Below are 265,366 nucleotides of genomic sequence, written 5' to 3' on the forward strand. Positions count from 1 at the left end.
ACCCTTGTACTCATCTCTAATTTTATTCATAACTTAAACCTTTATAATTTATTATCTCATAACTCCCCAAACTATGAAGAACATCCCTAAATGCCAAGCTGATCTCAAAGCTTCCAAACCCCAAGCAGTAGCTCCCCAAACACCAAGCCATTGGAGTTGAAGGAGCTTGTAGTCGGAAGGTTGCAGCTTGGAATTAGAGCTTCCCAAAGCCTACATCACCAAAACATCAAGCAGTCGAAGGTTGAATGAGGTTGCCTTCCGAAGTTGCCCAAACGATAAGAGCTTCTCCAAGCCTACATCACTCCTCCTAAGTTGGGATTTTGGGGTTAGTTTCTGTAATCATTTTTGATTGAATGCCATTTTGGGGTTTTAGGGTTTAAAGACAACTCAACCCCATTTTGGGATTTTAGGGTTTAAAGATGATTCCTTAAGGGTATTTTAGTAATTTTTGAACTAGAGTCACATAAACCATATAACATGGTTAATGTCAGTTAGCTAAAGTAACGTTAGGGTGTTAAATGAATATTATAGGAAAAATGAGGGGTCGCGTTATAAAATCCCCAAAGACGGGGTACGAATCATAAAATAGGTAAAATGTAGGGTGTGATTTGTAAAAATCCCATAAAACTATAATATTCTTTCTCAAAACATTCCGAGAATCACACTAAGTAGGGTGTTTTATATAATTTAATGAAAAACAAGAGTCAAATTAAAACAAGTAGTGAAAAAGGTGTAAGACGAGATAAAGACATAATGTAGGGTGTAATATAAAAAATGGTAGAGAAAAGAAAGGCTCGCTCACTCGCATCTTATTTATGCGATGAGTTCTCTTCGTCTCTCATCCCTCCTAAATTTCTCGAGCCAACGACAAGTCTCTTCGATGACTCTCGTCGCGGGCTCGTACGAAAAGTTCATCTGGGGCTTCTCGCTCAAAACCCTAAACCCTAACCCCGACTCCCAAACCCTAACACTAAAACCCCTCTTCTCCTACCCCTCCCACACCGCCCCCATCAAGTCCGTCGCTGCGGCCGGTCCCGTCGCCGCATCAGGCGGTGCCGACGACGCCATCCGCATATACGACCTCTCCTCCTCCTCCGAGGTTGGCGCCCTCCTCGACCACCAAGGCGCCGTGACCGCCCTCGCCTTCTTCTCCTCCCCTCTCGCCCCGTCTGTCCCCCGCAACCTCCTGTCCGCCGCCGAGGATGGCGCCGTCTGCATCTACGACGCAGACCCCTTCGTCCACCTCAAGACCGTGCCCGTCGTCCACCGGAGAGGGGTCGCCGACCTCGCCGTGCACCCCTCGGGGAGGTTGGCGCTTGCTGTTGGACGAGATGCGAGCCTTGCGATGGTGAATTTGGTCAGGGGAAGGAGGAGCTTCTCGTGCCGGCTCGATCGGGAGGCGTCGATTGTGGAGTACGGAGGAGAGGGTGGAGATAGATTTGTTATGGTTGCGGATGAGCGGATCACGGTGCATGATTCGGAAGATGCGAAGTTGGTACATGAGATTGATGGTGGGAAGAAGGTCCTCTGTGTTGCTTCTGGGGAGGTATGTAAACGAAATAATTTTGTATTGAAGGATTACAACAATCTTCTAATTAGTCGGTGACTCTTGCACTTCTTTCTTAGGGGAATCGTAAACCAAGAATAATCTTTTTGGTTTGTTTTCAGCTTCAATGTTGCAGCTTAACATAAAATTAGAATTTCAAGCAAGTATATTCCATCCATTTCATGTTATTATAGAATATTTTTACCTGTAGATTTCTTTCCTGGTATATTGTTGCTTTAATTGCAAATAACTTGCTTTTATTCTTTTAGTTTTTTTTTAATGTTGTGGTCTTCTTTACACTTGACCTGTCTGTTGGCTCGTCTTTTGGCGATCAGAGTAGGACCTTCTATCAACTAATTCTTCTGGAAAGTATTGTTGAGAAGTGGAAATTATGGCTTTTCCATGATGTAAATTTCTATGTATATTTGGGTATTGGGGGTATCGATGAATACTAACTACTAATCAATGTATGTACTATATAAATAAATATGGATTTGCTGCGTCCTTTGCCCTTTCAGGCTACACGCCTTCAATACTTTACAGAGAAACTGCCTGAATCATATGCTTCCATGTCCTACTGTCTCGTTTTACAAATCCTACTTGATATGTAACAAACTTGCTCATTACGTTATCACTGGCTCTAAATTTTATCAGAGTGGACTCCTCTTTGCTGGTGGAGAGGACCGCTGTGTCACTGCTTGGGATACATCCAGTGGCAAGGTCGCATATTCCTTTCCGGATGCTCATTTGACTCGTATAAAAGGAGTAGTTGTTTTCAAGGGCCGAAATGACGCCCCTGAAACTCCTAAATTAGTCGCATCTGCATCATCTGATGGTGTTATAAGAGTCTGGGATGTTCGAATGACTGCAAAAGAGAAGTCAATTCCACTGGCAGAGGCCAATACAAAATCCAGGCTGACTTGTCTTGCTGGATCATCAATAAAATGTAAGTGATTTTTTTTTCTATATATTAGTTACTGTTCTTTAACATCAGCCTCATCCTGTTGGATCTCTTATGGTGTAAGCTACTATGCTTCCTCTACCTCATTTTTTTCTTTTTGTTCCAAGAAAATCATACACGATGTAGTTGTATATTCATCATATCATTATCACATAAAATGATAAAAGCTGCATGTGTTGCATTTAACAAGCTAGTGTAAATTAATGTTTGTAGGGCATAGAGCAACAACTGATCACTACAGTAATGTTGGCGATACTTTTAGTTATTGGAATTGTGTTGCCATTATGTATGTGGATGGACTAGAGTCTTGCACCCATTTTCTGAATCTACTTGTACCGAGAAACTTCTTCTATTCTTATATGTAGTTAGAATCATTTCAAGCATAAGGTCAGTTATATTTTGACCAATATATACTGAACATATTTATGAACTGTGGGACTGAAATAAAATTTATCAAGGAAAAAAAATGCTACAATTATCATCATTATTACGGACCTTAATTTGTTTTCTGAAAGGAGTGATCTTAATGGGTATAATTTAGAGCTCTTGATCTTAATGGGTATAATTTAGAGCTCTAGAGTTTCTCCTAGTCAAATATTATGTGTCATTTACAATTGGGTTGCTGCTAATGCTCAATTATACCTTTCTTTCTGCAGGATTATATTTTGAGTTGAATTCTGGACACCATTGTTGAGGTACTAGAATGGGAATCGATAGTTTTAGCACATCAAATGAGCATACTTAAGCTCCTTTTTCTATCCCCAGATCAGAGAAGTATTTAAATCGGCGAGCATCAAAGATATATTGTAGCAAAAAAGATAGGAGTTCAATTTGATTGTGGACTAAGAATTGACTTTCACAAGTCGGCGGCTATAAAATAATCTCAATTTTCTTTGTAATAGTTGAGTTAATCTTACTTCCAATTTTCTGCAATTAAAACTCTGCTGTTGTATGGGGTGTTCTGAGTTACACGAGTGCTGAGTTATCTGATCACGGTATCCATGTTTGAACAAAATATGAGTGACAGGATCTTGCCGCAAAATTTGTGTAATGCAATGTTTATGATATTTGTGTTGTTTTATACTTTATCCAGGAGTCTTGAAGTTATTAGCTGATGCCGAGATTCTACTTCTGCCCAGGAAATTGATTGTTTGATAAGGGGAATTGATGATAAAATTCTAGTTATCTACATCAGGTGCATTTGCATATTTACATTATTAGTGTTGGGCATATGATTTTCGTGCTTATAAAAAAGAAATTGCCATAGTTGAAGTCATACTTTTGAGACGTAATCATGATTAATCTCATATATGAATTATTTTCCTATAAATCAGAAGCTCAATATTTTTCAACTGAAATACTAAAGAGCACTTTGAATCACCTTTACACAACATCGCATTATCAAAAGCACATGTAAGGCGTTGATAGTGATTTAATAAAAGTAAGGATTAAATTAAAAATAGTAAAGAAGACAGTATAAACTGAAATAAATGCATAATGTAGGGATTGAAATGAAAATATTCGATGCTTTTTTTTTTTTCTACAGCCCCTTTTACTGGGCCTAGCTTTCTCAACAAGGCCCAAATTGTGATCCGGCCCATGGACATCTTGGTCTCCTCTTCATTTCTTCTCGACCCCCGGCATCACCGCTTCTGTCCCAGGATTTGGGCGAATTGAGAGGACTGGTACTTGCGAAAGAGAAGACTCTAAATCCAATCAAATTCCCATGATCGCCGACGACTTAGGGTTTCATCGAATTCTCCTGTGAAAGGAATCTAGTGTTCTTGTTTGATGGAAATGGAGGCAGGGAGCACGTCGGGATCCGGTGGAGGAGCTTCTTCCTCGCGCCCCTTCTCTCCTATGCGCTCAAGAGGTATTCTTTTCTCATCGGCGCAAGTTTGTAGGATGGTGATCTATTTATGCCGAGATTGAGTTACATCTTCTTTCTTTCTATTATTGGATTCACTTTGGAACTATTCTCTATTCTTCTGTAGTTTAAAGATCCGAACTTTTACTTAGTAATTGACTAATTTCTTAATTTCGTTGGTTTTTTTCTTCTAGCGTTGTATAAGTTCACTCAGCAGAATCTTCCGGCATGGAAGCCTGTTCTGACTCCAGGATGTGTAAGATGATATCGATAATAAATTTCCAGATTCACATCAGTTCATCTTTTTATTCTTTTTCAATTAAATGATGTTATTTGCTCATATACAGGTAATAATGACATTTTTATTAATGGGAATTGTCTCTATACCGGTTGGACTCTTTTGCCTTCGTGCTTCAGAGAGTGTAATTCTTCTACTTAACTCTTCGTACTGTTTAGTAGATTACAAATTGTCAATTACTGCGGTTTGACCTACAGGTTGTGGAAATCGCCCAACGCTATGATATTGATTGCATACCCAAGCCTTATAGAAGTAATAAGGTTGCTTATATCAGAGACAGCTCAATTTCGAAGAACTGTACTCTAAAAATTAAGGTACTTTGTTATTCTCTATGCTTTTGTTTTCTGGTTGTCAGGACGGCTTTGTGTTAGATACATTGTGGAGAAACTTCTGGTCTCATTAAGTTCATTTATTTATGCTGCCTGTCTTCTTGGAGCTAAATTGGATTTATTTTGACTGCATTTTGGATGAATCTTGATATTCATGCCGAAACAGACTATAATTAAGCCATAAGGAGTTTTCCTAGGAATCAACTGATTAGTTGTTTAGTAGTTTGGATACATGTTTAACACTCGGTGCGTGGATACAGTTTGGTTTATGATTTGTTTGTTGTTTCATGAATTTATATAAAGAAAATTTTCAATGCTTGCCCCTCCGGCTTCTTTTTGTGGAGAATAGTGAAAAGATGTATTTAGAATGTATTATATTTTGAATTGCAACTTACAAAAGATACTGTGAATTGATTTTTTTTTCTGTAGGTTATGAACCACATGAAAGCACCAATTTTTATCTATTATGAACTTGACAATTACTACCAAAACCACCGAAGGTAAGAATGGATTTCTTTCTATTGGCTAGTTTGGCCTTTTTGACATACTTGATTGAACTTTTTGTTTCTTGCTTTTCGTTTCACGCTATCATCTTAGCTTTTAGGGGGGACTTTGTCCTTGATAAATGATGAATTTACTTATGCTGACCAGGTATGTAAAAAGTAAAAATGATAAACAGCTCCGACATGGGCTGGCGTATAAAGATACTGGTTCCTGCAAACCTGTAGAGTCAAGCCATGGCCTTCCAATTGTTCCTTGTGGGTTGATTGCCTGGAGCTTGTTCAATGATTCCTATAACTTTGTACGTGAGACAGTAGGAATGAAGGTCAACCGGAAAAATATTTCTTGGAAGAGTGACAGGGAGCACAAGTTTGGGAAGAATGTTTATCCTTTCAACTTTCAGAATGGAACCTTAATTGGAGGAGGGAAACTTGATCCAAAGATACCTGTGAGTATTTTGAGATTCAAATGCTATATTTGTTCAATAGTTGTTGCACAGATCTAACAAATGCACAAAGTTTTTCTTCTGACAACAATCATTTCATTTTTCGATAAGTCACCTAGACCTATTCTAGTAAAAGATGTTCTTTCACGATCAGCATTTCTGGTTATATTTGATCTTTAAACAAATAAGGATTGTTATTTCTTATCATTTTTAGACAGGTATATGTTTGCTAACGGTATGTTTCTTATCTCCAAATAGTTGAATGAGCAAGAGGATCTCATTGTTTGGATGCGGGCTGCTGCTCTTCCCAAATTTCGGAAGCTGTATGGTGTAATTGAAGAGGATCTAGAAGCTGACGAGATCATAACTGTATACATCACTAACAACTACAATACTTACAGCTTTGGTGGAAAGAAAAGACTTGTTCTTACAACATCAAGCTGGCTGGGTGGCAAAAACCATTTCCTCGGCATTGCCTATATAATTACCGGTTCCTCGTGCATTCTTACTTCCATTTTGTTTGCACTGATTCATGGGAAAAATCCAAGGTAAGTACCCAATACATCAGTTATTTTCTACTGAAATAGTACTGTTCATACTTCTCTGTCCAATTATCACTTGATCATTCATAATCTACCTCTTTGGGAGTCCCAAGCTTATTTCTGTTTATTCCCATCTCCTTTTCTCTTTCTGCAGGCCTCAGGGTGATGCAGCTTACTTATCTTGGAATAGGAAAAACAGTGCTAGCTAAATACTATGTACATGAGAAGGTACATCGTCTTGAACGTTTATGTTCTCTTGTTTCAACTTGTAAGATCTAGATTTCATCTGAAAGCAGGTTTACTTTGTAGTGTTTAGCAGGCTGAGCAGCTCGAAATATTTGTTGGCAATGATGTATGGTCTGAGATCTTCCAGACGGTTTCATCTTGGCCGGAAATTTTAATATTGATGGTTTGTAAATTCTTCAATCATTTCATCTGTATAATATTTCTAAACTTACCAAAATCCAGGTGTACTTTAGATATAAAGACATCATATACAGACGTCTCTATCTCTGATACTTTTGGCAAGTCCAGAAGAAATGCTAATTGAGCCATGACCGGCAAAATCATTTGATTTCTGGAGTTATGATGCAGTATTATGCTCTCCTGTTTTCTCTTTAAAAGAGTTAATTAGAACTAGAAAAACAAAACAAGTGAGTTCTCTCTCTCTTCACACACATTACAAAGACATAACTATTCTTTGTATTGTTTTCTATAAACACTATGCTCTATTTCCTTCTTTCCTTAGGAGCTGCTTGCTAGCTCTGGATGTTTTCTAGTATCAGTTTAGAAGGACTCTTATTTTTATTTCTCATCACCATTTTTGCGTCCATGTTGGACAACTTGATTGTAACTCTTTCAAGTAGATATCAGATATTATTTTCTATTCTAAATTTTCTTCATAAATTTGCAGCAATATGGAGGACTACTCTAAAGTAATGTAGTCTAGGCATGGTCTACCACCAACTCTAGGATAAAGTTGATGAAGACTTGAGCTTTTGTAGCATGTGGGCTAATCCAAGTTGGTGGATCCTACTTTCAGGAGTGGAAAGATATGTTAATGATTAGAGAATGGTAATGCTACTTAACTACATGTTAAAGTTGTTTAACATATGTGATTGAATTGATTTCCTTGGATTAAAGATCCCTATGTTCAAGTTCATGTAGGACTTACTGCTAATCTAGTCAATGCTTTGGATTTCTGTATACCAACCGTAGGCCCCACAGGATCACGGGCTACTATCGGTCAGATTACACTGCAAATGTGCCACGCAATCAATAGTCTTTTTTTTTTTTTTAATGTAGACATTAAAGTTCATACAAAGTTATGACCACAACTTCGTTTCTTAAGGATAATTATTATAATTTAATATATTTTTAGGCTAGCTCTTATATTTAACTAACCATTAACTTATGAGTTATGTATCAGTTAAAAAAGAAGTTCATATAAAATTAGCTAAGGATTGCTTCCACGCCTCCGAACCCTACTTCCACAAGTCTATGGTACAACCTTCTTATTTTGGTCCCACGTCATGTGAGTCAAAGTAGTCGAAAAAAGGATAGGGAGAGCTTTTTCTAAAAATTCTATGGATGTGATATATATATATATATATATATATATATATATATATATATATATATATATATATTTTTTATTGATATTATTCCAACATATTATATATTTATATATAGTCTGATTTAATAATGATAAGAACGGGATGGTTACTTAACAATTTGCTTTATGTACAAAATATTGGCACTAATGATAGTAGGGGTAGTTTAGTCATTTAATATTGTCACTGTAAAATTTCAAAAATATCATAATTGCTATAACATTCTTTAAAAATTATTACTAATTTTTATCTCGCATAAAATAAAATATATTATTGTTGTAATATTAGATAGTTTTAAAAATATTTTTAATAATTTATTTCTTTTTTTTAATCAGGGTTATGTTTTAATTATAATTAGTCAGATTTAACTAAGCACAATTATTTCGGTGGCAATAGTGATATGTAAACCATTTCCAGTGGCAATTATGGAAAAAAAAAGAAATAACAGTTAATAGTTTGATATAAATCACAGAGGTTAATTGCTTAAATTTGAGTGTAAGTTCGAAATCAAAATAAAGAAGTGGACCAAAACTTTGTCTTTATTATCCTGTCATTTAGTCAGAGTAACTGTGGCCTGGAGTAGTGTCTTGTTGAACTTAAACTCCTTTGGAAGAGAAGCTTGGATGTTCTTTTAGAGCATCATCTCCTTCTTTCCTACCAGGAAAAAGCAATGGATGACCTTTAGGACTCTCCAGTCTCCAATATTACTTCCAAGATTGCAACTCCCTACTGCCGAATAAAATAGAGAGGCAATCTCATTTCTTTGATGTCATACTCATACCTGGATCTTTTACTATATTCCAAAGACCACTAGTATTAAAAATGATTACGATATCGAATATTAGACATGATTTATATATACATAATTCCAAGGACCACTACTCCATATTTGTCATTCATTTAAGGGTAAATTATCAATCTACCTTCTATGATTTGGTACTTAATGAGGTGTTAATGGGGATGAGAAGAGTCTTAATTAAGTTAAAGATTGATAGCTCCTTGCAAGTTGCAACTGACTTTGTTCACTTCCCAACAACTGCGCATGTAAATATGAATGGGAAGGATTGCTACCCTTCTCAGAAAATCATTTGCATTTATGACACCAATTCCATTAAATAGAATATTATAAAATAATTTTATAAAAAAAACAGCACTAATCTGTTTAATGCCGACATGGGATCACTCCTATGATGGAATTAGATCCTAATAATTATGAGAGAACTGTTTGTTCTCCATAAATATTATCACACTTTCCAAAATTTTGGAGTCTCACTTCCATTGGGAGGTCATCAGTTCAAGCTTATCTTTTCACCACAAATCATGGGAGTCAATGTGAAAGGGACAAATCCATCGACTGGAATCTTCTCGTTTCTTGTTCATAAATTAGTCTTCCCTGCTTACAATATCTATTCGTCCTTGTCGTTTGCTCGCTCAGAAACACACACAGAAGGAGTGGACTTGTTCAACAGAGGAAGAGTACCATTAGAACATCCTTCCTTCTTTTGCTTTATATATGTGAATGAACAGTGTGTTCATCTGAGGAGTTAATTCTTCAGTCACTCTGCAAGCAAAAAGACGATGGAAGGAGGAGTCCATGAAGTGGATACTTCAGCTTTCAGGGAGTGCTTCTCTCTTGCATGGAGGAATCCTTATGTTCTTCGACTGGCCTTTTCCGCAGGAATCGGTGGCCTCCTCTTTGGTTATGATACTGGTAATGTTTTCCATATAGATTTCTTTGTTTTACGTTTTTCTCTGGGAGCAAAGAGGTCCAATTTAAGGTTACTACACAAGAAAAGAAAGGAACATGTATTTATGAGTATTAATATAAAGGTTTTGTGATTGGGTAGTGCTGCTCAAGTATTGTCAAGTTGTCGTCAGCTGTTTGATTTCAAGAGAGATACTAGCTGCTTGTTGATACGATTTATGAATTAATTTTTTTTTTTCATTGATGTTGTTTGCTTTCAGGAGTAATTTCAGGGGCACTGCTTTATATCCGTGATGATTTCTCTTCAGTTGACAAGAAAACATGGTTACAGGTGATGAGCTACCTTTCTAAGTCTATTTTTGTTACGGTATTATCTATAATTATAGAGAAATATGTGTGTCTATTGATTCATTGAAGATAACTGTTTAATGCATGAAATTTCAGAAATACTGTAGAGCTCTGTAAAAGCTCACCAAATAGATAACTCAAAAGTGTTAGATTTTTTATTTTTTGGTCTTCCATTAGTCATTCATTAATTTGTTCCGTCTTCCACTGTTCCATTCAAACATTCACATAAGCTAGTCATGACTAATTCCTAAATTTTTGATGTCAATGATCATACAGGAGAGCATAGTGAGCACAGCAGTAGCAGGAGCAATCATAGGAGCAGCAATTGGAGGATGGGCAAATGATCGCTTCGGAAGAAGGACTTCAATCCTTGTCGCGGACTTCCTCTTCTTCATTGGCGCGGTGATCATGGCCGCTGCTCCTAACCCTGCGATCCTCATCGTAGGCCGTGTCTTTGTCGGACTTGGCGTTGGCATGGCCTCAATGACATCCCCACTTTACATATCAGAGGCCTCCCCAGCAAGAATCAGAGGAGCATTAGTCAGCACCAATGGCTTCCTCATAACAGGAGGCCAGTTTCTGTCATATCTCATCAATCTAGCCTTCACAAAGGTAAGAGGCCAAGAAATTATACATTGTGATATAAACTTCACCGTAATTAATATCTACCTTGTCATTGTAGGCACCAGGAACATGGAGATGGATGCTTGGAATTGCTGGACTTCCTGCTTTACTTCAGTTCATATTGATGTTACTTCTTCCTGAATCACCTAGATGGCTTTACAGAAAGGTTTGCAGCTTGTTTCTTCATAGACTAACCATTGTTAGATGCTACATTAACATTATTTCTTGAATTCAGAGAAGGGAAGAAGAAGCCGAAGCGATACTCAGAAAGATATACACCACTGATGAGGTCGAGAGAGAGATTCAAGAATTGAAAGAATCAGTTGAAGCAGAGATCAAGGAGGAAGGGTCATCAGAAAGAATCAACTTAATCAAGTTGCTAAAGACCAAGACCGTTAGGAGGGGACTTGTTGCAGGAGTTGGGCTTCAGATCTTTCAGCAGTTTGTGGGAATAAACACAGTCATGTACTACAGTCCTACCATAGTACAGTTAGCTGGCTTTGCTTCAAATCAAACAGCTTTGGCACTCTCACTTGTGACTTCTGGACTCAATGCAATGGGCTCTATTGTTAGCATCTATTTCATAGACAGGACTGGAAGGAAGAAGCTCTTGATCATTAGCTTATGTGGTGTTGTTCTCTCTCTTGGAGTGCTATCAGCAGTTTTCCATGAGACTACATCTCATTCTCCGAGCGTTAGCCGGTTGGAGACCGCACATTTTGCGGCATATACTTGCCCCGATTACAAGTCTGCGTCGACTAATTGGGACTGCATGAAATGCTTGAAAGCCTCATCTCCAGACTGTGGATTCTGTGCCTCCAGTTCCGATAAGGTAACAAGTTTGTTCTGATCACATTTGTTCTAAGTGCTAGTGTCCTAGCTATTGATTTTCTTTTTCTTGTTGCAGCTATTCCCTGGAGCATGTTTGATATCAAATTCAACAGTGAAGGATCTTTGCCACGGCGAAGGGCGATTATGGTACACAAGAGGATGTCCAAGCCGATATGGATGGCTAGCACTGATAGGCTTGGCTCTGTACATCATATTCTTCTCTCCAGGGATGGGGACAGTGCCATGGATAGTAAATTCTGAGATATATCCCCTAAGGTTCAGGGGAGTCTGTGGTGGCATTGCAGCTACTGCTAACTGGGTCTCAAACCTCATAGTGGCACAGTCTTTTCTATCTCTAACACAAACCATTGGGACTTCATGGACATTTATGATCTTTGGATTTATATCAGTAGCAGCATTGTTCTTTGTGCTCATCTTCGTGCCGGAGACGAAGGGATTGCCAATCGAGGAGGTGGAGAAGATGCTGGAGGAGAGGGATCTGCATTTCAGATTCTGGACAAAGAGACCAGAGAAAATAGCAAGTAAAAGCAATTCTGCATGAGCATTGAGTGTATGGATTATGTTTGCTAAATTGTAAACCTTAAAACAAATGTTAATGCGAGAACTCAGTAAAACAATCAAGATTGATCAATTAGGGTATGACTGCGGAGATCGGCTTAACCCACAGTAGGCTTATCTATGAGTATGTTAGGATTAGAAAAAAGATTATGCTTAATTGCTCATATATTTATTAGCAATTATGGTGTCACCTAATCTTGCTCCTTTCTTCTCCTCCAATGCTTGGATGCAAAAATAACCTAATTGCTATAAGAGGTGTATAGGTTATCTTCATTCACCTGATGACCATTTTGATGTAAGACGTGCAACCATTTCTCCTCGAGAATTGGATAGCTGGACTGGTAATTATCTGATTCCTCCCTGTCAAAGGACATACTTAACAAGTTGAACAAGAAAACGAATTAGGAAATTTGAAACGAACTTGCCATTTGATTCAATAACAACCAATTCTATTACTGTAAGACAACCTTTACATAGGGTTTACAAAGAGAAAGACAAGTCCCAAGTCGTCGCACAATCAAATCAACAAACACCTTACGGGCATTCTTGTGAGATGGGTTAAATAAGGACAACGAAGACGAAGTAAGACCAGAGACTACCTTGTAAGATCGGAGACGAGCTCGGAGCTCAGGAAAAGCGGAGGTGGAAGTTCTTGGTAAAATCATAAAGTTATAGGGTGTGAAATGTTATTCTCCAACTAAACCCGTGACATGACACCTGGCGGTAAAACAACGGAGAACTCCGGTGCACTGGAGAGGTCTAATGCTAAACCAACGGTCCCTGATTGCTTCTTATGATTGATGAAAGGCTTCGTGATTCGCACTAACACTGTGGCAATCATCATGATGTTGTTGGATTAAAACTAAAAAGATGTGCAACAGTGAAAGAAGATTTAGTGCAGTCAATAATTATAGGGGAATTAAATTACCATTAAGGTACTGCCATCACTTATTCTCCAAAAAAAAAAGAGGAAAAATTCTAATTAACTGTCTGTGATTCACTTCATTAACAAAATCATAGAATGAAGCATCCAGTCTTCCTGTTCCTTTTGGTTCCTCCTCTTAGAAGATACTAAACTAAGCATTGAAAGAAAGAAGGAAAAAGGAAGAAGAAGAAGAAGAAGATCTTCTGGATATGGTACATTGCTGTAGAGATCCAGCATCACAAGGATGCCAAGAGAATTAACTCGAGATGCATCTTTATTTGTTGCACAATTTTTTATTTTTTTTTTGGGTTCAGTTTGTATCCCTGGGTCATGACTGCAGAATTTTCTCATGTTCAATTTAATGCCCCCCTGCACTTTGTTAACTTTGAATGTAACCCCTTGGAAGCTCTTTAGAAATCTGAAGGTAGGAACTGATGCAATGGCAGGTGCTTCCTTCCAAACTTGACGAGAGGGGAAGAGCTTATTGGCCAATTGAGATGGAAAACACAATATAGCAGATCAATGTTTTCCTGCAATATATCATCAAAAGCTTTGTCAATATCACATTCTGTTGAATTGTTTCACCATATCAAGCTCCTATCAGAATGAAGGATCTTATCAGTATATCAAGTTAATATGCCATACCCTAGTAGGCAACAAATGATTAGTGCCGCTTGTTAGAACAAAAATGTAAGAACTACTATTATCTAATAGTTTTAAGATTTTAGAGTAATTAGTGAGTTAATAACGCTAACCTGTGAAAGCAGCATCTTCGTCATCTAAAGGTGTCTCTGATGTTGGAGAGGAGGGAGTATCACTAGAAGAGGCTCTGGCGTCAACTAACATTGATATGACTTCTCTCATGCTTGGCCTGTCTAGAGGTGTTTCACTGGTACAAAATAATGCAATTTTTAGAACCAAAGACATCTCTTGGACTGTGCTTCTTGAGCTTAAATCCAGACGGCTGTCGAAAATCCCAGATAGTGGCGTTGTATTTTGCATTGACCTCCTCACCCAATTGACGAGATCGCCTCCTTTCTCCAGAGGCTGAATTGGGCTTTCCCCGGTGACTAATTCCAGTAGAACAACCCCAAAGCTATAGATGTCACACTTTTCAGTAACTTTCATGGTGAAAGCATACTCTGAATCAAGATATAAACAACATCTGTGAGCGAATAAAAGGTACAGACTTTAACCAGCTAAAAGTCTCAGAATCTTTCTATATGCATGTGTTTGTTGCTTAAAGAATTTTCAAGGATAGTGAAGATTAGCAAAATGGGAAATATGACAATCCAGAATATTCTTGTAAGCTTAAATAGCAAGGTATAATCTTGAACCACGCTTAGCCTAGACATTTGTATATTCGGGTATTACAAAAGGTCTAATAGCCTTGAACCTTCATGACTTCTAATGATATGGGAATGTAGTAAGAGTCATGTTTGGAAGAATTAAAGGCTACAACATAGAGCACTGCAATCTTCTCATATGAAGAACAACATATGAACTACAGTGTCAGAGCCGTGTTCTTTGAATCACTTAGCAAGGTTCAACATGACCACCATTTTCGTATAAATTTAGGAATGAATACCTATGTATTGAGTAATAAAGCATCTGGTATCTTTCACCTTAAATACTTCCATTGGCGTCTGTAGAATGAGTGAGACTATATCATATATGATCACCATTAATTGAGGCAAACACAACAATCAACAGTAAACCTCTATAAACCACTTACATTTTGTAAGTGGAAATTGGAATTTCTATCTGTTATTCAATCAATAATTCTGTACAAATATATAGAGAAAAGAAAATCTAATATAGGAAAGATACAGCTATACTATAATTACTATGATTTCTTTCCTTTAACACATTTAGAGTAAGCAAATTACATCATTGAAATCCTAGATAAACAGATCAAGCATGGCATAATTGGGAAAGGAAATTTTCACACATCATTCCAGCATCCTAGCAGAAAATATGGTTTCTTTTATGGTTTCATCTCTATTTCTTCCTTGAAAAGCATAAGGTTGGCAACAAAATAGTACAATCTAGCTAAATTATCAAAATGATTATTCAATAAGAACCTCACCTGGAGCAATATAACCATATGAACCAGCAACTGCAGACATGGTTCTGGAGTGTGAGAAGTCAACTAATTTTGCCAAGCCAAAATCACCCACATGAGCTTCCATCGTCCCATCCAGTAGTATATTGTTAGATTTTATGTCACGGTGTATGACTTGAGGTTTGCAGTCACTGTGAAGATACCGCAAGCCTTCAGCAGCTCCAAGAGCAATCCTATAGCGAGTGTTCCAATCCAGCAGACATATCTCCTTATTACCATGAAGCAATTCTCCAAGACTTCCATTTGCCATATACTCATACAGGATAAGATTAGAGTCTTGATAAGAGCAAAAACCAAATAGCTTGACAATGTTGCGGTGCCTAACATTTCCAAGGGTGGATATTTCAGCACGGAAGCTGCTGTCAATATAGGAACCCTCTCCTTGTGCCTTCAGCTTCTTAACTGCAATTATACTGCCATCAGATATGACAGCTTTATACACTGTGCCACAGGCTCCCCTTCCGATTACAGCATTCTCTGAAAAATTATCTGTAGCTTTGAGAAGTTCTTGGTATGTTATCTGCTCCTTGAGAAAAAAGTAAGGACCAGAAATGCTTCGTTTACGATCTTCATGTGAAACTAGATCAGGTATCTTGCGCTTTAAAGACCAACAAACTCCTGCAGTCAAGACCAAGGACACTACCCCCACAATGACAAAGACAATGCTAACTATTTTCTCCTTTGAGGTCTCCTTCCTCGCCGAAACTGTATCTGCACCATATGATGGCGTTGGTGTAGGCCGGCAAGCTTTTGCTCTCGTACCGCATAGGCCATTGTTTCCAAGAAAGTTGCTACTGTCCATGTTCTCGAATAAAGGAATTTTAGGCAGTGATCCAGTAAGGTTGTTATAAGAAAGGTTGCACACAAGGAGGCTTGAGAGCTCACTGAATGAAGCTGGAACTTCACCATCAAGCTGGTTGTCGTTCAGAAACAAGAATTCCAACATATGCAAGTTCCCGAGCTGAGAGGGTATCTCTCCAGACAAAGAATTATAGCTGATATTAAGAGCAATCTGAAGAGCTCTAAGCTGGCCGAGCTCGAGTGGCACATGACCGGAGAAATGATTACCTCCCATTTGCAGCTCAGTGAGATGAGAAAGGCCCCCTAGACTGCTTGGGATGGTTCCATTTAAATTGTTATCAGACAGCTTTAGAAGTTCCATATTCACTAGATTCCCGAGCTCTTCAGGAACATACCCAGTGAACTGGTTTCTGCTAAGATCAAGCCTTTGGAGCTTTGTACATTTTGCCAACTCACGAGGTATAGCTCCTGAAAGCCGGTTTGAGGAAATATTGAAGCTTACAAGCTTTGTTAGTTCTCCAATCTCAGGAGGAATCTGACCTATGAAGTAATTGTCTGATAGAAAGAGCCTCTCGATGCTCTTGAATCTGCCAATTTCAGGAGGAATTGGCCCAGAGAAACGGTTTTGGTTCATCTCTAGAGCAGACAGATTCTGGAGTCCAGATAATTCAACAGGAAGGCTTCCTGTGAGTAGGTTACTACCCAATCTTAGCTGCACTAGTGACTTACAGGTTCTCACTCCATGAGGGATGTTACCAACCAACTCATTTGATCCAAGGCTCAAGAAGATCAATTTTTGGTACTTGCAAAGATATGAAGGTATGATGCCAGTAAGTCTGTTGTCAGACAGATCAAGGACAGAGAGATTACAATTGGCTCCTAACATGGGAGGAATGACTCCAAAAAGATTGTTGTCGAAGAGTTGAAAGTATTCTAAAGATGCGAGGTTCTGAAACTCCATCGGAACTGTGCCAGTCAGGTTATTTATCGACAAATCTATTCTCCTAAGAAGACTCAACTGGCCTAGTTCCGGCGGAATGCTGCCTTGCAGGAGGTTTTCAAACAAGTGAAGCAAACGAAGAGTCTGTATCTGACCAAGCTCCCTAGGAATAATTCCGGTCAAGCGATTCTCAGAGAGATCAATCTCGATTGCACTCTCTAAATCTCCTAGCTCCTTGGGGATAGTCCCGTTCAATAGGTTCCTATAAATGTAGAGCTTCTTTAGCATTGACAATCTACCGAACTCCTTAGGTACTCCTCCTACAAAAGCATTGTCCATCAAAGCAATCATCTCCAGACTACTACAATTACCGAGCTCCGGCGGTATTTCGCCATTCAAGTGGTTTTGCCAAAGAATCAGAGTGGTTAAATTCTTCAGTCTCTCAATCTCTCTAGGCACAACCCCCTCCAACCTATTCTGGGCAAGACCAAAAATCTCTAAACTACTGCACTCGCTGATGTCAACCGGAATTGGACCCGACAGATCATTCAGACCGGCACGAATGATCCTAAGACTCTTTAACATCCTAATGGAAGAAGGAATCATCCCAGTGAGGTTGTTACTGTAGATGACAAGCTCTTCAAGAAATGTCAAGTTACCAATGTTAGCAGGTATTTCACCAAATAGGTAGTTCTCACTCAGGAAAAGCTTTCTCAAGGAAGACAGCCTACAAATCTCTTGGGGAATCTCCCCATGGAGCATGTTGGTACTAAGATCAAGAACCTCTAAGTTCCTACAATAGATCAGGTCACTAGGGACAGGGCCAGAGATGGAGTTCGTGGACGCATTCAGAATGGTCAAGGAAGGAAGTCTACAGATACAAGCAGAGAGACCACCGTGGAGATTGAAACCATGAAGGTTTACAGACATTACCTCAGAATTGACACAGGTAATGCCATTCCAACGGCACGGGGTGAGATCCGAGGCGTTCCAATTCCAAAGGTGGTTCTCCACATCAACGAGGCTTCTCTTAAACTCCATGAGCACTTGCGGTCCAAGCTCGTCCTGCGGCATTACGAAGACGGCAAGGCAAGCCAAGATACCCAATTGGAGAAACCACCATTTGGGCCTCATCTCCATCGACTCGACCAATCCTAAAGCTCCCCAGTCAAGATTTTTTTTTTTTCCTTAACAGAACTCTAAAAAAAAGATCGCAACTTTGAAGAAAAGAGAAGGGATGGAGTCCCGGAAATGGCTTAGGAGGGGGAAAAGGAAGGAAATCAAGCAGTGGGTCATGCAAGGAATGGCTATTGGGAGGTGAGAATACCACAACTGGGCTCAAAGGATTCAAGAGGAGAAGGTAAGCGAGGGTGGTGGGTTGTCAGAAACCACCTCCACCACCACTGAGGTATATAGAAGAGCGAGAGAGCGAGAGAGAGAGAGAGAGAAATAGAGGAAGAAAGAGTCAACTCTGAACTTTAACTATAGAGGGGGAGGGACCCATGAGAGTGGCCTTCTTCTTCCTCTTCTCTTCTCCTCTTCGCTTCTCTATCCCTTGGTTCCTCCATTAGAGAAGAGAAGAGAAAAGAGACTTCTCTTGGCGTCTCTGTGAGGAGAATCTAATGATTTCCATGTGGACTTCGAAGCAAACAGGGAGAGTAACAGTTGGCTCATTTTGGCTTTGCTCTCAGTGGATGGCCATCCTTGTCTTGCCTTTCTAATCCCTGTATTGGATATGTGGAGGCTATTAGGATTAATTAATCTCCTCTGTTACTATCAAATCTAAGGTTATAAAGTTTGAGCACTAAGATAAGAGCTTTTTATATCACTCTCCTTGTCTCTTAAAAGGCTTTAATTAAATATTATAGAAGCCCAAATAGTAATCTCACATGCATGATTAGTAGTTTATACCCATGACTTGGGGGGGGAAAGCCTCTTAACTTAATGATTGCAATCATATGTACTTGATTACAGATTTCTGTGCTCTTTGGTGTCAGAAAACATAGAACAAGCCAACTTGACCGGATTTATTATTGCAAGATTGCCAAATTGGGCATCAATACATGCCCCTCATGGTGACAAAACAAAATAAGAAACAAAGTTTCGAGTTCGTCTTTTGACGAAGGGTAGATGTGGAAATATAGTCAGTGTTTTTGGGACTGACTTTTAGGTACAAGATTTTGGAACTGCCTGGAGTTTTAGGTACAAGTAAAGACTATTTATTGCATATTATAGGTTTTGAAAGCTAATCTATTGGAACAACGGACGACCTAGGCGGGTGGGCTCCAGCCCCAACTGATACTTGTCGACAAATCACCCGTCGACACGTGGTCACTCGAGCTCTCCCGTGACTAGTAGGCCCACCTAGCCTGCCAAGAAGTTTCACATCACCAATAAATATTTCTAGGGATACTTCTATTTAAATTTACTGTTGCTAATATTTAAATTCATATATACAAGTCAAGTAAGGTGAACAGCACTTATTTTCTGAGGGAAGAAAATAAAACTTTAATATTCTAAAAGAGTATCGAGGTATTCAAAGAAATTAGTATGCGAAAACTTGGGCACTAAACTTGAATCATTTTCATAGTTAAGAAAAGATGGTTGGCCAGGTAAATTGGAGGGTGCCCTAACACTTGTCCAACTTTTGGCTTAAGGGCAAGATGGGACCCTCAAATCTCTCTCTTTGTCAACTAAATCTCTGTTCCAGTGTCAAAAGAGTGCCAGACCAATGCCTACATTGTCATGACTTCGAGGGCTGTGGTTGGCTTGGTACGTAGGAGCTTTGAGAGTGATTTGTCTTTGAGCAAACACTACTGGATGAGATGAGGGGGGAGAGGTGAGGATCGTCAAAGTTCGGCGTGTCCTTAGCTTTCCTTTTAAGTTCAAGTCCTTTTTATTATTTCCTCACTAACTTCTCATTTTAAATGTCCTCAGCTTTTCTCTACAAGAAAAAAAAGAAGAAAAGAAAGCAACTGTTGATGGTCAACTGCATGAATTTAATGTATTTCAATTCCTCTACATCACCATCTGGAGCTGAAGTCCTCCACCATATATCGTGGTGATCTCCTCCTCCGTTTACTTGCCATTATTCCAGTCCAAAAGTCAATCACATCTTTGATTCTCACAACGATATAGTTTTTACAATCTAGAACATACACATAAGATGATAGCTAGATGCATTACATTACATTACATTACAAATGAAGTTTTATTATAAGTTATCCATTATCTCCAACTCCTTTTTCTTTTCTTTTCTTTGTGAAGCGACATCAATGCAATGGTCATGCATCAGACCACATTATGTGAAGATGGTGCCTCTCTCTCTCTCTCTCTCTCTCATGCACCCATATGATGATCATCATGCCATAACGAGTCTCGAGAGTCATGATGCATTGTTCCACCATCGGAAAGACTTCAACGTTGCCCTTGATATCTTTGGTGCAAAGCTCCTCCGATCGTTTGGTAGCTTTCAATAATCCAAGATGGGATATGACAGGTGATGATGATGATGATGGTGAGAAACATATACGGTGACCTTTAATTGCACATGACAACTATGCGGCCAATAACGTCAAATTATTGGGATCGAGCACAAAAGCTAGAATTGGTTTGAACTTTGAACTCTTGGAAAAATGACATAAACACCCTACATTTTTGTCTATATTAAGCTCTCACTTTATTATAAAAGATATCGTTCAAATGATGTTCTTATAGTCTTTTTTCCTCTAATATGACTTTATAGATTAAACAACTATGCGTTGCTAATTTTTTTTAGCAAATGGGAGGCTGTATATATAAATAGAAAAAAGAGAGGGGTTTATTTATAATATGTGTAGGGTCCTCGGCCCAGATCCTTTGTTTATATTGGGCCTTAACCAGGCCAGAATTGGGCCCAAGGAATTGAAATTGAATGCTACGACAAATAATTTAAGTCAACGAGACATGAAACTTTATTATTATGCAGCAGAAATTAAACGACCACAACTGAGAAGGAAGGCCCACCCAGCAAATAAAAAACACTCAAATCCATCGGAAAGAAAACAAGAAATCAAATCAAAACACTCGATCGATCCTTTACTCGATCCCGAATCTCTTCCTCATAAATCCCACGAACTCGTAAACCTTCTTGGGGTCTGGAAGAGTCTTCGCCACGCTCTCCCTCTCCATGCACCTCTTGGCCCACGCCACGAGCTTCGGATTCGTCTCCTCAATCTGGAAGCCGGCAAAGGTCTCGTAGGTGTAGAACCATGCCGTGAACGGCACCATCACTATGTCGACGAAGCCGAACGCCTCGCCGCCAAAGTACTCCTTGTCGCCGAGCTCGCCCTCTAAGAGCTTGAGGATGCCTATCATCTCCTTCTTCGCCTCCTCCAGTGCCTCACCCTTGAGCTTCCATATACGTGATCCACAGTCGAAGACCTAATACGTGTATATATATACATATATACGTCAGACGACGACGACGACGACGACTAGCCATTAGATAATGAACTAATAATGTATATAAACAGAATAACCTTTTTGTCGATAAAGTCAGCCCAGAATCTGGCTTGGGCCCGGGCATAGGGATCCGAGGGGAGAAACGAGGCCTTACCGGCCCACTTCTCGTCGATATACTCAACGATGATGAGGGACTCGCATACCGGCTTGCCGTCGTCGATCAACACGGGGATCTTCTTATGGATTGGATTTGATTTCAATAGAAGCTCGCTCTTATCCATCAGGTTCTCCTCTGTGTACTCATACTTCACCCCTTTCTCGGCTAAGGCTATCTGAGCCCGCTGCCCGAATGGGCTCACCCAGAAGTTCAAAAGCTTCACTCCCTTCTCCGACGCCATTAATGTAGATCTCTTCTTTCTTCTCTATATCTCTTCTCTTCGAACTCTTTTGGTGTATATTTCTCAATGGACTTACAACCTTTATATAGCAGTAGTAAGACGAGGATTACTCGAGATTTGCTCGTTCTTTTCTTTATTCAATGTAAGTAATGTCATGTCACGGCTTGCGTCACGAGGATCTGGGATGGTTCTTTATCAGCCGTTCGTTATATGATGGACGTCCGGATTCGGTGGACTGGCGCTGTTTGCTGAAACGTAGGATCGAGGTGCGAATCGAGCGATACGTAGAGAGTGGCGACATCGTCTGCTGTCCACGCGAAGGTGTTGACGTAATGTGAGCCGTCGGATCGAATCTGGACGGCGGGGGAATGAGAGGTGAGGTGGGTTAGTTGCATGACTCGGAGTTAGAATAGAATTAATTAATTAATTAATTAAGTAGAATAGAAAATTCAAGAGAAATAATAAATATAAATTCCTACTTATGAATTTTCTTTTCATTTCACACCCTATATTATGCGAATAGTATAGTTTACAGCCTTTTCTTTCCACTATTTAGCTCTCATATACCATGTTTCCCGAGAGTTCTATAAGGCTGGTTTTGACTTGAGTGCTTTTTATAGGGCGGCAAAAGTTTACCTCATTGTATTTGAGTTTAGTTTAATTAAATTTAAATTATTAACTGTCTAAATAGAAACAAACGCTTAATATAATTTATGAAATGGAAAGATAAAAGGAAGATAGAAATAAATATTTGATAATCAGATAAAAAAGAAGATAAAGAAATTATCAGGTGGAGATGGAGTTAGTTTTTATCCTTCCAGAGCTAATTAAAACTTTTCACTTCTTTAGTTTCTATTATTTTTCTTAATATAAATTTTGATATAGATAAAATTAATATTAGTTAATCTAATTTTTTAATAAATAAATTTAATTAAATACTTTAAAAAAATAGTTAATGAACTAATTTAGAGGAATCCCTAGACTCAAAATAAAGAGGCTTATATATTTAGGTGGATCTCATGAAAAAATTATTACATCTTACATGCGCTGCTATCTCTTTCCTTTCCTACTGATACACTTTAATTTCCTCCCAGGAAAAGGAGATGACGACGGTTAATAGTGGGAAGATAAAGTGGTCTCCATTGCCGGCCATCTCCACTGTAAGACACCTCATTTATATCCTAATCTCATTGCTTAGCATTACTATCCAAGTTTGAATGTTTGATCATTAAAGACCAAATCCCACTTGACTTGCAGAGAAAGAGACACCAATAAAGAACCCAACTGCCCTCCTCGTAATTACATCTTTACTGCACTCAACTATCAATGTAAACCTTTATAGAAAAATGAATAAATACAAATCTTATTGCATAGCATTTCCGTCCAAGTTTGAATGTTTGATCCGTAAAGACCAAATCCCACTTGACTTGCAGAGAAAGAGACACCAATAAAGAACCCAACTGCCCTCCTCTTAATTACATATTTACTGCACTCAATTATCACTGTAACCTCTATAGGGAAATGAATAAAATACACTTGGGAAATTATAGTGCCTCGCCATTAGAAAGTTTAATTGAAAAAATTATTTTAAAGATTTACTATCTGATTAGATTAATAAAAATGATATAAAATAATAGTTGAGGGGGTAAATATATAATTAACATTTTTTTTTCTTTTTATCTTTAGAGAGATCCACTTTTTTTGTTTGGTTACCAACCTTGAGAGTCAAGGAGACTATTCTTACAAGAAGACTATTCATACAAGAATACTATTCTTATCTTAGTTTCTAACCAAACTAGATTTTTCTTTTTCACTCAAATAGTCTATCTATTAAAATTATTATTAAATAAGATTTAATTTATTATAATTTTAATAAAAATATTAAATTAATCAGCGTATTTATAAATACTAATTAGTTTAACGTTTTTATCGTCAGAGATTAAATTAAAGTAATTTATATATATAAAATGCTCAGCAGTTCAGTGTTTTTTTAAGATTAGATAAAAATATTAAACTAATTAATATTTTTACTTAGAGATAAAATATTAATTAATTTAATATTTTTATTAGGACTATAATAAATTAGACTCTATTTATTAATAAATTTAGGAGAAGTTTATTTCCGTACAAATAGTTTGAGGTTCGGAACTTATGACGCAAGCAGTGACTCTTCTGTATGGGGTTTGGAACTCTCCAGAAATGCCAACCGCTCTATAAAATCTTCGGCTCTTCCGGAATACTCTCATAAGCAGAGAGAACTTATCTACCCATTTATCCATCTTTTTTTAAAAGTTACCCATGGCGTCGGAGAAAGGAGTGGTGCTGTTGGATTTCTGGGTGAGCCCATTTGGGCAACGGGTTCGGATAGCTCTGGCCGAGAAGGGAGTGGATTACGAGTATCAGGAGCAGAATTTGGCGGAGAAGAGCCCACTGTTGCTCAAATCTAATCCGGTGCATAAGAAAATCCCGGTACTTATCCACGATGGGAAGCCCGTGTGTGAGTCGCTTATCATCGTCCAGTACATCGACGAGGTGTGGTCGGATAAGTATCCTATCCTCCCATCGGACCCTTATGCGAGGGCACAAGCTCGATTCTGGGCCGATTTCGTGGATAAGAAGGTATAGTTCCTTTCCCCTTGTTGATAGTTATTCTAGGGTTCTGTTCTTTATTTTGGGGATAAATTTTGCTGATTTGAATGTGCGGGGAGGTCAGAGAGAGTTGTATCGAATTTTTGTGAATATATAAACAATATGAGCAAATATTTACAAAAAAAATAATTAATTTGTGAATCAATTTTATCGAGTTTTTGATTTTTTGGTATATATAAATACCAGATGTATGAGTGTGGCACAAAGCTATGGAAGCTCAAGGGTGAGGCACAGGAGGCGGCAAAGAAGGAGATGATAGACATCCTCAAGCTCTTAGAGGGCGAGCTCGGCGACAAGGAGTACTTCGGCGGCGAGGCGTTCGGCTTCGTGGACATCACCTTCGTGCCGTTCACGTCGTGGTTCTACTCGTACGAGACCTTTGGCAACTTCAAGGTTGAGGAGGTGGCTCCCAAGCTTGTGGCCTGGACCAAGAGGTGCATGGAGAGGGAGAGTGTGGCCAAGACTCTCTATGATCCTATTAAGGTTTATGAGTTTGTGTGCTTCCTGAAGAAGAGATATGGGATCGAGTAGAGATCTAACAAGTCTTCATGCCTATTTACCTATATATATATATATATATATATATGTTTGCATGGTTTCTTTGTGTTTTAATTAGCTCTTTTGTTGTTTGTAAGTGTGGGTGGAGTCTTAGACAATGCAGAGAGCTATGGAAATGAGGCAGCTTGGCGTTGCCTCCTTGTTCCTCTCTCTCTTGTTTACATACAATAATGAAGCCTTGCTTTTGCTTTGAAATACTCGTGCTATGAAACAAGAATGTGGTGTTATTTGTTTCTTAAATCATGCGATAACAAAATTAAATCCATTAATCTCTTTTCTAATCTTAACAAAAGAATATCTCTCTCGTCCTCGTACACCCAATAAATATTATAATGCTAGAAACAGAGAGCTCGCAAGGTACGCCTCTGCCTCACTCGTGCATCGCGCTGTCTCCTGTCTTTCTCCATCAATCTTACGTTCGCGCCCAAAAAATTAATATTATACTCAAATCGATCACCAGATTTTGATTTTAATGGATTAATTTACCTATATGCACTAGTGCCGATAGCTACTGTATCTTTTTATATTAGTCCCTGGATAATTTATCTGATTTGAATAGGATAACTTGTTATGTAAACAACAAAACCCAATTGGTGATTTTGGTTCCTTCCAAATCTAAGGTAACTCTTTTTTTCTCTCTCTCATTCTACTCTTATAATATTGAAATTCGATGATGTCGTGGTTCTTACCAAACGCTTGGTTTAGTAGTTAATATATCTACATCTATCCCTATAAGATTCAGGACGCCTTTGGTTGTTAGAAGTTGAATTTTAATGAAGTATTTCAGTTCAGTAAAATAATTTTTTTTTAATAAAATATAAAAATAAAACTATTTTCTTACCTATTAAATCGTTTGATTGTAGAACATATATCGAATAAATAGTTTTCTTACCTATTAAAATTAATTTCACTTCTTTAATTTGACTTTCTTCTTTAAAATGAATCATTTTATTAAACTGTATTTTTTAGTTATCAAAAATGTTCTTATGAAAGTTAGATAATTTTCGAGAAATTTTTTTATCCAAAAGTGATTTTTTTTAACAAAAATAAAACGTAAAAATTGTATGATAAATAATAATTTAATAGGGTGATAATATATAGTGTTTTCTACAAAATTCTCAAATAACTAAATGGATCATTGTCCTCATTGAGTGTCTTATCCCCAATGATTGAAAAAGTCCCTGTTGGCACAACAATCAGTTCTGTTCGATCGATGGTAGGAATTCGACTACTTTGCTGATAGTTAGGCTTGGACTAGCCATCCAAATTATCCCACTAGCTAAAATAAATCAAAAGAGAGTTTATTTAATTATTATGATGAGTGGGCCTAACTTGTCCAGATTGGTGAAATGAAGGGCTCCTTAGATATTTCATTCATGAATATAGGTTGGATCAGGATTAATAAATAGAGCCCAGTTAATTAATTAGTCTCCTCTACCCTCTCTGGAGTTCATCAAGCTCGATTCTGGTTTCCAAATCATGCAATTTCAAAGCAATTAAAAGCAATCACAGCATGAGATCGACACCATTGAAAGCTTCCATAGTTATTGACACACCGAGGTGTAAACAGAAGAAAGGAACAAGGAGGCAAACGCCGAGCTGCCTCGTTTCCAAACTCTACGTAGACTAAGACTCCATGAAGACTTCAAAACAACACGAGAAAGCATAAAATGTGTAGCCATGACCGTGCTATGATGCATTGCCATCCTTCCTTCCTTCCTTAGATTCTTACTCAATCCCAAATCTCTTCTTCAAGATGCCCACAAACTCATAAACCTTAAGGGGGTCATAGAGAGTCTTGGCCACACTCTCCCTCTCCATGCACCTCTTGGTCCAGGCCACAAGCTTGGGAGCCACCTCCTCAACCTTGAAGTCGGCAGAGGTCTCGTACGTGTAGAACCACGGCGTGAACGGCACGAAGGCGATGTCGACGAAGCCGAACGTCTCGCCGCCGAAGTACTTCTTCTCGCCGAGCTCCGCCTCCAAGAGCTTGAGGCTTTCGATCATCTCCTTCTTGGCCTCTTCTTGCTCTGCACCCTTGAGCTTCCATAGCTTTGTGCCACTCTCATAGATCTATTATTTATATATATATATATATATATCAAAAATATGATTCACAAATTAGTCCTCTGCTCATTTTTACATAAACTCTTCTATTAAAAAAGAATCATTTTTTTAATTATTTTTAAAAATTAAAAGGCAAATTTTTATTTTTTTTTCAAATGCCCCCCTTATTCCCTTATAACTATTTAAATCTTCTTAAATGTAGATATTAACCTTAGTATTTGACTAGTCTAAGAGTAGAAATATATATATCCCATTAAACGACATTATCTGACCTTTCTTGACAGTTGGACCACAAGAAAAGACATTATCAGCAAAATTTATCCCCAAAATTGACATGCAAAAAGAAGAGAACCCTAGAATAACTATCAATGGGGGGAAAAGAATTATACCTTCTTATCCACGAAATCGGCCCAGAATCGAGCTTGCGCCCTCGCATAAGGGTCCGACGGGAGGATAGGATGCTTATCCGACCACGCCTCGTCAATATACTGGACCATGATAAGCGACTCGCAGACGGACTTCCCATCGTGGATAAGTACCGGGATTTTCTTATGAATCGGGTTGTATTTGAGCAATAACGGGCTCTTATCCGCCAAGTTCTCCTCCTTATACTCGTAATCCACCCCCTTCTCGGCCAGAGCTATCCGAGCCCGCTGCCCGAATGGGCTCACCCACACATCCAACAGCGTTACTCCCTTCTCAGCAGCCATGGATAAAAGAGATGGATAAATGGGTAGACAATAAGTGAACCCCGGAAGAGTGGGAGACGTTTTATAGAGTTGCAAAGTCCATAGGGAACTGTCACTGCTTGCGTCATAAGTCATAACTCACAAGTAAGACAAGAAGAGAGAAAGAATAGTCTCAGTTGGCTATCAATTAAAATATGTAATTAAGGAGAGGGCAATTGGGTTTTGGTCTTTCGTCTTTTATATTTTATTTATCTAAATAAATTACATTTTAAAGCTTAATATAAAATTGAGTAGGTGACACTCTTGTCCTTGTCCTTACGTAAAATGCTGAACTTATCAGTAATTTATCTATAGATATCTTTATAATTAAACATATTTTCTTTTATAAAAATTATCGATACGATACGAAGCAAAATTGGACCGATCATATCAACATTTACTTTAAAAAATATTAATGCATAGTAATTTAACGTTTTATTTAGGATTGCAGTGAAAACAGACCTAGGTCAAAAACACATTTATTGGCTTTTCTTTCTCTGCAAGTAAAGTGTGTTTTTGGTACTTGACATGAGGAAGTAATTATAAATGAGGTGTATTGCAGGGGAGGTGGCTGGCAATGGAGACAATCTTATCTTCCCACTATTTATTGTCACCCACTCCTTTTTCTGGGAGGAAATTAAAGGAATTTCAGTAGGAAAGGAAAGAGATAGCAGCTTACACAAGATTGGCAGAGAGGTGGGAATTGATTCGCAGACAAGAATTATGTAATGTAAAATGTACACTAGCTTTCCATGAGATCCACCGAAATACTGGGAGATTATAGCTCATTTTCATATACATAAATCATTATATTTTTTTCCTCTAAAATAAGAGTCAATTGGTTCCTGTAGGGACTAATGTAAATCAAGTAACAGCCGTATGATATTTTAACACGAAAATTTTAATGGCTAATTGATGCAATACGTGTCACAAATACTTTTCATCAGATTGAACATACCATAAAATGGTTTTGAGATAACTTAAAAAATAGAACATCAATGTTGAACGATCAATAACAATAATAATAGGGTGATAATTTATGGTGTTGTTTACACATTTCTTACATAATTATAAAGGATCATTATCATCATTGATACTAACTCTTGAGTGTCTAATCCAGATGCTCTAAATAATCTATTGTATTAGATTTATAATTTACCTAACTATATTCTTTTAGGAAGGCCAACCAATCTATAAGGAATCAAAATATGAAGTAAAATAAATCAAAAGATAGTTTATTTTGATGATTGGGCCCAACTGGCCCAGATTCGTGAAATGAAGGGCTCGCTCTTGTCAGCCCACCCACCCCTGATGAAAGGCCGAATAAAATGGGCCTCCTTAGAAATTTAGGGTGGATGGGATTAATTAATAAGAGCCGAACTAAAATTAGGCTTCTTTCTCTGGAACAAGGAAAGGAAAGGAATCTGACAAGAGATTCTAGTTTCCAAAACAAGACCACTTTCCCTCTGTACGACAAGACCACGCCCCCTGCTCCTCCGTCCAGTCCCCATCACCCAACACGCGACACAAAACCCCTCCAATGCCGTCCGGCTCCTCATCCCTACACTTGAAAAATAAATTACGCCTCGTGGGTCCCACCTGGCAACACCCAGAGTGCTGGTCAGCACTCTGCTTCCTGTTCGTCATCCCGCAGCTTTACTTCCACCCCCACCTCCTTTTGAGCACCACTTTGACCGCTTAAAGGAAAAAAGAAATTCTCTCTCTTTTTTTTTTTTTTCTTTTTCTTTTGTGGACAAAAGAAGAAAAAGTATTTGATCGAGTTTGAATAGTAAAGACAGAGGGAAGGACAGTGAGTTTCCGGTTCTAGCTCGGGTTTGGCGAGAGAAGGGACTCGACAGCCATAGAAAAAATTATGGGCGTCGTACCCAAGGAGATGTTTTTTATTTATATTTTTGCACTAGTTTAAGTCAGGACATTTCATGTCGATGCCCCCCCTGGAGGTGAAACCAGACACATTAGCGTAACAGTTGTCTATCAGCTTTCCGCCCCAGCCCCCAATAAACAAACATTCATAGAGGAAAGCTTCGGCTTCATTAATAAACGAAGAAAGAGCACACTCATGACCCATCTCTTTCATCACTCTCCTACTTTCACAGCTCCTCTGCCTTCATGGCTCGCTTCTTCTTCTTCTTCTTCTTCTTCTTCTGCCTGCTCCTCCTCTTTGCTCATGGGGCGGCATCCCAAGTCGTGGGTGATGGTGATGGTGATGATGATGGAGTTGGGATGGGTAGGGAGGAGCTACTGGGTCTTTTTGAGGTGCTGGGTGACCTCTTAGAAGACCCCACATGGGCCCAATTCCACCCGCACCCTTGTACTGACACACCATGGCCTGGAATCCAATGTGAGATGGTTCAGAATCAAGGCCAAGATGGGTTGCTCCATGTCACCAGAATCCACATTGGCCCAGACGTTGCCTCTCCTCCTTGTAAGCCCTCAGCCAAGCTCTCTCCGTCTCTTCTCAAGCTGCCTTACCTCAAGTCCTTCTCTCTGTTTAGTTGTTTCCTTGCCCCAGCTAAAGTTATCCTACCTCCATCTCTCTTCACCAATGCCTCCTCTTTGGAGCAGTTGGTGCTCAAGTCCAACACTGGCCTATCTGGAGAGATCCCCTCAAGCCTGGCTACGTTGGCCAACTTGAGAGTCCTGAGCTTGTCACAGAACAATCTACATGGAGGCGTGCCAGGGGAGCTTGGTGGGCTAAGAAACCTGGAGCAGTTGGACCTCAGCTACAACTCACTCACTGGAGAAATCCCTGTGGAGATTGGTGGGTTGACTAGGTTGGCCATCTTTGATCTCAGCTGGAATGAGTTAGTAGGGCAGGTGCCTTCTTCTCTGGGCCAACTCCATACCCTCCAAAAAATTGACCTCAGCTTCAATAAGCTCTCTGGGAGGATACCACCTGATATGGGCAAGTTAGACAGATTGGTTTTATTGGATTTGAGCTACAACTCTCTAACTGGGCCAATTCCAGAGACCTTCTCTGAGCTAAAAGAGTTGCAATACCTGTTAATGGTGAACAATCCTATAGGCACAAGGATACCTCTCTTTGTTGGATCTCTGAGGAAACTGGCTGTGTTGGGTCTATCTGGATGTGGGCTTTTAGGACCCATACCCTCATACTTTGCCTCCTTACGCAACCTCACTGCCTTGTCCTTGGACAGGAACAGCTTAAATGGGTCAATCCCTCCAAGTTTAGGGGCACTGCCTCACTTGGGTCAGCTCAACTTGAGCCAGAACCAGTTCATCGGGGAGATTGGGTTCTCAAATGGGTTTGTGAGCAGGCTTGGAAAGAGGCTGGATGTTAGGGACAACAAGGATCTGTGCATAGATCCACACAGGTATCAGAATCTCTCCTACTACTTGGAAGCTCCACCTTGTGCTGCCTCTTCTAAATCTAGCAACAGTTCATTGGCTGATGAGGATGGAGTTGATCACCCTTATGCTCTGCAGTCAAGCCAATCCTCAAGTAATCTGAATGGGAGTTCCAGTTGCTTGTTTTGGCTTGAGATGCTAAGTATCTTTTGTTCATGGCTCTTTTATGTAAATGTGATGCCTTCTTACTGATGACTAGTTTATGTATGGTTTGTATCATCATCACATTTGAAAATGTCTGTATATGGTCTAATTTTGTCTTGTCTGATGTGGCAAAACACGTGGCAGATGCAACATCGTTATTATTGAGGCATTAATAATACATATTTTTCTCAAGAACTACTACGAATATGTTTAGGGTGTAAAATATAGATTTTTTTTTTCTTAAGGACCAGTGAGTCAAGCCTGGACTTAATTCGCTGCACTTTCCGCTCCTTCCTTGCAATTTGAAGGCAGAAGAAGAGAAAGCAGTGTCGGAACGACGGAGTCGCGTTTTAATTATAGGATATGATCAATCTAATAAGGACTGGTTGGATCTAATTGCAAACGTATTGGTCCTTTGACTGCAGATGGCATACTTGGTATCGGTCAAGATGGGCCACCACCGTTTTAATCAAATCCAATCACGAGTCACGTTTTGGTGCTGCCAAATTTGACTGAATTTATTCTAAACAATCATAAAAGATCCTGGAAACAGCCAATAAAATATATGTGCCCAAAAACAAAATAATCAAATGAAATTTTAATGAAATATTATATACTTGATGTAGTCTAGTCCGGAGATTAATAATTACCACGTTTTCCGAGGCGCACCCGGTTTAGAGAGTGAGGACCCGACCCGTTAACGAACACGCTAACCAACCAAAGTGGATGACCATCGTACGCATCTATGATATATATCTAGTAGTTTAATTTTCTTTTATTTTTCTGCTGCTTGTAATTATCGTGTCATTGCCATGCTTCTTTGGAGTTGGTGACGGGGAGAGAGAGAGAGAGAAAGAGAGAGCGGGGAGAGAGAAGAAACCTCCTCGATCCATCGGAGAGACGCCATGGCTTCGAATTCTCCGCCCACAGGTTCGTAATCCCGATCTGAGCCCTAGAAATTTTCAGAGTAATTTTATGGTTTCTGGCCGAATATATCGATAAGGGTTTGGAGATACCTAGTTCGCACCGTTTCTTCGAGAATCGAGCTGAGTAACCCGATTACTTTCGTTTGCTATTCCGCGTCATTAAGGATCAGGCCTTTGATTTGTTTTTGTCGAGTTTGTGATGGTGGCGGATCGACTCGGGCTTTTGAGGTTAGGGAATAGATTCGCTTTTTTGGGAATTGGTAGGATTTTGTAATTGATTCATAATTATATTGCTGTCAGATGGATTTAGGCATTCTTTGTTTTCACTTAGGTGATTTCCGTTAGGGTTTTGTGGTTGCAGTGCGCTTTTATTATACGAAGACGAGGATGTTATACGTGCTCCCTCTAAAATGCAGTCGGGGGTGCAAACGATAGTATTGAAACAATTAGTACTAGTGCAGTAAATTCTGTAGTGAACTATGAGAGTTAATTTATTGAAGTGGGATTTGTATCCGATTGATATGTAATTGAATTTGCGATTATTTTGATACTGATAAATATTTACTTTGGCCTTGATTATTTCTTCGTCATGTGAAGTAAGCTTCCGCAGAATATATGAATCCGAAAATTATGTATGTATAATATAGTTAAGCTGCTAGATAAGTCTAATTCGCCATCAATCTTTGAGGTATGAGGAAATATATCTTTCTTCGTTTCTATAGCATTGGAGGATAATAGGATAGTTTGTACTGAGAATAGAAATTTTAGTTACTTGGCATAGAGAAGCACCATGGTCTAAGGTTTCTCCCACTGATTATTCTCGTTTGATAACATTCAGTTTCTTAGCTAGTTGGACCATCGATAATTGGGGGGAGAATATGATAGAGGACAGCTTTTGAGTTCTTCAAGGATCGAGATGGACAGAAGAACATTTGAGTTCTTTAATCTCAATGGTCTTCAATAATCAAGATAAAAACTATCTGATTCTATCCTACAGTATTCTACTTTATTGTAGCATTTGCATGGGATATCTTATTGGCTAACCTCAAATAATTGGGACTAAAGGTTTGATTGTTGGTACTTGCATGTGATATTTTAGAATTACTTTGTGTCTTTTGATGCTTATTATAAGCCGCATTGTAAAAAAATATATGGTTCCTTGAAATCATATACTGTTGTCGCAAGACCTCTTTAGACTTAGTGATGGGCTAGTACAATAGATATGCTTAGTGATGGGCTAGTACAGTAGATATGCTTCATATTTGTCAATCATGGTATTCCTAATAGTATTATTAGTAACTTGTGATCAAAAGGCGCCTTTCACATACTAATCATAGCAACTCTGATTGTAATTGTATTTATTTGATGTACTACTAATGTGTCTAATAGACGCATTACTGTCCTAGACTTTCTTGATCAATTGCCACCTTTTACTGCTCAATCCAAATTACTGTTGAGTCATTCCATAGTTCCTCATACTTTCCTGTTTAAGCTGAAGATAATTCTTTATCATAAAATAATGAAATTGCATCTCAGAGTCCTCTTATTCAATGACATCAGATGCAAAGAAACTGTCTATTACTATACTCATAAGGATATGATGTACAAAAAGGCTGCTTATATATCCTCATGTTTTGAAATTTAATTTAACTGAATCAACCTTTTATTTGCCTAATTCTCTTCGAATTGCCTGAATTTATGCTGTGACTATATATTGAAATCAACTGCTATCCATCATTTTGTTATCAGAGATGATATTTCTTCTCTACCACTCTGTTACCTTATTGATTGTGGAAGAGCTAGAATGTGAGTAAATTTATTATCACTGTCAGCCTCTCATGTGTTGAACTGTCAATTGATCCTTTGTTGTTATTACCTTCCATCAATTTGACGCCAAATTCTTTCGTTGTTCCTGGACATTTCTTGCTCTTTAATCATTTATTTTCCTCATTCTTTTATCTAATTAGGAGCTCAATATCTGCTTCAATAGTTGTTCTCTCTCTCTCTCTCTCTCTCTCTCTCTCTCTCTCTCTCTCTCTCTCTCTCTCTATATATATATATATATATATATATTCCTACTTACTTTAGATTAATTGAGCCTTGTTATTTATTCTGGGAACATTATTACTTTAGATTAATTGAGCCTTGTTATTCATTCTGGGGAACATTATGCCTATGCAGGTAATACAGCGCCACCGAAGCCTTGGGAACGAACTGGGACTTCATCTGGTCCTGGACCTTTTAAGCCCCCATCTCCTGGCACCACTAGTGATGTCGTTGAATCCTCTGGAACTGCAAAACCGGGAGAAATTGTTTCAAATGCAGAGAGGAATGTCTCTGCAAATGTCAACAGTCTTGGCAGGCCTGTGCCCCCGAGGACTTGGCAGCAAGGCTATGGAAGCACTTATGGAGGTAATCATTAGATTTGGATGATGTCCTCTTACTTTGCAGTTGTTTGCTCCTCATTCATGTTTTGAAAGTTCCATTAATTACAGGTTATGGTTCGAATATGAACTACAATTCAGGTTATGGATCTGGCATGTATGGTTCATCATACGGGGGATATGGAGGATCATATGGTGGCGGGCTCTATGGAAATAGCATGTATTCAGGGTATGGGGGTTTAAATGGAGGTTCTGGTATGTATGGTGGTAGCATGTATAACAGTGGCTTGGGAGGCACCCTCGGTGGTTATGGAATGGGTGGCATGGGTGGCATGGGCGGTATGGGTGCCATGGGTGGTCCTTATGGTAATCAGGATCCAAATAATCCATTTGGTCCTCCTTCATCACCTCCGGGATTTTGGATGTCCTTCCTGCGTGTGGTAAGACAGTTTTCTCCTTCCAGCGGCTAAAATTGTAGTATAATTGAGCTTTCTGCTGGTTTCTACACAAACTCCAATTGGTTATGAAGTTATGCATAGAACCTCTTGCTGACAACTTTAATCTTCTTGGGAAATGTGAAGTGTTTTCGTTTAATCCTTTTGATGTCGGCAATGTCATTTGTCAGCGCTGCATCTCTGTTGAGTAAACTGCTGTTACAGTTATATTACAAGTATTTAAGATTTCTTATTGTTTGGCTTGTGATGCTTTGTTTGACGACCATGTCTAACTGGAGCTTTTGAAACTGTATATACACCTTCATGATTCCTTATCCTTGTTTCAGTTTGTTGACTCGTGTTCCTGTTCTTTTCTCTTCCATTCATTCAGATGCATGGCGTTGTGAATTTCTTTGGTCGAATTGCGTTTCTTATAGATCAGAACACCCAAGCATTTCACATGTTCATGTCAGCTCTTCTACAGGTGCTGTTTGCTGCCTCTAATACTAATTTGTCATCTCATCTTGATTTATTCTACTTGATATATTTAGTTGATTGAATAACCGTTGGCCTTATGATTCTTGTTGCAGCTCTTTGATCGTTCTGGCCTACTTTATGGTGAGCTCGCGAGGTTTGTTTTGCGTTTGCTGGGGGTCAGGACCAAGCCTAGAAAATCCCAAATTCCAGTAGCCGGTGAAGTTCCAGGTCTTGACGGGCAGGGCCGGCATTATATCGAGGCGCCAAAAGCTAATGGTGGTTCATGGGACAGTGTTTGGGGAAATGATGTTAAGGGAGACAGTTAAGATGCAGAAAATTATTTGATTATCTAGGAGACAGGAGCAATGATTTTGGATCTCGAGAGGAAACAGGATCTTGAACAATTATTGCCCATAATTGTGAGACAAGCTTGCTCCAGTACTCCAGTACTATGGCGTTTAAATCAAGCGATCCCTCTCTCTGTGTAGATTGCTAGTATATGTCTGTTCTATGGCTTCGCTTATGTTTGCTAATTGCAACTAAAGTTAAATGCGAAGTTACCCTTTGCTATGGAGTAGTTTTGTGTACCATGTTTGTCCCAGTTTGGTCTTTGACATAATTGATTATTGTATTATGTGTCAAAGCTTCATTTCGATTATCCTTTATTGCTCTGAAAAAGAAAATCAAGTCCTGCTGTTGCTGTAATAACATTGGGAAAAGCATTTATAACTCATGGTAATTCTAAGGGCAGGTAGAACCCAGCTAATACTGTACCATCTTTTGTACGCAGTTAGCGATGCATGCCAATCTGCACAAAAAGATCTCCAGTAAGTTATTTTGAAGGCTTTTTAAAAATAGATATTGGAGACTTTGTGGTTGTGAAATGGTCAGGTATTAACAAATCCACTTGCTCCCAAAGTATGGGGTTAGAATTTGTTCATATCCCAATCAGCCTTCATCCATTTGCCTACCACCTTCACCTAAAATTTTTGCACAAGAATAAGGGAGCATTTCCTCACCACACAAACGCACGCTATTTATCTTAAAACAGCACTTACAAACTAGCAACGATGATTGCATATTATTTATTCTGGCTCTCCGTTTCCCCAACTTTTAAGATAAAATGAGTTCAAATCTCTCATTTTTATCACGTACAAACGAATCTAATTAAGATATCGTTGAGAATTTTGGTACCACGGCAGAAGAGTTAAAAGACATTTTTACCCTCCTCTCAGTTGTTGCTTCTGATTTAACTGAAATCTTTTATGACGACGGGTGTTGGATAATATGAATCGATTTTAGAATTTTTCGGGATGTGGAAGGGCGAGATGACGTATGTGGATGAGGAAGTAGTGTTGGAGGTGCCATTCTTCATTCCCACCTCGAAAAGCTAATCCAAAACCAACTCCCATTTGCACTTCCCCCCCTCGCATAACAAATAATTCCACATCGCCGTTACCCTTCTTTGTCTTTACGTGCGAACCCCCCCTCCCCAGTCTCCTCCACCCCTCTCTCTCCCCCCTCACACCTCCAACCCATATAATAAACTTTCATCCCCACCACTATATCCATTCTTTGCTTCATTTCATGCGCTTCTCCTCCTCCTCCTCCAATTGACAAAGGTACCATCTATTCTCCTTCCCCTTGCTCTTCTTTGTAGTTTCTTCTCTTGGGTTTTGGCCAATTGGGTCTTAGTTTTCCATCTGGCTTTTGGTTGCAAGTCATGGAATCTCTCTCTCTCTCTCTGTCTGCGTGCATGTAGTACTATATTTACGTTAAGGTCTTCATGTATATATTTCTGCCCATGTTGTGATTGTAGAGTATTTGGGATTTTGGTGTGGTTTGCTGCATACCCGCCAGGATGGAGATTACCAATGTCACGGAGTATGAGGCTATCGCGAAGCAGAAGCTGCCCAAGATGGTCTTCGACTACTATGCTTCCGGGGCAGAGGACCAGTGGACCCTCAAGGAGAACAGGGAGGCTTTCTCAAGGATTCTGTAATCTCCTGGCCTTTTTGAGATTAAAGTTGGCATCTTTACTCATTTTGGTGTGCTTGTTTTGTCTTGTGAATCGTCTGCGAGTTTTGTTTCTTATTCCTCTGCATAAAAGTTTTATAATCTTCTCATTAGGAGATATATTAATTTTATATTCGAATAGTATCTGATATTGGAATCTTCTGATGTGAATGGAATGTGTTCACCACTATGTCCCTAAGAGTTGAACTTGTCATCGAGGCTGCAGCTTTTGGTTGCCAAAAATTCCGCCATTACTTTGTTAGTCCTAACATAATAGTATTCTTACAGTATGAGTATTCTTTAGATTTTGTTCTTCACTTTCGTGATTTGGCTAAAAATTATTTATAATCTTAGTTGAGAAACTGTTATCTCATGGAGATTCAGCTTTTAGCTCGTATATAGAACTTTGTTGTTCAAGACTTCTAATCTTATTCAGGATCCAGCTAACTCAAATAAATATATTCTTTAAGGAGTTCGTGAAGTACTTTTAGCACCAAGAAATTTTAGGCCAATATGGTCCTTCAGGAAATTGTCTGTGCTAGCTGAAATAGAAAATCTCAATCTTGTTCATATCTTCTGCAATCGGACGAGGACATTGTTTTGGATACTTTGTAACTGTTGATCTGTTTGCAGTTTGTTACACTTTGTCTCATTGGAGCGAGAATAATCTAATATCTTATAATTCGTCCACTTTGGAATAGGTTCCGCCCACGCATACTAATTGATGTCTCCAAAATCGACATGACCACAACCATTCTGGGATTCAAGATATCAATGCCAATTATGATAGCTCCTACAGCCTTTCAGAAAATGGCGCACCCAGATGGTATGTTTTTTCTTGATTTTGTTTTTTTTTCCCACTAGGTTTAGAAGATCTAAAAGATTCCTTGCATATTTGTTACTAACTACAGTACGAAATAAATTAGATACAGGGTTTAATATCTGTTTACCATAGTGTACATCCCAAGATCAGTTTATAGAACCTTTGTTTTCCTTAGCTTATTGCTTTTGCAGTGTTTCTGTCAGCCGTATATTATTCTAGTAAAAGCCGTAAACATGTTATCTTGATTGAGCCTGTTATGTTGCCACAGGAGAGTATGCAACTGCAAGAGCAGCATCAGCAGCAGGCACTATTATGGTTTGTCACCGACATTTTGTGCTTACTGTGATTTGATATTTTTCAAGTTACTCTGTTTGACTAACAAATATGATCACCAGCAAAAGCATAGGCAAACTCTTGAGTGGTTATAGTGCTATATTCTGATCTGCACTTAATAATTGAACTGAACATAGAAGCAGTTTCTATAAAAGCAGGGAAACCTCCAAGTCTTTCTACTGGGTGACAATTTGACACGCTCCTTTTAGAAAAGGGTGCATGTGGTGTATAACATTGATGAGTTGAGATTCTCTTATATAAGCAACATAAATTTTCTGCTTCGATGAACGATTCACAATTTAGTATAACAAATGTATAAAATGATGTCAACAAGGGAAGAGAGAGTGTCTAACTTGGAAAAGGGGACAATCAATATATATCTTGACCCATTTGCATTACTAAAGAGGCAGACTAGACTGTTCATGAGCTACATCCAAGAGGTTCAGTTAATGTTGTTCTGCTTTCAAATAGCCACCTAACTAGGAATTGTATGTCGCTCTTAGGTTATCATTTTTTTCGTTTTCTTTGTTCTGTTTAGCAAATCATGATCACAGTATATATTTAATTATTAAAAATAATTTGAAGGACAACTTCTCTACTTTCTTTCTAAAATTTGTGTCAACAATACTTAGTAGTTGTGTTTGTTTCTTTCATAGACACTGTCATCATGGGCTACTTCCAGTGTTGAAGAGGTCGCCTCAACTGGACCAGGAATTCGCTTCTTCCAGCTCTATGTAAATATTAGCTATTCTTTTCCAAGTGGTTCTATATATTGTTGAACCTCCTTCTGAAGAACTCCTCAAATCTTGCCTAATAATCTATTCCTTGTCCTTGTAGGTCTACAAAGATAGGAAAGTAGTTGCACAGCTAGTTAGAAGAGCTGAAAGGGCTGGATTCAAGGCAATAGCACTTACTGTGGATACTCCAAGACTTGGCCGCAGGGAAGCTGACATAAAGAACAGGCATGGACAATGATTTCTTTTTTGGTTTTGCTTAGAACAAGATTGGATTCACGAGTGCAGAAAGTTCAAGTTCATGTTTAGGAAGTCACCTATCCTCATAGAAATGCAATAACTTGGAAAAAAGATAAGCAATGATAATGGAAGACATTATCAAAATCCTCATGGGAGGGTAGATGCTAAGTCTGAGGCTTCAAACAAATGTTACTCCATCACACTGCTCCATGCTACAGATTTAGTCATATGACCATCTTTGAAACTGATGTTACTCCACCACACTATTTTTATTTATTTTATATATATATATAACCCTCTTAATGTGTTGTATTGCAGATTTGTCTTACCACCACATTTGGCCCTCAAGAACTTTGAGGGCTTGAACCTTGGGAAAATGGATAAAGTGAGTGTTAAATTTATGTCAGTTATAAACTTGCAGTATCCAATTTCTCATTTGGTATATTGATGTTTGTGTACAGTCGAGTGACTCTGGGCTTGCATCATATGTTGCTGGCCAAATTGATCGCACATTGAGCTGGAAGGTATGTTATAATAGTTTTCTTCTTAATCTCTGAAGTAGATAATACTTTGCTTACTCAATAGCAGAGTTCAGTACTGATCTGCTGCTAAAACACTATTGTTGCCCCGTACCTGTTCTTAAATTTAACTCTCTTGAGATTTATAAGAAAACTGAACAGTCTGTGATTAGTATGAAATATCTTCTTTTTTTTAATATTATTTCTGGGTAATAAATAGTAATGTTGAATGCTATAATATTCTCCACTTATGAAGGGTCTTTATGAATATTTCTGAGTAATTGTTTTGGATTACCAGGATGTTAAGTGGTTGCAAACAATCACTTCTATGCCAATTTTAGTGAAAGGGGTTATCACTGCAGAGGACAGTAAGCATTAGTCTTCCTTTCCTTCATTTGACAAATTGATTACCTATATGACATATCTTAATTTCTCAAATGCAGCTAGGCTGGCTATACAAGCTGGTGCAGCTGGTATCATTGTGTCCAACCATGGAGCTCGTCAGCTAGATTATGTTCCCGCTACTATCAGCGCCCTCGAAGAGGTACTCCAATAATGACATGATGCGCGCTCTGGTTGCATTAGTAGCTTTATGTTTCCAAATTAAGGTTATAAAGATGACTCTGTGCACATGAGATGCAAAAGTTGTTGGATTTCTCATGCATATAGGAGTGGCATAAGACAATACTGGAGATTGTTCTTTCAAGTTTCTTTAGTAAAACCAAATATTCTTGTTGAAATTGACAATCAAAGTATCGGTATACAGGATTTAGATATTATTATTAATATAAGTGGGTAAATTCAGGTTGTCAAAGCTGCACAGGGGCGAGTCCCCGTATTTCTGGATGGAGGCGTTCGTCGTGGAACTGATGTCTTCAAGGCTCTAGCTCTGGGAGCTTCTGGCATATTTGTAAGTGCATGTTTCTCGAGTTCACTCTCTCCCATATGCCTCTCTTTGTTCTGGTCTCTTACGTACATTCATTAAATCTCACACTTATCTCAGATTGGAAGGCCTGTGGTGTTCTCTTTGGCTGCTGAAGGTGAGATTGGTGTAAGAAAAGTACTCCAGATGCTTCGCGATGAGTTCGAGCTGACCATGGCATTAAGTGGATGCACCTCGCTCAAAGATATTACTCGCAACCACATCGTGACTGAAGCGGACATGCATCGTCCTGTACCCAGGTTATAAGTCACCAGGATAAGCGCCATTATCCTCCGTAACGAGACACAGAGAAAGAGAGAGAGAGAGAGAGAGGGAGAGAGAGATAGATATAATCTCTGCGAGGAGGAGGAGCTGCATCTGGGTCCATTTCTTCCAAGGAAAAGTTAAATGGACTCTTTGCAACCCTACTATATTCTTCAGAAATTATGCATCCACTGTATATTACTCTTATGACATACTTATTAATTATAGCATAAATACCAGATTCAGAATAGTCTGGGTATTCGTTGTTTTTTTTTTTTGTTTTTTTTGGGGTAAAATTTCTACTCTGTTTATGTTTAATCTACACATGCTTATTACACCAAACCCTCAATCTATAATTTTTTTTGTGGGGTTAGGCGAGAAATATTAATTAGATAAATTGACTGTCTAGTGGGTAATTACTCGTACTAGACCCTAGTACTGCTGGCCCCCTTCTCTCTCTCCCCCATTATCTAAACACTAATAATGAGTTCAGGAGAGGGGAATGACTTTCTCCCATGAATTTCTTATATTTCATAGCTCTCTTCTCACTTCCTTTCTCTCTTTTGTCTAGTAGAGGATTTTGGCCTCCCTTTTCTGGCCTCTTTCTCTTAATCTTGCCTTGCGTAAATTGAGATTAGGAAGTGCTTTGAGAATAGTTTGGGATCTTTACCTTTTGCTGTTGCAAATGGTATTCTCCCACGGTTCCATGATGTATTCTAAACTTAATTCGTTTTCTCCACGTGGTGCACTTAGCTAACAAAAGATGGCGGCGATACCTCCTATGTTTAATTTGAATATCAATGAATTACAGTTGACCGTCTCATAAGATTGATCATGTATAGTTGCTATGTCTCTGTCGATTGAATCAATTATGTATCAATTACAACAACTACAGACACAAAAGAAGAAAAAGATTGAAACAAATTAAAACGAGTGCAAGGAGGAAAGCGAAAGTAATCACACTCTATGACATGAATGAGGATAGGCATTGGTGTCTGTGGTTGTAAGGAGAGACAGCTGCTATTCTTGTCTTCCTCTTCTGAAGGAATCGCTGCAGTGATCGCTTCATCGAGAGTTGCTGGTTGAGGAGTTCAGGATTCAGGCCTCGGTGTTGTAATTTGTATGGGAATTGGAGTTGCTGGAAGTCGTGTTTGTTGTTCTCGTTCTCTTTGTCTTCCACCTCTCGCTTTGCCATCGATATGATAGCTCTTGCCTGTTCCAATATAGTAAAGAAATGATTAATAAGAGAATCAACAAATTTACTAATCATGTTTTGATTGGAATTGGAACACGTAAACTATAAGTTGACTACTCTACTGGGTCAAGTTCAAAAATGACAGGGTAGAATAATCATCTGAGATATTTGACTTGGTATTCCAAGAACAAGGGATCGAATCGACAACGATGACTAAGTTATACCCAACTAGGCAACAAATCTATCAACAAGTCAAGAAAATATGATTAAAAAATAAAAAGAAGGAAACTTTTTGGCGCACAACCATGGAAAAGTTGGTGTTGTATGGACAAAGGAATCGGAGAAGGTTTTCGTATCGAAAGCATGACAACTTGTAATAATGAAACTAAATCCCGGAGGAATACAACAAACCTGGATCTCCGTCACGTCGCACACGCAAATCTGGCCATTGTAGAAGATCGTGATCTGCTTCTCCGGCGCCAATCGAGATCCTTCAACTCTGAACGAATTCAATAACTTCGTCACAAAAACGACCAAATATAGCGAAGCAAATAAATAAAAGAACTCTGTATATGTACATACTTGATAGATTTAGCAGAGCAGGAAGCACTAGAGGAGCAATCCTCACCGCCGCAGCCGCCGCCGCCGAGGCCGAGGCGAAGGCTGAGCTCCGGATCGCAACCAATGCCGACCATTTTGGTTCTTAAGATCTTTCTCTTCTCTTTCTTCTTCTTCTCTGAAAGGCTCTGGTTGGTTTTGGGGAGGAGGGAATTTAGATTCGATGGGTATGAAGGGGAGGAAGAATGTATAAATATAAAAATATGGTCGGTTTAATTTATTCACGCGTTTCTTGTCGAGCTGTAATTTTGTAAAGAAGGATGGATTTGGAACGAGATAGCGAGTGGGGACGAAGCCAAAGACGGTTTCGTCGCGGCCGATAGGCGTTAGCACGTGGAAAACGCGTTTCACGTGCACGATTGAGTCAGGCCGCATGGGTTACTACGGCGGCGGGATCGAATTTTCCTTTTTCCTCTTTTTTCTTTTTTTCTTTCCTTCTGAAGAATAATTTTCTTTTTCACCCCCTATATTTCTACGATATTTCTTTAAATTATTTTTTTTTCATACGTAATTAACTTTGAACTATCAAAATAAATTAATTATCTGACCCCTTAACAACACTGCAAATGGGAGCAGAGAAGCAACTAAATTATTCTTCTATTTTGATCGACGTAAATGTCTTTTTGAATTGCATGTAACTTTCACGTAGATAAATATATTATATTTTGTTACACAATGTTCACGTTGAAAGATAATTGTGACATATTTTTGTCACATATTATCAACTGTCATAAAATTGAACACGCGCACTAATAGCTCACGTTATTATTTATAATTTTCTCTTAATCTTATTAAATGTTAAGTTGCATTTTGACTCTCTCAGATGCTATTCGATTCATATTAGTTTCACGCGTGACATTAGGTTTATAGAAATGAACCTATTTATCTAGTTGAGTAATAGAATAAATAAAGCACGTAAGGACCGCGTTCGAATGGGGCCGTTCGAACGCTTGTATCACGTTCACTTCGACAAAGAATTGAAATTCTGCGTTCGAACGCACCGCGACGAAAGTGTGGGTTAAGTTAGAGATTGTTAGAGTTGTTTGGAGTGTGTTTACGTTAATTAATAAATTCTTAGGGTGAACTATATATATATGTATATATATAGAGGAAATCTTAATTGAGATCTCATATTGTTATTGGAATTGGTATTAGCATTATCTTCTTCTCTCTTGACTCTAACTATTGGCATCGTCTCCTATCTCTCTTCTTCTACCGCCCAAGTCTTTGGTCGGCTTCTTCCAGCCTCTAACCACCCTCTTCCACAACAACTTCTCCCCATTCACACCGCGAACTAACCCTAGCATCCATCTAGTCATTGGAGGGCTACCAATTTAGGATCTAAGTTTCGGAACCGTTACGGATCGGATCAGACCAGTTTATAACAGTCACTCTATATCACTAGTCACTTTTCAAAATTGAACATATACCCTACTAAATCTTCTTCATTAGAAATTACGTTAGAAAAAATTAAAAAAAATTAACTAACTAATTATATGAATAAAATTATCCTTACTTTTCTTCCTCTCTCCTATTATTACATTTTTATCCAGATATTAAGTTAATCAAAAATTTAATATTATGTATACTAAAATTTCTAATTTGGAACAGATGCATGCCTTAGAACCACTTGGAAAAGAATAGCTAATAGAGCTGTCAGTGGGTTCCATTTGGAACAGATGCCTGCCTTAGTTGGCATAAAAGAATATTCTGCTACGATGGTATGTTACACATTGGATAACTTTTAAAAAATAAAAAATAAATAAAAAATAAAAAAAAATAAAAAAGAGAGAAGAAGACCATAAACACGTAATTAAGCAGAAGCACATGAGTTTGGACTTTGGATTTCCTTAGACCAACCCACCTCGGTCCCAGACAGGCTACCGGGAGATTAACAAAATCTACAAGGACTCCGACTGAAAGATTCGGAGGAAGAAAATGTCGGTTGACTTCCTAATCAATACAATGTAACTAATTTTTGTAGCGGGGCCCACGAAAAACGTACGAAGTCAATCACCGCGGACGTCGCCATGAAGATGAAGAGAGGTAGGTGTCGAAGTCGAACTCTCTCCCGTTCGCCTGAAAAGTCTCCGTTCTTCCCCCTCGAAGGAAGTAATCTAATAAATCACGTGTTACTTAAAAAAGAAAACTTTTATTTATAAATATACCCCTCGAGGTTGGGGGGGGTGTACGGATGTTAAGAGAAAAAATGGAGGGATAATATGTAAATAAATGTCACTGAGATGGATGGACGGCTGTGAGACAAATTGTCTCCCGTGCTGAAGCAGTTGGGGAGAGGGGGGGGGAGATTGGAAGGAAAGAAATGTGGGAGATGGCATTATTTTCTTTCAAAATTCTCATGTATTCAATTCTACTGGCGACTTGAGGGCATGAGAGAGAGGTGATTCAAAACGTCACAACTTGGAAGGTAAAACTACTTGGAAGATTTACTTTGACTGGAGATATATGTAGCTCCACGCTATACTTTTCCATTCAAAAGTGAAGAGAATGATAAAGATGAATATAGTCCAGGGATAATTACACTAAAATTCCATAAAACTATTACATATGTTTGCATACAGTTTCTCGTTATTATTATTATTTTCTTTTATATATATATATATATATATATGACCTCCTAGAATAGACAAAAATTCACCCTTTGACGTGCTAATAACAAACGTTAAATGGTTAAATGGTCATTTTATACTCAACTTTATTCTCTTTCTTTCCTCTAAAATAAGAGTAAAATGATCCCTAGCTAGGAACCTAAAATTAATCACATATACTTGGGATAGATGAAAAACAAATGAAGTGGTGCATATAGAAATGAGCAATGGTTCATGAGTCTAGGCATTGATTAGGCCACAAGAACAAATGACATAAGGCGCAACTTGAAGGATCAACCAACTCAAAGTAAACAACATCATCATGCAGTTTGCTTAGTTCTCCTAGTTATCTAGAAATTGAATGACAGTATGGCGGAAAATTTTTGAGAGGATGAAACAACTTTCTATCATTCCATGTAATAAGTACTGCATATCTGACATATCTCTCTGTTCCAGAAACCTAGATTATCTCCACAGAAGTATCATGACCATGGCCATTGCGCATCTCTCCATACGCACCACCTGCCTGTGTTGTCTCCATTACTTTCACCGTTTGAATGGTTTAGTTTCCCGTTTTCTCCATCACTGTTACTAGTCAAATGTTCCATGTTCTGACTAAAGATGCAAGAGCGGCTCAGTTCTTGATCACGCATTAAGGCCTCCTTTCTGTAATTTGAGTTGAAAAACTTTGGATGATCTAAAAATCTGACATTCTTCAACCAAAGTCTCACAGCCTGAAAAATGGAAACAGGGAAGGGTTCATCCTCAATTATGTAAGTGCCACATTAATTGTGATTAATCGACAAGGATTACATATGTAAGGTGCACGATATCTAAGTTTTGCCAAAATAAATAACTCGTTCAAAGTGGGCTCAAAAATGTGATGAAGCATCTGAATAACAGAAAACCAAGATTAAGGATCATTAATAAGAATGTAAGCAAATAAATTGTAAAGAATCATTAACCTTATAGATGAAATAAGCCTCTAATTCAATGTATATAGGTAGTCATACTTTTCCTAATGGACCTTCAAGTTGGTAGTTCATCTTCATAGATTCACATGTAGATGCTACAGTGACTTCCGCTCAAAAAATATTGATGGAAGATTCTTGAGGCAAACTTGGCTGTAATTTCTTAAAGATATAATGTTTTGGGCATGAATTTATATATTGTTGAATCCCAATATAACATGCCAGTATCTCTGCACAAGTTGTGCATCAGGATATCATCCTCGTCGATTAAGAAAGGTTGACGTTCCTTCTTTTCGGACATTGCAGGTTATGGCTTCACTGTCTTACTCAAAGTAGTCAAAACTTTTATCTATCATTATCTCTATTAAGAAAGCAGCTATCAGTTGGTTCTCGACAATGTACATCTTCCGGGGCAAGCAAATCTTAGAGAGCAGTTCTATTTATATGAACCGCTATCTTATGATGTTTTGGAGGATATGGAATTAACGAGAATTTCTATATTCTGGCCCTAAGTAATCAGGTAAGTATTATTCCGTGATGTAATTATTGTTAGAAATAAACTTCTGGAAGATCAAATTATTCACTGAATAGAAGCAAATTATTTGCTTTTAGCTAGCACGCAGCTTTCAACTCGACTTTCTCTTATCAATCAAATCTAGAGTACTTGATCAGCTTATATTTAACCTAGTGTTTCTTTCTCTTCACCTGGCAAGAACTGGCACTCTAAATAGACTGACCAGGTAAATCTCAGAAATGTGCTTCTCAGTAATCAGCACTTTTAGGTGCAAAATAAGTAGTAGAGTACACAAATAAGTAAATAACAATGGAAGCATAAGCAGAAAAAGATTGTATTACCTGCCAGTATATCCACATTGCAACCTTATGAGGCATCAACCAGAAGTATGCTGCCATAGTTAAAGAATTGCTAGAAGAGCATATTCGTTTGGCACGTAAAGAAGCAGTAAAATAGTTCCCTAGTGTGGGATGTTGAACTGAGATTACAACAGAAAGATCCTCGCCCGGTGCATCAACGTGCATATTCCAATTACCTAGCATATCCTACAATTACCTCCAGAAAAATTTATTCAGGATGGCAAAATACAGAGGCTACTTCAAAGGAAAATCTAATAGCGCAGTTATATGGTTATTAAAAGCAACACATGCAACACGAGATCACCAATTATCTAAGTGACTACAAAAGATGAATTTCCACTCAGGTGGTGTCAGCGTGCCGCAATTTCTTAAACATGTCAATATTATCCAGTAGTTAAAACAAGAGAACATTTCAACCAATCATAGCTGACAATTTCACAAGAACTGGATCCTCTATTCAGCTTAATTTGTACCTAACTAGAGCTAACATCAAACAAATTCTTGTTTGAATATCATTCTAGACTACTATGCCTGAAGCATTATAGCATGTTCCTCAATTTAATTTATAAGAAACATGGGAACACTAGGAAGAGAAGATATTTTTCACCAAAGAGAAGCAACCGTAATTTGAATGTTAGATTGCTCACGACTCATAAGTCACTATATATGATTTCCCAGTAATCATCTAAAATATGGTTAGAGATTTATACTCCGTATGCCATTCTCTAGAATATATCACAATCTGTAATTGCACAAATTATAGAAAGATATGATTAAGGTGAACTCTAAACATAAATGCCGCCTGTGTTCATAAATGTAAGAGCAGTTACATTGATTGACAACAATTACAGGACAAGAACTTGGAAACGAATGCCAATTATATTCAAATCAGTATGCATAGCAATTCACCCACAAGCTACTGTGTACATCATAACTCACCATAAATGGACTAACATGCAAGGGCTTGGCCACCAGATCATAGCCTGGTCGGAAGCTAAATGACACCTGCTCTCCCCATGGAGTATTCGTCACCTAAAATTCAATGTACAAAGGAGTGTTCACATACTCATGAATCCAAAACAAAACAAATAAAGGGTACTTTAATTCATCAAAAGATGGTAAATAAATGTTTCTTCTATTCCAAACCGGAAACGCTAAGATCGTAAAAAGGATGCCTACCTCGGCAATGCATCTTCGGAGACGAGTAGAATTCTCCTGTTCCAAATCATAGCAGTAGTAAATGCTCAGAGGGTTCTGCGCATACCCTACGCTCTCCGGAATCGTCAAAAGAAGACTGGAAAAGGGAGGGGGAAATGGGAAACAATATTCTCCAAATTAACCAAAAATTCTAATCCCTTTCTGTACGTTAAACAACATCGGATTTTGAGGAACGATAAAAATTAAGTTGGGTCGTAGCAATACACTGGTCCATTAGTTCCAGCAACCTCCCGAGCTCGAGCGGCGGGGAGATGAGATGGTTGCGGCGCGCGGTCGAGGTCGATAAGGGCGTACCGAACGGGGTAATCAAAAGCGTGGGAGACGGGCCGCTGTCGAGAGTGGCGCACGCGGCCCTCGTAGAGGCGAATGGGCTCGTCCTTCTCGGAGATCGGAGCAGGGGAAGGAGCGGAGAGGAAGCGAGAGAGGAGGAGAGGAAGGGATTGGAGGAAGAGTGAGAAGGAGAGGAAGGAAGAGGTCACCAAGGTGGAGAAGAAGGAGAATAGCAAGAGCAACGCTTCCATTCTTCCAATCTATGGTGTCCTCCTTCTCTCGCTCTCTCTGCATCGCATATTTGGTGGTCTGCGGTTCAACTATGGCGGATAAAACATTTGCATATAAAACCTCTACTTTCACGTTATTTCTTTTACGACCCTCCTACAAGATTAAGCTAAACAACACTGTTCTCGACGGAAAAATTTAGGAATATATATATATAAACCACGTGGTTTTTCATTAAAATTTATTTGGAGTTTATTAATCATTAAAGTTTAAAATAATTTAAAATATAGAGACAAAAATATCCTTGTTTGATTTTTTTTTAATTAATTATCTTAGTATCAGCCAACTTTAAAAAGTTAAGTAACCTTCTATCCCACCGGCAACAATAATTTAGTCATAGATTATTTAGCTCAATTGCTCGCTTTTACATTAAACATAAAGTAACAGTGCTAAATAAATAAAAAGTTAAGTAGTCTTAAATGTCTTTTATCCTATATGTTTAAAGGGGTATACATCTAAATATAAATTTTAGTGGGTTGTATAAGTAAATAAGAGATTTCCCAAGGGCATAAACGAAAAGTACTCCCTCTACGTTATTTCCAGTTTACCTCTATTTTTTTTTTTCCCTATTCCACCCTCATTTTACTTGTTATTATCTAAAAGGTGCATTGTGAAAAACAAAAGGATAACTATAGTAACACTACAGTAGAGCAATGATAAAGGAAACCAACTGGGATTGGATAATAATTGGAAACCGAGGAGGTAGATTTAGATGGGCCAAAACCCAAAAGTGATGGGGCCAATAATAAATAAGAAGAAGAAAAATATATTAAAAGAGGAGTTGAACTAGAAATTTATATAGTTTGGAATATTTTTTCTATATGCCTTCTCTAATCACCACACATACATGGGCATTAGAATAATATAGTTGGAATATCATCGTGATTGATACCTAGCCATACACACTTGTTTCCCTAAGTTGCATTAATTATCGCCTCTTGTATATTATCTTCTCATTGCGGATACTATTGTGACAGTGAGCAATAGTTGTTCCAAATGGAGTTCAGAATCTCTCTCCTTTTTCTCCTCAATTTTTTTTCCCTGATGATCAATTCGTGGGGCGTTACGATTTTGTTTTGCTATGCTACAGTAGTGTTAGCGACGACAACTCTCACCTAAAAATTACAAGCAAATAGATCACTTTCGGCGAGGAAACTTAGGGTGACAAGATTACCGGAAACCTCCGACTCAGGGTGGCAACTTTTTTGACCCATTCGATATATGAATATAAATCTGAATACTTTAAATGTTCTAAATTGATTATTAATTTATGTCTATTATCTCACCAGGTTCACTAATTCAATTATGACATAATAACTTGATTTACAATGTAAATAATATGTTTATAATAGAAAATTCTAACTTATAAGTATGTTTATAACTAGTAGAAATCTATTTATAAAATATTTATAAGTATGTTTATAACTTATAAGTATTCTTTAAAATATTATTCTAAAAATATATATAAGTTATTCAAAATGTGTTACGAAAAAGTGGTAACAAGAGTAGCTGTATACTTGTTCACTTTGTAGATTAAAAATAAGTTTACTAAAGTAAAACTCCTTATTACTACGATGTAGTAACTAAATAATAATTTACGTTATTCTTGTATAGTAATTTATCATTTTTTTTAATTTTATTACACATAAAATTTTAAGAGTAAATTAATAATAACTCATGATTATTATTTATCCCTCAACTCTTAAATATTGGTTAACTCTTTCAACCTTATTCCAAAAGTATACCTAAAGGCTGCAATTTACTCACTCACCACAGTCGAAAAGAGGGAGATAGAGAGAGGGTGGTGGTACAAGGAGGAGTACTTGGGCTGCTTAGTTTCTTCCTAATAATAGAGGGATGCCTATGCCTATTTGTAGGCATTCCGTTTTTGTCAAGTAGAAGTATAAAAAAGTAAAGCTTCTCCTATGAAATCCAATAGGAACTCGGCTCCGACGATTTCCTGCAGACGTGGCTGCAGGCGACCCGCTAGGTAATCGCTGTCGAAGAAATCGCAGTGGATCTTTGCGATTAAATATAATATTATAATTGCTTGCTTCGATCTCATACTTTGGCTGCTTCCGGAGATATGGTACGACAACAAAATCTAGCGGCAGCTACGGTGTCGATGCACATCCATCCACGTCAGTACTAGATATGGTGCCATTTGAAAAAGGAATAAAACTTTTATATAGTGTATACATAATTTACCATTATCATTAGTACAAATGTCTCACCTAAATATAGAAATCTAATTAATGTTGCAAAAGATTTAAATAGAGTCAAACGATAAGTACTTAAACAGTAGTTTCTTTATGTTATATATTTAAACCACTGAGCTTTTGGATTAAAGAAGTAGGTTATATACCCACTAGCAAATGGCATTCCGAGGAGTTATCATCATCTCATGTTGTGGTCGTAGTGGGACTAAATTAAACTGGCAGGGCAATAAGGTGGACCCTTGATTTCCCCACTGGTTCGTCATTTTCTTGATGCAGCATCTGGTTACTGTAGCCACCCAACCGTAGTGGGAAAAATAATCGCCATCATAAAGGACAATAGCACATTAGTTTATCTGACTACCAAACAGAGGTTCCACTCTCACGTGAGTGTGATACGGATGAAAGAATCTATCCGTCTATTTATCGAATATAGTTTATATGATATATAAAACAACCCAACCCCCACCCCAGTTTTCTAGGAATACTAAAAATGGAATAGGAGTTTTTAGTTTTTTTAGTTTTAAATAAGAAGAAGAAGAAGAAGAAGAAGAAGAAGATAAGAAGTAGAAGTGAACAATTTGGACTGCAAGGAGGCAAAAACATTGAATGTAGTAGTAGTAGTAGTAGTAGTAATTAACAATAATGAACAACTCCTGAGAGAAGAGAAGAGGAGAAATATAAAAAAGATTAAAACAAAGCGGCCCCTAGAAATTAAGAGGAAGGTACAAGCATCACATAATAACAAAGGGACCCACAAACACCAGCAAACACAGTAGATGAGTTAGCTACATCACATGCAAATGTCTTCTTCCTCCTTGCATACCAATCCAATCGGCCAATCCCAGTCTCCCACTATCTCCTGCCATACTGGTGGTATTGGGCACACAAGCCGCAAGAACCCAAACCCAATCCCTAACAACAAAAGCAAAGGAGAACAAAGTGAAGAGCTAAAACCAGCTTGGATCGATGCAGAGAGACACCACGGAAGGAAGGAAGGAAGGAACGAAGAAAGGAACGAAGGAAGGAAGGAAGGAAGAAAGGAAGGAAAGAGTCTTAACTTAATCTGGACAACTGAGAAGGCAAGGATCTGTAAGACCTTTAACGAGTCGCATGCACACTTAGTTAGTTAATAATAAAAGGAAAGGAAAGGAAAGGAAAGGAAAGGAAAGAAAAGAAAGAGGAACGACCTGCAACAGACTGGGCTAGAGACTTAAGGAGAGATCAAGATCCTGCAGGTTGTCATCATCGGGTGTGGTTGTAACATCCATCTCCTTCTGAGGGTGGGAAGCCCTTTTCCAGTTAAGGAGATCAATCATCTCGTCGCGGCTCACCGGAGGGTCCTCCGCGGCCCGCATCGCCCGGCTGCCGGTCACGGTCGCTAAGAGCGGCAGGTGAGTCGTGAACCGGGGGACGCCGTACGTACCCAAGCTCTCAAGCTGGCCCGGCGCGGCGTAACGGTCGGCCGCCGGCAAAGTTCTGCATGAGTGGGATGAAATTGGGAATTGGGTGGGGCCCAGATGTGGAGATGGGATAGTGGAAGGTGGGAGGTATAGGTTGGAGCTCCACCCCGTGCTCCTCTCTTTCTTGTGAGCATTTTGATGGCCGCCGAGAGCTTGGGACTTGAGAAACTTCTTGTTGCAGAAGAGGCACGAGAAAAGCCTCACATCTTTCCCTTCATGGCAAGGTGGAGGAGAAGAGGGTGCTAAGGTTAGAGAGAGATCGACATTTTGTGGAGGAGTAGCTAGTAGTGGTGGAGGAGGAGGAGGAGGAGGAGGAGGAGGAGGAGGCTCCATTCTTCTTGCTGTTTATGCCTTCTTTGTGGTCGTTATTTTTTTCTTATTTAATGGAATCTAAGGATGGCATGATGGAAATGTGACACTGAGATTGATGGAGAGTTCGGTACGCTCATCATGTCTGCAAGATGTTGTTGAGACTCTTTTATTGATTGGCTGCAAGGGAAGAGAAATTAAGGACATGTAGATGCTCCAAAAATGGCTATAGTAAAATACTTTTTACATGCCGGTCCCATCCACAAGTACTGACTAAGTATAACAAAAAAATATCTCAAGTCCCACCTCTCTCTCTCTCTCTCTCTCTCTTTCAAACTTGGTATAATTTCTTCACCTTTGAGGCATACAACCATGTTTAGGGTTTGTTTCCTAATAAGAATATTTTCAAGAGAAAGGAAGCAAGAAGTTTTTCTTTTTTTTAAATTAATTTTTTATATCTCCCAACATCAAAGGCCAAGTTGCCATGGGAAGACGCAACTTGACCTGCGGACAATCCTCAGACCAGATATGGCGGTCCCTTGGGGGAGCAGACAGAGTCAAGGTGCAAAGCAAATTGGTTGAGCTCACCTAGGGTTGTACAAATTTCTTTGACCTTCAAGTCTTCTCTCCATATCCAAACAGCATATGTGATGATATTGTGCAGTGTGTTCACCACTAGAACAGTAGTCAAACGGGGTGCTGCTCGCTCTCCTCTCTATATCTCTCTGTACCACACTCACTCTGCTGCAGACACAATAATATATATATATATATATATATATATTTTTTTTTTTTTGTTGAGAGCTATAAGATTAGAGATCACAAGACCAATAATATTATTAGTTTTTTCGAAGGTAATGAAGCGGATTACACCATTATTTTACTGAAAAGATTCTTATGGTGTTCAGAGCAGAGCAGAGCAGAGCAGAGTAGAGCAGAGTAGGTAATAAAGACACGTATCAATTTGCCCCCCATGCTTCGCCATGGTAGGTGGTCCAGCTTTAATTAATAACAGAGTTGTCGCTCTTTTGTAAATCAGGTCATACATTTCGACTGTGCTTATTGATAGAGTAGTAGAAACGCAAGGCTCGAAATATAGTGATGAAAATAGAGTCTAAATCAACAGTGAAAACAAGATATAGTGTTTTCTGCAAAACGACATTGTTGAGAGGTCACACATGTTGATTTAAATGTTGTACCTTACCATCTCTCCATTTGGCCTGTAAAGGTGAACTGTACCATGAAAGCTGCCAAGAAGATCGATCTTGGAACTACTTTCAACATGGTACCACACAAGGCAAAAGAAAAAATCTATTGGTACGTTAAAAGGCGACCTGTGCCATAAAAATGGCTAACCATATCGATCTCGGACACTACTTTTAACATTGTACAACAAAAGTTCAATCAATCTAGATCGGTTTAGAGCTACCTACTTAAATTTATTTTTTTTCTCTACTTTTTTGTTTTCATCTAATATTTTATATCTACCCGACAAACTCTAATTATTATCTTGCCTTTGAAATGATATCCATTCAATGAACTATATTTCGTCCATCAAATATAAAGTGCATTTTAATAATTTAGTCAAATATCTCTTAAATTTATTATTTTATATCATATCAAATATAATCATAATATTACTTAATAAGTTTACGACCAACTACCATATTCTTCTAACCTAGACTCCTTATTCAAATTTAATAAATGAGAATGACGAACCAGGTTTAGGAGTTAAATTACACCCAAACACTATCAAAGAAATCTGAAGTAGGAAAGAAGCTTCTCTCCTTTTTGACAAATTAGGGGTTCTAACTCTCCGTAACTGTAAATAAAATTTAGCTAGCTTAGCCGTTTCTCTTTTTACACAAAAAGAAAGGAAGAAAAGATTCACATGTATGCATACATCCTTGGGTATCCATTGTGATGCAGCTGCTATAGGTTGCATGATAATCAGGAAAAAATTACTTGAGAAGTTATCTAATTGAGTTACGAGAAACGAGAAGTTAAAAGCTCCCAGATAATTGCAACTATTAATGCTGTGGAAATGAAGATATGTCCACATCAACCAATTGGAGAGGCGTTCAATACTGTCAGACTCCCTTCATATCTTTAAGCAGCTATGGCCAGCAATAAGTGGCGTACTCTCTCTCTCTCTCTCTCTCTCTCTCTCCTCTCTCTCTATATATATATATATATATATACATATATATCAAGAAAGGACCACAGATTTGATCAGAGATGATCAAAAAGGCAGGCATCGCATGGACATGGTTAAAGGACAACATTACACACATGCAGTGCAGTAAATAGCGAGAAGCATAATATTCAATTTATGGAAATACTTCCATGGATGAGTAGAATTTTAATCAGTAACGAGGCGTGAAGTAGAAGGTAAAGTTTGTAGCATTTTGAACCTCTAGCACCGGATATACAATTATAATCAGTAAAGCAATAGTGTACCCTGTAAGAAAATCAAACATCAGCATTGCTTACTATGCTAGGTTCCTAAAATATTAAAATGTCTAAAGAAACTTGCTCAAAATGTGCCACCTAGCAGAAAAAGAAAAGAAGATTCTGAGGGTACTCTCTCTAACTAATATATAATTTGCAATGTGCCATGTACTTTTACCTGCAATTGTACAAGATATCAGAGCACAATCTTTGAGCTTACGAAGCAAGTTACCTAGATTTCTCAAAATATATAAGCTTTGCCAGACATGAGACAACATTATCTCACCCTAGTGTCAATCGACTGATTTTTTTTCCCCGTAATATACCATTTGTAGGAGAGAAAATCTGATGAGAACAATGCAATTGGTCAGAAAGTTCATACCAATGAGTTCAGCAAAGAATAAAAAGGCTGCAAATTGATGAGACCTGCAGTATAGTTAACTGTGGTCAGAAGCCGGTGCATAATCAATAAGCATTAGGAAGTCAACCACATCAAGAACAGGTACGTATATGAAATTAAGGAACAATGTGGATGGACCAATGAAGTGTCCCCAATCCTTTCTTTTTAAGGAGATAAAATAATATGCTGCTGTAGAAACTAGCAGCTCTCGGAATATACATACAACTGTTTCAAACAAATACAATACAATTTTTCAAGTCAAAACTGAACAAAATTAGCCTTGAGTAAAGGCTATAAAATACTGAACAACGCCGTAAATAACACAAGAGTAAACAAAGTTATGCACTCTTCAGTGAGACAAATTCTGCAGCAGAGTAGCAGCATCCCTAGAAGTAACTAGAGAAACCAAGTTATGCACTCTTAACTGAGACATTTGGGTAAAGGAAATAACAATTTCATAATTGCATCTCCAACACAGATAATAATAAGTTGCGAAGCTAAACCGAGTGGTTGGAGTGTACTGTTATCTCAATAATAGTACACAAAATCTCATATTTCAGTAGAACATCAGCATCCACACAATCACCCGGAGAAGCAAAGTATTGCACTCTTCACAGAATCATGTCAACAAACACAAACTACTAACAACTTAACGATGATGGATCATTATTCCTGGAAAAAGACAAATGTGAAGGCTACTCTTCAGAGTAGTTACGCCAGAAGAACTAACCAAACTGCATGGGAAAACCATCAGGGTAAAAAGATAAACAAAACCATCATACTTCAAATTAAGAGATGCCGCAAGCTTTATATCAGCAATGGAAAAGGAAGCTATATCCACAAGTATTCTCTTTGGTAGTCTTGCACAATGACAGTTACACTTGTAGGTGGGAGCTGCAGTAACAAAATTGGTCATAGAGATGGAAAGGAAGCTATATCCACAAGTGTTCTCTTCGGTATTCTCGCACAATTACTGGTACACTTGTAGGTGGGATCTGCAGTAATTGTGGGCAGAGTGAGATAACATGTGACTGTGCGTAACTACATAGATTGTTAAAAATAATGGAAGTGCATAGATATTCTGTATGATGACTAGTTCCAAGCTTCAGATATGCAAATATTATAGGTCGACAAGCCAATTAACAACAAGACAACAAACCAATCAAATAACATCATACAAACCATAAAAAGACTTAAGATCCTCAATGAACACTACCTACAAGGACAATCATTTCCTTTGCCAAAAAAGCAACTGTAGAGTTGAAACTCACAAATACAAGAGGATATAAACAATTAAATTCCATGAGCAATTAAAAGGATCAGCAGTGTGACATTCCTATAAATTCAAATAAATATTTAATTACGACTCAAAAGGAGTTCATAATCCTACATGACGGCCATTAAACAACAGGATCTGTAGCAAATCAATTGTGTTACAGTTAAGGAAACAGAGGGAAAGAGAGGGAGAATAAAAAATGCTGGGTTTAAACAGCAGAATTGCTTAAGGTACTGGGCAGTGGGCACACAAGCAAATTATTCTGCACATGTATTTGCAATCTATAGTAAGTGAAATCCCACTAACTTATTGCAGATGCTTAAGACATTTTTTGCTTCTCAGTTCTAATTTGCTTGGTCAAATAAATTAAAAGAAACTCATATTTTAGGAAAAAAAATCACTTACCATTCCATAATCTGTGATAATCATTGACACATAGTCAGAAGGGGTTGCATCATATCTGATATGGAGAAAAAAAAAGTTATCAGTATCAAGAGGATAATGTAACTAATTAAGTCCCTGTATATCTGATTTAAGGATACATACGTAAGATTTAGAAGTTGGAGGTTATCACTGTCCGCCCAATCATCCAGATGATTCAAATCTTTTCGACCAGGAACCTTTGCAATGACATCTGGATCACCTGGTTTAAGAAAAGGAATAGAATAATGAGAAAGAGACCTAGAAGTTGCTTCAGCAATTATACTCTATATCAAATATAAATAGCACAATGGGCATACCAAGCTCATTAGAGCATATAGAATCCAGCTGCACCCTCTCATGAAACTTATATGCCTCACAGCATATCAGGACAGGAACTTGAAACGCATGTGCAACCATAGCTACAGAAGCTGTTCCAACTCTAGAGTAGACTGCTCCATTTGATAAGACTGATGAGGCTCCAAGAAAAACTCGCGTGACTTCACACATGATGTATGAGATGGCATTTATATGTGTATATGTACAGTCAAGACCCTTTGCAACCAGCCTATGAAGTAATGCCTGACCTTCAAGCTTTGGACGAGAATCAACAACAACAACACGGAACTTTTTACCAAGCTCATGAGCATATGTTAATATCATCTCAACAACAGATGATGATGCATAGGTGAGTAAAACATCACCATCTCTAATCTTTGTAACAGCATGCCTAACTATTACCTTATCTGCTAAAACTATTTTCTCTGCTATAAAACGATCAATATCAGATTGAAGACAAGATTTTGCTTCCGACTCTGACAGAGTATGGGGCAACTTCGCAATCCTATTCTTCAAAAACCTGATAGCATTTCCCATACTGATTGAAAGAGGCCTACACTCAATCAGAAATGAGACATAACTACTGATTTTTGCAGTCAAATCTCGAACAAGAGCCTTTCGAGGAGGCACAGAGTAGTCTTTGATTGCCTCCTGAAATGCAAGAAGCATTGCTATGCAACGTGCATTGCCACCAGAAATATTTCCTGACAAATATTGAAGCCCCACCTAAAAGAACAGAAAAAGAAAACTGGCATAAGAGTTGATATGGCAAAACACACAGCTATTAGGAGCCAAGTAGACACGTATTCCGTGAAGTTCGCTTTACTATAGAAGCAACAGATATGGGACCATCTGTCACATAGATCAGGGAACTGGTTTTCCCTAGCAATCACACAAATCACAAGCCATGTATACATATTCTAGAGCAGTCATCCAACCATTTAAGGGGGGCCATATGTAGAACCATATAAAGGTTTCTCAAAAACTATATTGGGTATTGGCACACATACATATATAAACCAATTTCAGATGCACGTCAGAAAATAGCACAAATCTATAAATATATACAATATTATAAATAAGGTTACACTAGTACTACATTCTCTTATAAGAAGGCTAAGGAATACATTTATGTTATCTTTCCAACAACCGTAGCGATGTAACTGATAATTATTATATGATCAAAACATTGCAGTGTGAAGCTGATATCCCAACCAAACTATACAAACCTACATAACAAGGAAGAGAAGAATGATTAGGTTAAAGCACCAAGTTGAACCCTAGATATTGAAGGTAGTCAAAAGATAGTATTAGCAGTGTAACACTGGCATTTATGTCCATAACCCACATGCTGACATGTAATACAAAATTAAATGTAAAATTAAATGTAATACATCTTCCTAGGCATTAGCTTTGAAGATTTTCATCAAGCATGCCATGTTCAAGGCTGTGAAAATTCAAACAAAATCATTTCTAACTAATTCCTATTTACTCTGGCAACATGTGTATCTGCGTTAAATCATTTATTTTTTGCATGAAAACATTGAATGTCTTCACTGCTACAAACTTCAAAAACTGTCCGTCTTTATGACCGAATGAATATTTAGTAAAGGACTAAAGATAGGAAAATACCTTGAAAACAGAAGGATGCATTGGTTCAAGTTGGAAAAACTTTGACTCCAGATCAGGAAGTTGAGTCCCATGAACATACTGAGGCAAATGTCGAAACAACTCAACTCTGTTTCTAGCTTCAAATTGGCTAACTATCGCACGTCTTTTCGCCTTTTCAACCCGATGTATATCATCAAACTGCATACGAGGGTGAGGAACGTCTTTCTTTCTATCTTTTTCTGGAAGGCGGTCAACAATTTTTTTCTCAGAGGATGCAACTGGAGCAAAACCTTGAGGTCCGTCTTTCTTTGGTGAAGAAGATTTTACTAACTTAGTATGTTTTATGTTTGGATTAACCACACCTGCAAAGCAGTAGAAGTACATTCCTTCACTGTGAAAAATGCAATAAAACTTGCAAATTTAGATGATTCAGTGGAACAAGTAATGATCAGATAAAGACAGGAATGTGATGAGAATCTTACTCCAAGCTAGGCCATCACAAACATCTAATGCAGACATACAGGTTTATTCAATCATAATAAGCATGTATGACTAGCACTCCTCAATAGATATGTAAAGTATTTGAAAAAAAAAATGAGATAGAAGCACAGGAATAATGACACTTCTGACTAGCTAAGATCATTTTTATTGATAGTACACCCATCATTTCTTAACTCGTTTGGGAAATCGGTGTGCATCAAATTCTTCAGGAGTTTTAAAGAACCATTGAACCACTTCCAGCCTGCAAACTAAGTCCCAACTCCTATTAAGCAGGTTTCAAAGAGCCTTGAATCTTGACGATATATCTCAAACTTCACTTGACTACTTGTCCAATAGTCTCAAAAAAGTTAAACAACCTACCTTATTACGGTACCTTATTGGAAAATATTCTGAATTAAATTAGAATAATAAGTCAAATTTTTTAAGGACAGTAACAATATAAACCATAAAAAAAATAATTCTTAAAAGTTTTGACATGTTTGATCATGATATAGCTGTCATGGAAGAACTATGAATATAGACATGCTTAATAAATGCTAGCAAGGTTAAGTAGGCCTCTCCTTCATGATTTAAATCTACTTAAGATACATAAATTAGACATGGAAGCTCTTCACATGAAACACCGTCACATATACAAATTCTTAACTTTTAGATGTCAATATAGCGGTTCACATACTACCAAATAACATGTCAGAATCCAATGCCACTTGAAGTATTGATCTTCTTATAGATGTTGCTTCAGTTGAATTCCTGTAAAAATAAATAGAATCCTACACGAAACGACATTCGCTTTCATTCATTTCTCTTCTTTTGTCTGATTGATTCTTCCTCTTTTGTTCCACTAAAATATTTTTTCAATTATAACTAGTATAATTATATATAAGAAGGATCAATCAATCAGGCCAAAATGAAACAAAGTAGAGCAGGTTTTTGTTCATCTTCAATATCAACTTTAAATAAAATGATGTATACAAGAATTTTAAATTTATAATTTGTGTGATTGAATCTTGAACTGGTATCGAATAACTACTGAACAGAACTTTGGAAGAAAATCTAATAAATTATACAACTGAAAGGAGCAAAATGGTTTACCAGCCTCCTTTGCAGCTGCCTTAGCAGCGCGTTGGGCTTCTTGAACAGCACGCCTTTCAGCTTTTGATGTTTTCTGTTTTTGTGGCTTTGAAATCCCAACCCCTTCATTTTGCATGTCAATGACAGCTCCGTTGCTTGTTTCTGCAAGACAAAACTTGTGAGAAGCATAAACCAGTCGTAAATGTTAAAGAGCATATGCTACTAAAATATTTTTGATACCTTACCCAAGATATATGGTGGAAACATATTTACATATCATTAACTCAAATAGAAATATAAAGGAAAAAAAATAAAAGGCATCACTTATTCTTATTAATTTCAGAAGATATGAACGACTCATATTTATATTGAACATCGAGGAAGAATAGTAGTTTCAGATGGTGTTTCTTATACTCAACTGTCCCTCTTATAGTGATCACGAGAAAGTTATAAGCTATAACACTTCCACAATGGTCGAATCCAATCTCCTTACTCACATGGATAGTTCCTTATCTCCATCTAAAGGCCATAAGTCCCCCACCCAACTCTCCCCTTCCAAATCCCCCGTGGATATCCGCCGGGCTCTTCACACAGTGATTGAGCCCAAGGTCCTCCAAGTCGGGTTCACTACCGGAAGTAAATTTAATCAAGAAGTCACATTTGCTACGATCAAGCAATATTCTACATACCCGACACCCCAGGCAGCGTCTTCAGCACCGATGCAGTCGTGAAACTACTCTTTGGCGTAGCACCGCCGCCTGCAGGAAAGGACGACGCCACAACCTTACCCACACGTCCTCCACCCCTGCCGATCCACGACATATCCTCGGAGAGTTCCGAGTTGACATCTGCCTGGTTGGACGGCGACGGCGACGTCATCGGGGGTGTACCAAGGAGGGGCTCGGAGGGGTTGTAGCTACCGACGTGAATGTCAGTGGTAGGCTTAGGGTTCGGGACGGGGAGGGGATCGGAAGGGCGGACGACGGCGGCGAGATCGGCAGAGGCATGCCGAGGCGGGAGGATCATGACGGGAGAGAGGGAGCTGCCGGATAGGGAGAGGTCGGGGTTAGGAGGGGAGTGTGCAACGGCATCGGGAGGGGCGGATTGGGACCGGTCTGGAACCGGCGGTGCTCCACCACCGGGGGTGATGAATCCGACCTGGCGGAACTTGGGATCAATCACCGCGCGACTAGCGCGGCGGAGATCCATGGCGATTTCGAAAGGAAGAGTTAAGCGTGGAGAGATTAGGGTTTTGATGAGATAGAGACGAGGGATTTATCCATGGCCAGAAGGAGGAGGCGTCGGTAATAATAGGAGAAAGAAGAGATTTTAACTTTTTCCTTTTTCCTTTTGCCTTTTTCCTTCTTCGCCGTTCCGTGGGATGGATGACTATTATTGGTCTCTTTTGCAAAAAGATTCTTGTTTTGCAAGGGTCAAACCGAATTAAATAAATACAAATTTGCAAATAGCGAAAGCTAAATACAAAATCTAATCAATTGTAAGACGTACAGTCTAAAATAATTTGCAAGATTGCTTCTTTTGAAGTAAATAAAAATTCCATTAAACAAAGCCCAAAATGTTACTTCTGTGCCTACAATGTGTCAATAGTATCTCTAGACAAAGTTAAAATGAACTCAACCAAGTTTGAGCCCCTCACAAAAAAATTAGCCCAACAAAATCTAGAATGATTTGTTAGTCAGTTGATTATAAAATTAGCTTCTCTATAAATGTGATTTGATTTCGTCGATCATGTCCTAAGATATAAGCCAATGATTGGAAAATAAATTTCGACGCCCAAATTTGGGATCCTCAATGATTCGAAATTTCAAAACAAAATAAGTGTTTTTATATTTGATTGAAGCTCTTGTCAGAAAGATATCAGAATCAACGTCCCGGGAAATTTATTGGACTCCCTCTGTCTTACAGCAGGCCTAATGAAAATACCCATCATAATTGAGTTTTAACTCAATTGCCAATGGTTGGAGTGGAGCCAATACATAGACGAGCAGGTTGATTTCCATGGGGATTTTGATCAACATTAGGCTTTAAATGTAATGATCCATGGTTAGCAACCACAATTAGAAAGCCAGCCCAGCCCAAACATGGGCATGGGCTCGTCCATGTCTTTACTCAAATTGGGCCCATATTAACCATTGTGGCTAAAAGACCATCCATCCTAATATTACAATACCAAGGGGTATAATAGGTAATTTAATCTACTTCGAGTTACTCTGTTCCTTTTAATTAGTCATTAAAGGTGTTTCCCATTCACTTAACACCACTAGCCAAGGCAACATTAGTGGAGGTTGTTGAAAAAGGAAGTGATTTCTTTACTAAAAGTACTAATCTATTAATTAAGATAATTGCAATCATTGACTCCTTACCTTTTCTATATATTTTATTTTAATTTTTATTTTTTCTACAGTTCGGTGCTCCAAATAAAATGTTGTGGTCAAAGACTCAAAATATATTATAAATAGATGGAAAAAAAAGTTGAAAAATATTTGTGTACTCAAACTGCCGACAGGACCCCACTTGCAACAAGCATCAATCGTTGGATCCTTCCTCAATTTTTCCCCCCCCCCCTTTTAAAGAGAACATCACCTTTGTGTCATAATTTTATTTCTAGAATGTAAATATTATTTATTTAATTTACATGCTAATTTATACTTGATATATATATATATATATATATATATATATATATATATATATTTAATTAACTTACTTTATATTAAATCAAAAAGTGTGTATAATAATTTTATAAAAAATATATTTTTTTTCACTTTATATCATATCAAATATAATTATTACGCTCTTATTTTAAAATATAAGCGAACGCAAAAATAAATACCTCATTTTAAGAATAACAAAAATATTTTTTTATAATATTTTTTTAATTTGGAATATAACCCATTATACTAGAATAACAATGAAACGTTATAATAATCTTATTTTATAATACAAATATTATTTATCAAAATTATATATATGACGTACTAATATAATTATTAATTTATTTTTAATATTTATTCCATCAATCAGCTTTGTATCTTTATATCAAATCAAATTTACTTTTAAGAGTACAAGTTAATATAACAATAATTTATTTTAATCTTAACTCTACGGAACGAGAATTAAGACATTTATTATGTACATTATGATGTCTGATGTGATATGAAGAATCCAGCATCGATCCCCTCTTCACAACCTCCATCAGCAAAGTCCAGCTTAATACATACTCTTTGCACTCCTCCCATGCCGTTTCCTAAGCAGGCACTTTCAACACCCACCGCTGCCAACTCGGCGCCGATCGAGTCAAAGACAGCGGATCTTTTCTTCTTCTCATGCCATCATCATGAACGTGATCTTGGTGATGATCACAGACATGGTAAGTGATTGCTGACATGACATGCATGTCGACTGCCAAGAGCTAGTCGTTCAGTACTACACTGCCAACATGAGAATATGATGCAAATCATCTCTAGTTTGTGATGGCTGACCTAACAAAAGCTTTTGTTTTTTTGATCTCCAATCTTAGTATAGTTTAAGGTACACAAATATATCACGAACACCGGCAAACTTGACTCTTACTCTTCTTTAAAAAAAAAATTAAAATAGATATATATATAAATATCTTTATGACATGTGTAAGTTCATATTCTTTATGACAAGCTTGTTAATTATGAGTGATGGAGAAATCGGCAGGGTTATCTAAACCAGAAGGCGAAGCCCACCGTTTTCAGTATGCAAACCATCTCCTCTTCTCTTTCTCGTTTTTTGGCACGGTCTTTAACGTACGTGGGACTCACCCACCCCACCAATAACTTTATTAAAATCGTATATGAAATGCCCACATTCCTTGCATATTCCCCGGGCCTCCTCTTCCCTGCATGCATGCATGTGAGCCCCCTAATGGAGGAGTAGTACCTCTTCAGATTTGTTTGATTGATTAATCCAACCTTCAATCATTGCCTTCAAAACTGAAGTCCACTTGTGCGTGCATGCATGTTATATATGTATGTAGTTCTTTCCTAGGAACTATCTCTCTCTCTCTCTCTCTCTCTCTCTCACTCTCTCTCTCTCGCACACTCACTGTATACTCCCCCACTTGCAAGGACTGCATGATTCCTATGACCTTTCTCCTTTTGTAAGCCATTGATACTCCCCGCTACCTACTTCTATTATATGCACAGATACTCTCCTTGAAGCTACCTTGGATACTCTTATCGGCCCATGTTGGCGGTGGCCCCAGAGCTTAATTAGATGGACTATGGCAATAAATATTATTACAATGAGAGGGGGTGGGCATTGGCAGTGGCTGTGGCAGTTGGTAGTTTCTTCTGGTGGTCAAGTAGGTTGGCTGTTGAGGTCCCATCATAGTACATTTCCACAGGACCTCATCTCACATGATCATGGGGCCACATCGCTGGGGAAATAGTTTTCTATCATGTTCTCATGATTGGGATTCGGTGGTGCAGGCTATATATATATATATATATATATATATATATACAATGATTTTTATCATGCTTTTGTATTTGATGACAGATACGATCAATAGTCGTTGGATGCGAGCGATCTAATCCTCTGATCTCTAAAACTATAAATGAAACTCTAATCCTAAAATTAAATGAAACTTAGCACATGTGATGCCATGTGCCCACTTGACTAATCACAGAGATTAACTGAAACCTTAAGCAACACATGGGTGATGGTTGTAACGCCGACATGTTGTTAGTTTAAACTAACAAACCTCAAAATCTTTTTTTTAATCTTTTTTTTTTAATTTATAAACAAAGATCCGAATCTAGATATAGATAAGATAATATATATATATATATTGTGACAGTTTACGGTTAATGTTATGAACTGAATAAATTAACTTGAATTAGAACTGCTTATCCCTAGGACACCCATATGGCTCACTCACTTACTCACTTGCCTTGTTGTCCAAGTGGGTCTTAAGTTAAACGCCATGCCTGACCCCAATAATTAACCTAATCATGGCCATGTGCCTACCTGCGCAGGTATGTGAGCTCGTCTCCAATCTGACACAAATTTAATTGACGAACACGTTATAAATTGACTGCCGTCGACTCCAATGAAACTTAAAGCTTCGAACTCAGGTAAATATTTTCTCTGACTCTTAAAACTTACTTTTTAGATGAACTGATTAAGTTTGACTATCGGGACGCATCCACATCAGCAGTAAAGTCGGTGCCAATTGGGCCAAAAGACCTTGTTCATATGATGTGATGGTTTTTAACTTTTGGAGGACAAGTTTATCCCCGAGACTTAGTCTTGGATTGGTCAGATGGGCATCAAGCCTATCAAAGGTGTTTGATGAGTTGACTGTAGACAAATGTGGTTGAACAGGTGATACTGATGGCGCCCAAAAGTTTCCCACTTGCATGGAGAGTGATAACAACTTTACAAGTGTTTGATGTGGCAGCTCCCATCCAAAACACTAGAGAAAGACACTGCGTGGCCTTCTCAAAACCCAATGGTTGCAAGAGGCCATGAATGTCTTGTTTAGCTCACGCAGTCACGCTTGATGGAATGCCTCAATGGATTCACCAACCAATCGGGCAGTGGGTGAGGGAGGAGTTAATGGTTCCAATCAGTCCCTCTCACACGCTTGTTGATAGTTTTTACAAAGGGATTGGCATAAGAATTGGAGGCCTATCGGTTGCAAATCTCACAATCTTTTTTGACTTGATACTTGATACCGAACACCAGACATGAGAGATACAATCGTACGTACAGTTAAATAACAGTATACGACTCAATTTAGTTAGGGTTACTATCAATTGCAGTCGGATAAATAATTAAGAACAGCTCCATCTCTGATAGCTTTGATAGTGAAAAGTTATCAGATAAAGTATCTCTCTCACCTTAATTACCTTGCTCTAACTACCTGAGTCTCTGTCTTCAATTTTTCCTTTTTGGTGTATAACTTCGATGATCCTGGTTGGAATAACTTTCTGATGATAAGTACCCAGTATAACTCTGAACCCGAAGAGAAATTAAAACAAAACTATCAAGTGAAATTTAATTATGCAACCTAAGAGCCAACAACTTGAGATTATTCAACAATGAGATCACCATTTGTGTCTCTGCCGTCGTTTGCTATTCTAAGATCATACTTAGATTTTCCAATGGTACCGGATCATGGGCAGATAGTTAATTAATACAGAGTAATTGCCAAGTAGAAGAAGAGCAGCATAGATTTAATGAATGAAGAGCTGCCGACTAATAATTGGTAGTTGAGACTTCTCAATTGACCAGGGATATAAGTTGTTGGATAGGATAAGTCTCTCGATCGGTATCCAGAAGGGAAACCTGGAAAGCTTCGCATCTCTTTCGTGTAATGTGAATAAGATCCTTCCCGAATACAGAGACTTGATATGTTGGGAAATGACTAATGACTGACTTCGTGGGCGGTGCCTTGGCGAATAAGCCCCCGCCGACGGATAAGGAGGCAACCATATTTATTCGTCTGGATAACTCCCCTGGATAAGATAACGAAAAGAAGTAAGATTCTACCTTTTTTTACGTTTTAAACTACCAACTGCAGAAAATAATTTTCACTTTAGGAAAAAATACTGTGACAAATAATAATAATAATAATAATAAATATTTCATTCATTAAAGATGGCATAATATGCTTAACTAGTTAAGATATCAAATTATATGGCATAAACTTAATAAGGAGTAAAGCAATTGATCCTTTAAACGGTGGAGATATCTTAGTTCCTTCGTTAAGGACTTATCCTGTACGCGGTTGGACTCCAACAAAAGACGTGATACTGATCCCTTTCAGTACTAACCACAGCAGCCAATATATAATTAATTAACTAAAGAGGTGGCAACCCAAATACCAACATCTCTCCACCACCTCCACTCGATATTAATAATATTTCTTAACCAAAGAAAAGTAAATGACTGAGATAAGAGGCTTTTTCCATTACGTGAGCGGTGCATTTTGTTGAAACAAAAATCAATCATATGATCATATTTCCCAGCTTGTGGCCCATCAAGTGGGTGATGATGTGATTCAGAAATGTGGTCAAGTCAAACACAATGACAATGTCGAAATTCCACTAGTGAAGACTGAATCAAAAACAGAGGAGAAAGAGAGAGAGAGAGAAGAAACAAAAAGAGTTTCTAATCCGAATTCTTTAAACTATTTTTCCCCTGCCTCTAGTTTCCAATTACTAGTTGACATTTACTCGGCGCCCATTTTGTTAGTAGATATTATTTTAATGCCTTTCTTAAAAAGAGGCATTCTTTACCAATTTGCAAAGAATTGTGTCTAATAAAACCCCCCAGACCCCAGTTGCAGTTCCCTCAGAATCGACCACGTGGTCTCTCTTGAGCGTCAAGGTGGACACTGGATAGCTCCCATTCAAACTCTCTCTCTCTCTTCCCAAATTCTATAAATAGCATCCCATCCCCAATCCCTCTCCTACGACTCAAAAAAGCACTTCAAAACAACACACTCTTGACACTCTTTCTCTTCTTCTTCTTCTTCTTCTTCTTCTTCTTCTTCTTCCACTCACTCCCCAATCAAAGCTTCAAATCACCACCACTTTGACAACAAACCTTTTTTGTTTGCTTTTTGTTTTGAGACTTGAAGCCATGGCTTCTTCTTCTGGCACCAATTTAGTAGCCAATCCTTTGGTCACTAAAACCCACCAATCAAATCATCTACTGTTTGACTCACAGAGTCGCAAATCAGTCAAACTACACAAAAAGCCCATTACCCCCTCTACCTCCATCCATTGCTCCTCCTCCTCCTCTCTCTTCTTCTTCTTCTTCTTCTAAGTTGCTCAAACTTTCTTCCTACCATCCTAATTCTTACGTGCAAGTGGATCACGCGTCTCCTTTTACCATGTTAAATCCCCAGAAAACTCAAACTACCGCTGTACCCAAATGGAACATCATCCAACGCATGGCGGCCGCCGCATTGGATGCAGTGGAGGAGGCTTTCATATCGAACGTGCTCGAACGCCCGCACCCGTTGCCGAAGACCGCTGATCCGACGGTCCAAATAGCCGGTAATTTTGCCCCGGTGCGCGAGCAGCCTCTGCGGGAGAATTTACGAGTTGTTGGTAGAATTCCGCCTTTCATCAACGGAATTTATGTCAGGAACGGAGCCAACCCGCACTTTGAACCTGTGGCAGGCCACCACTTCTTTGACGGCGATGGGATGATACACGCGGTTCGCCTCGAGAATGGCCGCGCCTCCTACGTCTGCCGGTTGACAGAGACCTCCCGCCTCCGGCAGGAGCGCGCCATTGGCCGCTCGATATTCCCGAAGGCGATCGGCGAGCTCCATGGCCACTCGGGCGTCGCCCGCCTCCTCCTCTTCTACGCCCGCGGGTTATTCGGCCTCGTTGACCACTCCGCCGGCATGGGGGTCGCCAACGCAGGACTAATCTACTTCAACGACCGCCTCCTCGCCATGTCGGAGGACGACCACCCGTACCACGTGCGCCTCACGGCCGCCGGCGACCTCGAGACTGTCGAGCGGTATGACTTCGGCGGCCAGCTGACCTCCGCCATGATCGCCCACCCGAAGCTCGACCCCGCGTCGCGCGAGCTCTTCGCGTTGAGCTACGACGTGGTCAAGAAGCCGTACCTCAAGTACTTTTATTTCTCCCCCGACGGGGACAAGTCCGCCGACGTCGAGATCCCCGTCGAGCAGCCGACCATGATGCACGACTTCGCGATCACCGAGAACTTCGTCGTAATCCCTGATCAACAAATCGTGTTCAAGCTCCAGGAGATGCTCCGAGGCGGCTCTCCGGTAATCTACGATCGCGAGAAGACCGCTCGATTCGGTGTCCTTCCCAAGTACTCGTCCGATGCATCTAAGTTGATTTGGGTCGACGTTCCCGACTGCTTCTGCTTCCATTTATGGAACGCTTGGGAGGAGCCGGCGACCGGCGAAGTTGTCGTGATCGGATCGTGCATGACGCCGCCCGACTCGGTATTCAACGAATCCGACGAGAGCCTCAAGAGCGTCCTCTCCGAGATCCGGCTAAATCTCGTCACCGGCGAGTCCACTCGCCGGCCCATCTTGGCCGCGTCGGAGCAATTGAATCTAGAGGCCGGAATGGTCAACCGGAACAAGCTCGGCCGGAAGACCCGGTACGCCTACCTAGCGATCGCCGAGCCATGGCCGAAGGTCTCCGGCTTCGCCAAGGTCGACCTCCTCACGGGAGAGCTCAATAAGTTCATCTACGGCGAAGGCAGGTACGGCGGTGAGCCGTACTTCCTGCCGCGGGACGCGTCGGCTAGGGAGGACGACGGGTACATCCTGTCATTCGTGCACGACGAGGCGACGTCCAAGTCGGAGCTACTCATCATCAACGCCGCCGACATGAGGGAGGAGGCCGCCGTCGAGTTGCCGGCCCGCGTGCCGTACGGCTTCCATGGAACGTTCATCAACTCGAAGGATTTGGAATCGCAAGCTTAGAAGAAATCAAACCTCAATTCCTTTTTTTTTAATTTAATCTCCATCCTTTTGGCGGAGAAGGGAAAGAACTTATCAGAGGGAGGCTACACTGAGAGCTCCCCGGAGTCTTTCCCTGTTAGTTTATTCAGTTACTCCTTCTTCTCTCTTGTTTTCTTTCTTCCATTTTTTTTTTTAATTTCTACCATTTTAACACTTTGATCCTTCTATTTTTTTTTTTAATTAACAGTTAGATAATAGAAAGGTATAATTAATTTGGTATGCAGAATTTTTCTGTGAGAGAGAAGAGTATATATATATATATATATAATAGATACTGTTATTTTTATTTCTCTCATGAAAATCCTAGATCTAATTCCTGGGAACATTTGGGATTGATGTTTGATAAAAAATTTAAAAAAAAATGATGTGAAAAGATAAAATACTCAAAATATATATTAGATTCTTGTTGTTTGTGCCCATGTGGCAACTCTGAAAAGCAAACAGTCGAAAAGGTCAAATTGAGACTTTTATCTCGCATATGTTCTGCTTGTGAGAAAACAGAGGATTTAAGTGTTCCAAATTCCATCAAGATGCTTTTAAGCAGAGGAATTGGAGAAATGCACGTCAGAGGAACAGGATGCTCATTAAGCAGCTCTCAGTTAGCCAAGCAACCAGGAGGACGAAAGAGCTAGTGAGAGCATTATAAACGTGAGCAAATGCTCATTTCCCCACCCCCCCACATAGATTTGCTGGGAAAAATCTCCTAATCTTTTGGGCAGATAGTATATCACTTTCTAATTGACATCCCACTTACTACTAAGAAGAGGTTAGGGGTGTGCAAGCCACTGCCACATCTCCCAATCAATAGCCACTCAGGTTCAAGTTAAAATTCCGTTTATGTGTTAACCAAATAAACACCATTTCATTTATCTCTGCATGTCCACCTCCTTGTAAAGTGGAAGTAATTCGCTTGATTAAAGAAAAACACAAAGGAAGGATTACAAATGGTTTTTTTTTTCTTTAATAGTATTAAAAGGTGAGAAAAATTAAATGGAAGGACAGGGGGGGGGGGGGGGGGGGCTGACATTTTATGTACTGGTGTTTCTGGGGAAAGACAAAAGCCTTTGCCAAAAAGGTGCTATGTGGACTGTGACCCAGTCTTTTAGCCACAACCTGCTTCTGTTTGTTTGTATTAACTCCCGCAAAGCATCCTACCAGAATATATGGTCACATTGAGAACAATTCTAATTTGCTTGCAGGAAACTAGTGGATGGCGTTCATTTGCTATCCTCCAATCTATCAGGATTTATTCCATTAAATCCTAACCAACTGGATATTTTTCTCTGTATACTTCGCATCTTTTCTAGAATTTACCTCCTAAGATTGGAAAAGTATTTAAGAAATGCTTGCAGGAAACTAGTGGATGGCATTGCTTTGCACTTATTTCCCCAGTGATGACACTTTGGAACTTTTCAAAGCAGAGACAGCTTTGGTATTCCTCAATTCATCTTCTCTTTCTCACAATTTCCCTTCCCCTTTCTCTGTTTTACTACAAACGCTCACAATTCTCAGACATACACGGAGAAAGAACACTTTATTACGTAGTTTATAATCTATTCTTCACCTTATGAAAGAAAAAGATCTCAACTCCTTCATTGCATGACAATTCCACCGCCTAGTATTAATGACGGTAGCCCACGCATCAGCAATAGCACACTCGTGGCATCACTCTAAGTCTCCAACTTTGGTTAACTCCATTAACCTCCTAATTAACTCAAATGGTCCACACTTATCTTTCATCATCCCATCCATTAATCCCCCCCCCCCCCCCCCCTCCACTTGCACCATGCAACCAACGGTCTTGTTCGGATTATAGATCATCATATATACTTGCAATTAATCATAAAGAATGATACCAGAAGTGGCTACTTATGAGCCACGAGCTAGTGTGGTGAATTAATGGCTGGAATGGTCAACGTACGTAGTATGATTAATTCTTAGCAACAGAGATGGAATTCTTCATTATTAAGTAGTGTTGGTGGAGCTCGTGGCGAATTATAAGCCACTCAACATATAGTATGCAAAGCAAAAGGTGATGCAAAGATGAGCTCATGCATGCTTCGGCATGTAGATATTGAATACAAAGTTTACAGTTAGATGTGTTAATTAGTCTTAAGAGACATTCGATCTAAGTAGTTTCCACTTAATTGAGGATAACGTGGACCATTTTTCACGTGATACCCACGAGACCTTCATGTGGATCTGATGTTGAAATAAGTACTGTTGGATGACCACCACCACTGCAAAATAGGTTACACTTCGTTGTTTGACTTATTTATATGTCGGACAACTTTTAATCTCTTTGTTTAACTTATACTAAATATATTTAAGAGCTCCTACTAAATTAATCTCTTTGTGTTAGCCTTACAGGATGATGGGTGACTCTCTAAGGAAAAGAGTAGTTCTTTGGTGTAACAAAAATCTGAAGAATAAAAATTAATTTAATTATATTCTTCTATAATTTAATACTTATATAAGAAAATAAAACCTTATTTTTTTTTAATACAATATTCATAGAAACCATGCAACTCGAACATGGCGTAGAAATGAGGGCTAGAAACGTCTAGTTTGATCCAGAACTCTTCTCCAGAAAAACAAAACTGTGGGTTCGTAATTAAAACCAGTTCTCTGATGTCGCAGGTTTGAAAATAATAATAGAGTAGAATGTCTGACCAATTAAAATATTAACAATTATTTGATATAAATACTGTCGGGTGATTTCGATGCAGAACTTATTCATGACATGGATAAAATAATTTAATCCATTAGTAATTCTAAGAAGAGAGAGAGAGAGAAAAGAGAGGATTGCTATGAATGGTTTCTTTTTTTTCCCAAGGAGCTCTACGAGCAACGTGTCTGCAGTCCACGTCACCGGAACTGCCACGTCCCTCATGATTGAATGCACACGTAGTACTTAATTTGACACGTGTTAAAGCCGCACTTTTTAACTCCATTGCGGCGCGAATCAGCTGAGACCATTTAGATCCACCGATGTCGTGGCTGCCCACGACTACAATCCACGTCATCAAATCATCCCTCTCTCTCTCGCTCTCTCTTTTTTGTTCTTTGGATATGTAACTGACATCTTTACAAGATGAATATTCTAAGATTGCAGCTCAAACAACGAGATATATGTCGTATTACGTGTGCAGATATGATAGGGAAGCCGATAGACTTAACTCAAATGCCACACGAATACTGCCACGTATCATTCCACGTGTTTTGAGCCGATGGAAACGGGGAGATCAGGGTCGTCAGATAGGACACGCGTCCTGCCACGCGTTCGGAGTTAATTGGGTGCGGCAGCGACGTGGTCTCGGGGAGACGCCAATCGTTTTGATGACGGCCGACCTCTGTTTTGATTTCATAAAGCTTTTATTTGAAGAAAATAATAATAATAATAATAATAATAATAATAATAATAATAATATTGAGGTCAAATCAAATGCTACAAAATTAACAGAGTATAATATTTGATGTTTGAAGATAAGTGATCAAACTGCACTTCGATTTCTAAGGGGATTTGGATGACTGCTTCTTTTTGGTCTCTCTGACTTGAAAAAATAACAGAGCTTTTAATAATTCTAACCTTAAGCTTAAGCAGTCTTTTGAGCTTGTCCATCACATTAACAATCTATCTTACTTGTAGAGCAGGCTTAAAATGAGAAAGCTAAGCTCCAGGTCTATGAAAGGAAGAACATGACACTGTTACCTTTTGCCTTTCTGTATCTATCTCAAGTAGTTTAAACTGCAGTTTGATCATAGAGGCTAGGGATCCAAAAGTTGAGAGCCGAGCTTAGCACAGTGTTAACAAAACAAAAAGATGAAGAAAACTACCATATTGGAGAACTAAAATGGCAGCAGCAAGCCTACACATAATGAAGCTTTTGAAGAAACAAAAGGGAAATAGTGCTTGTTGTTCACAAAGCACTATCATAGCACTGTCGCATCTGCTGCCTACTAGCCAGCCCAAGATTGCATTTGGCAGTTTAGACATTTATCTGATGACATTGCATGTTGTGAGCCATTACTCACCTGAAAGGAACTGCAAAAGAAAGATATATGGAACATTGCATTGAATGGTAAAAGGAACCGACAAGTATATGACAACCCAATAGAGCTCAAGAGCTTCAGTACATAGTTTGTGGCTGCCATGTAGGACTAAACATCATTGATAACTAAACAATCTCTCTTTACATGATTGATTTACTAAAAAATCAACCAAACAATGCAACTTGTGCTGAGCACTGTGACAAATAGCAGAAGTTTTTGTAGCTCTGCTAACTTAGAACCTATGGGGTAACTGAAAAGTAATGTGCTTTTGTAAAAAATACCTGCAATCACACGAACAAAATGATCACGTTTTTGCTTTATACTCTAATACCAACTGTAAGATAGAAAGGTGAGTGCAACGATATAAAGCAGGACTTTGAAATGCAAAGAAAGAATCCAACAAACAAGTAGAAAGGATTCAGTGAAGGGGTTTTATTAAGATCTTTAAAATTTGCTTCAAAATTTTGATATGCAAATAAACTCTAATTTCAGCACAACTTGCTTACTTACATGCCTCTGTTTATTTCCTTAGACTAGCCAAAAGAGTCCATCTCTAGACCAGTTGAACATCAGATAACAGGCATATTTATCAAGTTCGGATAATAAGCATAATACTTTTATGTCAAATTTTGACAAGATAATCATAGCTTTGGACAAAAAAGTGAAGATGATCCCAACGTCAGACTGCACGAAACCTACAAATCAAGTTCTCTACTGGTGCAAACATTTTTCTACTACTTCAATTCAATTTTATGGTTCCACTTTGCGCATAATTTCTGCAGTTCTTAAGCTGTATCCTGGCTCACCTTATTCCACAGAGAAATAGATCTATCTGAGGGGAAAAATCTGGAGAGACCTTTGATGAAGCTCACTCCAGCCTAAGAATTTTTTTTACTAGATTACATTCATCATCCTTCAGCCATGTCCACCTACTGTGACTCGAATAGTACATTTACCAAATGATTTCATCAGTTTCCCCAGGGATAAAGCCCCACGCCTAGGTGTATATGACAGACACTACCCTCTGAACTAGTCACATCAGAGCAACATCCTTCTATTCATGCCCAGAATATCAGTGTTCCAAAAATCAATTTTATTAAACTTTACAGTTGGCACAACGAGCCAACCTGCTGGCATATTGAATCCTCTTCTGTTTATAAATGAGAGAGAGAGAGAGACATCATGACTATGATTGAAAGGTCCGACAGTACTTCCCATCTGTTTATAGATACCTGGGATTCAAGTTAACATCATTTGCTCGTATAGATTATCCTACATATTTCAAGCAGAAAACCACTACTTATTATCAAAGAAAGGAAGCAGGATCTTATGAATAGTAGGTGTTCTTCAGGGTAAATCATTTCAGCCAGCTAAATATATCTGAGAAATAGCTAGAAGAGGAACTATCAATTAGATACAGAAAACAAAAAAAGTAGCATTGAACTGCCAGTTTAATAAGAGAACTGATGTGAGAAACAAATTCACTCAACAATTGAAAGAAGAAAGCAGTTCATTTATCAAAGGCTAGATATTTAGGCATCGCAAAGATCATCCAAGAAATGGAGAGTGAAATCAACTACACATTTCAACTGCTTGATGACATACGATATTTAACTGATGGTAAATATGGTACCTAAAATATTCATCCCCATTCTTGGCTCTTTAACAGAGTGTTGTCCAGTTATGCAATCCGAAGTTGAATGCATGACCCTATCACCTCACCAGAGAAGCTCTGGCCAGCTAATTTCTTTTTATCCTTCCGGCCAATCTCGCCACAAGTAATCTCCTTTGCAACTCTGCCCCCTTCAAAACTGAGTTGCACTTAAATGGAGGAGCTAATCTTCCTAGTGTTCCTATTTTGCATGGGTGAACTATCACCCTCATCCTCATCCTCATCATCACTCTCCTCATCCTCTGAATCCATACCATATGCCTCATCGTCATCGTCGTCATCTTCTTCTTCGTCATCATCATCATTATCATACTCATCATTTTTGCTGTCTTCGAATCCGATAGCATCATCACCTATACCCGGTTTCATTCCTCTTCTAGATTTCCTATCCTTGCTTTTGGCACCAATCTCCTTGGCCAAATGCATGAGATGAATATACTGATAGCGGACTCCCATAATTGGATGCTTCTCCACCAGCAAATCCCTCCTATACGCCTCCCTTAGCACCACCGTGTGCGTCCTAAGCTTATTGGAGACATAAAAGATCCCTGGGTGGTGCGCAATCACCTTCCTGAGCCCCGGCAGCAACCCGAGATGCTCTCCTATGCTCACCAAAATCTCCTTCTCCATCTTCTTCCCCACCGTCAAGCTCAGTACCTCGTGCAGCACCGCGACCGTCCACTTCTCCGCGAGGTCGCTTTTCGGTGCCAGATGCGACGCGTCCTCGTAGGGCGAGATGTAAGGGAGCCTCTGCCACTCCTCGACCCACTTGCGCACCTTCTTCTCCAAATCGAAGCCGCGGGAGAAGTGCAGCGAGAAGGACAGCGGGGATCCCCTCTTGTAACCTCCGGTGCGGGCGGCGTAGCGCTCCATGGCGGAGACGGCGAGGTCCTTGCGGTAGCAGACGAGCTCGAGATCGAGGGAGTCGGAGAGGTGGAAGTAGTCCGGGTAATTGGGGAGGAGGGAGCGGGGGAAGTCGCGGGGGAGGCCGAGGTCGAAGCGGAGGAGGTGGATGAGGCGGAGAGGGAGGCGGCGGGAGGGGGAGAGCATGAGGAGGCGGAGGAGGCGGTCGGCGAGGTCGGGGAGGGAGGAGGAGACGGCGTCGAGCTCAGCGTTGTGAAGGCGGACGAGGGACGGGGAGGGGGAGATGACGGGGTGGGGAGGGGAAGGAGGGGAGGGGAGGCGCTCGATGAAGGCGGAGGGAAAGAGGCGGAGGAAGCGGATTGGGCGGAAGGGGAGGGAGAGGGAGGAGGCGGCGGCGGAGATGGAGGAGAGGGGGAGAGGAGGAGGAGAAGAAGGGTTAGGAGAGGAGAGGAGGAGGAGGTCTTTGAGGGCGAGGAAGGGCTTGAGATGCTTCTCCTTCTCCACGGCGTGGTCGAGGGCGCGGTCGCGGATCCATTTGATGCGCGCGTCGATGAAACTCCGGGTTTGAGAGGGAGAGAGGAAGGGGCGGCGGAGAGGGAAGAAGGGAAGCATTGCTGGGAGTCGTCGGGTTCGGCCTCTGGGTTTGGTCGGTTGGGTTTTAGAAGGGGTTTTGTCCCCTTGCCCACGATGGGTATAGTGAGATTAGTGAGACGTGCGAAGAATTACAATGGGCCTCTTTCATGACACTAGGATGGGCTTAGCCCATCTCCGCCTACGACCAATATAGTATAAAATTTATCCCACAGTGTGTTTGATGAAATGCCTCTGAGAAGGCCGCTGTAATAAACTCAAACCACATTCTTAGTTTCTACATACTTCAATACGATCGATTAAGTTTGCAAGCACTCTTCATTGCTAATGCCGCCTTCACTAAACCCATCAGATTGTACATCACCTCTATCTCGACTTTGCTCACCAACCTCTTCCAACGGACGCCTACTCCGTCGACTCCTCAGAATTGCCTCCGACTTGTTCATCAACTTGGCGTACTTCTTCCTCACCTCCAGCATCGGATGCTTCTTAAGCTCTGTATTCGGCCCAGCACAGTAAGCTTCCTTGAGAACAACGAAGCAAGTCTTGCTCTTCAACAGCAAGTAAAACACATGGGGATGCCGGTCAAACACCTTGTGAAACTTCTGCGGTAGTCCCAGGTGCTCCCTTAAACACAGAAGCCGACGCCGCTCGGCGGAGTTGTCGACGAAGAGGCTGAGCAATTCATGGAGAACACACACGACCCTCTTCTCGGAGACATCACTATTTGGGTCCAAATGGGAAAAATCTTCATAAGGGGACACATAGGGAAGTCTTTGGAACGAGCCCAGCCAATGTTCGATCTTTTGCTTCAACCGCAAACCTTTCGAAGGGAAGAGCGGAATGGAAACAATTTCCACTCCACCCAATTGCTTAATCGCTTCCCTTTGTAGCACGGAAAGAACTTGCTCGTCTCCATTAGCAATAACACTCAATCCTTGTTCCCCGTCTCCAAAATCGACCAATTCAAAACACCCATCTTTAGAAGTCTCCTCCGGGTCTCGAAGAAAGCCCTCGGGTAACCCCAAGTACCACAACATACCCTTCACCACTCGCGTCGGCAGCACCTTCTCCTTCGACATAAGGATAAGCCTCCGCAACCTATCGACCATCTCGGGGCGGTACGCCTCGTAAACCGCGCGCTCCTCGCGGTCGAGGTCGAGGGCTTCTTGGGTCAGCTTGAACCAAGGTAGGTTGTACTTCGGACCGGTGAACTCCTCGAAGACGGCGGGGTAGCGGCGGAGGAAGGCGGCAACGCGGCCTGAGGTCTCGAGCTCCCGGGCGCGCTTGGAGACGGCGGAGATGGGGATGCCGTTTTCGGGTGATTGGGAGATGATGATGTTCTTGAGGGAGATAAGGGGTTGGAGGTCTTTGGATTTGGTGAGGATGGAGATGGAATCGAAGAAGCGGTCCTTCTTCCATTTCATCTTGACGTCGACGTAGGTGGACTTCTGGGTGTGGGAGACGGCGAGAGGAAGTCGTCGGAGTTTTCTAGCAAGAGATAACATGGCTTCTGAGTTCCGACTCTTGGTGGTGGAGAATGGTAGGGTTTGTTATACCTGTGCGTGGTCTCCTTGGATCAGACTGACTGCTCTAAAAATACTTCATCTCTCAACTCCTTTGTAGGTGAGGATTTTGGAAGAGGGGGGGGGGATCTATTTGTAAATAGAGGCAGGAATGCAAGGTATTATAAAAAAAAAAAATACTTATCAGAATAAACGTGATATGACATACGAGGATGGTTCAATGTTTTCTTATAACTAATTAGAAATACAGGAGGTATTTGTATCAACTTGTTTTTGTTAAAAATTTAAAATAATAAGATTGAACTCGCACTGTCGCACAGCTCTTAAATAATTATAAGCAGTACTTAGTTTCTAAAAGCTCAATTGTAATATTATCAAAACTAAAGAACCTTTTAATGTTAATACTCCGGTATACAGGGATCAAATTGAATTTCCAAAAAACATCCCAACCGATAGTAGAATTAAAATAGCAAAAAGGCAAGGTGTAAATGGAAATAAATAAATATATACGATAAGGTATTAAGGTGTGAACTGAAAACAATTTCCATAATATCTTTTATTTGCTTATTTGTTTATTTATGTTATGAGTTAAGGGTAAACTAGCAGATCTGCCCTCGTTGGGAAAAGCCAGAAACGCTTTCTTTCGTAGCACCCGATCGACCATATAACAAAATAGAGGAGGCGAGAAGGGAACGACAGAGATCTCGATGGGGGCCATCACCACCGCCGTGGTCGCCATCGCCGCGGTGATCCTAGGCTGGATCACCATCGAGATCGCCTGCAAGCCGTGCCTCGACAAGGGCCGCGAGGCCATCGACCGCTCCCTCGACCCCAACTATGATCCTGATTCCTCCCTCGCCGCCCCGCCGCATTCCGCCGTCACCGAGCCCCTCCTCGATCCTCCCGCCGCCTCCTCCGCAGCCGTCAAGGCCGTGTAGCTGTTCCGCCGCCGATTGCTTCCCTCTGCCGTTTCGTTCCTCTTGTAATTCTTCGGCGCTTTCTTTGAATGGAGTAAGAAGCTTCTTTGCTTCTTATCCTTTTATTCTCTATTATATGTGTCATTGAATGATTTTAAATTGTGGGTTTATAAACATATGTCTGGATATCTTTTTATGCTTATTAAGCAAAACTAGAAAAGAGAAGGTAAAGTAACGCAATAACTAGGTAAGATGCATTTGGAGCTCAGCTGGTTCCCGGGAAAAAAAAAAAAAAAAGGAACTGGCTATCCTAAAATTAATTTTGGAATCAAATTTTCTTGAAGCAAGCACATCTAAAATTTGGATCAACTTACTGAGGAGTTTTCAGGAAGTTTACTTTATCTCATCTCTCCCCATGAGATCTGGTGCTTTTCATTAATGGCATCATCTCCATTGCACTTCTAGTCCTTGTGCCTCAGATTTCCTGAGGCATCAAGATTAGTAGATTCTTAGGATTCCATGCACTCCGACTGCCATAGCACGCAGAGCGACCTACTTCAGAGGAGCATAAAAGATAGCAAACTTATAAGCAGTGGTTTACTCTTTTGATGACAATTCGAACAAACTTAACCGAACAAACCATTACTTCATAGTAAAACATTATCAAAGTAGAGGCATATGGTGATGCACATCAATTATGAATCAGCAGATTAAAAACAGATCACCCTTAGTTGACTAAGGTTCAAGTTTGGAACTCCGAATCTCAAATCTTGGTCCCTTTAATTTTTATGGCAATTTCTCATGGTTGACGAAAACTAGAAGAGCAAGCTATATTTCATTGATACAACAATTTAACCACAAAGTCATCAGATCAAGTAATGACCACTGAAACTATTACCAAGATAGAGAACAAGGAGCACACAAGGAGCACACAAGAAGCAGTCACAGGCAAAACATCAGAAAGTCGAGACATGTTTCTTTGTGTGCCTCTTGTTTTGCAACAAGGGACGTAAAACACGAACTAGTACATTCACTAGGAGTTTTCACTGTCGTTCGATATGCTATAAGACGAAGTGTTTCGACCTTGCAGAGGTCATTGACAGAGTTTTATTCTTTTGCAAGATTATTTACAAGAAACAAGATTTCATAGTTCAGTTAATTAATGCAAGTATTTGAGTGATCTGGTTCTTCAAATGTGAGCAAAAGTAGCATTTTGCTAAAAAGATAAATCGATGATCTGTGTGAAATCAATTTGTACGCACCTCAGGAAGTATTGAGCAAGCTAGCTAATCAAATAGATTGGAAGTTTCACTGTTTCTGATGTATATTTGTAGTATCTTCGGTATGAGGTCACCCTGGAAGAGATAGTAACAGATAGGAATACTAGAGATATTTAACCAAGGATAACATCCTTTAAAGTGTTCCCAAAGAGTGTGGAAATTTTGAAAATTACCTTCCCTATTATCCATTTTCATCATCTTTACTATCAAGATCATGCAAAACAGCTTACAGGCAGACATTCCAAGTCTGCTTCTTAGAAAGGGGAGGTTTCTGTGAGCATAGATGTTTTCTCCATTCCCTTTGGGACAATTTTCTGAGTCACATAGTTATGGAATTCAAGTCTCATGCACTGTAATTAAGACCTCTGATGCTAGAAAAATAAGAATGAGCATTCTGCAAGAAGATAGACCTTAGGACATTGTCACATTACTATATGAAATCATCAGCTTTTTCAGATGGCACCAAAAGGCTTCTAGCAGCATGTCGTAAGAATTGGCAAGTTTGTCTAAAGGAACAGATCTGGAATGCTTAGCAGCTGCAATTAGAGAATAGAACAAAGAAAAATTAGCAACTGAATATCATATCTAAGAAGACCTAAGAAAGCAAATATCCACATCGTTGCCTTTCGGTAACAGCAAAGAACATTCCTTCAATACAGAACTAGCAACTGAAGTTTTTTAAACCACCAGATATGGTACTTCCGGATTCCCTGCAGAAGTAGGACAAGACTTCCAATGACCTTTGCTGCTTTCTCATATCACATATTCAGCGCTTGCTGGAAGCGATAGAACCAGTAATCATTCTAGAATCTTTCTTTAGACTTGCAAATAGTGCTCTAATTGATTTTCTCTGTTAAGTCACTCTATAACTTCCTTTTGGGGGGGGGGGGGGGGGGGGGGGGGGGGACCTAACTAAAGCCCCTACAAGAAGATGAGAGCCTTTATTTGGTTGGCTTGCAACAACCGATAATCTGGTCATGAGAATGTGGAGTGGGAATTCTGTCTTTTGTGGCAAAGAAGGGACTGTCTGACATTTATTCTTAAGTTGTTCTTATGTGAATCACATACTGCAGTGGACTATGAGTGTTTTAGGGTGCTAGGAACTACCTAAGTATGTGGTGGACTTGTTCAACTGGGAGGCTCATGTGGAAAATAAGGAGGGCAAGAAATGGTGAAAAAGATGGATGGCAAGTTTACTGTGGGCAATTTGATTGGAAAAAGAATAGAAGAATTTTCACGATAAAGTCAGGAGTTGGAAGGAGATCTAGCATTAAGGCAATGTGTTTGTCTTGGGCATGTATTCAGAGCGAGGAGCTAAAATCCAAGGCCAGGAAGCTGCTGCATGCATGCTGGCCGTGCGACAAATCCAATGAAGCTGGATGATTGAGGTCTGATGTTTTGTATTGTTGTGGTCCTTTAAACTTTTGTTGGTGATGCTGTTGTGTTTGGTTCTTTTTGGTGGTTTTCGGTGGTTTTGTATATTGTCGGAGTTGATGTCTATGTGAAACTTTGTGGAAAGCTCCGAGAGGGAGCTTCCCTTGTGCTATGCTTTGTGTTTTGTAAGCTAGGGTGGACAAACCTGTCCTCCCGATACTAACTGTTTTAGGCGTTTCTAATGAAGCATAAGTGAACCTTTCTTTTATAAAAAAATTAAGTTAAATATATTTTATCACTTGTAAAATTATTTTACTATCTTGTACTTTAAAAAATCTCATAATTAAAATAAAATTATTAATTTTTCTATTAAATTTAATCGAGTATTATGATTACTTTAATAATCTAGCTGCATTATATTAAAATTTATATGTTTTTTTAACAAACAGAATATTCAGCTAAGTTTAACAGAAAAACTAACCGTTTTACTTTAATTATAACGATAATTTAAAATAAGTAGTATAAAATAATTTTAGATATAAGTATAAAAAAGTAAATATATTTAACTAAAAAAATTGTCTAATTGTGCTTTGGACTTCACGTCGAACAGCGGCGGTATTTGCTAGGCTAGCAGCTCTAAGATGTTTGACTTGAAGAGTTTAACTATCCCGGTTTTCTTATTTATTATTTATGGAAAATGGCATGCCATCACAGCTAGAAAAGAAACCTGAGTCAGACCAAATTTACTCTTCTAAACTATTTTGGCAGTCATATTACATTTAAACATTTAATAACGAGATCAAAGATTGAGGTAAAAAGTAATTGATTGAAACTGCAACCTATATAAAAATTTCAAATCAGCCAAGAAAATTACTAAATAGGGAGAAAATTGTTTAAGATAAATTACATCATATAAATAAGCAAATTTTAAATTTTTATATAAGTCATCAAATCATATTTGGAAATGGTTATCTAAGTTTTAAGGTGAATTAACAATTGATAAAAAAATTAAAATACTCCAAATGATGTACCCAACTACTTAGATATGGTAGAACAGTAATCGAGACTCAAGTTTCACATCCAAAATCCCAGCTACAGATCTAAAATCAGGTATAGCCTGTAACCAGTTAAAAAAAAAAGAATTCTCGACATGCATAGGAAACTCCTACAACTTCTAGGACACCATAAGGGGGAAAAGAAATACTTGCACAATATTATTGCGATTTAGAAAAGTAAATCTAGTCATAGTTATATAATAAGTTTGAAAAAAAAAACTAGAATCGTCAAAGATGAAGCTCTTTCATACCTCAGAAAAAGGATCGAACCAAGAGATTGCGATCGCGGCTACCTTCATAAAAAACCAACAGACAAAAAATACAGTCCAAATTCCACAGGGAATCAGATGAACAAAGCACCATAGCTAGCGACATCATCTCTCACCTGCGAGTGATCGGATCCCGAAACGAACTATTCCGGAAGCTCCTCGAGTAGAGGAATCTGGATCCGAGCTTGGATCGGAGCCGCCGGTAGGAGAACTCTCTTCGTTAGCATCTTGCGTTCCGGAGAAATGGAGAATGGATGCTTTCCCGCCAGATTACAAAGCTTTCCCTCTTCTGGAATGTTCCGGGATTTGCAATTGGGCATTTGGGAAGAGCGGTTGGGCTTTTTATTATTGGGCTTCATTTTCTGGGCCCGATTTCCTATTTAGTCCCACAAGAATGTTTTATTTGGATTAATCCCAATAATTTTATCTTATTAGAACATACTAATCCAAACCTGGACGATATAGACATTACATTACTAATCATACCTCTTAGGCCCATCTAGCAGTATACTACATTTGACAGCCCCCCAAATTCCCAATGCACCGCAATCGAACCCAATTACATCCGATCCGATCCGACCCGATCCGACTCGACTCGACTCGACCTAACCCGGACCAAGTTATTCCTGACTCCCATCTCCCTGTAATAAAACCCCGATCGAATCAAGCATTTCTTCCTTTCTATTCCACCCTTCTCTCTTTCTCTCCCTATTTCTCATCTAATCCCTTCTTCCCCTTTCTTCTCCTCTTCCTCATCTCGCCATGCGATTCGTCCATTAATTGATGACTCAAGCGAAGAGGCCCTTCTCTAGCAGCAGCTCTTCATCCGCCGCCTCCGTGAACGGCACCGTCTCCGCCGCCTCCCCCTCGTCGTCGCCTACTTCCATGAAGAAAGCCAAACCCCTACCTCCACTTGCCATATCCGCCGCCACCGCATGCGAGAAGAATGTCCTCCACCACCACGCCGGCGCCCACTTCGATCCAGCAGCCGCCGCCGCGACGGCAGCGGCGACGGCGACTGCGACTGCGAAGCCTGCGGAGGAGGAGGACGCGATGCTTGTTGACCAGGAGGAGCTCAACGCCGCCGCCGCTGTGCCTACTGGGATCGCCGCTAATCTCTTTAGGAAGAAAGCGACGCCTCCTGAGCCATCGGCGAAGAAGCAGCTCCGCATCAAGATGACGAAAGGTACCACCTTCACCTTTTCTTTTGTTCTGCTTCTTCACGCAGCCGTAATTCTGGTCGGATCGAGCTTGGAATAAGCTTTCACTGCATAGTATGATGAATTTCGAATCAAGCCATTGAGTTCTGTTGACTCTCATGTCATTCAACTGTTAGGAGTTCCTGCGTTGTTGTCGAGAGAATTGAATATTGTTTTGCTTGATTTGACATGCTTGATGATGAAATTATTTAGCTCTCAATATCTTACCTAGGGTTTGTCAAAGATTTGCAATGATAACGTTATGTTCTCTCTCGGCTTGATTTCTTAGATCGACATCAGCAGTTAGTGCACTCCCGTGTTTGGGACCATGAGTCACTAATATGCGTCAAAATTGTATAGGTTGGTTAGTAGCTTCTATTTGTGATACCACGTGAGTAGTGCAACCAAGGAAATATACGATTGCTAAAAGAGGCAATACAAATGAATAGTATATGGTTCTTTTTTTATGGTTTTAATTTGTAAATTCAGGAGCCGAGCATCATAGTTTCCACCTTTCCTAAGCACTACCGGAAGAGGTAATGAAATTCAAAATCTTCTTTTGTAGATATTTGCATCACATATGTGGGTATATTGTAGACAATAATATGCAAGTATAGGAAATTTCATTTTGACTACATTTGGGGTCATAGCACAATATGCATTCATATTGTTTGCTGATAGGCTTGAAAAGACGAGGAAATGATTGTAGACTCGATAAAACGTTGTAAGCTTCTTCTTTTTTTTAAAAAAAATATATATTTAAGAACAGAAGGATGCCTGGAACACTAGAATATGGACATTTATACTCATTAATGATGTGAGTTGACATGCAAACACTTCAATTTTCCTTCTAACTAACCCAGCAGATTTGTTGCTTTCCATGGTTACCTTCAAGATAATGATGTGAGATATTCATGCATAAATTTATTTGCTACAAATGATATGGAGCACATATGCTTGCTATGGTCTTGTTTGCACATTGTATGATGAATAAAAAGAGTTATTTATGTTTTATTTTCATTATACAAATTTGAGGTTAGTGAAAAAAAAATCATGTTCAGGCTCTTGCATAATGTGTAAATCGAAAGGAAATTCACAAACTTCTCTCTAGAGTAGAAGAAATTAGGTGGATCGTGCTTACCAGTAATTAGCACGTGCACAAACATACTATTTGGCTGTTTTACTCCATTGTTTTTCCTCTTTGAGTCTGATGAATGATGCATCCTATGGACATCTCTATCATTGAAATGTTGAGCAGAAACAATGGTGCTATTGAGAGTGGAGGGCTGAAAAGGTTTGTCGCACTGTTATTTCTTTGTTCTAATAGTAGACTACAAGAAGCAGCTTATATGGCAAGATAATATGTAAAATACTTTACGTCCTGATGGGTAGTTATTATTATTTTTTCTGTCGAAGGCCTGTTAGTGTTAATTTTCCTGTTCATCTACTTAAGCAATTTCCAGATCATGCATATTTCTGGAAGTTCTTTTTATTTTTATTTTGTGTTATCTAGTAATATTCTTTTGAGTTATATTTTAGGTCAGCCAAAGTTACCAACTAACTTTGAAGAGAAGACTTGGGGAATACTGAAGACTGCAATCACAGCTATATTTTTAAAGAAGCCACTTTCCTGTGACACTGAAACGCTTTATCAGGTGAGTTCTTCAATGGTGACTTTACCAGTTTTGATGTTTATAGCTTTTGTTTTTCTTGGTTAACTAAGACCTACAGTGAGCCAACTTATTTTACTGTAGGCTGCTGGTGATCTTTGTTTACACAAGATGGGGGGAAATCTTTATGAACGCATTCAGAAAGAATGTGAAGTACACATATCAGCAAAGCTATCATCGTTAGTTGGCCAAAGCCCTGATTTGGTGGTATTTTTGTCACTAGTAGAGAATTCATGGCAGGATTTTTGCGAGCAGATGTTGATAATTCGTAGCATAGCCCTACTTCTTGACCGAACTTATGTCAAGCATACTCCTAATATTTGCTCAGTGTGGGACATGGGATTGCAGCTCTTCCGCAAGCATCTTTCTTTGTCTCAAGAAGTTGAACATAAAATTGTTACTGGCCTTCTAAGATTAATTGAGAGGGAGAGGTACATATATGTTAAGATTCTTGAAGAAAATACAATATCTGTTTATTATGGAAGTAACTTGTTTATTCAACTTCCATTACTGCACCTTTCACACTATTGTTGACTTATCTAGTTATCTTAATGGCTAAAGTTGACTATTTCTGTGTTTTTCTCTTAGTTGCTATAATTCACATTCTTTTGCATATGCTTTTGGATCCAAAATTTATGCTTTTCTGACATATGAAGTTGTCTAATGCTATCTTCTGCTGACCAGGCTTGGTGAAGCGATTGATAGAACATTACTTAGTCATCTTCTGAAGATGTTTACAGCTCTTGGAATATACACTGAAAACTTTGAAAAGCCCTTCCTTGAATGCACTTCTGAGTTTTATGCTGCTGAAGGCATGAAATATATGCAGCAATCTGATATTCCTGACTACCTCAAACATGTTGAGGTGACTGGTCCTCTCTTGAACCTCTCACTCATGCTTATCTATTAAAACTTTTATTGGCTTGAAAAGTCATTTATTTCTTATCTTCTATATCCCTTTGTGACGTGTAATGCAGTCAAGGTTACATGAAGAACATGAAAGGTGCATCCTCTACTTGGAAGCTAGCACGAGGAAGCCACTCATAACATCTGCTGAGAAACAACTATTAGACCGACATACGTCTTCTGTTCTTGACAAGGTGAAGTTTGTACCCTGTACTACTTGTAGTTCCCTTAGTTAATGTTGCAAAACCTTGTCATCTGATTTTGCAGTCAGCCCTACTTAAAGTGTTACATTTTGTCTTGTAGGGGTTTACAATGCTTATGGAAGCAAATCGTATTAATGACCTTCATAGAATGTACACCCTTTTCCAAAGGGTTAATGCTCTTGAGTCGCTAAGGCAAGCACTTAGTTCATATATCCGAGGTACAGGTCAGAGCATTATCATGGATGAAGAGAAGGATAAAGATTTGGTTCCCTATCTCTTAGATTTTAAAGCTTCCCTTGATACAATATGGGAAGAAAGTTTTGCAAAAAACGAGGCCTTCTCTAATACCATAAAAGATTCATTTGAGCATCTCATAAATCTTCGTCAGGTTGGTATATGCTGGCTTTACTTGCTCAATTACAACGTCTTTTCCTTTCTTTATAAGATCTTTACTGCTCAATCTGTACCCAAAGATTAATCTCTCTACTTTAGTGTGCCTAATGTGTATGGCAGCTGGATCTTTTGCTCTTAACAGCACTGGTGTCGAGATCCTTTGATTTTCTTTTTGTCATTCCCATACTTCTATAAAGAGTTTGAAGCAAGTACATTTTAATGTGCTGAGTTGATGTTACCTTCATTCAGTGATTGCTTGAAGTTTTTTATCTAAATATGGCATTTATGATTTTTGACCTTGTGCTTCTCCAGATGCTTATTTTTCTGCCCTACTTTGCCATAATCTTCACTGATTAGGACATTTAACTTTTTTTCCCTTAAAAGGAGTAATCGCTTTATTTTTTGGTGCAAGGAATCTCCCATGCTCTATTTTGGGTTGGTTTGTGCTTCTTAGTTCATAATGGTGATTAATTCCTTTTCCTTTTCCTTTTCCTTTTCTATATAACAGAATAGACCTGCTGAATTGATTGCAAAGTTTCTGGATGAGAAGCTTCGTGCTGGAAATAAAGGTACATCAGAAGAAGAGTTGGAGGGTACACTAGACAAAGTTTTGGTGTTATTCAGATTTATCCAAGTAAGCTGTTAAGCTCTTTGATTATGCTTTTATTCAATTTTGATTAACCCTTCTTCCTTGGCCGTGGGTTATGTATTACCTTTTCTTAATCTTTTATCTGAATATATGCAGTAAATGTTATATTTCCTTGAATCATACAGGGGAAGGATGTATTTGAAGCATTCTACAAGAAGGATCTTGCAAAAAGGTTATTGCTGGGAAAGAGTGCATCAATTGATGCTGAAAAATCAATGATTTCAAAAGTAACCATTATGTTTAAATTTTGCTCTGATAGCAATTTATATTAGTATTTATTGTTTCCAGTTCTAAATAGCAATTTGTCTCTGTTTTCAGCTCAAAACTGAATGTGGGAGTCAATTTACAAATAAACTTGAAGGGATGTTCAAGGTATAAATCATCTCTGTAAAGTTACTTAGAAGGGTTTAAGCATACTAGAAATCTGAACAAAGCTCTAAGCATGTTTCCATGGTCTCAAAAGTCAAAATTCTCAATGCTCCTTCAAATTAGCTATCAGTTGTCAGGATGGTTAGCTGTGGTGAATTTTCACACTGACTGAACTGCTAAACTTCCCAGGACTTGCTGTTCACCATTATTGGGTGATCTAAAAGATTCACATTATTGTGTATAGTGGATGCCTGCCATTAGGCAGAGAGAGGAATTTGTCATCCCTCTGTTCTGCTTGCCACCACATGAAATTCAAACATGAGCTGTTGGATTGTCATACAAGATACATGCAGTAACATGAAGAATATGAGCTGAAGCTATTCCAATGAAATACCAACCAACGTATTTGAGAGTCAAAGCTGATTTCTTTTCCATTCATAGGTTTTCTCTGGCTTCCTGCAGAAGGATTCCAGATCCTATGAAAGATCAACTACATATAAGAAATTCTAATGTGACAATTGACCTTAATATTGACTTTGAGAGTTTAGGTTGTATATAATTTGTTTTTGACTTACGCAGATTATGTGAAACAATCAGATGAAACCAAGAATTATCATTTAATAAAGTAATAAGTAGGCCATTTTTGCAGTTAGGTTGGTCCACCACAGCTATGTACGGGCATTCAGTGTTATGTGGAATTGCATATGTAGGATAACTATATCTAGATGATGTGAACACATACTTTAGGAATTTTAACTCATTGGGTGTCAGCATATAACAATATTGTAATTATGTGCTTCAGTTTGTCTGAATTGTATCAGATAAATGCTTTTACTTTTCTCACAATGTCATGCATTTCTGTATCTTTGTACCTTGAGTGGCTAGCAGTTGCAAAATAATTCGTTGATTAGTTTACAAGTTATGGTTTCTTATTATTAGCCAATACCAGTTTGACGAGCAGGCCATATTTGGACCAGCTTACATATGATCATTGCTCTTGTTTCCACAGGACATTGAATTATCAAAAGAAATTAATGATTCCTTTAAGCAGTCATCCCAAGCCAGGACAAAACTTCCTACCGGTATTGAGATGAGTGTTCACGTTCTTACAACCGGGTGGGTAGCATTACTTAAAATGATTTATGCTTCTAGTGTGTGCTGGAAGATGATACTATGTTATCTCGTTGTTTTATCTAGTGCTAGTGGAATGTCATTCTTTCTTGATGCTTTGCAGCTATTGGCCAACATATCCACCTATGGACGTACGGCTTCCTCACGAATTGAATGTGTATCAGGTTGGGTTATGGATATTTTGATGTAATGAGTTTTAATGTTTTATACTATCCTTGTCCATATTATATCCTTTTTCTATTTTCTTTCCCTTTGCCTCTGTTGTAGGATATATTCAAAGAGTTCTACTTGAGTAAGTACAGTGGAAGGCGCTTGATGTGGCAAAATTCCTTGGGGCAATGTGTTTTAAAAGCAGAGTTTCCAAAAGGTAAAAAGGAACTGGCTGTGTCACTGTTCCAGGTGGGTTACCCTTTTCTCTTGCTTGCAGTATTCCTTCTAATTAGCACAGTCCTTAGATATTCTTTGTTTCGCGTTAAAATGTCAGACTGTAGTTTTGATGTTGTTCAACGACGCCCAAAAGCTTAGTTTTCAAGACATCAAGGATTCTACGGGCATTGAGGATAAAGAATTGAGGAGGACTTTGCAGTCCCTTGCATGTGGCAAAGTTAGAGTTCTCCAAAAGGTGCATTTCATGGTTCATACTATCTATTGCTACTGGTACTCTACTTTGGTTATTTTTAATTAATTTTTTTGCATTTTCAGATACCGAAAGGAAGGGATGTGGAAGATGAGGACTCATTCATATTCAATGAAGAGTTTAGTGCTCCTCTTTACCGTATTAAGGTAAATATATTCCTTTTAGAATTGCTTCTTGGATTCCTCAAGCAGGAAACTGAACTAATGCAGTAATATTACCAGGTAAATGCAATTCAGATGAAGGAGACAGTAGAAGAAAACACAAGCACCACCGAAAGAGTATTCCAGGACCGTCAGTATCAGGTTAGTGAAAATGTCTCAACTGCCATAACTATGCAACGTTGCTGTTTCTGTCATTGTATGGTTTGCCTAATTATGATGAAAATAGCATGCTAGGTATGTAATAGCTTTAAAGAAGTCAGTCTGAATATACTTCAATCAACTTGGAGGTGAGGGTTGGTATTTCAGGGTTTAATCAGTTTTATCCAGTTTGACAGTTTCTATCAAGGTGATGCACGAATGGCCTACACATTGTAATGAAATAAGAGAAAAAGAGCTATATGGGAAGCCACATCACATATCACTTGTACTTAGGATTTCTTGGATTTTGCTATATTTAAGTCAAAACTCAGAAGTAGTGGTTTATAAAAATTTTGTAATATATTAACAACTGTTGGTCATATCATCTGTAAAAAACAAAAGATTCAAGAAGACATCATACACCAAAGTATTATACCTCCAAAATCTTAGGGGCCAAGATATTTCTAAAATAAGAAGCTTTTAAACTAGATTTAAGCTGTTTCACTTGAGGCCTGGAAATAAGCATCTTTGACTAAAGCAAGTCAACAATGAGGAAATCTACAAAATGTTTACAAAAAGTCAAACATCATCTAATGTTGATAGTAGTTTAGTGATATTGCCCACTGCAAACTGGATAAATGAAGTTGACTAATGAAGGCTGAAGGGAATACTGGATATGGTAAAGTAACAGAGTTGCATAGCTAGGAAGTTGAGTTGATGTATTAATCTGAAATATTTCTAACTAGTCTAAGTGTACCATTTGTATGACACTGAGAATTTCAATGAGACGTGTTGACAATATATAAAAGGGCTTTCAGTCTCATTATCTACCAAATTCCTGAGCAGTTAAGATATAATTTTTTCTTCTGAATTCTAGAGCAGCCAGATTCTCTAGTTAAAAAGGATACCAGCTGCCAAAAGATTGCCATGCTATGTCCTTGTTTTGTTTTCTTTGCAGGTTGATGCTGCTATTGTTCGTATTATGAAGACGAGAAAAGTCCTCAGCCACACACTTCTAATAACTGAGCTCTTTCAACAGGTAATTTGCAAATCAGTCTACATTCTCTTTCCCTGTGCCTTCTGACACTGTTTCTTTCTGTTTCTGTTAGCTCAAGTTTCCAATAAAGCCAGCAGATTTGAAGAAAAGAATAGAGAGCCTTATTGACAGGGAGTACCTGGAAAGGGATAAGAATAACCCCCAGATCTACAACTATCTGGCTTGATACATTTTGCACCTTAAGGTATATCCTTCTAGGCAGCAAATTAGTGAATTACCTCCCTTCTCAACCTTTATCTTCCACCAATGTACAGGGAGATGTAACCATCTTCTTTTCTCTGTCCCTGTGACCAGCAACATAGTACTGTAAAATATCAGTCCCACTTCTTGTTCTTTTTTCTTTCTTCTTTTTTGTTGTGGAATTTATAAAGATAACTCTTAAAGGAATGGGATCTTCCTTCCCAAGTGCAATTCTAGATGTCGAAATCATTGATATGTACATACCCCCTGCAGCTGATGATGATGAGTGCCTGTTCCTTCTATATGCATTCCATACAAGGGTGAAGTATTCCTGCATGCTCTTTTTCCATGGAATGTGCCTAGATAGACAAGAATCGAAGAAGTTATGCATTCATTGAAAAAGGAATACAGCGGGTAAGCTCCTTATTACCAGTTCTTACGAGGGTGTGGAAATTGTTTTCCAGGTTCACTCTGTTGCTCGTTCCATTTGGTTGTGGAAATTCTTTGCTTCACATGCTGTTGAATTTGGATTCACTGAAATCGTGACTTGCAGAGTCGGTATCTTCTCCTCTTCGAAGGACATCTAATAATTAGAAATATATTTCATAAATTAGTTGTATCTAACATTTTAACCTGTAGTGGAGCTCTGAATATTCATTTGAAAACTGGGTATGTGGATTGGAAGAAATAATCACCAGGGGTTAAGCGATACAAATAAATTAAAAAAAGAAAGAAGATAATACAATTAATTCTTCTCTTTTAATTAAATAGTTAAAATTAAATGATACTAAATAAAATTAATTGAAAGAACTAGTCTTATCAATTGAAAACTGATCATTTTTTAAAATTGTAAGAGTAAATTAGTCATATTTTATTTCTCTTTTAACTATTTATTTTTTTTATAAATAATAATAATAAATTGGTAGAATTTGATACTCCTATCCTATTATTAAGAAAACAATTATAAAAAAATATTTAAATTTTAATTATCAATTAATCTAATCATGTAAACTAATTTATATACCCTTTAATTTATCAACGTATGAAACGTATCGAATAACTGCTAATATGTGAAATGGGAATATCTTCACGACTTCACACCGCTTAGGCGCCAATAACCGTAGAGTGAGATGATGCTTCCAGTCCCATCTCCCATATCTCTCTTCTCTCGCTCTTCCATCCTCTCTCCATCTCGACCGTCTATCTCCTCCTCCATGGCAACCCAAACACCACCACCCTCTTCCTCCCCTCGCCGCATCGTGGTCTGCGGCGGCGGCGTGATCGGCGCGTGCACCGCCTATTTCCTCTCCAAGAACTCCGCCTCCTCTTCCACCCATATCACCGTCGTCGAGAAGTCCTCCCCTGCCTGCGCCGCCTCCGGGAAGGCTGGCGGCTTCCTCGCCCTCGACTGGTGCGACGGCGGCCCCCTCTCCTCCCTGGCCCGCGCCAGCTTCGCCCTCCACCGCTCCCTCTCCTCCCTCCTCGACGGCCCCAACACCTACTCCTACCGCCCTCTCCACACGCTCTCTTTCCCAATCCTATCCCCCTCCGCCTCCTCATCCGATTCCTCTCCCACATCTAAATCCCTCTTCCCGGACTGGGTCGATGGCCCCACGGCACGAACTCCAAAGACGATCGGAACCCCGGAGACGACGGCGCAGGTGCACCCCCGCCTCTTCACCCGCGCGGTCCTCGCCGCCGCCGGAGTTGAAATCCTCATCGCGGAGGTGGAGGAGGTTAAGGTGGCGGAAGGTCGCGTCGTGGGAGTCGGATTAAGAGGGAGAGAGGAAGCGATTCCGGCGGATGCAGTGGTGCTCGCTCTTGGGCCGTGGTCGGATCGATCGAAGCTCGTCTCGGATCTCTTCAATGTCTCTGGACTAAAAGCTCATAGCATCGTGTTAAGACCTAAAGATCCGGATAAGATTACTCCTCATGCTCTCTCTCTTAGCTATCAACCGGCTCCTGGGGCTAAGATTTTGGACTATGAGGTCTATCCTAGACCCACAGGTATTAACACAACCAAACTGATCGGTGTAAACAAGAAAAGAGAAATTAACCACTGTTGAATTTTTTATTGGGGCAGGAGAGGTGTACATTTGCGGGATATCAAAGGAAGTGGCGGTGCCCGACGATCCCGAGGAGATTGTCGGCGAGAGGGAATACATCGAGATGCTGTACAAGATTGCCGGGGAGGTCTCTAGCCACCTGAGGAAGGAGGAAGTGGCTGAGGTGGTGGCGGAGCAAGCCTGCTTCCTGCCTTGCACCGACGACGGGTTGCCAGTCATCGGGGAGATTCCGGGTGTCGATGGGTGCTATGTCGCGACCGGGCACAGCTGCTGGGGTATACTTAATGGCCCGGCCACCGGAGCGGCAGTGGCGGAGCTCATATTGGAGGGGAAATCCACCACTGTTGATCTTAAGCCCTTTAGTCCCTCCAGGTTTATTAAGAGGAGGACTAGGTTGGGAATGTAAAAGGAAATGATTTGAAGTTGCTGAAATAAGAGCCTGCTGAATAGATTCTATACGCATATCTTTGCGGTAATTACTGTGTAAAGTTACGATATTGGAAGTTGTAACAATTTCAGATGAAATTGGAGGTAAGCCAGGAATCAATATCAGCTTTGCTTAAGAAGCAGTAGAAGCACTAGTAAGAAGGTAACAATCAAGGACAAGTTGAAGACCTAAAGATGTCATGTTACATTGTATGTTTTACATGAGAATCCAACATGCTGTCCTTCTAATTCCTACAACTTCTTGTTGACTCTGAGTAATCCCAAGTATTCATACCTGTTAGTAGTGACAATGAGATGAGATGTTACTAGTATTTGGACTCCAGGTACAGCATCACCCTCTTGATTGCTTCAAATGGTAGTTGTAATCTCCAATCTTTCTGCTTCCTGCTCAATGGCCTGCCTTTGCCAGCCGCAGCTCTGTTCTCCCTGACATCTGCGATCTTCCATACACAATGCCCAGTTTCAGTGTCAGTTGACTCAAGCACAAGAACTCCATCCTTTAGTTGGTGCTGCTTTGAACTAGGATCCTCTTCAAGGTATTGCACCCTCATGGGCAAATCTTTAAAGCGATCCAAATCCTCCGGCACTTTCAGCAGTCTCTCTGCGCCTGGAGAAGACACCTGAAACCCAATAAAAAAAGAAAAGAAAAGAAGCAATTTGGAATAGATGATTTGCGTAGATCATTGTTTCATATGACTATTTCTATCCAGAAAAAAGTATAATTGCTCTCACCTCTAGAGCCAAATCCAATGGTATCTCTCCTCGCTCTACGATCTCATCCAACCTCTGCTTGTAAAGATTGCTAAAGCTCTCCATTTCCTCAATCGCGGGGCAGCCGTATCTGATGAGAATAAATGACAAATTGTTAGTACAAGTAAAAGTCAGTCAGCTTGAAAGCATCACCATAAGTTGGGAAGACATGAACTGCCAAGGGGAATATAAACTACAAACCTCTGAATTCCAAATTGAAGCATAAAAAAGAGAAGAAAAGAAAAAGAAACATAATTAAACGCATTGAATCTAGTTTTGTTTCATAAGCCTTTAACTTCCTACTCGTCCATATCTTCCTCGACTATTTAACTCCCTCCCATTCAATATAAAGCCATGTCTTATTAGCTAGAAAAATAAAGTTCCTGTTTTCTTCCATCTCCAGCATACAAGTAGATCAAACTCATACTTCAGACTTCAGAGAGCAAACCTCCGAGGAAATGCCCTCATAATATGTATGTTTAAAACTAGATAATAATTTAGAAGAAATGGGGGAAGCAAAAACTTATATTATAAATATTAAGTAATCCACAACTGAAAATTATTAACTACATAGATTGCAACCGGGAAAGAAGCCTTACTCGTTCGCGAGCTTGTCGAGGCGGACGTAGACATACCCCTTAGAGGACACCTTAAACGCATACAAAGCCATATCATCGCCAAAATGCTCACCGAGGACCTCGCGAGCAACCGACAGAGCCCGCTCGCCCCATCGAACATCTCCCAGGACAACTCCACCACCATCACCTCCATCCCCAATCTAAGCATCCAGGAACTAAAGGAATCACTCAAGAAGCATCGACTCACAACCAAACACAAAGGAAGATACGTACCACAGGCTCTTTGTCTTCATCCTCTTCTTCCCACTCGACCATCCACTCTTCTCCCTCTGTTTCATAGGGGAATTAAGGCAAACAGGTTGAGTGCGCGGCGGATATATCAAAAGATTACATCTTTTAGCTTACCTGATTCACTCTTTTGCTCTCTCTTTGGGCGTGTGTGGGTTGGGGATCGCGTGGTTGTGGAGAAAAGTTGGAAAGAGGAGAATGGTGATAGAGAAGAGCTGGTGTTGATGGAGGGATTCGGAGAAGGATCGAGAAAGGTGGTAAATAATGAGGAGAGCAGAAGAGGATGAGCGCCTCCGTGGTGGAGGTTAAGCGACCACTCCTCCGCCGCCGCCAGGCGGAGTGCTCGCAGCGTCGCTGGGGCAGCTCTTCTCATGCCGTCTAGGCCAAAATGTCACGAGAGCGTAGGAAAGTCGGCGCTTTTGCAATATAATTGCAGTTATTTTTTCCACGATTAAGTTGCAAAAGAGGGCCGCGGTAATGTAGATTGTAGACCGAGGTTATTTTGCAAAAAAAGGTCTCTTTTTAAAGAATTACATTTCCAATCTACATTTCACACTTAAGAGTTTTTATGAATTTATGATTCAATATCTGCCTAACTATATGTAAGATTATTTTGATTATCTAACACATAAATTGGGTAACAGTCTAACAAACCATTCAGCAAGAGATATGCTGGTTGGACTGTAAATAAATCGCTTTATATGCTACAATAAGAACATCAACTTTGGAATATGACCTTGTAAAGATTCAAATTATCTACGCTCAAGTGCTAATTGATCTATCTTCATTGCTTACACAGGATGTAACTATACACTTTCAGAATTTACAGAACATTGAATGTAATTTGTCGATAAAACATCTTGCAAAAATATTGGGACTTCGACCTTGTAGTATGACTTTAGATGATAAAATTACTGCCCCTTGCAAAATTAAGATCTCTTTATGATTCACAGCAGAAGCTGACGTGTACTAACGAGAGTTCTCCTTTATGTGAATCCCATGCACTTTGTAGCAACAGATTGGGGTCAGATGAGCGTACCGAGTGCAACTGTGGATCCTAGACTGCCTGCGAAGAAGCATCGTCGAATGGCAACTCTGCTCTCGCTATTATTTTTTCGGTAAAGTTATCTCAAAAATCAACTAAGAATTTTCAGATGAACCTGTACGCTTCGACGACTGATCCATCAATTCTTCGCTTCTACTTGAGAATCCATTGTTAGTATCCAAATGACAATACTTAACACCATCATCATATTCTATGTTCTCAGACTGTTGGATTGCAATATCATATCCAAGCTGACCCTCTGCTGCCTCACTATTAGATATTTGATTGTTCTCAAAAGTTCCAACGATAGGGATATCTGGGCGATTAAGGCTTAAGGATTGCTCCTTACTTAACATTGATGCACTGCTCCCATTAGCCTGAACCAAATCACTCACTCTGACCTGAATAATAGTTAGTTTCAACTTGTTAGCATACCATGTTCTTCCATTTTAAAGTATGGCAGAGTATCTATGTAGCCCAAGTACCTGGAGCGGCTTCATAATATCAGATTCTCGATCCTCAGCTCTATTGAATGCTTCCTGAGCTTGTAGCTCCATCGAGTCTCTTACAAGCTTACTCAAGAAAGTCACGTCATCTGACATGACACCTAGGCCTTTTAAAAGCATTGATCCAAGTTGTAAACTAGTCTGTAAGACACCAAGAACAAAATTATAAGAGAGTAATATTGGAAGTGAGTATGACTGGGATAATTTAATACCCTTATCCCTCAAATCAGTAATATAACAAATTTGACAGTTCAATATCGCGTACCTCCGTGTTTTCAAGGATAGCGTCTGTAGCACCTGCTTTCTTCAGCTCTAACAGGTGAGCAAGGTCCTGGGCTCTAGCATAGATAGGTACCTGTTAAAGGAATTTTGAGCAAAGAATACTATCATCGAGTTTTACAACTCCAAATTAGAATGTTTAAAAGGACTCAACAGATTTTTGCAATCGGATGTTAACAACAACCATCTAGAAATTGGTGTTGGAATTTCTGGCCAAATCAAAGTCAAAGAGTGGAACTTGCCATAGAAACCATAAGGCTAGTTGACACGCGGGCTAACCCATCCAGGAAGGACCAAATATGCAAACTTCTGATTTAGCAGATAAAAAGATGTAACATTTCATTGAAACATGTAGTCTTATGTATATTTTCATTTTATTACCACATGTGTGCCAATTTATAGTATCTGAGTTCGATCTTTCCATCAACAAAGATCATGAGATTAAGTTTACTGCTGACCCATAGGCCATAGCTTTCATACTTGCAAGTTACAGTAGCATCAAAACATAAAGTTAACCATGCAGAAAACAGTGAATTAATTCCCAAAATGCTTGGACCTTATTCTCTTCTACAGAGGAGAAATAAAAATATAAAGAATAAATTTAAGAAATATGGATAGAGAAATTAAATAATACCGCAGGAAAAGCTAGTCGAATTCTTTGAACTGCACCAGTCGTCCTTTCTTTTTCAGTATACATAATCATAACTGCTTTAGGAGAGGATATACCAGCAGATTGCAAAACTGCTGGCCGTGATCCATCTCCATAGAGTGTCGGAAAACCTGATTTTCGTGCTGCCTGATTGGGGAAAAGGCGGATTGAATTCATTAGTGCCAACCTCAAAAATATAAGATAGAACAATCATAGAGATAGCAAATTCCATTCTTACCTTTACGACACTAGGATTCAAATCAAATGCAACATAAGGCCATCCTGCGTTGTTACCATCTAGTCCAGAAGCTAATGGAGTCGATAGAAAATTGGCGAGAACCTTTAATTTAAAGAAATTGATATATGGAACATGAGAATCCATAGCACCACAGCAGTATGAGAATTATTCTGCAAAATTATCGTACCTGACCCATCTGTCCAAATCCAAGAATGACAACAGGTTCAGTTGCATCAAAGCTCACGGTCTCAGCCACTTTCTGTCAAATTAAATATTGGACAGCTTATAAGATTGAAGTAGAAGAGAGAAAATTCACTCTATCATTTGCTACTAGTAAAAAAGCATAAGTATGCCTTATACCTCTTTAACTTGAAACTTATCATCAATGACTGTGGCAGCTTTCCTTCCAATTTCATTGAGTAAAGGAGTTAATGCCATTGACAACACTACGACAATAATGAGAAGTTTATTCAACTCAAGTGGTAGGACTCCAAGCCTGTTTTAGAAAGAAAGTTTACTAAGAGTAAGAGCAAGATAAAGAAAATACTAGCTAGTTATAATAAACACAGAACAAAAGCTTGCTACTAACTGACCTGTTTGCTAAAGAAAATACCACAAAACCAAATTCTCCTCCTTGTGAAAGAAGTAAACCTATCCTTATACTTTCCTGCAAAGTTAATCCAACACGTGGACCTATTGCTGTAATTATCATTGTCTTGATAACAATTAACCCTGCCAAGAGGGAAAGCACATTCGGCCACTCACGGAAAAGAAGCTGCATCAAAGACAAAATTAAAGAAACTTTCATGAAAATCCTGTAATAATAAAGCATCAATATATAGCAATTACTGTAAGTATAAAGCAGCAATTACTTCTGAAAAAATATATCCTTTTCAATCAAATGACAAGTATACCTGCAACCACACACTTGTCAAATTTGTAGAGCTAACCTTTATAAAACAAAAGGCTTGAAAGTACAAGATAGTACCCAAGCATAAGGAATATGATTGTATTGTGTATTGACTTTATCTAGAGGGCTTCTAGTGTGAAACACTATTTACCTGCACGTCAATAGATGTCCCTGTGGTCACAAAAAATAATCCAAGTAGTAAACCTCTGAAGGGCCTTATGTCAGCTTCAATTTGTGTGCGAAAATTTGTTTCTGCAAGAAGGGCTCCAGCCAGAAATGCTCCTAGCTATGTGTTGCAGCAGATTGATAAGTACGCCAAACAAGATAAAACACAAAAAATATGAGAACAGATGCATAACGAAGTACATATCCTACCGTATCACTAAATCCTAATAGTTGTGTAAGAAGTGAAGTCCCTGAGACTGTAAGCAGGCAAAGAGCAACGAATGCTTCTGAGCTCCTTGACTCAGCTACAACCTGCAGTAAGGTGATTATACTTGAATAAACTTCTCATCTAATAATTGACTAATTATGAAGTTGTGTTCGTAGATATCATAACACAGACTTCGAAGATACGCCTCAGCAAGTATTTTCCTCCAAGAGAAAGAAGACCAAGTCCACCAAGAGCTTTCAGGCTTTCTGTTGCCAGCATTGGCCAAATGCTATCTGCCACGACATTCTGCAGTCAAAGATCAAGAAGGATCATACCATGTAATGACATAAATAAGATGCTAAAAGGAATAAATAGTTATTGAGAGTTCAAGAGTTTTTAAAAGTAGTGGTAAAAGAATATCGATAATAGTTTATCATCGCTGACAATCAGATTCATGATTGCACGGTGAGTATAAAACCAGATTGTACAAGAAAACTAATAGTCTAATATCAAGAGTTGTTGTTTACATGAAACAGTAAAAAGAGCTAACCTTTTGCGTACCTGACTCTCCAACACAGGAAGTATCACTAACAAAGGGACAACAGCTATGTCCTGCAAGTTTCAACCAGAGAGTATCCAGTTAATAATTGAGTTATCTGCTCGTAACTTTTTTCATGAGAGGCTGAGAGGATCATAGCTTTACATGTAAAAAGAAAAAGAATACGGACCAAGCTGTACCATAACATCTTTGAGAATCAGGGCTCTGACTAGTTACCTGAAAGAGGAGAATTCCCAGAGTTGCAGAGCCGAATCGTGTAGGAAGCTCACCTTTCTCCGCAAGAAGCTGCAAAAGAAGATTTTTACCAAGGTTAGAGCATGAACCGGTGCATTGTCAAATTGGTCAACATATTAGTGCATTTCAATCTGACAAAAGAAAAACATCATTTTTTTTTCTTTTCCAGAAACCTTGGCATATGCATCCTTCTGTTCATAAGATTCTAAAAGAATTGCATAACTACAAAGAAGCTACCATTAGATTGAGAAAATGGGAAATCCTCCAAATTTTGATTTGCAAATTTGATATCAACACTGCTTAACTTTAACCACTGTGGGTCTATAATGGACCACTAAGATTTTTGAACAATCTTGAAGTTCTCCTTGCTTTTGCTAGACATAAAGCTTAACCTACTTTTTCTTGTTCATAAAAAATAATTCGCAGAACAACAGTGTTAAGTATGAGTAGTATCTATCTCTGTATTGAATCCTTTGTCAATAAGATCTGCAACACATGATAAAACAGTCGCATAGTACATGAGCAATCTAACCACCACATAAGTGATAATGTATTCTGAGATTCAAATTTTCTCAAATTTTGGTAGAAGAATCAGCATCATAACTAACAGCCTTTAATAAAAAACTCAACGTAAGAATCTTTAGAGAATATTCAACATCATAAAAGCATGCAGACCTGTAAAACAAAAGCAGAAGAAGATAAAGAAAGAGCAGCTCCAATTACGATGGCTTCATCAATACTCCTGATATTTACCTGCAATTCATGTAACACATATTATTCATATGTTCCAAACCTACAGCTCTGGGGAGAAGAGTTCAAAGTAACTGCATCAGTTTCTTTCAAAAAAATCCCTAAATACGACCACTTGATTAGTAAAAATTTGGTGTTTCCAAGCACTCACAAGTCAGTATTTGATTTTTTACTGAAGTTCTAATTATTCAATGACGTCTTACAAAATAAATTACAAAGAGGGGTAAGTTACTCCACTTAGAGAAAAAATTAGGTAATGCATCATTAATAAAAAAATTAATAATTATTAAGAACTTCCATTTTAGAAGTTTTAGCAAAATTATCTCACCAGATCAGGCCTTGAGTGAAAAAGGAACTCCAAAATCTTTGTTCCAATAGCACCATTGGGAGGAAGCTCAAATGCCGTGAAAGCAAGGGTAGACAACACAACCTTCAAGACAAAGGAGAGCAACAGAAATCATTAGCTTCCTGCATATGGCAACTGCATAACCACATAATCAACCATCGAAGTTGTAGCAGTGGATCACTGTAGCTATACATATGCAGCACCGGGCAGTGAATGCATTTCATAACACACTGCTAATGTAATCATGACATAGTTGTTCAAAACGAGTGAATACTGTTAAGCATATTGGCACAATTATTGTATGTGGTAAGGAAAAAAAAGAAAAAGAAAATGGAATCATGGGTATATGTGGTAAAGTTAGTAAGAGAAATTTCCTGCACAAATCATGAGCACAGGTGAATGATACATAGTTGATACCTTTTATGAGTGAAGAAAAAGGAATATAACATATAGTAGACTTCTGAGTTCTAACTAGATAGCACAGAAGTGCCAGATATCTAGATAAAGGATAATTATATATTAATACATAGAGGCCATGGGTTTAACACAAATAAAAAAGAATGTGAAATTTCAGGAAGAAAGAACTTGACCAAACTAATGGCAGAAGAATAATGTTTTGAAGGAAAAAATATTTATCGAGTGAGATGTGATTTTTCAGGTGTCCTGTCCAGGGGTTCATTAAAGAAGCAATATGAATCGTGTCATCTGCAGTCTGCACTATATAAAGTAAGGCACAGTTTATGCAATGCACAATTTACAAGAAAGGGCAATCAAAGTGACAACAAACATTACTGTCCAGATCATACCTGGGTCAACCCCATGCCAAAGGCAAACTTTGCAAGAGCTCTTAAACGTGCCAAGGAAAGCTCTAATCCCATCTCAAACAACTACAAGAGAAAAATAATCAGAATTTGATTTAGATAAAATTGAGTTAAGCTTCAGAATACAGATACATTCTCATGTTTACTGACATGTCAAAAATATCTTCCCTACAGCATCAACATATTATGTACATGAGGTGGTCATAAAGAAGAAGTGAAGAACCAATAATCATATAGAAACAAAGTGCACTATGTATAGAAAGAAAATGTACCAGGAAAAGGATACCCCATTCTGACAGAATTTTAACATCTGTGAGATTTCTAATAAGACCGAACTGGTTAAGTACGACACCAGCACAAAAGAAACCAAGTATCTGCGGGAAACAAATATAGGTAACAGTTAGTAAACTACAAAATTGCATGAATCAGGCATCCTACCTCTGGACAAGTACATTTAAATTTTAAATAATTAAGGGGAGAACGAAGAGGCAAACACTATGAATGTGTAAAACAGATTTTTGAAAGAAGTTATCTAAATTGTGGGGCAAAAGCTAGTTTGAAATCTATATGGCTAAATCTTAAATGCAGATGGATGTTGTAGGAAAACAAGGCAAATTCCTAGTCGATAACGAGACCCAAGAAATAGCGAGTTATAGATGCAAAGCAGAAAATATATTACCAAATAAGACAACTAAAAGAGACTCACAGGACTAGCTTTGACGAGTCTGAATGCAGGTACAACCAAAACAGTCACAGCCAAAAATGTCAGTGTGTCAAATCCTAAATCATTGATTACTTCAGCAGCACTGGCAAGATCGAGTTCAGAACATATCTGAAATCTCCCTAAGCAAGCTTTCCTGCGGTAATAAAGATAAGAACTTCCCAAACTGACAGTCTTGGAGACTAACTGCATGCAGAGGCCCTTCTGATTATACATTGGCATGATCGTTCGACTATTGTAACTACAGAATATAGCAGAAGAACCCTGAGCTGCTCGATGTTCATGATAAGCAGATATATTGTGGAAACGCTTATAGCAACTGGCTAATATATGATTTTGTGGCTTTACTGAATGGATTTGGTACCCGTGGATACCTCCCTGTAATAAATCACATGCAAAAATCTTAGAATCATCAAATATTACCAATGAAAAATGGAAATTATGGCATCTGGATCACTCAAGGAAGAGGTAAGACAGAATGATGAATAGGCACACTTCACAGAGATGCATCAATAAGATTACAAGCAACTCTTACAGGCAATAGATTACAGCAAACTTTCGTCCTATGCATGATGGCAGCATTGAGGGAAATGATATGTTCAACAATCAACACTAGTAAGAATTGCTAATGTAGGCTACTTCATCCTTCACAAGGATCTCTTGCACTGCATCTCGAGCCATATCAGTAAGTCATACGTGTTGCACACCTTTCCACACCAACATGCATAATAAAGACGTGTGTGCCAGTGTAGAAGGTCAACGGAAAAACTTGTGCTTTTACTATTTTCAAATTCTTTTAATTTCCAACTTGATACAATGCATTCGTAGTGATTAGCTAATAATGTCAGGCTGGTGCGAATATAAAATGTTCTTTTTAGTACTTGCACTAGCTATAGACCTTTACGAAATATGTCGTGAGATTTATTTGAACTTTACACTTCCATCAAATTGAAGCTAACTTAAAGTTGCAATTAGAGTATTTAACTAATGAAGGTATAATCGGATTCTAAAGCATAAGCATAAAAGTAGACAGACAAAGAGTAGCAGACCTTGAAGCATCGGCAATCCGCCATGGCCTCCAGAACGAGAACAAGAAGTGTCAGATTCCACTACTCGAAACTGAAATCTCCCGCGAAGTGCACCAAGAGATTTCTCCTCGGGACTCCAACTCAGAGAAACTAGAGGTCGGCGTCGCATGAGAAGCCGAGGGGATATTTAATGAATTTAAGGGAGCCGGGGGGAGGACGCGATCTCAATTGGGGATTCGAGAGGACGTTAAGTAGTCCGCTCCTCTATCGTGTGCGCTGTTTGGATCATCCACGAGAAGAAGAAGAGGACAAGAGCGGAGAGGTTGAGGCGAGAAAGGAGCCGCGCGGTCGTGCGTTATTAACAAGTTAAAGGAGCGGATAGGATGGAAATTTTCCGAGTTGGCAGTCGACGGGCGCGAGCTTGTGGTGGAGGGACTGCGCAGCGGATCCTTCGGGTACCCTTCGAACACGTGGCAGGTTCTAAATGGCTCGTGACTTATATGTGAAATATCTTTTTACATTCAGGGATAATTACACTAACAAAATTTTTTAGAACAATTTACATATAACACCCTTTCTTTTGATAAAATTACAGTTTACATGTTATAATTGTACTATTTATAAATTGAGCCTGAATATAAATAAATAATCAATTAGTTAAACTTAATTAAATCTTTAAGTTCGTTAACTAAATACTTTCGACTAAGTCATACTAAGGATATTTTAGTTATTTTAAAAATAAAATATCTACACTTAATTAAATATTCTTACTATGTTAGTCTAAATCTAACATATCATGTTTTTTTATATATATTTATTTAATTATAAAATTTGATTTATAAATAGTGAAAATATAGGGTGTAAATCATAATTATGTTAAAAACTTCGTGTGCAGTAACTAAATACTAATGCACGGAAGATGACAGATGTTCTCTTTTATTACTCCTGGTCCTTATTCCTCTTGCATATCAATGTCATTTTTAGTAATAAATGTATATATATAGCTTCTCTTGTTCCATTGACGGTCTTGAATTTAAGTAGTGATTTGCAAGATAATTACATCTCATAATCACATTATTAAATATGAAAAAAATTAGTGTCACTTGTAAACAAGTTCTATCGTAGTTAGTTTATTCCCTTTATGTGCAACACATTTGTTCCGTAGTGTTTTAGCTTGATATTTAAAAAATAATAATTATTTCAGTAGTTTCTCTTGTTTATTTCTTTACTATTCCGTAGTTATTTTACGTATTAAATAGTTTTTCTCTTTTTATTCTTTCTGATCCACAGTTATATTATTCTTCCGTAATTATAACTACAAAAAAATTGTAATATGATATAGAAAAGATAAAATAATATGTTAAATAACTATGAATTACAAAATTAATAATTTTAAATTATGTTTAATAACTAGGAACTATAAAATTAATAACCATAAAAAAGAGTACTAACCGTAAATTACAAGAATAATAACTTGGAATACATTACATAATTAATATATATTCCCCTTAATTGAAGGAAGAAGAAGAGAAATTATAATTAATATAGATTAGCTAGAGAAAAATGAAATAGATAATTTTATATTATTATAAAATACTAGTATGTTCCATCGGTTGTAGATGTATTTAATACAGTTACTAACTGACTTGTATAAGAAAACGATAAGTGGGTATATGGTATAAAAACGAAAATGAAATGTGTTTTAATGCAAATAATATCATATTATTATAAGTGGGCATTATTTTGCAAAATATTTGAAGGTCTTATTCAATTAAAAGGACGTCTTCGCAAAGATCCTACTATTTGTGAGGGATTAAAATGCGTAAACAACAACAAAGGAAAGAGAACTCCAATCTCAAAGCATTAAGTCATTTCCAGCGGACGCCTCTAAATAATCCATCAAACCGGCGTGGATCTCTGGGCACCGCCATCGACGACCTGCTCCGGTGGCAGCCACGGCCTCTTCCGCTGTTCCCTCTCCTCCTTGGGTCGCCTTCTTCGTCGGTTAGGGCATACGCCATCTCGAGCCATCCACGGTCGAATCGAGCTCGGCCAGCTCGGGCTCGCGTCGAGGCTTATCGAGCCGGTCCGGATTTCACGTTCCAGGGTCTCTCCGTCGACTCGTCTCTTTCTTCCTTCCTCTCTCTTTCTCTCTCCGGTGACGAAAACTTACTCAACGGTGTTCCCTGGAGTTGCCCAGAGGTAGCTATTGGGTCCGATCCTCTTTTCCGATCTGGTCTTTTACTTTTGTTTTAAGTCATAGGCAGATATCTGTGGTAGATCTTGGCTCTCGATTATTTAGGGGGAAGAATGCGGTTGTCATTAGAAGTCCCGAAGTTAAATAATTGATTGTTTTCTTGAATTGGTTACGTTTCTATAGATGAATAGCGAATAATTAGAGGTATCCAGTTCGAGTAAATGATTGCATTCTCGGTTCTTTGATCATACTAGTCAGTAGTTATCTCAACATGTGTGAACTTCTTGATATTGTTTTTCATTAGTTGCACGAGGAATGCAACACTAATTGTTTATCTTAAAGCCGAATCTTTGGTCGCATTCTTGTAGCTTGCAGGTGGGCAGATTTTCTTGAATTTTGTGAGATTCTCTCTCTCACTTCGCTTCTTGTTTCCTTGTTCGAGGAATTCCTTATTTTGCTATAATTGGAATTAGGAAAATAGTTTGACAGAATGTATAGATTGTTAAATTGGTGGTTCACCTCGAACTGTTTCCATGCTTCTCTATCTATTTCTCAACAATATAGTGCTTATAAGATTTGATAGTGCATAACATGCAGTCTTCTAAGCTCGTAACTTCTTATTTATTCAGATTGAGCTAGTTGGTTTTGGGCTGGATATCTCCCATTTTCGTGAGTGTATATGTGAATGAAGAGGTTGGTTACCATTGGTTTGTCGTGTACATAACATTGGTGATTGCAGCCCATCGTCCTAATCAGAGGTGAAATATCAGTTTATCTTTACAATAGGATGGATCCAGTCAAATCTTATTTAGGGAGACTAGTCCTGGAAGAAATAACTCCAGTAGTCATGGTTCTTACAACTCCTCTCGTTGAAGATGCCTGTCAGAAGAACGGGCTTAATTTTATTGAGATGCTTCTCCCATTCTCCCTTTTCAAGAAAATTGATGGTGTGGATTTTCTCCTCTCTTTTATTTTGTTATTTATGTATAACATTCTTGTAGTGGTTTGAACCGGTTGTCTAATTAATTTTACTTGCTCAGTTCCTGTTCGTACTGCAGCTGACCAACCTTACAGGCTGCAGATGTTCAAGCTAAGGCTCATGTATGCCTCTGACATACGGCTGCAAAACTATGAGGTAATGTTGCATTACCTGCTATTTTTTGTAAGTTGCATGCTCTTGACCAGTCTTGGATACATTTCTTAAGATTTAATAGATATCATACTGGATAGTGTTCTTTGGGTGTCAATCCAGTAAATATGGCATAGATAACACATACATCTAGCTAAAGCCACATAGACAAATAAAACCTAAAATGTTATTTGAGTCTACATCAGGTTTATATTCTACAGTTATTGCAGTTTGGATTCGACATAATTTCGGTCAAAGTTTGAATTATTATTATTATTGATTTTTAGGGTGTGTTTGGCCGATTGGAAAGTAAGGAAAGAAAATAATAGTTTTTTAAAAGTCATCACTTACTGTGCTTGGATGAAGAAAGTGGAGTGACAAATGAATTATTCACTTTTCTAAAACCTTAAGCTTCTCTCATTTCACTTCTTATTTCAAAAGAAGAGAGTGACACCTCCCACCTTTTTATATACTGTATACAATCATTAATTGCAAATTACACCCTTTCAATTTTTAAACAACAATAAATTATGATTACTTACTAGAAACGACTTCACTAGACACTTGCACTATTTTTTTTCCCTCTACTTCTCATCAACAGAACACATTCTTATATTAAATGACAAATTATATATTGATGGATTTAGGTGAATTGAAAAGAAAAATTGAAGAAGTTCCGGTCTTCAAAACTCCACCATTTTTTCATTGTTACACTTTTTATCATCAAAGCCCTTCATGCTTTTTACATCCTTTGATGATTGGCCAATGGATTCTTCTTTAACAGCCTTCACTTTAAAGGAATTACTGCATATAAGCTATTGCTACTTAATGTGGTGTTTATTGGTAAGATGACTGTATCATAATTTGGTAACTAACTTGTGGGAACAGGCTGCAGAACAGCATTTGAAGCAGGTTGTTTCTGACTCCAGTGAAAAGGCTCTTCCTGATTTGCTTTCTGATCCTCCACAACTTGAAACTGTACTAAGCAGTGAGATCTCATCCTTTCTGCTAGCAGCTTTAGCCTTTCATTTGCACTATGTTAATTTTATTTATTTGTGGGGTTTGAGACTTTCTCTAGAATTACATGATTGCTGAAATTAGAAAAAAAGAAAGATCCACCTGACTCTTCCTAGTAATTGTGATATGCAATCTTTAGAAATAAGCAATAGTCCTGATTTTCTTTTTAACTAGGCTTGACTAGCTAGTAGCAACCAGCTGTCTCAGTCATTCTTTTGGAATTTGGACCATGGAGACTAGTGAGTATGAAAACACCAGTACAGCAGGAGGGCATGGTAGGTTATTAGTTGGTGAACTATACTCATTGTTTGCAGAAAATGATTAAGTTGTTTGATTCTCATTATCCATACTTTATACGAATTTTAAATGCTAAATTTTCACATTATCACTACACAATAGCATCCCAGTAATTGAAACATTTGTGAGGTTATTTTTGAAATGTAAGAGCATATGTGAACTGTAAAATCTACGTACTAAGCACAAGAAATTTGGGCTTTGTGAGTTATGGAGAGTCCAACAAATTCTTCCTCCACAATACTAGTTATTATATGCTTTATGCATGTGGATTGAGATAGCTAGATGAAATGCCCAGGGCATTCCATTTAAGGCAGTATCAGGATTGCCAGGGAGAACACTTCACTTCTTTAGAAGTACTTTCTAGCCAACATATGCAATATATGGGTCACTGCCATAAATTTTGTTACTTGGGCTTGTCCACTATATCTGAACCTGTCAATTGGAGATGATTGAATAATTGGATGACAGTCAATCACAGCTAAATTTAATTTTTTTTCTGCAGAAAATCATGGCTCTGCTTTACTAGCATATGTACTTCTATTTATGTTCTTAGATGTCTGCTTTGCACTGCTGTAATGACTGAAGATTCTGTATGCATCTTGTATGATAAGTGTATTGGAGTGTTAGTCTGAATTATGATTCTTGTATACATGTTACAAATTCAAGTAAATTCAAGTAATATCCAAACTTTACCTTTTACAATGCTGGTTTTTGATTTGTCATCTTATCTGTTGATGATTTGCAAATTTTCTTTTAATGCAGAATCTGAATCTGATTTATGCCCACAGTGGATTCAGTTATTCAATAAAGAGCTTATACGAACAGTATCTTTTTCAGAGCATGAATCATTTGACCATCCTGTCGCATGTGAGCTTTTAAGCTTGTCTTTCCAAAAAGTGTCCTTGAATTTTGAATATCTTAAATGCTTATTCTCTTGAATATCATGATTCATGACTGCTTGTGACTTTCATATGAGTATAATTTTCAGCTCATGCACATGATTTGTTCTACAGGTCTTTTGGTGGTTTCATCAAAGGATGAACAGGCTGTCAATAGATTTGTCGATCTTTTCAACACAGATCAGTTGCCTTCTCTTCTAAATGATGGTGTCATGGACCCAAAGATATTGAAGCATTATCTTCTACTGCATGATAACCAAGATGGCACACCAGAAAGGTACTCTTTGCTTTTTATCATGCATAAAATTGAATTAATCTCCTTCTATCCATAAATGATTATTGGAACAAGTTTAATGTCAGGGAGCCTCATCTGAGCCATCAGAACTAATCTACCAACAATGTACTTGTTATGAGATAGGATAGTAGGATGGCTTGTTTATTGAAATCAAACAATCAGGATAAGGAATGTTTGGACTTTGTTCATGTACTAGCTTAATGAGATAGATCTAGTTAGTTCTTTGTTTTCCATGTGCTCTGACATGATGAAACTTATGTTACAAAGATGCGAGGTACCTATAAAAGAAAGACATGAACACTGGGATATGTCGTGGAAAGTTCACATGATCAGTTAGTCCTAGCGGAGTGTATTGACCTCACGTAAGGATCTGATTCTACAGAATTTGTACAATCCAAAATATTGTTCAGTTTGAGAGCCATATATTTGGTTTCTTGGTTCTTGACTTCTTGAGTAATAATTCGGCAGTTGTGGGATGTGGTGGCATGTCAATTTTGCATCCAAAGATGCATGTTGTTGAAATTTGGCAATATGATAAAAAGTGAAAAAGTAAGAATAAAACCGTGCATTGCTTCATGAAGGAATAACTTGGATTATCTTGATTGAGGTAATCCATGGACATCCATTGGTCTGATTTAGGAGTTGTAGAGCTTAAAGTTTAAGAAATTGATGCCTTCAATTTTTGGTCATGTAACATGCATCAGTGATCTACGTCTGCCAATATTTATCAAGTTGAGAAAATTTGCTGTCTTTTCTAGAGGAGAAAATTTAGTTTTGAAGGATTCTTTGGAACTTATACTGATCACTGATCTGAAATACCAACACAAAAGTGATTATTAATGATTTACTTCCGACTAATCATATTATATATCCAAGTGCTACAGTATTTTTGTTGTTGTTGTTGCCTGCTGCTGCTTACATCCACTCTTGTTTCCAAATTTTTACTTACATCACTTCTCAACTTCTAGATAACTATCAATTTCTTTAGGACACTTGCTATGAAGATTGATTAATTTTTTTATCTTTTTATATAAAGTGCAAACAGCATTTTGGCAGAAATGAGGAGCACTTTTGGTCCAAATGACTGTAGATTGCTGTGCATTAATTCTGCTCGAGGAGAGGATGTTAATGGCGAAGATATTTCACTGTTACCCTATGTAAGTTCACTCTCAGGGGGCAGCAAATTTTAATGCCTTTGACTTCCAAAATTCAGTAGACGGATTCATAATCCTATATCTTTCTTACAATTGTATGCAGAAAAATCATGGTTTGCATGGTCATGATATTGCTTATTCTCTTAACATGGATGATTTGAATGGGGTAAGCATGTAGCATCAATCAGGATGCTACCAGCTTTCATCTATTATAAGTTTGCCTATATACTCATAAAAATAGCATCAAATATTATTCACTTTTCAGGATGTAGTTTTTCTCTTTGTGGGTAAAATTTAACTGATTGTTTTATTAGATAAAAGATTTCATGCAAGGTCTTGCTTCTAATCATATCATTCCATATATGGAGCAAAAGATACGTGTCCTAAATCAGCAGGTATGCCATTTCATGATTGCTAGAGTATGTGTATATCATATTTCTAAATTATCTAAGTTCTCTATTAGGTTTCTGCGACAAGGAAGGGCTTTAGAAACCAAATAAAAAATCTGTGGTGGAGAAAAGGAAAAGATGATACTCCTGAAGCCCCTAATGTTCCTATGTAAGTTATCTAGCAGGCAGTATTAGATTTATACCTTTGTAATTTGTATTTTTATGTCATTATCTCCTTTTCGTCCTTTCCTCTTTTCTTTTAACAGGTATACATTCAGCTCCATTGAGTCTCAAATAAGAGTCCTCGGCGATTATGCATTCATGTTGCGAGACTATGAACTTGCATTGTCAAATTACCGGTTACTCTCCACTGATTATAAGCTTGATAAATCATGGAAACGCTATGCCGGTGTCCAGGTAGCTGACTTATCAATTTCTTTTGCGTAGATAATTCGTGAGGAAATTTGTCAAGAGCAAGTCCATTTTAATGACGTAGCTCGGGCTGGCAATAGATTGGATGCCCATGATAAGTGAGTCCCAAGCTCAATTTAGTGAGCAAATGTAGGAACTGTCCTGATTTAGGTTCAGTAGGAATCAGATATTGGCACAGATAATGTACTACTTGATTGAGATATGAGAACTACAATCCTGTACTTTTTAAGTTGTCCGACAAACCATTTCCTTTTCTTATCTGCCTCTCCAGAACCATTTTTGTGTCTATGTCTATATATCAGGATGTGGGTATTTCTTGCTGATAGTTTTGCTTAATTTAGTATCTTCAAATTTATCTGCAGGAAATGAGTGGACTTTCATACTTTATGCTGGATCAATCAAGAAAGGAATCTGAGTATTGCATGGAAAATGCTTTCAGTACATATTTGGTATCTACATATCTTATTCTTGTAGTATATATTATTTTCTCAATCAAGCTGAAACCTGATTGGAAGATCAAAAACTTCATGCTAAAGGATCTATGTCATAAATTTATAATTCTTGATTTGTGTAATTGCTCCATAAATAGAGAGCTGCTCTCCCTTCTTAAGCTTGGAGGAACATAGTCCAACTTAGATATCTTACCTCTTTGTTTACCTTGCTGGTTTTCTTTTGCAAGTATTAAAAGTATTTGGTGCCCTTTCTTTCTTACAATTCCATATTTCTAATGAACTTATTATGAATGATGACTATTCTATTGAGCTTAAGACTGTTGTTATTTACAAAGAGGATAACAAGGAGAAAGTTATTTTGTTTCATGTTTTAAAAATTTGATGTTAATTTAAAATTGTAATGAATCTTCTATTTTGCTGCAAACAGTCTTTCGTCAAACTAGGGACGACAAACTTCTTGTATTAAATCTTTTTGCTTGTGTCGTGTAAACTTGAATCAATTAACCCTACTTGGTGCTGGTCTATTGTGGGTTTTTGATGTTTTGGTTTTCTCCTAAAGTCGGTGCCAGCTAGGAGACAGCATCTTTTTTGCTACTGATAATATTGTGAATCATTTTGCCAAGATGATCCGACCAGTTGATTTTGTTACCATCATTTGATTTCCTTTTCCCAAATAATTATGGTGTATTATGGTGTATTAACTGAAAGTAACTTTGACTTGACCATCTGATGTTGCATTTTTTATGTTGTATATCACTTTATTGTTTTATGCTCTATTTGCTAGTGATTGAATAATCTCTGTGCAGAAAGTTGGTTCTTCCGGTCAGAGAAATGCTACTAGGTGTGGACTCTGGTGGGCCGAAATGCTCAAGGCTAGGGGACAGTATAGGGAGGCATCCACTGTGTATTTCCGCATTTCTAATGAGGTAAAGGCTAGAACACGGAAGCATGATGTACTTTGTTATTGCTGCTTATTGAATGTTGTTCTTCAGGAACCTTCTCTGCTTGCTGCTGTGATGCTTGAGCAAGCATCATGCTGCTATTTGTTATCCAATCCACCTATGTTGCGGAAGTATGGATTTCATCTCATTCTAGCTGGTAATCGTTACTATATTTCTGATCAGGTATACATTTCTTCAATTTTGTTCTGGAAATGACAATGTTGTGAGCAATTTAGAAGCTTGTCAAAACTTCCGTCCTTAGATATTCCGTGTAAATTGCAGAGACAACATGCTATCCGAGCATATAGAAATGCTCTTTTTGTGTACGAAGGAAATGCTTGGAATTACATCAATGATCATGTTCATTTTAATATTGGAAGGTACTGAGGCTGTTTTGAACTCCTTTTATACAGTGGTTTTTCTCTGTTACACTTCATTAGTATTTACATTGTTCAGGTGGTATGGACTTATTGGGTTATTTGAGGTGGCAGTCAAGCACATGTTGGAGGTTCTAGCATGCAGCCAACAGTCATCGGCAACCCAAAACATGTTCCTTACCGAATTTTTTAATTTCGTTCAGGTAGTATTCAAGAACCTCCTGATTTCTTCATGGAAAGTGTTTTATATTGCTGACAGTCAGTGACCATTGGTAAATTAGAAAATGGGGAAGACGGCTGATGTATACAAGCTTCAACTTCCTGTTATCAACGTATCATCACTTAAAGTTGTCTATGAAGATCATCGGACTTATGCGTCGGTTGCAGATGTAAGCTCATCCCTGCTATCAGCAGTACTAATGGGTGACTATGCATGTGACTGTTGGACAATGGATTTTTTTAAATGAATATCCTCTAATATCTTTTTCTCCTGCCCTGAGGACGCTGCATGGAAGCTTGTAGAAGAGCATAAATCTACTGTTGTTAAAACCAACAATTTCAGTCTCAGTTCTCAAGTTGATGAGTTAAATCATTGCATTAGAGTATTAGACATTGAAGTTTCTTACCATGTTTACACTGATTCAGTCTTTTATTAATAGTTGTTGTCAGTGCTACCACATGCTGATTATTTCATGATGATTCTTGGGGAAAAAGAGTTCCATCCGTCTCCTGTCAGGCTTATCAATTCATGTTTATCGTGATCTTCAGTTTGACAAAAACTTTTCTATAGCAACTGAGACTGAAAAGAAGAGATGTTACACAGAGCTCTAGATTCCTGAATGACATTTATCCATATTTGAGGATAAGGATAAGGGAGCATATGACATCTAGGTGTTGTCATCTAAAAATACCCAACCCCTTTTGCAATGGTTTGGAAGAGACTCAGGCAGTATATACACTAATAGGGACACTAGCAACTATTGTGACGTACACTTTAAGCAATAAAGATACCAGCGGATATGATCTAGATTAAATTTTGTTCTTGCAGACTTGGTCTTGTTATTTTGTTGTCATTATGCACAAATGTATTCTTATTAGATTTAGGTAGTTGGTAATTCTGATAGATTCTATTGCTTTACATGTATAAACCCTATCTCTCCTCCATAAACATTTCCTGGATGTATGGAAAACAAACAATGCCCATATTCTAATATTCCATAGCTTGTATATCTTTAAAACCTCCATCTATAAGTAATTCGTCTGTTATTTGTTTCTCTCCATCAGGTTGGTGTTGGTGAAAGCTTTTGGCAAGCCTTGGAAGAAGAAATGGTTCCTTCGGGATTGACTATCAGAACTAACTGGCTGGAATCTCAACCAAAATCGTCCCCTTTGAGAAAATACAATGACTCATGTGTTTGTGTGGCTGGAGGTATGGTGTAGCAGCTTGCTCAAAAGTCCTTTTTAATATGCAAGCTAGCATGAATTTTACAACCTTGTTTAAACTACTGAAGTGCAAACTAGAACCTGTTGTGATAGTAAATTTCAGTGTGAAATAATTGGCAGAAGATTAGTAGCAACAGAACAATAAATGAAATAATGGATGCTCTCATACATTGTGATTGATGTGATGTCTTGTTATCATTTCATAATGTTGATGTTTATCAATTGGGAAGTGCATCTGAATGGGTCCTTCATTTTTTTACTCACGAACTTTGATCTGATTGATTGCAGAAGCAATTAAGGTGAACCTTGAGCTTACAAATCCTCTACAAATTTCTATTTCTGTTTCTGGTATATCACTTATATGTGAGCTCTCGTCAAGTTCTGAGGCATCAAATGTTGGTATATTTCTCATCCCTGATGAGAATTGCAATGTTCTCCTGTAGAAACTGAGCTGCTTAAAATCTTCTAGAAAATCGTGTATAGTAAGGATTAAATTATGTCAATTATGCAGATAGAAGTGCATCATCTGTAGCAGTAAAGGAAGATCCTGGTTTCGAGAATCCTTCTTCTTGTAGGTAAATATTATTTATGTTGATGATTTCATACATGAAGGGGCAGTCAGTGTGATGGTAAAGGTTCTCAATGGGTACCTTGTTGTGATGGGTTCAAGTTGTAGAATAGTCGTCCCAGTAATTGGGCAATACCAAGACTGCATGCATCTTGCCCTTACCATACCTCACATAGTGGGAGCCTCGTGCACTTTGCATCCTTTCTTTTATTTTAACTTTTGAAGACGATAGTATTTGGAACAAGCAGGATGAGATGCTGCTTGTGATTGGTCATTGCAGGGATCAAAATGGTGAAAATTCTTTATTCACAATATCAAAGCTTCATGTTGTATTAGGAGGAGGTGAAACTAAGAGGGTAACCTTTGACATGGAGCTCCTAATTTCCTTTTTCTTTTTACATCTCTTAAATGGATATCAATGTGCTATTTATTTTATTCAGTTATACCTGTTAAAAGATCAAGAAATTCTGTTACAGGACTTTGCATAAGTAAAGGCCTTCATCCAATTTTATGCTTCATTTGCTATTTACTTCTCTGAGCCTGAGTTCCTTCTTAAAGCAAGCTGGTAAAAATTGTTTCTGAGGTATCTCACATAAAATTGTGTCAGGGAATGAGCATGTCAAATAGATGCCTCATAAAACATACACTGAAGGTTACCTTTTATGTTTTAAATATAGATATGTTCGAATTTCATATCCTCCATTACGTTGTCTTGTTGGTACCGTCTAACTGTAAGAACCAAGTCCACCTATACGAGTGTGAGGAAGACATTTCCTACAATCAGCCTCTCACTTTTGATGTCCTCTTTGACGATCAAGCTGCTAGTTTTAATTTACTTGTTGCTCCATTAAGTGATGTGTCTAATAGTGGTAAAGAATATAGGTCTTCATGGAGGCTAGTTAGTTACTCTTGTTCTGAATTGGAACATCTCTTCATTTAGAGAAATGTGCAAAAGGCATGTTCTATACAAGGGTGTAACAGGTGCAATACTTACTGCAAGGAAATGCTGGTAAGTTCTTGTTGATGGTAACTCTGATAGCAGGAGGGCTTAATGGAGTTCTTTGGTGGACAAAGTAGTCAGAACTGGTTGTAATTACCGCTACGTAGTTTGCAGGTTTGCATCTCATTGATGGTTGTAGTGGGTAATATCAATAGGCTGAGACATGTAATGATATAACTGATTGGTTGCACTCCATAGTAGGAAATGCTACTGAAGTATAATATGTTCCTAATTTGCTTGATCATATATCGTAAGATACACACTTCTGACCCAAATAGTTGGGACTAAAGGTTTTTTGTTGTTGTTGCAGCTTGGTTCCACTACATTTTTTTTAATTTGTTTATCTTCAATTCAACTGCTTAAGTTAGCTAGTCTATATCTACAGTTCTCAGGCTTCTCTTTGTCCAACAATCGTCGGTGATATGGATTATATCCAATATTTCTCTTTTTCCCCTCTTTATACCAATTTTCAGATACAACTTGAAGTTACTCCAAAAGTGGAAGGTATCCTAAAATTAGTTGGAGTGAGGTGGACCCTGTCAGATTCAGTGGTCGGTTTTCAGTACTTTGAGCTTGATGCAAAGAAAAAGAACAAGAAAGGGAAGAAGGGAGCTAGGCAATCTTTAAGCAATGATATGAATCTAATTGTGATCAAGGTTTGTGCCGATCATTTTTCTCACATATTTTTGTTGGAAGACGAGAATATTGACACCCAAATTTTTGTGTTTAGGGCATACCAAAAATTGAAGGATATATTGACTGCATGCCCACAAAAGCATTTGCAGGTGATTTACAGCTTGTCATGCTGAAACTGATAAACCATTCAGAATATTCTGTGAAGGTATGATATGATATGCTTTTGATGCAATTTTTTTCCTCCATTTTCATCATACCATTCTTCTGCATCTTAGATTCATCTTAGAAGCAATCTCTAAGCCAGAAGTTTTGGGAAGATTACCTCCAATATATTACTTCAGACAGCGCAGAGTTCTAACTTTGATGAAAATTTCTTATTCTCCTATCCAGTCATTGCCTTACACATATTTTAGTTGCACTATATTTTGGTGTATACTCATTCTCACTCGTGCCTGAACTTTGCAGAACATGAAAATGAAAATAAATCATCCGAGGTTCTTGATTCCTAGTAATTCACCAGACATAGATCTAGATTTTCCGCGGTGCTTGGAGAAGAAGGAAAATTTGGAAAGCGATCATGTGTCAGCAAACACTAAGGATATATCCAATAGTCTTTTGTTTTCATTTCCCAAAGTAAGAAGAGCAAAATCTGAAATATGATCATCTGATATATTCTATTATGAATATTTTGATTTGACATTTAGGTTCTCCATCTTTTGTAGGAGGCTACTATCCAAGGAGGGGCAGCATTTTCATGGCCTCTTTGGTTTCATTCTGGCATTGCTGGAAGCATTTCTCTTTATATATCATTATATTATGAAATGGAAAGTTGCTCTATTGACATGCCATATCGTACATTGCGCATGCACTATAATTTGGAGGTAAAGAATTTACTGAAAGTTCAAATTATTTAGATGGTTCAAAAACTTTGAATGGTATTACACATTAAGAATATCATCTTTATGTGCTAAGTTGCAATGAAAATTTTTAGATATCCTTGATTGAAATCTTAACTTCTAGTTTAGCTCTTTTTCTTTAAAGAACGTCAAGTAACCCGGTAAAGTTATCTTCAATTAATTTCTAGTGAACTCTTCTAATATTCAGAAATTGCACATTTCTCTTGGCACCAATGGTCAATGAAACTTCTAGTGTATAACATAAATTTCAAACAAGTAACGCACCTTCCTGTTAGCTGATTATTTCTTGTTCTTACTTGAGTATATGCTGTGGATCACTGTCGAATTAATGATTTTTTGTGGCCTTTTAGATAATTATTTCTCTGGATTCTAGTACCATTCCAGTTGCGATTTCATCTTAATCAGCAATTGATTTTTGCAGATGGATTTTCCAACTAATAGTTACTTTGATTTACAGGTTCTTCCATCACTAGATATATCATTCCTTATTAGCCCATGCTCATCAAGGTTGCAAGAATATCTTGTACACATGGACATAGTAAATAGGACTAGTTTCGAGACTTTCAAACTTCATCAGCTGTCCTGTGTTGGCGATCACTGGGCAATATCAACATTGCCTTCTTGCGCTTCTATCTGTTCCATGCAAACAATATCTGCGGGTCAGGGATTATCTTGCTTCTTCAAGCTAAAGGTTTGGAAGCTTTACCATGTATTACTAATCTGGAGGCTTGACCATGTATAACTAACCTGCTGCAGATAGATATTCCAGGAAGATTTCTTTATTATTTCTCTTTGTACCCTTTGTAGAAAAGTTAAATATTCTACTGAAGACTTTACTTTTGATTATCATCACATTTTCCAGTTTCAATTTATGTTTTGTTTTCCAGTGCATTAGATTCTTCTTTACCTATTAGAATCTCACAGGCTTATTTTATTTTTCAGGATCTAAGAACAAGTTCAAGTGAAAACGGCAACTACACTGTTCAAGGAAGTGATGTACTGGTGGATTCTGAGGGAAGCAAAGATTTGTTAATTGATGTATCTAGGTCACCTTTGTCCGAGTTTCATTATCAAGAAAGATATCACCAGGGAAAGTTAGCTAAGGTCAAGGTCATCCCCCTTATAGTTTTTGGACCTTTTAAGCTAATTAATGCCATTGAATAATTTTTATTTGTTCTTCTGTTCCTCATGTTAATAAAATTGCTATATAACATGCTTTTATGACTAATTTCTGAATTCCGTTAGGTATTTGCTTTTATGACTATTGTTAAACGACACCCCAGTGGGCAGCGGGTAGTCAAAATAATGCCTTCAACATTATCTTCCATGGTCTCCATCAAAATAATGCTTCAGAGCTCATCATCTCCTAATTCTAGCTTTTTATAACATTATGGTAGTCATATGTGATGAAAATTGTACAAAAGAATAGTTAACTGGACCTTTTTTGGAAAGTTCTTAAGTTCCATAGTTCCTAGAAATATGTTCATGTAGATATATTCGGTCTTTTTGAGATCTTATTCCCTCCATTACATATCTTCGAAAGATCCATGCAAGTGGCATATCTCATGTATTTTTGTTTTATTCCATGTAGCTACAGAATCGTAGACCATGTTGGTCTCATGCAATTAAAGAGACCTGGATATGACTGTTATCTGGAACCCTTGATAGTTTCATATACTTGGATATTAAGAACAAATAAGCTAATGAGGTCCCATCAATATTAACATCTAATTTTGTCTGAATTTTGCTATTTCTCTTCATGATTCAGGGGTATCCGGGCCTTCTTGATTTCATATTGATCTCAAAGAAGATAGGAAGCGACTCCACTTCTGAGCCAGGAGCAAACCAGCAACTGTTCTCTAATCATGCATGCCATTGCAGGCAAGAGTTGAACATTAAATAGGAGTTAGGGTTGTTTCTTTTTTTGGCTTTGAGCTTCAAGGATCTTGAAATTACTGATGGACTTATCTTTTGTTTCAGTATATCCAGCAAGAGCCCAATATGGTGGCATATGGATGGACCTCGCACAATTAATCATGATTTTTCAAATTCTCATTGTGAGGTTAATCTTCATGTTACGATCCACAATTGTACTGGAAATATTGTATCTGTCAGGCTTGCTACATTCGATAACATTCCAGAGACAAATCAGTCCAATGATACAACTCAATCCACCGATTATTCTAGCAATGGAGGATGGCATGATGTTTCTTTGGCAAATGACAAAAAGTTGATCACCACTGTTGAAGGTAGTCGCCCTCAGAGACCAGCATCTGAAAGTACCCCTCCGTTTTTTTGGTGTGCGGCAAGTTCCACTCAACTTAGTGTGGCACCGGCATGTATGGTCGAAGTTCCTCTGAGTATCTGCATTTTGGCACCTGGAACATACAATTTGTCAAATTATGAATTGCATTGGAAGCTACAACCATCTGAGGGGGGACCTGCTGATGAAGAGAAATGGTCTTCTGGTGTGGGCCGTGGACATCCTTTTTATATTACTGTTCTACATGACCCTTGATGAAATCCTGAGCTCTTATAGGCTGCTTACAGTAATTCAGTATGGGAGGTTTTGTCTTATATCACAGTTGTACATTATGCTGCGTAACATTAACCCAAAAGAAATATATATCCCAAGCTGTTGGTGAAGTTTGGTTTCTTGGTAAAAGATGCCAGCAGCTGAGTGTTCTATTATAGTAAATATTCTCCTTGTTCATTTTTTTCCTCACCGTTGTATTGACATTATTCAATGATTGAAGTGCATTCTTTTGGTCCAGAGATCAAGGATATTATCTTTATTCAATGGCCATCTAGTAGTCTACCACATATATTCATATGGATTAATTCTGCTACTTGTTTTTTAGTTGCTGAATTAACAAGTTCTTGATGAATTAAGTTATGCACTTCTATTGGTAAAAGTTTTATTTCTTCCTAGCCTCCGTTTGTCTTCTGCATCGTAGTACTCAGAAATGGGCATGCTGTGCACATTATGGCTCTTATTATCTTTTGGAATGTCTTTCAGAAATGTCTACGATGTGGCCAACTGAGTATGTTTCGGCTTCTTTTGCTTTTCCAATTCTTGCTCATATTTTGTCATGTACTCATGTTGCATGGCCATGGTGAGGTCAACTACTTACTCTTCTGAGGAGCATGTTGAGCTTGACTAAATTTCCTCACTATTTCAAATATGGGATTCTTGCTATTCAAACCACTTTGGTGGCTACTCTATATTTATGGAGAACTTCCATCCTCACGGATGCTGCAGTCTCGAGAGAAAGTAGGGTACGTCTGAAACCTATTAAATGTGAAATTCAATTGATTTCATTTGAAAATTAATGTCTGGAAAATATTGAAATTGAGATGAAATCTATCTAATCTTATTGTTTGAAACGAGGATGAAATTTATTCATTATATTTATCTTTCCTATTATAACATGAGTCTCAATAATAATGTAACAGAATGATATCAAATGATCAAATCATTGGATTTCACTAGATATATTGAAATACAATCAATTAAAATCTCATCATTTTATAGTTCTAAACAGCGGATTTGATAAAAATAGAATTCCAGAGTCAGTTGAATTCCACCGATTTGATGGTTCCAATCACAAACCTTTCGATCCTTTAGGGACTACCCACAACTATAAATAGTAACCCAACTAGGACGTCAAGTCAATTGTCATTCTCAAAAGCAGGAACCCACTCAAGATTCATACAGTAGATGTTAGCGGAGAAAACAATACTCTTCTATAATACGTGCAACACAAGGCAAACAAAGGCCTGCCCTCATAAATCAAGAATTCTTAGTCAACCCACTCAGAACTTACATCGTATTCACAGAAATTACAGTGAAAATGTGCAGCAACGAGGAATGTATATAATACAAGACTGCCCTTGATGAGTGGAACGCATAATTTTCACCCACACTATCACATCCTCCTGAAAGAAAAATCGAAATGTAACAAAGAATACCTACTAGAATCAGCCTATTCATCATTCCAATGGGAGACAGTAAAGATCACATACACTCGCCTATCTACCAGCAGCTGAATATACACAGGTGAAACTTCACACGGAGGAGACCGTTCTGATCAGCGTAGTAGTTCTAACGTGGTGAACCAAGTGGAAAGGATGGTCAGGTTACATGTAAATCACTCATTTTACTTCAAATAAGCAGCTCCTCAGCAAAACTTGCTCATCCTGCTGATCACATCCAGATCATCGGCTTGTGATTACACGATCCCTTGTGTGAAAGAAAAGAACAGGCATACCCGAAGAAGAGTCTGACATGTAGAGAACTATCAAGATCTGATATCTGATGCAGAACTATTACTATATCCAAGCAAGAGAACCTCGATCATTAGCTACTTGAGGACGGCCTCTGGTTGGGGTTGGCGGTCTATTGGCATTAAGCTCCTGAGATCACCACAGGAGAATAACAAAATAAGACACTACATGAATATCATACTTATGAATGATACAAATATCACAAACGAACATCCTCCAGGGACAGAATCTTTCACCTGCATCCATGTATCCTCAATATGACGCTCAGGAGATGTTTCAGGTGAATTAATTGCAGGGGGCAAAGGATGAATAAGTTTGGGAACGACCACAAGGTCTCTGCCCAAAACTAGAATTGCTCCTGCATTATTTGCAGTTCCTATATACAGATATATGAGAAGTTAGAGCGTGAAAACAGCATACGATGTCAGGCATGTTGGTAAGCACAGTCAACCAGAAAGATCCCCTACCGCAATAATTAGTGGCAGAGAAGAGAGTGATCAGATGACCTTGAGCAAAACGTTCAAAACCATCCATGACACACTCATGAGCTCGTACAATTAACTGTAGGTCATTATTATTACAGAACTCCATAACACGATCAGGCTGCAGTAACAAGTTAAAAGCTTTAGAAAACAGCACTAAATGATATACAGGAGAAAAATCAAACACACTATTGCACTGACCCCAAATGTAACCAGACCCGGGCCCCTAGCATTTGGTCTTAGACCTTCAACACTATCATTTTCTGTTGGATCAGACCTGCTTGAGATAAAAAATATATATATAAGCAATTATTTCTGAAAACCCGAAATGCAAACCAGTAGTAAAAGACCAGCATGAGGTTTCATATAATGACCATAATAAATCCATCAGAACAACTGAGCCTGCTTCCATTGAAATTGGCCTTTGGAGGTTCTCGATCTGCTCGATATGATTGATGGATCGACCGATGCCACCATGCATGCAGATTATTTTCTTTTCTATCAGTGCAGCCAAAGGAAGCCAATTGAACAGACGATTTATGCGGTGCCAAACCCAGATACCATCTCGCTCTCCCTGTTTTTGTAGAAAGAAATGATAATTTACAACATGGCAGATCTCATGTACAAAGGAGAAAACTGAAAAGGAGTATATTATTACCATCCGCTCAATGCACTCAATCCTGAAGCCAAATAAAGCATTGATATCTGCTGCCTCATGGTTTCCACGGATTAAATGAACATTATGAGGATACTCAACCTGCAAATAACAATTAAAATTGGGTTGAGTTGGTTAATTAGAAATTTCATCTAAAATGTTGAATTAGCTAAGAAATGGTGGTGCAAAGAGGTGAATTGCATGCCAGATACCTTCAGTGCAAGAAGAAGAGCAATAGTTTCCAAACTATGTTGGCCACGATCAACATAATCTCCCAAAAAGAGATAATCGATATAACTGGAAATTTGAAGGCAAAATCAGCAAATCAAGCAATACAGGTTTTCTGAGAAAAAAGAATCTGACATTTTGACAGAAGGTAACAATTTGCTCAATTGGCCACAAGGACCATAAGGTACTTGAAAATAAATCATGTAGGGAAGCACCATGTTAAGATAAAGATGACTACCACTATCGGGAGATTTCAGCTAAATCATAGGCATGTGTCAAAGATAAAGGTCCATCTAAATAATAAGCAATGATCCTTCTGAAATTCAATTAAAGCAAATTCTATATTATCACAACAAAATAAAGGAACATACGCTATGTCCCCAGCTGTTGAAGGAGCACCATATTCATCAAACAAGCGCATGAGATCCCCAAACTGACCATGTAGGTCGCCAAAGATCTTAACAGGTGCTTTAATTTGCAGAACACTTGGCTCGCTGGAAAATATTCTTTCAGCACTGTCACAAAGATCTGCAATCTCATTGCAATCTAAAAAAAACTGCCTGCGCACAGGGGGCTTCCATCCACGGGGTTTCAAAAGTTGTGCAATAACCTGGATTAGCATCACATATATCAGAAGCAAGATATGTAAATAAGGAACATTAGGTTATATTTTTCAGTCACTGTGTTCAATAAGGTCACTCTTCGGCCTGTAAATATCTTTTTTATATAAGCAACTATCAAAATCCATTCTCTAGAACTGAAACAGAAACAAATTGTTGCAGTTTTTGTGAATAGCATCTTAGAAATATAGCATTCATGTCATATTTGCTTGCCACTATCCTGAAAAATTCATGGAAAAGCATGGAAGTATCATATAATTCTCTCGGCCAAAAGTTAAATGTCATTTTCCTCGAGCACTTTACAAAATATGTCTTAATCCTAATGATCAATTTTACCTTCTTAGGTACACTATTGATAGACATTTGGCGGTCTAATAACTTCCTGGCTGCTGTCGCACTCTCAGGAGTGCCATAGCTGACCCTCCTACCTTCGTTCTCAAACTGATCGATTGAAAGCTGCCTGACCATACCACCCAGAGCACCCCCTGTCTCTGCAGCTATGACTACCTACAATAAACAAAATGTCATCCAAATTCCCATTACTGACAAAGATCAAATGGTTTTCCAAGGTCCATGCAATGGTTTTAGTATGACATTATTAGGTTACCTACTATACTCTAGACAATAAGGACAGAATATTTTGATCAGTCATCAATAAGAGAACAAAATCAAACTAGAGCTGGAAACAAAATGACATAGCTACTAACCGCTCTGTGGTGCAGCCGAACGCCGGGTGGCATGGCATTACTTGAAAGAGAAGAATCTGGCACTTTTATTAGGCTTGGTATTTCTTTCCCACTTGGTGTTACCTCTGAACTTTGATCCCTGTCAGGGACTTGCTCAACTTCACCATTACTTTGCCGAGCTTTTGCAGCAGCTAATGTAGCACTAATCGCCTCAGCTTCTGCTGCTGAGGCTTCAACCAGATATTCTATGCCTTTGCTCAATCTCCTACATGAAAGATTACCCATATAATATAGTCCACTAAATTCGAGTAGTTTATATTAAATAAGAGATTTTTAATCTAAAAAAAAATGTCTCAAAATTAAGTCTTTAAAAAGTGAAGAAATGCATTCTTATCCTCAATGAAGGCTACCTAGATCCTTGAAGCATGGCATTTTCAGTGCTTATATCAGCATACATGTCCCCATTTACAGGAGGAGCAACTGGAGTTCCAAGAACAACAGCACCACCAGGAACTGCATCAGGAACATTTTCTGCAACTCTTTCATCAGCAAATGTATATCTTCCTGGTGATCTTCCTACTTGTACATTAGCAACTGCTGCAGCTGCAGCAGCATGAGAAGCTGCACTAGTTGTTTCAGCAGCAGCCAGATCTTCAGCGACAAGAAGGTCATCAAGAAGCACACCTGGAGGACAATCAGGACACAATTATACACATGGTCTGAAGTGGAACGTAACTAGAAACAATTGCATAACCTATAAATAAATGGTTCTATATTAGCAGATAAACCTGATAAGTTATCTACGATGTACTCCTGAATCTTGATTACATAAGTACTAGCTTTACTTCAATAATATGAACATTTTCAAGAAAAAAGTCCTAAGTTATCTTGGCAGAGAATACATGTTTTCGTGGTCAATCACAAACTTAAAGATTTCATAAATTTGATACTACATTGATGAAGGGAAAAAAAATATAACTAGGAGGATGTCTTCTGCACATAAAATCAGTATGACTATTTCCTGAAGCAGGAGATGATTTTTTATATGGTATGCATCAAATGCCTCACATAGCTTTGAATTGTCACTGTCATTTGCTTAAACATGGCAAGAGAGTAAAGACATGATACTCACAGGATAGACGCAAGTTACAGCACAACTAAGAAATTCATTCTGCTTTCACATTTTGAGACAATATTTCATATAAAAAAAGTGGTTCATGACTTGATGTACTCACCACCACGTAAACCTCCATAAATGAAAATCAAATCACCAACTGCAGCAGCTGCATGCCTGCAACGTCGTGTAAGCTCGACAGACGCATCTCCACCAGCTGCATCAGCACTATATTGGCCCGTTCTGGGACTTGTAACAACTGATTTTGTGTCGCACCACACTCCCGCAGCAGTATCCAGAACTAAAGCAAAAGGTTTAAAAATAATTAATATCTTGAAGAGGAATTTATCCACCAAAAGGGCACAGTAAAAGACACAGGCATAAAATTAATTGCAGTGACATTTCCCAATTCATTTCACTTGATTTGCAACTGGCAACTCAATTATATACTGCAGTGATGGAGCTATGAAATCACAAAAAGCAAGTAACAAGTTTATCAAAGTGATAGAATTAACAGATCTTCAATTTCATAGCTTACTGGGCATCATGTGAATTACAGAATGTGCACTATATGGAAAAGTCAATGTGAATTAGAACATCTGATCAATATTTTTTTAACTGCAGTCAACAAGACAAACAACTGAGTGAAAAGTTATGAAGCTGGATCAAACAAAAGGTTCTTCAACAGAGTGCATGGAACTATATGTAGCGATAACAAAAATCTTATCCATACGTAATGACAGAGCTATTCAGTTGTATAGCAACATTTCCTAAGACAATAGTGAGATATATGAAAGCATGCAATTAATTGGTATATAAGTGATACTTCCTTTGTGGAAAGCATTTTGTAGACCTCCAGTCCATTTTGGATTCTAATAGTTAGCAGAGGATGGAGACAAACATTTTTAGACAGATCTAACATCAATTCAGGTTGGAAAACAGTAATAGAAGCTGAGAGGAAAATATTGTTTGTTTCCCACTACCCTTAGACCAACTGGATTTAAGTACTAATATTGTTTGCTTTTCCTCTCTTGGATCGACGGTCTCCACAAGAAGAACATAAAAGTTCCTCCATTGTTTAACAATAGGACATAATACTTCAAGTTATCAAAATATGCAACTAAAAATGACAGTGACTATCATTTACAACAATATTCAAGCTGAGAACCTGCTATGCTTGAGGAGTCTTCTACCATGCGTCCCCCTCCAAGAGCCCCTCCCGATACATGAAGTCGTGCATTGACAAAAACCTAAAAAAGATACATATCCTAGTCAGCAATGAATTTCAAGAGAAGAAAATTAAACTGATTAACTCACAGCTGCATGTTGGTATCTCGGAGAAGGAGAGACACCAGGCGCCATAGCCCACTCCCATCGCCCATCCCGATGTTTTGCAAGACCATATGCACTTGGCAATGGCTACAAGTATAAAAATTGGAAAAGATTACAAGTGAATTACTAACAATGCTTGAACAATATATCATAGTAAAATTCAGTAATATCAATAAAGAATAGGTTTAATTATACTTTGCCCACTTATACTTTGACTTAGTATCACTTTACTCTCCTGAACTATAAAAATATACAAAAACCTCCTTAGACTTTTGAAATGCTACAATTAAGTCCATCTGTTAGCCTTCTGTAAGTTAAAACTTGCGTGGCAAGCATGTGAACAATATTTTTTTAGATAGACTAAATTACCCTCATAAAGGTCAGAAAAACTATTTTTGGACAATTTTACTCTCATCTCTTTTCTTATGCTACTCCCTCTTATTTCCCAAGAGGGAAATAGTTTTTGGACAATTATGCACGAATCACCTCAATAGCGATGATCTTGTCGCTGATGGCGCAGACGACGTAGCTCTATAGCTTCATGGGTTGGATGGAGAGAGAAGAACTAGAAGGGGCAAAGATGGGGTTTTAATGAGGGAGAAGAGAGCGAGGGATGAGCCATGGAGATTAGGAACATAGTGGAAAAATTGAGAATGAGAAGAGGGAGAGAACTCATTTTTATCTCCAGAGTGTGGATGAGATAAGAGAAAGATGTAACAGGTAAATCTTAGGAGAGGTGGCATTCGTGCTTATAATTGATTTAAATTTTACTTTATTATCTAATAAAACTTAATATGTATTCTAACTACAAACGAACAGAGAAGTAATTTTAAGGTATATATAAACGACATTTAAAGAGTTGTAGTTTTTGAAAAGTCTAAGAAGTATCTGTACACTTTTATAGTACAAGAAGATAAAGCAATACTGGATCAAAGGTATAGGGGGACAAAGTATAATTATACCTAAAGAATATTATGGCTGCAATAATAAACAACAAGGCACTTCATATAATCGCAAAAAGCAATAAATTCTTGTATGATGCAGGTAGTTGTTGTTATACTGAGAAAGAGTATGGTGCAATATCATGCAAATTTCAATGACAAACTTTACTTAGAATAATATATAGGGACATGGAATGCCATCATACTCCTATGTCAATAAAGAAAATTTGTTACTATATATAATTAATATAATTGATGAGTTTGAAAGGAACTAGAATCACCCTGACATCTAAACTCACCAATTATCTGTCACTCAACCCCCCCCTGCAAAGCCCAACTCCATATTCTTATCCATCCAAATATTACTATAATTTCTAGTATGATATGAGGTATTTAAGTCTTTTAGCTGATAACCTGCACCTTATTTCCTTTTACCCTGAATGTGTCTGGGCAATATATCTGCAATCATATACAATGGGTAGTCAAGAGTGATGTATCATCTTCAAATATGGCTGGTATATATTCCTGTGGAATTTGCCTACTGATCACCACCATGTGCAAATGACCACGTGCAGACACCATTTTGATAAAGCTGGTCGATGTTGGTTATATGTAAGAGTTGTTTGACATAGGAGTCTTGCAAGTATTCTATTGTAAATAAATAGAATGAATAGATCTCCATATACCAGTTAAGACATCCAAATAGAATAGTCAAAAGTACTTAAAAGGTATTAACTGTACCATAAATGACTAACAGCCAAGACATGACATGTTGATATTTTCAAGTACCAGAATACAATTGTTACATGACCTAAATTGCTCTAAAGATGTCCCAATCCTGGTCTACGAGTTTCTTATTTTCATGTAATAAATGGACTTCTCACACTTAATAATCAAAGAAAACTTTAAAATCTTCAATATAATAAGCTATCAGATTATTTTTACACTTGTCAAGATATTTAGTTAAATTAGACTAATCATAAAAATATTAATCCTTGTATGGATCCATGACTCACCACACTATTAGCATCCCTCCCTCCACAAAGCAAAAGGAGTCCATCAGAGCGTGCACTTGCAGTTGCATACCTGAATAAGAATACACAGTAAGCTCCAAAAGGACACTGCCAAAGGAGAAATGAGCATTCAAGAGGATACTTACCATATATGTATGTGTGCGGAGACAGTTCTTTCCTCCACAGTTATAAGTTAATAATAACTACAAGTAGAGAATCCTATTACCAAAATTCATCCAAATTTTACACATGAAAAGTATAAAGTTGTTATAGTAAATAATTCTATTATTTCAGTTGTAAAAGAATGGGACAAGCAACACAACTTAGACTAATGTGGGCAGAGTTACACAGTGATCTAAAAGAAAGCTTCATAGAGGTTTGCATTCAGTGAACAGTATAAATTCAAAAGCACCTCCTAAAAAATTAACCTAGCTTAGCTGGCTGAAAGTAAACTTTGTAAGTTTTACATGTAACTTCTCTACATCAACAAGAAACAATCACACATGATAATTCTTCAGTGCAGCATTAAATCCCTCAAGTCCGTAACGTGGAAATAATGAATTATATGGCGTGAAAGAATACCTGATTTGGTGAAAAACTGAAGTTTTGATAGATGTACTTACATGCACGGGGGTGGGCCATCACCTTCTGGTTCTAGCTTTCTCCATTCATAAGGTTTAGCTGCAGTGTCTAGGGCCCAAACATCAGCTAAAGGACGTTTACCTATAAACATTTATTAGGACCTAATGTTATGAGCTTGTCTACAATAAAAAGGAAATGCTGAAACACAATCGGAACTCTTTGTGGGGTTCAATGGAGGATGTTCTAATGTTTATAGATAATTGCCTACCATCATTCCCACCGATTGCTAATAGAAATCTTTGCCCCACTAGAGCCATCACATGCCCATACCGAGGGCCAGGACCAGGTCCTTGTACAACCACCCTGCACTCAATCATATAAAGCCTCAATATGGGACATATAAGACATCAGCATGGTATCTGTTAACTGATATCTTGGATTGGATCACAACCTATGCCATCGTGGCCGTTGCTGTGTTAGGTCCAGAACATGAAGATCCTCCGCAGATAATCCAGCAGGGCCAATTCCACCCTGGATAAAACAAACAAAGATAAACTTTGGATGGTTTCATCTGCAATATCTTTCTTCATTGAGAAGATCAGAATAGTGAATCAAATACATAGAAATGACGAAGCATGATTATTTCGGAATACCTGAATGACCACCATAGTACCAACAGCAGTTGCAACATGTGCAGCCCTTGGTGATGGTGGTTCTCCAAGTGGAGTCAACCTGTAATGCAATTCTAATCAAACAAACTTCAGAGAAAATGACACCAAAGAATCAATGAGCAAGCAAACGAGGTAAAACCCCGAATAGCTTCAAAGTCATTTGTCATTCACAACATACACCAGCTTCAATCTTACCTCGTCCATTTATTTGACAACACATCATAACAATGAACGTCAGCAGTTGCACCTGCTAAACCTGCAACCCGGGAAATAACAATCAGAACCAACGCAATATCCAAGTTGAAAATTCACCAATCAACATCCCAATTTTATACAAATTCTGCACTTCTCTTTCTGGCGTTCCACAAATTTACGATCCAACCTCACCATCTAGAGGAAATTGCTCAAAAATCAACTTAGACAACAACTCAAGCTACCTTTACCTTCTCTTCTGCAAAAATTAGGGTTTTCAAGAAAGAGATACCAATTACGATCACTTAAAGGGGATATAAGAAACATACGTATGCCAGCGCTACCGGCAGGTGATGCCGGGGCAGCCGAATTGCCCTCGAGCGCAGTCGCGCCACCGAATAGGATAAGCCGCGGGCCTACATACCCCGGCGTCCCTTCCTCCCCTACCGCAGCCACCGCCGTGAGCGTGTGACCGCACCGGCACCCGGGGCCGTCCTCCTTCTTCTCTATAATCGCGTTCACCACCGAGTAACTCGGCGCCGGCCTCGGTCCGGCTACAGCCGGCTGCGTCTGCGCCGCAGGCGCCGGCACCGGCACCGGCACTGGCGACGGCGAGGTCGAGGGTTCATCCTGGTGGTTTCCGGCAGTCGGATCGTGGTCGGCATCCGACGCCGTCATTGCGGCGTCCACATCCATCCCTTGCGTCGTCTGCGGCGGCGGAGATCGAAGATAGCTGCGGCGGCGGCGGCCCTACGAGGCGTCGGCGGGGAAGGGGGCATTTACCATAACGGGAAACCCTAGCGCACGATCTATAGACCCGACCGTAACGGAATTCGTCTCCGCCGCCACCAAAATTACCCGAATCTTTGTCCCGAAATCGGAATGATGAGAGAGAAAGGTATCGCTTTGATCTTTCCTCGATTCCTCTCTCGCTCTCCCCTAAACTTGCGAACAAAATGGGAAGAAAAAAAGAGAGAACAACAGAAATAAACGAAAATATAAATCACAATTAGGCAAAATAGGTGGGAGAGATCTCCGTCCGTCTTCAACCCTCTTCTATGTTTCCAGGAAGAGGCCGACGAATTAATTAATTAAAGAAAAAAAGAAAAGGCGAAGCTGGAAAATCTCATAGGAGAGCATGTTTGGTGGACGGGGGACGCTTGATCCATCCCTTCATTCTCCCACAAACGGCTCTGATTTTATGTTCTCTTGGGTTTCGGGATTGGTTTTAAGGTTGGGGTGTGGGTGTACTGGGACGTCCGGTCGGAAGGAGAGTTTTACCGACTGGGGCCGGGAACCTTTGACGACTTGGCTTTCTACGTTGGGTGGTGGGGGATGGATGAACTATGAAAAGTATATTGATGAGATTAAAAATTAAAAAAAAAAGTTTTAAATTTTCTTGTTGTTTTATCATTACACCATCAAGCAAACAGTTTGTTTTTTGGAAATTAAATCCATAAATTTCTAATGAGTTGACAGCACTATCAACCTTATTATTATAATCTTATATATACGCGTCATTTATAATAAAAATTAAAATAGTTCCTGTGAAATAAAAAACAATTTATTTAAATATTCATGAGATGGGAAGGAGAGGAGAGGAGAGGGAATCTATTGAATCTATTGAATCTACCCTTATACACTAACACTTTCAAATGAAATTTCTTGTTACAATTAAAAAAAAGAAGGTTTTGCTAAGATTGTGGTTGTCATTTGGGAGGGGATCCCAAGCTCCCATCTCGAAGACTTGGCCCATGTCAAGAGAGTCTTTTGCTTTCCCAACTATATTTCAAGCAATTATCTATTAGAATAAAGTCAGGGAGAGGAGGCTTGGAAGGGGACAGTTGTCAATTGCCATGTGGAGGATGCCTTTTGTACTATGTCTGGTTATTGCCTAGCAAACTCGAGTCATAAGAATGTTCTCCAAACTCGATTAAAAGCACCAAACCAAGTGGGGGGTTGTTTTGGATTTTGAACAACCTTTGCTTGAGTAAATTATTGCTTTTAATGTCCTTTTTTCTGTACTATGTCTAGTTTAAAATTTGCCGTTGCAATTGCAATTGCAGCAATTTTCAGTGAATCCTAGAAATGATTGTATAAAAGTGAGGACAAGATCATTCTTGGAAGTGAAACATCTCAATACTAACCTAGTGATATTTTATAAATAAATTGCAAATATGGACCAAAACTCATGTTAAATTGTAAATAATGTCTATTTTCTTTTTATAAGTGCATAGGATTAATATATCTCTCATCTCGTGTTAATGAAAAAAAGTTAAAATTTTAGAATTGATTACATGATAGTCATGTGTATTAGAGGGTAAATTATAGTAATACGAGAAAAATACAGGGAGTATATTATAAAATTCTCTACATATTAGAGGTTTTTATATATTTACCACTGAAATGATTCAAAATATCAAAATTCCAACCAAAACTTCAAAAATGCCATCCCTTCAATTTAATATAACTAATCGCGATTAAAAGTAGATTTAAATTAACAAAAATATTATTTTGCTGTCGTATAAATAGCTGAAAATCGTAGAAAAGCTTCACTTCCTCTCCTGATTCTGATCCGCTCTACACTCCTCAACTCACCTCCTCTTTCAGCAATGTCGTCTGCGATCAAAATGATAGGTGATTGCTTTGACTACGCTCGCAAATTCCTTGGTTTTGTTCATCTAAATCCTCTCACGTCTCTCTCTTCTTGCTTTCTGGTCAACTATCTCCTCCCCGGAGGAAGCAGATATAGCCGTTAACCTCACTGGTGAGCCTCCCAACGACCATCTCCTCTATCATTCACTTCTATTGCAAGGATCACAGTATGAAGATCTCAGTCTTCTCTGCAGATGGCATGTTCAAAGGGATCTACAATGGCAAGCAGTGCCACGTGGCCGACATCCCCGCCGTTTTAGCCCGGGCTTGGAGCGCTGGCGTTGATCGAATCATCGTAATATCTTTCTATCTTTCTCCCTTCTCTACTTGCGCTTCTAATTTTGTTATTCGATATGGATATCGTAAAATGCAGGTCACTGGAGGTTCGCTACAAGAATCGAAGGAGGCTCTCGCTATTGCAGAAACTGATGGTGCGCTTGGTTGCTCTAGTTCTTGTTAAACTGGATGTGTTTTGTGTCTCTCTGTTATTGCTCGTAAGCTGTTTGATATAATGTGTGATCCAACTCTTTGGTGTACCTCATTAAAGTTGCTGCTTGTGTTGACTTTTTCTTGATTCAGCACGGCTTTTCTGCACAGTTGGTGTGCATCCCACTAGATGCAAGGTGTGCGCTCTGGCTAAGTGATTTGGTTGGTTGTGATTTCTCTGTTACTTTGTTGAGTAATTTGTTACTATTTTATGTTCAGGAGTTTGAGGAAAGTGGCGATCCAGAGCAGCATTTTCAAGCACTTGTCTCGTTAGCTAGGGAGGGGATTGAGAAAGGAAAGGTAGGCTCGGTTTCAAGACCAAGTGGTATTGGGACTCTACTCCATGTTGGTAGTGCTGTGTAAACTGTTTTTGAAACTAATGGGAGTGGAAGTAAATATAAGCATAATCAGGCCATAGTATTGGCTTAATTCGTAGGATTTTCTTCCATGTTTTCCTCTCATTTAATGCTTATCGAGAAGCCCTCTCATTACTTACACACTTGACAGTTGGTGTAGTAGCCTGGTTGTACTTTTCGAGTGATAATGGCATTAAAGGCATTAATTTGTGCCATTTCAATGCAGGTCGTGGCTGTTGGTGAATGTGGTTTGGACTATGATAGGCTCCACTTCTGCCCTTCTGAGACACAGAAGAAGTATGATGAGAGCTCTTTTGATGATTTTAACTGTTTCTTATCTCTCTCATTTATACAGGTGACATGTATATCTACTTACACGACATCACATTTATATATAATCCGGAACCCACAAAACAGTGTCCTTTCTTCACTGTCCCCAATAAGTAGTATGCATATGATTATGGAGAAAAGGTACCGTATTTGGCACATTAAATAAAGGTATTATAGAATGTTGAGCATAAATGTTTTAGTACTTTGAAATCTGAACAATTTTATGCCTCTCTCTCTCTCTCTCTCTCTCTCTCTCTCACACACACACACACACACACACAACCCCTCCTCTTCATCCTCTTACGTTGCCCAGTTTTGTAGGTAGATGGTGTATATTGGGTAAGTTGACATTGATTATATGCTATTAGCCATGATGCCTCACCTGTTTGTGCATTAGGTACTTTCAGAAGCAATTTGAGTTGGCAGAAACAGTGAAGTTGCCAATGTTTCTCCACATGCGTGCCGCTGCTGAAGACTTTTGTGATATAGTATCCCAAAATAAGGGAAGGTAATTCTCAAGCTGCGGAGAAATGACAAATTTTGTATAACAAGTATATTTTTTGAGTTCATGATTTTTGAAATTTCAATACTTTGAAGTCAAGTTTAAAATCCAAAAGCAGTTAGATTTGTTCTAGATAAATTTTCTGATTTAGCTTGAATAGGTTTGCATGAAATATGGGAGTTGACCATAAGGAATTTGAAGATTCACTTCTTGGTATAACTTTTTTGTCTTCTTATAAAATCAAAACATGCAGGGAATATGTTAGACCTTCTTAAAAGCTCCTATGATGACTGGAATAAAAACACAGCAGCTACTGTGTTTAACTGGAGATGGAATAAATAAAAGACCAAAATTGTTTGGCTATATTTTGAGCATGGCAAGGTTCAAAAGAAAGAGTTTACAATAATAATAATAATAATAATAATGCTAACCATTATTATGATAGTACAATAATAACAACAACTTGCTGCCGCATTCTCACTCATGTAATATCTTGGATTGCTGGCTTTCTTTTTTATTTGCTTCTATCTCTTGTCCACAATTCTCTGTAGAAACTTGAGCAGTGGTACTTTTTTGCTCAGGCTCTATTCCTATGCTTATTATCAGAATTGATTTCACCACCTTAGGCCAGCATGTAAGAGATGGACATGACTAGTTCTTAATTGACAGGTTCAGTGCTGGAGTTGCTCACTCATTCACTGGTAGTGCTGAAGATCGTGACAGACTCCTATCATTTAATAATATATTCATAGGTTGTGATTCTGTCTTTCCTTTATCTTGCATATAAATAGCTTAGAAATAGAGTAATTTATATCCTGAAGCAATAACAGTGCTTGCTAATACTGTGCATAATTTTGTCTTTTAATTGTAGTTCCGTCACTCTGCGGCATTTGGATCTGTTTATGTTGAATACTGGTTACCAATACAAATATATATGGAAGTATGGAACTCTATGTAGCTATTATTTAACTATCTAAAAGGGAATTTCACTGCCAATTTGTGGTCTGAGCTAAGATCTATGCAACCTTATCCATATTTTGGATAGGCTGTTTCCATATTTGCATCTGTTTATGTTGAAGTCCTTTACTTTAAAGATTCACTAGTTTTCAAGCCCCCATTAGATTCATCAAATACTAAGTATTCCGTTTCAACAAACAGGTATTAACGGGTGCTCTTTGAAGACAAATGAGAACCTTGAAGTTTTGAGAGGCATTCCTGTTGAAAGAATGATGATAGAGACAGATTCCCCGTACTGTGATATTAGAAATACTCATGCTGGAATTCAATATGTCAAATCAGTATGGCCTTCTAAGAAAAAAGAGAAGCATGAGCATGAATCGACCGTTAAAGGTCGCAATGAGCCTTGCTTTGTCAGGTAAACGAGAGTTTCTACAAAGGCATTCAATATTAGCTTATGATGTTCTGACTATGCCTCATATGGCCATGTATTGGCGGCTACATTGCTAAAAATGTTATTCCTTGGTTTTAGGATTTATTCTTGAAGAATTTCACTTTTTTATTGTATGATTTAAAGCACCATATGGTGTTTTAGGAAGCATGCCGTGCAATTATATTCCTTCAAATGTCATTATAAATCATTGCTTATAAGCATTTGGATGACTAAAACTCTAATAGTCTCAAGCCTTTTCATCATGCAAGAAAGCTTAGAATTTGAATTCATAGAAATATGGCAACCTATTTGCTTATTGCAACAAGATATGTTTCTCTATTTGTGATGTTTTTTTCTGCATGAGAAAAGGTTCATAGGAACATTTCCATTGTTTCTTTTTCTGCACCATTGCTGCGACAAAATAATGATAGTTCCCTTTCAGGCAAGTTCTTGAGGTGTTGGCTGGGTGTAAAGGTATTGCTGATGTAGAACGCTTGAGCAAAACTTTGTACCATAACACATGCCGGTAAGGTCTCTTTGGAATTCCAAAATTGCAATATGAGCATCTCCTGGAGAAAAGATAGTGTATCAAAATGTACATGCAAAATGAGCTGTTCTCTTAGCTATTGACTGTTTATAGTTGCCACCTGGATGTCTCTGTTTATATGTCTGTAAAAGGAGTAAAATGGTCATCTTAGAAACAAAAGGGCTCTTATTTAATAAGCCATATCACTGATTATTGAAAATCATCATGAATAAAAGAAAATAAAACTGAACATATTAACCATCTGTCTAGCTGTTCACCATCTTATTCAATCAGAATAATTTCCTTCCCTTCTTGATAATCGTTCTGCTTGCATCAAGGAGAGAAACCTTTAATTCCGTTTTCTGGGAATTGTACTGCCAAATTAATATACTCCGATCTATTTGCAACTCTTGCATACTTTAGTATCTTGGCACGTTTCCGCTTTATTTATGAACACTGATATGCACAAACCTTGATAATTGCAGGGTGTTTTTTCCTCAGGACTTGGATACTGCAGCAGATGCCCTTCTTGAAAGTGGTATTAATGTCCAGAATATTTGAAATTTGTGTTTCGAGCAAATTCTCTTGACACGGAGAAAGGCTAGTTCTAACTTAAGTTCCTTCTTGAGTGTTTGTTGGCTCCGGCCATGTGTTGTTATCAAGCAATATAAATGCTACATTTGTATGTTCATTTTATTCCACAATTATGTCTTACTCCAGTGCTTTCCTTGAACTTTGATTTGAATAGAATTACAGCAAACTGTGTTGGTGCATAAGCGCTTGGAAATTTCACACTCAGAGCTTGGAAAAATCATATTCAGTGCGCTGCAAGAATTCAGTCGATTGTGCCTAGGTGAATCATGACTTAAGTTTTTAGGCAACCAGTTATGCTGGATATCTTATGATGCTAGGCATAATGCTTCAACTATTTTGCTTTTAACCCATTTGTCAGTGATAGTGTAATGGTCTGAATGTATGCAGAGAAATTTAGACCTTTATTCTAAAGTAATCCTACATAATGGCAGAGTACATTACACAAATCATGAGGAAATTTATTCTTCAGTGATCAGCAGGGAGTCCACTTTGTATCTAAATTATACAGAACTACATCAAGTGACAAACTGACACTAAATTAAATCACGCCAAAAATACATTCCACACATAGTTGATCAACTTAAACCAGGAAGTAGGAATTAATAATTACAAAAGTTGATATCCAGATCCTTTTCGATTTCTCTATGCGCTTTCTCATAGTGTCTTCCATTCTTACATCAAAAGGCCTGATCAAGTTTTGGCTCCAGAATAGAAGGAAAACTGAATCAAGCACCATAGAACTCCTTCAATAATAGATCATACCCTGTATCAGTTGAGGATTAATTAGTAGGTAGAACTTGATTGCAGAGTGCTCGTTTCCAGATCTACAGTCTGCCTTTCAGGTGAAGAACTTGCCGGCGGTCTTCCAGCAGCAGGACTCAATCGAAGCGGCCGACCTTCAACCTCCTGCATCACAAACAAACAAACACCTTCAGATCAACTGAAAATTCATCTGAACCTAAATCAATTGAATTCTATCTTCAATCCTTACCACTCCATTCATGGCCTCAATGGCGGCCTGGGCCTCCTCAGCCGAAGCGAAGGAGATGAAGCCAAACCCCCTCGACCTTCCGGTGTCCCGATCAAAGATGATCTTGGCGCCGAGCAATCCAGGTTGGGCGGCAAATGCATCCTTGAGAGCCTGCGAGGTGAGGGACCACCCGAGGTTTCCCGCATACACTTTGTAAGGACTGTCGATGAATCCTCGGGTGCCGCCTCTGGCCTTCGGGCTCATCACCTCCCTCTCCCCTCCTCGTGGCACCTCCGGGAAGTTCACCTTCACGGCCCTACCTCCAAGTTGCTGCATCCAGCAATGCAAAAGATTACACACATAAAGCATTCAGGAATCGAAGATTCAACTCAATGAGGCGGAGAGCGTGGCCACTCACGGATCCGTCCAACATCCGGATAGCTTCGCTGGCTTCCTCGACTGTGGCCATGGTGACGAACGCGAAGCCCCGGCTCCGGTCGGTAACTCGGTCATAAATCACCTGGATAAGTACCGGATATATCCATCAAACAGTTTGAGGACAAGGAATAGAATAAAAGATGGAGAATTACTTCAACCGTGTCGACGGTGCCGGCCTCGCCGAAGATCTCGGCGAGCTGCGCCGGGGTCATGGAGAACGGAAGATTGCCGACGTAGAGGCGCCCCGATTCCTTTGGTGCCGCTGACCATGACTTCGACTCGAAGAGCTCCAAGTCACCTTCTTCTCCTACTCCTTCGCCTCCCTCGTCGTCCTCCTCTTCGTCGCTGGTCTCCGTGTAGGAAGCGGAGGCAGCGGCGAAGAGGAGAAGACGAGGAGGTGGGGACGGGAAGAAGGAGAGGAGGGAGAGGTGGGGGGATTTGTTAATGGAGAGAGAGGTTTTGGGTTTAGGGAGGATGGTGGTGGAGGGAGAAAGAGGAGCGGAAGGGTATTTGTGTGATTTGAAGTGGACGGTGGGGATGCCGTGGAGGAGAGTATGAGAAAAAGCGGCGGCCATTGATGCGGTGAGCGAGAGGAGACGAGAAGAGCGAGGATGAGAAGGCTGTTCTGCTACTGTTTGCTTGCTTTCTGGATCAGTTTCTTATCCGCAAATGGGGAGTTGATCCTCTGCAGCATGGATTGCAGAAATTTGCTGCAATCGAGTCTGTAGCAGAAGTCATTGCCTCATTGGTAGCCAAATCATCTCAAGAATTACATTACACTCCTGACTTTTCACGAATTTACATTTCACACCTTGAGTTTTTTTTTCACAAATTGTACAGTTCAGTCCCTGAGTTTTTAGGGATTTATGTTTCACCTCCTATATTTTAAGCATTTACATTTCAAGTCCCAATCTTTAACGGAATATTTTCTTAGAACTAAACTTTGGTTTTCCGAAAATAGGATGTTATTTAGGTGTGTTTTTGTTTGACCAACCCAGTTCCTACTACGTTTTAGGAAAAAAAAAACAGTTCATACTTTTAACTTTTAAGATTTGTTTACATATAATTAAGGATTATAAATAATATAAGAATAATAAAATAATAAAAGGCCTGTCTATCTCCCCACAGAATAAGGCCCATTAGAATAAAGCCCAACAAGCCAAGAGGCCTTGGAGTTCTTAAACAAGAAGGCGGGAGGAGAACGAAGCCGATAAAAACCGATCCCCTCCCCCGCCTTCAAGAAGCGTATTTTTGGTCTTCTTCGTCTCCTCCCTCTTCCTTGAAGCTTCTTCGCCAAACCCTAAACCTTTCCCTTGATACCGCAACCGCTTATCCTCGTCCTTCTCCTCCTCCTCCTCCTCCACCCGTTTCCAACCGCATTCAAGAATGCGATCCTCCCACCCCCTCGGAGAAACCAGAGATGAAGCGCGATTTATTTTTGTTGACGAAGGGTTGGGAGTGCAAGGATTCGTTTGCGGAGTGGGCGAAGTGCGTGGAGGCGGCGACGAGGGAGAGGACGACGACGATGGGAGGAGACTCGGCGGAGAAGTGCTGCGAGATCAGCTCCCTCACGCTGATTACTACGACCCCATCTTTAAGGCCGACGGAGACAATCAAGAAAAGGAGGAGGTAGAATTCCCTGATTGAATAATTCCTTTCGATAATTCTTGGATTAAAGTTTTGTTTTCTTGTTTGCTCTGAAATTACTAGAGGTTTGAGAGGATTTAGCGAGGGCCCTTCCTCTGTGGAACTAGCATTCTTTTCTTGTTCCGGAATTTTTTATTTTCTTGCGGGATTTAAACTTAATTGTTAATCAGGTACTAACAATTCCCTTGAAGACGTCTCCCTCGAAGGAAGGAGACGGAGAAGAGGAAGCGGAAGAAGAGACGGAGTGCGGTTTCTGTTTGTTTATGAAGGGTGGAGGCTGCAAAGATCCATTCGTAGCATGGGAGAAGTGCATTCGGGAGAAGGAGGAGGAGAAGAGTGGAGAAGACGTGGTGGAGCTCTGCCACAAGATAACCTCCCTCCTCAAGGACTGTCTGAATGCTCACGCCGACTACTACGAGCCCATCCTTAAGGCGGAGAAAGCCATGGCCGACCAATGACGACTCCAAAGGGAATGATCTAGTCCTCCAGTTAGACTCTCCTTTTGGATTGCCGACTTTCTTTTAATTTCGTTTCTCCTTCTTAACTGCCCTTTTCTTTCTTTGAATTTGATAGTTTAGAATTTCGGAACTTTGCCGCCCTTTAAGGGGAATAAGTTCGTAAAGATCTTTTCCCAGCTCTAGCTCATTCAGTAAGCAAAGAGAACACCACCAACTGGAGCTCATCATCAGTCCTGTGAGGTAGGATTTATATACTAGAACAACAGCATAAGCTACCACTATTTGACTAAATCATGCAATGCAATGCAATGCAAAAGATTTCAAAGTAGGACGCCACACATCAAATTTAGCAGAACCAAACATAGTAGTTGTTTGTTACAAAGACTCAGAGTTTTAATGCTCCGTACTAACCAAATACCAGACAAACAAGTCCCGGAAACTCCATCAAATATGATACAGCTGATGTTCTTATTCTAATAAAATACCAGCAGAAGACAGGGATGAGCCCCGTCGATGTTCTTTTTTACAGTGCACAGAGGATTCTCGCCATCAAAATAGCCCTGGTACTGCTGGAGTTCCAGTGACTATTAGATGAGGAAGAGCTCAGTGCAAGTCAAGCCAAGAATGAATTGCCTTCAGAAAACAACCAGATGGTGGCAGGGACAATCCCTTAACCAAAACTAGCCTCACCACCAAGCATGATAGTGTTGCCAGCGCCTTGATCTGGTTGCATCCAGCTTTGGAGGGGTTATAAATGTATTGCAGTACTGTCGCCTAGTTGAGTAAAGATCCTCAGCCTCGCAAACCAAGCACTACAACTTATAAACAACCCTCCCCACTACCTCCGTCAGTCAGACTTTGAGGAGGTCACAGCAGCCGTCCGCTGCTGCAGCCCATTTGTTAGGGATAGTGGCACCATGCTCTCCGTCGATCATATTTGGCAGAGAGTGAAAGAAAGACGGACGGAGGTGCTCAATGACCTGGAAGTAACCAACGTCTTCCTGAGCATACATGCTTGTTGCCTCTGATCCTGATAGACTTGAGCTGCCACTTCCTGAGTTCAGGTTGCCACTGTCTGAATGCAGGACTGAGCTGGGGGAAGTGGCAGGGCGAGCAGTAGGTGGCCCATTTTTCACCTTACATTCGCCAGTCCGACCTTGTTCATGGCATAACTTTTTGGTGTTAAGAAAGCGACCGCCGCAACCCCTTGCACGGCGCATTGCATGAAGGTGACGCGACTCGTGAAGATATGGCTGCGGTACAAGAACTAACTCTGATCAAGATTTACAACATGCTGATAAAACTGATATGGTTCAAGGATTGCTGAGAATCTAATAATATCTCCTTCAAAGTACCATTACAACCACAGAGGTCGATCATGTGATAATATTTAGTATGACAATGGCAGTCACTCTCAACTATATAGAAGCCAACCAATCAAGGAAAGATGCACATAATGTGTTAGAACACATTCATGCTAAGTTCCCTATATGACCACACATGCCCACAGGCAACTTTTTTATCTATTTAACTATTCTGGATTTTTAAGAAAAAAATATAACAAAATACCCATAAGGGGAGGGAGGGAGCTTGTCGTCTCCACCAAGAACTTGTATTACAAAAGACTGTACAAAGGAAACATACCTTTCTAGATTTAATTGATCTATTCTCCCCTGCCTTAGCACGAGCCTGGCGTCGCCGAAGGATACCATGAAACTGTTTTGCATTCACATAGATCGGCTCATTGTCCATCATATTCAACGGTAAAAGCATACGGCCATGCTTCATCGAAGAAACAAAATATGAGTTGACAAAATGCCTAAACTAGTCAAACACAGCCAAACGAAAATACTCACAAACTACGAGGAAAAAAAGAAAGAAAGAAAACCAACCATTGCTTGAGCTCCATATGTGGTGTATAAGCCATAGCATTTATCAGCATAAGAATAACTGGGATGAACCTACAAAACAGTTTAGGCACTCAGCTATAGCATGAAAACTACATTATTTTCTGTTCAGGTTAACATTTATACGATAAAAAAAGACCTACCACAGACTGACCAAGTCCCAATTCACAACGACCTTGATACTCTGATAATATTGACTGTCGAGAGATGGTAGCAGAAGTTTGCTGAATATTCTGTTCTTTTCCTGGATCCAAGTTGCCTGAACAAAAAAACCTTGTCACTGGTCAATATTCACATAGAAAGTATTTTTCACACAAAGTTTTCTTCTAATCAGAAACACCAGGAGGAGCATCACCTAGAAAGAAGATCGAAAACTTGAAATAAAGCTTTAGCATTTAAATTTACTATTGCTAAGCCAGCTTCCTCTTATGTCTTAACCATGTATTGCACTATCAGTTTACATAATTAATCGTATCTAAACCTAATATTGTACTATCACTTTACATAATTATTCATCTATCTAACTTAACTTGAAATATTCGAAAACCTTTCCATCTTACTATCTAAAATAACATGGAAAATTTCAGCAGCCATTTAGTTCTCATCATCCTTCTCTAAGTGAAACCAACCTAACTATGCAACCAACCACCTTCCTGTCATATCGTCCCTCTAGTTCTGCACATAAGCACTAATTTATGTCCCACCAGTCCTAATAGTCCATCATGGAATCATTTCTCCTTTTCGAGATTCAACATCAGTTATCTCTTCCATTGTATTCAGTCCCCACATTCCTCCCATAATAGTTAAGAAGGAATCTATCTATTTGACAGCAAAAAGAAACAGATGAAGCATAAAGGCATCTGAAAGTAATAAAGCTGAATCACACTGAGAAGTTAAAGTCAAGCCCCTTCATGGGCAACCTTCATCTATTTGTGTTGCTCTGCTGCCAATTGCTATCAATTTATCAAAAAGAATTCTTCTACATGTGATTAGAAAACTATAAAATTTAATCAGCAGGTTAAGCTACTGCTATCAAAACAAATAATGCTGCAAAGTTAACATCTCTGTTCAATCTTTAGGACCACAGAACAAAAGATGGCCCATACTGCATAAGTAATACTCATCTATATGAATAGTGACAGAGAACAAACACAGAAAAGGACTCTGAAAATTGCAGAAAAGTTGAGACGAGAGAGGTGAAGGGGAAAAAAAATTTACCTGGAAATATTGAGAACTTAACAGCACTACTACCACTCCCCTTTTCTGGCGTTGCCGACCATGGGCCCTGCCTAGTGTCTAGGACGTGATGCATTTGTCGCAAAGCAACTGGAAACTGGTCCTCCCCATTGCTATTCTCCCCAGTCAAGGGATGCATCTGTCCAAAAGTTTCCCCATAGAGTGCTTGAGATCCAATCCACCAAGGAATTGGAGTTCCATAGGAGGGCTGACCAATTCCTCCATTGATCTTGAAGCTCATTGTTGCTGCAAGATAAACATATAATTAGCAACTCGCCCAAAACAAAAGAAAAATAAAAGGATCAAACATGATATGGATCTTCTTTCTATAAGTATACTTTCTATCTTGATGATATCTATAGAACCCAACTGTTAGCTTCAACGCTTCCAATATGCTCAGATGAAAATACCACCTGCAGCTGGAACCTTACACTCTCATTTCTTGCCCAAAATACAAGCAGATGCACACATGAGCCAACCTTTTACGGTGTTACAAGACAAAGAAACTTGCAATAAGAAAAGAAACTAAAACACTGGACCCAAGTAAGGAGAGAGAGAGAGAGAGAGAGAGAGAGAGAGAGAGAGAGAGAGAGAGAGAGCGAAAGCCAGAAACACATACACCTCAAATACAAAGAGATCAAACTCAAGGAGCCGCCTTTAATCAATAGCCATGCTATTTCTGGAAAACCCACGTGAGAAATAACATCACCAGATTAAACCCCCGGTGTTTCAGAGAAAACCCATATCAGAAATCTAGTCAAGAGAAGGAAAAAAAGAAACCTTTCAAGCAAGGAGGACTCGATAAGACCCTCACCAACCCACCAGCGAAGCAGCTAACAAAGATGAGAAGCGGGTACAAAAGGAAATGAAGATAAGGCTCACATTTCAATCGAAGGCGCAGTTGGCAATCCCTTCACCTATCCTGAGACGAGGGGCAAGGACACCAACGGACAAGAGAGAGAGAGAGAAAGAGAGGGGGAGGGAGAGAGAGAGAGAGATTGGTAATGCTATGTATAATATGTATACTGGGCTAAGGGAGAAGCAAGACGACCAATAGGAAGAGGCTTTCATGCCTCAAAGCCTTCAGTAATTATCTTAATCTTGGTTACTGTCGTGGCTCATCCACTTACCATCTCTCTCCTCTGTTTTCTAATCACCATTCCTCCTCCATAATTACTCTACCAATAATGTGCCCAAGTTGGATTAGGCAAGTAAACGGCCAATTAAGGCGACTTTTACAGTCTCAACCTCCATGACATAGTAAAATTACACCCCACACACCCCCCCACCCCCCCCCCCCCTCCCATTGGGGAATTCTCTACTGTCTGAGTAAAGGTCTATCGCCCTTTATGTCTCCTAAATAGACCACACTATTCACCAAAAAATTTGTGGCCTTAATAGTGTTAATCACCAACACCACTTTTATATTCCTAAAGATTAAAAAAAGAAGAGAGTGAATTATTTTATAACACTATTCTTTTCATTTTTGACTATGAGGTGGTATTTTTTTTTGGGTAGGGGTGGTGGGGTGAGGAAATAGTAGTCATTCCATACATATTTTATGATTAATACCTCTTACAGGAACTCTTGCAATATTATACCATTAATCTTTATAGGAGAGAGGCATGTTCTAGTTATTTAGGATAAATTTATGTTTATCTTTTGTTATTTAGCCATTAATACTTATAGCAAGGATATATACTCCGACATGAATACAGTCTCATTTAAGAATGGTAATAGTAATTTTGAATGAAAAATCTCCACGTTACAAATTTAGTTTAGATTATAAGAGGTTAACCGCAGCCGGTGAAATAGTATTCAGATAATTATAAAGGCTTATGTTGGATAAGTACACTTAGGTTTAAATTTCAATTGCATCGATTTAATTGGTACACTATTAAAATTTAAAATAAGAAGTTTAAGTGCTTAATTTTAAAATACAGGGAATGAAGCCAATAATTGAACCAAATCATATTGGGTTAGAGTATAATTTGCCTTATTATTTAAATTCCTTTCTCAAGCCCTCATTAGAGAACAAAACTTTTCCACAAAGGTAGATAAAAATATTGAGATAGATATGCCACATCACTATTACAAATAAACAAAGAAAAAATATGCATACATTCTTACTTTAGAAGTAACATCAATTGAAGGTACTATGTGTCTATCTCTCTAGAAAGGTCTAAATGGAGACATGTAGATGAATTTGACAAAAATTAATTTAAAAAAAAAGAAATTAAAACCTATTGTTATTTATGAAAAAGTCATACAAAAGACCCAAATCACTCCACCATTAAAAATTATTGTTTATTTTTTAGGTTTACAAAAAATCCTCTTAATTAGTAATTACTAGGATGAACAATATATAGCACAGAAGAGCATATTTGAGAGGGGTTGGAAATAGTTGTTAAAAGTCATGGTCTCACCTTGTCCTTTTTTAAAAAAGGAAAAAAAAAAAAAAAAGAGATACTCTCTGGATTAATTAAGGTTTTGGTGTCAATTTGTTAGTTGTTAATCAACTACTTTGCCAAGCAATGAGATATTTAACAAAGAGATTAACAAAATATATTGTTATTATAGTCCAAATCAAAATGCCAAGGATTAAAAGTAACAAGAAAATATTCTAATCCAAACTAGGTGCTATATATATATGCTAGTGGGCTATAGTGGGATTGTTCATTGTTATTAGAGAAAATGACATATTTAATATAATCTTAGAATGATAGGTTTTTTCTTTTATATAAAAGAAGAAAAAAAAACTTATATTTAATGGAAAGTATCTATTAGTGGGTAGGAGTTAGATTAGAGTATTAATTAAAATAGTTGGGCTAATTGGGACTGATGTGTACCAACTAACAAATGGCAATGAATGAACGATCCTGATTTGAGGCTGACGTCTTTGAGATTCGTCCAAGTGGGAATACTCTCCACCGAGGAAAATGGAAAGCCTTCTCTCTTCTTCTTCTTCTTCTTCTTTTTTCTCTGTGGGTTTCTATTGCTGGTGGTATCCACCACTGCAAGGAAGGAGGTAAAATGCCAAAGGTGTAGTAAAGAATAATAATAGAGTGGGCTCCTCACTTGTAGGAAGATTGAGGTCAGTCCACCATCTAACCATTGTGAGATACTCTTGGCCTGATGTGCAATTTTGAAATATAATAAATATTTTTATCTCTCCTTTTTTTTTAAAGATTTTTTAAATCATTGTTCGAAATTTCGGTTTTGATTTTAACCCTGAAAATAATAAATATTTTGTGTTCTCGATAATATGTAATAAATATTAGTACTAAAGTAGAACCAAGTGATATAATTTAAATATATCTGTGAAGAATATAAAGCCATTTTAGACGGCTACGTTAATAGCTTAGGGGTATGGATTGTTAAGAAAAAGAAATGAGAGAGAGAGAGTCATAGACGCAATTGAGAGTTGGTCATAGTCAGATCTTAGAGATAAGGATTAACCTTTGCCTAAGTAGTGCATAATTGGCCATGCTTGAGCTATATAAACTATCGAATCTAGCCCTAATGGATGCTTTTGTAAGCATTATAGCCCTAAGATTTGATAGAGGACCAAAAGACAGAAATAGGGTTGCCCTTTTTAGACTTTTGAATCCTTAGATATCAAAGAAGCTAAAGATGACACTGAGTAAATAGACAGAGACCTCTATCAAATGGAAGAATGCAAAAACTCCATTAGTGAAGCCACTTGGTACTTGAAAAGGTGTTTCGAGAACAAAGATTAGCACCCATACTAGACCAATAGAAATATTGTTGTCTAATATCTTCATCAAACCTAATAAACAAAGGCCCCTATTGCAGAGTTACATCTGATTCGAAGTCCACATCTACTCTTTCTTTCTTTCTTTTTTGCTCCAATATGAAAATTTAATCAAATGAGGTTTTCTTCTTTTTTTTATATAGTAAGTAGAGTCTGATATGGGTGTGAGAAAGCCTTCTTCCATATCTCTGCATTCTTCTGAGAGAAAAAGTATTGCATACTATTGTCCATAATGTCTAAAAGTAGGAGAAAAAGTATACATATATATATATATATATATATATATATATATATATATATATATACTGCTTGCATCATAGGCACCTATTCTAAAAAGCAAATCAATTTGTGGAGCCCAAGATGACAAAGGGCTCCACCTTGTGCTTCAGATGTGGCTGCCACTGTAACTCTCACTTACTTTTATTCCAAACCTCAGCTTATCTTCTTACCTTTTTATCAAGGTTTTCTTTCACCAAGGAAGCATCCTCTTTTCAATATTAAATTTACAAAGAAAAAGAAAGACATACTTCTTGTGGTGCTTTTATTATCATTAGCACCATCTCATAAATATGAGCTTATTATTGTTTTGATCCTGTGTTTTATTTAGAGGAGCATAACTTTAATAGTGTTTCAATATACCGATGCCGCAAGAATTTGAATTAAAAATACTCGTATAATGTAAGTCTTCTTAATTATCTTAGCGCCCTATTTTTGACTATAATACACCTTTGATTCATCTCTTTGATAGTATAGTATGAGAATAAAGTTTAGTAAGTTCTTTTAATAAATTTTACTAATAAATTTGTACCCAAGTTATCCTTTATTAACTGTCCTATTCATCAAATGTTTTCCTTGTACTCCCTCAAAGTTTATCCTGCAACCATCTTTGAATTAAGTGCTTATTGGATACTCATTCATTGATAGGGCTTAGGATTAGCACAAAGGGGGTCAATTAGTTTCATAGATTCACTGTCAGATTCCTCTTTCATTTACAATTGTTAGTTGATTCTGAGTGGTAAATTCTAATTGCTGAAGGTGGTCTTCTTTCTTTAAGTTGACTTCTCTTGACTTCAATTACCTTCCATCATTCTTATTTTCTAATAGATGACTAATAATAAACTTCCCTCATCTTTTTTTCTTTTTTTCTGAGAAAGTTATTCTATGGGATAAGTTTTTTGGTTCATGCTGATAAGGGAGTTTATCCCCTTAATGTGAATAACTTTATGCAAAGTTGGGATCGAATTTGTCCACGAGAAAGATCCCCCTTATAATTTTCTTTTCACTTACCTCGCAATCAAGTAGGGCCATAGAGAAGTTTACTAAGAGTTAGTCAGTGTCCTTTTTTTATAGTAGAAGATTAGATCTCTAACTAACTTCAATTAATGTGATTTGACATAGGATTAACATTAGATACAACTGTAAAGATTCTCTCGTAGTTTGTCGTGTTGCCGTGCAGGAGACAATCTACTGGCCTCTTGTAAGATTTTCTTTTCTTTTCACTTTCCATCTAAATCTGTCACTCTTCTTTGAGACTTGTTCAAAGAGACAGCAGCAACAATAGGGTGTAAAAAAGAAAAAACTAAGTCAAAGGTATGTCAGTTTAATCCAAGAAGTAAATGCAATGGGCTTTTCTTTTGAGAGATTGAGGCTTAGAAGTATGTGGAGACTAAACTAAGTTGACTAATGCAACAAAGGAAGAAACTGACGGGAAGAATTCCAACCACAAAATTCTTCAAAGGATGCTGAGCAAATAGTAGGGTTATGAGGATGCCGACTCAATCATGAAACTTACGGGTGCTATGAGATCATTAACTTTTTAATCACAAAAGGTCAAATGGTTGACTTATATTAAGTTTGGAAGCACCCAAGCATTGTGGAGATTACTGCCATGTTTGAGGCCAACTACGTACCTAACATAAAAACCATGTGCATTGCGTGTTAAGATACGTAGATGAGACAATTTGTGGAGGTACTCTCGGTGGTTTGGTCAAACTCTTCATTCTTACCATTTTCCTTTTGAGCTCCATAAAGATTTTCAAGACACAAGAGTACAAGACTAGTAGAGTTCAGATTCTAAACTATTGATCTTCTTAAGCAAGCCATTTTAGGAAGAGAATTTTGTCCAACAGAGATGTCTCTTTGCCGGAATTCTTCAATTATTCGAGTACGGTTGTCTTGTCTTCTAGTATATCTTTTTCAAACTTTGCTTTAAGATTTTCTGCTTACTTTGAGGCTACATCCTTTCGTCGCTTTCAATTTTACTAGCTATTTAAAATGACAATCGTCCAAGAGCTTAATAACATTGAACACCCATGATCAATCTCTGGCTCTCTGCTCAAAGAACAATGTAATAATAATATCACCAATTATATCAGTAACTGTGATGCTCCTGCTCCTCAAATACATGGATACGTTTTGAAAGTGAAAATAATCCAGATATAGAGCACACGCATATACATAGAAAAAGATGAAATGGGGGAGATAAGTGGACCGAGAATCGAGAAAATTTACAGGAACTTGTGTGTGTTACAATTTACAAAAGGCTGCATAGCTGAAGAGGATAGGAGCTATGGCAACAGGAAATTATAATTGTTGTACTGGTAGGAAGATCAACGACCACAGCAACGCACTAGAAGATTTTGTTGTACTGGCCGGTTAGAGAATCTCTGAGGTTGGAATACAGCCCATAGAGGGAGTATTGCTGAAGGTGGGCGACCTCGTACCATGAATTGAGAACAGCATCATGCATATCGGTGCCTGAGAAAGCTAGTTGAATTCCGATACTGCAATCGACAGCGCCCTGGCTTTTGCAGCTGGATGTTTGGATCGCACAGCTCTTCTTGTTGAGGCAAATGAAGGACGACTGCCCGGAACATGAAGAACAACCATCTGTCTTCCAGTACAAGTTCTGAAGTGTGCCCTTTTGGAACTCAAGTACCTACAGAGAACTTCCATGTTATACAAGATCCATAATAGACTTTCATACTGTAATATTCTCAGTATCAGTTTACTAACATACCAGTGTAAAGCTGGTCACTGTGTACGAGCTATTGCTAACAAATGTCGGATAAGACCTTGCTGCATATTTCCTACCAGCAAATGCTACCATGTAACCACCCACAGAGGCCTAGAAACAGTAGAAAACATTTTTAGCAAACTTGCTAATAAATTATAAACTAGAACAGTACAGTAAGAGATGCAGAATCCAACAAAATCAGGACAATAGAACCAAAGAAGAGTAACATTAATCATTGGAGCTCATAAACTCATAATTCGTTTAACTCCATGTGTAGTGGAAGATTTTTATGAACCAAACCACCTAAGGTTCTCTACATGCCTCCCATTATTACAATCCCGCAATTGCTAAAAAAAAGTAACAGCACCTGCCAACCCAAAAATCCTACCAAATTTCCAACTCAAAGAGACCATCATTGATGATGTTGGGGAAACAGGCGAGTTACATTGTAGCACAAACAATGCCCTCACATACATACCAAAACCTAATTCATCCCAAAGCCTGCCATTTGCTTTAGGCTACTTCTGTATATATATCAATCTGTCTCATGTCTCATTACTATTATTCTTTTCTCAGTTTCTTTTAGGTTTTTCAGTTTTGCCTTATGTCATTCAGTTATGCTCTTAAAATATGATGAGTTTAAGATTAAGAATTTTACAATGCATCAATTATCATCAAGAGATCCAAAAGCCACCATTTTGTTAAAAAGTTCAAAGAACTCAACTCAAGACAGCATTATCTAATTAGCCTGATATCCAATGTAGTATGATCAGCAAAGATGTTCTTATTAAATCTTTGTAAAGTAAACCCTACATCCAAATGGAGATTTGGAACAAACAACAAAACAAAGACCTCTCTTGAACCCAGCTCCATTTCTCGTGTCCAACCAATTAAAGAGATCCTGCACGCTACCTACTTAACGCTAAATATAAGTCAGCTTCGTTCCTTTACAGACTGTTGGATCTGGAAGGGGGATACCAGACGGTGGTTAGAACTTGTTCTGCCTACGTGCGTTGTCACATAATTCTTATCCCCACCGGCTGGATCCGAGTCTGTTGAAGCAGAAGTGGCATCTCCCTATTGCCCCTTGCATTACAAATTTTATTTGGAACATGGAATGGGTAGTCAACTAATGTTTCTTTTTTTTTGGTTTCATAAGAATATTATTGAGCATGTGATTTGTCCCAGTTGTGGGAGGGAGCCAGAGGACTTAGACCATCTCTTTTTGGGCTGCCCCCAGTCTTCCCCTATTAGGGCTGCTGTTATGGATTACGTTGGGATGAGATTCTCTTCTGGCGACAATGGGTTCAAGGTGGTTGTCTTGTGGAAGGCAGTAATATGCAACAAACTAGAGCTATACTATCCTCGCCACCATCGCCACAACCATGTGACAGATCTGGAATGCAAGAATGCTTTGTCTTTCAATAAAGAAACCCCTTCTAAGTACACTAACCTGTGCACCATTGTCTCCCTGGTTTCGAACTATGAGATTTCTAATAAAGCTCCTCCAATGGAAGTGGACCAAATGGGAAAGCCCTCCTCCTGGACCATTATTTGGTTCCCTAACGGAGGTGTTGTCGATAGAAGGACTTACTATGTGAGGAGCATCACAGCCCTCCAGGCTGAGGCAATGGCGCTGTGACTAGGTCCCAAAAAGGTCTAGGCGGAATGTGACTTTGCAGTGTTGCTGCACATTCTTTTGAACCAGGATCAGTGCCTTTGGTGTATTGCTGTGCAAGTGCTTGACTGTCGATCTCTCGCAGCTTGCATCACAGCCATATTTTTACAAGGCCAACCAAGCTAACTGGTTGGACATATATGCTAAGGGGAACAAAACACTCTTTTGTTCAGGAAGGATCTGCACCCTCAGATCTTGTACCAATCCTTCAAGCTGAAACTTCTCCTCTTTTGTTTAGACAGGTTTGTAAAAGGTTGTAATTTTTTGTGGGGAGCTCACCACTTTTGATAATGCATGGCTTTTTATAATAAAAAAAATCCTAAATATAAGTTCCTTGCTATCTTTCCCTCTACAATAATTCCTTAGATCCTACTGAAGCTAATCCCAGCCATCACCATAGTCATCTACAATCAGCTTCCCCAACAAGCCTAGTGTTTTTTTTTATAGAAAAGAACATCAGCGTCGAGATGCTTGTATTGAGATTAAAGGGAAAAAAAACCCCAACTTTTCGTCCAACCTTAATCTTAGGATTTTAAGTACAGTACGATTCAACAACCCTAAAATTGACACCCAAAGCCGGAGGAGATCATCTGGGCAAATCAAAAGCCTAGAACGAACTCCAAACAATACACTTCATCCATATCAAGAGATAATAAGAAGGAAAGAGATAATCGGTACGTACGGGGCTGAACCCGGTGGTGGTGTTGATGGTGAGCAGGGAAATCTCGTCGACCTTGGGGCGGAACACGGCGAGCTGCGCGCCGGAGGAGGAGATCGATAGTCGGCGATCGCAGGGCGAGAGAAGCGTGGAGTTGAGGGAGAAGGACTCGCTGCTCGAAAAGGCGATGCCCAAGGTGAACCCGTCCCCCCTCCGTATCTTCGCGTCGGAGCACGGCCCGAACACGCCGTTATGGTCGCCGGAGGCGCACACCGTCTTCGTCACGATCCCTATCGCCATCACCATCGCCGCCACCATGATCGTCATCGTCGTCGACGAAGTCATCATCTCTCTCCCTCCCTCTCTCGCTCTCTCTCTAATTAAGAAAAAAAGAAGAAGAATAAATACAACTGAATGCCACGTCGACAATAGAGTGGGCCATAAATGGGCCTGCTTCTTATTGGGCTAAAATGGCCCAATTCAAATCCAACAAGGATCCAAAAAAATCTTCTTAATTTGTTAACATAATTACTGTCACGTTTTTAATCTAGAAAAATATTAAAAAATTATTTATAAAATCCAAAATTTAATTTTTCGTAGCAAATAAATTCTTTCCATGAGCTGGAGAAGATCCAAACATTTCAAACGTGGGGTTTGTTCTCAGGCTCAAATAGTCGTCCAATACTAGGATTATCTTACATGCATTACCATGGTACAATATTTGGTAGCAGGTCCACATAGTTGTGGTTCCTGTCCATGCTTCATTAAAGGAACTATTAGATGATTGAGCTACTTGGGGCCCAATTAACTTTTGGATTAATTAAGACACCCAATTAGTAAGACTTATACCACAAGATAATTTTACTGATGGCTGGCTGGCCTCAATGTTTAATCTATAATCTTCGAGCTCTTGAATTATTCGAAAAGAATTTTAAATCACGGCTCGATTAATATTATTTTTATTTTTATTTACCTAAAAGTTCTTTCTTTCAGAATTAAGACATTTATTAGACACTTTAGCAAAGGAGTAAGGCAGGTTAAGACAACCAGTGGTGGTGGGATCCGGTTGGTCAAAGTTGGTCGCCCTTCACTCTTTCTGCCGTTTGGTGGAGGAAAGGCTTCAAAAAGAGTAGTAGTACAAGAGATGGGAAAGAGATAGGAATTAGGAAAGCAGGAAAAGAGAAAAAGAGTTCTAAAAGCCAAAGGGAAATTGAGAGCTGCACCAACTTTTTGTTTTCCTAAGGTTCTTCTTTCTTTTTATTCATCAATTATGCTTTTTGTTTTTCAAATAATTTAATTATCAACTAATGTTCTTATAAAAATATTATCTTTTAACTAATATCCCTTATTAATGATCGTCAGTTGTATAGTTATTAGAATGTCGGAGAACTAATACATCGATCGCAAATATTCAATAACTTTTAACTTTAATCTCACCCCAATAAGATGGATGGGTTAGGACATCCAACTGCCCATCCAAACCTACCTGCATAGTCTTCTAATACTGAAGTTCAAACTGTGAAATATAGATTGGATTGATCTGGTGGTCCTATTTGAAGGATTGTTATATACTACCAGACCAGAATCCAAAGACTTCTATAATACTTCACATTGATCTGGTAGTTCTCATGTGTTGTATCAAGGCCTAGATTTTTCCATGTCTGTTAACTCTCCATTCCCACCTAAACTAATTAATAAAAAAGGACAAAAAGGAGAGAGAGTGGCTTTTTCTCTTTAGCCACCTACCAATGCAAAATAGACATATTATAAGAAGTGAGAATCCCCCTGGCCTAAACTGCAAGCAAAGAGAAAGTTCATATGACCTTTGTCTTTGTGCAAGTGAAGAGCCACTTAAGCCCTCCTTTAAGCTGCTTTGCTGAGAAGAAATCAAAAGAAGATGATGACAAGCTCACTTTACTATAAACATCACTATATGTATTGATAGACTTGCCTCCATGTAATACATAGGATGATCATGCTAACATCTAATGCTTCTTAAGAGAGCTCTGCCTTGTCTCACTCAACCAACATCTTTGACACTCCCTCACTCTTAATTTGCAGAGCTTAGTCTTGTATGTCTGAACAGGAGAAGATTCCCTTGACTGAGAAAAGAGATGATTGGTCACTTCAAGGGGAAGGGAAAGAGATGGATCTGCCAGTCCCAGTTGCTCACCTCAAATCCCTGAAATGCATATGAACAGAAGAGAAGGAATCATGCCATTAGCAATGCACCAACTGACTAAATCAATTCCCAATTGCAAGTAGAAGCAATAGCAGACAAGTAAAGCATTCAGGAAATAGTAAAAATAAATTGAAACATGTCACAGAATCTAGACCAATCAATCTAATGGATATCACAAATTTCACTACCTCAAGAAGGATTTATAACACCAGAATCAGATAATCTTTCAACAAGTTCTGCTTCACCAAGTTCAGAAAGCAGCAATTACTGAGGAGAAAAGAGAAACAAATTTGTGGAACAATGTGCACAATGCACATTCGTATATCTAAAAGATTATGAAACTAATCTAAGGTGAAGCTCTCCATCTTGGTCAGGAGCCATAAGTTTATGCCCAGATTTCCAACAATGGTATTGAATAAAAATCCTATCTTTCCACCTCAATTGCGTGTTCTTTCATCTAGAATCAACAAGTAAATCTGCTCAAGATGCAATTTTGAAGCAATGAGCAAGTTCCATACCTCATTAACTCCTCATAGCCAAATCACCCCATATAAATCCGCAACCAAAGGAAGGAAGAACACAATAACTAATCACGAAAGATAACACTGTCGGCAATCTCCATGAGAGGCTCAAGACAATCCGGCGAGAACTTGCGCGCGAATTGATAGGAATATGTGGAATTGGACCTCCTCAGCTCCCGGATAAGGTCCCCGGATATCTCTGCGGGCCGATAAGTATGCGGGTGGCCGCCGACGCTATCTGTCCAATTCACCCTTGTGAGAGTATAACCAGTGCAGCCCTCGGGGTCCTGCATATCTAACAATGTAGGAAAGTAATGCTCCTCTGGATAACACGAGTACTTCCTCGCTTTGAGGCACGGCATCCGAAACTTCTTCCAAAGCCGGCGGTCGCGGACGACGAGAACAGCATGCCGCCTCGCGAGGACGAAGAACTGCGACCCGACGCGGAACCGATCGAAGGGCACCTCCGGGAGCATCACGTCGTCTCCGCGGGCCACGTAGCGGTCCAAGAGGGTGGGCTCGCCGGAGAGGATCTCGATGAAGCTGTGATGGCGGCGGCGAGGTTGATCGGAGAGCAGGGCGCGGTAGAGGAAGCGGAAGGAATGGAGCGGGACGCAGTGCTGGGAAATGAGGGCGAAGAAGGCGTTCGCGGGGTCGTCGAGGAGCGCCGCCGCGAGGAGGCGGCGCGCCGCGGAGATGAGGGTGGGGGAGGCGCGTTGGGTCGCCTTAGAAGGGATGAAGCGGCCGCGAAAGGAAGGGGTTGGGGGAACGAGGAGGCGGGAAGAGGGGTCGGCGTGGACGTAGACGTTGAAGAGATGTGAATGGCCTTTGAAGAACTTTTCCCACAAAGGAGCGAAGGAGAGGTCAGAGTTGGTGAGGAAGAGGAAGGCGACCTTGGGCTCCGACGCCGGCGGACGGCGGCGGAGCGCGGCGGAGGAGTCGCCGGCGCCGGAGGATGCGAGGGTGGCGCGCCGGAAGAGGGCGAGGTCGTCGATCTCGTCGGGATCGGGGATAGCCGGAAGCGTCTTGGGAGGAAGGATACGTGGGGCGAGGTAGAACAAAACCGGAACAGAGACGAGGAGAAGGAAAGATAACACGAACGGCGAAGAATACGCGGATGACATCGTCGTCTTCGTCTTCTCCTACCCTTTTTCACCTTCAGATCTCTCGATCCGGCTCGAGATTTCTGCACCAAAAGCTTCGCACCAATCAAAATTTTGCGAAGAAATTGAAGGGGAAATCGGGGGCGAGATCACAAATGGCGATATGGGTTTTGCTCCCCGTCGATCAAACCCCTCGGTTTTGACGGAAAGATCGAAACTTGTTGCCAATTACTGGGGAAATGGTGGTCAAAATGATAAAAAAATTCGCACGACGGAGTGAAGCGAAACGGAGGAGGGCTGGAGTGGAGATGGGGGATTTGGGAGAGAGGAGATTGCTTGTCGCTTTCACCCTCCCCCCTTTCTAATTTCTTTATTCCCAAACGATAACATTAAATTTGGTACGGTACACCTTTCTACTCTGTCCCCCTAAATACCAGCCGTTCGATTACTAATCCAACGGCTTACTCCCAACAAATCGTTGGTTGTATCGGTCGTTGATTTTCCACTGTATGGTCGATGATCACGGAGATCCAAGATTACCACTTACCCTCCACATCGGATCCGGACGAATGATGGTCTGATGTGACACGTGGCGCGTGATCCGGCTACTGATGGGAGGAAGTAGACCGCGGAGGTGCATGTCGCCTACGTCCCCCAATGAGGAAGGAGGATAGGGACGAAGTGGTTTCGGATCTGATCGTCTAAAACCCAGGATGCAGGAGTTTCCTACGTACGCCTTTTCTTTTTTAAATATAAATTAGGTATTTATAGACTGATTATTGACCAGCATTATAGAAAAAAGCTGGCAGCATACCCCTTCCTAATATATAGTTTGGATAATTTGACCAATTCTTTCAAAATACTGGCAACAATAAATTCAAATTATACGTACATAATATTTTAATAAAAAATTCTTATTTCAATGGAAGAAGAGAGAAGAAGGTTCAAATTATCTTATATATTCATATTATTAAGAGGCAGGCGATAGAACTCAATTACTAAATTATAGCAACGAAGTAAGTAGGATCTCTCTCGGCTCTAAATCTCATGTTTCCTAATCTACGGTGCAATAATGGGAATGAAAACTTTAAAAAATTGCGAGAGAAAAAGGGTAATTGCGGATTTTAATTTAATTGTAAGGGAAAGATAGTGATGTGTTTGTTGATCGTAGATGTGAGTAAATTAAGGACATGTTTGGTATCACGTCTTCTAATAAAATCCTATTTTTAATTAAATTTTGGTTTCACACGATCGGATCTGAGAGATTTCTGCATGTCATGATTTGGGGATTTCTTAGCAATGTGGAGAATGATGGCCCTTTTTTTTTGTTTAAAGAAAAGGCTGCGATTAAAATAAAAAGGTTTCCAGAGTCAAATGGTTTGCATATATTAGTTCTTTTTTGGATATGTTTACAAAAGTTATCTCTGTTTAGTTTGCTGAATGCCCAGTCCTTTGAGTAAAGTTCATAGCTTGCCCCTTTTTATTACCGAATATTCTGGAGATTTTTGGAAGTTAAGTAGTGCTGATTTTAATGTTCTTTTAAGAATTTTTGTGTTGGCATATTTTATTTTCAAATAGGGATTCGATACGAGTCGATTCAGATGCATTGTCAAATGCATGCTATGTTATGTCTCAGACTAAGATGGATTAGTTAGTGGATAGATAACGGTGATGATGGGGGCAGCAAATTAATAGATGGTTTCGATGAGAGTGGGTGGATTTGGAAAAATGAGAAAGGAAGACGAGGAAAAAAGAACAGCCCCGATGGTTTAGAGAGGTGCGGTAGATGAGGAAGAAGGGAGGACGGCAACCTAGACGTCGAGCATTCGAACGTTGTACGACGAGTTATACTCTTATATTCTAACATTCAAACACCGACTATGTTCATTCAAACACCAAAACCCTTCGATGGGGATGTGTTGTTCAAACGCTAGGTTACAGTCATTCAAACATCATAGCTCAAGACTACTGCTGAGACAAAAATCATGATGATAACCTAGTTTGACCCGGTAAACCCAATATCCCTTGTGAGGAGATCCGATCGGCCGGACCACATCATGCTAATAATTAACAATTCCAATCATATCTAAAATTAAATATAATATATAATCATGAATTAAAATTATCGAATAATATAATCAATATGTTGACACACTCGAGAGATAGATGCTATATAGCATCACCACCGCATCCCAATCCTTTATTTTACTCTTTCTCCACACAGATAAGTTTTTGCAGATCTAGAACTTGGTATTACAAATTGTCTTATAAAAAATTGATAATAAGCCAGAAAACAAACAATTTGGTATAAAATAGAAAGCCCATGTGACTGCATAGGATTCTGACTTCTGTCAGTTTGAACCGGCATTCTTGGAAGTAATCATCTTCACTTCTTCCAATCAACTTAAAGTTTTGGCATGTCACATGAAGGAAAGGATGGGGCATTCACTACTAATATCTGAGAAAAGATAATAAATGATCCAGTCTTTGAATGCTCTATAAATATCTCAACTTATGATGGCAATTCGATTTATTGAAGCAACTGCATTTGGTTATAAGTTTCTATCAGAATATATGATCTATTTAACACAAGAAATTGCATCTAGTTTTTAGGTTTCTATCAGAAGAGATGTTTACATTCAAAATGCATTGAATATAAAAGAGGCTAAACTAAGTCAACCCTCCAATAGAGTCAGAATACGTCACTACTTGTCATTCACAACTTTTATATTTCAAATACATATAATTCTAAATTACTTCTTGAAGTATTAGACGTCATATCCACATGTAGAGACTGCTAATGTGAATCAGAACAGAGTTAGGCTAGATAACAGAACATATTCATATCTTACTAACTTTATATATCACTCATATCTAAGCACATCAAGAAGAGGAATTTTGTAAAGGTAAAAGAGAGTATCCCAGCAAACAGTTTATCCAGTACTTTCACGTTTATATTTTAAGATAATAAAATTTACATCCATTTTTGTTTATAAGAGGTCAACTAAAGATGGGCATCTTTCTGACCAAAGTTGACTGCAAGGAAAGTGTTCAAATATTCTTCTGCCTAAAGCACCACATAAATTTATATATATATATAAATAGTGGGATCAAGAGGAACCTTATTCCCATTAGGAAAACAAAAGCTAAGAGCAAAAGATAATAAATGAATATTACTAATCCATAAGAAGAGAAGTAATAACCGGAGCAGCAAACTGATCAGAATCATACAAAACTTTACATTAGTAATACGCATCCAAACACTCAGAAAATAATATAGTTGTATGGAGTAAGAGTCACACGAAAATCCTGAGCTATGCGGTTATTCTCTTAGAATATGTAAAAGAAAAGACATGCCCATCATTTCATCAAGCAGATAATTCTAGTTTACAATATAAAGTAAGAAGTACGTTGGCATCCAACAACTAAAAATTAAAATTACAATAAGCCAATACTTAAGAATCACACAAAAATCCTGAGCTAAGTGGTTATTCTCTTAGAATATGTAAATGAAAAGACATGCCCATCATTTCATCAAGCAATACATTTAGTTTACAATATAAAGTAAGAAGTGCATTGGCATCCAACAACTAATATATTAAAATTACATTAAGCCAATACTTAACAAGATAATAGATATTACATAATTACAACAAGCAAGAAAACAACAACAAATGACATGTAGCCATCTCATTGTAGCAGCAGCCAAAGGCAGCCGCCTCATACGTGTAGCCTCGATATTCACACGGTATGGAGAAATAAGGAAGAAGAAAGATGCATCAGATAGAAGATATTACCATTTTATACACATACAAAGTGAACGACCCTCAAGCAGTGAACTGAAGATGGCTTCTCATGTCTACTGTTCAACTCTCTTCAGAGCTGGATCCACAGGATTCACGCGATTTTTCAAGTCAGATTTAGGAGCAGTTTTGCTGGATTTTTGAGACCTGTAAACTGAAGTTTTGCCAGTCGGGTATTTTCCTGCTCCTGGACCTGCTTGGTATTGTTAACATGTCATACATCTGAAGCTTTTACGGAAATGGCAATGTACTCATTATGAATGACTATCAGCCAAGCAACAAATTGGATAGACCAGCCAAATGGAGGAGGATAAATTAGAGTGATAACTGTCAAATTAATTCCTCTTAAGAATACTTGTTACTTGTGCTACTGGATTGCAAGTCGTAATGGCACCATAACGAAAATACACTACAACTGAAATATGAAAATAGGCTTGCTTCTCAGGAAACAAGGAAAAAATATAAGCAAATATAATTTCTTATCAAAGACGAATTCCAATTAAGAGACCACATAATCATCATATACTGAAAAAGAAAGATGCAGTGCAGAATGACTTGCAATCTTGCAACAGGAGGAAAAAAAAAGCTTTCTAAATAGGGAAAACTGAGACAAAGTCATCAGATTATTATGCAAGTAATACAACATTCTTATAAAGTGGACTTACCACTGTTGGGTAGGGATAGTCTCTTTTTAGCCTTTGAAACTGCTGGTGCTGGCCTCTCCTTTGGAAAGCTATAGGATCGAGAACCAATTCTAGAAGATTTGGAGATGACCTCTTCAGAAAACTCCCTGGAGGATGATTTTTGTTTTGATTTAACTGATGCCGAAGCAGTAGAGGTTACCAAGTTTGCAGACCGGCTAGACGACGACCAACTTCCTTCAGAGTGTGATGGATGTGTCTTTCGGTTTGGAATATTGGAATGAACAGTTGAAGTGGTTTTTTTCCCAAGTGGCTTGTTGTGAGTCTTGGTTCCACTTCCCTCAATCTGCTCAGTTTCATGCACCATCACCCCATCTTTAGAAGTAATGTCAAGAAACCGGTTTTCCCATGGACGAACAGAGTCAACAGACATCCATCGCTCTAACCAGTTCCAACCCCAATTACTTTTGTCCAGTTCAAGCCCTTCAGAGCCTGCAGATCCTGTCTGCTGCCTAGAACCTGCTTGCCACTGCAATTGAGGACAGGATGGAAGACATATCCTAATCAGGAAGCAGAGATTACAACAACAACAAAAAAAGATACACCTCCAAATATTACAGACCAAGTAGCCTTTGCTAGCAATGTCACTCTCAACCTTACCTCACCAACCCATCCCAGCATACAAGTATGATTGAGGGATTCTTAAAACGGGATAGGTATCAAAGCCACTGACAACCAAATTATAAAATGTCACAATAAGATCGATTCAGTGTAAAGTCTTAGAATACCAGGCTTCTCAGCTCAACCCATTAGTAATTATTTGAATTATGTTCACATGCAACTTGCATCAAGACAATCTCTTAAAATTCATCATATAACATTATCCTGCTTGATATAGCATACCTGATGAGTTAGAGCATAAGCGATGGCTCTCTCACGCTTAGCTGCAGCTTCTTTCCTCTTTAACAATTTTGCTTGAATCTCTTCCACTGATCCAATGCTGTCACACCAGTTTTCCTGCATTATTAAGTCAGGAAGTCAAGAATTACTTATTTACCACTAAAAGTCAATGCCAAGATGGAAACATGTGTGCAGTACTTAATATTAAGTACCATATGTGATCTGCTCAAGCAAAATAATTACAAAATTCAATTTTATGCAGATGGTAAAGATTGATATTCCATTTCTCCATATCAGTTTAAGCATGCCATTAAACAATAGATAATAACCATCAATTCAACTTTTGGATGGTTTACCTCAATCTCCTGGACACGAGTCTCATGAACTTCTTCTTGAACCGTTTGCTGACCATGTTGACTTTCTAAAGCCATACGAACTCGCTTTGCTCTGACACGAGCCTGAACTCTTACCAGAGCTTGCATACAGCGAAGTGTTATTGCTGCTTGCTTTCTCACTGCATGACCTCTAACAAGGGCCTGAAGTTTAACCAATCCTTTTAAAGCTCGTAAAGCTCGTCTAGCCTGAAAAGTACTCAATTAATCAGAAACCATAAATACAAAATATAATGAAAAATAGAAGGTAAAGAACTACATGCAACATGAACGCTACAAAAGCCTTTTAGTCTGGTTCCATTAATAAGTCCAATCAGAATGCTCCCATATAGAACAAATATCCAAATCCATGTACATGGCTTCTGGATTTGGTTTACAAGTCAAGAGACCATTTGTGGATAACAATTGTGCCAACATTGTCAGCATTATGACATATAGAGTCAAATAGAATGAATCTGGTACCAGGAAAGCTCGAAATGCAGTCTGAATAACTGTAGCGGCCCAACTCTCTTTGACATGCTGTTCAGTTTGAGAAGACACCTTCATATGAAATGAGGCAGTAGGAAAGGACATCGGATTCGAGCTTGGCAGAACATTGGCATGGCCTGTTGATGAACCAGATTCTACAGCAACTTCTATGCCCGCACCATCATGATCCACAGCGATGAGCTGTAACATTCTCAAATTCAGATATAAGAAAACTGAAAAAACTTGGTGGCTATAAGAGTGTGCAATAAGAAACAAAGTCATTTAAATTTTGATGAGCTCATCTGATCCCTCAGTAGCTAAGTTCAGAATCTTTCATAATTTATAGTTCCATTTAATGTCTGATCTTTAATTGCTATCCTATATCACTAATCTAAATAAGAAATATAAAAAGGAATATCAGATACAATTTAACCAACACCAAGTAAGATGAGCAGACTTTAATTTAATCATACATAGCTGAGTAGAATACTGTTTCTACTAACCATTTCATCCTGTGCATGTTGTGACTTCTCTCGCTTTCTTGAACCAACGAACGATTTAATCCACTTTCCAACACCCATGATATTGCTACTTCAAGTCAGATGATAAAGGCCTGAAGAAGGAAAGACAGCAAGAATTAGGGCAAGAGATCTAATATCAGTGTTTTTGGATTATACTAAACGAACAAGAATGTTTTCTTTGAAGCTCATTCGCTTAGTTCTTCAGAGTAGACAAAATCATACACTTAAAATTGGGAGACGAGCAACATTGTGAAGATCCATAATACAAACTTGACTAAAAATAGATATGCATGAAAAAAGAGTCAGACACAGCAACCCCATCGTCATGTAGAATGAAATGCCTGCCTATGAATAATTTGAAGAAATCAAACAAATCTGTCATCACCTGACACAGTCCGTGATCTGATAAGTGTCATGGGCATTCAAAACTCCTTTTCTCCTATCGTGGAACATAGCCCAAACTGCTAGAGCTATAAAGGCTTAAAATGATCAGAACACAAAAGCATCATACACTTCCTTTGTGCAATCTGCCCAATGGGCTAAACGTCTGCATTCTCTAATGCACAACATATACAAAGCGGTAGTTCTTTACCTGACTACAATTAGTACCTCTATAATTAGATTTTTCTAGTTTTACGCTAATATTAGTCAAAAGAAATTCTAGACAAGGAAGCTTAAATCGTCTTTCTTTAGCAATGAACATAGTCTACTTATTGGATCCATGGAATTCACTTGGAAAATGCATAGAACAAAAGGTCATCTAAGAAGCACAGCAGTTGAGTAATGGTCACAGAAGGGGAAAAAAATTCAAACAAACAAATTACGAATGCTGTTCTACCCAATAAAACATTAAAAATCTCAATCTACACACTCAATCACATCAATAGACTGCCCCCAATTACTCTAAAGTGAGTTTTTTCGAAGAATCCATAGCAGGTTCAACAGAAATTTGCAATTATGACTCCCAAAACAAAGTCAAGAGTACCAATTACAACTACGATGACATTGACTTACTCTGAGTCCACTAATCGCTTAGCCCCTCGGTCAAACGGGACAAAGTAGTAGGAAACAAAGGACGGAGTTCCCCGCGAATTCCCGTAGATGATTCAGAGCTTCACTTCCGATGAACTCACTAAGATCCTCTGACCGGATTCGGAAGGTCCAAATTCCAACAGAAAGTTCGTTATAAGAAACCGATTCCCAGCAGAAAACAACAAAACCAAGCAAACAATTCCAAGTAAAACGCCCCGAATTCGATACGGCTGACTTTAACTGAAGCCGACGAAATGTTCTGCACGAGGAGAGGAGAGGAGAAGAGGAAGAGTAGAACTCGGAGACTCCATATCCAACATCTAAAATTAGATCAGAGGATAGATGAGAAGGATAAATCTCTCTCTCGCACACCTCTCTCTCTCCCTCTCTCTCTCTCTCTCTCTCTCTCTCTCTCTCTCTCTCTCTCCCGCCGTCGAATTCCGAACAAAAGGAGTCGTCTTCTGTCACTATCCAGCTTTTACCGTGGAATAAGAGGTTTTATCTTAGCTTTTATCCAGATTTGAGATTGACTAAACGTGGCATTAAGTAACTTAATCGTCGCGTAGCGACGTGCGCGGCCGACGAGGAAACAAAACGGATCGGGGAAAATATCGCGGGCGACCGTATACGGATGGCTCGTATATGCGAATTCCGTACCTTGATGGGCCCGCATAATATGGGAATGGGGATAGTGTCGGTTTTAAGGGTGCTAGTAAATGCATAAAAGAGCACTAAAGTACTTCTATGAGATAAAACTTTGGGAAAATTACAAAAATATAACTAATTTTGTATGTTATTACTATTATCTTAAAATACAAACTGAATTACTGTAGGCTATTTTTTTTAAGGCTAAGATAACTTGATTAGTTTTTCTTATTTCTTCGTCTTAATTTTAGAAAGTAAACTTAGTTAAATATATAAAATATATATATATATTTGGTCACTAAACTAGGCGAAAAATTCCTAACCCAAGAGAGTCACTGAACTTAAAGCAAAACTATCACAATTTCGACGAGTATCGTAAATCAACACTCATAAAGTTTGTAGGTGATATAACTAAAAAGGTCATAGAATTGACTCCAATCATAAATAATTATTATAAATAAAATTATTTAATAATTTAATGGCTTAGCAGTATAGTGACTTAAAAGAACTGCTCAGCAATACAATAGTTTAGAGTGATGTCTCATTGATTTAATTTAGAACAATAATTCAAAGGCGTACATAATTTAAGTTAGAGTTTGATGAGACTTAAATACATTTTGTATCTACAGAGAATTAACTCGTTATTCATTTCATATCTTACTTTCAGCCTTTGAATAAAAAAAAGTTTAACAAGATGATCAAAAGTCATACCCTAAGATATATCCTAATTCATATTTCTATATAGGTTAGCTAATCAGTCGATAGGTTTATTAGTCTCGTATGGATATATTTAACTTTAAAACAAAGATTTTAAAACCTATAATTATTAGTAAGAGAAGCCAAGCTCAATATGGTTCACAATATTTAGATATTTTTTTATTTTACAAAACGATGTAATTTTCTTCATTCTATCGAGGCAAATTTAATTCACTATGTTTATAGACAATAAAAGGGTACTCATAAGCCATGAGTTATTTGCATTAAAAAATAAATAAATAGTACTAATAACAAGACTAGATGCGCCTATTTTCTATACTAGATGAAATTTTGCTATTATCAAGACTTAATAAAAGCTTTTAGTACAAATGCCCCCACAAACTATAAAAAGTTTCTCAAAAAGAAACAAAAAGAAAAGAAAATAGAGACTTATACGATGAAATATTAATAAAGCAAAACATAGGGTCTAAACTATAAATTCACATCCTAACTTTTTGTTGATTAGTCAACGCCTAATTATTTTTCACTAAACGTGTTTGCAGATCCATAAAAAAGCTTAAGCATTACGCGTTTGAGTTTTGATATCCAAAATGCACGTGGTAAGCACGTTAAATGAGGTCAAACACGAATATAATAAGAATTACCACCGTTTTTTTTAATACACCTCCTAAATATATTTTTTACCACGTAAACTCCTGATGGTATATATAATTATTCTTTTAGTTAAGGAGTTTATTGATATAAAAGATATGAATAATTCTACACGTATTATTTACATCTATTCATGTAAAAACTTATGATTCGTCCGCATGTATGTTGAATAAGAGCTGTGAATAATAACCACGTAAGAGAAGGCTTGGTACAATTTTTAGTGCTGCATTTACTTTTATATCCTCAGGTAAGCAAGAATGTATAAATTGTAAACTCACTCTAGTGTATATTATAATCGAAACTCAATTTTACTCCCCAATTTATATATAGCTTTAATTTTTTTTTTGTTATCATTGGTTACATAATTAGATTAACCTTATCATTATCGATTCTCTAAGCTAACATATTGCTGAATTACTCTCACAAAATTCTAGCTTAATTGCTTCTGTTACAAAGCGCGACGCTAATATTAGCGACTGAAATAGAGAGAAGTGGGACAAGGAAGGATCCGACCTAAATAGTGGATGGATTACGATTGCCGGCTATACTCGGGGAGCCAATAATGTTTGCAAAATAAAATCAGCACCACTGGGCCATGATAGGCCCAATAATTTTAGCATGCATTTAATTTAATTTTTTAAATTGGGCTCACAGGACCTTATTATTTTCCCAAACCGGGGCAAGTATGTCGTGTCTTCTTGCGGGCGCTTAAACTAGCTGTTCGCTGTACATGCTCATTACTCAATCCGCCACGACGAGTCGTCGACCATTCGCACTTGCTCACTTTCACAGCACTGTGATCGCCTGCATCCGCAGATGCAGCAAGTACCAATATCCAATGATAGAAGAGGGACAGATGAATTGTGCTTAAAATTCCTGCAACAGTGAATGCAGAAGATCCGCGCCTCCTCAATGGACCGGAGGACCCAAAGAAAGCTCTAGAAGCGCCGATCTGATCCGTCCATCTCCCATCGGACGATCGAAATCTCTTCTTCTCTCCGTAGTTGCTGAAGCTTCTAGAGTCTTCTTGCCCACCGTCCATCTCCTTACCCTTTTATATTCTCTTTCCCCTCTGTATTGTGAAGACCCTCTTGAAGGCTTGAGCTTTGTTTACCTTCTCCGATCTCTGTCGGTAGGGTTCCCTTAGATCAAGATCGGAGGCTATTAGGGTTTCGATCTTGCCTTCTTCGTCGAAGTCTGTTCTTTGAATCGGCGGATTAGGGTTAGGTTTTGGTCGCGAAGATGTTTGGGAGAGCGCCTAAGAAGAGCGACAACACGAGGTACTACGAGGTCCTCGGGGTCTCGAAGAGCGCGTCGCAGGATGATCTAAAGAAGGCGTACCGCAAGGCGGCCATCAAGAACCACCCGGATAAGGGTGGAGACCCCGAGAAGGTAGCGATCCTCGCTTTCTCTCTTAATAATACTGTGAATCTAGGGTTTCCTGATCTGATCTGGATACGTGGGTCTGGTAATTGGTTGTTGGATTATTGATGCGATGATTGTTCTCATCTGCTAGGATAAATTTCCTAATTTGCTGATGTTTACGTGCAATTTCTGCCATTAATTTATATATCAACGTTTCTAAAGGGCTGTTTATATTGTACGGGACAAATTTCTGGCAAATTTAGGGCTCTAATCTCTTTAGCAGGTGCCTTTTTTTAATCATATCTTCCTCCAGTTTATCATTGCCGTCTTTCTTGTGTTTCTATTTATTTGATCTAGCCAGCACACTTCTCTTCCTCTAGCGAGCATTTTATTGTTAAAACTGGAACTTTCAGGTACTAGCATACATCTTTAATTATTTGGGAGAACTAGGTTGAAAATTAGGTTACTCTCCACTCTTTAACTGCCTCGAGGAGTCTCCTAAATCATCTCTTCTGCAATCCATGACAATTTCTCTACTACATTTTCTTAATTTTGTTATGGCTCCCTTCCTACATCCACATTCTCTGTTTCTATGAAATATCTCCATTTATTTAGGCATTGATTGACTCAAATCAAACAGTTCTTTGCCTGCTCAGCCGCAACAACTAGCCAGAATTTCGACCTTTTATCGACCAAGTGCTTCCTACTTTATGCTTTTCTGATTATTAACTTGATACCTTAATTGAGGTATTTGGTGAGCAAAATTTTTGATTATGTAATGGTGGTGGTATAATTGATAAGTTGGAAATGGTGAGTGGTCCGTGTGGTTTTTGTGGTTTGCCATCTGATCAGTAGAATGTGCTCCTTTTCAGTTCAAGGAGTTGGCCCAGGCTTATGAGGTTCTGAGTGACCCTGAGAAGAGAGAGATCTATGATCAATACGGTGAGGATGCTCTTAAAGAAGGCATGGGTGGTGGGGGAGGCCATGACCCCTTCGACATCTTCCAATCATTCTTCGGTGGAGGCCCCTTTGGAGGTATCTTATGAATAGGAAGATGCAGAACTTTGCTGTATTTATTCTTTTGTCTATGAAACTTATGATTCTTTTGCTGTTATTTTGGACGAGTAGGAGGTGGTAGCAGCAGGGGACGAAGGCAGCGCAGAGGAGAAGATGTTATCCATCCTTTGAAAGTTTCTTTGGAGGACCTGTACAATGGGACCTCAAAGAAGCTCTCTCTTTCCAGAAATGTCATTTGCTCCAAGTGCAAGGGGTGAGACTTTATCCAGTTCTCACTGCCTGCCTGTATGTAGACTTGCATGTTTGTTTTCTAACAACTTGTTTGTATTGTGGTGGCAGCAAGGGCTCGAAATCTGGTGCTTCAATGAAGTGTGCTGGCTGCCAGGGTTCAGGTATGAAAGTGTCAATTCGTCAATTGGGACCTGGTATGATTCAGCAAATGCAGCATCCTTGCAATGACTGCAAGGGCACTGGAGAGACCATCAATGAGAAGGATCGGTGTCCACAATGCAAGGGTGAGAAGGTTGTCCAGGAGAAAAAGGTGCTTGAGGTTGTTGTTGAGAAGGGAATGCAGAATAGCCAGAAGATCACTTTCCCTGGGGAGGCAGATGAAGCGGTATGCCAGAGTTTGATTGTGTAGAACAACAATTCGGATGCCTTTGTTGTAGGACGAGCTAATGTTGTTTGTTTTGCTGCAGCCTGACACTGTTACAGGTGACATTGTGTTTGTCCTCCAGCAGAAGGATCATGCCAAGTTCAAGCGAAAGGGTGATGATCTCTTTGTCGAGCATACATTGTCACTCACTGAGGCTTTGTGTGGTTTCCAGTTTGTTGTGACTCATCTGGACAACAGGCAGCTGCTCATCAAGTCGAACCCTGGTGAAGTTATCAAGCCTGGTATGCGTTCTATCCCTTCAGAACACTCCGAAATGTTGGCATAACAACCATATGCTTAAAAGACTGTCCTATTGTGGCCTTGGCAATCTTCCTAGTATGAACTATATAATAGTTTTCTATGTTTGAAATTCGAACTAATAGTAAACATTCATTATTTGATGTATTCTAGTCGTTTGCCATAACTTTGTAAAAGTACAGTTTAGTTATTATGGACTCTGTCCAGTAATTTTAAATTTGTTCATAACTTACGAAATTAATTTAGTAAGTCTTTAAAGACATTTTCATTTTTTTTTCTTTTAAGACCTATCTCTTGACTGGATGGTAAATCATCCTAGTACCAGGTGTACCTGTCTACTTCTAAGTTCTCTTTTTTATTACCTAATGTTTTTGTATCTTTGACGCAGATCAATTCAAAGCTATAAATGATGAAGGCATGCCAATGTACCAGAGGCCTTTCATGAAGGGGAAGCTTTACCTCCACTTCACAGTGGATTTCCCTGATATGTTGACGCTGGATCAGTGCAAGGCTCTTGAAGGGGTGCTCCCACCAAAGCCTGTATCGCAGCTAACGGACATGGAGATCGATGAATGTGAGGAAACCACACTGCACGACGTCAACATTGAGGAGGAGATGAGGAGGAAGCAGCAACAAGCCCAGGAAGCCTACGATGAGGATGATGATCCTCATGCTGGTGCCCAGAGGGTACAGTGCGCCCAGCAATAAAATTGCCATTCTCAGTAGTCACTTTAACCAGTGGGATCGATAGCATTGTGTTTGCTTGTTCTTTGAGTCGCATAAAAGCTGTTTATGATCGGTAATGGCCCACTGGAGCTAGTTACTTTACTACGGTTTAATCCTTTTCTTCTTACATTCAAAAGATTTTCTATGTTCTATTAGCTTCTTCAGTAGTTTCTATTATATGTGACTTTGAGAAAAGCTTCCATACCCGCATGACGCCCACACTCTTGAGTATCTTTTAATCTTTTCTTTTTAACCTAAGTGAAGTCATTAATCACCTAGAAATTATTGTAGTTGCTGTATAAATGTTTGCTAGGGGTTAAATACGTTTTTAGAAATGTAGAAATTATGCTTGGTAGAACGCATGCTGAGACTATAACAGGGTAAGTCTGCAGGGTCTTTTTATAGGTGATTACTTGGCCCAAATTCCTTCTTAGATATTTCTCGTTTGAGCCTATTGTTGCTTGCCTGAGATGGGTTCAAAATAGGTTGTATATGCGATCGAATTTGCGTGTTCGTAGGTATTCGTGTAGCAAGTTGACTATAGTAGATAATTTTTGTGTAATTGGTATTATCATGGGAATAGGAATGGCTTGCCCTGTTCTATATTAATAAGTGGATGTTAGGAAAAATGGTCTTTATATATGATAGTTCTTCATGCCTATGAAATGCTAGTACTTTATTACTGAAAAGTGTGCCTTTTCTCATCCTCTTCCCTCTCCCCTCTCCTGTCTCCCATTTCCTCCCAAAAAAGGGTCTACAAACAAATTTGTAGTATATTTTTCTTCATTTGGTTCTGCAAGTTTGATACCGTCAGCAAGTAGGCATCTCTAGACAGTTATATCCAATTTCACACTCTTGTCAGGGTAAATGTGTAAATAACTAACATTCAGGTAGCATTAAAGAAAACTCGGAAAAAGAATTCGCTTCTGGTGTAATGTACCGACTATACTACATTTGATCAACTTCTTATACACACACACACACACACACACACACACACACACACACACACGTAAAATTGTAATGCGACTTTACTCGAGAAATTTTAAATAGCTGCAGATAATATGGCTGAGAAACCTAAAGCTGATTGTCTATAACCATTATCAAGCACTTTTCTTGAGATAAGAAGTTTGCATAAAAAATGTAATCATCCAAAGAGAACTCGAAAATTATATACCTCGGTTATCTTCTAACATGGACACAATTCCAAAGTCATGCACCGAGTAATCTATTGCGCAGTTGACAATATGATTCCCTACGACTCGGACAATGACAGAAGAAGCAAGAGGACTCCAATCGCTTGCGTGGACGATGTCCAAGAAGTAAGAGGTTCCAGATTTAAGTATCGGAGAGTTCCGAACGCAACTACAGCTGTGTATAATAATATCAGAGGATTTAAAAAGTCTTTAACTCAAATGCATGAAGAATGGATCGCGATAGATGAAGTAAACAAATCTTTTAATAGAGATGCATAGATCCAGAGAGGGTGAGAGAGAACCTTGCACACCTTGACTTGTCTTTTATATATTCCACTCTGACCTTCTCAAACATCTAACTCATGCTAAAATCCTCTCCAATTTCTATCCGTCCACCCTCCTCTTGCGCACGACAACATGTTAGAGTTGACATCCTCAAATCACACATTTGTTGGTTTCCTTACGATATCAACTCCCTTCAAAGGAGAAGAACCGACCTACTATAACATCAAACACCATCCCCTTCCTCCTTGTGTCTACACCAAAAGATGAACCCCAATACCCCTGTCTTTAGCCCTGATGCCACTTCAGACAACACGTTCAACTCAGGCAGGATCAGCGGCTTTGGCTACGGCGTCGGCATCTCCGTCGGCATCCTTCTCCTCATCACCACCATCACTCTGACATCCTACTTCTGCACCAGAACCAATACACCGTCGCAACCGCCACCGCAGCGGCGGCCAATTAGGCCTATGAACGAGATGGCGGTGGCCGACATAGAGCTCGGGATCGATGAGGCCACGCTGATGAGCTACCCGAAGGTCCTCTACGCGAAAGCCAAGCTCAAGGAGAAGGGAACAACTTCGACGTGCTGCTCCATATGCCTGGCTGATTACAAAGACACCGACGTCCTCCGGGAGCTGCCTGACTGCGGGCACCTGTTTCATCTCAAGTGCGTCGATCCATGGCTTCGATCGCACCCGACGTGCCCGGTCTGCCGCACATCGCCGCTGCCAAGCCCCCTGCCAACACCGCTAGCCGAGATCGTCCCGCTGGCAAGGCAGTCATGAGGGAGGAGAATCACTTTTTTTAAACTTTCTTCTCTATGGTCAGATTAGTTCCTGAAATTGTTTCCTTCGTATACTGTTAATTCACGTATCTTTACATCCAAGCAAGAGTAGTTTGCAAAGCAGCCAATCAATAATTAGTCAACGCAAACATGTTGATGTAGATCTAAAGCAGTATGAAGACAGATCACAGTACTGTTTCTAGGCCATTCTCAGAGCATACAAGAAAGTCAAGAAGAAAAGAGAAGTACATTAGATGCTGTCTATAGGAGTACTACCAGCAATTGATGTCAGTACAGCTGCCATAGATTTTTATTTTTCTATGACAATTTGCATGTAGATTCACTTAGTCAATAGCTTCAAGTAGAATCCTTCCATTAGTTGAGCAAAGATTCGTTCACGAACCTATCTCAAGTTGTTTCCTTTTTTTTCTGGGAAGCCTAAGTTCTTTCCAATAAACAAGAAAGGTACACATGGATACCAGCACCATAATTACGCAAACTCAATTGACATCAACTGTGAGCAAGTATCCAGTTCCAGGCTTGCCACTTACCCTTTAGAATTAGCACTCCTGCTTTTGACCACTGTAAGTTTATAGAATTATAGTATCAAAGAACCAGGCTGATAAGCCAAGAAAGATAGATGCAAAGACCTGTTCCTATAATAAACATCAAACAAGTGGTGTATTGATTCCTCTTCTCCATGAGCAGGTCATTTATAATTGGAGGAGAAAAGTAAACGAAAGATATCTACCCAAAGGCTGAGGTAATTCCCATTCTTAATGTTTCTCGAGTTGGAGTTAGATATATCTGCTGCTGATGCTCTCATGTTCATGTGATCAAATCAATGCAGAAATGGTGCCAAATTTCGTGAATTCGTGGGTAATTTCCTCCATCTCAAACTGGCCCCAGTTATTAGATTTCCATTGAAACAGAGCACGAATATTAACTCGGTTCGATCGAGTGAGAAGTAAAAGCTTCGTTAGCGATTCGGATCAAAAGGAAATTTTCCTTTACTCGCGACAAATTGTACATCAAGACGAGAGATTTAAAGAATAAAAAACAGAGGAAAAGACGAGGTTCTTCTTCTTTTTTTTGATAATAAATTCCAGAGCATGAGAAAATTTAGACGGCGGAAGAGACGCCGCTTCATGTACTCCTAAGATTTTTATTTTTTATTTTTTAGAAAAGGGAGATCTAACTTTACAATTTCACCCTCCGAACAATAACTCGAAAATCGCGTAGCACCCTGAGGAGTAAAGCATCTTTCAGATTGCCCCTTTAGTATTTACATGTCTCATAATTCAGGGGTGGAAATGTAATTTAGCCAAAGAAGAAAAGGACAGATAGCTAATCCGACAGGCGACAGAACACGTACGGAAATTACACAATTTTCACGAGCCTGCGCCGTGTTTCGGCTGCATCCGAACCCAACTGTAGAGAAATCAGGGTGTGACAGTTAAAATTAATAGGAAACACCATGATTTAATAAATATATATAGGAAATATTTTGTGTTAAATTTAAACTAATATCATAAAAATATTAAGTAGAAATATTTTATTTTTAAAATAACTAAATTATCTTACATTTTTTTATATATATCATAGGACTTGATTTATAAATAGTAAAAATATAAAGAATAAACTATAAACTATAATTTTATTAAATAAATATAGATATTATATTAATTTTAGGAATATTTATACCTACGTGAAGTGCTGCTAGTTTTCCATCAAAACCTTTTGAAATAATTATTTCATCAGTTGTTTCTAAATTTTTTATTTTAAAATATAACATTTGAGTATCATTTGATTAATAAATAAAATAATCATGCAATGTTAATTATGAGATATTATTTTTTTAATTAAAACGTTTAATGGGTAGCAGTAGTTATGAGTTATGAGCTCTAACATTAATATTAATATAATTAAAGCACGTGGAGACAAAAAGAGGAAGAGTCACGGAAACTTCCTGCCAGCCTACGAGACTCCGAATCTCGAAGTGGAAAGGAAGCGAGAAGCCGACACGTGTCCATCCAGTTTTTAACCCCACGGCTGCATAAATCGCTGCGTGGCGAAGTAACCGCTCACCGAACTCCCCCATCGCGAAGTCAATAGAGTGGAATAGAATCCAATAGATATATCTCTTATCCTATTCGCAGTCTTTTCTTCTCCTCCCAACAAAGCCCTAGATAAAGATCTAAAGGAGGATTTCCTCGTTGCCTCTCGCTTCCTAAAGAAATGGAGATCTCAGCAGCTCGCTTCTCCTCTTTTCTCCTCCTCTCCGCCGCCGTCGTCTGCCTTCTCTTGCCTTCCTCCGCCATCGCCGCCTCCGTGGAGTACTGCAGTGAGTTTCTTGTCAACTCTTCATCTGATCCCTTCTTCTGTGAGTTCTCTGGTGGGTTTTTCTTTGATCGGAGATCGATTTCGCATCGAGAGCGGTTAGTTTAGGGCAGATCAGATCGCGAACTTGAGATTGCGATGATAATTACATCGGTGAATAGGAGCTTTGGTTCTTCTTTTTTCCCGGATTCTTTTTGACATTGGATGTATCTTGTAGAAAGGGGAGAGGACTATCCAGTTAAAGTTAGTGGCGTGGAGATATCCCCCAATCCGGTTGCTCGGGGTGAGCCAGCAACGTTCACGATATCTGCCACCACTGGTAAGATCACTTGCTTGCAGCTCTCCCCCTGTTAATAGAGGAAAAGAACAACTTGATGCTCATATTGCTCTCGCTCTCTTTGGTATTCTTATTATTAGGCATGAAAAGAGTTGCTGGTAATTTGAAATCACTCACTGTTTAGTAAATCAGACGCCATTATGCTTGATCACATATAGTTGTTCTTTTGATTGAGATTGCTCCTATGTTGAAATACTGTTAACTCTTATGTGTCTCATCAACTATCTTTCCCTTCCTTTTCTCTAAAAAGTAATTGCCCTTATCATGGAGACTTGCATTTTAACAAATAGGGGTTTGGGTATTTAGCACAACTTATAGTTGAGAATGCTGCAGGAATATATCAGTAAACTTACATGTACTGCTCTTTATTTAATATTGATTTTCTTGGTGTTGGTGCAAGATTCCTGATTAGGCGATATGAGGCATGAGATGGCCTAGTTAGCATAGGAGGAACTATTTTTTCCCCCTATTTTCAATGTTATACTTCTAAAAATACATTCTGGTTAGTCATTAGAATCTAGAGAGAGGCTGAAAATATTGACCTTTTGAGATAGGTAGTCGTGGACTTCTCATCATATCTTTTAAACGGAGAGTTTAAAAGAAACACAAGCACTATTGAAATTTGACAGAGCAGTTTCCATCTTTTCTCCTAATTGTCCAAAATAAATGAAACTGTAAGAAGTTGTTGAAAGATAATTTATAAAAGTGATATACTGACTAAATTCGGTATGTTTTAACATCCTAATGGCAACATGGGATTGAAAAGTGATTCCTGTTAATTGATTCTTCGTGTAGGGTATTCACTTAATTGTGGGTTTATTGCCTTTATTAATTGACCATTTTCCAATGGTTGTTGCAGACAAAGTCATCTCTAAAGGGAAACTAGTTATTGATGTCAAGTATTTCTTTTTTCATGTTCATGAGGAAACTCATGACATTTGTGAGGAGACTTCCTGCCCTGTCTCAAGTGGTGACTTTGTGCTAGCGCATCAGCAGACATTACCGTCATTTACTCCTCCAGTAAGATATTTAATGTTCTACTAATCATTCTTCATCATCTATTATCTCGGGTTGCTGATAGCTCTACTATGACATTACTGCCAAAATGGTTTTATCTTTTGGTGTTCATATTGTCACAGAAGGATATTTATTTATTACATAGATTCAGTTTTTGTTAAAGGGCTCTTTACTTGACAAACCATGTGATCTCCCTTGGCAGAGAGAACTGTTGTCTCTGAGATTGATTTTTTCTTGTTTTTACGGTTATAAGCCAAATTATGTGGTGGTAAAAATTTATAATCAAACAGGAAAAGAGATTTCCAACAGTAGTTGCAAACTTATCAACTCCTAATATGCACCTACCAGAATGTCTCTTTTTATATTTTCTCCAAGAACTGTGCTGTCAGTTGAGCCTTGGTAGATTTATTTTGTGTATTTTTATCATCTACTCAGAATTTACCAGACAAGAAGCCCACCCAATTTGCCTACTAGTGACTTCCAAAGTTATTCATTTGTTGAACGATTGGGCCCTCTGACATAGAATTATGCATGCTCTCCTAAATCTTGATGTGATCTTTCTGTTGTCTGTTTAGACATACTAGAAGTTTTAGATATCATTCTTCGTCCATCAGACGTCTAACGAACATACATACTAGTATTGTTTTCATGTACTTACTCTTTGATGCCATGTTTTGTTTTACCTCGGAATATCCTTTTATATATTTTCTTTTCTCTCTTTAGCTCTATATTCTATAAAATGAGAACCATGAAATAAGCAGGATATCTTCGTTTATATAAGCATTAGAAGCAAACTGACTCGGATTTGGCTACTGTAGGGTTCATACACAATCACCATGAAGATGTTGGGAGAGGATGGCAAGCAGTTGACCTGTATCACTTTCGACTTCAGCATCGGATTCATCTCGTCTGTCGCTGATAGCTAAACCTGATCAAGATGGGAAACTCAGTAGCACATACATTGTAATAATCACACACACAGTCAATTTTCTTATCTCGCATCAGAACACTTGGCTTGGAGCACTTACCTTTCTATAACAACTGCATATATGCAGTTGTGATCTGCTCCACTGTATCATGTGACTGTTATGTCGTGGAATGCAATGAGTTTTCTTGTAGACAACTTCTTTTGTTCGTTTTCTTTTGTTGGCTAAAGAAATGGTTATGGTGGTAAGTGATTGCATGAAATGATTCAAGCTGCTGTCTTTTAGTTCTTCCTCTCTCTTTTCTACTTCACTTTGAAAGGTTGTAATATGGTATCATTGTCATTAGCGTGGGTCGACTCCTGCTTAGTGTAATAATCCACTAATTGGAGACAACTACTGAAACTTTGTTAAGACTCCAGTGAGGGAGAATTCTCTATAATCCAGTGTCATGGGCTATTTGCAGAAGTAAGCAAGTTATATTTTAGCAACAATAAGATTGAATTTTTAAAACTAAGTGCATTTATTTTTTATATTAAATGCACATACTTTTATAATAAAATATACATAATGTATACAAGAGATACATGTACGTGTTTATTTTTGCTATTTAAAATTAAAAAATATTTTATTATTCAGATACCCTCTACAGATGGTCCAAACTATGAACATATATATATAAATTATACTCTGTAACCCAGTGTTCTCTTGTTTGCTGGAGATAATATTGAAACCTAATTCATCAATTCTTGAGCACATCAATCCCTAGCAAAGTGGTAGAGGTTAGTAGTTCTCTTCTCCCATTCCTACTCGTTATTAACTAACAGATGGGCTTGGGCTAAGCAATGGTCATTACTTAGCCACGTCTAGATTATTTATCACGCTCTAAAGCTCAGGTGAGAGTCTCCCTTTCCACTCGTTTATAAGAACACAGTGGCTAATTTATCAGCTATAAATAAATACACTTCAACTACATCAAAGAAGAAGACGTGGATAGTGGTGGCCACTCCTCCCACGTCTTCTTATCCACTGCTGTCTAAAACTGTGGATGTATTTATATTATCTATACATACCCACGCGTATCACGTATTAGATTGCATTAATATTTTAAAAAAACAAAGCTTGTAGAGAAGTTTCAACGAACATGAGACATAAGAACCTCATTAGAAGATTTTATCATGTTAAAAAAACTAATCTGCCGCGTGGAATTTCGTTTTCTCTCCGTATGAATTGATTTCTTCTTTTTAGGTTCAGATTATACATAAAAAATTCTAATGAAATAATCTATGTCCAAAGAAAACTTTATATTTTCTTTCTCGCCAAATTCTAAAACAATGGGATAAGAAAGTTAGACTTGGCATTGCATAACTTAACTCTAGATTGAACAAGTTTCTTGCCCTCACGAAGTACGTACAGCATATTATAAAGTGAGACTTATGATTGGTTCATCCGTTGACAAGTTGAATAAAATTAATTATTCTATCTACACAAAAGTTGATACTCCTCCAACCAGAGGTGAAAAAAGAAAGAAAGTTGTGCAGTTGCTTTGAAGTTTGAACAACCAAAAGAAACATTGAAGTAGAACCACCTTCTCATACACCATCTTAATTCCCTTTAGAGGTGCTTGCTTCTTATATAATTTACATAGCATGACTAAGAAAACAATGGAAGGTGTTCCTATGCAGCCAAAAAATAAGAAAAAGCCATCAACTTTTTTTTAGATTTCTCATTCATAATTAATGGTGCAAATGTTGAAATCAATATAGTTCATTGCATCTCTTTTTACATTCTTAGTTAACGGCTAAGTAAGTTGTATTCGGCCATACTACATGGATATAAACTGTAAATTACCCAGAAAAATAGAGAAAAAGAAAAGAAAAGAAAAACTATAATAACTTGCTAAAGCTTCCAATTTGTCTCAAATTTAAAAAGTGCTAAAATTTGTAACTCAACGACTTTATAGCCGTTGAAGAACTAGCGGTCAGCGCGGTTACGAGGGAAGAAGGCATAGTAAGGAGGCAAAGACCAAGCAAAGCAATCTTGTATTCTTTTTTACCTATACAATACAAAGTAAGGAATAGCATCGATTCTTTCTCTCTTCCATTACCTGTCGAGCAATCCTCTTCTCCTTTCTCTTCTCCAACCTCTCACAGCTCTTAATACTTCTGCATTGAGGAGCAGAGGCTACCGATCGACTATCAAACCACCAGAGAGACCATGAAGGGCTTCAAATCAAAGTTCCTGAAAACTCTCAAATCCTTGCCACACGTTGGGCATTCCAAGCCAAACCGAGTCCTCCACGTCGAGGAGCCCGACGAGTTCTTCGACGCGTCGCCTTCGCCGCACGTCGTCCGGAGCCTCTCCCTTCTCCCCATCGCCAGAGAAGAAGCCCCCAAGGAAAAAGATGGGTCCTTTTCATGGAAGAAGAGCACGCAGCAACAAGAACAGCCACCAAGAAGAGCCAAGAAGCTGGGTGACGAAGGTCAAGAGCCAAGAAGAGCCTTCTCTCAAGTTGCCCTGCAACCAAGTTGGCACCGTTGATCCCTTAACAGAGTTCCAAGACATTTGTCCCCCAGGAGGAAGAGACGCCATAGTTCTATACACTACTAGCCTCAGAGGAGTAAGGAAGACCTTCTCAGATTGCACTAAGGTGAGGTCTTTATTGGAGAACATGAGGGTGGTGTTCCAGGAGAGGGATATCTCCATGGATATGGGATATAGGGAGGAATTATGGAAGGTTTTGGGGTGGAGAGCAACTCCACCAAAGTTGTTTATAAGAGGGAAGTACATAGGAGGGGCCGAGGAGGTGATTGCATTGCATGAGCAGGGGAAGCTGAAGCCGCTTCTGCCGCGGCAGCCGGCGATGCAGCCCGGCCGGGCTTCCTGCGGGGGTTGCGGCGGCGTGAGGTTCATCGTGTGCTGCGAGTGTAACGGGGGTCGGAAGCTCTACGACGACGAGAATTCAACTATTATTCGATGCCCATATTGCAATGAGAATGGCCTCGTTCAATGCCCTTTCTGTTGCTACTAGTTGTCAAACTTTGTTCACGTTATTGTTATTGTTGTTGTTGTTCTTGTTTGGAAGAGTGGGCTTGTTTGTGGTTGTATGTTGTAGTATTTGAAAGATTCATGTTTAGTTGAGTTCTTGGTGCGTTCGGGTGTTTGAATTCTGTTCATCTGGTAATCAGGAGTCTGTCTTATTACTCCTTGTGGTGATGATTTTTATTTCATGGGTGTCTTCTCCTGCTTTAATTTTTTTTTTTTTCATATTTCTCTTGTTAGCAATATAAACTCATCTTTTAATGATTTCAAGTTTTTCCGACAACTTGAAACGGTTTCAAACAATAGATTTGGTATCTATCATAGAAATTGATTATTTGTATATTTTCTGAGTTCAGAGCTCATCCGACTTAATAATGCTTTATTAGAGAAATAGCAATCTCCTTATACGCAGAGGCTAATCAGCAAGGCTTCTGAAGAATGCAACTTGGGTTAAGCCAAACTGTGAAACAATTAAACAAACAAGACACTTTTAAGAAGCTTTAGACATGAAGAGATTCATCCTGTTCAAAACGAAGGATCAGAACAGACCAATAAACAGCACAAATAAAGGTATTGCATGTCACTAATTCCAAAAGATTTGAGCATACAATGAATACAATAAGACAAAGAACAAATGTTATGGATCACAAATAGCAACTAAAAGAAGCCTTGATGAAAACGAAATTAAGATTACACCACAATGATTCAAGTTTTCCTTGCGAATGCAAGTAGTATTCCATTCTCCTATTACAACAAAATACTAATAATATGACAAATTAACGAGTTTACATGTTAGGATGAAGTTACATGCCTATGGTGATACAAGGGGCCAAACTACCTATACATTCATAAGATTGAATATAGAGTATAGTACTAAACATAGGGATATCTAAACACCACCAACTCAGTCGAGTTCTAGATGTTCAGAAGCTAAAGAGCAACTTATAGCATCCTAAGACTGAGATACTCTCAGCAGTTAACAGGGGAAGCATTGGGGAAATGCTGTCCATCATCACAGTTCCTAGTATTGGCCTGCTTACAGACTGCAGCAGCCTCTCCACCATCCTCAGTAGAAGCAATTCCTTTGGGGTCAAGTTCTGGGGAAGATACTTGAGAGACAGCCGGTTTATCTTCCTCTTTCTTCTCCTCCATTCCTGCATCTGCCGCAGATCTAACAGGCTTATCCTTGTTGGGTTCTTTGGAGTCTTTGTCCTTCTCTGCAGTTTCTGCTGCTCCCTTTTCATAATTCTCATTGGCCTTTTCCAGCGCTCCTTGTTCCTCGGCAGGTACTTCAGAACCAGCTGGTTTATCTTCCTGTTTCTTCTCCTCAGATTTTTTGAGATCTTCATCCTTCTCTGCAGTTTCTTTGGTTCTCTTTCCATCATTCTCATTGCTAGTTCCAACCAGCTCCTGCACATCGGCAGTATCTTTTGTAGCATTTTCAGTTACATCTTTTGCAGATTCAGCAACTTTCATCTCAACATCAGAAGCCACTGTAGTTTCTGCAGCACCCGGGGCTCCCTCAGCTTGAGGAGTTCCATCCATAACATCTCCGCTGCCTTTTTCATCTTTTGCTTCTTTTTTTGCACGTGGTGTCCTCGGTCGTTTTCTAGGTTTCTCGCCTTCTGGAGTCTCAATAACTCTCACTCTTTCACTAATTCTTGCAGAACGTCTTGGAGTATCACCTATTTACAAGCATTGAGATAAAGGAAAAAAATGAGATCATCCACCTATCTGGTGTGAGAATTTGCAGAAAGCAGAGGAAGGAAGAGTGTGTGGTGCTGGAGTTTACCAGTTCCCCAGTCAAAGTCGGACGAAGAAGAGCCTCCAGGATGGGATTTTAGATATTGATCCAACTGTTTCTTATTCTTAATCTCCTCACCAGTTGGCGAAATGAAAACTATCTCGTTCTTTCTTGGTGTTCCACCCTTCTTGGGAATAAACTGTAAATGCAGGAAAGATCATTAAGTTGATGAAGTATGAGTGCCTAACAGAGGTGAGACAACAAAATTTTTTTATGGTTGCATTATAGCTAATGGATTTTTATCAGAACCAAAGGCTTCAGACAAAATTTATGACATTCCTTTCTATCATATGCAAAACTTGAGTTTTGAAGGGAAGACCAGTGCATAAATCTGAATATAACCTCTAAATATTATCCAATACTTCATCTCAAGTGAGAAGACAAGTCTAATGCTCGCATATAGTCAAAATACTTCCAAAGAATTCCAATTCCTGTCAGCATGTTCACAGCCTACTTTTGCTCCTTAGCCTTGAAAGGCAGATTTTTAGTCTGCAACTTTGGACCTAGCAAAAATCAATTGAACTCAAACTAACCGGCAAGCAGGCTATACACATCTTGCCTTCCTCAAGTTCCTCAGGAGGGTTCATGCTCCAGTAGATGAAATTCTTTTTTCTTTTCTCCATCTAAGCTCGTCATAAGTCTTATCACTTAATTATTGGTGCATTATCAAGTCAAGTAGGTAAGGTTCGATGATGAACTAAAATTGAAGTGAATTTTCTTTGCTGCAATAAACTTTTCAAAATTTTAATCTACATGTTTGTGTAGTATATAAAGATATCAAATTACTGCAAAAATTTTACGAATATGACTTAGTGCTCTATTACATACAGTGAAGTCAAAATTGGGTCATAGGATTTGGTACATCAGAAGGTAAGTCAGTACGGCGAAAGTATCATCTGGCCTTCAATTCAATAGATATTCAAGTCTCGAATTTATCAAACATATGCTATGAAAAATGATGTTAACAAGAAATCAAAAGCCTGCACAGGATAAGCACCAAGAATTGAGCAGAAATTTGCATAGCTACCCGACACTAAACATTAAGAATTATCACAAAACAACGCTAACTTCAACCCTAGGATTCCATCACCCTCCGAATTCCCCAATTCCAAAGTTGGACCCCATGAAAACCCTAATCAACCAAAGAATAAAGGTACAAAGAGTGAAAAATCTCGCAAACCCTAGTACAAGAGATAAATACCGCAAAATTAACAAAATTAGCTGAGATCTAAGCTCAGAACCGTTGAATTAACCAATTCAGGACCAAATTAATAGAGAAAAAAAAGGCTAAAAGAAAGAAAGGAAAAAAAAAAAAAAACTGGAAGTCAAACCTTCTTCTTCCAACCCTCAGGAGCCGGCAGCTCGACGGAGAATTCATCAACCGCTTCGCTAGCCATCTTTTCGAGTGTTCGCTTCCCGCTTCGCATGCAGTGGATGCTACCAAGGTGAAGAGAGACGAAACGAATTAGGATTGTATGGATATGTAATACATAAAGATTACAAGGGGGAAAATGTAAAATTAAGTCGATTATATAGACCACAAGTTCTTCACCCCCTCGTGGCCGCTCGACCCCGCAAACGGCGTGACCGAGACGGCGGGCTCGAAGGGATTCCATAACTGGATTGAACTCCGACGATCGCGTCCGGCGCCAAGAGATGACGTGCCGAAAAGGGTCGGCTTGTTGATGAGATCACTGATGAACTCTCCTGCGATGGGGGGGTTGCGTGGCATCAGTTAAAGTATATTTTGCGGAATATTCTTTAAAATAAAATGAATGATTTTCTATGCATATTCTATTTTAATTGTAAAAAAATATATGCATTTAATTACATATACTTAATTGAGAAATTAAATGTAATAAAAAATGATAAAAGCTCCTGTTTTCAAGAAATGAGCCTGTGTTAAAAATTGCCAAATATTTGTTAATGATAAAAATTAAATTTGTTTATCTCCAATTTTTTGGCATTCATGTATGCATTGCTTACACAAACATACACACTACACATAAATTTGTGCCTTGCAAAACCAAGAATAGCTCTTGTTTTGCAAATAACATAATTTTTGGTGCATATTTGCTAATGTGATTATAAAGTGGAATGCCACTCCCCTCAAGTGAGATCCCCTCTAAGGGCATGGGCAGCCCTTGTGATAGCTCTTGCAATCCTCCAGATTTCATGCTGGATAGCTAACTGCCCTTCTTTTTCAGAAGCAAGCTTCCTGGCCCGAGAGATTGCATCAACAATGCCAGGGAAGAATGAAACCTTACTTTCATAGTCCTCTGGAGGTGAAAACAACTGCCAATCATCAAACAGATGAGATGCACAAGAGTGAGTTATCTTAAGGCTAGAACATACACGACGCAATAGTATGAGAAACTAAAATATAGTCGGACTCTGTAATATGTTATTCTTATTGCACTTCAGCAGCAATTCCAACTAATAACATGCTTACCAAATGCTTAAACCAGTGTCTCCCTTTAAGGCCCTCTGCTTCAAGAAAGCTTCTTTCTACAAGCATAAGGCGATCATTGAAAGCGCGTCTCCTCAGTGCAGAAAATTCCTTTGAATTATCTTGCTCCTGCAGTTTCTGTGGATTTTGAAAAATAACAAGTGTAACCTATCATTTGGATAGTATAAAATTGCATGACATGTTAACAACTCTTCTATTGGGCTTATTCTTCCAACTATATATGCTGATTTGTATTATCTATTATCTCACACATACTAATAATTGTTGCTTCATAACAGAAAAAAAGAATAGGGTACTTTTTCACTTATAAAATTAAAAAGTATAGATTAAACTAGAAAAGACTAGGAAAGAGCTATTTGTTTTATGAGCACTTAACCTCCTCGTCTATTTAGGTTGCACTATTCAGGATGACAAAATAAACATCACTAATTGACACAACCGCTCACCAGAGGTAGAGTTCTCGGTAGGATATTTCCATGACAAAAACTGGAGAGTATATGAACATACTGAACTAGTATGATTTGCTGGCACACAAACTTTTGCATGAAGTTCATCTACAGCTCTTGGGTATTATTTGGACGTCCAAAGGAATAGTATCATTTTACTGTTTATTTGGTTTGGAAGACTCCAGAAACCTGAGATCAAAGTGAAAGAAAATATAATGACTATTTAATTATAGTATGTGATTGAATGATTGATGAAGCACTTCTCATGAAGCAGATTGAGTAGTGCATTTTTGAGAAACCCTCTCCAGTGGCAATAATTGGTAAAACTTGCCTAGACTATCCTTAATCTTTTTCTCTCCCCTCTTCTAGTTAGTGCCTGGAGAATCCACTGTCCCGCATTCCAAGTTTCCATTTTGGATATCAAATATTTAAACATTATAGGACACTCCATCTTTGATGATTTAAAAAAAAAAATTGTGTCTTATCAAAGTATCAAACCACAGTATTTAACAATAACTTATCCTAAATAATTTACTCATATTATTTGTGCATCCATATGTATTTCCACATGTATCAAGAGGAAGTTCTCCTCTGCCTAGAAAAACAAACAGTTAACACCTCTATAGCATGTTTAAGTTAACAATAATAGTAGAGCATTGTAAGCAAAAGTTGTTTAGATTGACAATTGTGAGAAAAGAAAATGATACTGGATACAGATAACACCAGAAAAATTCTTTGCATACCTTTCCCACCTCTAGAGCTTCATTGGCTGCATCAGTGAAGTCACGAATGCTTGTGTTTATAGGATCCAGCGATTGTCCTTCACTGAGCAAGCGGCTCAGTTTATTTGAATATTCCTTTTTATCACATCAGAAGAGCGGCCAAGTTGTTACAATGTAATACAGACACGTCAAATGCAAAAGCTCTTGTAGCGTTAAAAACCTAACCGTGCAGAAATTGTATCGCTTTTTGTTGGGTCAGATATTAAGCAAATAAAATACTAGTACCCTTTATGCCGTTTCTTTTCGCCACAAGATCAGTGTTGTGAGAGAAGTAAAGTTTACATTGTGTCCTCAACAAAATGAGGCCTTGACAAGTTCAATAAATCATAAATTTCTCTATGAATAGTGCAAACTATCAAAGGTCAAAGCAACTCTAGACTCATCCTAGTGAGTTTCCTGCCCTATTTACAGTCGTACAAGTGTCTCAAGATTTAAAATATATGGAACAATATTAGGAGTCCTCCTTGCATATAAAGATTGAAGACAAGATAATGAGTAAAAGGTATAGACTGCGTCATAAAATTTCCCGTAGGCCTCTGTCCATTACTATGTTAAAATCAGATCCATAATAAGTACCAATAAAGCACAGTTCTCCTAGTATTTGGAATAGCACTTTTAGCCCAGTAAAAACTGTGCAGATATTTTGACATAAATCAAGATAACTATATTATGCAAAGGCTGCTACAAATGCAAGGCAGTGAAACTTACTTATACAAGTCAGACACTAAAAAGAGTTATATAACCAGCTAACATACCTGCAACTGAGAAGCATAAGACAAGTAATCAAAAGGTATGATTGAATCATCCGCTATGTGAAGGGCTAGAAGTCCCCAAATCTCAGTAACTGATGCAGCACCAAATCAAATCAGTACTAAGAAGAAGTGAAGAACAAAATGAGAAAAAGATAAATTGTAGGCATAAGGTCACAGGATAATAAGCTTCACATATCACTTTTTAATATAATAATTATAAGAGGAGTTGTTGAATTTCTTATATTTGAAGAGGCTGCATTTACACATATAAAATGTAATCTAAAAATCAGTTTTTAATATATGGATATAATGTCTTTCCAAGGGTTAAGATAGAATCACACGCAGCATCTTGACACTCAATTTATTAAGTGCATATCAAAACACATTCTCTCAAGTCTCAACCTTTAATGGAGAGAAAAGATGAAAGATATGATACTTTTCGTTTTATTGGTTTCTCATTTAACACTATAAATGTTGCATATTGGCATACATGAAACTGAAGTCCATAGCAGTAGCTTAACTAAAAGTGTCGCTTTCACGCCAAGGGGGGCTTAATGACTTTTAAATTTAAATTTATATTTCCAAATGATACCTTGAAGGCATCATCAACTGTTTCTCTAAGGATGGGTAATGAAGATTGATAGTAGGAAAGATCTTTAAAGGAAATTTGGATCTCTAGATTGCAAGCATTGAGGAAGTGTCCTTTTTTTACAATGAGAATTTATTACCAACATGTCACTATAAATGGTTTGGATGGAATTGGAATCTTCAAATTATCTCGATCCTAAAACTTTCACCTGCCAAGTGAAGCATTGACAAAGTGTCTTCTTTTACAATGAGGATCTGTTACCCAACATGGTCAGTGTAAATTGGTTTAATTTGCACTACACAACACCTACAGTCCAAACTATCTTCTTAAGTGCTACCCCTTCCAATTCTATACTGACATCCCTGAGTCCTCTCAAATAATACCAACATGCATAAGATATCTGCATGTTAAGAAAGCATCTAAAGCTAACACTAAAGAAAACTTACTAGCCACATGACGATGGAAAAAAGGATCACCATCTTTTTCCATCCAGCTATATGAATCAAGAGCAGTGTGGTAGCCTGAAAATTCTGCAACAACACTGTAAGGATCAGTATTTGTGGTACTAAGGTACCGTCTTCAATAAGACTACAGCAGAATTTGTTAAAGAGAACCAAAGAAAACAGAACACATATAATTGGTTTCTTCATAAAAGCTAACAGCCTCAGGTATTGCCAAAACCTGGTCCTGAAGAATAAATATTCCATATTTTGTACAACAATAAAATTGGCATGCTAATGTGGTATGACCTATTGAGGAAGTTCAACTTTTAAAGATTTGGCGCTCCATATTTGAAACATGCAAAATCTTCCTAACCGAAAATAGATTATTACATGCCCTATGTAGTCAGCACAGGTATAAAGAACAGAGGAACTTTAGCAAGTTAGAGACTCAAAAGAATTCACCATTATATTCAGCACAGTTTTTTTTTTCATAGGATTTGAAGTTATAAATCTATAATAACTTGGAAAATTGTGTCTCTCAGCGAATGGTAATAAATATTGCAAGTATAAAAGACAGTTGCATGAAGACCTGAGAAAAGGTGAATCAAAAGTATCACAAAAACAATAAATTTGATAACAGTAAAAAGACCATCCGATATACATTGCAAGCATATTGCTTTTCAGTTGTCTATCATTGAGATAAATTTTACATGGTTACACCATACACCTGCATTTCAGCATGCATAACATAGTGGTTTCTCACTTCTCTCACAAGATATAAATTCTACAATTTACCTAAATTCTAATGAAATAGATATTTCTTCTTACAGCACTACAGAACCTTCCTGGACAAGCACTTTCTCTAATATCGGTTGATCCTTAGCTGAGCATCAACAACTATGCATTCCCACAGTTTTCATTTATTTAAACAAATAGTCACATGGACTGCAATTTTTTGCCTATAATCATACACAAAGGAAGACAAAATGATGATGAAGATTTCAGAGTATTATGGCATAGTACCAAAAGAAAGAGACAAAGACATGGAACTAGCAAGCTCAACAGTGGACAAAAAGTCATGTATCATGTTCATAATATTTGGTAACTAAGATTGCTATTGCTGTCAATCACCAGAATCTAAGATACCTTTCCCGTAGTACAAGTCCCCAGAAGGAACCCCAGCATGGTGTAGAAACGCAGAAAAATCAGAATCAACTCTTGCAAGCCTGTCGATCTGCAGAACAAAGAGTCCAGGCATAAAAATAACTAGCACAAAGAAAATGAAATGGTTGAACAGGAGTTGCAACTCCTGTTTTACCAAATTTATAAACACCTTACACTAATTCCTCCATTCATCGCTATCCATGTATCAAAAACACTCTTGCTCCTGTCATCTGGATCTTTTACCTAAAAACATAGTATTGTTGATAAATATCCAGAAAAAGGTAAATGCAATAGAATACGTCATCTTGCATTTATGTATCATAGTGTGAATTACTTTCGACCAAATCTAAATATGTAAGAAGGTAAACTAGATAATGTCAAAAAAATAATTGGCAATTCAAGTCCTAAATAATATTCATTCTTTGCGTAGTGAAAATCTTACTGAATCCAAACTTTCAACAAGTTGCATATAGATGAACTGCAGTTAGTGGCATAACTGCTAAATGTACCTGCTTTGTAATATCAATCAAAAGCTTGTCCAGTTGGGGAGTCACACCAGCAAAAAATCCAGGACCTTGTACTGCACAGTCAACATTTAAGTAAACTACAGCTTTTGAACCCAAATTTCCAAGGTTCTCTTCAACCCATTCAGTAGATCCAATCTGTAACAAAAGCCTTCAAACTTTAGACGGCAGTCCACATTAAATAGATCTAAATATATTGTCCTCTTGCTATGAAAAATCAAACTTCCATCTCTTTGGACCAAAACTTGATTGGGCATAATTGGAGGAATGCATATACATAGATATTTTAAGCCTATAGTTCTATATAGCATAAAAAAAAAAAAACAATATTCTCCTGAACAGAAGGCATATACTCATGATCTGCTATTTGAACAAAGAGTGCAAAAGAAACTAAAGTTAATACTACATGCAGAACAATATACAACTTTCTGGAGGTAAGTAAAAAAACATCTAGAAAAGTTATGCCCTAAAGAAACTAAGAGACCAAAACATCTGATGAAAAGTAAATAATAGCCTAACAACAATATTTGCTACTAACTATTGGATATGAGCTATGTTCAACTGGATATCACCCCGAGGCATTTGCACCGAAAAGCCCTTGAATTTTAATAATAATAAGATTGGGCTAATGTAAATTATGCTCACTTTATTATATGTATAAAAAAAAAAAAGATGTGCATTTAGGAGTAAAAAATAAACACACTCGGTTTCCAATAGCTCAACTTACGGATTTTTTTAATGCAAATGGCCCATTTAACTCTTTTTTGGAAAAACGCAAAAGCTAAACTTCTATCTCTCTACTCCAAAGTTATTATTAAAAAGGTAAATACATCAAAGAACAAACTGAATCTGAGCCAACTCAAGGCAAACTAATTTTACTTATCGCATATTTTTCTTCATGCACTTATATGCACTCTGGCATGAAAGAGGTGGGCCTACTACTTAAATGAGTTGTTCAAACATTTATTATTTTTTTCTTTTTTCTCTTGCATGCAAACTCACCATTCCGAACTCTTCTGCATCCCAGCTGCAAAGGATGATGGTCCTTCGTGGTCTCCAGCCTGAATGCAACATTATACCAAAGCGTCGAGCAATATCAAGAAGCACAGATGTTCCACTATTGGGGTCCACAGCTCCGTAGGTCCATGCATCTCTGTGGTTACCAAGGATGATGTATTTGTCAGGCTCTTCGTGTCCTCTTATGGCAGCAAAAATATCTTTGATGGTAGCCAATTTTCTATCTTCCTTGATAAAAGAATCAAAATGGACAAGACCATATCATTTCTGTCTATTAACAGTTTGCATTGATAGATCACTTGCAAATCAAATGGAGGAATAAATGAAGTCAAATTAAGCGGAGATCGACCAAGATATAGAAAATAAAGAACAACTAGCACACATCATGATTAGACTGACATCAGATGTTGCCTGAAGCAAACGGTATGAGGAAATAAAGTGCCAATAATTGTCTCTGATTTGCCAAACAGTAGCAAATGCAATCCAACAAGCTATTAAGTCTATCTGCCGTCATGAGATCGCTAAGATGATGCCACATTTCTATTGTTCTTACACAACAATGTCCTATTATGAAAGTTAGGAAGACAAGCATGACTTCTCGGAATCCCGTATAATGGGACCCATGACAGGAAAAGATCCATCAGTGAAGTCCCTAGGGTCCAATGGTTCAGAATGAGTTACATGGCGCCAATTCAATGCCAAACATGAGAATGGGTAAGCATATTGTGGTAATAGTATTCCCAAATATTGTGGACCCTATTCAAGGCAGAGCTAATCCAGGAAATACCTTTTGACATCTACCAAGATAGACTATGACATCTCATCTCTTGAGCTGAAGATTGGAATGCCGATAATCTACTTCATCATGTCAGGTCAACCCTAAGTTTACTCTGCATCAAATAATGATTACCTGATACGTGAAGTTGACCAAAGCGGGTCCGGGGCCAACTCCATTGACCTCCATTTCCAGCCCGGCCCTCCAGTCGTGCGGCACCGGGGGCCCACCGAGCGTCCGCAAGATCTCCGTTGCCGTGGCGGCGGATACTGGCATGGATGGGATTCTTGGGAACCTCTTCCTCGCCTCTTCTTCCTCCGCACCGAGTCTCTCTGCGGTGGCGGTGGCGGCGGCGGCGGCCCAGCCAGGTGTTAGTGGATCCCCGGGCCCGCCAAGAATCACGGTCCCCCTCTCCACACCGCCATCTCGACCTCCGGCGACCAGCACCGCTGCCGCTCCCCTCTCCGCCGCCCGCGCCACCACTCCGCCGCGGTACCCGCCGCCTCTCCTCACAATCACCACGCAACCGCCAACGCGCACCCCGAGGCGCTCGAGCGCCGAGAAGTCCTCCTCCCGGCCGAGGTTGACGTAGACCGCCGGGGCCACGGCAGCACCGGAGGGGGAGTAGGCGTGGTAGGGTCTGACGGCGACCCCTCCCGGGTCAGCCGGCTCGGCGAGGGAGAGCGGGGCGAGGAGGGAGCCATCGGGGCGGAGGAGAGAAAGGGATGCGTCGGAAGGGTAGGACAGGAGAGGGGAGTATTCGCGGGTGTGCGTCTCGAGCCCGGCAGCGCGGAGGTGGGAGACGACGTACGCTGCCGCTGAGACGCCCCCTAGGGTTCCGGCAAGGTGAGGGCGGAGGGTTAGGGCTCGGAGGTCCGCTGCGATCGTAGAGTTGGCCGATGAGGAGAGTGACACGAAGAAAGCGGCGGAAGTAGTTCGGTAAATCGGAGGGGTATTCTGGGAAGAGGAATTGGGACGGGACAGGGAGTATAGTAGGACGAAGAGGGAGACAACGAAGAGGAGGCAGAGGAGGTGGAAGCGAGGAGTGGGAGACTTTGGGAAGAAAGGGAAGGGCATTTCCGGGAGAATGGAATGAAGAAGAGGGAAAGGCGTTATTTCGGGAAGAACCCGCAGGATGCCGAGAGAGAGAGAGATAGAGAGAGAGGTAGAGAGAGAGAGCGAGAGAAGCGAAAGAGGGGAGTGGTGGTGAAGTGAAGTGAAGTGCTGGATGGATAGTGGCGTCTTCTTTTCCATTATTATTCTTGTTCTATTTGTTTGCCAATTTTTGCAATTTAAAAATGACGGCTGTGACGAGGACAGCTGAGTGCTGACTAGCATATTATATTGTCGGCGATTGGGAGATCTGCGGCACGCTCGGTAAATTTCCTTTCATCTCTGGAAATTTCTGCCAGACAAATGAGAAAAACGTGGTAAACTACCCAAAATTAGGACAACTCCTGAGTTATTATTATGTAAACAAGTTTACATATATTCTATCATCTTAATACTTATGCTTAAAATTTTTTAAGTCAGTTCGTCTACTTAATTATGATTAAAGTGACCAATGTCACTAAAATAACTAAAATATTCCATCCTATTTATTCGATAAGATATAAAGATTTTTAAAATAATATTATTAAATAACTAAAATAGTCACGTTGCTCAATTAATTTTTATAAAAAATTTATCGATCTCATTTTAAGTGATAGAGAGTAAGATAATTATGAGCATAAATACGCGATAGTAAAATATATATATTATCTAATTATATGTTTATATATTTATATTTATAAATATATATGAGTAATATTTTATAATATGTATTTAGTAAGAATATTTTGATATGGAATCATGAGATGTAAGTATATGATATTATTTGTAGACGATTAATATTTGTATTATATAATAGGACTAATAGTATTTATCTATTATTTTATAAATAAAAAAGTATATTTCATAATAAAAAAAAATTTATTCTTAGAATGAATTGTAGGCTTATTGATGCAGCTGAAATCTCTACTACATATTTTGTGTAGAAGAGATACGAGAAATATCAATAACTTTAGTAAATAAAATACATCAAATTGGTATCTTTTTATGGATTTGCCCATCATATCCAACCATGCTAATATATTTATTGTATATATTCAACGCTTGGGATTATGCTCATGCTAATTCTGTAGGCTTCTCGTTTTTGATGGGATCAAAGAAGCTCCATCAAAGGTATGGGTGTTAGTTTTGAAGTTATGTATATAGGCACTCTCAAACCCTCCTCCTTTGTCAGATGGAACCTCTCTCTACCGTGATGGTGGATTAAAGTAAACACCGACGGCTCGTTTAAATGGTTTTAAAGTTGTGTAGTGTTGAATTTGTAGTCCGGTGGCCTAATGATTCTCCTACTACTGTAGGGATTAGGGACCTCAAGACAAGATGAAAGTGATTTCACACGGTGTTTTTTAATCCTCCTTTAAAGTTAAAGCTTGGGCAGTGCGCGAGGCACTATACTATATCAACAATAACATCTCTTACATGGTTTAGATTAGAAATGTCAGCTAACAATCTAACTTAGATTAATAATACTAATTGGGCTCCTAAAAGAATAGCATACGATATTGTTTTATTTTTACGATATTTTTCACTAAAATTGTAGGCTTCTTACTGGCAGTTTTTTTTAAAATGCTCAGGTTTGTTTTAAAAAATTTCAAGTTGAAATCCCAGAGGCATCAGACACATGCCATTAAATTGTAGGCTTTTTAAATTATTTCAAATGAAGTTATAATTATTGGATACATGCCACCACCGGTGTGTCGAGTGTTGACTAGTCCAGATTTGCTATAAATGTTTAAAAATTTGAAAAAAGTGCATAGTTTTTAAATGCTTAATGATCAGATTGAGAATAGAAAAGCGACTTTTCTCAATATCTGTACTTTTGATGCTTAGTTATAAATAAATAAATAATTTTCTATATCAAAAGCAGCTCCATTTTAAGTTTATTAAAATCATGCACTTCACGTAACTCCAAGGAGTTTGCCCTATCATACTAACGAAATTAAACTAAGGAGAAAGCACACCACGCGGTTCTATGAGCACCGATGACCGAGCTTTTCTTTCATGCGTTTAAGAGTAAAGTATACTCTGTACCCCTAAATCATCACATATTGTCACTTACTATACCTTTTATTTTTGTTAGAATTACACCCTTCTCAGATTATTTTTTGGGAAAAAGATAATATTTTGTATATAAAAGAAACGGTTATAATTTTATATACTAACTTTATAAATTTTATATTTATTAGTTAGAAATTTAATATCATCATTAATAGAGTTAATTGACCGAGGTGGCTTCTTACTGTCTCATAAAAATACGAGACGAGACGAGAGGAGTCAGTTTTAAGCCACAGGTTGGTATAGTCGGAGCAGGATTAGGTTTCATATGTGAGGCTCATAACTGAGCATAGTAATCATTTTTTTTAAGATAGAGTACGTAGCCAGCCGTAAGTTGTGGAGGTCTTCTCTTTTATTACTGAAAGTGGACCTAATTTTTATATTTCTAAATATACCAAAGTAAGACATCGCAGCGCGGCCAAGAAAATAGAGAGAGCGACGTGTTTATATTTCTCAATAAAAATAAAATTAAAAAAAGTATTTATAATTTTGAAGAAAAGCTTACCCAGGTTAGCCGCAATCTCACGGTCGAACCAATAAGTACTAGGAGGAAAAGACGGGACACACTTCTTCCTCTTCCTCTCTCTCTCTCTCTCACTCTCGCTCATCGCCATGGGCTTCTTCTCCGCCTTCTTTCGCCTTGCCTCCTCTTCTCGTCCCCACCTCCATCGAGCTCTCCTCCGCTCCTCCCGCTCCATCGGCGGCCAAACCCCTCGGTCCGACTCCAGGAACCGGCTCCTCTCTTGGTCCGCCGCTCTCCTCCCCCTTGCCGCCGTCGCTTCCGCCGGAACTCTAGCTCTCGATCTCGATATGCGCTCCAAACCTGCTCTCTGCGACTCCGGTCTCGATCGCCAGTCTGTCTTCTTCCTCACTTGTAGCTCTTCTTGATCCATTTCGTGATCGCTTCCTCTATCGATCTTTTCTTTTCCTTGTGTATCCAGAGTTGGAAGGAAAGATAACACTGAGCTACTGGTTAAGGGTTCTCACAAGGAGGTCCCGAAAGAATTCATAGAAGAGTTGAGATCCTTCTTGCAAGTAATACAATTCTCTCTGCGTCTCTGTTTCTGTTGATATGTATGTTGTAGAGTATAGATTTTTTTTTGAAAGATTAGATTGACAGGATAACATGACATTGGACTACGAGGAGAGGTACTTCCACGGAAAGCCGCAGAGTAGCTTCCATAAAGCGGTGAATGTTCCGGATGTCGTCGTCTTTCCAAGGTACGGTTATTCTTTACGTTCTTTTTTCTATGAATTTTTAATTTAAAATTTATGTGTCTGAATCCGCATAATATTTTACCTAGTTTAGCTGCAACTTTTGGTCTGCAATTCGTGTATTAATTTGCTCTTTAATGCAGTAATTAACCACCGTCCAAGGGTTGTGATGTATTCTGCTTTCAGGATATCGCTAACCAATTCTTTGAATTTGTGATGCAATGCAGGTCAGAAAAGGATGTGCAAAAGATCGTAGTAGCTTGTAACAAGTACAAGGTGTGATCCTGCTCCTCTTTTCTTTTTGGTAAGAAAAGAAAATGTAAGAACAGGAAAGTCTTAAGACTTTGACAAGAACTTTAGTTTGGCCTATCATAGTTTTTCCAATAAGAATGACCCCATGCTTCTAACCGAAGGTGCTGCTACTGATCAAGGATTGATGATTGATTTGTTGCCACATTCCCCTTTGTAATCTATACAAAATATGCATGCCAACTGATGTTGGCCGGCAGGGTTTTTGTTGTCCTTGATATCATATAGACTGGCATTAAATTCAATCTGCATACTAGATTGACAGGGTCTGTTTGTATCAGAAGCAACCCAACACCCTAAATACAGTGAATCTCTTGAAAACTCCATGTATAATGCTTTAATGGAGCATATGAAAATGCTATGGTGCCATGGTTGTCACACTTGGCATGGAATCCATGATTTCTAACATCTATGTGTTGGCCCAATATACAAAAGAAGACTACTAGTTTGAATTCTTAATTAAATTAAACTCATCCAACTAAGAGATTGAATTATGGTTTTTTTTCTGGAGGCAGCTTCCAATTGTACCATATGGTGGAGCTACATCAATTGAAGGCCACACTTTAGCTCCTCATGGAGGTGTATGTATTGACATGTCTCTGATGAAGGTAAGTGTCATATCTCGTAGTATAGATTTATATCCCAAATCTAATTATGATTCACTGGAGAAGCCTTACTTATCATTACGATTTTATCTTATGTTTATGTCAAAGTGCAGGAGATGAGTTCTAGCACTTGAATCTATAGTCATAGCTTAAACTAGCATTTTATTTTTGCTAATATGTGAGAAACCTAACGAGATCTCTGCCTGTGAAATATGGTAACTGATTCTACATGAAACCTAGCTTGCTTTGTGTGAACAGACTCTAGATAAGCAGTCGACATTGATTATACTTTGTTAGCTCTAAATAATTTGACATGATTTATTTTATTTGAAATCATATGTCTTTGTTGTTTTGGTTTGTTAAATAATTTTTTTCCTAGCTTCTAATAGTTGTCTTTTCTTGGCTTTGCCTATAAAAGAAACAGATTTTCTTTATATTTGGTGGTAGTTTTATTTGTTGGCTTAATATCTCTATCTCAGGGTACTTCTTTTGATATATTATTTTTCTACAGAAAATCAAATCAGTGCATGTTGAAGACATGGACGTTGTTGTTGAACCAGGGGTTGGATGGATTGAACTTAATGAGTATCTGAAACCCTATGGTCTATTTTTCCCTCTTGATCCAGGCAAGCAGACGATTATATGTATTTCAAAAATATGAACCTGGGATTGGTACTAGCTTGGATATAGCATTAACTATCTCCCTACATCCAGTATCCTACCTGCATCTTCTCTCTACTCTTGCTGGTAGTGCCTTATGAATAAGTTTTCAGAAGATGCTTCTAAGGTTAAGAATTGGTTATCAGACATTGACTTTTTTGCTGAATCACTATTTTATCCCTAAGGATAGCCATCTAAAATGAATGAGACACTAGTTACATGGCTTTCACTATGTTGGTGCCTTTAGCAAAATATTAGTTTTTACCTGCAGGACCTGGGGCTACTATTGGTGGAATGTGTGCTACTCGCTGTTCTGGTTCTTTGGCTGTAAGGTACTTCTTTCCTTCCATGTCCTATCATTATTAAGTTTTGGTTTTTTGCAAACCTGTTAATAGCTTAAGGCTTAAACTGCCTTATAGTATATATATATTAGCTGCAAATTTGATGATTTATCTGCTCATTATTAGGTATGGTACTATGCGGGACAATGTCATCAATCTCCAGGTTGTGTTACTCATCATTTTATTTTTCTTCTACATTTTCCAATATAATTCCTTGGTGTGTATCTTAGATTCTATCTGAATTGCAGGTTGTTCTAGCAAATGGGGACATTGTTAAAACTGGTTCTCGCGCTAGAAAAAGTGCTGCAGGGTATACTCTTAGATCCTACTGATGAATTACTTTTAGATTCTCATTTAATGTCTGTCTTGGCAGTCTACCCAGTACTCAATTGATTTTTCTGGGTTTATCCTGGATTACATATTGTTGTTACTTCTTCAGAGCAACTATAATTGTTGATGTATATAATTTATTATATGCATCAACAATTATGATGATAATCTTAGTGTAGGAGGTAAATAAGCCCATTGAACATTAAAATACAAATGATGCTGCAAATTGCTATGTGCTAAAAATAACAACAACAACAACAACAAAAAAAAACAAATATCTAGTGACACTATTTAAGTTTCTTTTTTTTTTTGTTTTCTGTGCTGTTTAAAGTTTCTTAGGACAGTCTAAAGTGCATGTTTATGATAATTCTGTGTGCACATTAATAAGGCCTGATACACTTGTATTTCATTTTTTTCAAACAGAGGGGAATTATACTATAATATTAACCTTTTATGTCATTATATGTAGATATGACTTGGCTCGGTTGATTATAGGAAGCGAAGGTACTTTGGGGGTGATTACTGAAGTGACTTTACGGCTTCAAAAGCTTCCTTCTCATTCAGTGGTATATCTTTTCTTTCCCGCTTCATCATCTATTTCTGGCTAAGATATATTTTCTTGTCTTGCTGGATGTGTTTGAACTATGATTATATTTGGCTTATAATATCTAGAATTTCAGGTTGCAATGTGCAACTTTCCAACAGTCAAAGATGCTGCTGATGTTGCTATTGCAACAATGCTTTCTGGTATACAGGTTGAGTTTATCTCCTGCTGGATCTCTACTATTCTTCTCCATTATTTGTTCTTGAAATGATTTTTATTATCAGTTGTTATTTGGAGTTACCTGAATGTAATTAGTTCATAACCAGAGTAAGCTCTTCTGTGCATCAATATAATGTGTCTGATTCTTTTCTCCTTTCATTAAGTAGGTTTCAAGAGTTGAACTACTGGATGAGGTTCAAGTAAAGGCAATCAATGTGGCTAACGAGAAAACTTTACCTGAAGTTCCCACCTTAATGTTTGAATTCATAGGCACAGGTAAGGTATAAACTTGTTTGATTTGTCTTATAGATAATTGTTTATGAGATGTAAGGTTTCGAAACTCGGTATCGGGATCGGCCGTTTAAGAAAATGATACGCATTGTTCGTATCGGCAATATTGACTGTTCGTATCGGATTAGACTATTTTTTAATTAAGTAAATTCTAAATATTATTAAAAATATAGATTTTTTTTAAATTAGAAAAAAATTTAAAAATAAGAAAATAAAAATTACTCATGTATCAAATCTAAATTTTTCTAAAAATATATTTACTTTAAAAAATAAAACAATATCTCTTTTCCTCCCCCCCCCCCCCCCCCCCCCTCTCTTACTGCCACAAGCCAACTTTTATTTTTTTAATAATTTTAATTTTTTTTCTTACTTCTCTCTCCCTTCTCTTCCTTTATCTCTCTCTCCTTCCCTCTCCCTCTTATTGTAGCATCCCGCAACTTTTGTTGTCCTCCATTTCTTCTCTCTCTCCTTTTTCTTCCCCTCTCTCATTTTATCCTTCTCTTTTTGCCTCTCCTTTTTACTGTCACAGGCCATCTCTCTCTCTTTTTCTCCATTTCTTCTCTCTCTCTCTCTCTCTCTCTCTCTCTCTCTCTCTCTCTCTCTCTCTCTCTCTTTTCTCTTCCCCTATTTTTTCTCCTTCTCTTATTCCCTCTCCCTCATACCGCTGCAGCCCACCTCTCTCTCTTTTTCCTCTTTTTCCCTTCGGCACCCATATCAGGCGGGATCAGCCAAAACTGGGTTCCATGATGATATAAATAAGCTTATGATTATATCATTATGCAGACGCACTGGATTCCCAAATCCTTTTTTGGTATGGTAATGGATTACTGTGGAAATTATGGTATATTATGCAGCAAAAATTAGTACTTTATTCTTCAGAATATAGTGAGAAGTATAGTTAACAAGAACATAACCAACAAACACATGGACTGTTGTATGACCATATTCTGTGAGGCAGTTTCTATAACATATGGGCATGAATGGTTCTATATTACATTCAAAACTCGGATTTAATACAGAAAATCTAATGGCTATCCCTCTTTCATAAGCATAAATTTGGGTTGGTACAGCATTCCTTTCCTACCATGTGTCCATTTAGGTTTACTCCCTCTTCCAATCTTATGGTTGCCTTTCTTCTATTCTACCTAAAGTCTGACTTGGTCAACCAATTGCGCTGTAGATAATGTTCTACTTTTCTTGCAGTGATTCTTAGTTGCTTCATATTGATATCTTTGTTTCTCTTCTTTTTTGAAAATAATCAGAAGCATATGCACTGGAACAGACATTGCTGGTTCAGAAGATTGTTTTGGAACATAATGGGTCCGATTTTGTCTTTGTGGAAGATCCTGATGCTAAAAAAGAACTTTGGAAGGTCAGCAGACAATTCTTAAATACTGTAGACTTGCATTTGTATGTTGAAATTTGTATTTATCATTGCTGTTTAGTATTTCTTCCATTTAATCTTCTTGTATGATTAGAAGCACTTTTTTTCCTTTTTATCACTTGTATAACAGAACTTCCCAACTTGTGCATAGTTTCTGAGATAAGCCGCAATGTCATCTTCTAACTCAATGAGTAATTACATTTTACGGATTCCTTTTATGCAGATGAGGAAAGAGGCACTTTGGGCTTGTTTTGCAATGGCACCTGATTATGAAGCAATGATAACGGTTTGCCATGATACTGCTTTTAAATGTTTCCTGCTTGAAAATAGCTAGTCAAACTGTATTAGTTGCAGACAAAGTTGAATGCAAATGCTACATATAGAATACATTACCCGTTCTTACTAGACAAAGATGTAACACATTTCCTTGTACATTATACTTCTAAAATTTAGCAGGTGTACTGACTTGTATTGTAGTGTCACATGACTAGTTTCAATTAGCTTCCTACTTACTGCTTTCTCCTTCTATAGGATGTTTGTGTTCCATTATCAAGACTCGCAGAGTGTATATCAAAGTCAAAGCAACAGCTTGATGCATCACCATTAATCTGGTATGTTGTTTTTCCTAATTTTTCAGCTGAACCCGGAGTAAGCTTGAGCATGTCAATGCCATATATCTAATTAGCTGATGAATATTACAAATATTCTTCCTTTTGGCCTGAAAATACAATTACTCTTCCGGATATGTAATCACATTTATGGACCCTTTATACTCCCAGCACGGTCATTGCTCATGCTGGGGATGGGAACTTCCACACAGTTATCCTATTTGACCCATATCAGGAAGAACAACGAAGAGAAGCAGAGAAGCTGAACAATTTCATGGTTCATACTGCCTTATCAATGGAAGGTACATACATTATTTTGGAATATCAGGACTTGGTTCATCAATGATTGCACTCAGCCACCTTTTTTTATCTCGAAATCGCCTGACATTGTGCATTCATTCAATTGGTGTGCACAATCGGAGTAGTCACCTTATGTGGAGTGGTGTCAAGATTTAGAACCATTTATATTGTAGTTTCCTGATTTAGATATTTTATTATGGTGATGATTATAATGAGATGTGATGGTTATGACTGCCTCTAATTTGACTGTTAAACAGGTACGTGTACTGGAGAGCATGGTGTTGGTACCGGCAAAATGAAGGTACAACCTGCTTAATTTTCTGGCATCAATAATTTACACCATTCAAGTTTTTCATTGCACAAAAGACAGCTAAATATTGTGATACTTATGTTGTACAATATGTGTATAATTGTTGATTTAGAAGTGCATAAAAGTGCATAGGTTCAACTTAGTCGGCATGGGTTGGTACTAATTGTTCCGTAGGAGCACCTGAAGCCATCTTAGATCATATTCTCCTTTATTCCTTTAAAAAAGTCTTAAATGCTATCTTCTCCAGGCATGTGTTCACTGAAATCCCTATATATATATTTTTCTTCCCAGTACCTAGAAAAAGAGCTTGGAATCGGTGCATTGAGGACGATGAAAAGAATAAAGACTGCTTTAGATCCAAACAATATCATGAATCCAGGGAAGTTGATTCCTCCTCATGTGTGTATTTAGTGTAAAACATCCTATTTATCGAACTGTTTTTGGGTTTCAAAACATAATATTATGTTAATCATAATAAAATTTGTAACTGAGAAAATTACCTCCGCACCAATAATGCCAACTTCCTATTTGTGGTTGTATGGCTTAAAGGCCTATATCAGCTTTACCTGCTACTGTATCTCCATGTTTCTTCCAACTTTCTTTTAGTGTCAATCTTATAGATAATATATGTACTTTCCATCATATGCTGATGAAATTGAGACCTACAGCTAGTGAAGTAGCCAAGTGAACAAAGGGTAATGGATCGGAAGATCAAGGTTTCAATTATTTCCTCGTTTTTATGTGGTGTTTGGTCATAATTTTCAAACTGATTTAGTCATGCTCATTTTTAAACTTGCATAAGAACGTTTATTCCAATTTACGCTATTATGGTGTATAGTGTTTGGTTGTAAATCAATATACTGGTACGATAATTATACCTGACGTGATATAAAAAGTAAAGAGGTTAGCAAATTACCAAAATATTTTTTTATAGTGGAAGGACTAGGAAAATAGAGAGGGAGAGATTGAAATGATAATCAATCGAAGTGATGCTTTCTAAGGGCAAAGTTGTGACTAAATTTTGTTGATAAATATATAATATTAAATGAAAGAAGAGAAAAAAGATATCCCTTGAGATAAATTGTTATTTAGATGATAGGTTGTATGATATCCCTTGTCTCTTCTAAAACAGGGGGATAAACTTCACTAAAAATAAAGTTAAACCTCTTTCGCCGGTCTCCACGTCACCCCCCTTGTCCTTATTCATCTGGACAGCCATACCAAAGCGACATCGTACTTTCCAAACGACAACCTCCTCCCACCCACTTCCACCAATTTCTCCACTCCCCTACTCTCCCCTCCCCTCCCAGACTCTTCCCCTTTTATATAAATCCGAGCACCCGAATTGCTCGTTCCGATCACTCTAAGTCGCCATGACCACTCCTCCTCCTCACGAGTTCGAGGAATGCCGCGGCGTGCTCCGCGTCTACAGCGACGGCTCCATCGTCCGCTCCTTAAACCCTAGCTTCCCCGTCCCCGTCGTCGACGACGGCTCCGTCGAGTGGAGGGACGCCCTGTTCGACCCCACCCACGACCTCCGCCTTCGCCTCTACCGACCTCGCCAATCCACCTCTGCCAAGCTTCCCGTCTTCTTCTACTTCCACGGCGGCGGCTTCTGCATCGGCTCTCGCACCTGGCCCAACTGCCAGAATTATTGCCTCCGCCTTGCCTCGGACCTCTCCGCCCTCGTCGTCGCCCCGGACTACCGTCTCGCCCCCGAGCACCGCCTCCCTGCCGCCCTCGACGACGCCAACACCGCTCTCCTCTGGCTCCGCGACCAGTCAGAGTCCGACGCGTGGATCTCTGAGTCGGCCGATCTGGGTCGGGTCTTCATCTCCGGCGACTCGGCCGGGGGGACCATCGCGCACCACCTCGCGGTCCGGTTCGGATCCCGATCCGGCCGGGCCGAGCTCGGTCCTGTCCGGGTCCGAGGCCACGTGCTGCTCATGCCCTTCTTCGGCGGGACCCAAAGGACTCGGTCGGAGGCGGAGTGCCCTAAGGAGGCATTCCTGAACCTGGAGCTCAACGACCGGTACTGGCGGCTCTCGATCCCACGCGGCGCCACGTTCGACCACCCGATCGCGAACCCATTCGGGCCTGAGAGCGCGGATCTCGAGGCGGTGGAGCTCGAGCCGATGCTGGTGGTGGTCGGAGAGAGGGATCTGCTGCGGGATCGGGCGGTGCAGTACGCGGAGAGGTTAAAGGGGATGCGGAAGCCGGTGGAACTGGCAGAGTTCGGAGGGCAGCAGCACGGTTTCTTTACGATCGCCCCCTGGTCCGAGCCGGCCAATGAGCTGATGCGGATTATTAAGCGGTTCATGGATCACAATGGTGGCCCGTCAAATTGAACCGGGTTCGGGTCAAGCTTACATCATATGCCCGTGTCGTTCTCTTTATGAGCTTAGTCGAAGATACCAAGACTAGCACGTCTATGTCACGTGTTCATATCCACAGAGGTACTAAATAAGTTAACTGTCTTCGATTATTTCTCAATTAAAAACTGTAAATATATTCAACTGTTATGCTTAAGTATGGTAGTATTTCAAGCTAATTAAAAAAAAAGTGAAAATAATAAATAATCAAGGGTTAGGTTCAAAACTAATTTCAAGCTAAGCATGAGCAGATGGCTAGGATCCCAATTCCTGTCTTTATAATTTGTTAGACTGCATATGGTGGTATTTTCCAGTGTTTGATGTTAGTAGAGAAGGTATATACGATAATGATAATTAAGAAGAATGCTTGGTTCTTATAATTTCCCATCTGGCAAATATTACCATGATAATTACTCTTGAGCCAGCTTTATTGGAATTCTTCTCTGCTGTCAAGAGTGATATCTTCCTCCCATCTATTTTCCAAGGTCATTCATTTCTTTCTCCACGTTATGAAAAACTATTCAGCAATCAATGGACTACTTGGGGCTGCGAATTAAGCTCGCGGACAGAAGGATGGATAAATATTTCCACATGAAAGAATAAGCCAAACTATATGGAAGGTTTTTGTCAATGAATGTTTGGAAATAAATGCATAATTCCTTATATCAACGCCGTGGAAGATGAGAAAGATGCAGTCAAGTCTCCATTCTTGGCTACTTGCTCTTCTTCTCTATGTATTTCTCAATAATAATAATAATAATAATAATAATAATGAACTTATAAATGGATCATCAATTTATCAGTTGCTCTTCTATATCTTTTCTTCGTTTCAATTGTAACTGATAGTAGAGAAAAAAACTACTGAATAATGCCTTTCTTATACCGTCGTCTCTTATAAAAATAAGAGGATAATTACTTTTCAGCTCTATAAACTATGGTCTATTTTATATAATGTTACGAATCGGCCTAATTCGATCCGCAACGGTTCTGAAACTTAAATCCTAGCTTCATAGCCCTCCAATGGCTAGATGGATGCTAGGGTTAGTCTTTGGTGTGAATGAGAGAAGTTATTGTGGAAGAGGAGTGATAGAGACCAGAAGAGGTTAACCAAAGACTTGGACGGTGGAAGAAGGGAGGTGAGAGAGGGCGCCAATTGCTAGAGTCAAGTAGAGAAGGAGATAAGACTAAAACCAATTTCAATTATCATCATCATCATCATACTACTTCAATTAGGGTTTTCTCCATATATATATAAAGGCTCACCCTAGGGACTCATCAACTAAATTAAACAACTCTAACAAATCCTAATAAATCAACAACTAAGTTAAAACCCTAACAAATCAACAAAACCAGTCTTCGTTATCTTCTCGGGTTAACCCTTCGTTTCGTCGCAGATAGATTCCGAATCTGGAGAAGTAATGAATATAAAAGTTGTAGACCTCGAGGTTGACGACTTTATCCAACTGGTTTGATATTATTTGGATATATGTAGACTATTATACGAATTTTTTTGAAACTGTGCAGAGTTGGATTTAGCTAATTAAATAAATTCCTAACCTGCTAAGATTCTAACTAAACCAAATAACCAAATAAGATAATTAGACTCAATCCATTGAGCTCAATCCCCCTTTGATGTGATCCGATCTGACTCGGTTCGCATCAATCCACCACGCTTCCGACCACCTTGTCCTCAAGTTGTTCATAGTAGTTTCCAAACCTTTCGTATTTGTCGAATCATTCCCACCAACATCCGAGCCGAGTCCTAGAGCACAAAACTTGTGGAAGAGACCGTGACTCGACCAAGTTTAACACAATGTAGCCCGCTGAATTGTGCTCGACCAATTCATCCAAGGCTAAGATTTAACTCACCCACAATCTAATGTATGCTCGAGTCTAGTCTAGGTCTCGCGTAAGGGCTAATCGGTTTAGGCTTTGGCACATTGCTTGAGGAGGTTGTCCTTTAGATCGATAAGGAACTTGATAGACAGCCACGACCATAGGATTGGGTCGTCGAGGTATCGGATCCTCGATATCTTTCAAAGCTTCAATGTTCTCAATTAGCGGCTCAGGTGGCGATTGGTGATGGCTGACGACCGTTATCAATGTGGGCAGCAAGGTTTCTTTTGATGGTGATGTATACTTCAATAGTCCTTCATCATGTTGTGGAGGTGCCCTCGGTGCAGGTTCAACCCACGTTACCATGGCTTGATCTAGTTCGATGGCTGCGCTTGTTCTCATCAATGTGCCGCCTTGATTACCTTTTCTACGGTTGGTATGATTAGGTGTATGCCTTGGATGACTTTGGTTCGTGTCCATAAGGATCGCCTTGATCTCTAACAACGTTTGTGCCATGAGCGCTAGGGTTTGTGAGAGATCGGGAGGGCCTTTCGTCCGACCTCATGAGCACTGTCGAGATGACGATTTTGACAGACTCGTGTGATTTGTCTCCATACCTTGCTTGCTCGTTTGCTTTGCTACCTTCGATCTTGTGGTAGCCATGATGGTCTGAGGATTGTTGGCTCTAATACTAATTGTTACGAATCGGCTTAATCCGATCTGTAACGATTCTTAAACAATCCTAGCTTGATAGCCCTTCGATGGCTAGATGGATGCTAGCGTTAGTTCTTCGTGTGAAGGAGGAGAAGTTTTTGTTGTGAAAGATGAGGGATAGAGGCTAGAAGAAGCCGACCAAAGACTTGGGCAGTGGAAGAAGGGAGGTGGGAGAGGGCGCCGATAGCTAGAGTCAAGTAGAGAAAGAGATAAGACTAAAGCCAATTTCAATTATCATCATCATCATCATCCTACGTTAATTAGAGTTTCCTCCACATATATATAGAGGCTCACCCTAGGGACTTATCAACTAAATTAAACAACTCTGACAAATCCTAATAAATCAACAACTAAGTTAAAACGCTAACAAATCAATAAAATCAGTCTTACTTTATCTTCTCGGATTAACCGTCGCAGATAAATTTCGAATTTGGAGAAGTCATGAATATAAAAGTTGTAGATCTCGAGGTTGGCGACCTTATCCAACTGGTTTGATATTATTTACATATGTGTAGAATATTATATGAATATTTTTCCGAAACTGTGCAGAGTTGGATTTAGCTAATTAAATAAATTCCTAACATTCTAAGACTCTAACTAAATAAAATAATTAAATAAGATAATTAGACTCAATGCATTGAGCCCAATCCTCCTTTGATGTGATCCGATCTGACTCGGTTCGCATCATATAAATCCCATTATTTCTTCTTAACTAAATAATATCTTGTCGGAAGTTGACCTTATTTTTTTCCTTTTTATTTTCGGGCTATTATGTAATCAATTTTAAACTCTTTAAAAGCCATTTCGTCAAAAGAAAAAAGTATATTTTAATTACTTTTTATTATCTCAAATTAGCGGGTGTGACATAAGTTATCACACTACTTTTCTATACATACTTATTTTTCACATTTAAATACATCATCAAGCTGAGTAGTTAAGATAGACTTTTTAAAAAAAATAAAATTAGACATCTTTTAAATTTTATTTACCAAAATAGATTATACTCTAAGTTTAATATCAAAAATAGTCTATTTTACTATAATTCTAAGTATAACACTAAATTATTAAGAGTTCTATTCGGCTATAAGTTCGAATCAAATAATAATTTTAAGCAGCAAACTGTGCTAAGAATTATTAAAAAAAAATCACAGCTTTTCCAAACTTTTTAATTTTTTTTAAATTGTTTTTTAATAAAAACCTTAACTCTTGCAGTTTTTTCTGATGTTTTATTAAAAGGGCTAGTTTAGTAAAAAAAACTCGTTGATATTGCATTATAAGTGGACATAAATGCGTCTCCCCGTTAGCATAAGTCCATGAGCAACAACTCCAATCGCACGCTTTTCCAGTTCCCACCCTATTCTTTCCAATAAAATACCCATCTTTTTAGTGTAGAATTGACTATTGTACTAGGGGTGTAACGGAGGCTCTGGCTCTGGCTCGGCTCGAAATTACTTTCAAGTCTCATAATTTTGCTCAGCCTCGGCTTGACTAAACTTGAGCTGGGCGTAACTGAGCCCGAGCTCTTGATTAGAGAATGAGGCGGTGGCGGCATGGATGACAGCTTGCCGAATGAGTTGGAGACGGATAGAGGAGGAGGCGATGACGAGGAGATGATGAATGAAAGAGGAGAAAGCCGATGGAGTGGAGGAGTAGGCCGACGGAGAGGAGGGTGTGGCGCCGTGGTGATGGCTTGTCGATGGAGGTCGATGGAGAGAGAGGAGGTGACGACACGTGGGGTGAGGCTACGAGTGGTGATCGGGTGGATGAGGGTGAGGGTGAGTGAGAGTGAGGGTGAGTGAGAGTGAGGGTGAAAGTGAGGGTGGGTGGGTGAGGGAATTCTCGGTAACGGCGATGGGTGAGGATGGGAAGGTGACGTGATGGGAGGGTGAAGTGATGGGTGAGGGTGGGGTAGGTGAGGGTGATGATTATTGAATAGGTTATGGGTCCAGCTCAGGCTCGACTCGATATTAATTTTGAACCAGTTACGATAGTCCAAGCTCAACTCAGCTCTAAAATGAGAGTCTTTATTTTTAAAATAAGATTATTATTTCAAAATAAGTGATCGAGGTTTATAAAATCCCTATCCCGCCTTTCTATCTCCTCCCACGTTGCCACCAAAATGTCTCCTTCCCTGTCTCCCCCTTACGTGGTCGAGGACTGCCTCGGCGCCGTCCAGCTCCTCAGCGACGGCACCGTCCGCCGCTCCCCTGACCCTATATTCCCCGTCCCCGATGCCGACGACGGCCGCGTCGAGTGGCGGGACGCCCAATACGACCCCTTCCACGACCTCCACCTCCGCCTCTACCGCCCCCGCGTGGAGGAGAAGGAGAGGGAGAACAAGAAGCTCCCTGTCCTCTTCTACTTCCACGGCGGTGGCTTCTGCCTCGGCTCCTGCACGTGGCCCAACTTCCACACGTGCTGCCTCCGCCTCTCCCTCTCCCTCCCCGCCATCATCCTTTCCGTCGACTACCGCCTCGCCCCCGAGCACCGCCTCCCTGCCGGCATCGATGACGCAGCCACCGCCCTCCTCTGGTTCCAATCCCAGTCGCAATCCGACCCTTGGCTCGCCCAATCCGCCGATCTGGGCCGCGTCTTCGTCTCCGGCGACTCCGGCGGCGGCAACTTCACCCACCACATGGCCGTCCGCTTCGGATCCTCCGGCCTAGCCCCTCCTATCCGGATCCGAGGCTTCATCCTCCTAATGCCGGCCTTCGGCGGAACGATCCCGACCCAATCCGAGCTCGAGACCCCCCCGGACGCGTTCCTGACCCGGGAGATGACGGATAGGTACTGCCGCCTCGCACTTCCGCTCGGGGCGACGAAGGACCACCCGATCTTTAACCCGTTCGGGCCGGAGAGCCCGAGCCTGGCGGCGGTGGAGTTCGGGAAGGTTTTGGTGGTGGTGGCAGAGAAGTATCTGCTAAGGGATGCGGGGCGAAATTACGCGGCGAGGTTGAAGGAGATGGGGAAGAAGGTGGAGTTAGTGGAGTTCGACAAGGAGCAGCACGCCTTCTTCGTCCTCGATCCGTGGTCGGAATCCAGCAACGAGGTGGTCCGAATCGTAAAGCGATTCGTGGACGAGGAGGTTTGATTTGATATTTGATGCCTGTTCTCTATCCCAAGGGCATGGATAGTGAGAATAAATCGGCAGTATGATAGTATATTCTATTCCGATTTCGTTATTTTATCCTTTTCTTTCCATTTAGTATAATCTGAATAATCTTGCTTCTAGCCTGGCATAAAGCCATCGAAGGCATGTAATAAGAATGTTTTATGAATCATCTAGCCCGTTATAACAGTTAAATATAATATCTTAAATTTATAATATATATTTATTATAAATTATAGAGTTCGACATCTTATATGACACGCTAACTTAATTACTAATTTACTATTAATATTTATCAAATCTATCTTATATCAAATCAAAAGCATTCATGATAATTCTATAAAAAACAAAAAATATTTTTCTATCTCTTTTGTACTTTATATCATCAAAGTTGATTATTACACCCATATTTGAGAGTACAAACGAGCACAAGAATAATTATTTTTAAAATAAAGATCTTATTTTAATGATAACAAAAAGTAATACATATTCTAGAATTGATTTTTCCTAAAATACACACACTAACTTAATATAATATATGACAGCCCAACGAATTAAATATAATATCTAATATCTATCAAATTTATTTTATATTAAATTAAAAAATATTTATGATAATTCTATAAAAAATGAAATATATATTTTTATCTCTTTTTTAACTTCTTAGCATCAAAGTTGATTATTACACTCATATTTGAAAGTACAATAAGCACAAGAATAATTATTTTTAAAATAAAGATCGATAATAAATAAAAATACATATTTTAGAATTGACTTTTCTTAAAATACACAAAACTAAAGATGAATTTTTGACCAAACTAGTATGTCTAAATATTTATTTTAGGTTTCATTCTTCTAATATTTATGTAACTTTTTTAGAGCTTTTAAATTTTTTTATATAAGTCAGCTGATTTAATTAGTACTTTATAGTTAAAAAACTTATTGTTTGAGTCAACATTTTTCGAAAACACTTAAATTTGAAATGAAAAGAAATAGGGCAAGAATTCAAATAGTCAAAAGAACTCCTTATAGGACCGAGAGTTAACGTGATTATATTAATATGTGTAGTTGGGTAGACCCAGCATAATAGTATAAGATCACAATCGACAATTATGTATTCATTAAATATAGGCAAGTAGCAAAGCCTTGTGATACGATTAGATTCATATTGGTTTCACGTGTGATATTGGGTTCATAGGAATAAGCCTATTTATCTAGTTACGTAAGTAGAAGAAATAAAATCAATTTTTGCCAGGGTGCATTCGAACGCAAGGACCGCGTTCGAACACGGTCGTTCGAACGTCCACATAGACCTGATCATCGGGCGGGCTGGGTCGGGCTTTTCGGGTCAACCGAGCTAAAGTATTTGTTCATAGCCCGACCCACCAATCACTCGGGCCGGGCTAGAATAGTCTAGCCCGTTACCGCCTGTCGACCCGTGAGAGATCGGGCTAGCCGGTCGGGCCGGGCCGGCCTGACCCACCAATCACTCGGCCCAACCCATATTTTAGCTATTTTTAGAATTTTTTTTAACTATTAGCTTATTTTTTAAAAAATATTTATATTCCTCCATTTAAAAAAAATTAAAATTTTTAAAAGGTGTGCTTAAAATAATGCAAAATGGTATAATACCAAAATATTTTTTACTGTAGTAGTGGTAAATTACTGTAGCAGAACAGGTAAAGTACTATAGCAAACGGGCGGGCCTAGTTACGGGCCAAACGGGCGGGCTTTCGGGTAGGGTCGGGCGGGCAAAGGGCTGGCCCGTGCCGCCCATGGGTAGTTCGGGCTCAGGCCAGGCCGGGCTTAGCCCGGTCCAAATCGGGTCAGGTCGGGCCGGGCACGGGTGGGTTGGGTCGTTTAATCATGTCTACGTCTGCATCACATTCGCATTGACATAGAACAGAATTGGCACGTTCAGACGGAAACGGGCGCGTTCGAACGGGACCGTTTTGAACGCCTGCATCACGTTCGCATTGACAGAGAACGAAAATTCCACATTCAAACGCACCACGATGAAAGTGCGGATTTAGTTAGGGATTGTTAGGGTTGTTTGAAGTGTTTTTATGTTAATTAAGGAGTTCTTAGGATGAGCTTCTATATATATGTGGAGGAAACCCTAATTAAGATATCATCTTATTATTGGAATTGGCTTTAGCCTTATCTCATTCTCTCTTGTCTTTAGTTATTGGCGCCTTCCCTTACCTCCCTTCTTTTACTGCCCAAGTTTTTGGTCGGCCTTTTCCAACCTTTGATCACTCTCTACCACAATAATTTCTCCCCCTTCACACCAAAAATTAAACCTAACATCTATCTAGTCATTGGAGGGCTATCAAACTAGGATCTAAGTTTTAAAACTGTTGTGGATCAAATTAGATTGGTTTGTAACACCTTGATTGAATATATGACAACTCAACGACTAGTTTAGATTGGATGTGCTGGAATTTAACACTTGCCGAATTGTATATTTGATTTGTTTATGACTCGTTTGTCTAGAATCCAAACTTATTTTTCGGATTACTTCCTACTATAAAGGCGGTGGGGAGGATCAGCTGGTGTTATCTACTTTAAAACAATCTATTATTTTATAGAGATTCTTTTGTATGTATATAAAATACCTCTTAAAATTCTTATTTTTAATGAATCGATTATTATTTACGTACATTTTACTTTTATTTAAGCACAAGTACTTGTTATCTTATATACTTGATACTAATTTTTTTATTATTATTATTTCGATCTCAACTAAGTGTAAAACTTAATCTAGAGTTGTTGCTCTTCCTGGTCTTTTCTTCTTATGTATTATGTTATAACCAACTTCTTGAGACTTAAAATGAATTATTTGTTCATGAGCTTATATTTCAAAAAAGGCCAGAGAAATTAATGAAAGCCATTGGCAGCTATTGGACTATTAAACAAAGACATTTGTGCATCTTAGCTAATTAACCAAAGTTCTTGGCAAAGCTTGAATCAATCAATGGACTACTTGGGGCTGCGAATTCAGCTCGCGGACAGAAGGATGGATAAATATTTCCACATGAAAGAATAATCCAATCTATACGGAAGGTTTTTTGTCAACGAATGTTTGGAAATAAATGCATAATTCCTTATGTCAACGCTGTGGAAGATGAGAAAGATGCAACCAAGTCTCCATTCTTGGCTACTTGCTCTTCTTCTCTATGTATTTCTCATAATAATAATAATAATAATAATAAATTTATAAATGAATCATCAATTGTAAATGATCGTAGCCTATGCACAGAGAAAAAAACTACTGATCAATGCCTTTCTTAGACCGTTATCTCTTATTGAATAGAAGAGGATAATTACTTTTCAACTCTATAAACTATTGTCTATTTCATATAAATCCCATTATTTATTTCAACTAAATAATAACTCTTCGGAATTTGATCTTATTTTTTTTTTCCATTTTATTTTCTGGCTATTATGTAATCAATTTTAAACTCTTTAAAAGCCATTTCGTCAAAAGAAAAAACATATTTTAATTACTTTTTATTATCTCAAATGAGCGGGTGTGACAGAAGTTGTCACGCTATTTTTCTATACATACTTACTTTTCATATGTTTTAAACTTATACATCAATCGAGCCGAGTAGTTAAGACATAAATCTTTTAAACTTTATTTACTAACATAAATTATACTCTAAATTTAATATTAAAAATAGTCTATTTTACTATAATTCTAAGTATAACACTAAACTATTAAGAGTTTTATTCAGTTATAAGTTGGAATCAAATAATATAAAAAAAAAATCATAGCTTTTCCAAACTTTTTTTAAGAATTTATTTTTTTAATAAAAATCTAAACTCTTGCAGTTTTTTCTGAAGTTTTATTTTTGACCGGGCGACAGAGGACACATAGATCCCATTTTGGTGCATGACCTATTTGGGTATACAAGTTTTAAAAAGGGCTAGTTTAGTAAAACCATACTCGTTAAGATATTGCAATATAAGTGGACATAAATGCGTCATGCGTCTCCCCACTGACCATGAGCCCATGAGCAACAACGTCCAACCTCACGCTTTCCCACCCTATTCTTTCCAATAAAAATACCCATCTTTTTAGTGTAGAATTGACTGCTGTACTGTACACCTCCCCTAACCTTCTTATAATACTAATTATCAGATTAGTCTTATTCTAAACATTTTCTAAAAGAAGAGTCTTTATTTTTAGAATAAGATTATTATTTCAAAATAAGTGATCGAGGCTTATAAAATCCCTATCCCACCTCTCTATCTCCTCCCACGTTGCCACCAAAAATGTCTACTGCTTCTCTGTCTCCCCCTTACGTGGTCGAGGACTGCCGCGGCGCCGTCCAGCTCCTCAGCGACGGCACCGTCCGCCGCTCCCCTGACCCTATATTCCCCGTCCCCGACGCCGACGACGGCCGCGTCGAGTGGCGGGACGCCCAATACGACCCCTTCCACGACCTCCACCTCCGCCTCTACCGCCCCCGCGTGGAGGAGAAGGAGAGGGAGAACAAGAAGCTCCCTGTCCTCTTCTACTTCCACGGCGGTGGCTTCTGCCTCGGCTCCCGAACGTGGCCCAACTTCCACACGTGCTGCCTCCGCCTCTCCCTCTCCCTCCCCGCGATCATCCTTTCCGTCGACTACCGCCTCGCCCCCGAGCACCGCCTCCCCGCCGGCATCGATGACGCAGCCGCCGCCCTCCTCTGGTTCCAATCCCAGTCGCAATCCGACCCTTGGCTCGCCCAATCCGCCGATCTGGGCCGCGTCTTTGTCTCCGGCGACTCCGGCGGCGGCAACTTCACCCACCACATGGCCGTCCGCTTCGGATCCGCCGGCCTAGCCCCTCCGATCCGGATCCGAGGCTTCATCCTCCTAATGCCGGCCTTCGGCGGAACGATCCCCACCCAATCCGAGCTCGAAACCCCCCCGGACGCGTTCCTGACCCGGGAGATGTCGGATAGATACTGCCGCCTCGCGCTTCCGCTCGGGGCGACGAAGGACCACCCGATCTTTAACCCGTTCGGGCCGGAGAGCCCGAGCCTGGCGGCGGTGGAGTTCGGGAAGGTTTTGGTGGTGGTGGCAGAGAAGGATCTGCTAAGGGATGCGGGGCGAAATTACGCGGCGAGGTTGAAGGAGATGGGGAAGAAGGTGGAGTTAGTGGAGTTCGACAAGGAGCAGCACGCCTTCTTCGTCCTCGATCCGTGGTCGGAATCCAGCAACGAGGTGGTCCGAATCGTAAAGCGGTTCGTCGACGAGGAGGTTTGATTTGATATTTGATGCCTGTTCTCTATCCCAAGGGCATGAATAGTGAGAATAAATCGGCAGTATGATAGTATATTCTATTCCGATTTCGTTATTTTATCCTTTTCTTTCCATTTAGTATAATCTGAATAATCTGGCTTCTAGCCTGGCATAAAGCCATCGAAGGCATGTAATAAGAATGTTTATGAATCATCTAGCCCGTTATAACAGTTAAATATAATATCGTAAATTTATAATATACATTCATTATGAATTATATATTTCCACATCTTATATCACAGGCTAACTTAATTACTAATTTATTATTGATATTTATATCTCTTTCTTTACTTTATATTATTAAAGTTGATTATTACGCTCATATTTAAGAATACAAATGAGAATAAAAATAATTATTTTTAAAATAAAAATTTTATTTTAATGATAACAAAGAGGAATATATATTTTAAAATTGACTTTTCCTAAAATACACAAAACTAAAGATGAGTTCTTTTTACCAACTAGTATGTCTAAATATTTATTTTAGGTTTCATTCTTCTAATATTTAGGTAACTTTTGTAGAGCTTTTAAATTTTTTATATAAGTCAGCTGATTTAATTAGTACTTTATATTTAAAAAACTTATTGTTTGAGTCAACATCTTTCGAAAACACTTGATTTTGAAATGAAGAGAAATAGGGCAAGAATTCAAATAGTCAAAAGAACTCCTTATAGGACCGAGAGTTAATGTGATTATATTAATACCTGAGTAGTTGGGTAGACCCATCATAATAGTATAAAAAGATCACAGTTGACAATTATGTATTCATTAAATATAGGCAAGTAGCAAGGCCTTGTTATAAGATTCTATTCATATTGGCTTCATGCGTGACATTCGATTTTTAAGAATGAGCCTATTTATCTAGTTGAGTAAGTAGAAGCAATAAAATTAATTTTTATCGGGGTGCATTTGAACGCAAGGACTGTGTTTGAACGTGGCTGTTCGAACGTCTGCATCACGTTTGTATCGACAGAGGACGAAATTGGCACGTTTGGACGAAAACGGACGCGTTCGAACATATGTATCATGTTCGCATCAACAAAAAATAAAAATTCTACATTCGAATACAATCGGACGCATTCGAACCCACCGCGACAAAAGTGTGGGTTTAGTTATGAATTGTTAAGATTGTTTGAAATGTTTTTATGTTAATTAAGGAGTTCTTAAGATGAACCTCTATATATATGTGAAGGAAATCCTTATTAAGATATTATCTTATTATTGGAATTGGATTTAACCTTATCTCCTTCTCTCTTGACTCTAGTCATTGGCACCCTCTTCTACCTCCTTTCTTCCACCGCCCAAGATTTTGGTCGGCCTCTTCCAGCATCTAACTACCCTTTACCATAACAACTTCTCTTCTTCAGACCAAGAACTAAACCTAGCATCTATTTAGCCATTGAAGGGCTATCAAGCTAAGATCTAAGTTTCAAAACCGTTACGAATCGGATTAGACCGGTTCGTAACACCTTGATTGAATATATAATAGCCCCACGACTAGTTTAGATTGGATGTGCTGGAATTTAACACTTGCCGAAGTATATATTTTATTTGTTCATGACTCGTTTGTCCATAATCTAAACTTATTTTTCGGATTACTTTCTACTATAAAGGCGGTGAGGAGGATCGGCTGGTTATCTACTTTAAAAGCATCTATTATTTTATAGAGATTCTTTTGTATGTGTATCTCTTATATATATATATATATATTAAAATATTTAATTTTATATAAAATGCCTCTTAAAATTCTTATTTTTAATGAATAGATTATTATTTACGTACATTTTACTTTTATTTTAGCACAAGTACTTATTATCTTCTATACTTGATACTAATTTTTTTTTTTTTTTTTCTTGGTCTCAACTAAGTGTAAAACTTGTTCTAGAGTTGTTGCTCTTCGTGATCTTTTCTTCTTATGTATCATGTTATAATCGACTTCTCGAGACTTAAAATGAATTATTTGTTCGAGAGCTTATTTTTAAAAAAAGGCCAGAGAAATTAATGAAAGCCGTCGGCAGCTAATGGACTATTCAACAAAGACATTTGTGCATCTTAGCTAATTAACCAAAGTTCTCGGCAAAGCTTGAATCAATCAATGGACTACTTGGGGCTGCGAATCAAGCTCCCGGACCGAAGGATGGATAAATATTTCCACATGAAAGAATAAGCCAAACTATATGGAAGGTTTTTGTCAATGATTGTTTGGAAATAAATGCATAATTCCTTATATCAACTCCGTGGAAGATGAGAAAGATGCAACGAAGTCTCCATTCTTGGCTACTTGCTCTTCTTCTCGATGTATTTCTCATAATAATAATAATAATAATAAATTTATAAATGGATCATCAATTGTAACTGATCGTAGCCTATGCACAGAGAAAAAAAACTACTGATTAATGCCTTTCTTAGACCTTTATCTCTTATAAATAGAAGAGGATAATTACTTTATTTACCAAAATAGATTATACTCTAAATTTAATATTAAAAATAGTCTATTGTACTATAATTCTAAGTATAACACTAAACTATTACGAGTTCTATTTAGTTATAAGTTGGAATCAAATAATAATTTTAAGCGGCAAACTGTGCTCAGAATTATATTAAAAATAATCACAGCTTTTCCAAACTTTTTTTTAATTTTTTTAATTTTTTTTTAATAAAAAATCTTAGCAGAGGACATATAGATCCTATTTTGGTGCATGACCTATTTGGGGTATATAAGTTTTGAAAAGGGCTAGTTTAGTAAAAAAACACTCGTTAAGATACTGCAATATAAGTGGACATAAACGCGTCTCCCCATTGGCCATGAGCAACAACGTCCGACCTCACGCTTTCCCACCCTATTCTTTCCAATAAAAATACCCATCTTTTTAGTGTAGAATTGACTGCTGTACTGTACACCTCCCCGACCCTTCTTATAATACTAATTATCAGATTAGTCTTATTCTAAACATTTTCTAAAAGAAGAGTCTTTATTTTTAGAATAAGATTATTATTTCAAAATAAGTGATCGAGGCTTATAAAATCCCTGTCCCACCTCTCTATCTCCTCCCACGTTGCCACCAAAAATGTCTACTGCTTCTCTGTCTCCCCCTTACGTGGTCGAGGACTGCCGCGGCGCCGTCCAGCTCCTCAGCGACGGCACCGTCCGCCGCTCCCCTGACCCTATATTCCCCGTCCCCGACGCCGACGACGGCCGCGTCGAGTGGCGGGACGCCCAATACGACCCCTTCCACGACCTCCACCTCCGCCTCTACCGCCCCCGCGTGGAGGAGAAGGAGAGGGAGAACAAGAAGCTCCCTGTCCTCTTCTACTTCCACGGCGGTGGCTTCTGCCTCGGCTCCCGAACGTGGCCCAACTTCCACACGTGCTGCCTCCGCCTCTCCCTCTCCCTCCCCGCCATCATCCTTTCCGTCGACTACCGCCTCGCCCCCGAGCACCGCCTCCCCGCCGGCATCGATGACGCAGCCGCCGCCCTCCTCTGGTTCCAATCCCAGTCGCAATCCGACCCTTGGCTCGCCCAATCCGCCGATCTGGGCCGCGTCTTCGTCTCCGGCGACTCCGGCGGCGGCAACTTCACCCACCACATGGCCGTCCGCTTCGGATCCTCCGGCCTAGCCCCTCCGATCCGGATCCGAGGCTTCATCCTCCTAATGCCGGCCTTCGGCGGAACGATCCCCACCCAATCCGAGCTCGAGACCCCCCCGGACGCGTTCCTGACCCGGGAGATGACGGATAGGTACTGCCGCCTCGCACTTCCGCTCGGGGCGACGAAGGACCACCCGATCTTTAACCCGTTCGGGCCGGAGAGCCCGAGCCTGGCGGCGGTGGAGTTCGGGAAGGTTTTGGTGGTGGTGGCAGAGAAGGATCTGCTAAGGGATGCGGGGCGAAATTACGCGGCGAGGTTGAAGGAGATGGGGAAGAAGGTGGAGTTAGTGGAGTTCGACAAGGAGCAGCACGCCTTCTTCGTCCTCGATCCGTGGTCGGAATCCAGCAACGAGGTGGTCCGAATCGTAAAGCGATTCGTGGACGAGGAGGTTTGATTTGATATTTGATGCCTGTTCTCTATCCCAAGGGCATGGATAGTGAGAATAAATCGGCAGTATGATAGTATATTCTATTCCGATTTCGTTATTTTATCCTTTTCTTTCCATTTAGTATAATCTGAATAATCTGGCTTCTAGCCTGGCATAAAGCCATCGAAGGCATGTAATAAGAATGTTTATGAATCATCTAGCCCGTTATAACAGTTAAATATAATATCTTAAATTTATAATATACATTCATTATGAATTATATATTTCCACATCTTATGTCACAGGCTAACTTAATTACTAATTTACTATTAATATCTATCAAATCTATCTTATATCAAATAAAAAAATATTCATGATAATTCTATAAAAAACAAAATATATTTTTCTATCTCTTTCTTTGCTTTATAGCATTAAAATTAATTATTATACTCATATTTTAAAATATAAATAAACATAAAAATAATTATTTTTAAAATAAAGACCTTTTGATGATAACTAAGAGGAATACATATTCTAGAATTGACTTTATTCTTAAAATATACAAAGCTAAAGTTGAGTTTTTGATCAAACCAGTATGTCTTAAAATAGTTCAGCCTAAAAATAATATAAAAAAAATTTCCTCTAATATTTAGGTAACTTTTGTAGAGCTTTTAATTTTTTTTTTTATATAAGTCAGCTGATTTAATTAGTATTTTATATTTAAAAAACTTGTTGTTTGAGTCAACATTTGTCGAAAACACTTCAATTTGAAATGAAAAGAAATAGGGCAAGAATTCAAATAGTCAAAAACTCGTTATAGGACTGAGAGTTAATGTGATTATATTAATACCTGTGTAGTTGGGTAGACCCATCATAATAGTATAAAAAGATCACAGTTGACAATTATGTATTCATTAAATATAGGCAAGTAGCAAGGCCTTGATTGAATGTACCCAACGACTAGTTTAGATTGGATGTGCTGGAATTTAACACACAGCCGAATTGTATATTTGATCTGTTTATGACTCGTTTGTCCAGAATCCAAACTTATTTCTTGGATTACTTCCTACTATAAAGATGGTGGGGGAAGATCGGCTGGTTATCTCTCTCTCTCTCTATATATATTAAAATATTTAATTTTATAAAAAATACCTCTTAAAATTCTTATTTTTAATGAATAGATTATTATTTACATACATTTTACTTTTGTTTTAGCACAAGTATTTATTATCTTATATACTTGATACTAATTTATTATTATTATTTTCTTCGTCTCACATAAGAGTTCTTGTCTTTCCTTCTTATGTATTATGTTATAACCAACTTCTTGAGACTTAAAATGAATTATTTGTCCATGAACTTATTTTTTAAAAAAGGCTAGAGAAATTAATGAAAGCCATTGGCAGCTAAATTAGTTGGCTGGCATGTTTGCTGTGACAAACAAAATTAAATATAAAATTACAATCCATGCTCGTAGTAACAAAACAATAATATAACAAAATAAAAAGTTAAACCAGTCTAAATTGAGCTTATTATCGAGCCTTATTCAAATCGAATAGGATTGAGCCAAATTGAGCTAGAAGTGGTGACTTGCCATACAAGGAGGCTAGAGGAGGAGAGTGAGGAGGCCGAAAGAGAAGGAAGATGAGGAGGTTGAGCTATTCAGAGGATTGCTGTGATAGAATCTGCCCATCAATAAAAATTAAATAGTATCCACCATTCTTAAAAATCAAAAGGCTGCTAGTGTTCTTAGAGGGTTTAGGATTAAGGATCACCAGTATCTGAATCATCTTCTTTTTGCGGATGACATCATCATTATGGTAGAGGCCTCGAGCTTTTAAGTCTGTTCTTGATACTTACTGTGGCTTAACTAATCAAAAGATCAATGCTGACAAGTCTAGCATTTACTTTGATGCTTCTGTGTCTAACAATGTTATATTTTGAGTAACTCCCTTAATCTCACTTTATTTCGTTCCCCCTTGTGTACCCTAGGGTTAAGATTTTACCTAATAGGATCTTAGTTGCCAACCAATAGGAGCTAGTCAAAAGGGTGACTAACAAATTGGTCGGTTGGAAGAGGGACACTTTGTCCTTCTCTGGTATGTTGGTCTTGATCAATTCGACCCTCACCACTATCCCGAATTACTGATTAGGCTCTTCTTGGGTTTCAAATACTACCATTGCTCGAATTACTAAGATTGCTCGAAGTTTTCTTGGGGAAAAGGGTAAAAATCGTAAAGGCCTCCATCTTATCAACGGGGCCACTATCACCAAACCTAAAACTCATGGTGGTTTAGGCATCAGGAATATCTGGTTAGCTAAGTCTACCTTGTTTGGCAAAAACATTTTAAAATTCCTTAATAATGATTTTGCCTTTTGGGTTGTTATCATGAAAAGCAAGTATCGTAGACTAGACTGTTGGGGTTGCAGGCCCATAAGAGGGTCCTCGCGAGCCTAAGTGGATTACGACAAATAAGATCAAAGAAGGTTTTAAACACTTGGTAGGGAATGCCAATCGCACTAATGTCCTGCTTGACCCTTGGATCCCCAATGTGACGCTGGCTTATAAGTCGGCTTTTGTCCATTACACTAACATTCGTCTTGAGATCATTGTCAGTGATTTAATGGATAATGGCTAATGGAATGTGCACTATCTTGAGGAGAATCTTGCCATTGATATTAGGAATTTCATCATTAATACGTGGGTTGGAACCCTGGATGATAAATAAATTTGGTGGCCTAATAGTAAAGGGAATTGCTAGTGCTAAAGATAATTACTCTTTTTGGGGCAATAGGCCTACCCATATTGATCCTAAATGGAAGGCCCTATAGAATTTGAGGGCTAACCCAAGGGTTAAGGCTTTCCTTTAGAAAATCCTAGGGTCGGATTCCACCAAGGTATTCCTTAATAGTATCCATATTGGGTAGGCTGACATGTGCTCAATGTGTGATCTTTGGAAGGAAAACATTTGTCATATCTACTAATGTCGCTATGCCCTTGAGATGTGGGAGGTCATTGTCAACAATCTTGGAGTATTTTCACTCTCAATTGCAATTGGCTGTGTTATAATTGGGCCCACCTTAAGAGTGAATTGGGCAAATTCAAAGCTATTGTGTCATCCACTATTTGGATGATATGAAAGCCTGAAATAGGCAATGCTATGATTCTACTATGACAAAAGGCGATCATATTGTGTGGATGTCTTTTCAAATGGCTATGGATTACTTTGGTAGAATTGGGGTTGAGAAACTAGCTACCAAACCAAAAACAAGGATGGAAAGCTATACTTCCCCAGAGGTGAGCCTCCTCTAGATCAACTTTGATGGCTCCTAGGACCCTCTTACCAAGGATGAACGGCTGGGGATCATAACCTGCAATCACCATAGGGAGGTGATATATTGGGCTACTTCTTCAATTAGGGTGGACTCTGCCCTCGAAGATGAAGCTACTGCCTTCTCTATTCGATTATTGCTACTATGCAACGAAATCTTAACAACATTATTTTTGAAGGTGACTTTGCCTTAGTCATAAATGCGATCAAGGGTGTTGATGCTATTCCTTGGTCCACTCGTGACATTGTTCATCGAATTAACTTGTTATGTATTTCACTATCCACTTACTCTTTTGTGCATGCCTATAGGCCCTATAACCAGGCAGTCGACTGGGCTGCCCATTTTGGTAGGCACCACTTTTTTGAAGCTAGAGGCGGAGTGTCTTTCCCTCTTCCCTCAGGGTTGTCTGTTATTGCTGTTGCTGAGGCCCCAAATTGTGAGATTTCTGGGTCGATCCTCTTAATACATAGCTAATCTCATAGCTCTCTTCTAATAAAAAAAATATCCTTTTAATGATTAAAAAAATATTAGCATTAGCTTTCAAGATGTGACATTCCAACTTAAATAGCCAAAACCTAAAGATTTTCTTTTTCTCTTGAAAAGCAAGCTAGATTTAAGTCGGCCTATTTCCCTGAAGTAGTCAAGGCATATGTAAAAATAAGGTTACACAGCTCGGGAGGTATAGGGTTCGTTGGCCCCAGCCAAACTAGCCTCGAACTATCGTTCCCATGCTTGACTGCCCAGTTGACCGCTTTGTTCCCCTCGCACCTAACATGACTCAAATGATTGTTTACAAAAGAGCTGATTTTACACTCATAAACTAACCTCAGCTACCAAAGGCAACTAACGATATTTATTAGGATTCAGACTAACTCCAACGAGTTAGTGTCAACCTCGACATTGATGTGGCTCGTGGCAAGCACCAATCCCATATGGAGAGCCTTCCCCTTGGCCCGTAGCGCCGACTAGCCGGTTGTCGGATCATAGGTTACCGCCAGTAGGAAGCCATCCGTGGCCCTGAGCTCAGCCCCGCCTCGCCATAATGATCACGTATGATATAAGCACCATGTATGTTAATCTTGACCCAATATATCTCTTTAAATAAAAAGTGGATAAATATCAGAAAGCATATATTCTCTTGCCCCAACTATAGAAATTTCTTACAATCAAATGCTTAATTGGTTGGCTATCTCATTATATACATGAAAATATTAATGATGACTAAAATTTTCTATTTATATAAAAAAATTATTAAAGATATAGTTTGAATAATACCGACAAATTCTTGCAAATAAAATGCTCTACTTGTCAACAATAATTTTGTGTTGCATTATGAGAGATTCAAAGTGTTATTAAAAACTTAATAGAATATATTGGCGTATATAAATTTCCCTCTTAAGACAGGGTGTTGCCATGATCTCAAGTTGTATAACACAAGCTAGCTTAATCTATAATTAACTTTCTTTCTCTTTTCCATCATATTCATTATATAAATAATTATGTCCATTAAATATACAAAAAGAGGTTTTCCCAAGAAAATATGAAATATGCAAGAAAGGTCTAACATTTCAACCATTGAAATATTGAATTTAAAATGCTTGTAATTCAAAAGGTGCTTCTCTTTTTAGATTATAAGCTTACACGCAAATGCATTAGAAGAAGTGTGTTCAAAACTTCATCTGTATTAGAATATCCTCAAACTTATCTTAGAGAAATATTTCTATGAAATTAACTGTTAGCCGCAAGCTAAACTTATATAATATCGAGCAGAGTTGACTAGCTTTAACCTGAGGTAGAGTTTTTTAGCAACTTTTTAGTATACATTTTCTCTATATTCTTCCAACAACATAGCGAAAATGAAATATATGATAAATCTAAATGTTTATATTAGTCTCATGCAAATATTTTAGAGAGATAAGAGATATGCATTAAAGCTTTATATATTACAAAATTATTAAAAAATAGAAAGAAGAAGATTTAAGCTGCAAAAGAATTGGCACTTTATAACGAGAAATTATTCCAATATATCATCCTTGCGATAGATCGGGAGTTAATTATGCAGAGAGATATTTGTGATGATAATTGACCGTCTAATTAAATAAATAATAATAAATAATAATAAAAGTTGCGTTTCAAATTTGTGGAATGAGGTAGGATTTGATCCTCTCAAACAAAATTATTATCTTTTCACTAGTTTAAACCATCTCGAAAACCCAATGCCAGTGTTTGAGATTTATTATGACTCACAATGGAGCTATGATTTTTATGGTGAAAAATATATAACAAATACGAGCCATAGATTATTTTCACTGGTTCTAACAAAATAAATTATTTCCTTTTAGCACATAGAAACAAAGTTTCCGTTGTTGGTTTCATGCCAAAGGAAAAGAATTTATCTTCCTTCAAATTTTATGATTGAATAATACATTTAAACGCGTAGATTTGTGGCCAGAAAATAAATTAAAAAATTATACCGTTTTATATATCCGACAGCCTACAAGAGCACGAGTAGTTTTTATTTTTTTTAACCAACTAACCGACCAACCAACCATTTGACATCATCCTCTGCGGTCCATCACAACGTGGCGGCCTTAAAACGAACATTCGCGGATCCCCTGAATTTTAATCGGAGGAAGTTTCTAGCTACATCCAATGAGAAGATTCCGCATAGTTATAATAAAGAGTAGAGCTTGCAGGCGATCCGGTTCCGACAGCGATTAAGTGCTGCTGCTTTATTCTCGAAGTTATCAGAGAGTATCCTGCGTGCGGTCTAATAATCTACCCGAATCTACTATCTATCTAAATATCTACGCCAGGAGGAGAACAGTTGGGATAATTTCCTCTGCGTATTGACTTGTTTTTATACCCACCCACTTCCTTCCTTATTCCATTCCTTTCTCCTTCGATTTCGTCTCTTATCGGGATTAAGCTCGAGAATAAGAGGACGAAACAAGGGATAAATTTAGCTACAGAGGCGAATAAGGAGTACCTTTTATCCGAGTGGAGGCATGGATCTTCTGCCTCGAGATTCGCAGCTCTGCCCGTACTCCTGCCCGTACTGCTCCTCCTCCGCGGCCGGCGCCTCCTCGTCGTCGAAGTCCACGTGGCGCCGATCCGTTAAGCGCAAGCCGGATCCGACGGTGTACCGCGGCCAGGAGCCGGCTGAGGCGGCGCGGGTCGAGCTCGAGAGCGAGCTCGCGGAGCTGCGCGAGACGATCAAGAGCCAGGAGGCGACCATCCAGGAGCTGATCGCGGATCTCGAAGAGGAGCGCAACGCGTCGTCGACGGCGACGAGCGAGGCCATGTCGATGATCCAGCGGCTCCAGCGAGAGAAAGCCGAGGCGCAGATGGAGTCGCGCCAGCTCAAGCGCTTCGCGGACGAGAAGATCGGGCACGAGGAGGAGCAAATCCAAGCCCTGGAGGACCTCCTCCTCAAGCGGGAGCAGGAGATCGAGTCAATTTCCTACCAGCTTGAATCATATCGCAAGCGCCTCGAAGACCACCACATCGCCCTCGACGACGACGAAGACGAAGACGCCTCTTCCAATCGGAAAGGCGACGACTTCGAGGGTGAAGAGTTGAAGAAGAAGAAGAAGAAGAAGGCGGAGGAGTTTAGGTTTGGGGTGGATCACCCGTCGGAGGACGGCAGCGATGCGAGCGATCGGGTGTACACGATCGATGCGGTGTACGCGAAGAGAGGGGAGAAGGATGCAGGGGAGAGGGATACGAAGAAATTGAGCATGAGGTTGGAGGCATTGGAAGCGGATAGGGATTCGATGCGTAAGGCGATCGTGGCGATGAGGACGGAGAGGGCGCAGCTCGTCGCCTTGAGGGAGATCGCGCAGCAGCTGTGCAAGGAGGTGGCGCAAGAAAGGAGGATCGTGAAGAAGACTTCTCTCAACCAGAGCTTCTCCATTGTTGCAATAGTTAAGGTAATCTTCTTCTTTTCTATTGGGAGTTTTGACTACTTAATTGCTTTAGTAATCTTATTTCTTCTTCGTTGGTATCATCATTATGCCTAGAAATTAAGAATTTTGGGACAGTACTCAAAGAAAGAATACCTCTCTGAAGGCAATTAAGGGTTAAATGTCAAATTGGAGAATGAATTTGGAGAGCAATTGGGTCAGATTCAGTGGTGGTGTCACAGCTAAATGTCTTACTTTATTTGATTCATTGGTAGATTTACTGAAGATGCACCTTAAAAATGACCAAATTGATGAGTCATAATGCTGTATGAACTATTGACTGCCAATTCCTTATCTTGTGCCCATTTCTCGTCAGCCATTTTTCTAATTTTGGAAATAGAAGGTGGTAACTGATAAGCCATGCCAACTTAATAGAGTTCTCTAATGCAAATCTAGGCATCAGCATATGCCTCTAGGTTCCGTCAACCACCTAAATCTGTGTAAATTCTGGGCGATTATTCCTCACCTTGCAGTTCTAATCTTATTCTTCATCATGGTATTTTCTTGATGTTATATTATAGTATGAAATGTCAAATTCTTACTTACCTTTTATGCTCAATTTCATTTGGCCTTCCTGCTTATCACAGTACCGTCCAACGTTGTCGATACTTTATAGGGAATGATCCTCTATCAATTTTAGGGTTCTTTCAGTAACCTGTTAGTTTCCAATCTCTATACTCTTGCTGGCTACTATTCTAGGAATAATTCATTCCTCGAGACAAATGTAATTTATAGGTTACCATTACCGACTCAAAGGAAAGTAATTCATATCCTGTTTTCCTCTTCCTGCAGTGGGTACTTTCTGTATTTTTTTGGAGGAAGAGAGCATCTGGAAGCAGGTACATGACTGTGAGCTGATTTTAGTTGTGATGGTGGTTTGTTTCTATAGAGAGTTACTGTTCTATTGGATGTTTGTCAGATCCACCAGTGGCTTGTTTAATTACAATGTTGGATTGCTGCTGCTTTTGCAAAAGCTCCCTCTAATAAGCCAGTGGAGAAGTCTGTCAGGAAAACGAGGGCAATGCGACGGCTAGTGAGGACCCTGGACCCTCCTTTTGGTTCATTCTGAAGCAAACGCTTCAGCGCGGATCATAAGATGCATACAGATATCGTCGTGTTTTTGGAATGCTTTCTTCTTCTTCTTCTTCTTCTTCTTTCTTTGTGGATTTTGTGTGAACAGCTTCGAACATTTTTTGCGGGCACTCCCTTTTATCGATAAGGAGAGCTTCATGCACTGGGACGCCCTTTTTATGTTTGGGTTACTCCAGTTGTAATTGTTTCTTAGTGAGCCATTTCCTGGCTCATGAGCAAGCCATAGCCTTGTATAGAAACAAAAGTGATGATGATTTGTTGAAACTGTGTTTGAGCTTTATGATATATTGATATCTGAGATTTTGTGTGCAACAAAGTTTGTTCATTTCAGTGTGATGTATCTTTACTCTCTTCTCTTTTCATTCCTTCATTTCTTTGTTTGTTATCAAATTCACTTTGAGTTGGAAATCCCTATATCCATATTGATCCAGAGATATGATTGGAAAGCTAAAAAGAGCCCATGCTTTAGTCCAAAAATCTCCTCCTTTTTGTTTATCTCCAAATGGCTCCTCTTTTTTTCATTATTGTTTGATTCTATTCTGTTGCTGCTCTGCTATTTTTCTCTCCATTTTCTCATCTATACAAATATCCAAGAGCCCAATCTTGTGTTAATGATGTAAAGCATTAAGATTGGATGGCAATCAGCTCATTATTAGAAGAGATCACCTTATACACTAAAGAGTAACATAGTTGGATTGCTAATGTTTCTCAGTTTAGCAAATAGTTATCAAAAAGGTAGGTAGAAGAGTATCTATGCAAAAACAATAGGTTTTGAAGGATAGATGCGCAAATACGAAATCTAAAAGGGTATACAAGTAGATAAGGAGCTTTTGAGGGGGTATATTTGCAAAAGAAATTTGAACATTCTTATTGGGCCCATTATGTTTTAATGGGCCGAGAAACGTCCGACTACGCAAAGGCCCAATTTTGTGTTAATTAATCTCAAATCTTAATTATAAAATCACAATAACTCTTTTATTTTAAATTAAAAAAAAAAGAATTAAGAGAGAGAGAGAGAGAGAGAGTAAAATAACATCCAATCACAATATTCGCGGTGGGAATAAGGTTTTGGGGAAGTCGGAGCACCACATCCATTTTTCTGATCACCTCCCGGTGATCCAGTGCTTCGTTTGGTGTCACCGCTGGGTCTGATCACCGCCGGTACCGTTTCGTCAGCTGGATCTTCGGCTCCTTTGCCTCTCCCGCTCGAAAACTAGGGTTTGATTCACCTCAAAGTCTCCTGATCTAGAGCTCGATCGTTTACTCCTTTGGGAGCGGTAAGTTGTTTCACCTCTTTTGCTTCACCTCCCCCTTTCCGGATTTGTTTATTTCTGGATATCTTTTGCTCCTCTTTTCCCACATCCTTTGGGTTCTGTCTTTCCCCTTCGGATCTATGACCCAACTGATTCAATTCGTCGATCGAGAGATAATTGTTCAATTTAGTTAATTAATGCTCCAATTTTTGTTTTTTCTTGTTTCCGTTCAGAGGAAGCCGAGAGATTCCATTGACTTGAGATGTGATAGATGCTCCTGTTGCTGCAGTTTGATGTCAATTTTGTTTTTAAAAAAATTATTTTTTTTGGGTTGAATTCGATCTCATTTTGTCTCTTTTAGGGTTTATGTTGGTATTCTGTTCATCACCATGGGGATTTTGGAGCCTACCGTGGACAACTACAGAATTCAGTTAGCTAATTCTGTCAATGGCTGGAGTTGTTTTCAGAATCTTTTATCACGCTATGTGATATTAGTGTTTGTTAGTGCATTCAAAAGTGGAACTCTTTCTTCAATTCTTCTCATTTATCAGTATGTTCGACTACTTCGCAAGAATAAGTATTCTAATATACAGGACAACCTTAGTTACTCTTGTCACAATCTCAAGATGGAGAAACTTTTTGCTCGAAGAGATGAAATGGGTTTTTCTCGAGCCCAGATTGCATCAGCAATCTTGGTATTGGTTTTGATCCATCTGAGATTAATTGCAGCTAGTATAATATTTAGAAGAAGTGGCCTGTTACAGCAGGAACGCTTGCTACTGGATACCTAAGACAAGATGGAATTTTGCAGGTTTTGATCTCATTATATTCATGGAGAGTACCAGGAGCGATGGTGATGAATTAATAGATGACTACGTTGAGTGCCTCATGTCATTGGATACCAATGCTCGGCCAGGGGAGAATGAGAACCCAATTCTTTCTGCCCCTAATGAAGAACCAGAAGATATACCTGTTGGGATAGCTCTGCAACCTGTCGTAAAAGATTTAATTTCCATTGCTTCAGAGGATCCAAAAGAACCAGTTCTAGGCATGGAGTTTGAATCGGATGAGGCTGCAAAGACATTCTATAATGAGTATGCTAGGCGTTTGGGCTTCCCATTTAGGGTTGGCAGGTCTCGACGTTCTAAAGGAGTGGAAGAGGTGCTCATTATGAAGAGATTTGTATGTTCGAAAGAGGGTATCTATAGGAAAAAACCATCATGTGAGAGCACAAGGAAGCGTGAGCGGATATCGATGAGGGAGGGTTGCAAGGCCATGATGGAGGTCATTCGGGACTCTAATCGTTGGGTGGTTTCTAAGCTTGAAAAAGCTCATAATCACCATCTTGGCACTTGTAGTAGAGTAGGTTATCTTCGTGCTAGAGGCTTTATTGAGACCTCCGACAAAGCTACTATAGTGGCTTCTGATGCAATGACTCTTCTGCGGCAGAATGCCTTTGGGGAAGGAGGAGATGCTCAGAGCCTTCTTGATTATTTCAAGAAGATGCAAGCAGACAGCCCTGCTTTCTTTTATGCCATACAGGTCGACAACAATAGCTGTGTTACAAATGCCTTTTGGGCTGATGCTAAAGCTAGAGCTGCATATCGCTCTTTTGGTGATGCTGTAACATTTGATACAACATACAAGAAAAATAAGTACATGATGCCCTTTGTTACTTTCTCTGGAGTCAATCATCATCTGCAGCCTGTTATCTTTGGATGTGCCTTGCTTATAGACGAGACTGAGTTTTCATTCATTTGGTTATTTGAGACATGGTTAGCTGCAATGGGTGGTCGGCCTCCATGTTCATTAGTTACTGATCAAAACAGGGCCATGACAGCAGCAATTACAAAAGTTTTTCCAAACACCTGCCATCGGTTTTGCAAATGGCTCATCCTAAGTAGAAGCAAGCAGAAGTTAGCTCATGTATATTCATCACACCCTTCTTTGAGAGCAGAACTGGAAAAATGTGTTCTTGAATCTGAGACCATTAGGGCATTTGAAACAACTTGGTTGTCAATCATAGATAAGTATGATCTCAGAAAGAACACGTGGTTACAAGCATTATTCAATATCCGTCAAAAGTGGATTCCTTTGTACCTCAAGGATACATTCTTTGCTGAAGTTTCTCCAGCACAGAAGTTAGAAACTATGAACGACTTCTATAAAAAGTACTTTAATACTAAAACCTCATTAAAAGTGTTCCTTACACAGTTCGAATTAGCCATGGCAAGCCGATACGAGGATGAAGCACAGGCTGACTTTGACACACTATATACTAGACCACTTTTGAAGACGGGATCCCTGATAGAAAAACAAGCAGCATCTATTTACACAAAAGCAGTTTTCAGTAAATTTCAGGAGGAATTTGCGCAGTCTTTGGGTTATAGCATTCAGAAAATAAAGAATGGTACTATTAACAAGTACAGTGTTACTAGAGATGGGGATTCTCTTGACACATTCTTTGTCTCTCATAATACTGCAAAAAAGACAGCAAACTGTAGTTGTAAAAATTTTGAGTTTTCAGGCATTTTATGCCGTCATGTTTTGGGAGTTCTCTTAGTTGACGATCCACGTGCACTCCCAGAAGAGTATTTCTTGGAACGTTGGACAAGACAAGCCAAATTAGGTGTTATTTTAGATGACGACAATATTGGTCCTCAGGGAACTTGTCAAGAATCCATCACATCACGGTACAATAATCTTTGTCACGATGCTCTCAGATGTGCAGAGAGGGGTGCAACTTCACTGGAGATGTACAAAGCAGCAAAAGATGTGTTGCAGAAGGCCTACGCAGAGATTATTGCCTATGAAAGAAATGTCAGTCAAGGAGCACAAAGGGATGCAATCAACATTAATGAGGAGATTACAATAGATGACGGAATGAATGAACAATCTTTACAAGATCCTGAACGGAAGGTATATTTACAATAATGTATTCATGTATTTGGTCCATATTCTAGTTATTATTGTTTGCAATGTGAGTTTGTGCTTAATAGTTCTCATTCATGTCAAGTATCACTTCCTATTACTATGTTTGCATTTTTCCATTATAATTCATTATAATTGCATCTCCAGAGGGGTGTGATATCTGTACTCTGTAGTATGATAATTTTAGGGGTTCAACTTCTCACGATTTCTATTTTAGTATAACTGCTGTTCTAGCATTAACTGATATTGTAGTTTTCTTCTATTTTGATGCATTTGTCATGCTGGCAAGTAATGATCTTGAAGCATGTCAAGTTTGCAGCATAAATATCGGATGTCCATATTTGCACTGTAGAATTTATGGCCAAAGCAATCAGGGTGTGTGCAGCAAGATGAAAATCTACTATGTCGGTGGTAGTGGGATGATATAATCAAGCTATTTGGTTTTTGTGTATCTCTGTGAACTCATGAGCATGAGTGTTGATCGTGTACCAATACATGTGATAGTTTTTTGACCTGTACCTGCGCTAACCTATTCTGCTGGTTTTATAATTCTTTATCATCCTGCCTTCATGCTGTTCGCTTTTATTAGCATCCAGTGCATATGTCCCATTCAATCCAAGAGTACTATTTTTTCCATTGAAAGAAAATTAAATAGCAATTACAACCTTTTTCCCCTTTCTTGAAATGATCTACAGTTGTGTATATCTAGTTAGCATGTACTTTCACATGAATAGACATGTTAAATTTGTTTGTTAGAAACCTCTGCATTGCAAGGTATACGGACATGGCAAATTGCACTCAAGAAACGAGCTTTCTTTGTGCCTTCGCAGGTGACTAACTTACTTGGGCAGTTGCTTGGTTCCTCCTGGTCACCAGTGTGAAGTGCTGGTTTCCTTCTGCCATTGGTGCTCACTTCTTTCATCAGCTGCTTGGTGCAGTAGATGAGCCATCCACTGTGGTCTCAGCAGTTTGTTGGAGAACAGCATATAGAAATTGTTGATAGATATTTTTGGTATACTGGCTCCCAGGTCCAGGGTGCCCCGGAAACCAGCAAAAGATTTCCATCCTGCTTCGTCTTCCATACCTGAATACCTATTGACCTCGGCAAACCTGGTTTCTTAGCGGAAGATGTTATTTTTGCTTGAGATGATGGCTTTAAAGCTTGGTCCTCGTCACCATAAGAATTGTAATTTGTGATGCCTAAGCCAATTCATTATGTTTTGCTTCATTAGGTGCTAGCGATGTAACATATGACTTTTGCGCTTGAGAATCGAATTTAGGTTATGTCAATCGGCTAGTAATGTTCATTGAGACTTTTGTAAAGGTGATCCAAAATGTAGTGAACTATTTGTTCTGAATGCTGAATTAAGTTATTAAGATCTTGGAAGGTGCATATGGCAAGGCTTGAATACTCTGCAACTGTGAATATTTTCTGCTTGGCAAAAATCTGCACAGGAAAATCAATTGAGAGACATCCCCACCCCTTTTTCTTTAATTTCAATTTTTCACTTTTCTGTTATGTGTTTTTACTAAGAAATAGTCCAAATTAGTGGAAATTTGCTGAATTTAGATCTTGGAGACGAATTGCCTGTTCATGTAATGTGTGTGATGGATCTCTCAAGTAATATCTTGGCTATAATTTCCATTGCCCTTGTTATCATTTCATTAATGTCATTAGTTAAATATCACCTCAGGTTCGGAGAGAATTAAATGTACAATTTAGATATGTGTCTTGCATTCTGAAATTGCTATGTATATATATATATATATATATATATATATATATATATATATATATATATATATATATATATATATATATATATATATATATATCAAAGGAAGAGAATTTCAATGTTACAAACTGTACACACACTTATAACCAAATACTTCTCAATTCCCTATGAATGTTTTACAAAGTAGAATTAAATCAAAACAAAGCAGTGTACTCTTGAAGGTATTGTACTGTATTAGGAGAGAACAAGAACAAACTAGGTGATAGCAGACCAGGTGATACTGGAGAAGGAACTGAAGGTGATATTGTTTGTTGAAAGCCCAGGGTGAGCAGCAAAGGGTCAACCCCATCTCCAACTCCTGCATCTTCCCCGTCTACTTCACCACTCACTTCATGTGCTCCGGCGAATTCAGCTTTCCCAGGACTCTGGGAGGCCGAAGGCGCCGCCTTGCCGGTCAATCGCTGCACGACGGCCATGAATTCTTGCGGCCCGGCATGGATAATCTTCGGTGTCTGCACGTGCACGATTATCGGCTGAGAACGGTCACCGAGCACCGTCGCCGCCGGTTTCTTCACCTTCCAGGAGTCCCTCGCCACCCTGAGGGGTTGTGGTCTCTGGCCTCTGGTCTCTGTTCTCTTGGATGAAGCCATGGTGGATGTGTTTGATAACAAGTCACTGTTCCATTGCTTGCATATATACTGAAGAGGCTATGGCAAAGTCAAACTCGTTTGGTCAACCACTGCCTCTGACTGCTGACTTTTTTAACACAGACGTTAAGAGAGAGAGAGAGAGAGAGACAGAGACAGAGACAGAGAGAGGATTAGCTATTTGGGTCAAAGTCAAATTATGCGTGAATTTTATTATTTAACAATGTCACCGATCACGACGAAAGAGTTGTTTGTGCATATATAAATATAAAGAGAGAGATGACGAACTATAATAATTAGGCAAAATAATCGAGCAGGGGTATGACCGTACCTCTAATTTGACTACATTTGCAAGCGTTGACCGATTTGTTCAGACTTTGAGAAGTCCACGTGGTCTTCGTACATCGCACGGCGACTTTTTAAGTAGAACGAGGGGCCTGATTGCAATTATTTTTACATAGTTTTTTAGGCTACCAAATCCGATACTGGCGAAAGCTTTCAGATTGGATTGGGCTGACCAATAAGCAATTATTGCACAATTTCACACTTAATTAAAAACAATATATTATGGATGCTATACCTACTAATTACTTTTAGAAATACTTCATAGAATCCACAAAACAAAGAAACGAAAAATAGTACGGAAGGGCCCAACCGGGTTCGAACCGGTGACCTATTGATCTGCAGTCAATTGCTCTACCACTGAGCTATGGACCCTTTGATGAGGACGTTGCTCTTTTTAATCCAAGAAATATTTGTAATTAAAGAGAATAGATTCTGAAAGCAATTGCTCACCAAGATGATCTGAATTGCCTTTATTTTATTTTATTGTTATTTTCAAGAGTGAAAATAGAGTTGGGCCCAAGTTAAGTTTGAAGTTTTAGAATTAAATTTTTAAGAGGTTATTGATTTCCATATCAATAGCCTATTTTTATTTCATAACTCTCAGTATTACAGTACTGTAGGCCATATATCTTATTTACTTATTATCTATCTATAATATAAATTGTTAGTTTATTACTTAACATAATAGTTAGGTTATATTTATAATTATCCAAAGTCATAATGACAAATCTTCTATTACCAAACAATTGCCGAGTCATCTCAAAGACCCAACTACCCAAAGCCTTACTTTTCCTCACAAGTTTGTAGTGCAAAGTAGTTAGAATTGGTTAGAATTATGTTCACCTTTTCCTCATGCCATTCTACAACTACTACAGTATACATAATGCAAAATAAAAAGAAAGTAGAAGTTTTTTTTTGTCCCTTTCTAAATCTTATATTTATTTATCATTTAGTTTACTTTTTTTGACAATTATAAGTTAAAATATAAATATAATTATACTGCATATAAAAATAATTAGAGTTGACCGTTGGATTTGATAGAGGAAGAGTAGTGATAAATTTATCATTTCAGCTTTAATTCAGCAATCGTCGGTGTGTCATCATCAAATAATAATCTATATTTTAACTTACCAAATTTTTTTTATCATTCATGAGTCTAAAATGATAGATAAAGAGCCGATCTTCTCTAGATACAGAGGTACTTAGGTTATACCAAGTTTTAGCTAATATATTAAGCTTTAAATTATATACATCATCGAACGATTACTTTGAACTAAACACTGTTAAAATCTGTCCTAAGCCGTCATACTATCTAAATCAATTCCTAGTCAGTGGTTTCTCTACATCCTAATTTGTTGGATTGTTCTCCGATACTTATAGGCGTGGCTTATGATGAGCTTATTTTATCCATAAAAATAGGTTTACAGAATAGAAAATCCTAAGCATCTTGTGATTATAATAAGATAAAAGGATGACTTGGCCTAAAATGGATTTAATTAGGGATAAAATAAAACATTAAGCCTAAGAGCATTAAAAAGATAAAATGAAGAACAACCTATATAAATTAACACACGCAGTTCTTTAATAAATAAACCTTCACCTCTAAAATAATCAATAATTAAATTTTGCCACATACTAAATATTGGAGGAAATTTCTGATTTGCCACCCACTAGTAAAACCGTGACAGATCACGATTCACGGATTACTCTTAGAAAGATTAATTTATATACGTAAATAAATTTCAAATTATCCCTCCGGTAAATATTTAAAATCAAATTATATTTTTCAATTTTTTTTTATTAAAACTTAGGTAGAGATAATGTAAGTTACCATAGCACCCTCATAGTATTAATGATTTTATTGTTTAAGTAAATATAAATCCTCTACCTATATTTTTAATATAATTAAAAATTTTGACTTAAAAATAAGATACATGAAATAATTCGGTTGTAACTCCGTAGCATAATTAGATTTATTTATTGGCAACCGTTAATTAGTTTGCAAGCAGTTCAAACGGTTTTCAGGGATTTTTGCATATAACCGCCTATATTTAACTTTATTATAAAAGTCCACTAATCCTTTTCAAATTTAAGAGAAAATTATAAATAACATCCTCTGGTTTAATTACATTGTAGATAAAAGGTTTTCTTTTTATTATTTGCAAATAGAGCCCTCTATAAATATAATTTAGCCCGACTACCGAGTTAATTTTAATTAAGCAACTAAATTAAGGATGTAAAATAGTATTTATAACAAAAATTAAGCCTCCAAAATATTAAAGTCGCATTCAAATACAATTTCACAAGATTAACGAATCCAAAATCACATGAAACAAACAACCACCTCCTTTTTTTTTTATCACCTTGACATTGAGGGCATTTTTTGTCAAAAGGTATAGAATATTCTAACTACACACGGAGGTGGACTTGTCTTGCAAACATACCCATTGAAAGAGGATCCGGAATTGCAAAATTTCTACAGAGAGGTTCTGCAAAAATAGCCTAATTTTAGGACAACTCATCCATCCATCCGTTCATCCGATCATCCATCGGCAACCGAGTGCTTGGGATGTAGTAAGTTCCTGCATTCATTGACTCCAGCCGATCCCATCTCCTTACTAAATCCGTGGAGTCAACAACGGTCAATAACCCAACTCTGCTCTGTTGCTTCCTTCTATTAACAGCCTTCCTCTTAGCTTTTCCCGGCCTCTCTCTCTCTCTCTCTCTCTCTCTCTCTCTCTCTCTCTCTCTCTCTCTCTCTCTCTGACCCAATTTAGAACGCCTCCTCCTTCGAACGGAAGCCCAGAAAAGAAGAGATGGAAACCAGTGGTTGTATGGGATTAATGGCAGTCGTCGTTGCTTCCAGCGGCGTCGTTCTCGTAGCTCTTCAGCTGCATCGCAGACTCGCCTCCGATTTCATGAAGAAGATGGAATCAGAACTCGGTAAAGATTTCTCCTTTTTTTTCTCATTATTTCTTCTTCTTCTTCTTCTTCTTCTTCTTCTTCTTCTTCTTCTTCTTCTTCTTCTTTGTTGTAATAATATTGATCAATAGGCGGCGTAAGGATCCGGCGGAAGAAGAAGGTGACGTTCGCCGCCGACGTGATCGATCCGTCAAAGGATAACAAGGAGTATCGCAAACGGAGGCTGACGGCGTCGGATAAATAAATTAATTTTCTTCACATCTCGTTGTTTTCAATCAACGAGTTTTATAGAGAAGAGGGAGTTTCTTGTGATTATATATATAAAATGCTGCAAGTTGGCAAGTCTTTCGTAGTTCTTAGTGTCTCTTTTAGTCTTGTTGTGGTTTCTCTCTCTCTCTCTCTCTGTCTCTCGTTGTGTCTGGCTTACAAAGGAATCCAATTGCGTCCAATGTTGAAAGGAGCACTTTTTATATTGGAATCTAATATTAAATATTTTGGAGGATAGATTCGCAATTAGTTCTTCTTGGTTTTGATTGTTTAGGCCCTCTTTTGATGCTATTAGATTACGAAGGGATCCTTCTCTTTTGTCCCTCTTGTGTTCTTTGTCGGCATTTGATTAGGACACAGTAGGATTAAGATAGGATTAACCAATGTGAAGCTGCACATTATGGCTTAAATAAGAATACTCATGTTTATTAATAGCAAGTTGGGGAGACTAATCAAGGTTCTTATCCTAATATCCTTTACACGTTTGCCTAATTCTTTTGTATGTTAATCTTATTATTATTATCACCATTATTGGAAAATCTATTGACAATGCCTCAAGTTTTACTTTCGTTCTTGTTAGAAAGTTAGACCCTTTCAACCTTTCTATATGGTAATCGTCTGTTAATCTAACTAACCACTTAATATTTTTGGGGTAATAAAACTAAATTACAGGAGTCGAATGAATGATATATAAAAGCAACTTATAAGATATTCTTTAAGAAATTTCTCATTATTATTATTGTAAAATAGGAGGTTCAAATCTTAATGTGCTCTTCTACATTCATTTTACTTGGGCTAATGCTAAGGGCAAGGATTCATGCACATCACACTTTCAAATATAGCAATTATTTCCTGCACATTATCTACTTTCTCTGAATTCCCCATAGAGGATTACAAGCAGAACAATAAATGCAAGTCATTGTTTGTAACTTTGAAAGTGAAGGACTTTTTTAGTGCAGAATATTAGAGAAAAGAAACTGATTCGCTGACGAGAAAAAACTTGTATAAGAGAAGAAAATAACAACGCATCGCATATAATTGTGTACTGCATTTCCATGGTATATTCTTGAATCTGAAATTGCTCGCGGATCTCTACATATCACACTCAATTTAAAACTATGCCAGCTCTATAAATGATGATAATTTTGAGGAAAAAAAATGTTGTGTCTTAGTACTACCTATTTTAACCAAGCTTTAGAGCCTCCCTAAACCCAATGGTGAGACTACTTTGCAAGCCTTTCTTTCCAAAGCCTGCATTTCCTTTCTGCATCATCGCAACAAATTCGTTGTAATCTATGCGTCCATCCTGCCAAAAGAACAAAAATAGCAACTTATTTCCCTAAAGTCAAGATATAGTAATCATAATATCTTTGGCAGAAGAAAATTTACATTGTCTTGGTCTACTTCTCCAATCATTTCCTCGAGTCGGACATCTTCAATACCAAACTCTTCACAAGCTTGTTGTAACTCATCTTGAGTTATGTAACCACTTCCATCCTTGTCGAAATACTGGAAGGCTGCAAACAAGTGGTCATCCCTCTCGACTTTGTTCAAATGCAAAGTAGCAGCTACAAACTCTCCATAGTCTATGGTGCCACTGTTATCTACATCTGCCTGAAGTATCGACAAAAAGAAAGGAATCAGAAATAATGGGAGAGAGGAACTATGATTGAGACACAATTTCAACTACATATATTGAAGATCATGCAGGTAGATGTAACAAACTTTTGTGAGTGATTTGGCGGAAGCAATCATAGGAAAGATAATAATGAAAGATAACTGAAAAAAATGATCCTCCAGTAATACCAAGCTGGGTCCGTATATTTTCTGTTAGCATTGATTTGAGTGCAAACCAATTTATTAAATCTGCCTTCAGTTGCTATATAATTGGAATATAATGAAATTGTTGTTGTTCTAGTACTAATGCAGCTCGAGTATATGAAGAACAAGCATAAGAAATACAGGACAAGTCTTGGCATTCCTTTCACACTCGTACATTTGGCTTCTTCACTGAGGTATATTTGTTTTCCAAGTCAGGACAATTAAGTTGATAGTGGTTGCACTAGCAATTCAAAAGAGTAAAAATCATTTTATTCAAGAGATATTTTGTTCCACTATAGAAGAAATTAGCAGTAACTAGATGATTACCAATTACTTGCAAATAAAATTTGGAGAACTCACTGCTTGCATAAGGGCATATATCTCAGATTCCTTAAGATTAGCCCCCACTCTCTCCAATCCAACCTTGAGTTCTTCAAAAGTGATCTGCCCACTATTATCTGTGTCTATCATCTTAAACATTTCTTTTAGGCCGGCAATTTCATCCTCGGAGAGGTTCTCAGCAATAACCTAGAAAAATGGATCACATTAGCAGTAGAAACTTGGCAGAGTGATGAATTCAGTGGAAAAAATCATATAGTTCAGAAGTTTCACAATTTTCTGCGGTACTATACCAACAGATATCTAAAGGCTATCTGTGTGACAGACAAATGAATTACTTCAAAAGAAGTAATCAGCTTGTCTGAAATGAAGAAGGAAATGTAAGTAGATCAAAATAGAATTTCTGGGTAACACTTACTCTAAGAGCCATCTTCTTGAGCTTGTTCATCGCAGAGAATTGCTTCAAGCGAGACAAAACTGCAGAATCTAGTGGTTTATCAGGAGCTGCACCACCAACCTGAACCCAGGGATGGCCTAAAAGAAAACAAAGAGAACAGTCAAAAAGTTACTTTGATATGTTGTAATGAATATCCAGGAGAGAATGAATTCAGACTTCATTATGCTGGCTGTAAATGTTCCTCTGATATACCATTTACAATTAGGTAGATAGGCTTGAACCAAAAGGCAAGCCAACAATGTAACATATTACAAATTTGTAAATGTTTGAAATATGTGACGCTTTCCTTCCCATGCAGCATATGTATGCGCTTTGTAATTGTCCAGATGACATTTCATATTGAAACCAGTTCTATTTTTTTAAATTGATCATAAAGGATACACTTATAGTATAAGAACCAGAGAAAAGTCAGAAACTCACATAGAACTTCATGAGCAGTCAACCGCTTTTTGGGGTCTCTAACAAGCATTTTCCTTAAAAGATCTTTGGCACTCTCTGAGATGCTAGGCCATGGTTCTGACTGGAAGTCAAGATTTCCATGCAAAACCTCTTCAAATATACCCTGCTCGCTTTCTGGTTGTAGAAAAATGAAGGCAGAACAATTAGCAAACGTTCAATATTTCACTCTGTGTGCATCAACATGCATAGATAATGCAGATATAGGTGCATGTGATACATAAATTCAATTTAGATAAACCACTTGGTTAGTGCTACCAGGTTTCCACTTGATTTCTAGTTTAGGAGAATCAGCATCAGAGAATTTTGATTCTGAGCAAGTCTAAGTATTGGATCAAGCAATTGGAGTTTATCAATAGAAGGCTGCATGTATTTAGCCACCATCACAGTGTATGTCCAATTTGAGTGGAAGGCATCTTAAAATATGAACTTGTATTTTAGACACAGAAGTTGCACATGTTGCATGTCATGTCGAACAACTAGGACCCTTTATCTAAGTGCACTACCAGTCTACCTGTTGCCTCAGTAGTCCCAAAAGGACATTTAGTTCACCATTCTCTCTCTCTCTCTCTCTCTCTCTCTCTCTCTCTCTCTCTCTAACACACATATGGGTACATATATCTATACATTTATATCCACACAAGGCAAACATATGTAAAAGGTTTATAATATCACAGACTAAACTAGATCGTCAACAGATAAATTTAAATCCAAGTAAATTTAAGTTTCAGAATTCTAATTGTTGGAAGTGAATACTAGATCTAATCATCTAAAAGGCCCAAGTACAAAACAAATGTGTAATTTTGTGTTTATGTATCTATGACTATGAGTCTCTCTATACATAAATTTGCTTTCTAGTGTGTAACCCTGTATTAATATTATATCTACACAAAACTTTGTACATCCTTTCATAATACTCAACGATATAAAATCTTATGATCTGTGAGATCAAGGTCCTTACCGGCCCAAAATGGAGGCACACCGCACAACAATATGTAAATTATTACCCCAGCACTCCAAATATCCGCTTCTGGGCCATACTTCTTCTTTAGGACTTCTGGTGCAACATAATAAGGGCTACCAACCACATCAGTGAATATATCACCTGAAATAAATCTCCATTAATTAAACTTTATTAAAATATGATTGCAAGTCTTAGAAGATCTCTGCATATGTAATGTTACTCAGCAGGCAACTAATGAATTGAACAACCAACTGACCAAGAAATAGAGAGAATAAATTATACAGCCAAAAAAATTGATATACTTATCCTGTCAAAAGAGTTATTTCCAGAAAATCTACCCAAAACCTTCACATTTATGACCGTTGAAATTATCTCATACTAGTCACATATTTACACCATATTATTAGTTTCATTCAACATAGTATAAACAATCATACATTCATAAACACAATCCTCATACACAAACTAAGCAAATCTACAGATGAGGAAATTTACCTGGTCGGAAAAAGATAGATAATCCAAAATCTATGGTCTTAAGTGGTGCTTCTTCAGTCTGATTAACAAAAAGAAAGTTCTCAGGCTTGAGATCACGATGCATGACTCCCAAAGAATGGCAAGCCTCCACCACGCCGGCAATCACCCTACCAAGCTCAGCTGCCTTCCTTTCTGTATAATGCCCCTTCTGCACAATCCTATCGAACAATTCTCCTCCAGCACACAGATCCATGACAAGATGAACTGCCACAGCATCTTCATAGGCCCCTTTGATCGAAATAACATTCGGATGACCAGCCAAATGATGCATTATCTGGATTTCCCTCCTAACATCCTCCACATCCTCCTCGGTTGCTAATTTCCTCTTCAAAATGGACTTGCACGCATATTCCTTCCCGGTCGCCTTCTCCACACATAGATATGTAGTTCCAAATTGCCCTTGCCCAAGCTTCCGTCCTAAGCTATATATATCCTTCAAATTCTCTGTTTTACGCTTCAATACAGAACCAGCGAGAAGGCCAGCACTTGATACTCTCTTTACTTGCGGAATCTTCGCCCGCGGCTTGGCTGCAGTTGGATCAGGCACTGGCTTAGCATCAATTTCAGGGGGTTTAGTAGCCTTTTCCTCTCCTTTGTGGATCATTATAGGTTCCGGAGCCTTATTCTGAACGGCCTGGGAAACATCGGTGGCAGATCTAGCCGACGACGGCGAGGTCTCACTGCCGGCGACAGAGCCATTTGCAGGTGGCAATGCGGCCCCCTCGGACCGGGTACGCCACAGAACAGCAGAAACCGATTGGAAGAAACCGTTCTTTGTGATGCTCGGGCCGACGCATGTGTTGCCCATATTAATTGATACTTAAAATTCTCCGAAACTCCTCTGTAGCATTAAGTCAACCCTCATCAGATGCACCAACTAATGAGATAAAGCTCTCGGTGCGGCATTCCATCAAACAAATCGCACACGGAGGAGCTCAGGAGCCGAGAATTGTGCACCAAGATCGGAGCTTTTGCAAGAAGATATAGAAGATTCAGCAAGACAAGAGGGAAATATGTCAAAAGCTCGAAACTTTTTACTTGGTAAATAAAGAACACGTCAGAAGATGGAGTGCGACGCGATAGAACTTTGCTGGAAAAGGCAAGGAGTCAAGAATGGACTCGATCAGAAACGAGGAACTAGTATCTTAGGAGCAAGCCGCATGTTTCCAAAAGTGGAGCTTTACTGCAACCCATATCCCAATATCCGATTAAGACATCAGCAGAGATGACCTTCCTCGCGGGGGAGATAGGAGAATCGGTAGATACGACTAAAGAGAGAGAGAGAGAGAGATGAGGGGCGCTGGCGCGAAGTGGGGGAGGAGGGCATAACAGTCACTTTTGCCCCTCTCTCTCTCTCTCTCTCTCTCTCTCTCTCTCTCTCTCTCTCTCTAGCATCCAAAGACCAAAGGAACGCGTTTATGCTCAAATTATTCTCTGAAATTTCCATCCTTTTTTGTCAAATTTGAGATAATTTTCTTTTTCGTGATACATTGACAAGTTCACGGGTTTTAATTATTTTGTCATTATTTTCTCGTAGTTGTTGATGGTCCCATATCACGCGCATTTGACCCCGTAAACAAAATTAGGTTTTCATTTTTCTTTTATTTATTAGAGAGAGAGAGAGAAAGATGCATATGGAGGAGAATTCGGTGGTGGAATTTAGGGATTTTGACAACTCCGCAGATTTCGTTGCCGGCCATGGCCGGAATTGAAGGATTACATGTGAATATGTGATGATGCTAGGTAGTGTCTGGGGGCTTATCGGTGATTTCGGATATATTATTCAGAAAATTATAAGATATTATGGCCTCTCTCTCTCGTGGATAAACGAGATTGAGATGGTGGTTTGAACGTGTCAAATTAATACTTGTACTGGATTATTAAAGGATTTCTTTTCCTATGCTGAGATAGCATCAGAATAAATTTATTAAATCATTTTCCCATAATGGACTTGCATGATATATTTGGCTGAGAAGATGACAGGAAGTCTCTTCTCCATTCTAGCAAAATATATATAACATATAACAATTTGAACATAGTTTTTCTTTAAAAAAAAAACTTAGACAACGATTCCTCACCAAATGGCGTTTAAAGGTAGAACAAGACAGTCCAACTTAATGATTTCTTAAAATAGCCAACACTGCAAGTATGAAAAATCAACAAGACATCAGGTTGGACTACTCTTGATGCTAATTTATACAAGAAAGACTGTCAAGTTATATATCATAGCCCACCAATGTTTCTCCTTTCCATCCAAGGAACAAGACAAACAATCTTTTTGTGCTTTTACTATTAGAATTGCTATTAGCTAGGCTATGGTAGACAACCACTCATAAGAAAAAAGCTTATGCTACTAAGGTCTCCACTAAAGAAGAAATATGACTCCTACAAAGTCTACACAGGTAAAAGCAACATGCAAGATGAGGTAATATGCAGGGGAAGTGCACTTGATCATGTTGTAGCTTGACCTGGGTAACGGCGATCGCTCCAAGTCTTCAATAAGACAGCCTGCACCACATGGGCCAAAGTGCATGGACTGCACGTCTGACAAGTGATAAATGCTTCTAGGGATCAACTTGTAAACAGACTTGCAAGGTCAATGAGAAGAAATAGAAGGGGAATAATACATCATCCATTATGTAGTACAAATGGATTCCCTGTGTATTATCAAATATCAAGGTTGAACATTTCATTTATTCATTAACTCTGATTGAACTATATCGGAAGAAACAAGGGGAAAACTCAATATATTAATCAGTCCCAGTGTGGCATCGATGGGAGAAGGAAACCGACAGTTTCTTATACATCTATGACCTCTCCAGATATTTCAGAATAAGTAGGATCGGTCTGTGATTTAGAGGGGCCTTTGAGTTGCCTATCTGGAGGGTTCTGCCGACCAAAAGGGACTGATTCCCTACGATGGAAAGAGGGGATAAAAGACTGAAAGAATTCATTTGTTGCACGCTCAGCTTCCTCGAGGAAATCACCAAGACCACCAAAGAATCCTCGCTCAAGAGCTTCGATGTCGCTGCGAAGCCCTGGGAAACTGAAGGGCTCAGCTGTCCGATTCCCAAAAGAAAGTGAGCCTTGTTTCACTTCATCTGTAACATCTTCTTCAGTCTGCTCGGTTCTGGATTCCACCACTTCTGCAGGCCTAGAGAGATAGGAAAAATATGTTAGAACAAGAGCACCTATAGCCAGATGCCAGTGAAGCAAATAAGAACATCATAAAGAAAGAAGGCCAATTGGAATTACAACTAGAAAGAAAATTTGACAACTGTTATCCCATATATCAGAGAGCAGAAGGTCAGAACCCAATGTGTAATCAAGGTCCATAGACAATAACATTGCAACGACTCTGCCCATGCAACACTAGAATCAGTATGACTATGGTAGCACCATCCAGAAAGAGTTAGTTGTGACATAATTTATGCTTGTGGCCATAAATCTCTTTTTTTTAGATAAAAGTTGACGTTTGGTATATCTCAGCATTGTCGTTTCTGATTATTCTTCAAACCACCTCAGACAGTGTATATAACAGACAGCATAAGTAAATAAGTAATAGGTTAGAGGATTGGGGCATATATGGAGCATATATTTCATGAGAGAAATTTTATCCAGTCACACATCTCCTATAATTTCTTTCTCAACTAAAATGGTTCAACCATGTCTTCACATAGACCATAGAGAAGAATGGGGCCATAAAGAAAGCTAACTGATATAAACATTAAAAAAATGTCCCATTTAGACATGAGAAGCCATATAACTCAACATTTTTTTTTTGAAATAGAAGTACAGCCTAAAGATCCAAAGGATACGGGTAGTTTCCAATTGGGACATCTCAGCAAAATGCACCTTAGTTAAGTATGTGAAGTCAGTAAAACCAAAATGATTCTAATGAGACCTTTTAGATCATTGTAAGTGTAAAAAGAATTGGCCCATTTTGTGCAGGCTTTCAATTTGGAAAAATAGAGGTGGAAAGTGGAAACCACCATGGTGAAGTTGAAGCACCAATCAAGGCATGATCATATGCAATCCTGCGACTCATCCTCAAGCTACTTTTATAATGTGGATGAACCTCTTCCTCAGAGGAGGTTACAGGACATGTATGAAATGATTTGGGCAGTCAATGCAATAACTCTACATTAATTTCCTCTCATGTAGTAGATATGAAATATTTTCTTTAGTGGAAAAAATAAAAGCATACACCTGCCTTTAATAAATATCAACTTTTATCCTGAGAAAAGATCAATAACCCCACCCAAAATAATATGGTATATTTTTTTAACTTTAGCTTTTCTCAAAGGTCTTTTTGCTAATAACAATTCGACCTTTCTCACAACATATCCAAGGAGTATCTTAGAAGAATTATTTTTCTCCTGTATCTTGTTAATAAGAAACTTAAAAGAACAATTAGGAACTTAAAGAAGTGGCCGGTATATAATCATGCTTTGTCTTAAGAATGCAAGAAGAGATGGTCCAATCTATGTAGAACGACTACTTTAGAATGTTACATGGCTGCATCGATACCTATTCCTTCAGCTAAGTTGGCTGTAGAAAACATCGCAGATGTCGTCTGTTGCTTATAATCTTTCCACATACTGGATGAATTCATAGAAACATTAAACCTATTGTCTCGTTCTTCTGCTTATTTAACCTTTGACTCGGTGCCTACCCAATCACGATGTGCTTGCATGAATCGTATTACCTCTATAAAGCAACTAATACGGTAGTTAAACCCTATTGACCAATTCATGTATGCAAGGATCGAAACATAAGATCTCAAAACATGAAATTAATTCAAGTATCACAATAACAGGATTCATTAATCACCTGAAGCCTCGTAGATTAAAGTGAGAAAGAATAAGACAAAACGACGAACAAGTTACTCGAAAGTACAAATGCATGAGCAAGGGCGAGAGAGATGAGACGAGCTTTTTACCTCCCGATGCAGTCCCTAAGAATCTCTTCGGTCTTCTCGCACTTCTTGATGAACCTCCCGGGCTCCACTTCCTCGGTCCGGCAGGTCGATCTCATCAACCTCCTTGTCGAGCACCGCTCTTGTTCCGACCTAGGGTTAGGGCTTACGATGTCCCCGATCTCGCCAAAGCCCCTTCCGCAGGTGACGGCACCCGAGGGTTCGTCTTCCACCCACTTCCACCCCATTTTGCTCTCTCTCTCTCTCTCTCTCCCCCCCAATCCGTGGATGACTGGGGATGCAACGGGGTAGATGTACTGGAGAAAAACAAAAGACGCACGGCTTTCTCTGGAACTGACACGTGTCCGTTACACGAAATAAATCCGACGTTTCCAGATATAATCCGACATTATTCTTATAAGGAACTGACACGTGTCATTGAAAGAGTCGGCGATTGTGCTCGTCAGTCACCGACTTCGTCGTGCCCAAGGCCCAAAAGCGCCAAAAGAGTGCGAGGGATCCAATCGTACTTGAGAAGCTCGGCTCCCTCCGTTTCCTTCTCAACGGCACGGCCCAACGGTAATCTGCTTCGCCTCCCTCCAATTGATACAAGAGATGCAATGAGGAATTTAATCAAACACTTATCGTCGCTTTCCACTCCCTTTCATCTTCCTACCCTTCGCTTTAAGTCCTCCAAAACTCGCCCGTCGCGCAAAACCTCAGCCTCCAAAAATGCCAGCCTAAAGGAACCTAGCCCTCCTTCCCTCTACCAAACTATCACAGAGATAGTAGGAGTTAAAGACCAAGCAAATGATGACTATTCCTCTAGTGTTTCACTCCCTAGAGAGGACAGAGACATCCTTCCAACGTGCACCCCTCCTGCTTGCCAAATTGCCCAAGAGAGTAAGAGTATTTCAGATGCTAAGCAGCCGAGATCCCAAAAAGCTGCTTCAGAACAAACCCATGTGGGCAGTTGCCATCCTGTAGATGTTAGCCCAATTGTACAGAAGGTTACAGAGATCGTGAGGGCGGAGAACCGTGGAATTTGCATGGAGCACCAGTTAAACAAGCTGGGTTTGTCATTCAGCTCGGAGATTGTAGAGAATGTTCTAAAGAGGTGCTTCAAGGTGGGCCACCTGGCTCTTCGATTCTTCAATTGGGTGAAGCTCCAACCGGACTTTTGCCACACGACGCAGACTTATAATACCATGATATACATAGCTGGTGAGGCCGAAGAATTTGATTTGGTGGAGAAGTTGATGGAAGAAATGGATGATGAGTTGTGTTCGAAGGACATCAAGACATGGACGATTGTAATCTCACATTATGGGAAGGCTGGACATGTAGGCAAGACACTCCGAACCTTTGATGTAATGAAGAAATCAGGCTGTGAACTAGACAGTAGAGTGTACAAAACGATCCTTCGAGCTTTGTGTAATGCAAGGAAGTCTGAGTTGGCAATGGAGTTCTACAAAGAAATGGTCTCTAAAAATATGCCAGTTGATGTCCACCAATACCAACTGCTCATGAGTTGCTTGGCTAGATCAGATGATACAGAAGCCATTAGGTTAGTGAGAGATGACATGATTGAAATTGCAAAGGTCTCAGAAAGCAAGGCTTATATGCAAACCTTGAAGAGTTTTTGCAGTTCAGGGAATATCAAAGAAGCCCTACAGGTATTTGAGGAGATGAAGAAGAAAAATATTTTGGTTGACGCTGAAGCCTATGAAATCATGTTGAGAGGATTTTGTAGAGCTGGCAGGATGGTTGATGCTAAAGAGTTCATGGACAGCATGAAGAACAATTCATCTGTGGACATCAAGGATTATGGATTTCTCATTGATGGGTTCTTAAGGGAAGGTGACTTCGCAAAGGCACTAGAGTTGTTACATGATATGAAAGAATCTGGATGCCTGCCGATGCTATCTTCTTATACTCAGATTATCCAGCATCTCTTCAGGTCTGATCAATACAGAAAAGCCTGTGAGTTGTATGAGGATATGGTTAAAAGTGGTATAGAACCTGATATTGTGGCGATTACAGCTGTGATTGCTGGTCATGTTCGTCATGGGCATATATCTGAAGCATGGAGTGTTTTTGAGGGCATGAAGAAGAAAGGCTTGAGGCCCACATGGAAGGCTTACACAGTGTTTATCAAGGAACTCTGTAAGGCTTCTCAACCCATAGAGGCTTTGAAGCTTCTAAAAGAAATGTCACATTCTAATTTAAATGCCACAGATGAAAATTTTCGTTTAGTTATAACATCACTCAATAGAAATTGTGATTTAGAGAAAGTTAAGGAAGTGGAAAAGATAATGAGATTATTTAAAGTTGATAGCCTGGAAAACGAACAGATTCACCAGGAAATTGATCATATTTCTGATGAAGATCACAAGGTTCCAAGTCCCTCATTCCCTGAGGACATCAACACCATTCAAACAACAAATGGATTTAAAGAAAATGATCTTAAAGGAATATCCAGAATTCTATCATCTTCAAATGACTGGAGGTCAAAGCAAGAAGATTTGGAGAGGAGCATGATTCATTTTACACCAGAGATTGTAGAGGCTATTCTGAAGAATTGTCAGAGACACAGTCGAGCTGCTTTGATTTTTTTTTCATGGATAGGGAAACAACCAGGTTACATGCACACTGCAGAAACCTATAACATGGCCATCAAACTTGCCGGTAGTGCAAAAGATTTCAAGCACATGAGACATCTCTATCAAGAAATGAGGAGAAAGGACTGCCCTGTGACATCGGACACGTGGACTATCATTATAGCTCAATATGGTCAAGCAGGTCTGACAGAGCTTGCTCTGAAAACATTTAAGGAGATGAAGAGTGAAGGTTATCAGCCAAATGGTAGTACTTATAAATATATGATAGTGTTCCTATGTGGCAAGAAGGGTCGAAAGATAGATGACGCCATCAAGATTTTCCAAGAAATGAGCCATGCTGGATATATGCCAGATAGAGAGATGGTCGAAGTCTATCTTTCTTCACTATGTGAACTGGGAAAGATAGAGGAAGCTAGAAGATCAGTTATATCTCTTTGTAAAAGAGGATTTACAACACAGCTTGGTTTTTCATTGCTCATTAAGTCATTATGCAGAGCAAGGAGAATAGAGGAAGCTCTCACTTTGGTAAACGAGATTGACAAAATTGGATGCACCTTAGATCAGTATATCTATGGCAGTATCATCCATGCGCTATTAAGAGGCGGTCACTTGGAAGAGGCCTTAAACAAGTTGGAAGAAATGAAAAATGTAGGTCTTCCACAAACTACCCATATACATACTGCTCTAATCGTTCATTTCTGCCGAGAGAAAGAGATCAGAAAGGCAGTAGAAATATTTAAGAATATGAGAGAAAATGGCTGTGAGCCAACAGTTGTTACTTATTCGGCGTTGATTCGTGGTTACATGAACATGGGTATGATTTCAGATGCATGGAGTATCTTTCAGCGCATGAAACTGAAAGGCCCATATCCCGACTTCGAAACTTATTCAATGTTCATGACATGTCTTTGCAAAGCAGGCAGGTCTGAAGATGGATTGCAACTTCTCCACGAAATGTTAGATAGTGAAATCATTCCCAGTGCAATTAACTTTAGGACTGTCTTCTGCGGTCTAAATAGAGAAGGCAAGCATGATTTAGCTCATTCTGTACTCCAAACAAAATGGTTGTTGAAAAGAGAGAGAATGTTCTTGAAATGATATTATTGTTGAAGCTCCTCTGTCTCCAACTCTTAACATATTCTGATTCTGACTCATAAAATTTGTCACTCTTGAGATTGCAGTGTTCTACTCCCACTCCCAGTTGGATAATCCAATTACTAAATGAAATTCTGATGTTTTCCTGGCTCTGTAACCGAATATTGTCGGATTTGGAAGTAGAACATGTATCAAAAGTTTCCGAGGATTTCTGAGGATAATGAGTACTTCGGAAGATTGAGATGTTTAAATGAGATTATGAGAATGTGATCAAAAGCATTATTCGGTAATAAACAATAAATAGATCCACAATAACCAGGTATATTTGGGTGGTTCCCATGCAACGTCTGAGAAATCTTAAAAGAGGAAGTATTCAAAGATTATCCTTTCTTAATAAAGTAATAAATCTTGCTGCAAAGATTCCCTGTCTTATATTGACAAATATACCCCTCAGTCCATATACAATCTTGGCCGTCCAATTCTCCCCTGCTGCTCATCGAGCGGGCGCACGAAAATTTTCGTCCCCGCCAACCACCCATCTAATTCAAAACCTTTTTCCCCGCATGCGCGCGACGCCCAAATTTTACCGCACCGCGCATAGAAGCCGTAAAATAAAAACCCCAAATCCCGATACTAAATTACGCCCAACTCCAAACCAATACCGTCCGTCCGATCCCGTCTATCTCGAAATCCTGACCGTCTGATAAGTTCCGTGCTTTCTATATTCAACTTGCTCGATGGGAGGTGGTAAGCATACTGGTAGTCATCCCATCGCGTCGCAAAAAGGGTCCAAATCTTAATTACACCGGGGCGCGTACTCGAAATAAGACCCAGCGACGAAGCCACGAGGAAAGCCAGAAAGGTACACCTTTGCTCGCATATTCACGTAAGTTTTAAGTGATGGGTGCGTTGAGGAAATATACGTACTTTATACGCAGGATAGAAGCCATACGACGGCGGATACTATACGCGAGTTTCGCGACCTCCCTCTCCATCTTATTCTCCCAACCCTCTCTTCGACCTACACTTTCGCTCTCTTTTCCTCTAAACTGCGCGAGGGAGAACCCAAACCCCGAGCGCTTCTTCTCCCTCTCGATTCCACCTCTCTCTCTCTCTCTCTCGCTCTCCTCTCTATCTCTCCTCGCTTAGCTTAGCTTCGCTTCGCTTCTTACATGGCGACGGGGGCCTACGAAGGGGGAGGAATCGGGGGCAAGATCCGGAGGCGTCCAGCGAGGGCGTCGGTGACGCCGTACCACAGGCCGGTGGAGGCGGCTCGAGGAGTTAGGGTTCCGGCGGTGTCCGGCGGTAACGGGTGGTTGTCGAAGGTAGTGGATCCCGCGTCGCGATTCATCGCGAGTAGTGCCTCCAGGCTCTTCTCCTCCGTATTCCGCAAGCGGCTTCCGGCGCCGCCTCAGGCGACTCCAGGTTGGGATTTCCCCTTGATTCTAGCCGCTTGTTGTGCTGTTTCGGTGGTTGGGTTCGATTAGGGTTTTTTGTGGTTGGCTAGGGTTTTTGGTATAGCTGTGTCTATTTGGTTGATTCTCTGATCTTCAGACTAGTGGAGGCATTGCTTTTAATTTAAATTTGGTTCATGTGTTTGCTTGCTTGCTTCAAATGTTACTGGATTTGTTTGGAACTTATTTGATGATTTCCGGGAGAGATTAATTTCACCTTTCTGACCAAAAAGGAGAAAACTTTGTGAGAAATGTAATCCTTTTGGTCCTCGAGCTGGCCTTCAAGTTCTTTTTCCTTGTTAAATATTTTCTTACTCTTTTTAAAATTATTTTCCATGCTAAGCTTTCTTTATTACTCTTTTCCTTTTTAAACTTTTTATGATGGAGATAGTTTCCTAAGGTATTGCTGAATGGGGAAACGATTTATGTAATCGACCAATTAATTGGACATAAACCTCTACCGTTATTTTCTTCGTTATATTCCAGAACCCTGGGTGATCTTTTAGCTACTTTCAGTTTCTGCAATATCTCAATTTTTTTACCAAATGTATAGTCTCTGATTCATTATGCTTACAGGGCAAAATCTCCAGTCCAATCAGGAAGCATGCTTCACGCTTACAGGGCAAGATCATCTGTCTAATCAAGAGAATGGCATTGCCCGTGCAGGGCAAAATCATCAGTCTAATCAAGAAGGCATTGCTCTTACTGGGCAAAATCTTCAGTCCAATCAGGAATCTCCTGGAATTACTTATTTGGTAAGTAGCGATAATTAAATGAATTTAGATAATGTATTTATTTATGAGTTTGAAAATTACCACAGATATTGATATCTTTTCTTAGCACAATCCAGTACGCTTTTCTTTATGGGCGCTATTTTTATTCGTTCCTTTTCATCCAAGGCACTACTTTGCAAATTAATCACACTGAGTTGTAATTGCAATATTGCATAAATGTTTTTCAATGGGTTCTGGATGGCATGTTTTTTGTACATTATATCTCTGCTCCTGGTTTAGACATATAGCAAGTTTGTTTGAAAAGGTGTGTTACCTTCATGTGCTTTTTCACCACTATAGATTTTCCTGCTTTGCACTGAGAATGATTGGTTGTAAACCAAATTTACTTCATTATTTGATTTCCTTAAAAGGACAATTGTCAGGTTTCTAAACAGATTTTAATAGTTAACCTCTCCACTTCTAAGAAGTTATTACACTGTTATCGTTGATCATATTGTCTCACAACTTTGTGGGAGTGACAAATCTTACATCAACATACTCAAGAGTCTTGACTTCACATGCATAGCAAAATATGTTCTAGAGTACAGGAAGCAGGATATATTAGTGTCATTTTTTTGTTAGAGAGAGAATTGCATCGTTAAGCTTTCTGGAATTTTAGTGTAGATTGTGTGTGAACCTAAGCAAAACCTAGGAGGTCCTTTATATGATGTTGCTTGCAATGTTAGTGCACCACCATCTGAATCTTATAGTCAAATCTGTCAGAGAAGCGTTAGAAGCCTCTAATTGGGTATACATTATTTTCCATCCTGATGAGCATTTATCATGGTTAACTTCCTTGTGTAATGCAACTTAGCGTCTCATGAACCCATTATCTAGCACCTTAATCAGAATTCAGAAGAGGTTGTTCTATTTCTTGCTGCCCCTAGTTTATTTTTCTGGCCTCTTTGTCTCTCTTTTCTGGTAAACATTCTCACATTGTGGGGGTAACTTTTCTCAGGTATTATTGTGGCTTTAGAATTTCTTCACAGATGTGTAGAACGTGCATCTTATATTAGAGAGGAATGATTTATCATCTCTCATCATCAGAAAAATCTTGATTCTTATGAATTTGACAAAATTTATGTTCTCTTGGGCCTTATTGAATGTGAGGTGCACTTCTTTTAGTTAACATCAGAATTAAATACAGCCTTATGTATGAAGATGTAGTACTGAATTATGAGGCTGATAAGCATGGATGTAATTGTGTTTCCTATTTGAGTGGCAGATGTACATCTAGGCAGTGTCCACCTGACATTATTAAGGTTCTCTATGGGTCTGTTTAAGAACTTGGTTGCTCTTGCTTTATCATTGGCATTCCAACCATTTATGTCATACTCTTTAAACTACTGGGCAGTTGAGTTCAGCGCAAACGTGCAAGCTATGTATCTGTTAATTTGCTAATTGATTTTAAAATTCTTTCTTTCTTCCCTGTGATAAATCTTTTTTTTCTTGACAATAATAGGGCCTGGTTTCATCTTTCTGTTCCCAACCGTGTAAAGTCTTTATTCTTGATTTGTTCTTCACATCATTTTTCTAAGCTTGTATACTTGATTTGTTTTTTACATTATATATTTTCTGTAATGCTGTTTGGAATTGTTACATGCAGAAGCCATCATCTGAAATTTTGGATAGTGGGGCTATGGATGGAAACAACCTCACAAGTGCTTCTGATGACAAGAGTATCTCTGAATTTGAGCAGTTATTGAAGCATAAGACATTTACAAGGAAAGTATCTGCAGTAGTTTTCTTCACAATCTTCTAGATTATAATCTTTCTTATAAGTATCTATGCAACATTAATACCGCTAAGTTATTATTCCAAATTAATAATGCTAAGTATATGAATGTTAAACATCTCATGATACCATCTGTCTAGCTGAAATTTTTTTTGGGAGGTGGGATCCTTGTACGAGCTTTATGATTTAGAAAACCTCCTCTCAGATCCTCTTTTCTCGATCTCCTTTCACTACCTTCTTACTTTGCTTAATAATTTCAAGTTCTAAGGCTTCTTTCATTACGTACTCAGTACTGCTTTTACATCTCTACTTACTTTTTGCCAAGTTTTGCTTAGAATCAATTCAGTGGTGTATTAATTTGTCTGTCATCTTCTTTCCTTATCTCTTCTATTTTCCTTTTGTTTTAAATTTTTTATATACTTCAATCCTTTTGTTTGTTATCTTGTCAATTAGGATGAACTTTATCTAACGGTCTATTATTATTATTTTTATACAGGGCTGAGTTTGACCATTTGACAGAATTATTGCGCTCAAGAACTGTTGAATCAAATGTGTCATATCCAGCTCCCAATAATGTGAACAAGGATGCATTAAATGTTTCGGCAGGAGAATTACATGGGAAGTTCTTACATCCTGGAGGCAGTGCAGCTGTAAGAGACTAATATTTTGAAATGTATATGGGATCCATATAGATAACAACTTGTTCATGCTTCTTAAATATCTGAAAGCATCTTGCCTAGATATTGATGAATTATGGTCAATACGATAACTTAAGATTAACATACCTGATGTTGATGCACAATTGTCGGCACTATTCCAATTTCTCTTGTTTACTTTCCCAGACCCCAGGAATCAATAACATACCTCAGTCATGTGTATATGCCAATTTGATAAACATAGTTAGGAGCTATCACTTATGATCAAGCAACATATATAGAATATGTGATTTATATGTTTCAGATGCCTTTATAGAGTATTGAATCAGTATAATCTAAAAAGGAAATCTAGGACTTTTGTACAGACTATATATTAGTTTACATTCTCTTTAGATCTGAAGTTTTTCTATGCTTAGTTTCCAGTAGTCCTCTTGGTTGTTCCAGTTTAGCTCCATTGTTTGTATTGTTACTGACCATATATTGCAGATTCCTGAGGAGGAATCTGCTTCGCCTGCCGAACTTGCAAAAGCATATATGGGTGCTAGATCTTTAAAAGGTTCCCCTTCACCTATTAGTTTGCGGAGCCGTGCGTTTCATGAGGGCACAGCAGGTGCAAGCAGTGAAGTATATGCAACAAAATTATCTGGGGTATCACTTGTTCCAAGATCAACCATGCGCACTTCTGGACTTCCCGAGGTTTCTGAAAATGGCTATATGACTCCAAAATCTCGAGGAAGATCGGCAATTTATAGGATGTCTCGTTCTCCATATTTTAAGGTCTACTACTTTATTTCGTCTAGCTGCGCTTCTTTACTAGGTTCTTTCCTAGTATGTGAGCTCCTTTCCCTTTTCGGCTTACCAGCCTTGGAAGTGAAAGAGGTTCCACCATGCAGAACCTCAGAGAACTATTGTAAAGAAAATTATAAAAATAGGCTTGGATAAAAGGTCTGATTAATTTTGTTTTGTTGTTGTATAGGCTTCACCTTCTTCCAAAGATGTCTATGCAGTCCCATGGTCAACTTATCAGACACCACCAACAAGTATGGTTTCTAGTGGCAGGCAGGTAGGCATTCTTCAATCCTAAAGCTATCATCATTTGTCTTATTTGAAGAATCTATAGTTGTGGGCCTTACATTATGCACATGTATTTTCTTGCATATGCATATAATCAGTATCACATGTATGCATATATAAAAAAAAGTTAAGGCTCAGAACCGAACAAGAGCAAGGAATTAACAGAAGAGAAAGTTAAGCAGAAGAGCTCGCGAAATTTGTCGCTCAAACTGGGTGCCCTCCATGTCATATGAAAATAGGTGTCCAGGCTCATGTAACAAGTGAGCTAGTTAGAGTCTGTTAGAAGGCCTTCAATGCAACATATGTAATATACAATGTATATATAAGAGGAGCTTCCTATTTGGCTAGCACTTTAACCACTAACATTCAATTTTAATGGCTACAACTATATGCATGTGGTGGGTCCCCTTACAGTTATATACATATAGATAACCATTTTAGAATTTGTTGATATCCTAATCATAGCCCATAACTTGTTGTCTCAGCAGATGCATGACTATCTTTTTTGGCAACTTAAATTCTTAACTAGATAATTTTTTAATAGATGAAAGAATGTCATATTTTTGGGAAAACTTTGGCAATTTTTGTTCATTGCATCTTTTATGGAACATCTATGTTTTGACCATCTTGAGCTCTACATTATCTTTGCAGGAATTAATTGATATGGATCTTGGAAAATGATATTTGATCTTTGACTTCTGATAATATTAGTTGTTGCTCTTGGCCTAATGTTAAATATGTATTACATAGTTGGTGCACGAGGAGTCCAATGCCTATCTGAACTTTTAGTCTATTCCCATGCTCTCCTTTTTTAGAGCTTTATGACATCATATTTATTTCAATAAGGACATGATTGTGAGCACCTATTTACAATATAAGAAGAAGAAAAAGGTTGGATCTTGTGTGATCCCTTCTGCTTTTACAAATAATGAAATCTTAATATTATAGAATGCTAATAAAATAATGCCATTACCTGTTATCTACAAGGTTTATAGCATATGGCTTCACTTGGTGTGATGGTAAGGCTTGTCCTCGAATCCAAGAGGTCATGGGCTAAGTCTTGACAACAACCTCTGCAAAAGCATCATACATCCCTCCCCTATAACCCTATTAGGTGGGAGCTTCGTGCACCGGGATGTCCCGTTTTATGTTCTATAACAATGTATGGCATTTTCTTGCTTGATAATGTAGGAGTTATGGGACAAGCTTGTTTTGCTACGTAATGTTAAATAACTGATTTCCCTAAATCTTTAGCTTTATCATGAACTAATTACTTAAATAATGTATATCACCAAGTGCTAGACTTTGGACCCTGAAAGCATATATTTGTGTAATTTTCAGAATCTCCACTTATTTAAATTCAATGTCCATTTGTTTGACCTTTTTGAGAGTCCAAAATAAATTATCATAAGTTCATGTATTATCAGAAAAGGGCAAATGAACTCATGTCGACACTACCAAGTCCTTGAGCATAAGCATCTATCTGTGTTTTATTTCCAAGTAGAAAAATCTGTGCTTGCTTAAATGTGACCAATTTCTTATAGAATGAGAAATAGAAATTAGTATATCATTTTCAAGAAGGAAAATAATGCAAGGAATGACATTAATGCACATTTCTAGCAGGCCTTGAAACGACGAAGTGCTGTTTTGGACAGTGAAATTGGATCTGTTGGTCCTATTCGCAGAATTCGCCAGAAGGCTGCCATGGTATCTCCATCAAAGGAGACTCATCCATCTCATCATGAAAATAAAGGTAGAGATAATGGAACACATAATGATAGTGTTCCTTCTATACCATCCCAATCAACTGAGATGGGCAGAAAAATACTAAGGCAGCTTGATAAGCTAGCGCCTTCACCTAAGGAGAAATCATCTGACCCAAAGGACTTCTCGAGAAATGAAGCACCTTCTAAGTCAACACAAGTTTTGTCACTAGGACACGAACCCAGGAGGATTGAAGATGGTGGTCCATCCCGGAGTATAAATGTTCTGACAAGTAGTAGTTTGGACCTTGCTAGCAGTTCCTCTCTTCTGGACATCAGAGAGTCTCTCTCTGGAAAGCAAGATAGGATGAAAGAAAAATATGTTTCAGAACATGCTGTACCACAAGTTTTAACATCTCAATACTCTGGTGTTGATGCCATCAAATCTACCTCTAGCGTTAGCCTTGGCAAGTCTGATGTTGATGAACTTCCAAATTCTGCTGCCGTTCCTCTGGGAGAGAAGCGAGGCTTTCAAATGATTGTCCCTGAGGTATGGTATATTTGTTTGATAGATATTTGATTCTGTTTTGAATTCCTATTGAGGATTATCTCCTCTCTTCAGTAAGGTTTATCTCTCGTTGCATGTTTTGATGTATATTTATTTCTTTTTGCATTTAAAGGACACTCTTGAGTTGGATGATGATAGTAATATTCTGAGAGAGGCTTCTATTCCAGTAAACGTTGTAGTCAATAAACTTGAGCCAAAGATATCAGGAAAGAGGGTTGAGTCAAAGATACCAGAGAAGAAGGTCGTGATGTATGAAACAACAAATGCAGAGAGGGCTCAGATGTCATTGCCCAAAACCTTGCCTTTATCTAGTTCAATTTTGTTCAGTGAGGCTGACAAGAAGGCTTCAGTTAGCCCTGCGCATGTTGATAATACCATTGGTTTTACATTCAATGGTGCATCTGCTCCTAGCACTTATTCGCAGCCAGCTCCTACGCCTAGTATTCCAGGACCATCACCAGATGCACCAGTTAAAGAAAGTGAACACGATGCTGGTTCAGGTTTTACTTTTGGCTTCAAGCAATTCCCTACATCTACATTTCCGCCAAGCACCACCAAATCTGACATGAAAGCTGGTACAAGGTTAGAACCATAACTTTATGAATAAACATGGTTTACTATTATTTGAAAATATCCTTATCTCAGAAGTCATAGATTGCTTTCTATTTCCTATACTTTTAATAAGGGGCTCTTTGAAGAATTTCAAGGCAACTATTGAGTATTTTTTTCCCTGGGGCATTCATAATTTTATTGTGTTAAATTAAAAGTGATTTTTGGTAAAATCCTAAATTTTCTATAAATTAGATCTTTTGCTAACATGGATTTGGTGAAGTACTATTTCTTTGGATGTTTACTTGTGATAGTTTTAGGCAGAGGCAGTGATCTTAGAATTGAGGAAAAGCAACAATTTTAATTTTTTCTTACTCATTGTAAATATGCATTTGTTTGCTGAATGCTAATTTTGCTTTGGTATATTCATGCTAATTTCCTATATGTAACTATCATTTGAAACCTTTGATTTTATGCTTCAGCAATATTGGCGAATTGAATAGATTGGATGGTTCAACTTCAGATAAAGGTGCTGAAAAGCGGAAAACAAGAGATCTGTCACAATCATCTGAAAATGTTGTTTCCTCAGCAGCATTATCATCAGTTACCGCTCCTGTTTTTGCTTTTGGTTCTTCTACCTCTCCAAGTTTAACCAATGGTTCATTGAATTCTTCGTCACCTATATTTTCGTTTTCTGCTGCCTCAGTTGTGCCATCTTCTGAGAGACCTGTCAGTACATTATTCTCGACCAGCATGGCTGGCCTTACCAGTTCCTCTGGTCTGTCTACCATACCTGCAGTTCCAGTATTTCCTACAGTTCCTGCATTTCAATTTGGATCTAGTACTTCGGTGGGTTCTCAAATGACAACTTTGCCATCAGATAAACCTGTTGCTACAAATATGGAAACAAAAGCACCTAAACTACCATCATTTGGCATAGATAGTGCTACCAATGTAGGTACATCTGCAGTTTTAAACTCAGGTGCCAGAAGTTCAACAGACCTCACTACTTCATATACTTTTTCGAGCACTGCAAATGGTTCCTCTGCTGCAGCAACATCATCTGCAATTTCGAGCATGGGAAGCAGTTTGGGTGCTTCAACAGTACCAACTTTATTTTCAAGCTTAGCTGGTGGCCAATCTGCTCCTGCACCATCGTTGATGTTTTCAAGCACAGGTAACAGCATTTTTGGGTTCAGTGCTTCAGCCCACTCTTCTAGTTCAAGCTCTTCTGTTGCTTGTAATGGTTCACAGACAGGTGTTACCTTTGGCACCTCTACTGAGGCAGTCTTTGGAAATCAGTCATCTAAATCTGGAACTGGGATCCAGCAGTTGTCAGAGAGTTCAGTAAGCCAGCTTAGTTCGTCTGCCTCACCAACATTTGGACTGGGGAGTTCCTCATCTGGTTTTGGTGCTTCACCGTTTGGATCAGCAACTATGGTTTCCCAACCTTTTAGTTCAAGCTCTGGATTTTCTTTTTCTGCCAGTGCTGGTTCTTCCAGCTCTTCCACTAGCTCTTCCTCCGCTCAAATAACGACAAGTTTGTTCAGCTCTGCCTCAGTGTCATCCACATCGTCTATTCTTCCCACTACTTTTGGTTCTAATGCAGCTCCATCTACTGTATTTACTTTTGGGCAATCAAGTTCTGCTTCAGGCAGCTCACCTTTTTCGTATGCTGCACCATCGAGTTCGTTATTCTCATTTACTGCAGCTAGCACTGCAGTGAATTCAACTCCACAGCATATGTTTGGGATGCCAACCCTAAATGCGGGTTTCGGTTCAGGATCTCTGGGAAATGATCAGATGAATGTTGAGGATAGCATGGCTGATGACAATAGTCAGCCTGTGGTCCCGCCATTTGGTCAATCAGGCAGCTCACCTGCTACTCCAATATTTGGTGCTCCAGCAATTCCATCAGGTGGACCTTCCATTTTTCAATTCGGTGGCCTTCAAAGTCCTGCTCCTCAGGGCCAATCCCCATTCCAAGCTTCTGGCAATCTAGAGGTTCCTCCAGGAGGCGGCTTTTCCATGGGCAGTCTAGGTGGTGACAAATCTGGCCGGCGGATTGTTAAAGTTAGACGAGATAAGCAGCGAAAAAAATAGGACAGTCTCCAGTTAAGCTGGCTTTGAGTTATTCATGCGAACGATGCACACCTATCAGATTCTTGCTCATCTTCTTACGGCCGTGTATTTGAAGGCAAGAGGTAAGCATAATTTCATTTTTCATCATCGTGTTTAATTTTCTGATACCTAGGCAAATTTGCCTATATATGCCTTGGGATGCCAACTACTGCGTTTCTAGTTCTTGCCTTCAGGCTTTTTATGATTCCAATTTTGGTGTAGTTGTAGCGCGAGTATCACGGACTAATCTCTTTTCCGCTGGCACTTATGTTGGTGGTATGTTTTTCTCGTGTGATGTAACATAGAACAATATGTATGTCCTTAAATGTAATTTTCTTGGGCCCTCTCCATTTGTTGTACGTGCTATTCCGCAGCAGCTTCAAATTTGATCCCAAACTTCAGCTATGCTTCCTTTGAGTAGTGCTGCTGCTTGCCAACAACCAACATTGCGTTCCAAGTTTTGGTGCTTCAAATTTCTGGGCCAGAGAGAGCTGAACTCTAATTAAGGTACAATTTTACCATGTATACGATCAAAGAAATGAGCATCAGAAATCTCAAGATAAAAATGATAAACAAAATCCCTAAGACAACCAATGTGCATGGATCTTCTTTAATCCTTGCTAGATATTTCAAGTTTATAGTAGTAAAATTTTGGCCCATTTGGATAACCCTATTAAAGGCGGATCTAACACAAGAATAGCAAAGATAGCTAGCTAAACTTAGCCCCTTTGATATGTCATGTCACCCCTCGTGGTAACTATAATGAACCCATCTGGCAAATGGATTTAAAGCTGCGATAATACTCAGGGATGAGAGGTAAATATAACTCCACATGAGTGAAAGAAAAGATCGAAAGGGAGGAGTTAGAAGAAGAAAAAGTAAAGAGTAAAAGTTTTTTATTTGTTTCCAAACAAATAAAAGAGAGAAGTTCTAGATGTTTTGGGCACGGCATATATATATATATATAATAACATTCTACGTGGGTCAAAAGTTGATGTAACGTTTCAGATTTCTACGGACAGGGGTTGTCCTGTCGATACTCGCTCTATGAAGCGTCACTTGATTAGAGATATTATACATACAACTTATTCTTTATTTCATCACTTCTGGACTTTTAGAGCTGGTACGGTAATTTTTTATCTTCTTCTATACTCTTAGTTTTTCCTCTTAAAAGAAATTAACCTTTTATCTTAAAAAAAAAAGGTTACTAGATTATATAAAAAAAATTCATTAACGGTGAAAAAAAATATAATCTTCTTATACTACAAAGTAAAAATAAGAAAAAGGGAAGGACTTTTTTTATAAAAAAAAAATCCATTAATTGTGTTCTTTTACTTCGTATGACAGGTGCTGCATTCTGACAGTCTTATGAGGCTTGTCGTGTTTTGATGCACTCTTCTCTCACCTCTGCCAATCTCTCTCTCTCTCCTCTTCAGTAGAGAAGCAGGCACGTGCAGGGCAAGTGGTTCGTGGAGCGAGAAAAGGTAGCGCGACTTTGGTGCCGGAAAAGACGGTCGCGCGTATCGCCGTAACGGTTTCGGGCATATCATACGCTGATATGATAGCGAAATATTATCGGTTCCTTTTGCATTCAGGCCCTCGCTTCCAAAGATACTCGTACCTCGTC

At 38.7% G+C, this 265,366-nt stretch overlaps 46 protein-coding genes and 1 non-coding gene across 63 annotated transcripts; 26 read left to right on the forward strand and 21 right to left on the reverse strand.

Annotated features, from left to right (window-relative positions):
- Positions 1–835: 835 nt before the first annotated feature.
- On the forward strand, positions 836–3,406 carry LOC140758981 (uncharacterized). Its single transcript, XM_073095412.1, has 3 exons — positions 836–1,546; positions 2,201–2,492; positions 3,164–3,406. Coding segments are annotated over exons 1-3 (960 nt in total). The 5' UTR covers positions 836–880; the 3' UTR covers positions 3,166–3,406.
- Positions 3,407–4,145: 739 nt separating this feature from the next.
- Positions 4,146–7,709, forward strand: LOC140759748 (putative ALA-interacting subunit 2). Of its 4 annotated transcripts, none has more exons than XR_012104263.1 (10): positions 4,146–4,380; positions 4,569–4,630; positions 4,722–4,796; positions 4,870–4,986; positions 5,431–5,501; positions 5,653–5,950; positions 6,206–6,495; positions 6,644–6,717; positions 6,809–6,898; positions 7,403–7,709. XR_012104263.1 is itself a non-coding variant. In XM_073096391.1 (9 exons), the coding sequence occupies exons 1-8, from the start codon at positions 4,299–4,301 to the stop codon at positions 6,696–6,698; spliced, it is 1,050 nt and encodes a 349-aa protein (XP_072952492.1). In that variant the 5' UTR covers positions 4,146–4,298; the 3' UTR covers positions 6,699–6,717; positions 6,809–7,396. The 4 variants fall into 4 exon arrangements, 2 of the variants coding, with proteins under 2 accessions (XP_072952492.1, XP_072952491.1); XR_012104262.1 differs by having other exon boundaries at positions 6,799–6,898; positions 7,403–7,703; XM_073096391.1 differs by lacking the exon at positions 7,403–7,709 and having other exon boundaries at positions 6,809–7,396.
- Positions 7,710–9,508: 1,799 nt separating this feature from the next.
- LOC140759747 (probable inositol transporter 2) lies at positions 9,509–12,262 on the forward strand. The gene is made up of 6 exons (XM_073096389.1): positions 9,509–9,813; positions 10,068–10,138; positions 10,432–10,767; positions 10,838–10,945; positions 11,015–11,611; positions 11,687–12,262. Exons 1-6 carry the CDS (start codon positions 9,681–9,683, stop codon positions 12,170–12,172), a joined length of 1,731 nt encoding a protein of 576 aa, XP_072952490.1. The 5' UTR covers positions 9,509–9,680; the 3' UTR covers positions 12,173–12,262.
- Positions 12,263–12,393: 131 nt separating this feature from the next.
- On the reverse strand, positions 12,394–18,619 carry LOC140759746 (uncharacterized). 2 transcript variants are annotated; one of them, XR_012104261.1, is made up of 4 exons: positions 15,204–18,619; positions 13,870–14,256; positions 12,789–13,644; positions 12,394–12,549 (listed from the first exon to the last, which is right to left on the reverse strand). XR_012104261.1 is itself a non-coding variant. In XM_073096386.1 (3 exons), exons 1-3 carry the CDS (start codon positions 18,118–18,120, stop codon positions 13,634–13,636), a joined length of 3,315 nt encoding a protein of 1,104 aa, XP_072952487.1. In that variant the 5' UTR covers positions 18,121–18,619; the 3' UTR covers positions 12,394–13,633. The 2 variants fall into 2 exon arrangements, 1 of the variants encoding a protein (XP_072952487.1); XM_073096386.1 differs by having other exon boundaries at positions 12,394–13,644.
- A 2,290-nt stretch (positions 18,620–20,909) lies between these two features.
- LOC140759306 (probable glutathione S-transferase parC) lies at positions 20,910–21,860 on the reverse strand. Its single transcript, XM_073095830.1, has 2 exons — positions 21,501–21,860; positions 20,910–21,402 (listed from the first exon to the last, which is right to left on the reverse strand). Exons 1-2 carry the CDS (start codon positions 21,819–21,821, stop codon positions 21,058–21,060), a joined length of 666 nt encoding a protein of 221 aa, XP_072951931.1. The 5' UTR covers positions 21,822–21,860; the 3' UTR covers positions 20,910–21,057.
- Positions 21,861–24,055: 2,195 nt separating this feature from the next.
- On the forward strand, positions 24,056–25,223 carry LOC140759687 (probable glutathione S-transferase). The gene is made up of 2 exons (XM_073096318.1): positions 24,056–24,440; positions 24,657–25,223. The coding sequence occupies exons 1-2, from the start codon at positions 24,120–24,122 to the stop codon at positions 24,999–25,001; spliced, it is 666 nt and encodes a 221-aa protein (XP_072952419.1). The 5' UTR covers positions 24,056–24,119; the 3' UTR covers positions 25,002–25,223.
- Positions 25,224–26,542: 1,319 nt separating this feature from the next.
- LOC140759641 (probable glutathione S-transferase) lies at positions 26,543–27,844 on the reverse strand. The gene is made up of 2 exons (XM_073096252.1): positions 27,485–27,844; positions 26,543–27,101 (listed from the first exon to the last, which is right to left on the reverse strand). Exons 1-2 carry the CDS (start codon positions 27,803–27,805, stop codon positions 26,757–26,759), a joined length of 666 nt encoding a protein of 221 aa, XP_072952353.1. The 5' UTR covers positions 27,806–27,844; the 3' UTR covers positions 26,543–26,756.
- A 1,851-nt stretch (positions 27,845–29,695) lies between these two features.
- On the forward strand, positions 29,696–31,560 carry LOC140759384 (uncharacterized). The gene has a single exon (XM_073095929.1). The coding sequence runs from the start codon at positions 29,954–29,956 to the stop codon at positions 31,403–31,405; it is 1,452 nt and encodes a 483-aa protein (XP_072952030.1). The 5' UTR covers positions 29,696–29,953; the 3' UTR covers positions 31,406–31,560.
- Positions 31,561–32,126: 566 nt separating this feature from the next.
- Positions 32,127–36,323, forward strand: LOC140759642 (peroxisomal membrane protein 13). 2 transcript variants are annotated; one of them, XM_073096253.1, is made up of 5 exons: positions 32,127–32,287; positions 34,465–34,695; positions 34,779–35,107; positions 35,493–35,585; positions 35,692–36,323. In XM_073096253.1, the coding sequence occupies exons 1-5, from the start codon at positions 32,263–32,265 to the stop codon at positions 35,902–35,904; spliced, it is 891 nt and encodes a 296-aa protein (XP_072952354.1). In that variant the 5' UTR covers positions 32,127–32,262; the 3' UTR covers positions 35,905–36,323. The 2 variants fall into 2 exon arrangements, with proteins under 2 accessions (XP_072952354.1, XP_072952355.1); XM_073096254.1 differs by having other exon boundaries at positions 34,809–35,107.
- A 720-nt stretch (positions 36,324–37,043) lies between these two features.
- On the forward strand, positions 37,044–41,678 carry LOC140758879 (glycolate oxidase 1-like). The gene is made up of 12 exons (XM_073095262.1): positions 37,044–37,200; positions 37,398–37,576; positions 38,296–38,420; positions 38,686–38,732; positions 39,407–39,484; positions 39,588–39,712; positions 40,043–40,109; positions 40,186–40,248; positions 40,541–40,610; positions 40,686–40,786; positions 41,048–41,152; positions 41,246–41,678. The coding sequence occupies exons 2-12, from the start codon at positions 37,440–37,442 to the stop codon at positions 41,429–41,431; spliced, it is 1,104 nt and encodes a 367-aa protein (XP_072951363.1). The 5' UTR covers positions 37,044–37,200; positions 37,398–37,439; the 3' UTR covers positions 41,432–41,678.
- Positions 41,679–42,265: 587 nt separating this feature from the next.
- On the reverse strand, positions 42,266–43,411 carry LOC140758880 (protein TIFY 5A-like). Its single transcript, XM_073095263.1, has 3 exons — positions 43,206–43,411; positions 43,035–43,122; positions 42,266–42,641 (listed from the first exon to the last, which is right to left on the reverse strand). Exons 1-3 carry the CDS (start codon positions 43,316–43,318, stop codon positions 42,393–42,395), a joined length of 450 nt encoding a protein of 149 aa, XP_072951364.1. The 5' UTR covers positions 43,319–43,411; the 3' UTR covers positions 42,266–42,392.
- Positions 43,412–46,124: 2,713 nt separating this feature from the next.
- On the reverse strand, positions 46,125–49,512 carry LOC140758630 (uncharacterized). Its single transcript, XM_073094863.1, has 5 exons — positions 49,117–49,512; positions 48,874–48,988; positions 48,634–48,726; positions 47,677–47,880; positions 46,125–46,584 (listed from the first exon to the last, which is right to left on the reverse strand). The coding sequence occupies exons 1-5, from the start codon at positions 49,431–49,433 to the stop codon at positions 46,333–46,335; spliced, it is 981 nt and encodes a 326-aa protein (XP_072950964.1). The 5' UTR covers positions 49,434–49,512; the 3' UTR covers positions 46,125–46,332.
- Positions 49,513–56,455: 6,943 nt separating this feature from the next.
- LOC140759067 (uncharacterized) lies at positions 56,456–62,857 on the reverse strand. Its single transcript, XM_073095533.1, has 7 exons — positions 62,217–62,857; positions 61,549–61,689; positions 59,977–60,317; positions 58,326–59,070; positions 58,132–58,228; positions 57,991–58,045; positions 56,456–57,304 (listed from the first exon to the last, which is right to left on the reverse strand). Exons 1-7 carry the CDS (start codon positions 62,734–62,736, stop codon positions 57,242–57,244), a joined length of 1,962 nt encoding a protein of 653 aa, XP_072951634.1. The 5' UTR covers positions 62,737–62,857; the 3' UTR covers positions 56,456–57,241.
- A 6,166-nt stretch (positions 62,858–69,023) lies between these two features.
- On the forward strand, positions 69,024–71,189 carry LOC140759333 (9-cis-epoxycarotenoid dioxygenase, chloroplastic-like). Its single transcript, XM_073095864.1, is given in 2 exon segments — positions 69,024–69,332; positions 69,334–71,189. Coding segments are annotated over 2 exon segments (1,842 nt in total). The 5' UTR covers positions 69,024–69,171; the 3' UTR covers positions 71,015–71,189.
- A 3,931-nt stretch (positions 71,190–75,120) lies between these two features.
- On the reverse strand, positions 75,121–78,385 carry LOC140759643 (protein WHAT'S THIS FACTOR 9, mitochondrial-like). Its single transcript, XM_073096255.1, has 2 exons — positions 76,740–78,385; positions 75,121–75,387 (listed from the first exon to the last, which is right to left on the reverse strand). The coding sequence occupies exon 1, from the start codon at positions 78,252–78,254 to the stop codon at positions 76,929–76,931; it is 1,326 nt and encodes a 441-aa protein (XP_072952356.1). The 5' UTR covers positions 78,255–78,385; the 3' UTR covers positions 75,121–75,387; positions 76,740–76,928.
- A 9-nt stretch (positions 78,386–78,394) lies between these two features.
- On the reverse strand, positions 78,395–79,900 carry LOC140759644 (protein WHAT'S THIS FACTOR 9, mitochondrial). Its single transcript, XM_073096256.1, has one exon. The coding sequence runs from the start codon at positions 79,739–79,741 to the stop codon at positions 78,533–78,535; it is 1,209 nt and encodes a 402-aa protein (XP_072952357.1). The 5' UTR covers positions 79,742–79,900; the 3' UTR covers positions 78,395–78,532.
- A 450-nt stretch (positions 79,901–80,350) lies between these two features.
- LOC140759291 (outer envelope membrane protein 7) lies at positions 80,351–80,911 on the forward strand. The gene has a single exon (XM_073095806.1). The coding sequence runs from the start codon at positions 80,467–80,469 to the stop codon at positions 80,695–80,697; it is 231 nt and encodes a 76-aa protein (XP_072951907.1). The 5' UTR covers positions 80,351–80,466; the 3' UTR covers positions 80,698–80,911.
- Positions 80,912–85,323: 4,412 nt separating this feature from the next.
- LOC140758956 (cullin-4) lies at positions 85,324–93,500 on the forward strand. The gene is made up of 17 exons (XM_073095378.1): positions 85,324–85,840; positions 87,393–87,508; positions 87,608–87,954; positions 88,208–88,388; positions 88,501–88,623; positions 88,733–89,020; positions 89,534–89,659; positions 89,800–89,901; positions 89,993–90,046; positions 91,053–91,159; positions 91,278–91,338; positions 91,442–91,573; positions 91,659–91,796; positions 91,877–91,957; positions 92,033–92,113; positions 93,069–93,149; positions 93,220–93,500. The coding sequence occupies exons 1-17, from the start codon at positions 85,438–85,440 to the stop codon at positions 93,331–93,333; spliced, it is 2,535 nt and encodes an 844-aa protein (XP_072951479.1). The 5' UTR covers positions 85,324–85,437; the 3' UTR covers positions 93,334–93,500.
- A 930-nt stretch (positions 93,501–94,430) lies between these two features.
- Positions 94,431–96,097, forward strand: LOC140759498 (D-amino-acid oxidase). Its single transcript, XM_073096079.1, has 2 exons — positions 94,431–95,354; positions 95,431–96,097. Exons 1-2 carry the CDS (start codon positions 94,478–94,480, stop codon positions 95,817–95,819), a joined length of 1,266 nt encoding a protein of 421 aa, XP_072952180.1. The 5' UTR covers positions 94,431–94,477; the 3' UTR covers positions 95,820–96,097.
- A 62-nt stretch (positions 96,098–96,159) lies between these two features.
- Positions 96,160–97,922, reverse strand: LOC140759499 (uncharacterized). The gene is made up of 5 exons (XM_073096081.1): positions 97,594–97,922; positions 97,462–97,517; positions 97,210–97,388; positions 96,593–96,701; positions 96,160–96,480 (listed from the first exon to the last, which is right to left on the reverse strand). The coding sequence occupies exons 1-5, from the start codon at positions 97,847–97,849 to the stop codon at positions 96,166–96,168; spliced, it is 915 nt and encodes a 304-aa protein (XP_072952182.1). The 5' UTR covers positions 97,850–97,922; the 3' UTR covers positions 96,160–96,165.
- A 272-nt stretch (positions 97,923–98,194) lies between these two features.
- On the reverse strand, positions 98,195–106,272 carry LOC140759317 (K(+) efflux antiporter 3, chloroplastic). Its single transcript, XM_073095845.1, has 19 exons — positions 105,957–106,272; positions 104,893–105,285; positions 104,459–104,560; positions 104,172–104,252; positions 103,348–103,449; positions 102,945–103,022; positions 102,252–102,320; positions 102,038–102,088; positions 101,669–101,782; positions 101,479–101,580; positions 101,255–101,389; positions 100,787–100,968; positions 100,554–100,689; positions 100,381–100,452; positions 100,194–100,295; positions 99,941–100,102; positions 99,293–99,382; positions 99,007–99,168; positions 98,195–98,922 (listed from the first exon to the last, which is right to left on the reverse strand). The coding sequence occupies exons 1-19, from the start codon at positions 105,978–105,980 to the stop codon at positions 98,617–98,619; spliced, it is 2,463 nt and encodes an 820-aa protein (XP_072951946.1). The 5' UTR covers positions 105,981–106,272; the 3' UTR covers positions 98,195–98,616.
- Positions 106,273–107,766: 1,494 nt separating this feature from the next.
- LOC140758757 (uncharacterized) lies at positions 107,767–122,851 on the forward strand. 3 transcript variants are annotated; one of them, XM_073095033.1, is made up of 30 exons: positions 107,767–108,137; positions 108,762–108,825; positions 108,903–109,079; positions 109,173–109,267; positions 110,150–110,249; positions 111,338–111,442; positions 111,589–111,751; positions 112,806–112,926; positions 113,027–113,089; positions 113,238–113,318; positions 113,387–113,481; positions 113,579–113,729; positions 114,107–114,193; positions 115,003–115,122; positions 115,189–115,320; positions 115,420–115,517; positions 115,594–115,717; positions 115,796–115,903; positions 116,799–116,943; positions 117,246–117,356; positions 117,469–117,532; positions 117,806–117,881; positions 118,999–119,181; positions 119,256–119,366; positions 119,627–119,794; positions 119,884–120,042; positions 120,536–120,769; positions 121,021–121,188; positions 121,847–121,959; positions 122,059–122,851. In XM_073095033.1, the coding sequence occupies exons 3-30, from the start codon at positions 108,920–108,922 to the stop codon at positions 122,594–122,596; spliced, it is 3,873 nt and encodes a 1,290-aa protein (XP_072951134.1). In that variant the 5' UTR covers positions 107,767–108,137; positions 108,762–108,825; positions 108,903–108,919; the 3' UTR covers positions 122,597–122,851. The 3 variants fall into 3 exon arrangements, with proteins under 3 accessions (XP_072951134.1, XP_072951133.1, XP_072951135.1); XM_073095032.1 differs by having other exon boundaries at positions 108,762–109,079; XM_073095034.1 differs by having other exon boundaries at positions 107,768–108,137; positions 108,762–109,079; positions 121,021–121,182.
- Positions 122,852–123,802: 951 nt separating this feature from the next.
- Positions 123,803–134,009, reverse strand: LOC140758791 (serine/threonine-protein phosphatase BSL2 homolog). 3 transcript variants are annotated; one of them, XR_012104152.1, is made up of 21 exons: positions 133,211–134,009; positions 132,885–132,945; positions 132,672–132,750; positions 132,470–132,549; positions 132,287–132,381; positions 132,060–132,159; positions 131,440–131,509; positions 129,468–129,569; positions 129,319–129,400; positions 128,272–128,451; positions 127,447–127,720; positions 127,058–127,301; positions 126,687–126,857; positions 126,102–126,340; positions 125,715–125,799; positions 125,222–125,604; positions 125,049–125,124; positions 124,833–124,968; positions 124,602–124,741; positions 124,105–124,494; positions 123,803–124,017 (listed from the first exon to the last, which is right to left on the reverse strand). XR_012104152.1 is itself a non-coding variant. In XM_073095092.1 (21 exons), the coding sequence occupies exons 1-21, from the start codon at positions 133,575–133,577 to the stop codon at positions 124,411–124,413; spliced, it is 2,964 nt and encodes a 987-aa protein (XP_072951193.1). In that variant the 5' UTR covers positions 133,578–133,999; the 3' UTR covers positions 123,803–124,410. The 3 variants fall into 3 exon arrangements, 2 of the variants coding, with proteins under 2 accessions (XP_072951193.1, XP_072951192.1); XM_073095092.1 differs by having other exon boundaries at positions 123,803–124,494; positions 125,222–125,421; positions 125,506–125,604; positions 133,211–133,999; XM_073095091.1 differs by having other exon boundaries at positions 123,803–124,494.
- A 1,383-nt stretch (positions 134,010–135,392) lies between these two features.
- LOC140759466 (uncharacterized) lies at positions 135,393–139,898 on the forward strand. 2 transcript variants are annotated; one of them, XM_073096041.1, is made up of 12 exons: positions 135,393–135,518; positions 135,628–135,648; positions 135,731–135,831; positions 135,910–135,967; positions 136,116–136,159; positions 136,242–136,322; positions 136,605–136,675; positions 137,106–137,216; positions 137,880–137,962; positions 138,369–138,585; positions 139,043–139,126; positions 139,612–139,898. In XM_073096041.1, exons 1-12 carry the CDS (start codon positions 135,494–135,496, stop codon positions 139,685–139,687), a joined length of 972 nt encoding a protein of 323 aa, XP_072952142.1. In that variant the 5' UTR covers positions 135,393–135,493; the 3' UTR covers positions 139,688–139,898. The 2 variants fall into 2 exon arrangements, with proteins under 2 accessions (XP_072952142.1, XP_072952141.1); XM_073096040.1 differs by having other exon boundaries at positions 135,731–135,967.
- A 204-nt stretch (positions 139,899–140,102) lies between these two features.
- On the reverse strand, positions 140,103–141,771 carry LOC140759467 (33 kDa ribonucleoprotein, chloroplastic). The gene is made up of 4 exons (XM_073096042.1): positions 141,281–141,771; positions 141,109–141,210; positions 140,712–141,020; positions 140,103–140,626 (listed from the first exon to the last, which is right to left on the reverse strand). The coding sequence occupies exons 1-4, from the start codon at positions 141,701–141,703 to the stop codon at positions 140,504–140,506; spliced, it is 957 nt and encodes a 318-aa protein (XP_072952143.1). The 5' UTR covers positions 141,704–141,771; the 3' UTR covers positions 140,103–140,503.
- A 1,788-nt stretch (positions 141,772–143,559) lies between these two features.
- LOC140759741 (nuclear transcription factor Y subunit A-10-like) lies at positions 143,560–147,287 on the reverse strand. The gene is made up of 7 exons (XM_073096378.1): positions 147,157–147,287; positions 146,996–147,055; positions 146,359–146,622; positions 145,284–145,399; positions 145,126–145,194; positions 144,878–145,015; positions 143,560–144,486 (listed from the first exon to the last, which is right to left on the reverse strand). The coding sequence occupies exons 3-7, from the start codon at positions 146,615–146,617 to the stop codon at positions 144,085–144,087; spliced, it is 984 nt and encodes a 327-aa protein (XP_072952479.1). The 5' UTR covers positions 146,618–146,622; positions 146,996–147,055; positions 147,157–147,287; the 3' UTR covers positions 143,560–144,084.
- A 5,230-nt stretch (positions 147,288–152,517) lies between these two features.
- On the reverse strand, positions 152,518–155,879 carry LOC140759034 (uncharacterized). The gene is made up of 3 exons (XM_073095485.1): positions 155,528–155,879; positions 153,171–153,278; positions 152,518–153,089 (listed from the first exon to the last, which is right to left on the reverse strand). Exons 1-3 carry the CDS (start codon positions 155,849–155,851, stop codon positions 152,781–152,783), a joined length of 741 nt encoding a protein of 246 aa, XP_072951586.1. The 5' UTR covers positions 155,852–155,879; the 3' UTR covers positions 152,518–152,780.
- Positions 155,880–157,416: 1,537 nt separating this feature from the next.
- Positions 157,417–159,672, reverse strand: LOC140759033 (glycosyltransferase BC10). The gene is made up of 2 exons (XM_073095484.1): positions 158,204–159,672; positions 157,417–157,685 (listed from the first exon to the last, which is right to left on the reverse strand). The coding sequence occupies exon 1, from the start codon at positions 159,328–159,330 to the stop codon at positions 158,272–158,274; it is 1,059 nt and encodes a 352-aa protein (XP_072951585.1). The 5' UTR covers positions 159,331–159,672; the 3' UTR covers positions 157,417–157,685; positions 158,204–158,271.
- Positions 159,673–162,785: 3,113 nt separating this feature from the next.
- LOC140759802 (protein IQ-DOMAIN 5-like) lies at positions 162,786–167,487 on the reverse strand. Its single transcript, XM_073096476.1, has 7 exons — positions 167,049–167,487; positions 166,017–166,126; positions 165,508–165,714; positions 165,010–165,234; positions 164,657–164,770; positions 163,778–164,282; positions 162,786–163,305 (listed from the first exon to the last, which is right to left on the reverse strand). The coding sequence occupies exons 2-7, from the start codon at positions 166,092–166,094 to the stop codon at positions 163,169–163,171; spliced, it is 1,266 nt and encodes a 421-aa protein (XP_072952577.1). The 5' UTR covers positions 166,095–166,126; positions 167,049–167,487; the 3' UTR covers positions 162,786–163,168.
- Positions 167,488–170,162: 2,675 nt separating this feature from the next.
- On the forward strand, positions 170,163–173,304 carry LOC140758877 (dnaJ protein homolog). Its single transcript, XM_073095259.1, has 6 exons — positions 170,163–170,471; positions 171,317–171,479; positions 171,573–171,714; positions 171,801–172,077; positions 172,160–172,358; positions 172,763–173,304. Exons 1-6 carry the CDS (start codon positions 170,322–170,324, stop codon positions 173,080–173,082), a joined length of 1,251 nt encoding a protein of 416 aa, XP_072951360.1. The 5' UTR covers positions 170,163–170,321; the 3' UTR covers positions 173,083–173,304.
- A 1,359-nt stretch (positions 173,305–174,663) lies between these two features.
- On the forward strand, positions 174,664–176,689 carry LOC140758878 (RING-H2 finger protein ATL70-like). Its single transcript, XM_073095260.1, has 2 exons — positions 174,664–176,128; positions 176,216–176,689. Exon 1 carries the CDS (start codon positions 174,845–174,847, stop codon positions 175,364–175,366), a length of 522 nt encoding a protein of 173 aa, XP_072951361.1. The 5' UTR covers positions 174,664–174,844; the 3' UTR covers positions 175,367–176,128; positions 176,216–176,689.
- Positions 176,690–177,454: 765 nt separating this feature from the next.
- Positions 177,455–180,182, forward strand: LOC140759635 (MD-2-related lipid-recognition protein ROSY1-like). The gene is made up of 4 exons (XM_073096245.1): positions 177,455–177,709; positions 177,923–178,024; positions 178,902–179,062; positions 179,878–180,182. Exons 1-4 carry the CDS (start codon positions 177,604–177,606, stop codon positions 179,983–179,985), a joined length of 477 nt encoding a protein of 158 aa, XP_072952346.1. The 5' UTR covers positions 177,455–177,603; the 3' UTR covers positions 179,986–180,182.
- Positions 180,183–182,092: 1,910 nt separating this feature from the next.
- On the forward strand, positions 182,093–183,123 carry LOC140759474 (uncharacterized protein At5g39865-like). Its single transcript, XM_073096051.1, has one exon. It carries the CDS (start codon positions 182,387–182,389, stop codon positions 183,011–183,013), a length of 627 nt encoding a protein of 208 aa, XP_072952152.1. The 5' UTR covers positions 182,093–182,386; the 3' UTR covers positions 183,014–183,123.
- A 570-nt stretch (positions 183,124–183,693) lies between these two features.
- Positions 183,694–186,640, reverse strand: LOC140758812 (uncharacterized). Its single transcript, XM_073095114.1, has 4 exons — positions 186,367–186,640; positions 186,160–186,265; positions 184,817–184,967; positions 183,694–184,709 (listed from the first exon to the last, which is right to left on the reverse strand). Exons 1-4 carry the CDS (start codon positions 186,558–186,560, stop codon positions 183,994–183,996), a joined length of 1,167 nt encoding a protein of 388 aa, XP_072951215.1. The 5' UTR covers positions 186,561–186,640; the 3' UTR covers positions 183,694–183,993.
- A 63-nt stretch (positions 186,641–186,703) lies between these two features.
- Positions 186,704–195,035, reverse strand: LOC140758811 (probable glutamate carboxypeptidase VP8). Of its 2 annotated transcripts, none has more exons than XM_073095113.1 (10): positions 193,926–195,034; positions 193,001–193,243; positions 191,984–192,136; positions 191,649–191,717; positions 191,457–191,544; positions 190,314–190,397; positions 189,282–189,370; positions 188,488–188,601; positions 187,281–187,415; positions 186,704–187,123 (listed from the first exon to the last, which is right to left on the reverse strand). In XM_073095113.1, exons 1-10 carry the CDS (start codon positions 194,865–194,867, stop codon positions 186,938–186,940), a joined length of 2,103 nt encoding a protein of 700 aa, XP_072951214.1. In that variant the 5' UTR covers positions 194,868–195,034; the 3' UTR covers positions 186,704–186,937. The 2 variants fall into 2 exon arrangements, 1 of the variants encoding a protein (XP_072951214.1); XR_012104159.1 differs by lacking the exon at positions 186,704–187,123 and adding an exon at positions 187,745–187,933 and having other exon boundaries at positions 193,926–195,035.
- A 2,451-nt stretch (positions 195,036–197,486) lies between these two features.
- On the forward strand, positions 197,487–204,625 carry LOC140758973 (D-lactate dehydrogenase [cytochrome], mitochondrial). The gene is made up of 18 exons (XM_073095402.1): positions 197,487–197,809; positions 197,897–197,990; positions 198,076–198,176; positions 198,398–198,446; positions 198,995–199,087; positions 199,596–199,710; positions 200,016–200,076; positions 200,212–200,248; positions 200,334–200,395; positions 200,885–200,981; positions 201,096–201,170; positions 201,346–201,454; positions 202,732–202,841; positions 203,077–203,139; positions 203,385–203,464; positions 203,633–203,763; positions 204,019–204,062; positions 204,363–204,625. Exons 1-18 carry the CDS (start codon positions 197,568–197,570, stop codon positions 204,480–204,482), a joined length of 1,683 nt encoding a protein of 560 aa, XP_072951503.1. The 5' UTR covers positions 197,487–197,567; the 3' UTR covers positions 204,483–204,625.
- Positions 204,626–205,166: 541 nt separating this feature from the next.
- LOC140758974 (strigolactones hydrolase CXE15) lies at positions 205,167–206,823 on the forward strand. The gene has a single exon (XM_073095403.1). The coding sequence runs from the start codon at positions 205,445–205,447 to the stop codon at positions 206,417–206,419; it is 975 nt and encodes a 324-aa protein (XP_072951504.1). The 5' UTR covers positions 205,167–205,444; the 3' UTR covers positions 206,420–206,823.
- Positions 206,824–211,051: 4,228 nt separating this feature from the next.
- Positions 211,052–212,322, forward strand: LOC140759218 (strigolactones hydrolase CXE15-like). Its single transcript, XM_073095718.1, has one exon. It carries the CDS (start codon positions 211,113–211,115, stop codon positions 212,082–212,084), a length of 972 nt encoding a protein of 323 aa, XP_072951819.1. The 5' UTR covers positions 211,052–211,112; the 3' UTR covers positions 212,085–212,322.
- Positions 212,323–216,345: 4,023 nt separating this feature from the next.
- Positions 216,346–217,575, forward strand: LOC140758979 (strigolactones hydrolase CXE15-like). Its single transcript, XM_073095409.1, has one exon. It carries the CDS (start codon positions 216,384–216,386, stop codon positions 217,356–217,358), a length of 975 nt encoding a protein of 324 aa, XP_072951510.1. The 5' UTR covers positions 216,346–216,383; the 3' UTR covers positions 217,359–217,575.
- Positions 217,576–220,431: 2,856 nt separating this feature from the next.
- On the forward strand, positions 220,432–221,672 carry LOC140759098 (strigolactones hydrolase CXE15-like). Its single transcript, XM_073095569.1, has one exon. It carries the CDS (start codon positions 220,463–220,465, stop codon positions 221,435–221,437), a length of 975 nt encoding a protein of 324 aa, XP_072951670.1. The 5' UTR covers positions 220,432–220,462; the 3' UTR covers positions 221,438–221,672.
- A 5,858-nt stretch (positions 221,673–227,530) lies between these two features.
- Positions 227,531–230,085, forward strand: LOC140759691 (myosin-binding protein 7-like). The gene is made up of 3 exons (XM_073096321.1): positions 227,531–228,675; positions 229,501–229,547; positions 229,628–230,085. Exons 1-3 carry the CDS (start codon positions 227,752–227,754, stop codon positions 229,740–229,742), a joined length of 1,086 nt encoding a protein of 361 aa, XP_072952422.1. The 5' UTR covers positions 227,531–227,751; the 3' UTR covers positions 229,743–230,085.
- A 761-nt stretch (positions 230,086–230,846) lies between these two features.
- On the forward strand, positions 230,847–235,361 carry LOC140758638 (protein FAR1-RELATED SEQUENCE 5-like). 5 transcript variants are annotated; one of them, XM_073094875.1, is made up of 3 exons: positions 230,847–231,077; positions 231,287–233,972; positions 234,815–235,361. In XM_073094875.1, exons 2-3 carry the CDS (start codon positions 231,885–231,887, stop codon positions 234,863–234,865), a joined length of 2,139 nt encoding a protein of 712 aa, XP_072950976.1. In that variant the 5' UTR covers positions 230,847–231,077; positions 231,287–231,884; the 3' UTR covers positions 234,866–235,361. The 5 variants fall into 5 exon arrangements, with proteins under 5 accessions (XP_072950976.1, XP_072950978.1, XP_072950980.1 ...); XM_073094877.1 differs by having other exon boundaries at positions 231,415–233,972; XM_073094879.1 differs by having other exon boundaries at positions 230,848–231,077; positions 231,865–233,972.
- Positions 235,362–237,012: 1,651 nt separating this feature from the next.
- Positions 237,013–237,084, reverse strand: TRNAC-GCA (transfer RNA cysteine (anticodon GCA)). Its single transcript has one exon. It is a non-coding gene; the product is annotated as a tRNA-Cys (tRNA).
- Positions 237,085–240,901: 3,817 nt separating this feature from the next.
- LOC140758640 (calcium-dependent protein kinase 10-like) lies at positions 240,902–245,865 on the reverse strand. Its single transcript, XM_073094880.1, has 7 exons — positions 244,434–245,865; positions 243,936–244,079; positions 242,939–243,091; positions 242,480–242,595; positions 242,083–242,250; positions 241,291–241,515; positions 240,902–241,207 (listed from the first exon to the last, which is right to left on the reverse strand). The coding sequence occupies exons 1-7, from the start codon at positions 245,278–245,280 to the stop codon at positions 241,085–241,087; spliced, it is 1,776 nt and encodes a 591-aa protein (XP_072950981.1). The 5' UTR covers positions 245,281–245,865; the 3' UTR covers positions 240,902–241,084.
- Positions 245,866–247,060: 1,195 nt separating this feature from the next.
- On the reverse strand, positions 247,061–249,682 carry LOC140759605 (fra a 1-associated protein). Its single transcript, XM_073096208.1, has 2 exons — positions 249,415–249,682; positions 247,061–247,626 (listed from the first exon to the last, which is right to left on the reverse strand). The coding sequence occupies exons 1-2, from the start codon at positions 249,636–249,638 to the stop codon at positions 247,272–247,274; spliced, it is 579 nt and encodes a 192-aa protein (XP_072952309.1). The 5' UTR covers positions 249,639–249,682; the 3' UTR covers positions 247,061–247,271.
- Positions 249,683–249,685: 3 nt separating this feature from the next.
- Positions 249,686–253,182, forward strand: LOC140759604 (putative pentatricopeptide repeat-containing protein At5g06400, mitochondrial). Its single transcript, XM_073096207.1, has one exon. It carries the CDS (start codon positions 250,011–250,013, stop codon positions 253,107–253,109), a length of 3,099 nt encoding a protein of 1,032 aa, XP_072952308.1. The 5' UTR covers positions 249,686–250,010; the 3' UTR covers positions 253,110–253,182.
- A 944-nt stretch (positions 253,183–254,126) lies between these two features.
- Positions 254,127–264,087, forward strand: LOC140758642 (nuclear pore complex protein NUP1). Of its 2 annotated transcripts, none has more exons than XM_073094883.1 (9): positions 254,127–254,531; positions 255,137–255,315; positions 256,940–257,056; positions 257,563–257,718; positions 258,211–258,501; positions 258,701–258,787; positions 260,419–261,051; positions 261,182–261,651; positions 262,101–264,087. In XM_073094883.1, exons 1-9 carry the CDS (start codon positions 254,279–254,281, stop codon positions 263,719–263,721), a joined length of 3,807 nt encoding a protein of 1,268 aa, XP_072950984.1. In that variant the 5' UTR covers positions 254,127–254,278; the 3' UTR covers positions 263,722–264,087. The 2 variants fall into 2 exon arrangements, with proteins under 2 accessions (XP_072950984.1, XP_072950985.1); XM_073094884.1 differs by having other exon boundaries at positions 260,422–261,051.
- Positions 264,088–265,366: the final 1,279 nt, after the last annotated feature.

Source organism: Typha angustifolia, chromosome 4 (assembly GCF_048772165.1).
Source record: "Typha angustifolia cultivar Huaian chromosome 4, ASM4877216v1, whole genome shotgun sequence".
Lineage (NCBI taxonomy): Eukaryota > Viridiplantae > Streptophyta > Magnoliopsida > Poales > Typhaceae > Typha > Typha angustifolia.

What these genes read in the sequence shown, in the direction of transcription:
- LOC140759317 (XM_073095845.1), bottom strand. Translation starts at nt 105,980, where the DNA reads ATGGCGGATTGCCGATGCTTCAAG. An exon ending in TTCACTCAAGGCCTGATCTG is followed by an intron (nt 103,023 to 103,347) that starts GTGAGATAATTT and finishes CATGAATTGCAG; the next exon opens with GTAAATATCAGGAGTATTGA. An exon ending in GATTTGGACAGATGGGTCAG is followed by an intron (nt 100,296 to 100,380) that starts GTACGATAATTT and finishes TTTAAATTAAAG; the next exon opens with GTTCTCGCCAATTTTCTATC.
- LOC140758979 (XM_073095409.1), top strand. Translation starts at nt 216,384, where the DNA reads ATGTCTACTGCTTCTCTGTCTCCCCCTTACGTGGTCGAGGACTGCCGC.
- LOC140758880 (XM_073095263.1), bottom strand. Translation starts at nt 43,318, where the DNA reads ATGGTCGGCATTGGTTGCGATCCGGAGCTCAGCCTTCGCCTCGGCCTC. An exon ending in TGCTCTGCTAAATCTATCAA is followed by an intron (nt 43,123 to 43,205) that starts GTATGTACATAT and finishes GAATTCGTTCAG; the next exon opens with AGTTGAAGGATCTCGATTGG. An exon ending in GCGACGTGACGGAGATCCAG is followed by an intron (nt 42,642 to 43,034) that starts GTTTGTTGTATT and finishes ATATTGGAACAG; the next exon opens with GCAAGAGCTATCATATCGAT.
- LOC140759642 (XM_073096253.1), top strand. Translation starts at nt 32,263, where the DNA reads ATGGCTTCGAATTCTCCGCCCACAG. An exon ending in TTCGAATTCTCCGCCCACAG is followed by an intron (nt 32,288 to 34,464) that starts GTTCGTAATCCC and finishes ATGCCTATGCAG; the next exon opens with GTAATACAGCGCCACCGAAG. An exon ending in GGATGTCCTTCCTGCGTGTG is followed by an intron (nt 35,108 to 35,492) that starts GTAAGACAGTTT and finishes CCATTCATTCAG; the next exon opens with ATGCATGGCGTTGTGAATTT.
- LOC140759747 (XM_073096389.1), top strand. Translation starts at nt 9,681, where the DNA reads ATGGAAGGAGGAGTCCATGAAGTGGATACTTCAGCTTTCAGGGAGTGC. An exon ending in CTAGATGGCTTTACAGAAAG is followed by an intron (nt 10,946 to 11,014) that starts GTTTGCAGCTTG and finishes TCTTGAATTCAG; the next exon opens with AGAAGGGAAGAAGAAGCCGA. An exon ending in GTGCCTCCAGTTCCGATAAG is followed by an intron (nt 11,612 to 11,686) that starts GTAACAAGTTTG and finishes TTCTTGTTGCAG; the next exon opens with CTATTCCCTGGAGCATGTTT.
- LOC140758956 (XM_073095378.1), top strand. Translation starts at nt 85,438, where the DNA reads ATGACTCAAGCGAAGAGGCCCTTCTCTAGCAGCAGCTCTTCATCCGCC. An exon ending in ACGAATTGAATGTGTATCAG is followed by an intron (nt 91,339 to 91,441) that starts GTTGGGTTATGG and finishes CCTCTGTTGTAG; the next exon opens with GATATATTCAAAGAGTTCTA. An exon ending in TCCAGGACCGTCAGTATCAG is followed by an intron (nt 92,114 to 93,068) that starts GTTAGTGAAAAT and finishes TTTTCTTTGCAG; the next exon opens with GTTGATGCTGCTATTGTTCG.
- LOC140759644 (XM_073096256.1), bottom strand. Translation starts at nt 79,741, where the DNA reads ATGTTATCTCTTGCTAGAAAACTCCGACGACTTCCTCTCGCCGTCTCC.
- LOC140759467 (XM_073096042.1), bottom strand. Translation starts at nt 141,703, where the DNA reads ATGGCCGCCGCTTTTTCTCATACTCTCCTCCACGGCATCCCCACCGTC. An exon ending in GCACCGTCGACACGGTTGAA is followed by an intron (nt 141,211 to 141,280) that starts GTAATTCTCCAT and finishes GTACTTATCCAG; the next exon opens with GTGATTTATGACCGAGTTAC. An exon ending in TCCGGATGTTGGACGGATCC is followed by an intron (nt 141,021 to 141,108) that starts GTGAGTGGCCAC and finishes TGCTGGATGCAG; the next exon opens with CAACTTGGAGGTAGGGCCGT.
- LOC140758879 (XM_073095262.1), top strand. Translation starts at nt 37,440, where the DNA reads ATGGAGATTACCAATGTCACGGAGTATGAGGCTATCGCGAAGCAGAAG. An exon ending in TTCGCTTCTTCCAGCTCTAT is followed by an intron (nt 39,485 to 39,587) that starts GTAAATATTAGC and finishes TTGTCCTTGTAG; the next exon opens with GTCTACAAAGATAGGAAAGT. An exon ending in ACCTTGGGAAAATGGATAAA is followed by an intron (nt 40,110 to 40,185) that starts GTGAGTGTTAAA and finishes GTTTGTGTACAG; the next exon opens with TCGAGTGACTCTGGGCTTGC.
- LOC140759498 (XM_073096079.1), top strand. Translation starts at nt 94,478, where the DNA reads ATGATGCTTCCAGTCCCATCTCCCATATCTCTCTTCTCTCGCTCTTCC. An exon ending in GGTCTATCCTAGACCCACAG is followed by an intron (nt 95,355 to 95,430) that starts GTATTAACACAA and finishes TTATTGGGGCAG; the next exon opens with GAGAGGTGTACATTTGCGGG.
- LOC140759641 (XM_073096252.1), bottom strand. Translation starts at nt 27,805, where the DNA reads ATGGCTGCTGAGAAGGGAGTAACGCTGTTGGATGTGTGGGTGAGCCCA. An exon ending in CCGATTTCGTGGATAAGAAG is followed by an intron (nt 27,102 to 27,484) that starts GTATAATTCTTT and finishes TATAAATAATAG; the next exon opens with ATCTATGAGAGTGGCACAAA.
- LOC140758630 (XM_073094863.1), bottom strand. Translation starts at nt 49,433, where the DNA reads ATGGAAGCGTTGCTCTTGCTATTCTCCTTCTTCTCCACCTTGGTGACC. An exon ending in TCCGAAGATGCATTGCCGAG is followed by an intron (nt 48,727 to 48,873) that starts GTAGGCATCCTT and finishes ATTGAATTTTAG; the next exon opens with GTGACGAATACTCCATGGGG. An exon ending in CAATGTGGATATACTGGCAG is followed by an intron (nt 46,585 to 47,676) that starts GTAATACAATCT and finishes TCCATTTTTCAG; the next exon opens with GCTGTGAGACTTTGGTTGAA.
- LOC140759384 (XM_073095929.1), top strand. Translation starts at nt 29,954, where the DNA reads ATGGCTCGCTTCTTCTTCTTCTTCTTCTTCTTCTTCTGCCTGCTCCTC.
- LOC140759499 (XM_073096081.1), bottom strand. Translation starts at nt 97,849, where the DNA reads ATGAGAAGAGCTGCCCCAGCGACGCTGCGAGCACTCCGCCTGGCGGCG. An exon ending in CTCGACAAGCTCGCGAACGA is followed by an intron (nt 96,702 to 97,209) that starts GTAAGGCTTCTT and finishes TATTCTCATCAG; the next exon opens with ATACGGCTGCCCCGCGATTG. An exon ending in CATTGGATTTGGCTCTAGAG is followed by an intron (nt 96,481 to 96,592) that starts GTGAGAGCAATT and finishes ATTGGGTTTCAG; the next exon opens with GTGTCTTCTCCAGGCGCAGA.
- LOC140759033 (XM_073095484.1), bottom strand. Translation starts at nt 159,330, where the DNA reads ATGTCATCCGCGTATTCTTCGCCGTTCGTGTTATCTTTCCTTCTCCTC.
- LOC140758973 (XM_073095402.1), top strand. Translation starts at nt 197,568, where the DNA reads ATGGGCTTCTTCTCCGCCTTCTTTCGCCTTGCCTCCTCTTCTCGTCCC. An exon ending in GTTTGAATTCATAGGCACAG is followed by an intron (nt 201,455 to 202,731) that starts GTAAGGTATAAA and finishes GAAAATAATCAG; the next exon opens with AAGCATATGCACTGGAACAG. An exon ending in ATTATGAAGCAATGATAACG is followed by an intron (nt 203,140 to 203,384) that starts GTTTGCCATGAT and finishes CTCCTTCTATAG; the next exon opens with GATGTTTGTGTTCCATTATC.
- LOC140759691 (XM_073096321.1), top strand. Translation starts at nt 227,752, where the DNA reads ATGGATCTTCTGCCTCGAGATTCGCAGCTCTGCCCGTACTCCTGCCCG. An exon ending in CCATTGTTGCAATAGTTAAG is followed by an intron (nt 228,676 to 229,500) that starts GTAATCTTCTTC and finishes CTCTTCCTGCAG; the next exon opens with TGGGTACTTTCTGTATTTTT. An exon ending in AAGAGAGCATCTGGAAGCAG is followed by an intron (nt 229,548 to 229,627) that starts GTACATGACTGT and finishes GATGTTTGTCAG; the next exon opens with ATCCACCAGTGGCTTGTTTA.
- LOC140759098 (XM_073095569.1), top strand. Translation starts at nt 220,463, where the DNA reads ATGTCTACTGCTTCTCTGTCTCCCCCTTACGTGGTCGAGGACTGCCGC.
- LOC140758974 (XM_073095403.1), top strand. Translation starts at nt 205,445, where the DNA reads ATGACCACTCCTCCTCCTCACGAGTTCGAGGAATGCCGCGGCGTGCTC.
- LOC140759802 (XM_073096476.1), bottom strand. Translation starts at nt 166,094, where the DNA reads ATGGGTGTTGGAAAGTGGATTAAATCGTTCGTTGGTTCAAGAAAGCGA. An exon ending in AACATGCACAGGATGAAATG is followed by an intron (nt 165,715 to 166,016) that starts GTTAGTAGAAAC and finishes AGAATGTTACAG; the next exon opens with CTCATCGCTGTGGATCATGA. An exon ending in CTTATGCTCTAACTCATCAG is followed by an intron (nt 164,283 to 164,656) that starts GTATGCTATATC and finishes CCTCAATTGCAG; the next exon opens with TGGCAAGCAGGTTCTAGGCA.
- LOC140759687 (XM_073096318.1), top strand. Translation starts at nt 24,120, where the DNA reads ATGGCGTCGGAGAAAGGAGTGGTGCTGTTGGATTTCTGGGTGAGCCCA. An exon ending in CCGATTTCGTGGATAAGAAG is followed by an intron (nt 24,441 to 24,656) that starts GTATAGTTCCTT and finishes TATAAATACCAG; the next exon opens with ATGTATGAGTGTGGCACAAA.
- LOC140759306 (XM_073095830.1), bottom strand. Translation starts at nt 21,821, where the DNA reads ATGGCGTCGGAGAAGGGAGTGAAGCTTTTGAACTTCTGGGTGAGCCCA. An exon ending in CTGACTTTATCGACAAAAAG is followed by an intron (nt 21,403 to 21,500) that starts GTTATTCTGTTT and finishes TACACGTATTAG; the next exon opens with GTCTTCGACTGTGGATCACG.
- LOC140759218 (XM_073095718.1), top strand. Translation starts at nt 211,113, where the DNA reads ATGTCTCCTTCCCTGTCTCCCCCTTACGTGGTCGAGGACTGCCTCGGC.
- LOC140758757 (XM_073095032.1), top strand. Translation starts at nt 108,920, where the DNA reads ATGGATCCAGTCAAATCTTATTTAGGGAGACTAGTCCTGGAAGAAATA. An exon ending in TACGTGTCCTAAATCAGCAG is followed by an intron (nt 113,319 to 113,386) that starts GTATGCCATTTC and finishes GTTCTCTATTAG; the next exon opens with GTTTCTGCGACAAGGAAGGG. An exon ending in ATGTGTTTGTGTGGCTGGAG is followed by an intron (nt 116,944 to 117,245) that starts GTATGGTGTAGC and finishes GATTGATTGCAG; the next exon opens with AAGCAATTAAGGTGAACCTT.
- LOC140759748 (XM_073096391.1), top strand. Translation starts at nt 4,299, where the DNA reads ATGGAAATGGAGGCAGGGAGCACGTCGGGATCCGGTGGAGGAGCTTCT. An exon ending in CTGTTCTGACTCCAGGATGT is followed by an intron (nt 4,631 to 4,721) that starts GTAAGATGATAT and finishes GCTCATATACAG; the next exon opens with GTAATAATGACATTTTTATT. An exon ending in AACTTGATCCAAAGATACCT is followed by an intron (nt 5,951 to 6,205) that starts GTGAGTATTTTG and finishes ATCTCCAAATAG; the next exon opens with TTGAATGAGCAAGAGGATCT.
- LOC140759635 (XM_073096245.1), top strand. Translation starts at nt 177,604, where the DNA reads ATGGAGATCTCAGCAGCTCGCTTCTCCTCTTTTCTCCTCCTCTCCGCC. An exon ending in CACGATATCTGCCACCACTG is followed by an intron (nt 178,025 to 178,901) that starts GTAAGATCACTT and finishes TGGTTGTTGCAG; the next exon opens with ACAAAGTCATCTCTAAAGGG. An exon ending in TACCGTCATTTACTCCTCCA is followed by an intron (nt 179,063 to 179,877) that starts GTAAGATATTTA and finishes TGGCTACTGTAG; the next exon opens with GGTTCATACACAATCACCAT.
- LOC140759746 (XM_073096386.1), bottom strand. Translation starts at nt 18,120, where the DNA reads ATGGAGATGAGGCCCAAATGGTGGTTTCTCCAATTGGGTATCTTGGCT. An exon ending in ATATGGTTATATTGCTCCAG is followed by an intron (nt 14,257 to 15,203) that starts GTGAGGTTCTTA and finishes ATCTTGATTCAG; the next exon opens with AGTATGCTTTCACCATGAAA.
- LOC140759034 (XM_073095485.1), bottom strand. Translation starts at nt 155,851, where the DNA reads ATGATGACTTCGTCGACGACGATGACGATCATGGTGGCGGCGATGGTG. An exon ending in CCACCACCGGGTTCAGCCCC is followed by an intron (nt 153,279 to 155,527) that starts GTACGTACCGAT and finishes TACTGTTTCTAG; the next exon opens with GCCTCTGTGGGTGGTTACAT. An exon ending in CAGTGACCAGCTTTACACTG is followed by an intron (nt 153,090 to 153,170) that starts GTATGTTAGTAA and finishes AGTTCTCTGTAG; the next exon opens with GTACTTGAGTTCCAAAAGGG.
- LOC140758791 (XM_073095091.1), bottom strand. Translation starts at nt 133,577, where the DNA reads ATGGATGTGGACGCCGCAATGACGGCGTCGGATGCCGACCACGATCCG. An exon ending in CAACGGCCACGATGGCATAG is followed by an intron (nt 132,382 to 132,469) that starts GTTGTGATCCAA and finishes GATTGAGTGCAG; the next exon opens with GGTGGTTGTACAAGGACCTG. An exon ending in GTTCTGATGGATTTATTATG is followed by an intron (nt 125,125 to 125,221) that starts GTCATTATATGA and finishes TATCTCAAGCAG; the next exon opens with GTCTGATCCAACAGAAAATG.
- LOC140758642 (XM_073094883.1), top strand. Translation starts at nt 254,279, where the DNA reads ATGGCGACGGGGGCCTACGAAGGGGGAGGAATCGGGGGCAAGATCCGG. An exon ending in ATCCTGGAGGCAGTGCAGCT is followed by an intron (nt 257,719 to 258,210) that starts GTAAGAGACTAA and finishes CATATATTGCAG; the next exon opens with ATTCCTGAGGAGGAATCTGC. An exon ending in TGGTTTCTAGTGGCAGGCAG is followed by an intron (nt 258,788 to 260,418) that starts GTAGGCATTCTT and finishes GCACATTTCTAG; the next exon opens with CAGGCCTTGAAACGACGAAG.
- LOC140759643 (XM_073096255.1), bottom strand. Translation starts at nt 78,254, where the DNA reads ATGCTTCCCTTCTTCCCTCTCCGCCGCCCCTTCCTCTCTCCCTCTCAA.
- LOC140759474 (XM_073096051.1), top strand. Translation starts at nt 182,387, where the DNA reads ATGGGTCCTTTTCATGGAAGAAGAGCACGCAGCAACAAGAACAGCCAC.
- LOC140758811 (XM_073095113.1), bottom strand. Translation starts at nt 194,867, where the DNA reads ATGCCCTTCCCTTTCTTCCCAAAGTCTCCCACTCCTCGCTTCCACCTC. An exon ending in TGATTGATATTACAAAGCAG is followed by an intron (nt 191,718 to 191,983) that starts GTACATTTAGCA and finishes CTATGTTTTTAG; the next exon opens with GTAAAAGATCCAGATGACAG. An exon ending in GACACTGGTTTAAGCATTTG is followed by an intron (nt 187,124 to 187,280) that starts GTAAGCATGTTA and finishes GATGATTGGCAG; the next exon opens with TTGTTTTCACCTCCAGAGGA.
- LOC140758877 (XM_073095259.1), top strand. Translation starts at nt 170,322, where the DNA reads ATGTTTGGGAGAGCGCCTAAGAAGAGCGACAACACGAGGTACTACGAG. An exon ending in ATTTGCTCCAAGTGCAAGGG is followed by an intron (nt 171,715 to 171,800) that starts GTGAGACTTTAT and finishes TTGTGGTGGCAG; the next exon opens with CAAGGGCTCGAAATCTGGTG. An exon ending in TGGTGAAGTTATCAAGCCTG is followed by an intron (nt 172,359 to 172,762) that starts GTATGCGTTCTA and finishes TCTTTGACGCAG; the next exon opens with ATCAATTCAAAGCTATAAAT.
- LOC140759604 (XM_073096207.1), top strand. Translation starts at nt 250,011, where the DNA reads ATGAGGAATTTAATCAAACACTTATCGTCGCTTTCCACTCCCTTTCAT.
- LOC140758640 (XM_073094880.1), bottom strand. Translation starts at nt 245,280, where the DNA reads ATGGGCAACACATGCGTCGGCCCGAGCATCACAAAGAACGGTTTCTTC. An exon ending in TGTGCCTCCATTTTGGGCCG is followed by an intron (nt 243,092 to 243,935) that starts GTAAGGACCTTG and finishes TTCTACAACCAG; the next exon opens with AAAGCGAGCAGGGTATATTT. An exon ending in GAGAAGTAGACCAAGACAAT is followed by an intron (nt 241,208 to 241,290) that starts GTAAATTTTCTT and finishes TTCTTTTGGCAG; the next exon opens with GATGGACGCATAGATTACAA.
- LOC140759741 (XM_073096378.1), bottom strand. Translation starts at nt 146,617, where the DNA reads ATGAGCTTCAAGATCAATGGAGGAATTGGTCAGCCCTCCTATGGAACT. An exon ending in TAAGTTCTCAATATTTCCAG is followed by an intron (nt 145,400 to 146,358) that starts GTAAATTTTTTT and finishes TTTTTTGTTCAG; the next exon opens with GCAACTTGGATCCAGGAAAA. An exon ending in TGGGACTTGGTCAGTCTGTG is followed by an intron (nt 145,195 to 145,283) that starts GTAGGTCTTTTT and finishes ACTGTTTTGTAG; the next exon opens with GTTCATCCCAGTTATTCTTA.
- LOC140758981 (XM_073095412.1), top strand. Translation starts at nt 881, where the DNA reads ATGACTCTCGTCGCGGGCTCGTACGAAAAGTTCATCTGGGGCTTCTCG. An exon ending in TCTGTGTTGCTTCTGGGGAG is followed by an intron (nt 1,547 to 2,200) that starts GTATGTAAACGA and finishes AAATTTTATCAG; the next exon opens with AGTGGACTCCTCTTTGCTGG.
- LOC140759067 (XM_073095533.1), bottom strand. Translation starts at nt 62,736, where the DNA reads ATGGATCTCCGCCGCGCTAGTCGCGCGGTGATTGATCCCAAGTTCCGC. An exon ending in TGCATCCTTCTGTTTTCAAG is followed by an intron (nt 59,071 to 59,976) that starts GTATTTTCCTAT and finishes CTGTTCTTTTAG; the next exon opens with GTGGGGCTTCAATATTTGTC. An exon ending in CTCCAACTTCTAAATCTTAC is followed by an intron (nt 58,046 to 58,131) that starts GTATGTATCCTT and finishes TCTCCATATCAG; the next exon opens with ATATGATGCAACCCCTTCTG.
- LOC140758638 (XM_073094875.1), top strand. Translation starts at nt 231,885, where the DNA reads ATGGAGAGTACCAGGAGCGATGGTGATGAATTAATAGATGACTACGTT. An exon ending in TACAAGATCCTGAACGGAAG is followed by an intron (nt 233,973 to 234,814) that starts GTATATTTACAA and finishes GTGCCTTCGCAG; the next exon opens with GTGACTAACTTACTTGGGCA.
- LOC140759291 (XM_073095806.1), top strand. Translation starts at nt 80,467, where the DNA reads ATGGGGGCCATCACCACCGCCGTGGTCGCCATCGCCGCGGTGATCCTA.
- LOC140758812 (XM_073095114.1), bottom strand. Translation starts at nt 186,560, where the DNA reads ATGCCACGCAACCCCCCCATCGCAGGAGAGTTCATCAGTGATCTCATC. An exon ending in GAGGGGGTGAAGAACTTGTG is followed by an intron (nt 186,266 to 186,366) that starts GTCTATATAATC and finishes TCACCTTGGTAG; the next exon opens with CATCCACTGCATGCGAAGCG. An exon ending in CTGAGGGTTGGAAGAAGAAG is followed by an intron (nt 184,968 to 186,159) that starts GTTTGACTTCCA and finishes CTGCATTTACAG; the next exon opens with TTTATTCCCAAGAAGGGTGG.
- LOC140758878 (XM_073095260.1), top strand. Translation starts at nt 174,845, where the DNA reads ATGAACCCCAATACCCCTGTCTTTAGCCCTGATGCCACTTCAGACAAC.
- LOC140759466 (XM_073096040.1), top strand. Translation starts at nt 135,494, where the DNA reads ATGTCGTCTGCGATCAAAATGATAG. An exon ending in TATAGCCGTTAACCTCACTG is followed by an intron (nt 135,649 to 135,730) that starts GTGAGCCTCCCA and finishes TCTTCTCTGCAG; the next exon opens with ATGGCATGTTCAAAGGGATC. An exon ending in CCTTCTGAGACACAGAAGAA is followed by an intron (nt 136,676 to 137,105) that starts GTATGATGAGAG and finishes TTTGTGCATTAG; the next exon opens with GTACTTTCAGAAGCAATTTG.
- LOC140759605 (XM_073096208.1), bottom strand. Translation starts at nt 249,638, where the DNA reads ATGGGGTGGAAGTGGGTGGAAGACGAACCCTCGGGTGCCGTCACCTGC. An exon ending in CTTAGGGACTGCATCGGGAG is followed by an intron (nt 247,627 to 249,414) that starts GTAAAAAGCTCG and finishes CTATCTCTCTAG; the next exon opens with GCCTGCAGAAGTGGTGGAAT.